The sequence below is a fragment of the Schistocerca nitens genome, chromosome 1 (assembly GCF_023898315.1).
Source record: "Schistocerca nitens isolate TAMUIC-IGC-003100 chromosome 1, iqSchNite1.1, whole genome shotgun sequence".
NCBI lineage: Eukaryota > Metazoa > Arthropoda > Insecta > Orthoptera > Acrididae > Schistocerca > Schistocerca nitens.
Genome location: NC_064614.1, coordinates 965,526,893 through 965,815,250, shown reverse-complemented (window position 1 = coordinate 965,815,250; position 288,358 = coordinate 965,526,893). Strand labels below are relative to the sequence as shown.

The window sequence follows — 288,358 nt, the reverse complement described above, 5'->3', positions numbered from 1 at the left end:
ATTTTTTACATAATCCTGTACTAGATACTGACTTTGGATATCCTAAAATTAATTGTAATGTTTGTTAATTTATCACATATATCACATTAACAACAAAAAATATAACTATACTTTGATGTATTCCATTTACATTTTGCAAATTTTATGATAAAAGTTTTAGCCAATTAGTTATTAATTGTGAGTTCATATCATCACCTATCCATACTCACACCTTAGAAAATACAGACCTCCACTCATAATTAATAAGTGAATTATTAATTTCGTGTAGTGCTTTAACTGATTCAGTGAAACTATCTGTTGGTACAACTGGTGTAGATTTTTGTATAGTCGTTTGTATTGATATTTTTTAACATATTAACTTCGAATAGCATCATCTTGAAATAAATCTAAGTTAGAACCATTGCATAATGGATACATTATTGACCATAAACTAAATGACCACAAACTAAATGAGTGACCAATTTCAAGAACTAAAACTTCAAATAAATTTGTTAAATATTTTGGTATATTTTATCAATTAACATATACCAAATCTCATCTATATACATATGTACTTCTATATGATCATTATTCATATTTGCAAAAAAATGCATGACCTAACATAGTTCCTTTTCCATTTAGTTCCTTTGAACATCGATGAGCAGATATTTCAATTGTATGTACTGCCTATTATAATTGTAGGATTATTAATATCATGAGCAATGTGAATAGCAAGAAATATTTGCCATAAATGAAATGATGCCTCTGTTACTTCTATCATTTTTCTTGCTCCTGAATAATTCCACATATATTTTTCTTATTCCATTTAAGCTCACTAGATCTAAAACTACCAAATGAATCTGATACCCCACATCTCTGTACATTCATAAAATTTAAAGTTCATTTATTTGATACACAAGTTATCTCAAGATCATGTGGTACTTGAAATAACATTGATGATTGTCAAGAAATGTTAAGACTTAATTACGATCCTAATTCAGTAAATTTATATGCAAATGAAACAAACTTAAAGATATATTTGTTGGCACAATTATTTCAATATTTTAAATGACGGCACTCAAGAACAGCTGACAAATCATATAATTAGACTTCATCAAAAATAACTGTGTCTAACTTTATACATCTAATAACTTTTCTACATATTGGACATTTCAAATTTTCCTTTAACCATTCATCAAGACATTCGTTCTGAAAAATATTATCATAACTTGTTTTGTTAAACTGATGATATATATTACTTAAACATCAAGAACAATCATTATTGTCAGATTACTCTCATATTTCATACAATTTAAGTAATTTTTGAGTAAGTGATTCAGATAGATTTTGCTATTCTAAAATATATTCCCAATTAACTTTACCACCAAATTCTCTTATAAAATCGTCAGATAATTTTTGTTCACTTTATATTAATCTCAATTTTTTTTAATTCTCTTATAAAATCTTCAAATACATATAACAGATATACATCCCCTGCTCAATCTGTCTTGAAAGAAATTCTTTAATTACATCTTAAGGAAAATTCAACATTATCTTCATATATTTTCCCAATTTAATCGATCTTGAAACAGTGGTGCGAAATTTTCAGAAAAATTTGGCAATACTGATATTGTAATCCAGTTTACTTTATCTTGGAATTCTCTAATACAGTCTTAAGAAAAATTTGCTCTTTATGGTATAAACATTCCAAAATAATTTATCTTGAAATTCTTGAATAAAATTTTGAGTAATATTTATTGGCTTGATATATCACATCAGATTAATCTACCTGGAAATTTTCCCATAAAATCTTGAGAAAAATTTCTTTGTTATATAATTTACCAGTTTATGTTGTGTTCACGAATTTAATCTATCTTGATATTTCTCAAGAAATTAACATATAATTCATGAAATGAGCTTCAAAATCTACAGACAATACAATATATCCTGATGGAAATTTGCAATCTTCTTCATCAAATGCATCATTAGATTTTATAAAATAAAAATTTTATTTGTATATGTTTCAATTGTTGTTAAATACAATTTATGTAATTACATACAATTTATATTTTCAAAATTATAATTAATCGATGTATTAAGACTTTTGTCATCCAGTTAAGAACATCCTTTAATTCCTAACTGTTTTGCTTGAACTTTCAATTACTTTATACAATAATTTTTAACTTCATTTTTGTTTCAAATCATTCCATCATTATGGTTATCAATAAGTCAACAAGCTGATGTCTCCTCAGTTCTGAATAAGCTTTAAGGCCTAATTGTTAAGTTCTAGCTTTCATTTCACTGACTTACAGTCTATTTAGGCTCACACTCTATAAAGAAATAAATTTTATTATTATATTTGTAAAAAAAAGTAACTTTAAGTCATGATATAGATCTACAATATTTTAGGGGTTGAAAATACCATGCCGATAAATCCGTCATCAAATTTAAGATACTGATTTTAAATTTTTAGGGGGCAAATTATAGACCTGTGGAATTTTGTATAAAATATGTTTCTCTAGAAAGCTAGTTTAACTTTTTTGAATGGAATACTTACTCCATAAAAATATTAAACAAATGGAAAACGATTATGTTGATTAAAAAGGTTATTAAATCTTTCCTGTGTGAAATTCCATTAACTATGAGTATACAGCCTGAAAGTTTTAAACAAATGATATTTTGTATTTCATTTACTATGGGAGTTCAAGGTATGTGAGTGTGTACACTGAAAGCATTAAACAAATGAAAAAGGTTATACTGATTACCGATGATACTTTGTGCTTTATTCAAATAGAATTTCAGAAGACACTGAAGACATTAGAAAAGTAATATTTTTACAGAGGAATCCAATTATTCCTATGAAAATTTTAAGCTTCATTCATTTAGTATTCCAGACTGAGAGAAGCAGAACCCTGAAACAGTGAAAAATATAGAATGTATGGAACTCCAGAATTAAAATTCAATCCCTGAGGATCTCAGAGAAAAGAAAATTAATCACTAATAAAATTTTATTATATTTAAATGATATTGCCCCCCATGAACCATGGACCCTGCCATTGCTGGGGAGGCTTGCGTGCCTCAACAATACAGATAACCATACCATAGGTGCAACCACAATGGAGAGGTATCTGTTGACAGCCCAGACAAACGTGTGGTTCCTGAAGAGGGGCAGCAGCCTTTTCAGCAGATACAGGAGCAACAGTCTGGATGATTGACTGAACTGGCCCTGTAACACTAACAAAACGGCCTTGCTGTGCTGGTACTGCGAACGCTGGGAAACTACGGCCGTAATTTTTCCAGAGGGCATGCAGCTTTACTGTATGATTAAATGATGATGGTGTCCCCTTGGGTAAAATATTCCAGAGGTAAAATAGTCCCCCATTCGGATTTCTGGGTGGGGACTACTCAAGAGGACGTCGTTATCAAGAGAAAGGAAACTGGCGTTATACGGATCGGAGCGTGGAATGTCAGATTCCTTAATCAGGCAGGTAGGTTACAAAATTTAAAAAGGGAAATGGATAGGTTAAAGTTAGATATAGTGGGAATTAGTGAAGTTCGGTGGCAGGAGGAACAAGACTTTTGGTCAGGTGAATACAGGGTATTAAATACAAAATCAAATAGGAGTAATGCAGGAGTAGGTTTAATAATGACTAAAAAATAGCAGTGCGAGTAAGCTATTACCAACAGCATAGTGAATCCATTATTGTGGCCAAGATAGACACCAAGCCCACACCTACTACTGTAGTACAAGTTTATATGCCAACTATCTCTGCAGATGATGAAGAAATTGACGGAATGTATGATGAGATAAAAGAAATTATTCAGACAGTGAAGGAAGATGAAAACTTAAGTCATGGGTGACTGGAATTCGACAGTAGGAAAAGGAAGAGAAGGAAACGTAGTAGGTGTACATTGATTGGGGCTAAGAAATGAAAGAGGAAGCCGCCTGGAAGAATTTTGCACGGAGCATAACTTAATCATAGCTAACACTTGGTACAAGAATCATGAAAGAAGGTTGTATACATGGAACAACCCTGGAAATACTTAAAGGTTTCAGATACATTATATAATGGTGAGACAGAAATTTAGGAACCAGATTTTAAATTGTAAGACATTTCCAGGGGCAGATGTGGACTCTGACCACAATCTATTGGTTATGAACTGTAGATTAAAACTGAAGAAATTGCAAAAATGTGGGAATTTAAGGAGATGGGACCTGGATAAACTGAAAGAACCAGAGTTTGTACAGAGTTTCTGTTGTGTCGATTCCCTAAGGTCTCGACACAATGAGTGGCTAGGTGCACGCGAAACTAACGCAGACGGGCGTAAATTCTGAAACAGGAGACTGGATGAAAAACTATAAAGAAAAGAAGAGAGATTGTCATCTACTTAACTTTTAATGATGTTCTTCTTGTTGAAATACATCTCTTGCATAGTAGTAAGCAATTAGCAATGATACACATGGCGCCTTGCTAGGTAGTAGCGATGGACTAGCTGAAGGCTATTTAATCTGTCTCTCGGCAAATGAGAGGAATACTTGGTAGGTCTAGTCGCAAGCTATGTCGTCCGTACAACTGGGGCGAGGTCAGGTCCGTGTCTTGTGACCTGCCATGTGGTGGCGCTAGGATTGCGAGTACACAGTGGCGACACGCGGGTCCGACATGTACTACAGGACCGCGGCCGATTTAAGTTACCACCTAGCAAGTGTGGTGTCTAGCGGTGACACCACATTCCTCCCCCGCAAATCGGCGAACGGTCGTGAGATAAGGCTTCCGCCCGCCGTGGGGAGGACCCCATGTTGACGTATGCGATGAGGTGGGGAGCCTAACAACAGGCGAGGCTGTGCCACCCGCACCCGGCCATTCGGTCCGAGGGGAGCTAGGAAACGCCTGCAAACCTAGTCCAGGGTGCACGTCAACATGAGGTGTATGCGCACGTAATGAGACAGAAGGGTCGACCTCCATGTGGTCGGAGCACCCGACGGGCGAAGACGACATCTGGCCCGGAGCGGGCAAGAGGTCCATGGCGGAGGACGGCTGGTCACGGGAAGCAAGCGGCGGCGCGTGACCCAGGGAGGCGCGAGGCGGCTGCAGCGAAGCGTCCGCTGCTGGCGGCGCCGGCGGCGGCTGCGGCGGCGCGACGCCATGAGGCAAAATGGAAGGCATCGTCGGTAACACCTGGGGATGAGGCGAGCCAGTAGATGGGTCCCCAGGCGCTGACCTGACGGCTCCGTCGCTGAAAGCAGACGGGGAGCGGCAGAACCCAGGCGACGACAGAGGCGCAGCTGATTGAGATGCCGACGCACCTCACCAGAGGCCCCCAAAACCAAATACATCGCGCGGCCGAGGCAGCGAAGAATGCGCCCTGCGAGCCAACGCCGTGAACCGCGATAGTTGCGATAATAGACAACGTCGCCAGGAGCAAAAGCAGGTCTCAGCCGCTGCACAGGAACCTGATGTGGCGGATGCAACAAAGACATCAGAGTTCGATGAGGACGACCATGGAGCAATTCAGCCGGCGAGCGACCATCGCGAGGCTGAGAGCGATATGAGGACAAAAAGAGCAACAAAGCGTCCTCCCGAGAATGCGACTCTTTAAACTTCAACATCTGCGACTTGAAAGTCCGGACCAATCGTTCAGCGGCACCGTTTGACTGAGGCGAAAACGGCGCGGATGTCAGATGTTGAATACCATTGGCCTTGCAGAACGACTGAAATTCTGCGGACATGAATTGTGGGCCATTGTCGGAAACAATAGTCTGCGGAAGACCTTCAAGGCAAAAGATAGCAGACAAGGCTTGGATGGTGGCAGAAGACGTCGTGGAAGACATCCGGACAACAAAAGGAAAATTACTGAAAGCATCGACCACAACCAACCATCGAGCATTCCAGAATGGACCAGCAAAATCGATGTGCAAGCGTTGCCAAGGGGAAGTGGCTTTCGGCCAAGCAAAGAATTTCCGCGGCGGTGCGGATTGTTGTTCGGCACACGCCACGCAAGAGGAGCACATATTCGTAATCGCAGCATCGATTCCGAACCAAGTACAGTGCTGACGAGCAAGTTGTTTCGTTCGCACTATACCCCAATGTCCTTGGTGAAGAAGCTTTAAGACAGAGGACTGTAACGAACGTGGGACCACGACTCGGGATTGATCATTATCGGAACGCAACAACAAAACACCACGTCGGACAAAAAGTCTCTCCTTGTGAGCAAAAAAACGGCGAACCAAAGGATCCTCGATCCGTGACTTTGACAAGGGCCTGGAATTTGTGTGATTGTCTGATCTTAACTTTTTCTGGCAAACACTTTGTACATGTCCTTTCTTTTGACAGTAAAAGCAAATAGCTTGGCGTGACGGGCAATTTTCACGCGAATGTCTAGTTGCACACCGCGGGCAAGATTTCACTGCATTTGCTTGCTTACGCGGCGCACGTGGTTGCAAGCTAGGCGGCCGCTGTGAAGTCGGGCGCGAGGGCCGCTTAGCGTCCCGTGCAGCGGGCCGGGCGGGCCGATTAATGTGACACACCGCTGGCGAGGTTTCAAATGATGCCTGAGCAAAGTCAAGTGTGTCTTGCCTGTCCAATATGTCTATCACTTGTTGCAGGGAGGGATTAACTAGCTTCAAAATCTGTTCCCGTATGCGAACATCAGAAACGTTCTGTGCAATTGCATCACGCACCATAGTATCTGAATATGGGAGGCCACATTCACAGGCAAACGCGCAGTCTCTAGTAAGGCCTTGCAAAGTTGCTACCCACTCCCTGTTAGTCTGACCGGCCGTACGTTTTGTACGAAAGAACGTATACCGTTTTGCAACTACATTTACTGTTTCTTTGAAATAGGCATCTAAAGCCGACAAAATTTCCTCGTAGGACAGAGTTGCTACGTCGCGTCGGGGAAACAATTTCACTATCACACGGTAGGTAGACACCCCGACACAAGAAAGCAAAAACGGCTGCCGCTCTTTACCTTGAATTCCATAAGCAGTGAGGTGGAAGTTGAACTGATCGGCCCACTCAGTCCAGCTTTCGTTATGGGCCTCAAAGGGCCTAAATGGCGGTGCGACAGCGTTGTGTGGCTGCGGTAGCGATGAAGCGGCTGCCGCCGCATCGGTTTGCAGCGCACGTTGACCCTGGACGAGCTGTCCAAGGGCTTCCAATAACGCCTGCGTCTGCTGATTCTGCAAGCGAAAAAATTCGGACAGTACATCTGGAGATTGCGGCGAAGCCATGACACAAGCAAATTAGAGCAAGTATAACACAAAGACAGCAACGTGGGCGCGGCACCACTCCTCGGCGCCAAAATATTGTTGTGTCGATTCCCTAAGGTCTCGACACAATGAGTGGCTAGGTGCACGCGAAACTAACGCAGACGGGCGTAAATTCTGAAACAGGAGACTGGATGAAAAACTATAAAGAAAAGAAGAGAGATTGTCATCTACTTAACTTTTAATGATGTTCTTCTTGTTGAAATACATCTCTTGCATAGTAGTAAGCAATTAGCAATGATACACATGGCGCCTTGCTAGGTAGTAGCGATGGACTAGCTGAAGGCTATTTAATCTGTCTCTCGGCAAATGAGAGGAATACTTGGTAGGTCTAGTCGCAAGCTATGTCGTCCGTACAACTGGGGCGAGGTCAGGTCCGTGTCTTGTGACCTGCCATGTGGTGGCGCTAGGATTGCGAGTACACAGTGGCGACACGCGGGTCCGACATGTACTACAGGACCGCGGCCGATTTAAGTTACCACCTAGCAAGTGTGGTGTCTAGCGGTGACACCACAGTTTCAGGGAGAGCATAAGGGAACAATTTACAGGAGTGGGGAAAGAAATACAGTAGAAGAAGAATAGGTAGCTTTGAGGAATGAAATAGTGAAGGCAGCAGAGGATCAAGTAGGTAAAAATACGAGGGCTAGTAGAAAACCTGGGTAACGGAAGAAATACTGAATTTAATTGATGAAAGGAGAAAATACAAAAATGCAGTAAGTGAAGCAGGCAAAAGGGAATACAAACGTCTCAAAAATGAGATCAACAGGAAGTGCAAAATGGCTAAGCAGGGATGGCTAGAGGACAAATGTAAGGATGTAGAGGCTTTTCTCTCTAGGGGTAAGATAGATACTGCCTACAGCAAAATTAAAGAGGCCTTTGGAGAAAAGAGAGCCACTTGTATGAATATCAAGAGCTCAGATGGAAACCCAGTTCTAAGCAAAGAAGGGAAAGCAGAAAGGTGGAAGGAGTATATAGAGGGTCTATACAAGGGCGATGTACTTGAGGACAATATTATGGAAATGGAAGAGGATGTAGATGAAGATGAAATGGGAGATATGATACTGCGTGAAGAGTTTGACAGAGCACTGTAAGACCTGAGTCGAAACAAGGCCCCGGGAATAGACAACATTCCATTGGAACTACTGACGGCCTTGGGATAGCCAGTCCTGACAAAACTCTACCATCTGGTGAGTAAGATGTATGAGACAGGCGAAATACCCTCAGACTTCAAGAAGAATATAATAATTCCAATCGCAAAGACAGCACGTGTTGACAGATGTGAAAATTACCGAACTATCAGTTTAATAAGTCACAGCTGCAAAATACTAACGCGAATTCTTTACAGACGAATGGAAAAACTGGTAGAAGCCGACCTCGGCAAAGATCAGTTTGGATTCCGCAGAAATGTTGGAACACGTGAGGCAATACTGACCCTACGACTTATCTTAGAAGAAAGATTAAGGAAAGGCAAACCTACATTTCAAGCATTTGTGGACTTAGAGAAAGCTTTTGACAATGTTGACTGGAATACTCTCTTTCAAATTCTAAAGGTGGCAGGTTCACCGATGACATTGTAATTCTGCCAGAGATAGCAAAGGACCTGGAAGAGCTGTTGAACGGAATGGACAGTGTCTTGAAAGGAGGATATAAGATGAACATCAACAAAAGCAAAACGAGGATAATGGAATGTAGTCGAATTAAGTCGGGTGATGCTGAGGGAATTAGATTAGGAAATGAGACACTTAAAGTAGTAAAGGAGTTTTGCTAATTGGGGAGCAAAATAACTGATGATGGTCGAAGTAGAGAGGATATGAAATGTCGACTGACAATGGCAAGGGAAGCGTTTCTGAAGAAGAGAAATTTATTAACATCGAGTATAGATTTAAGTGTCAGGAAGTCATTTCTGAAAGTATTTGTATGGAGTGTAGCCACGTATGGAAGTGAAACATGGACGATAAACAGTTTGGACAAGAAGAGAATAGAAGCTTTTGAAATGTGGTGCTACAGAAGAATGGTGAAGATTAGATAGGTAGATCACATAACTAATGAGGAAGTATTGAATAGGATTGAGGAGAAGAGAAGTTTGTGGCACAACTTGACTAGAAGAAGGGATCAGTTGGTAGGACATGTTCTGAGGCATCAAGGGATCACCAATTTGGTACTGGAGGGCAGCATGGAGGGTAAAAATCGTAGAGGGAGACCAAGTGATGAATACACTAAGCAGATTCAGAAGGATGTAGGTTGCAGTAGGTATTGGGAGATGAAGAAGCTTGTACAGGACAGAGTAGCATGGAGAGCTGCATCAAACCAGTCTCAGGACTGAAGACCACAACAACAACAACAAATGATATTGCCACAGTGAATTATTTAAGCCTAAAATTTTAGACAAATGAAAGTTTATACTTTATTTACAAATAATTTCAAGTGTGTAAATATTTACACACGTGTAATGAATTTATGGAGCTTCTAGATACTCCTCTAACACATAACAGAAGTACATGTCTTCTGAGTGGAACTCTTGAAATTAAGCAATCAAATTAAAGCAAATTTCGTTAAATCCTTAAAAATAACACAAAATAATTTGCATAAAGAATTCAGTAATCACTATTACAACCACAGAAACAAGAATGAGAAAAACCATAATTATTTTTGAAAAAATGAAAAATGTAATAAATATTTGTTATGTTTATAAATGGAAGCATCTCCAAGTACCTCTAATGCAGTTGTCGCTACTGCAGAAATACATATCATTAAAAAGTTTGAATTTATTAATTAAGTCAGTTATCAACTAAATTTATGTTCTTGGTTTAAAGACATTTGGTCTCCTTTATTCAAGCAGAAAAATTTATTAAATACAAATGATATTTTATGTTTTATATATAATATCCCATGTCCAAATAAAGTGAATGCGACCATTTTTAGGGAAAGTAAAAGCATTCTTAAGGAAAATATTGCTTTTGAAGAAATACAACATGACAATCCATTAGCTTTAGAGTATGAATCCATCTGCAATGAAACGAAATGTTTAAGACCTAGTAATCTTGTTCAAACGAAATGGATGTTACTGACATTTAATGAGTTCAAAGAATCGATTATGACAATGAATAATAAAAACAGTGAACAAAAAGGAAAATATTATACTACTAAAAAAATTTATTTGATGATATTAAATATAGATCAGAATATGAAAATGAACAACTTGCTATATATTTTAAAAATCAATCAAAAATCAAAAATTAAGGAAAAAAGAATTAGGAAATAAAAATAAATGCTAGAACAGTTCAATACAAACATGAAAATATCTTTTGATAGAATTAAACAAAATACTGAAAATGGGTATATCTACATAGCTACCCCAAAAAGAAGTCATTTAGTCAATAATTTTAAGATAGGAAAAACAGACACATTACCAGTTTGCATACTAATTTTAACTTCACAAAACGAACAAGATAAATTTTAAAAATGTTCCTATGATAAAGTATACACTGTAAACAAAGCAGGAAAATTAATTCATGGTTTAGTTTATGATGTCAGGGATAAGAAGAATAAGAAAATTTTTGTTTCATTTTCACACCATTATTTGAGATTGTTAAATTAGCGATTACAAATATATATGTGCCTTTTGATTACATTAACAATTTAACTAGAAATCGATTAAGAGAAATATATATGATGAATCCAATTAACCCTAACGCCATTTAGCGGGCCAACCATAGCGTCATCTGGTTTCCCCCTCAAGCTAGACGAGTTTCTTTCTTTGTAGTTTTTTCGTTGATTCTTATTTTGTGAGATATTTGACGCATTCACTATCAATGGACCACCCTGTGTATAAATGCCCATCAGCAGGCTGAAGGTATTAATATATAATTCTAATTAGCTTTTCTAGTCATGTTGATTGTAAAAAGTACAGATTGATCATTCGAACATTTACTATACATTTCTTAAATCCTAAAATTTTGAATCACTGCCAACAAGCTCATGATAAAGATGATTTAAAACTTTTAAAAACTAATATTATCTCTGACTAATTATTTTGGTAATTTTCAATACGTTTTAGCTAAATCAAATCAATCTATTCCATTCTGTCTACCTCTAGTAAAATATTCTCTAACTATATTTAGATTTTCGAGAATGGAGTCATCAAACACCATTACTTAATTACCTAGTCATTGACCTGATGAGTTAATTTCATTGTTATTTTCAACAAAAGTAGCAATTTTTTTCGTTATGCTTATCTTCAATTTTTTTACATGTTTTTATAAATTGTGAGTATTTTCGTTGATCCAAACTTTTGTGGTAAACATACAAATGATTCAACCATCGTGGAGCTAGAATATATTTGTAATCAATAATGTAGTTTTTCCACAACCACTTGACCCTATGATCAGTGGTAAGTCATCTATTCCTAAAAAAAGATTAACTTCACCTATAAGAGAAACTTATAAAAATGTTACATTAGTTGGTTTTTATACAACTTGGTTTTTATACAACTTTATTAACTCCAAATATTACATCAAAAAATAATGAATCATATTGTGATGGAGAAACGATAAACATTGCTATAGGTCAATATAAATTTAAAAAATTAGAAACATTTAGTCATCCAAACAATCCAAATATTCACATTAACACTGATGAAATTTTATATGACCTAACAGTGTTCAGAAAGGATAGATTGAATACAATTGGTGGTGGAGTATTTATTGCTGTCAGAAGTAGTTTACCTTGTAGTGAAATTGAAGTAGATAGTTACTGTGAAATAGTATGGGTAGAGGTTATACTTGACAATCAGACTAAACTATTAATTGGATCGTTTTACCGCCCCCCCCCCGCCTCATAAAATATAGTTGCTGAAGAAAACTAGAATCTCAATTCAAATAGTTACCCACTGATACAATTGTAGTTGGTGGTGACTTCAATCTATCCTCTATATGCTGGAAACATTATACTTTTAAATCCAGTGACAGGTATAAAACGTCATCTTAAATTGTACTGAATGCTTTCTCAGGAAATTATTTTGAGCAATTAGTTCATGAGTCCACTCCAAGTGTAAATGATTGTGAAAACATACTTGACCTCTTAGCAACAATTAATCCTGGACAAATAGGGAGTATCACGACGCATACAGGGATTAGCAACCACAAGCCAGTCGCTGCTAGGCTGAATACCGTAACACCCACAATCATCAAAAAGAAATGCAAATTACATCTATTTAAAAAAGCTGATTGATGATCTTAACACCTGTTTAAGAGATAGTATCCACTTCTACCAATCTTATCATATAAGTGTAGAAAAGGTGTGGAATCAATTCAAACATGTTGACAACATTTGAGAGATATATACCACATAAATTAGTAAGTGATGGACTGATCCTCCATGGTGTACAAAACAGGTCAGATCACTGTTACAGAAACAACGAAAAAAGCATACCAAATCTAAAAGAATGTAAGATCCCCAAGATTGGCAAAGATTTGCAGATGTCGAAATATAGTGCGTACTTCAATGTGAGATGCTTTTAACAATTTCCTCAACTAAACTCTGTATCTGAATGTAACAGAAAAACCAAAGAGATTGTGGTCATACATTAAGCACACCAGCGGCAAGAACCAATCAATACCTTCACTAAGCGATAACAACAGTGAAGTCACTTATGACAGTGCCACTAAAGCAGAGTTATTAAACACGTTTTTCCGAAATCCCTTCACCAAAGAAGATGAAGTAAATATTCCCAAATTCCAATCAAAACAACTGCCAAGATAAGAACCACAGCTAGCTCTTCATACTCATAAAGTAAAGAGTGCTATCGACAGGAGATGTCAAATTGATTCCATATTTTTAGATTTCCAGAAGGCTTACGACAACGTTCCTCACAAACATCTTCTAACAAAACTGTGTGCCTATGGAATATCGCCTCAATTGTGTGACTGGATTCGTGATTTCCCGTCAGAAAGGTCACAGCTCTTAGTAACAGACGGAAACTCATCGAGTAAAACAGAAGTAATATCTGGCGTTCACCAAGGAAGCGTTATGATCCCTCTATTGTTCCTGATATATATTAACGACATAGGAGACAATCTGAGTAGCCCTTTTAGATTGTCTGCAGATGATGCTGTCATTTACCGTCTTGTAAAGGCATCAGATGACCAAAACGAATTGCAAAATGATTTAGATAAGATGTCTGTTTGGTGCGAAACTTGGTAATTGACCCTGAATAAAGAAAAGTGTGAAGTTATTCACATGAGTACTTATAGAAATCCGCTATATTTCGATTACGCGACAAGTCACACAAATCTCAAGGCTGTAAATTCAACTAAATACTTAGGGATTACAATTACAAATAACCTAAATTGGAACGATCACATTGATAATGTTGTGGGTAGAGCAAACGAAAGACTGCGATTCATTGGCAGAACACTTAGAAAGTGCAACAGGTCTACTAAAGAGACTGCTTACAATACGCTTTTCCGCCCTTTTCTGGAGTATTACTGTGCGGTGTAGGATCCGCATTAGGTGGGAGTGCCGGATGACACCGAGAAAGTACAAAGAAGAGCAGCTAGTTTTGTATTATCGCGAAATAGGGAGATAGTGCCACTGATATGATACGTGAATTGGAGTTGCAATCATTAAAACAAAGGCGTTTTTTGTTGCGATGAGATCTTCTCGTGATATTTCAATCACCAGTTTTCTCCTATGATTGTGAAAAATTTTTGTTGGCACCTAGTTACATAGAGAGAAATGATCATCAAGATAAAATAAGATCAGGGCTTGCACAGAAAAATTTAAGTGCTCGTTTTTCCCGAGAGCCGTTCGAGAATGGAACGGTGGAGAAACAGCTTGAAGGTGGTTCATTGAACCCTCTGCCAGGCACTTTATTGTGAATAGCATAGTAATCACGTAGATGTAGATGTACATGTGGGTGTGGCACAAGGCATAGAAGTCTGTACCACCAACAAATGTATGGGTCTGCTCCCAGATTCTTATAGTCGCCAGGAGACAGCCGGGCAGGAAGCGATGATGAGGTCCTAGTGACGCTCAAGAGCGCCAAGAAAATATCATTTTCAGTAATACATTTCTTATTTCGTAAGTAATGCTAAGTACTACGCAACTTCTGGTATTAATTATTATTATTTCTTGGACTGGCTTTGTCTTCCAAAGCACCGCGCCTCAGCAGGGTCAGCGGAACAGTCCGTTGTCAGTGGCAGAATGCTGGTTTGTGCTCGTTTTGGAGTGTCGCCAACACAAAGAAGTTTTGGATGTCGGCTGTAACGTCACGGGCGGCCAACGACCCACGGAATCCGGAAGCATCCAGCTCTGCGTATCGATCTTCAAAGTGCAGTTGTTGACGTCGAAGAATTGCACTCAGGAGTTTCGCCCCAGGACACTTAAAGTACTACTCTCTGGCTCGCAGGGACTGGCTCTCAGCCCCGTTTAAGGAAAAGGGCAGCATCAGTGTCTGCCACAGAAGCGGGACGGGCAGCAGCAGCGATCACGCACTCGAAAGTGGATAAGGGCAGCGTCCAGATCTCACAAGTCAAGCCTCCACCAGACCTGCAGTGTCCTTCCAGCCAGGGTCGTTGTTCCCTAGACGATCGGAGACAACTGAAACTATTAAGTTGTGGAAAGGGGCCAGAATAAGCGGCTGTCAGTTACACTCGAACATACAATCTTTTGTTTGATCAATCATTACAAGAGCCAAGAAAAAAATTTAAGAAAACACAGCTTTAGTTTTGGAATTTAATTAGCAGCTGAATGCGCCATACAACCTCATGCCTTAAGGGGCAAGACCACTTTAATTTAAAAAGGGCTGAAAGCCAATAACTTATAGCTCAACCAAAATCAGAAATTTAAAAGGCAAAGCCTTATCTTAAAACAGTTCCTTAATTAGGCTGAAGGACCAAAAAGAGTCTGACACTTTAAGAGAAAACAACTTAAAATCAAAATCAGCTGAAGGCCCAAACAATCTGACACTGTAAGAGCAAAACAACTTAAAATTAAAATCGGCTAAAAGCCCAACACTTAAGACTCAATAAAATTAATTTTAAAAATACCAAAGGCTTTTACATAAAACAGATCTTAATTTAGGCTGAAGGCCCAAACCATCTGACGCCTTTGATGAAAAAAAATATTTATTATGTAAAATGAATGGATGAAAATGGGGAAGAAATGACTTTAAATATTTTTGTTATTTACTCTTTCAGTACGAACTTTGTTGTAGAACCCTTTTTTTTACATGTGGTAATAAAAATTCGTTTAGACAGAATTAAGTACATTTAAAATTACCTGAACTTTAGCAACCCTCTCATGCTGATAAATTCAAACTAACTGATTAATAACATTTATGACTTTGAAAATTATTTAAATTAATTTTTTTTACGTATTTCGGCCTTGGCACACATTTTCTAGATGCAGTGGGTTTTTAAATATTTACTGAATTCTTTCCCGGCGTTAGCTATGGAACACAAGACTGTCTCTGTTAGCATAAAATGGTTAAATATTGCCAAGCCGACTTGAACGTTTAATTATCATTGACAAAACACACTTCACTGTACGTTTAAGTTATTTGCTTTAGAAATTGCAAGAACCAACAGGTTAACAACTTCAACGTTAATTATCCGCCTATGAATGCACAAATGTAAAACCAGTAATAAATTCAGTCAGCCTCAGGATCGCTGTAAAAGAAAAATATTTCGTAATTCAATGCTAATTTTACCTGCTCCCGATTTACGGGTTTGGTTAATTTTATAGCGGAACAATTTTTTTTTAATGTGCCGCCGCTGCAAATCGTTCGGTCGCGGCACAGCCCAGCAACACCAACGATAATCGCTTAAAGTGCTGAAAATTCTTTAAAGAAATATTATAGATGACATGGGCAAGCTAATTTACATTAGTAATACACAATTTTGATAAATTATAATGTGTTTAGACCATAACAATAATTAAAATTACATACCTTTATAATTTCTCCTCTAATGGCGGCTAAAGATAGATACAGACAAAAGAAGTCTACTCATTCATATAATGCTACGTCACAGGTTCCTCTCTCTCTCAGCTATCGAGGGAGACGACAAAGAATGCGCATTATGTATTGCTATTTATACTACTGCTGATTGTGAATGTCTCTTTGTAATCTTACAACATTGTTTTCCTCTGTGGCTATATTTTACATTTTTCATCACAGATATTAACATATTTCGTAATTACATTATGAGTATAGAAATATTACAATCATAAATACATCGAGAATATTATTATAGAAAATATTACAATAATAACCAATGTCCTTTATACAAAATTAAATAATATTTTTTGTTAAACAGTTACAGTACATACGAATTGCTTCATAGCGGCGTACACAGAACAATTAAATGTCATTTCATTTTATTAATAGTGTGTGTGCTGCCAGGGAACGTTACACGCCTTAAGGGCAAAACAACCTTAATCTAAAAATCGGCTAGACGCCATACAAGTACAAACAACAAGGAGAAACAAGGAAAGGCTGTACACCCAAGAGCGCTCAGAAGTTCTGAGGGGCGGCCTGGAATTCAAACACTAACGCTCACTTAGTTGAGACAGGCAGTCGGCCCAACCATTGTCGATCCGACGACAACCCAACTGACAGACAGTCAACGGACCCACCGACAAGATAACCTTTCGCCGCAATATCCCAGCAGCCGACAATGAACTCCAAATGACACAATGTGAACAGTCGTGACTTGCTGGTAGATTAAGTCAAAACTCGACTTTCATGTCCAGGATAGGTGAGCCAGGAACCTTGTAGCAATGGGAGCAGCACCACACACTCTGACACTGCATATAGGCCGTCAGCGGGTCCGGCCAAACTACGCGCCGCGGAGATTTCCTTGCTGCTCCACACCAACCGACCAACTGCCCAGGCCCGGAAGCGGTGAAAGGACCAAGTATACGTCGGTCGATGAGATAACCAACCAACGGTCGTCCCGCTCCAATCTCCCTCCGTCGGACAGTTCATGTGTGTCGCCAGCGGTCGGCGAGCGCTGGCTGTTGGCGCCTCACCAGCGTTCCGTCCCCCGACTTCACTGCTGCTGTGTCCCTACTGCACTGCTGGTCCATCCCGAACTGACTGCCAGACACACGACGACCCTGAAATACTATCGGTCGCTCCAGAGATGGTACGACAGTGCACTTTTTGATACGTGCTGTTGCTGCCGCTCACGGGCAAGTAAAGCAGGAAGTTAGTGAGCCCAGTAAATGGAATAATAAAACGAGGCGGCAGTATCGTAATAGAAGATGACAAACGGTAAATGGGATAAACTCAAGCTGTGCATGGCTCACTGAAGTTGCAATGTACTTAGCATTTCTTGTGAAATTCTGCCTTGTCACTAGTATGACAGTATCCCTCGCCTTCTACGCTTCACTTGCAGACTTGAGCACTTCGTCGTTTTCTCATGCTGCAATAGCTCCCATGCTTGTCGCAACTCGCTCAGCATTTCCCCCTAGCTGGCAGTCTGCTGGTCATTGAAACAGGCAGTTCGCCTTCCTGGAACTGCCAACTTGGACAAATTTTTAGTGTCCGCCAGTCATACTGTCCCATGTTGCAGTCAATCAGCATTTCCGTTCAGTTAAATACGAAAAAATACAAACAATCAGCATCGATTTATTGTGTCAACTGGACTTAACCGCAAATTAATGATTGATAAAAAATAAATATTACTCTTTCATGAAAGCGCCTAAAAGATTACGAGAGCTGTAGGAGAAATCATGATGACAGGAGTCAGTGAACTAGTTTACAATGGGAATAATAAGTCTTAAATTCAATAGAACTAGACCTTATTCAGGGAGAGTGCCAAAATAAAAGTGCGTTCAGTAGTATAGTGATGGCAACTGCTGAGCACAGTTGACAGTCTACATTCCACACGAGAACACTAGTCATGGAGCCAAATAAGAGGAGGGGGAGTTCCCTGGGTGATGACTGGCTGTTCACAGTAGCAGTGGTCTAGTGTCTTCCAGATGGGGCTGCTGCTGGAACACGTGATGTAGATGCTAGTAGTTGCTCTGCTTTGGAACTGCTTGCTGTGGTTTAGCATCTGAACTACCAGAGAATGGCTGGACGCTGTCCTAAATACACATACAGAGGAGCGATATCTGCTCGACATTTGGATGGCACATGATTTGTGGAGGCAAAGTAGTACTTTTGAGCGTGGCACTGTTGTCTGGGGTGCATGAATAGCTGATCTTGAGCTGATGGTAAAGCTAGCGCAGCATGTCTCTGTGGTACTTCAGAACAGACTAGCGCGTTTTGGACACAGTCCAGCTTGTTGTGGTTGGTACACCATGCCTGTCGTACGTTACCGTCTGGGTCTGCCAAGGAAATGTCTCCTGCAGAGCCAGAGCAAGGGCAAATTGTAGAAGGCCTTGCATGTATCATCCATCTTCCCAGGGCAAAGATGGAGGACCCATATTGATGTGGGGTGGAGATCCTGGGCCTCTCCCCACCAAGGGAAAAGATGGTGGCTCCATCTCGCAGAATGTGTTTGGGGCATTGACAGGGTGTCCAAATGGATGAAATGCTTTGGAGACGTTGTTGCTGTTTGTGGATGTTGACATCCTTGGAGGCTGAATAACGTCCCTGGAATCAGAGACCACATGGTCTGAAGAATCTGCCAGACACTGGTATGGACGCCCTGAATGTGACTGAAAAGCCAGAGGTGGCTTGGACAGGAACCCATCTGAAGCAGATGCAAAGAGAAAAAAGTATATACAGTCTCAATTTGGACAGACCAGTCGCCATTGGTGGTAGGTTTGAGAGCTCATTCGCTTTGCATGAGGAGTCATTAGTGGAAGCTAGACCTGGAGCATCCATAGGAATGTCCATAGAAGAGTGAAACACTCCTGATGCCAATTCCGAGACACAATGTCCTTTGCCCCTCTGGTGGGCGACAACTCATTGGGCTAGAGAAAATATGTGGTCCTGTACTGGTGCCATGCCAGAAAGGGTGAGTAGCACACTCAAAGAATCTGTTATCTCAGTGGCAGACCCATGCAGTGCAGGAACTAGTACTGGAACTGAAGCATCACTATGTGAACTTTTAGCACTGATAGTACTTAAACAGAAACTGACAGGCACCCAGGGCCATCAGTGTATAGCGGAGAAATACCATCACTGACCAGAGTGGATGCAGACACTGTGTATGTGCGTGCATCAGGTACAGTAAACAAAACAAAAAACAAATCATTCTGCAGATGAAATAATCTTTCCAGAAAAGGAATGAGTGCCGGAAGTGGCGCCACAGAGGAGTTCCATAACTCGTAGGAAGTATCTCAATACTTCTTGCAAATTATGTGTCGTACCCAGAGTGTGTTTGTCAGTGCAAAAGCACTTTCAGATGACTGGCACCAAGCATGTTGCACTCAGAGGGCGTACGTTGGCCCTGTGGCGGTTGAAGTGCTGCAAGCTTCCAGTGCATCTACAATGGATGAGGAACGACACAGCTGACGTCATGGAAAGTGGAGTGCGCAGTCGAGCACTAAGAACTGGAAAGAAGAAAGGACAGTCAGGAATACCTGTGACGTGGAATTTTTATTGTGCATATGAGCACTGAGGACTGGCCAGGATTATTGTGGACAATTGTGTCATGGAAGGCATTAGGATGGGAATTTAATTGATCCTAAAGTAGCTTAGGATTATGTACATCAGTTTTAAAGACCAGGATGGGGTAAGAAAAATCTCGTTGTCATGTGCCATCCTGAACTGTGGAGGCCACGACAATTTGGTCCAACCTTTTGATGAAGGTGGGCCATAGCTCTTTCTTCTCATTGAAGTCTTGAAACAGTGGAGCCAAGGTCACCTTCGCCTAAGCCAACGCCTCAAGAACAAGCTCTTGTTTGTGTTGAAGTTGTTGGATACCCTGGGGTAGAGCAGCGGGTCACATTTTGTAGAAGGATTTCTGTTGTTGCTGAAGCCACTATAAGTAATGCAGTACTTGCTCCGACTCGTCTTGTTGCTGCATTGACATGCCAGAACGAAAAAACTTGCTTAGTACGCTGGTGCTTGTGCGGCGAAACGGCACTTACGTTCAAGAAAATGCCTGTGGATGCACTGTCAACACTGGGGATGTAAACGATAGGTCAACAGATGTCGTCGCTGTTGAGAAAAGGGATGGAACGAAACCAGAAAACATGAACCCCCGTCGCCAACATTGACGGAATGGAACGAACCATCAGCATTTGATATGTACTGAGTTGGAGGCACAAGAAAACACAGTCCAAGTAAACAATGTAGATCAAGAATGAGATTTTCACTCTGAAGCGGAGTGTGCGCTGATATGACACTTCCTGGCAGATTAAAACTGTGTGCCGGACCGAGACTCGAACTCGGGACCTTTGCCTTTCGCGGGCAAGTGCTCTACCAACTGAACTACCCAAGCACGACTCACGCCCCCTCTTCACAGCTTTACTTCTGCCAGTACCTCGCCTCCTACCTTCCAAACTTTACCTAAGCTCTCCTGCGAACCTTGCAGAACTAGCACTCCTGAAAGAAAGGATATTGCGGAGACATGGCTTAGCCACAGCCTGGGGGATGTTTCCAGAACTTACCCGCGAAAGCAAAGGTCCCGAGTTCGAGTCTCGGTCCAGCACACAGTTTTAATCGGCCAGGAAGTTTCAATGTAGATCAAGTTTATGAGAAAACATCTGAAGTTAAATCTCCTACATGGAGTAGGTTTTTATCCGTTGGACCAACGTCAGACAAGCTGAAATGAAAAGTAAAAGTCAGTTCTCTTTACATTTGTGAGCTACACGAAAGAAAAACAACCTCTATCTGGGGTGTACCGTACATCAGAAAAATTGAGTTCAACGAACAAAACACCCCATCACCAAAATTGATGTCTCCTACTTGATAGCACATACTCGATAAATGACTGTCTCAGATCGTAGTCAGTTAGTATTTATTTCCATTTTAAACAAAAATGCAAAAATACAAACAATCACATTCAGCATTGCCTTAGTGCACCAACTCCACTTAACCACAAATAAATGACAGACAAACAATAAAGATCCACAAGAAGAAACATAATGATGAGAGTCACTGAAATAGTTTATGGTAGGGATGGTAAGTCTCATATTTAATTAGCACTAGCCCCTATTCAGGATGTGCGACAAAATCAAAGTATGTTCGTCAGTGTAGTGACAGCAGCAACTGAGCACTGTTGACAGTCTATGTTCCATTCAAGAATATCAGTCTTGGAGTACCTAGTCCATGGAAGACCAAATACAGCTGGCTGCTTGTAGTGGCTGTGGTGGTGCATCCTGCAGATCGAGCTGCTGCTGGGATACATGGTGGAGATGCTGGTAGTCGCTCTCTTTGGAACTGCTTACATTGGCTCAGCAAACTCAACTGGCAGAGAGTGGCTGGGCGCCGTCCTAAATACATGCTTGGCAGAGTGATATTTGCTCGACGCTTGGACAGCACGTGGTTTGTGGAGGCAAAGTAGAGCTTCCGATTGTAGAAATATAATGCAGGATATGTGGGCCACTGGTCTCAAGGTTGGCGCCTCTCGTGGCGAAGCTAGAGCCCCATATCCCAAGTTGCTGGCTGAAGTTCCATTTCGAAACAGACCAGAGTGGTTTGGACACAGTTTAGCTTGTTACCGTTGGTATACTGTGTCTGTTATATTATTGTAGTCTAGGTCTGTCTAGGGAGTGTCTACTGCAAAGCCAGAGTACAGGCAACTTGCAGACCATTCCTAAATACAGCCATCTGTGGTTGCAGTTAAAGGCTTTGTATAAATGACTATGGAAAACCACCTGGAGATACGAATGGTGAAAAGAAACACAATCCCCCTGAATATGAGTCTAGAGTCTTAGTCTCAGCAACACCTCATTCAATGGTTGGTGCTTTAGGAACCTATTGGGGACAAAGGGATCTGTCTCGTCGCAGGCACTATCCAGGGAAAGTTTCATCAAGGGCAACTTGTATTACAATGCTCAATAGGATGTGCCATCAACCTGCAGAAACTATATGTACAGTTGGAAGTAAAAGAAGTTGTGGAAACGATTATTCATCAGTTTGCCTAAGTACACTAGGTCAGAAGTATCACATGGGAAACAGTGGACCTAGGGATGTTTAGGAGTGTGGAAATCTCGCACACAGACGTATGACACAAGTTACACCCAATCACCTGACTACGTTCCAAGTCCGTGAGTTCCGCGGAGCGCCCCATTCTGCTCTCTCACGATGTCCAATGACTACTGAGGTCGCTGATATGGAGTGCCTGGCAGTAGGTGGCAGCATAATGCACCTAATATCAAATGCGTATGTTTCTGAGGGTGTCCAGATACTTTTGATCACATAGTGTAGGAAGTCTACCTTCGCCGTTTTGGACTGTACTGTTTTCCTTATAGTATTTCCAGTATGCAGCTCTTGTGTTCTAGTAGTCGTTCATAGGAAGTGGTGTTGCAGTTGCAACCTCTCCTGGATTCTAGTGAAATGTCTTTCAACGATCTCTGTGTTCTGTTAATCGAATATTACGCTCAGCAGATACACCTTGTTCCAGCTGGGCTACAGTTTAGCCAGCGTCATAATCAACATATACAGTCTTATGCAGTATGGGCTGCCAACTTGCAGTGTCTCGCAAGCAGTTTCACAGGACAGATCTCTAAAGTTTCGTATACGGAATCATTGATTTAAGAAAGAACTATGCACCTTGCGCCTGACAGAATGGTCACAGATAAAGCTTTGGCCAAGTGCAAAGCCAGTCTTGATGAAATGCTTACAACTGCTCAGCCTTTCGAGGTCCTTCTGGCAGCTCAGCATGCTCTTAAAAATGAAATTCAGGTTTCAAAATGAGTTAGTCTGAATCTCAATCGATAGTCTGCCGTAGCTTTCAACTCATCATTCTCTATTTCTGCATCTGACTTACAGTTGAGTTCAGGTCAGGAACGCGCCCTCTCTCCTCAGCGTCGCGACATACTTCACGGAAGTCGATGTCCTGACTGCAGTAGTGGGCAGGCCGAAAGAAGATCCCTGTATGGTGCAGCGGACAGTTCCATACTGGGTCAAGTGGCCCCACCACACGGTAGTGTGGCAACAAGTGGTTTCCGGACACGTACTCGGCGGCGGCAAGAGGGGAACCTTGCAGTCCACACCATCGTGGCGGCGGAGCAGACGACTCCCCTGCCACCGCGAAAGCTCACTTTGGACTTGATGCTGTTAGAACAGTGCGTGGAATTCCAGTTGGACACCGGCGCTGCCGTGTCTTTACCCAGTGAGGGCGCCTACCAGGGACTCAGCTTGCCTCTGCTGCGACAGTCCCAGCGCTGGAGCCTGTGTAACTGCTGCAGGGCCATTCTTTCCTCAGAGAATTTCTGCTGGCAACTAACTACAAAAACGTCGAGCTCGTGCTAATCTTCTTAGTTGTGTGACCCCCTGTTGTCACTAACGTTTGCACCTTAGACCCCTTTAAGGGGGGTACGACGTCAAACGGGACGACTTGGAGCAGGAGAGGCACCACAGGACATTTTAATTTCCACTGTCTATACTTTTACCAAGAAATTTATAAAACTTTGTCAGCATGACCAGGAAGGATTCAGGATTCACACTCATAGCAGTGGAAGTTCACAAACATGATAAAATAATTTTTTTTTACATGTGAAATTTCATCATTTTTTCAGTTACTGCTGGCAGAATTTGTTGCTATAGGTACACTTTTCTTCATAAGTAGGAGAGACTCTTCGATGAATTTTGCACAGCATACAAACCATACTTACAGGCATATGAAACTCTAGAATTTATTTAATTTATGAAAAAATGAATAAGCTGTTACATTTTAAACTTCATGTTTAGAACAAACTCAAATTTTATAGTTCATTATCTCAGTTTTTACCACAGTTTTTAATAGATTTGGAAAATTCTAGAGTTTCATACACCTGTAACTATGGTTTGTATGCTGTGCAAAATTCATCGAAGAATCTCTCCTAGTTATGAAGAAAAGTGTACCTATAGCAACAAATGCAGCCAATAATAAGTGAAAAACTGATGAAATTTCAGATATAAAAAATTATTTTGTTGAGTTTTTGAACTTCCACTGTTAATAATGAATCCTTCCTGGTCATGCTGCAAAAGTTTTATAAATTTATTTGTAAAAGTATAGACAGTGGAAATTAAAATGTCCTATAATGCCTCTCCTGCTCCAAGTCGTCCCGTTTGACGTCCTACCCCCCTTAACAGTTTTCGGTTCAAAGTAGACATTCTTTTTATCTTGATTCACTGTGCACTTCGTACAAAATTGTTGCGCCAATGCGTGGGTGTGCAAATAATTTAAAAGTTCACATTTCTCTAATTTTGCAGAGGTCGGCCACTTTCGTTTGTAGTCTGTGAGGCTGTTCAGGCAGAACTCGCATAGCTTCAGGACCAATTTCTCCAGCTTGCACCACTCAATGGGCGACGGCTACGGTTGTCATGAAAAATTCGAATGGCTCATTATGTATTTGTAGTTATTTTAAGTTGACTATTAATTCCTACTCTAACATTGATCTTTATCTACTGCCTCGCACAGACGAATTGTTGACTAAACTGGCTGGGGCTACTATTAGATTTAATGGAGACGTATTTCCAACTGATGCTTGATGATGCGCCACATCATTTGCTAGTTTTAAATACGCCATTCGGCTTATACAGGTTCAATCGCTTACTATATAGGATTGTGTGTGCACCTGCCATGTTACAAAAGTATTTAAATAACTGATTCAATGTATTCCACACTGTGTTAAATATTTGATATGGAACGCCAGAAGAATCTTGGAGCCCTTTTCAAAGGTACCTGAGGTACATATGCCGGCTTGTACTGACCTTAAACCGTTTGTATGACCAGCCACCTTCATCAGACTTTCCAGCGCCTTAAGGATGGCCTGAAACCTGTGCTGTGTCTCATGTCATATAAGCCTGGCCTGCCACTGACACTAACAATGGGTGGGTCTCAGTATGGCATTGTGGCTGTTTTGTCCTACAAATTGTCCGATTGTTCTGAGTGCCCAGTTGCCTTCACCTCCAATACATTAAACACAAAACAGTTTAATTAGTCTCAGATTGGGAAGGAGACTTTATCAATCATTTATGCCATCAAGAAGTCTGATGTGTATTTGTATGGCAGCAAATTCCATCTATTGACTGACCACATGCCCTTGATTTCATTGTTTGTACACCTTTCTAAGCTACCAAATAAGAAGTCGTGGTGTCTGCAGCATTGGGCGCCCCACTGTCCTACACAGCAATGCCATTGCTGTGTCCCACCTCCCTCTTGGCCCGACGTGGAATACCATCGCCAGGAAAGAGTTTCCTTTGCCCTGGACGAACAGTTAGAACAAACCCTGGAAGATTCCCGGCTGACTGCGTGCCAACTTGTGATGGCGTCGTCCTGCGATCCAGCCCTGAAGAAAGTTTCGTCAGTGATCCAGAAAGGATGGCCAGAATATGTTTCCCACCAGATCGACCCAGTTTTTCACAATTATTTCACGTTCCGCCATCAGCCGAATGTCATGAAGGGCATCTTAACATTGGCCATGGAAGACTTCGAATGCTGGGACGACATCTTGCCCCTGCTCTACCCAACATCCTCCAGCTCCTTTATGCTTCTCATTTTGGATGATGCACATGGATGTGTTGGCCAGGTGGCACGTTTACTGACCCAGCATTAATGGCAATATTGAATATGTGTACCTGCTCCCTCAGTTAAACATAAATTGCGCAGTGTTTCTCGCTGTGCCCCTGCCATCACAAGCAATGAGAGCTAGTCCACGTCGACTTTACCGGATCATTTCAGGAAGCTATGTGGCTGCTGTTGTTGGATGCCCTCTTGAACTTCCCATATGAGACATGGATGCCATCCACTACCATCCCTCCTACCATCTGAACCCTTGAGAGTATTTTCGCCATTGAGGGTGTGCCTTGCACCCTGGTGTTGGACGAGTTCCAGTCTATGTTAATACAGTTGCACGCCTTCTGTAGCCATAATGGCATCCAACATCTGCCCATCGCCTCCCAGTCACTTCATCTACAATGCAGAGTAATGATCAACTATTCAAAATCTATATGTGGTAGTCCTTGAAGAAGTCATCAACCAAAGACACCCTGCATAGCTTCCTTACAATCCATAATTCCAACCCCCATCAATGGGGTCAGTCAGGCCGAAATCCTGTATGGGCGACGTTGCTACAAATCACATTTGGTGCTATGTGTATATTGGCCTAGTTGACTTTCTGGTTATTGTTACTGGTATTCTTTCAGTACTAAGCTCATGACGAACTTGGCTTCGCCTACAGGTTATATGCTCTTATTAGGAGTGGGCATAAAAATGATTGTAAAAAATCGCATGGAATCAGCAGAAGGAACTCCTTGTTGGTTTCAAAGAGCTACCAGCTATCCAACTAGCACAGTACTGCGTGCAGCGAACTAAAAAGACTGAGGTGTAATGTTTGGGCAGTTTCTGATAGGCCACACATTTCTGTAGGCAGTGCTAAGCGACTCATAAGGATGTGTAGAGAGAGATTCCACTAGAGAGCGGATGACTAGGAATGATTTACTTGGGACGCGAATCAGGCTATACCCTGGGCCAATCCAATGGAAGAGTTTTGGTGCAGCTAGTGCCTGGAGAACGTAACTGCCGTCATGTTTAGTGCCGACAGTTAAGTACAGAGAAGGTGGTGTTATGGCATGGTGGTGATTTTCGTGATTAGCGTGTGGTTCTCTTATTGTTCTTAAGAAAACGCTAAAATACATTTTATACTGCGTACAGCAGAGGAATAGTTCAGAGATGATGCTTGTTTGTCTAAGCTTACAAGGCACCCACTCATAAAGCAGCATCTGTGAGGCAATAGTTTGTGCAAAAGAACATTCCGAAAATCAACTTGTCTGTCCATATTCCCGACCTGAACCCAATGAAACACGTTTGGGATAAGTTGGAACGTCGACATCGCCACAAACATCACTACTTTCTCTGGTTCCAGCTCTTGAGGAAGAATGCCCTGGCGTTCCTCAACTGACGTTTAGATGCCTCACTGAAAGTGTCCCCAGCAGAATTAAAACATTTACAACACTGAAGAGTCGACACACACCGTATTAATAACCACTAATAGGTGGTGGGATGCTTTTGACCAAATAGTGTTTGTTGATTATGTGGTGCTCTTCTCTGCAAAGAAAAGTTTCCCAATGATCGGTTACATACCAGAAATTAACATGCAGGGGGCTAACATGTCATATTGTCGCACGTGGCATAAATTAAGTGAACCTTACATTCGGACTTTTCGTCTTTTTACCATTCACAATGTGTGGTATAAGACCTCGTTACATGGCAACTTTTGTTCCAGGGAATCATTTTATCTGCCACTATGGCTCAATGGGTCACATGCAAAGGTAAATAGCCGTTGGCGACAGCTTCTGCAATGTTTGCACTCTATATGTATAGTTTCTCATCCATAGTTTGGAGACATTATGCACAGCTCCTTTTAGCATTTGAAGTTAACGTCTCCCTGTTGAATCGACTTTCTTGATGCGTAGGGAAACACGTGACTAGTTAAAACCTTGAGTCAGTTCCTGAGGTGTGTACAGATAGCGAGACAGCGGCTCAATAGTCACGAAAGGCAGGGTTTGAGTCCATTTTTAATACAAATGATAGTTATTCCTACCCACAACCATTTACACATTACAAAATACAGAGAGTCTTCTACTGATGCATCAACTGCCTTTGAACGATCAGTCATACCCCTTCCGCACGTACAGTAGGGACTTCTGTTATACCCAGACTGCTTCCCGGGACTCGTGGGTGCAAAGTATCCATATCGTTGGGCGCATTGCTTCAGCTGTGGAAAAAATGGACTTGTCTGAAAAACCTGCTGCAAATAAATTAGAGCCAGTTCCCCATATGTATCAAGGAACGATACATGAATTTCAGGCAGTAGCTCCCCCAGGCGAGCCTTTCACTAACATGCTATTTGTAAACCTCACAACTGCAAACAAAGACGTCCATTCCTAATTGGACGGAAGATCTATGGTTCCCTTGGTAAACCCGCAATACTTACGTACATCTAAGTTTCCTAGAATTAGCGCCCAACCCCCCCCCCTCCCCCTTCACATGTGAGAATGTTATTTTTGCTGACAGTCACCCAACTGGAAACAATTTTCGATCAGTATGTCCATCAGTGATGAAGTTCAGGTTGTCTCTGACACAGTTCCTATCCAGGAACTTAATGACCTCCGTGCTGCAGACGCATCTATATTCGAACTTGAGATAGGGTGTGTCACAGATTTTCAGGCTCATATCTCACTGAGACCAGACACAGTGCTTTGCTTCTGCTGAGCATGGCCCATTCCAGTCTCCTTATGGACAGCCATTAAGCAGGGATTCGATCGACTTCACGAGACTGCCGTGACTGAACCAGTTAAAACAAACATTTGGGCCACACCCCTGGTGGTAGTCAAAAAACACAATGGATCACTCTAGGAATATGGCGATTTTAAGTAATCGTTGGCTCCCAGGAACAAGTAGGCACCTACCCTGTACCACACCCAAAAGACTTCCATACAAAGTTTGTCAGAGGCGAATATTTTTCTAGGATTTCCACATAGCCCCTGCAAGCACGGCCAACACTGTTCACAAAACGCTAAATCCCCTCCTAATATTGGACATTCCAAGTTACCCACACCAGATAGCAGGCTTAAGTGGCAGGACACCAACCATACCAGCAGGTCACCTTCTGAAACACCATCCAGAGGGAGGTGCCTGGTTCTCTTGTCTGTCGACTCTGAAAGACCATCAGAGATCTTGTTTACCAGGTGGAGCCGTTAAAGCGACGAGCGCTAGCATCTCCTTGCTGTGGAGCCACTCACCATTGCACTGGTCAGGTGTAGCATGCACAGGACCACCAGGCCTGCTTCACTATCATCTCACTGACATAATCGTGGATTATTGGTTCTTGGTTTCTGCTTTCGCTGCATCTCAGGTTTTCTCTCTCTGAATTACTCGTTGAGATCAGTCCAGCTTCATTAGGTATCTGTTGAGTCATTCCCAACTTTCGATCAAGTCTCGGTCACAGTAAGGACAGATCAATCAGTCATCCAAACTGTTGCCCCTGCAACTACTGAAAAGCCTATTGGCCTTCTTCAGGAACCACACGTTAGTCTGCCCTCTCCACAGATACCCCTGTGATGTGGTTGCATAAAGAAGGCTATTTGTATCAGCAAGACCTACAACCCACCCCACCTTGGCAAGGTCCATGTTTGTGGAAATAAGGCAGGAAGCGTATTTTTTAAAACAGCAATGACAAATGATGTTACTTTTTCCAGATCTACCCAAATAGTATCATATCAGTACCATAGTTGATTTCTTAGGGATTTTCAAGCCTAAACTCGATTGACCCGTAAATGACAAAGTTTTTTGGGGTAAAGAGCGGTAAAATAAGCCACTTTCGTCGGCCTATATCTTTCATGTCATATTGTTAAAATGTTGAAGCCAACATAGACTGCATCCCATGGTCGTCATAGCCAGATGGTTTCAGAAAAAACTTTTTTAACGCTCAGCTGTTTCATTTCTTTAATAATTCCAGTCACTCTAGATTCGCAGAAAATTTAATTCCCATTTGTTTTGCAAGCTTTTTCCGACAATATAGGTCCTGACATGGGGGCATCTGAGTCCAAGCTTATTTGAACCAAACAAGCAACACAGTCTCTGCATCTTCGAGTTGAGCCATTGTCTATGTTTCCTTCCTGCATCAAAAATATTGGTCCTGAAATATCGCCCTAATTTTTTCCTTCTTTTAATTATTGCATAGTGTAGAGGCAGTGCCAAGCTCAAAATATATTTCCGTTTTTTACCTCTGCTTTCCATCAACTGCATTAAACAGCTCCAACTTAAGTCGAAGCGTAATGCCAATTTATTTTCACTCAGTTTAGAATATGAAATGATTTTGACGCAAAATTCACTGATTGCGACACACAAGTCATCGAATTTGACACACCCTCCATCGAATTCGAAACTTGAACTGTTTTGGCAATGGTGGCACCAAAATACAAGCGGTAACATTATTGACTTTGTTAAAAAATAAGCCAATAAGTCTGGGTTATGTTGCAACTGCAGCAAGCAGTATATTTGTTTGTCTGAGAAACGAAATCTTTTCGTGTTCAGAGATCTTTATTTCGTGTAAAAGGAAAAAATTCAAATGGTTCAAATGGCTCCGAGCACTATGGGACTTAACATCTGAGGTCATCAGTCCCCTAGAACTTAGAACTACTTAAACTTAACTAACCTAAGGACATCACACACATCCATGCCCGAGGCAGGATTCGAACCTGCTACCGTAGCGGTCGCGCGGTTCCAGACTGAAGCGCCTAGAACCGCACGGCCACACCGGCCGGCTATGTGTTTCAAACCATACAGGATTCACTTGGTATAAGCCCTTTATTACGGTGACAGACAAAATGCTTAGAGTTTTGTGAATTCTTACCGAGCACGGAAGTGAGAGAAAACAATTTCATTTCACGTGTTTCGCTGAGTGAGAAGGTTAAGTTCCACTTAGTGGAAAAGGAAACCACCACAATGTAAGAATATGGGTACACACACTTATCATACCTGAGCAACAGAGAAACACTCCAAAGCTTTTTGGAGAAAAGACGGTACAGGGATCACTTATTTGGATATGTTAAAGGTATGGCTTTTTGTGCTATAGTAAATGCGTGATAGAAATTTTATTTTTCGACGAGAAGATGCGCTACTACATTGGCAACTGCATTAGCAGTACTTCTTAACAATGAACTGCCCATTTCAACGACTTAAATCCCATAGAACAGGTATAGGATGTGTTAGGGAGACATATTGCAGTATGTCCACAGGCACCAACAACCATTCAGCAGTTGTCAACTGCACTTGTGGAGGATTGGAACGCCGTACCCCAAGAACTCGTTAACAACCTTATGGTCAGCATGGGAGCACACTGCAGAGCTTGCATTGCCGTCCATGGTGATCAGACACCCTATTAAGAACCATATCCAGATTTTTTTTAATGCTCATGCGGCCATCATAAATCAAGTTGGCCTCAGAGTAGTTACTTTCTTTGAGTAAAAGTGTCATTTCTGTTCGTCTCATTGCGCATTTATTTAAATTACCTTCTGTACTATGCTGTAACATCGTTTTTTTTTATCGTATGGCCCAAGTTTAACCGAGCTAAATTACTTAGCAATAATATATCGTGCAATAGTTAATTTCACGTTTGAGTTTTGCACATCAGTGTAGCTAACACACTGTCAAGTACACAGAAATGTTACTTATTGCCGGCCGGGGTGGCCGAGCGGTTCTAGGCGCTACAGTCTGGAACCGCGCGACCGCTACGGTCGCAGGTTCGAATCCTGCCTCGGGCAAGGATGTGAGTGATGTCCTTAGGTTAGTTAGGTTTAAGTAGTTCTCAGTTCTAGGGGACTGATGACCTTAGAAATTAAGTCCCATAGTGCTCAGAGCCATTTGAACCATTTTTTTTTGTTACTTATTAAAATAAAGAACTTCATCAGAAAAACCATTTTAAACATAATTATGCTGCACAGCCCACCTGGGAATAGAAGTTGGCTGCATTAACTACACTGGTGTCCAAATCTAATTCATTATATCATCGTACAAACTGTCAACAGAAGTCCATACGCTCGTGTCCTACACGGAAGGTGGCATTCTGGTCAACGTACAACCAAGCCAACGATAATGTGAGGGCACATTCAAATGGGGTAGTGTTTGCCGGGTAGTCCCATATCCACAATCGCTGTGTACACAGAAGTGTTGGACTAGAAGCTTAGACATTTAAGAAAGATCCCAAATATTAGCATTTCAACCTTTTTTATTTTATCTTTTTTCTCGTCTTACAGCGGTCACTTTTGTTATTCCAAGAAAGCTAAGTTCACGGTCGGGTGAAAAATATAAGCTTTTCCCAGTAGGTAGAACAAAGTGACCGTCATTTACATCCTGATGAATAATGGATCGGCATTCGAGGGTACGAGTTGCGTAGTAAATGAATTTCTCGTCTTGTTTTAAATAAATTAGTGGTATCAGAAGACTTCAAGATATTCCTTCTGATTTAATTTCGAAATCTGATGCCTGATGAACTTTCATTGGTAACGTGCCTAGAACTTGACTTCAGCATGGCCCTCCAATGACTGTGTGAACAAGACGTTCAATTGTTTTCTTTCTTTAACGTTTTATTGAAGGTAGAAGTTTATTCGTGTCTGTTTGTTGCGAAATTTGGAATAAAAATTAAAACTTTGAGGTTCACCGATGAGATTGTAATTATGTCACATATGGCAAAGGACTGGGAATATCAGGTGAGTAGAACGGATAGTATCTTGAAAACACACTGAAGCGCCAAAGAAACTGGTACAGACAAGCGTATTGAAATACAGAATACAGAAACAGGCAGAATATGACGCTGCAGTCCACAACGCCTATACAAGACAAAAGGTGCCTGGGGCAGTTGTTAGATAGGTTACTGCTGCTAAATTGGCAGATTATCAAGATTTAAATGAGTCTGAACGTGGTGTTACAGTCGGCGCACGAGCGATGGGACACAGCATCTCCGAGGTAGCGATGAGGTGGGGATTTTCCCGTGCGACCATTTCACGACCGTACTGTGAATATCAGGTATCCGGTAAAATATCAAGTCTCCGACATCGCTGCGGCCGGAAAGAGATCCTGCCAGAACGGGACTAACGACGACAGAAGAGAGTCGTTCAACGTGACAGCAGTGCAACCATTCCGCAGATTGCTACAGATTTCAATACTGGGCCACCAACAAGTGTCAGCGTGCGAATCATTCAACGAAACATCATCGATATGGGCTTTCGGAGACGGAGACCCACTCATGTACCCTTGATGACTGCACGATGCAAAGCTTTACGCCTCCCCTGGGCCCATCAACAGCGACATTGGACTGTTGGTGACTGAAAACATACTGCCTGGCCGGACGAGCCTCTTTTCAAATTGTATCGAGCAGATGGACGTGTACGGGTATGGAGACAAACTCATGAATCCATGGACCCTGCATGTCAGCAGTGGACTGTTCAAGCTAATGGAGGCTCTGTAATGGTGTGGGGCGTGCGCAGTTGGAGTTATATTGGACATCTGATATGTCTAGATACGACTCTGACAGGTTATCCTGTCTGATCATCCATTCATGTCCATTGTGCAATCTGACGACTTGGACAATTCCAGCAGGGCAATGCGACACCCCACAGGCCCAGAATTGCTACAGAGTGGCTCCAGGAACACTCTTCTGAATTTAAACACCCCCCAGACACGAACATTACTGAGCATATCTGGGATGCCTTGCAACGTGCTGTTCAACCCTGCAGAACTCATGGTGTCAATTCCCTCCAACACTACTTCAGACATTAGTCGAGTCCATGCCACGTCGTGTTGCGGCACTTCTGCGTGCTCGCGGGGGCCCTACAAGATATTAGGCAGGTGTACCAGTTTCTTTGGCTCTTCAGTATATAATATAAACATCAACAAAAGTAAAAGAAATATAATAGAGCGCAAGCGAATTAAATCAGGCGATGATGAATTAATTAGATTAGGAAATGTGATACCAAATGCAGTAGATGAGTTTCAGTATTTGGGCAGAAAAATATTTTACGAAGTGAAGAGAATATAAAATGCAGACTGGCAATAGCAAGAAAAGATTTTCTGAGAAAGAGAAATATGTTAACATCTAATATTCATTTATTTATTAGGAAGTCTTTCCTGAAAGCACTAGTCTAGAGCGTGGCCGTGCTCTGAAGTGAGAGGTTTGGAAAAGAAGGGAACAGAAGGATGCTGAAGATTAGATGGATAGATCGGATAACTAATGAGCAGGTACTGAATCAAATTGGGGACCCTGCATGTTAGCAGTGGACTGTTCAAGCTGATGGAGGCTCTGTAATGGTGTGGGCCGTGCACAGTTGGAGTGATTTGGGACATCTGATTGGGGAAAAAAGAAATTTATGGCACAAGTTAACTAAAAGAAAGGACAGGTTGATAAGCCAAAGGAATAGCTAAACTGATAGGAGAATTTCTCAGGAAGAACGAGTATAGAGAGTTGCTTTAAATTAGCCTTAGAACTGAAGACTACAACAAAATTTGTTGCGTCTGTTCAGCCAAATTATCGTTTTAGTATTGTTGAAAAACCGTGTTCCATTGAACCTTTTATTCCTAAGAGCAGGTTTTCATACTCTGTCATAATATTTTTACACCCTAGAGAAACAGATCAAAGGAATCAGTCATATTTGCGCAGATGAATAAGTTATTTGCAAAAATCATTCCAGTCGACAAAGAGCAAACTGAATCCGCTGAGAGGCAGATTCTAAAATCGAAGTGTAAGATTAGATATGGAGCGGACTGTGGCCCTCTAGATCATCATCACAGTGTTTGTTTAAATCTACTGCTGTGAGTTTCGTAAAGAGTTCTTTCTTTCAGTAACGTGACGTTTCGGCAGTTTTTAGTCTATACTGTATGTTGCTCATAGTTGGATAGAGTCGCTAATAAGGCAGTGGGAGGAGCTGACTCAGCCTATCTAGAAAAGTAACTTAGATCGTCAAGCTGCCCTTGCGGGGACTGCTACGTAACGTCCGGTCAAAACAGTAACATTCCCAACATGGCCGAGATGACTGCAGGTCAGCTGACCAGCGTTTACGTAACCCCTACGCAACTTCGGACCTCTTTGTACAGTCTGTTTACATCGTGAGACAGCGTTTAAAACGTTCGTGGACAATTACGTAAAGCTTACGCAAGGAAAAATTACAGCTTCTGCTATAAAGTCAAGTCAAGATCGATGCTTCCATCGGACACAAATATTGATCGGTTAACAAAACTTTCTTTGAATGAGGCGTTCACTTCCGGAGTGAACATACTGCGGGAAACAGCTCAAAGTTGTAGCCCGTATTGAACGCATCACCCATATAATTTTTCTGTGGAAAGAGACAAGTAACTGAAACCTATAGCAGCTACATTACGGTTGGCTTTTCTTTCTGCTTCCTCCCAATGTTAGAATGTGACTGCTCCCTAAATTAAATGCTCTAGTTCGCTGTCCGACTTTTTCGTTGGATTTCACAACAGCAGCAAAAATTTCTGGCATCCTGCCTGACCCAGTGCTTAAGGCGGTCGGATACTGCTGTATCGCACATACTAGAACGTTGCTTACTCCTGTTTCAGCCAAGGCTTATTTCCTGTAAGAACTTTTCAGGGACTCGTTACTTTACGTTTCTTATTCACGGGTAAAGGCTGTACTTAATAGAAAAGTGAAACAGAACGAATCCTTACCATTTTAGTAAAATATTAACTTATACAAAACAAATACCGTCTTTAATCGCAATGTTTAAACATGTCGAAGTATAAAACAGGGAAGTGCGGGAATTAAGGTATTTTCTTACTTTGTTAGCCCCTTTTTTGTGATTTCTTGCATTCATAATATTGATTTTACATTATCTTTTTCCTAACTCGAAATTGTTACACACTATTAATATTTTATTGATAACATGTATTTTATGGACGTTTCATGCGATCAAGATTTTATTATTGTCTCACTGAGGATTTGAAAAGAAGTATTGCATTCAATGCCAGAAGGTTTTACTTGTACACAACGCGGCGTTATATGTGTATGTGCTTGTGTTTTTCACAGCATTTAAAGATTGGAAGTCAATTAGTTAATGGACCATACGTGCATGTGCGGAAAGATACACACTTTACGGGTGGCAACTCATGAGACATGTCCGCAATTAGCAATCGAAGACAGCAAAATCATACAAAAACAAAAAAGGAGTATGATACAGCGAATTAGGAACGACTTAATTTCACTATGTAAGAAAAAGAGAGAGGTTAGCGTTTGTCGTCTTGTCACAGTTAAGTCATTTGAGACAGCGTTTACTCGCTTGTCAGAAGGGTAGAAACAAGTGAATCAGCACTTACCGCAGGAACATCCCGGTTTAAGCTGGGGCGTATTTAGGTAGCTTTAGAAAACGTAAAAGGAATCTTGAAACCTGCTACTCCAGAAAACTAACTAGTAATAAGGTATGTTAACAGCTACGCGATCTCCCTCGGTAAAATGGAGACGGCTGACGCGATGGCAAGAAAAGTGTTGCATACGCAAGAGATCCAAAGTTAATAACAAAAAACCTGTGTTCTTCCCACTGTATAACCACAGTAAAATAGCTCTAAAGGAAGTTCCTCAAAATTTTTGCGACAAGTCTACAGTAGCACCAAAAAGTATTGGCACAGACACCTTTTCGCGTCTAATACAAAATGTATAGCCGGCCGGTATGGCCGTGCGGTTCTAGGCGCTTCAGTCTGGAACCGCGTGACCGCTACGGTCGCAGGTTCGAATCCTGCCTCGCGCATGGATGTGTGAGATGTCCTTAGGTTAGTTAGGTTTAAGTAGTTCTAAGTTCTAGGGGACTGATGACCACAGATGTTTAGTCCCATAGTGCTCAGAGCCATTTTTGGACAAAATGTATAAATACTATGAACAATATATGTGTACCATTAACTTTGACTCAATAAAGGATAAAATTTTATATTAAAATGTAACACAAGTAATCAATTACATGATGATTTTCTCCTACTCAAAAAAAGTATTTGCACACTGTGCGACGTTTATTGTTGTGCTTGACAGACAGAGCCGCGCGTATCAGATTTGTGCAATCGGAGTTCACAAACACTTCAGTCGCTTGCCTGACGGACATTGTAAAGGACATTCACTTGTCACGGTGAGTCCAAATGGGCAGGAACATTCCGTGTCATTCCGCAACAAGCCGCTCATATTGCATTCTCGTTGTGAAAGTTACCATGAGACTGGTAAAGGACTTTCTGTTAATTATACAACAGAAGTTTCCAAGAGACCACTGTTGTTGTTGTTGTGGCCTTCAGTCCAGAGACTGGTTTGATGCAGCTCTCCATGCTACTCTATCCTATGCAAGCTTCTTCATCTCCGAGTAACTACTGCAACCTACATCCTTCTGAATCTGCTTATTCTACTGCTTGGTCTACCTCTACGATTTTTACCCTCCCCGACTCCCTCCAGTACAAAATTGGTCGTCCCTTGGTGCCTCAGAACGTGTCCTACCAAACGGTCCCTTCTTTTAGTCAGGTTGTGCCACAATTTCCTCTTCTCCCCAATTCTATTCAGTACCTCCTCATTAGTTATGTGGTCTACCCCCACCTAATCTTCAGCATTCTTCTGTAACATCACATTTCGAAAACTGCCATTCTCTTCTTCAGAAATACTTTCCTCGCAGTAGCCAGTCTACATTTTATATCCCCTCTACTTCGACTATCATCAGATATTTTGCTCCCCAAATAGCAAAACTCATCTACTGCTTCATTTCCTAATCTAATTCCCTCAGCATCACCTGACTTCATTCGACTACATTCCATTATCCTCGTTTTGCTTTTATTGATGTTTATCTTATCTCCTCCTTTCAAGACACTGTCCATTCCGTTCAACTGCTCTTCCCGGTCCTTTGCTGTCTCTGACAGAATTAAAATGTCATCGGCAGACCTCAACGTTTTTATTTCCTCTCCATGGATTTTAATTCCTACTCCACATTTTTCTTTTGTTTCCTGTACTTCTTGAACAATATGTAGATTGAATAACATTGGGGATAAGCTAAATCCCTATCTCACTCCCTTGCGAACCACTGCTTCCCTTTCGTGCCCCTCGACTCTTATAACCGCCATCAGGTTTATGTACAAATTGTAAATAGCCTTTCGCTCCCTGTATTTGACCCCTGTCACCTTCAGAAATTTAATGAGTGTATTCCAGTCAACATTGTCAAAAGCTTTCTCTAAGTTTACAAATGCTAGAAACATAGGTTTGCTCTTCCTCAACCTATCTTCTAAAATAATTCGTAGGATCTGTACTGCCTCACATGTTCCAACATTTCTACGGAATCCAAACTGATCTTCCCAAAGGTCAACTTCTACCAGTATTTCCATTCGTCTGTAAAGAATCCGTTTTAGTATTTTGCAGCTGTGACTTATTAAACTGCCGCATGGGGTAGCCGCGTGGTCTAAGGCGCCATGCCACGGGTCGCACGGCTCCATCCTCCAGAGGTTCGAGTCCCTCTGGCATGGTTGTGTGCGTTGTCCTTAGCGTAAGTTAGTTTAAGTCAGATTAAGTAGTGAGGAATCCTAGGGACTGATGACCTCAGCAGTTTGGTCCCACAGGCACTTAACACAAATTACAATTACTTATTAAACTGATAGTTCGGTAATTTTCACACGCGTCAACACCTGCTTTCTTTGGGATTGGAATTATTATATTCTTCGTAAAGTCTGAGGGTATTTCGCCTGTCTCATACATCTTGCTCACCAGATGGTACAGTTTTGTCAGGTCTGGTTCTCTCATGGCTGTCAGTAGCTCTACTGGAATGTTGTCTACTCCCGGGGCCTTGTTTCGACTTAGGTCTCTCAGTACTCTGTCAAATTCTTCGCTCAGTAACATATCTCCCATTTCATCTTCATCTACGCCCTCTTTCATTTCCATAATATTGCTCTCAGGTACATCGCCCTTGTATAAACCCTCTATATACTCCCTCCACCTTTCTCCTTTCCCTTCATTATGTAGAACTGGTTTTCCATCTGAGCTCTTAAGTTAATAACAAAAAACCTGTGTTCTTCCCACTGTATAACCACAGTAAAATAGCTCTAAAGGAAGTTCCTCAAAATTTTTGCGACAAGTCTACAGTGGCACCAAAAAGTATTGGCACAGACACCTTTTCGCGTCTAATACAAAATGTATAGCCGGCCGGTATGGCCGTGCGGTTCTAGGCGCTTCAGTCTGGAACCGCGTGACCGCTACGGTCGCAGGTTCGAATCCTGCCTCGCGCATGGATGTGTGTGATGTCCTTAGGTTAGTTAGGTTTAAGTAGTTCTAAGTTCTAGGGGACTGATGACCACAAATGTTGCCCCTATTTGATTTTGTATTTATAATGCTGTATTCAATTGACCAGATGTCTTGTTCCTCCTGCCATTGAACTTCACTTCCCCACTATATCTAACTTTAACCTGATAAAATAAATTAATTTCCCACCTTTTTGCAGTTCCTTCAGTTTTAATCTACAGTTCATAACCAATAGATTGTGGTCAGAGTCCACATCTGCCCCTGCTGCTCGTAGTAGCTTATCCAAGCTCCTATTTTTTATTCATTATTAAACCTACTCCTGCATTGCCCCTATTTGATTTTGTATTTATAATGCTGTATTCAATTGACCAGATGTGTTGTTCCTCCTGCCATTGAACTTCACTTCCCCACTATATCTGACTTTAACCTGATAATGGCATTCTTCTGAGTAGTCCCCACCTGGAGATCCGAATGGGGGACTATATTACCTCCGAAATGTTTTACCCAAGAGGATGCCATCATCATGCCTCTACATCTTTACGTTTGTCCTCTAGCCATCCCTGCTTAGCCATTTTGAACTTCCTGTCGATCTCATTTTTGAGATGCTTGTATTCCTTTTTGCCAGCTTCATGTACTGCATTTTTAAATTTTCTCCTTTCATCAGTTAAATTCAATACTCTTTTGTTATCCAAGGATTTCTACTAGCCCTCGTCCTTTTACCTACTTAATCCTCTGCGCCCTTCACTATTTCATCTTTCAAAGCTACCAATTCTTCTTCTACTCTATTTCTTTCCACCATTCTTGTCAATCGTTCCCTAATGCTCTCTCTGAAACTCTCTACAACCTCTGGATCTTTCAGTTTATTCAGGTCCTTAAATTCCCACCTTTTTGCAGTTTCTTCAGTTTTAATCTACAGTTCATAACCAATAAATTGTGGTCAGAGTCCACATCTGCCCCTGAAAATGTCGTACAATTTAAAACCTGGTTCCTAAATGTCTGTCTTATCATTATACAGGGTGATTCAAAAAGAATACCACACCTTTAGGAATTTAAAACTCTGCAACGACAAAAGGCAGAGCTAAGCACTATCTGTCGGCGAATTAAGGGAGCTATAAAGTTTCATTTAGTTGTACATTTGTTCGCTTGAGGCGCTGTTGACTAGGCGTCAGCGTCAGTTGATGCTAAGATGGCGACCGCTCAACAGAAAGCTTTTTGTGTTATTGAGTACGGCAGAAGTGAATCGACGACAGTTGTTCAGCGTGCATTTCGAACGAAGTATGGTGTTAAACCTCCTGATAGGTGGTGTATTAAACGTTGGTATAAACAGTTTACAGAGAATGGGTGTTTGTGCAAAGGGAAAAGTTCTGGACGGCCGAGAACGAGTGATGAAAATGTAGCACGCATCCAGCAAGCATTTGTTCGCAGCCCAGGAAAATCGACTTGCAGAGCTAGCAGAGAGCTGCAAATTCCACAATCAACTGTATGGAGAGTCCTACGAAAAAGGTTAGTTATGAAACCTTATCGAGGCGATGGATCGGTCCGCCAGGCAGCCCGTGACAGAGCACTTCATCACTGGCCTCCAAGAAGCCCTGATCTTACCCCCTGCGATTTTTTCTTATGGGGGTATGTTAAGGATATGGTGTTTCGGCCACCTCTCCCAGCCACCATTGATGATTTGAAACGAGAAATAACAGCAGCTATCCAAACTGTTACACCTGATATACTACAGAGAGTGTGGAACGAGTTGGAGTATCGGGTTGATATTGCTCGTGTGTCTGGAGGGGGCCATATTGAACATCTCTGAACTTGTTTTTGAGTGAAAAAAACCTTTTTAAATACTCTTTGTAATGATGTATAACAGAAGGTTATATTATGTTTCTTTCATTAAATACACATTTTTAAAGTTGTGGTATTCTTTTTGAATCACCCTGTATAATCTGTCTGAAAACTTCAAGTGTCTCCAGGTCTCTTCCAGGTATACAACCTTCTTTCATGATTCTTAAACCAAGCGTTAGCTATGATTAAGCTATTCTCTTTGCAAAATTCTACCAGGCAGCTTCCTCTTTCATTCCATACCGCCAGACCATATTCACCTACTATTTTTCCTTCTCTTCCTTTTCCTGCTATCGAATTCCAGTCCCCCATGACTATTAAATTTTCATCTCCCTTAACCATCTGAATAATTTCTTTTATCTCATCCTACATTTCTACAATCTTTGTCATCTGTGGAGCTAGCTGGCATATAAACTTGTACTACTGTGGTAGGTGTGGACTTCGTGTCTATCTTGGCTATAATAATGTGTTCACTATGCTGCTCTTAGTAGCTTATCCACGCTCCTATTTTTTATTCATTATTAAACCTACTCCTGCATTGCCCACAGTGAAGCTGCATGCCCTCGGGAAAAATTACAGCTGTAGTTTCCCCTTGCTTTCAGCCGTTCACAGTACCAATACAGCAAGGCCGTTTTCATCTACATCTACGTCTACGTGATTACTCTGCTGTTCACAATAAAGTGCCTGACAGAGGGTTCAATGAACCACCTTCAAGCTGTCTCTCTACCATTCCCCTCACGAACGGCGAACGGGAAAAACGAGCACTTTAATTTTTCTGTGCAAGCCCTGATTTCTCTTATTTTATCGTGATGATCACTTCTCCCCATGTAGGCGAGTGTCAACAGAATGTTTTCACAATCGGAGGAGAAAAGTGGTGACTGAAATTTCATGAGAAGATCCCGTCGCAACGAAAAACGCATTTGTTTTAATGATTGCCACTCTAATTCAAGTATCATGTCTGTGGCACTATTTACCCTACTTCGCGATAATACAAAACGAGCTGCCCTTCTTTATTTCTTTGTACTTTTTCGGTATCATTCGTCAGTCCTATCTGATGCGGATCCCATACCGCACAGCAAACTCCAGAATAGGGCGGACAAGCATGGTGTAAGTAGGCTCTTTAGTAGTCCTGTTGCACCTTCTAAGTCTTTGGTTTACTCTACCCACAACATTATCTATGTGATCGTTCCAATTTAGGGTATTTGTAATTTCAATCCCTAAGTATTTAGTTGGATTTACAACCGTCAGATTTGTGTGACTTATCGATAATCGAAATTTTGCAGATTTCGTTTAGTACTCATGCGAATAACTTCAAACTTTTATTCATTCAGGGTCAATTGCCACTTTTCGAACCATACATATATCTTATTTAAATCATTTTGCAATTCGTTTTGGTCATCTGATGACTTTACAAGATGGTAAATGACAGCATCATCTGCAAACAATCTAACAGCGCTACTCAGATTGTCTCCTACGTCGTTAATATAAATCAGGAACAACAGAGGGCCTATAACACTTCCTTGAGGAACGCCGGATACTACTTCTGTTTCACTCGATGACTTTCCGTCTGTTACTACGAACTGTGACCCTTCTGACAGGAAATCACAAATCCAGTCGCACAACTGAGGCGATATCCATAGGCACACAGTTTGGTTAGAAGACGCTTGTGAGGAACGGCTTCGAAAGCCTTCTGGAAATCTAAAAATATGGAATCAATTTGACATCCCCTGTCGGTAGCACTCATTACTTCATGAGTATAAAGAGCTAGTTGTGTTTCGCAAGAACAATATTTTATGAATCCGTGCTCACTACGTGTCAATAAATCGTTTTCTTCGAGGTACTTCATAATGTTCGAATACAGTATATGTTCGAAAACCCCACTGCAAATCGACGTTAGTGATATGGGCCTGCAATTAAACGGATTACTCGTTCTTCTCTTTCTGGGTATTGGTGTGACTTGAGCAATTTTCCAGTCTTTAGGTACGGATCTTTCTGTGAGTCAGCAGTTGTGTATAATTGCTAAATAAGGAGCTATTGCATCAGCATACTCTGAGGGGAACCTGACTGGTATACAATCTTGACCGGAAGCCTTGCTTTTATTAAGTGGTTTAAGCTGCTTTGCGACACCAAGGATATCTATTTCTATGTTTCTCATCTTGGCAGCTGTTCTTGATTATAATTCAGGAATATTTACTTCGTCTTCTTTGTTGAAGGAGTTTCGGAAAACCATGTTTAATAACTCTGCTTTAGTGCCACTGTCATCAGAGACTTCATCGTTGTTATCGCGGAGTGAAGGTATTGATTGCAACTTGCCACTGTATGACCAGAATCTCTTTGGGTTTTCTGCCAGATTTCGAGACAGAATTTTGTAGTGGAAATCACTGAAAGCATCTCGCATTGAAGTACGCGCTATATTTCGAACTTCTGCAAAACTTTGCCAATCTTGGGGATTTTGCGCTCTTTTAAATTTGGCATGCTTTTTTCGCTGCTTCTTTAACAGCGATCTGACCCGTTTTGTGTACCATGGGGGATCGGTACCATCACTTATTATTTCTGTGGTATATATCTCTCAATTGCTGTCGATACTGTTTCTTTGAAAACATTCCACAACTTTTCTACACTTACATGATCAGATCGGAAGGAGTGAAGACTGTCTCTTAAAGCGGTGTTAAGGGCATTTTTATCACCTTTTTTAAATAAATATAGTTTACGTTTCTTTTTGATGGTTGTATGAGTTACGGTATTCAGCCTAGTAGCTACTGCCTTGTGGTCGCTAATCCCTGTATTCGTCACGATACTATTTGTCCAGGATTATTTGTTTGCTAAGAACTAATTGTTCAAAATAATTTTATGAGAAAGCATTCAGTACAATTTCGGACGACGTTTTATGCCTGTCGCCGGCTTTAAACGTGTAATTTTTCCAGCATATCGAGGGTAGATTAAAGTCACCACCGAATATAATTGTATGAGTGGGGTACCTATTTGAAATGAGACTCAAGTTTTCTTTGAACTATGCAGCTACTATATCATCTGAGTCGTGGGGTCGGTAGAACGATCCAATTAATAGTTTAGTGCGATTGTCAAGTATGAACTCTACCCATATTATTTCGCAGGAACTATCTACTTCAATTTCACTACACGGCAAACTACTTCTGACAGCAATAAGTACTCCACCGTCAATTGTATTTAATCTATCCTTTCTGAGCACTGTTAGATGGTTTGAAAAAAATTCTGCTGAACTTATTTCCGGCTTTAGCCAGCTTTCTGTACCTATAACTATTTTAGCTACACTGCTTCCTATTAGGACTTGGAGCTCTGGTTCTTTGCCAACACAGCTGCGACACTTTACAACTACAATACCGATCGTTTCTACAATTAACTTACTGTGTTTTACCTGCCCCCTTTTAGACGGACGCCTTTTTTGTGGTTCCCTGAGGCTCTCTAAAAAACCGCCCAGTTCCTTCCACACAGCCTCCGCTACCCGTGTAGCCGCTTCCTGTGTGTAGTGGACTCCTGACCTATTAAGTGGAACCCGGAAACCCACCACCCGATGGCGCAAGTCAAGGAATCTGCAGTCTACACGGTCACAGAACCGCCAGAGCCCCTGATAACGACCCTCCACTCGGCTCTGCACCAAAGGTTCTATCGACGATGCTGCAGATGGTAAGCTCTCCCTTAATCTCGCAAGCAAGACTGGCAATCTTTACCATTTCCGCTAGCCGCCTGAAACCAGAGAGAATCTCCTCCAATCCAAAGCGATATATATCATTGGTACCACCATGAACCACCACCTGCAGTTGGCTGCACCCTGTATCCTTCATGGCATCCGGAAGCAGCCTTTCCACATCCGGAATGACTCCCACTCCCCCCGGTATGCACACGGAGTGCACATTGGCTTGCTTCCCCTCCTTGGCAGCCACGTTCCTAAGGGGCCCCATTACGTGCCTAACGTTGGAGCTCCCAACTACCAGCAAACCCACCCTCTGTGAATGGCCAGACCTTGAGGGCCGAGAAGTTTCCTCTGGAACAGGGTGGATGATTGCATCCGGCTCAGACACATCGTCAGCCACAAATAACGCCCAAAACCTGTTCGTCAAACGAATTGGGAAGGCACTACGATCAGGCCCTTGAAAAGTTTTCCGCTGCCTGCTGGACTTTGGAATGATCTCCCACTCGACTATGGGTGAGTGGTCATTCTCAGTGTAGACAGTACCCGGGGCGACCACAGCAGTGGACTGAACGAGGGACATGTGGGATGTGCTTGATGTCCCTCGCATACCCGCATCCAACTCCCCACAGTGATGCCCCTTGGCAGCAGCCTCAGTCTGTGTGACGGAAGTCAATGCAGCCTGGAGCTGAGAGCGAAGGGTCGCCAACTCAGCTCGCATCTGTACACAGCAATCACAGTTCCAATCCATTGCTGCAGTCGCTCCCATTTGAAGCTCATAAAAATATATAACAAACGAACAGTGTACTCAGTTTATTAGCAGCAGGAATTCAAAGAGCTCTCTCATTAATGGTCTAAACGACACTGAACTATACTAACCAAAACAAACAAAACCCTGTATGATACGTGGGTCGATATAAGGGTCAATAGCAACGGTGTTACGCTATGCTACACTGTTATTAAAATAAACGCTTATGCCTAGTGAGCACTCGAACACGCAAGAAAATTACAAAAATAATCTAGTAACTACACAGGTATCTGTAAATAAGTCACTCCTGTTGGAAGCATGTAAAAATATATAACAAACGAACGACGTACTCGCCTTCTTAGCAGCAGGATCAAGATGTGCTCTCTCTCTCTCTCTGACAGTCTATGGTTAATATTACAAAGCCAGACCAGTCAGTCATCCAGACTGTTGCCCCTGCAACTACTGAAAAGGCTGCTGCCCAACTTCAGGAAACACACGTTTGTCTGGCCTCTCTACAGATAACCCTCCATTGTGGTTGCACCTACGGTACAGATATCTGTATTGCTGAGGCATGCAAGCCTCCCCACCAATGGCAAGGTCCGTGGTTCATGGGCCTCCCTCCTTACATTTGTCCTATGGTCATACCTATTTTGCACTTCCTGTCGATCTCATTTTTGAGATATTTGTCTTCCTTTTCGTCTGCTTCATTTACTGCATTTTTATATTTTATCCTTTCATCAGATAAATTCAATATCTCTTTTGTTATCCAAGGATTTCTACTAGCCCTCGTCTTTTTACCTACTTGATCCTCTGCGCCTTGCACTATTTCATCTTTCAAAGCTACCCATTATTCTTCTATTCTATTTCTTTCCACCATTCTTGTCAATCGTTCCCTAATGATCTCTCTGAAACTCTCTACAACCTCCAGATCTTTCAGTTTATCCCACCTTTTTGCAGTTCCTTCAGTTTTAATCTACAGTTCATAACCAATAGATTGTGGTCAGAGTCCACATCTGCCCCTGAAAATATCTTACAATTTAAAACCTGGCTCCTAAATCTCTGTCTTATTATTATATAATCTGTCTGAAAACTTCCAGTGTCTCTAAGCCTCTTCCATGTATACAATCTTCTTTCATGATTCTTAAACCAAGTGTTAGCTATGATTAAGCTATTCTCTGTGCAAAATTCTACCACGCAGCTTCCTCTTTCATTCCATACCCCCAGTCCATATTCACCTACTATTTTTCCTTCTCTTCCTTTTCCTGCTATCGAATTCTAGTCCCCCATGACTATTAAATTTTTGTCTCCCTTAACAATCTGAATAATTTCTACAATCTCTTTGTCATCTGTGGAGCTAGCTGGCATATAAACTTGTACTACTGTGGTAGGCGTGGGCTTCGTGTCTATCTTGGCTACAATAACGTGTTCACTATGCTGTTCATAGTAGCTTATCCACGCTCCTATTTTTTATTCATTATTAAACCTACTCCTGCATAACCCCTATTTGATTTTGTGTTTATAATGCTGTATTCACTTGACGAGAAGTCTTGTTCCTCTTGCCATTGAACTTCACTAATTCCCACTATATCTGACTTTAGCCTATCCAGTCCCCTTTTTAAATTTTATAACCTACCTACCCGATCAAGTGATCTGACATTCCATGCTCCGATCCATAGAACGTCAGTTGTCTTTCTCCTGATAATGGCATTCTCCTGAGTAGTCCCCGCCTGGAGATCCGAATTGGGGACTATTTTACCTCCGAAATATTTTACCGAAGAGGACGCCATCATCATTTAACCATAAAGTAAAGCTGCATGACCTCGGGAAAAATTGCAGCTGTAGTTTCCCCTTGCTTTCAGCCGTTCTCAGTACCAGCACAGCAAGGCCGTTTTGGTTGATGTTACAAAGCCAGCTTAGTCAATCATCCAGACTGTTGCCCTGCAACTATTGAAAAGGCTGCTACCCTTCCTCAGGAACCACATATTTGTCTGGCCTCTCAACAGATACCCCTCCATTGTCGTTGCACCTATGGTACGGCTATCTGTACCGCTGAGGCATGCAAGCCTCCCCACCAATGACAAAGTCGATGGTTTATGGGGGGAAGAGACCACTACAACAGACAATAAACACAGATCCGGACGTCCAAGAGTTCTTACATGCAAGGAGAATCGAAGGATATTTCGTCTTGCACAAAAAGATCCCTTTGAAAGCAAACGGTCTTTTGTATCGGACAACCATTCAACATCCAACAAACAGGTCAGTGCTCGAACTATTAGGAATGTTTCGAACAAAACTGATATTCACGGCATATTTCCCATAAAGAAGCTATTTATTTCGGAAGTTAACCGACGAAAATGCTCGCAGTTCGCCTAAGAGGATGTCAATAAATCGATTGAATTTTGGAATACTGTGCTTTTTTCTGACGAATCTAAGTTTAACTTGTTCGGATCTGACGGAATAGGGAAAAGTATGGGGCAAAACCAAATACAGAGCTCGAGCCACAGCATGTCCTGCCTACAGTAAAACATGGAGGAGGAAGCTTAATAGTTTGGGGATGCATGGCAACTTCTGGTGTCGGTAACTTGGCACTTATTTAAGGCGTCGTGGATCATCGGAAGTATATCATGTGTTGCGAGACCATTTACGTAGCGGTGCCCAGAAAGTGGTCTTGATGGCATCTTTTACTTTTTGCAAGAAACTTACGGCTCTGAGAATTCGGGAGTGGTTATTACACTATTCTCCAAGAAGGGTCTTCACTCCCCAGGGAAGCGAGAGTTTCAGACGGTGTTGTTAGAGGAATGGCCAAACATCTCACCAGATATTGCTCGCCTCTTGGTTCTCTTCATGTCAACACGTCTACAAGCTGTCACCAATGCCAACGGTACGCACACGGGCTATTAGCATTGAGTTACATGAATTAAAGAGACTTTAACTTCATTTTTATGTAGGTAAACTAATATTTTTGGTGTGAGAAACCAATTGTACTAGAGGAACCTTATGTTCACTACTGTACATTTAAATAAATATAACAGTGTCTAGGTATCACCTTCAGTTGTTTGTAGTTTATATGTAATGGTAGGTGTGCCAATACTTTGTGACCACTGTACGTCCTCATAAATTCCTGAAGGCTTGTTCTACATTGGTTCAAAGCGTGTACAGTGATTCTCGGAGGCAACACGACAGAAATATGAGTCCCAAATGCAATGATACGGAAATCCTATAAGTCTCTAATGAACTTAATTCTAGCGGCAGCTGAGAAAAGAGCATAGTCGAATATCGACAAAGTCTCCAGAGAGAAACTACCAGTCTGCAACGGAATGTGCGTGGTTACGAAACTTCCTGGTACATTAAGACTGTGAGTTGGCCCGCGATACAGATCTGGAACCTTACTTTTCTCAGGCATTGTTCTCTCCAACGGAGCTATTCAGGTACAGCGCACGATCTGCCCACAAAGCGTCATATCTGCTAGTACCTCATCTCCTACCTTATACCCTTCATGAATGTTCTTCTGCGTACCCTATGGGACTAGCACTCTTGGAAAAAATGATGTTCTGGAGAAAATCTTTGATTCGTTTTGGAAACAATGTCCCAGGCCGTGGCAAAGCCACTTCTCTGCAATATCCTTTTCTCCAGGATTGCTATTCTAGCAAGATATTTAGGAGAAATTTTGTGAACGCTGGAAAATAGGAGAGAGGTACTGCGAGATGCAAAGCTGTGAGGGCGGACTGTACGCTGTGCCTGAACAGCTCAGTTGGTAAAGACATTGTCAGAGAACGGCAAGGTTCCAGGTTCAGCTTTTCACCTGTCAGTGAAATTCATTCACAAAGTGCTTACGATCCATCACGATAAGAGATTTTAATCTCCGTCTTCTTTCCATTACATTAGGCAACAGAAACTCTAATCACAGTCATCGACAAGGGAGAAGTCCTTCAGCAAATGTTAGTGAACACCAACAACGCCCGTGAACCTAGTTCATGGGTTCAAATGATCAGGCATCTTACTTTTACTTTATTCGTGCTATAGGTTGGTTAGTTGGTTTGGGGAAGGAGACCAGACAGCGTGGTCATCGGTCTCATCGGATTAGGGAAGGAGTGGGAAGGAAGTCGGCCGTGCCCTTTCAGATGAACCATCCCGGCATTTGCCTGGAGTGATTCAGGGAAATCACGGAAAACCTAAATCAGGGTGGTCGGACGCGGGATTGAACCGTCGTCCTCCCGAATGCGAGTCCAGTGTCTAACCACTGCGCCGTGCTATAGGTGTGCGTAGTGGTGTTCAAAACACTGCAGCTTGCTAAAGCTACTATTATGATAAAACTTCCTATAAGTAGTGTTTAAGCCAAGTATATAAACACATCCAAAAGTCGATGGCAGTGTGGTAACAAATTTTTGAGAAATACTCGTTCTTTTAGACGCCCTTGCCGAAATACGCCCCAAGTATAAAATGCGCGGCTTGCAACGAACAGTTGTTCTGTGATAGCTGGACAGGCGCGAAGGCCATGTGAGGTGTACATGCACGAAGTTAACAAGCAGTTTCACAGTAGTTATTCACGTCATATTCCTCCCACGTATAACAAACAACCGTTTATGATACAGTAAGAAACAATGTTATCTAAATCATACAGTCTATGTCGAACACTAAGAAAAGCAAAGAAACAGACGCACGATACTAAAAATATTTTAGCAACAAAATTACCGGAATTGCGTAATAAAATCACGAGTGACAATCGCGTTCCTGGTGCTTGTGACGCAACAGTTGCGACTGTACGTGTTTCACTTAATTGTTTATGTCCGCCAATGCAAAATATTGCTTGGCAGTCAAAGGAGGGAGGTTTAACCACAAGAGATGGCCCATTGGCAGCGGCGGTTTTAACAGCAGGCCCTTCTGGGAGACCAAGTTTGCTTCAATAATCATCGATTCTACACCCATACCATGCAAACCACTGTGAAATGCATAGCAGAGGTTATTTCCCATTGTACAACGTAGTATGATATTTTCCCTTTCAGTTCACGTATGGAGTGCGCAATTAATCTTGACTACGCTGTCGCTACGGTAGCAGTACCTGGAAGACATAGTGCATCCCGAGACTGCTCACGTAATACTGGTGCTTGAAACATTATAAGTAGGCTTCCGAGGGATAGTTCGCATTCACCTTCACTTCTCCCCCAGTTCAGGTTTTTCGGCATTGCGTGCCGCTCGACCACAAGTTAGTCAGTTTGATAGTTACGTGTTCCATTGATCGATCTCACGGTAACCGCTAAGATGTGGAACGTATCAATTGCATAAGAAGCGCACACATGGATCAAGGGTTTTTTAAAAAAATAAATAAAAAAAACTTAAAATTTTTAGTACCTACCTCATTCCCTTACATGGCACAAAATGCATGTAGATTTATTTATTCCTATTCAACAATTGATCTATGGTACGTCAGGAGGATATGATTTCAATTTATTTTTGAAACTCTTACTGCTGTCTGTCAGGCATTTTGTTTCGTCTGCTAATTTATCGAAAAGTTTTACAGCACCATATTGTACCTCTTTCTGTGCCAAAGATAGGTTAAGTAGAGGATGTGTATGTCTGCCTCTCTTCTGATAGTACTATAATAATGAATGTCACTGCTGTTTTTAAACTAGTGCATGTTGTTCAAATGGCTCTGAGCACTATGGGACTTAACATCTGTGGTCATCAGTCCCCTAGAACTTAGAACTACTTAAACCTAACTAACCTAAGGACATCACACACATCCATGCCCGAGGCAGGATTCGAACCTGCGACCGCAGCGGTCACGCGGTTCCAGACTGAAGCGCCCAGACCGCACGGCCACACCAGCCGGCAGTGCATGTTGTGGGAACAAATTTCATTACTGAGTAAATGTACTGTGAGGCTGTTGTAAGAATTACTAACCTTTTAAATATATGCCTACCGGTACAGGATGTGCGACTATGAGCCCCACACATTATTCTTACTACTTTCTTTTGAGCAGAGGATACTTTTGGCGTAAGGCTTGAGTTATCCCAAAATACAACTCCATATGACATCAGAGAGTGCGAGTATGTTAGCTTATTAATTTCTATATCCTCAAAATTGGCAATAATTCTGATTGCAAAAGTTGCTGAACCTTGTTGCTTTAGGAGATCCAAAATATGAATTTTGCAGTTAAGATTCCCATCTATAAGTAAACCCAGAAACTTAGTATGCTACTGGCCTCTGTTGACGTGTTATATTTATTGAAGGTTCAAAAATGGTTCAAATGGTAGCGGTCATGCGGTTCCAGACTGTAGCGCCTAGAACCGCACGGCCAGCCCGGCCGGCATTTATTGAACGAACTGTACTCCTTGCAGCAGAAAATTGGATATACTGTGTTTTTTCAAAGTTCAGAGCAAGCCCAATGGAACTGTACTTCTTGCAGCAGAAACTTGGATGTACTGTGCTTCTGCTTTCTTTTCATTTCTTTTTTTTTTTTTTCTTTTTCTTTTTTTTTTTTTTTTTTTTTTTTTTTTTTTTTTTAAAGCAAAAGGAAGTTTAGAGCAATCCCAATCGCAGGAAACAAATTAGTAACTTTTCCAAAGACATTATTTGGAGTTTCTTTTACTGGATTAATAATGCTACCTGTACCTTCAGCAAACAGTGTCAGTTTAGCTTCTTGTTTCAGATAAGAAGGGAGGACTTTCACATTTATCAAGAACAGAAGAGGACCCATGATTGAACCTGTGGAACACCTAATGTAATTTCACACCAGTTAGATGAAGTGAGAAACCTCCTTAAATCATGTAAACCAAATAAACTAACTTTTTGCTTCCTGTCTCATAGATATGACTTAAACCACTCATATGCTGCTCCAGTTATACCATAGAATTGTAATTTCTGTAACATAATTTCATGGTTCACACATCCAAATGCTTGGTAACATTTTGCTATTTAAAGACTTTTATTATGTGGGCAGTGAAATTGTATATTGCTGCCTCAGTGGAACAGCGTTTTTGAAATCCGAACTGTGATTTACTAAGTATCCCATTACTGTTGAGAAGGCTAACCACTCTTGAGTACACTACTTTCTCGACGATTTTTGAATGTGCTGGTGGTAAGTATTGACAATTTTGGTGTTCTCTTTTTTGTAGAGAGGCTTGACAATGGGATATTTTAACCTGTCTGGGAAAATATCTTGAATTAGTGATGCATTACATATGTGGCTCGCAACTCACATCGTTTTAATATATTGTTAGAAATGTCATATACTCCAACAGAACATTTATTTTTCAAAGATTTAGTGATCTTCTTTATTTCACAAGAGGTTATTAGGTTGAAATTAATCTGACTAGGATTTCTCAAAACTGACACTTCCATGTACTGCTTGGCTTTTTCTTTTGAACTATTCGCACCAACTTTTTCACCTAAACTTAAGAAATGGTTGTTAAATACATTAGCTACTTGTGTACTGTTGGTTAAGATGGTCTCATTCTTTTTAATAGTAATACTACCTACCCCAGTGGTTACTTTTCCTGTCTCCCTTCTAACAACCGTCGTTACTGAATTAATTTTATTGCCCCAGTTGTTAATTTCATCTCTAATTTCTTGATTTCCTGACAACTTTCCTCAGTATGTTACAATAATTTTTATAGTGTAAAATTACTTTTGGGTCTTTGCTAATTCTTGCTGTCTCATACAGTTTCCTGTTTCTTTGTGAAGACACTTCAATGCCTTTAGTAATCCAAGGTTTCTTTGAAAACTGTATGGTGTTACATTTGGTATTTTTTTGAGCAGCAGTGTTCAAAAATGATATAAATTTATCAATAAATATGTTGCATTTATCATTAGCATTTGGCTCACTGTATACATCGCCCCAAATAACTTGTGGCGCCGATGAAATCAACACCAACATCGATATGCATTCATCTTTTGACTCTAAGCATTACCTTTGGCTGTTCCGCCATGTTCAGTTCAGTTCTTTGTGATGCTTGTATGTGTTAAGTTTAATAACGAACCATTGCTAAATGGGTGTGATTACTGGTGAAACCAACGCTGTTATCCTCTGCACTGGTGACCCCCAGTTGTAAGGTCTTCCGTTTTCGCCATTTTACTGTGTCTGGGACCTCCGTGTCGGTTATTTTCGCATGTATTACATCGACACAGCATTCGTACAATGACTTCGGCCCAGCGCCTAACACCAGATTTTGTGATCGACATGAATCATGTTGCGGGCGATGTACACCCACCAGGATTGCAACACGATGCCTCTCACTCGATGATTCCGCCGATTTCGCCAGACGTTTTCGAGCCTGCAACAATAAGTGAGGTTAGGAGTGCGCATGACTCCGGCTATCAAACGCCTTTGTTCCTGCAACATGTGCCCTCCCTCATCGACTGTGCAGTTACCTCTTACGGATCTCCGTGCAGTGTGGGACCAATGCCGATTTCTGCAAATGCTTGTCGGACAACCTACTACCACCAGGACAACGATTTGCCACGCCGCAACCCATGCAGTACCACGCGGATACCTGCCACGTGGCCAGAACTGCTTCGTTCACAGGTCTACCTCCTCAGCATCCGACCACGCCCGCACCTGCCTCGGTTCAGCATCAGCAGATGCCTTCCTACTTCGATACCTCGGCCTGCAACAGGAACAATAACTTGTTATCTGTGCCTGACCTCCACCTCCGTCCCACTGCTACACCTCAGTGTTTTGCACCACAACATTCACCTTATCCACACACTGTTTTGAATGGAGTGACTATGAACAGTGAACATTCACACATTCCGTCCCACGTTCGACATCATTTCCCACACTGTGCTCCTGGACAGCCCGCACCTCCGCAGCCTCCCTGCAACACAGGTGGCCCCAGCGCTGATCATACGTCGAGCTTTCCGCGGACATTTACACTAGATAATGTAGTATTGATATTAGCAACAGTGTACAGGTCCCCATTAGGGGATTTGGAGCTAATCATAAAAACGTTTGACTCCCTGTTATGCTATCTGTCAGCCAAAAAGAATAATTTATTAATCTGTGGTGATTTCAATGTAAAATTTCTAAGCAATACTGATAAGAAAAGTGAACTAGAAGTATATACCTTAGAGTCAATGAACAATTTCCCTATGCGTATAGCTCAAGAGTAGCACTCTAATATATGATGTGTTTGTACAGCAAGAGGATGTATAGCTGACACGTGCTTTTCCTGTGATAAATGGATTATCAGACCATGATGCACAATTGATTAAATTACAAAACCTAGCAGGGTGTACATTTCAGAAACCATTAAGTAAGAGTTTAAGGTTGCTCAACTCGGTACCTATAGAGCACCAATAATCACACCCATTTAGCAATGGTTCGTTTATCAACATTAACACATACAAGGATCACAAAGAACTGAACTGAACGTGGTGGAACAGCCAAAGATAATGCTTAGAGTCAAAAGATGAATGCATATCGATGTTGGTGTTGATTTCATTGGCGCCATGTAGCCCCCCCCACCCCCCACACTATGGTGTACTCTTGAGAGGCCAGGGGGGGGGTGACTATGGCATCAGTAGGGGTGGTCCACGGGAGCCAGACCACGGTCAGCTCGACAGCATTGTTGGGGAGCTGTGTGGGTAGAAGTCGTGAAGGAAGGTTCAGCCACTGAACCTGGAAGTCGTTGAAGTGAGCCGGGCGTCGTACTGGGCGTGCTGTTCGTGCAGCGACAGGTAGGCCGGTGGTTTGCAGGTGGAATGGAGCAACGACAACGATGTCTCCGGTGGGCGTGACGAACACATGAAGCATGTCCAGGTCGACGTTGGGTGGGAGGGGAACACATTTCACCAGGTGACAGGGAATGGCGGAGGTTGTGTCATGAGCACTGGATGAAGAGAAACACACAACGAACAGTGTATAATCGCACAGTATTATTGAGATGTCGTGGATTATGTCTAGTGGTACAGGCACAAACACCTCAAGCGAGGGCGCGTTCAAGACGGGGGGCATGAGAAACCTCGACAGGGAGAGGCAGGCAACACTGGAAAGGTCGAAGGGCCTGGTGGCGAGGGTGTGATAATAGGTAAGCTCGACGTGTGTAGCATGTGGTCACTCGACGGAGTGCATAAGACTGGAGTAGAGGGCGAGGTCAGAGGAGAGTTCGACAATTGGAGCTGGAAGTCACTCGACAGAGTGTGTAAGTCCGATGTGGAGGGAGTGGTCGGAGCGTCCTGAGCCAGGACAGTGAGTGGCGTGGTCGTGACCTGAAGCGAGGTAGAAGGAGGCTCAACATGAGCAGGCTTAAGTCTGTTGAGAGAGACTGTAACAGCTGAATCTTTCATCTGGATGTCATAGGTGTTGGCTGAGCGCCGGAGAACTCGGTACGGGCCAGTATATGGAGGTTGGAGGGGAGCACGGACAGTGTCATCTCGGAGCATGACGTACTCTCAATCGTCCAGAGATTTCGGGATGTGAATCTTAGGGCGGGAATGGCTGGCGGGTGGAGGGATATGGAGGTTGATGGAGTGGCGTCTGACGCGGTCCACGAAGGAAGGTAAGTCAGACTGAGGGAGAGAAGTGGAAGGACTCACAAGTTCGCCAGGGAGAGTAATGTTCTGACCGTATATGAACTCGGCTATTGTGCCTTTGAGGTCTTCCTTATAAATCGCACGAATGCCGAGTAGCACAAGGGGAAGGGCCTCCATCCATAAAGAGTCATGGCAACGAAGAGCCGCCTTGAAAGTGTGGTGCCAGCACTTACTAGCCCATTACTTTGCGGGTGATATGCTGTGGTACGGATGCGCCGGATGCCACAAATGTTACAAATCCCGTTGAACAGGGCTGACTCAAATTGTCTGCCCTGGTCAGTCGTGATGATAGCTGGACATCCGAAATGCAATACCCATGACTCGACGAAAGCTCGAGCAACAGTTTCTGCCGTAATATTAGGAGGGGGACAGCCTCGACCCAGCAAGTTGTTCAGTCGATAGACGAGAGAACATAACGAACATCGTTAGAGAGAGGGCCGACAATGTCAATATGAATATGCTGGAAACGCCCAGGAGGGATTGAAAAGGCGGCGAGGGTGAGTGAAGTGTCCTTGTGTACTTTGCAGCGTTGGCACGCGACGCAGGAGCGTACCCATTGCTGGCAGTCATTGTTGACATTTCTCCACACAAAGCGCTCCGCTACGAGGTGGGCAGATGCACGAACACTGGGGTGGGCTAAATTATGCAATGCGTTGAAGACAGCTCGACAGAGTGTGGTTGGGATGAGGGGGCGTAACGTGCCCGTACTGTCATCGCACCAGATCTCACCAGAAATGCCAGGGAAGGTGGTGCGGATGAAGTGTAGTGAAGAAGTAGAGTCTGAAATCAGGTTTTGTGTTTCCTCGTCGGCGGGTTGGAGGTTAGGCAGTTCAGAGAGGTCTAACAGCGAATGGACGGCGTCGCCTCATGAAAGGAAATCAGCAACTATATTGTCAGCACCCTTTATGTGTCTGACATCAGTGGTGAACTGAGATATGAAGTCCATGTATCTGAGGCAGCGAGGAGGCGGGTCAGCTGGTGGGTTTGTACTGCCTGCAGCCAGGGGTTTGTGGTCCGTTAAAACATAGAAAGGGCGTCCCTCAACGTCAGTCTTAAAATACTTAATCGCTTTGTAGACCGCGAGCAACTCCCTGTCAAACGCGGAATATTTCCGTTGTGCATTGGTGAGCTTGCGCGAGAAGAACTGCAGAGGCGAAGTTTGGCCATCGATTGTCTGGCTAAGGACAGCGCCGTTGGCAGTATCCCTCACGTCTGTGGTGATGAAAAGCTGCACATTGGGATGAGGATGCGCGATGGTGCAGGCCTCGGCAAGAAGATTTTTGAGGGCAGTGAAAGAGTCAGTCATAGCAGGGGTCCATGGAACGGGCCGAGATCCAGAAGTGTTGGTTCCTGCCAAGGCATCCGTCAGTGGAGCCTGAATCTCCGCAGCCCGAGGTAGATGTTGGCGATAATAATTAACCATCCCAGAAAGCGCTGGAGCTCTCTGAATGACGAAGGTCTGGGTAGGTTTAGTATTGTTTGTACATTCTCAGGGGGCGGTGAAATGCCATCGGCAGAGACCCGAAAACCAAGAAAAAAGACAGCAGGTTGATGTAGCTGCAGTTTGTCCTGGTTGGTCTCAATGCCTGCTGCCGCGAGAGTGTTCATAACAGTTTGCACATGTCGAATGTTGTCCTCGACGGAGGAGCTGAACACAAGAATGTCATCAAGATATACAAAACAGAATTTTAGGTCGAATAGCATTTTGTTGATGAAGCGTTGCCAGGTCTGGGTTGCGTTTTTCAGACTGAAGGGCATGAATCGAAACTGAAATAACCCGATCGGGGTGGTGATTGCTGTCTTCTCGATGTCTTCAGGTGCCATGGGGATCTGGTGGTAGGCCCATTTGCAATCAATGACAGAGAACGTGGTCGCACCTGCGAGGGAACTGGTAAAGTCGGCAATGTTGGGTATGGGGTAGGTGTCCATAATTGTTCATGCGTTTAGTCGTCTCCACACATGCGCCCTGACCCGTCTTTCTTGGGTGTCATATGTATGGGCGTAGACCAGCTACTGGCAGAGGGTTCAATGACGCCGGAGCTTAGAACTTCAGAAATCTGATTTTTAAGGTCGGAGAGACGCTCGGGAAAAAGTCGACGTGGTTTACTGGCGATCGGGGGACCTGACGTGAGGCGAAGCTTGTGAACTGTGCCATTGGTGATGACGGAAATGTTGCCGGCGGCACGGGAAACGGTTTGTTTACAATGTGTGGTGGGCGGTGCAGGCGAGGCGTGGTCGTGGTGTTCGGAGCCACTCGGCGGATCCAACAGGAGCCGAGGTGGCAAAGTGTCCCAGGAGTCAACGCGACAAGATGGCCGCCGACCCGAAGCAGTGGCACAGTGGTCGGATGAGCTTGGTAGAGCTCGTGAGCCGTTAGTGAGTCCATTGTCTGAGGGCGAAACGCTTGGCGCGAGTGCACTGTTTGTGTTGTCAGTGGCGGTCGCACGGTGGCGAGCAGGAGCCGAAGTTGCATAAATTGAGGTGCTGTCCGCGAGGGGCGGGGTAGGAGCCGTCAGTTCGGGAACACGTGAGGCTCGTCGCGATTGCGCAATTGTGTCCGGCCGAGAGTCAAACGCTGCCGTGTTAGGAGGGTGTGGCCCTGCGGAACTATCAGTACACGTTATGGCAGTCTTGATAGCACAGTTGCGAGGGGTAGCGGGAGGTAAACACACGGAGGCTCGATTGCTGGGATTGCAAGCAGATTCGGCGCATTTACTGACCTTGTTTTGTCCTTGCTGTAGTGTCTGTAATTCCTTTGCTGCATCGGAGAGCTGGAGTTGTGTTTTGTGGAGCCGGAGGGAGAGCTGTGGTGACGCAAGAAGTCAATGCCTAGTATAGGTTTGTCAATTTCGCACACTAAAAAAGTCCACTCGAGTTTGCAGTTTGCGGAGAGTGAGACGATGTGGGAAGTTGAACCCAAGCATTGTAGTTTAGTTGAATTCACGGCTTGCAGTGAAGTATGATGAGGGCGGATTTTCGACGACGCTAAGGACTTAGGCAGCAGCGAAACATCGGAGCCTGTGTTCACTAGGAAAAGGTATCCCAACGAAATGTCTTTAATGTAAAGTCGTCCGCAATTATCCGGGCGTTCCCTGACAGAATGGAGCACTGGGGGGGGGGGGGGGGGGGGGTGCCTGTCATGTTGTGTGCAGGAGGCGGCAGCCGGACCTACCTGCAATTGGCGTTTGGGAAGTAACAGGGTGGTCTACAATTCCGTGCCGCCTCACCAAACTGAGTGTGGAAGTAACAGTACAGGGAGTGCGGTTGCATTTCCTGCAGAAAGTTTGTTGCCAGTGGCGGTGGCCGAGGTTCGGTGGCTGCAGCAGGTTCGGTTGCAGGAGGGGACGTGACTGTGGACGGAGCCGGTGGCGTCCCAGTTGCTTGTTTACTGCTTCCCAGAGCGAGCGGAACAGTCGACACAGACGGTCGGCCACATCCGGCCGCAGGGCGACGAGCCTGAACTTGGGACTTGTCAGGTAGGCAGTGGCTGGCGGAATAGAGCAGTGATGCATCATGTAGCTCGTCAGCAATTGTCATTCTTTGCTCGACAGGTTCAGGAAACCTTTGAGCCAGAGCAAAGCGGATGTGAGGAGATAGTTTATCTGACCAGATGGCGAGGAGAGCTGTGTCAGAGGATAGATCGGTGCTGACCAGGACACATAGCCGTTCCCAGAGCTGGGAAGGTTTATTGTTGCCTAGTTGCTCGACGAGGAGCACTTGCCATATTGCTGCCTCAGTTGAGCGTGCAAGCTGACGTAGAACTGTCTTTTTGGCTAGAGTGTACCGGGTAGATGAGTCTGGGGTGTCGACCAGGTCAGCATTCAAGTTCTCCTGGTTGTGCAGGTGGGTCATGAGGCGCACAAACCTGGTTGACTCGCGAGTTTGTAATGGTCGAACACTTCGTCCACAATTTTGAACCAGGTTGTTGCGCTGTCGGGATTAAATGGCGGCAACGTCGGTAAGCGTTGTAGAATGTTCGGAAGAACAGGTTGAGTTGAGTTCGTCGGGGCACCGCCTGAATCAAGCTGTTGTTGCTGTAGTTTTCCAGGAGAGTGTGCCTCCAGGGGATGTGGCAACGACAGCTGTTTGGGTGGCAGTGTGAAGATGACATGTTGTGGTTGAGCTTGATCCGTCGTGACGCGGAAGGCCGACACGGGTGAGACACCTAATGTGTCAATTGTGGTTGCGGAAGCTCAACACGTTGCGGGTATGTTTGGATTGATGTGTAGCAGAAGACCGACATGGATGAGGCACCGAGATGTGTCGAGAACAGTAGCGGAAGATCGATGGAGTTAGCGCGGGGGCGACAGGTGAGAAAAAGTTCAAAGTTTGAGAACTCATGCTAGTCCGCGGAAAGCTCGACGTATGATCAGAGCTGGGGCACACCTGTGTTGCAGGGAGGCTGCGGAGGTGCGGGCTGTCCAGGAGCACAGTGTGGGAAATGATGTCGAACGTGGGACGGAATGTGTGAATGTTCACTGTTCATAGTCACTCCATTCAAAACAGTGTGTGGATAAGGTGAATGTTGTGGTGCAAAACACTGAGGTGTAGCAGTGGGACGGAGGTGGAGGTCAGGCACAGATAACAAGTTATTGTTCCTGTTGCAGGCCGAGGTATCGAAGTAGGAAGGCATCTGCTGATGCTGAACCGAGGCAGGTGCGGGCGTGGTCGGATGCTGAGGAGGTAGACCTGTGAACGAAGCAGTTCTGGCCACGTGGCAGGTATCCGCGTGGTACTGCATGGGTTGCGGCGTGGCAAATCGTTGTCCTGGTGGTAGTAGGTTGTCCGACAAGCATTTGCAGAAATCGGCATTGGTCCCACACTGCACGGAGATCCGTAAGAGGTAACTGCACAGTCGATGAGGGAGGGCACATGTTGCAGGAACAAAGGCGTTTGATAGCCGGAGTCATGCGCACTCCTAACCTCACTTATTGTTGCAGGCTCGAAAACGTCTGGCGAAATCGGCGGAATCATCGAGTGAGAGGCATCGTGTTGCAATCCTGGTGGGTGTACATCGCCCGCAACATGATTCATGTCGATCACAAAATCTGGTGTTAGGCGCTGGGCCGAAGTCATTGTACGAATGCTGTGTCGATGTAATACATGCGAAAATAACCGACACGGAGGTCCCAGACACAGTAAAATGGCGAAAACGGAAGACCTTACAACTGGGGGTCACCAGTGCAGAGGATAACAGCGTTGGTTTCACCAGTAATCACACCCATTTAGCAATGGTTCGTTATTAAACTTAACACATACAAGCATCACAAAGAACTGAACTGAACATGGCGGAACAGCCAAAGGTAATGCTTAGAGTCAAAAGATGAATGCATATCGATGTTGGTGTTGATTTCATCGGCGCCACAAGTTATTTGGGGCGATGTATACAGTGAGCCAAATGCTAATGATAAATGCAACATATTTATTGATAAATTTATATCATTTTTGAACACTGCTGCTCAAAAAAATACCAAATGTAACACCATACAGTTTTCAAAGAAACCTTGGATTACTAAAGGCATTGAAGTGTCTTCACAAAGAAACAGGAAACTGTATGAGACAGCAAGAATTAGCAAAGACCCAAAAGTAATTTTACACTATAAAAATTATTGTAACATACTGAGGAAAGTTGTCAGGAAATCAAGAAATTAGAGATGAAATTAACAACTGGGGCAATAAAATTAATTCAGTAACGACGGTTGTTAGAAGGGAGACAGGAAAAGTAACCACTGGGGTAGGTAGTATTACTATTAAAAAGAATGAGATCATCATAACCAACAGTACACAAGTAGCTAATGTATTTAACAACCATTTCTTAAGTTTAGGTGAAAAAGTTGGTGCGAATAGTTCAAAAGAAAAAGCCAAGCAGTACATGGAAGTGTCAGTTTTGAGAAATCCTAGTCAGATTAATTTCAACCTAATAACCTCTTGTGAAATAAAGAAGATCACTAAATCTTTGAAAAATAAATGTTCTGTTGGAGTATATGACATTTCTAACAAGATATTAAAACAATGTGAGCAGTTACAGCTGATGCGAGCCACATATGTAATGCATCACTAATTCAGATATTTTCCCAGACAGGTTAAAATATCCCATTGTCAGCCTGTCTACAAAAAAGAGAACACCAAAATTGTCAATACTTACCACCAGCACATTCAAAAATCGTCGAGAAAGCAATGTACTCAAGAGTGGTTAGCCTTCTCAACAGTAATGGGATACTTAGTAAATCACAGTTCGGATTTCAAAAACGCTGTTCCACTGAGGCAGCAATATACAATTTCACTGCCCACATAATAAAAGTCTTTAAATAGCAAAAGGTTACCAAGCATTTGGATGTGTGAACCACGAAATTATGTTACAGAAATTACAATTCTATGGTATAACTGGAACAGCATATGAGTGGTTTAAGTCATATCTATGAGACAGGAAGCAAAAAGTTAGTTTATTTGGTTTACATGATTTAAGGAGGTTTCTCACTTCATCTAACTGGTGTGAAATTACATTAGGTGTTCCACAGGTTCAATCATGGGTCCTCTTCTGTTCTTGATAAATGTGAAAGTCCTCCCTTCTTATCTGAAACAAGAAGCTAAACTGACACTGTTTGCTGAAGGTACAGGTAGCATTATTAATCCAGTAAAAGAAACTCCAAATAATGTCTTTGGAAAAGTTACTAATTTGTTTCCTGCGATTGGGATTGCTCTAAACTTCCTTTTGCTTTAAAAAAAAAAAAAAAAAAAAAAGAAAAAGAAAAAGAAAAAAAAAAAGAAATGAAAAGAAAGCAGAAGCACAGTACATCCAAGTTTCTGCTGCAAGAAGTACAGTTCCATTGGGCTTGCTCTGAACTTTGAAAAAACACAGTATATCCAATTTTCTGCTGCAAGGAGTACAGTTCGTTCAATAAATGCCGGCCGGGCTGGCCGTGCGGTTCTAGGCGCTACAGTCTGGAACCGCATGACCGCTACCATTTGAACCATTTTTGAACCTTCAATAAATATAACACGTCAACAGAGGCCAGTAGCATACTAAGTTTCTGGGTTTACTTATAGATGGGAATCTTAACTGCAAAATTCATATTTTGGATCTCCTAAAGCAACAAGGTTCAGCAACTTTTGCAATCAGAATTACTGCCAATTTTGAGGATATAGAAATTAATAAGCTAACATACTCGCACTCTCTGATGTCATATGGAGTTGTATTTTGGGATAACTCAAGCCTTACGCCAAAAGTATCCTCTGCTCAAAAGAAAGTAGTAAGAATAATGTGTGGGGCTCATAGTCGCACATCCTGTACCGGTAGGCATATATTTAAAAGGTTAGTAATTCTTACAACAGCCTCACAGTACATTTACTCAGTAATGAAATTTGTTCCCACAACATGCACTGCCGGCTGGTGTGGCCGTGCGGTCTGGGCGCTTCAGTCTGGAACCGCGTGACCGCTGCGGTCGCAGGTTCGAATCCTGCCTCGGGCATGGATGTGTGTGATGTCCTTAGGTTAGTTAGGTTTAAGTAGTTCTAAGTTCTAGGGGACTGATGACCACAGATGTTAAGTCCCATAGTGCTCAGAGCCATTTGAACAACATGCACTAGTTTAAAAACAGCAGTGACATTCATTATTATAGTACTATCAGAAGAGAGGCAGACATACACATCCTCTACTTAACCTATCTTTGGCACAGAAAGAGGTACAATATGGTGCTGTAAAACTTTTCGATAAATTAGCAGACGAAACAAAATGCCTGACAGACAGCAGTAAGAGTTTCAAAAATAAATTGAAATCATATCCTCCTGACGTACCATAGATCAATTGTTGAATAGGAATAAATAAATCTACATGCATTTTGTGCCATGTAAGGGAATGAGGTAGGTACTAAAAATTTTAAGTTTTTTTTATTTATTTTTTTAAAAAACCCTTGATCCATGTGTGCGCTTCTTATGCAATTGATACGTTCCACATCTTAGCGGTTACCGTGAGATCGATCAATGGAACACGTAACTATCAAACTGACTAACTTGTGGTCGAGCGGCACGCAATGCCGAAAAACCTGAACTGGGGGAGAAGTGAAGGTGAATGCGAACTATCCCTCGGAAGCCTACTTATAATGTTTCAAGCACCAGTATTACGTGAGCAGTCTCGGGATGCACTATGTCTTCCAGGTACTGCTACCGTAGCGACAGCGTAGTCAAGATTAATTGCGCACTCCATACGTGAACTGAAAGGGAAAATATCATACTACGTTGTACAATGGGAAATAACCTCTGCTATGCATTTCACAGTGGTTTGCATGGTATGGGTGTAGAATCGATGATTATTGAAGCAAACTTGGTCTCCCAGAAGGGCCTGCTGTTAAAACCGCCGCTGCCAATGGGCCATCTCTTGTGGTTAAACCTCCCTCCTTTGACTGCCAAGCAATATTTTGCATTGGCGGACATAAACAATTAAGTGAAACACGTACAGTCGCAACTGTTGCGTCACAAGCACCAGGAACGCGATTGTCACTCGTGATTTTATTACGCAATTCCGGTAATTTTGTTGCTAAAATATTTTTAGTATCGTGCGTCTGTTTCTTTGCTTTTCTTAGTGTTCGACATAGACTGTATGATTTAGATAACATTGTTTCTTACTGTATCATAAACGGTTGTTTGTTATACGTGGGAGGAATATGACGTGAATAACTACTGTGAAACTGCTTGTTAACTTCGTGCATGTACACCTCACATGGCCTTCGCGCCTGTCCAGCTATCACAGAACAACTGTTCGTTGCAAGCCGCGCATTTTATACTTGGGGCGTATTTCGGCAAGGGCGTCTAAAAGAACGAGTATTTCTCAAAAATTTGTTACCACACTGCCATCGACTTTTGGATGTGTTTATATACTTGGCTTAAACACTACTTATAGGAAGTTTTATCATAATAGTAGCTTTAGCAAGCTGCAGTGTTTTGAACACCACTACGCACACCTATAGCACGGCGCAGTGGTTAGACACTGGACTCGCATTCGGGAGGACGACGGTTCAATCCCGCGTCCGACCACCCTGATTTAGGTTTTCCGTGATTTCCCTGAATCACTCCAGGCAAATGCCGGGATGGTTCATCTGAAAGGGCACGGCCGACTTCCTTCCCACTCCTTCCCTAATCCGATGAGACCGATGACCACGCTGTCTGGTCTCCTTCCCCAAACCAACTAACCAACCTATAGCACGAATAAAGTAAAAGTAAGATGCCTGATCATTTGAACCCATGAACTAGGTTCACGGGCGTTGTTGGTGTTCACTAACATTTGCTGAAGGACTTCTCCCTTGTCGATGACTGTGATTAGAGTTTCTGTTGCCTAATGTAATGGAAAGAAGACGGAGATTAAAATCTCTTATCGTGATGGATCGTAAGCACTTTGTGAATGAATTTCACTGACAGGTGAAAAGCTGAACCTGGAACCTTGCCGTTCTCTGACAATGTCTTTACCAACTGAGCTGTTCAGGCACAGCGTACAGTCCGCCCTCACAGCTTTGCATCTCGCAGTACCTCTCTCCTATTTTCCAGCGTTCACAAAATTTCTCCTAAATATCTTGCTAGAATAGCAATCCTGGAGAAAAGGATATTGCAGAGAAGTGGCTTTGCCACGGCCTGGGACATTGTTTCCAAAACGAATCAAAGATTTTCTCCAGAACATCATTTTTTCCAAGAGTGCTAGTCCCATAGGGTACGCAGAAGAACATTCATGAAGGGTATAAGGTAGGAGATGAGGTACTAGCAGATATGACGCTTTGTGGGCAGATCGTGCGCTGTACCTGAATAGCTCCGTTGGAGAGAACAATGCCTGAGAAAAGTAAGGTTCCAGATCTGTATCGCGGGCCAACTCACAGTCTTAATGTACCAGGAAGTTTCGTAACCACGCACATTCCGTTGCAGACTGGTAGTTTCTCTCTGGAGACTTTGTCGATATTCGACTATGCTCTTTTCTCAGCTGCCGCTAGAATTAAGTTCATTAGAGACTTATAGGATTTCCGTATCATTGCATTTGGGACTCATATTTCTGTCGTGTTGCCTCCGAGAATCACTGTACACGCTTTGAACCAATGTAGAACAAGCCTTCAGGAATTTATGAGGACGTACAGTGGTCACAAAGTATTGGCACACCTACCATTACATATAAACTACAAACAACTGAAGGTGATACCTAGACACTGTTATATTTATTTAAATGTACAGTAGTGAACATAAGGTTCCTCTAGTACAATTGGTTTCTCACACCAAAAATATTAGTTTACCTACATAAAAATGAAGTTAAAGTCTCTTTAATTCATGTAACTCAATGCTAATAGCCCGTGTGCGTACCGTTGGCATTGGTGACAGCTTGTAGACGTGTTGACATGAAGAGAACCAAGAGGCGAGCAATATCTGGTGAGATGTTTGGCCATTCCTCTAACAACACCGTCTGAAACTCTCGCTTCCCTGGGGAGTGAAGACCCTTCTTGGAGAATAGTGTAATAACCACTCCCGAATTCTCAGAGCCGTAAGTTTCTTGCAAAAAGTAAAAGATGCCATCAAGACCACTTTCTGGGCACCGCTACGTAAATGGTCTCGCAACACATGATATACTTCCGATGATCCACGACGCCTTAAATAAGTGCCAAGTTACCGACACCAGAAGTTGCCATGCATCCCCAAACTATTAAGCTTCCTCCTCCATGTTTTACTGTAGGCAGGACATGCTGTGGCTCGAGCTCTGTATTTGGTTTTGCCCCATACTTTTCCCTATTCCGTCAGATCCGAACAAGTTAAACTTAGATTCGTCAGAAAAAAGCACAGTATTCCAAAATTCAATCGATTTATTGACATCCTCTTAGGCGAACTGCGAGCATTTTCGTCGGTTAACTTCCGAAATAAATAGCTTCTTTATGGGAAATATGCCGTGAATATCAGTTTTGTTCGAAACATTCCTAATAGTTCGAGCACTGACCTGTTTGTTGGATGTTGAATGGTTGTCCGATACAAAAGACCGTTTGCTTTCAAAGGGATCTTTTTGTGCAAGACGAAATATCCTTCGATTCTCCTTGCATGTAAGAACTCTTGGACGTCCGGATCTGTGTTTATTGTCTGTTGTAGTGGTCTCTTCCCCCCATAAACCATCGACTTTGTCATTGGTGGGGAGGCTTGCATGCCTCAGCGGTACAGATAGCCGTACCATAGGTGCAACGACAATGGAGGGGTATCTGTTGAGAGGCCAGACAAATATGTGGTTCCTGAGGAAGGGTAGCAGCCTTTTCAATAGTTGCAGGGCAACAGTCTGGATGATTGACTAAGCTGGCTTTGTAACATCAACCAAAACGGCCTTGCTGTGCTGGTACTGAGAACGGCTGAAAGCAAGGGGAAACTACAGCTGCAATTTTTCCCGAGGTCATGCAGCTTTACTTTATGGTTAAATGATGATGGCGTCCTCTTCGGTAAAATATTTCGGAGGTAAAATAGTCCCCAATTCGGATCTCCAGGCGGGGACTACTCAGGAGAATGCCATTATCAGGAGAAAGACAACTGACGTTCTATGGATCGGAGCATGGAATGTCAGATCACTTGATCGGGTAGGTAGGTTATAAAATTTAAAAAGGGGACTGGATAGGCTAAAGTCAGATATAGTGGGAATTAGTGAAGTTCAATGGCAAGAGGAACAAGACTTCTCGTCAAGTGAATACAGCATTATAAACACAAAATCAAATAGGGGTTATGCAGGAGTAGGTTTAATAATGAATAAAAAATAGGAGCGTGGATAAGCTACTATGAACAGCATAGTGAACACGTTATTGTAGCCAAGATAGACACGAAGCCCACGCCTACCACAGTAGTACAAGTTTATATGCCAGCTAGCTCCACAGATGACAAAGAGATTGTAGAAATTATTCAGATTGTTAAGGGAGACAAAAATTTAATAGTCATGGGGGACTAGAATTCGATAGCAGGAAAAGGAAGAGAAGGAAAAATAGTAGGTGAATATGGACTGGGGGTATGGAATGAAAGAGGAAGCTGCGTGGTAGAATTTTGCACAGAGAATAGCTTAATCATAGCTAATACTTGGTTTAAGAATCATGAAAGAAGATTGTATACATGGAAGAGGCTTAGAGACACTGGAAGTTTTCAGACAGATTATATAATAATAAGACAGAGATTTAGGAGCCAGGTTTTAAATTGTAAGATATTTTCAGGGGCAGATGTGGACTCTGACCACAATCTATTGGTTATGAACTGTAGATTAAAACTGAAGGAACTGCAAAAAGGTGGGATAAACTGAAAGATCTGGAGGTTGTAGAGAGTTTCAGAGAGATCATTAGGGAACGATTGACAAGAATGGTGGAAAGAAATAGAATAGAAGAATAATGGGTAGCTTTGAAAGATGAAATAGTGCAAGGCGCAGAGGATCAAGTAGGTAAAAAGACGAGGGCTAGTAGAAATCCTTGGATAACAAAAGAGATATTGAATTTATCTGATGAAAGGATAAAATATAAAAATGCAGTAAATGAAGCAGACGAAAAGGAAGACAAATATCTCAAAAATGAGATCGACAGGAAGTGCAAAATAGGTATGACCATAGGACAAATGTAAGGAGGGAGGCCCATGAACCACGGACCTTGCCATTGGTGGGGAGGCTTGCATGCCTCAGCAATACAGATATCTGTACCGTAGGTGCAACCACAATGGAGGGTTATCTGTAGAGAGGCCAGACAAACGTGTGTTTCCTGAAGTTGGGCAGCAGCCTTTTCAGTAGTTGCAGGGGCAACAGTCTGGATGACTGACTGGTCTGGCTTTGTAATATTAACCATAGACTGTCAGAGAGAGAGAGAGAGCACATCTTGATCCTGCTGCTAAGAAGGCGAGTACGTCGTTCGTTTGTTATATATTTTTACATGCTTCCAACAGGAGTGACTTATTTACAGATACCTGTGTAGTTACTAGATTATTTTTGTAATTTTCTTGCGTGTTCGAGTGCTCACTAGGCATAAGCGTTTATTTTAATAACAGTGTAGCATAGCGTAACACCGTTGCTATTGACCCTTATATCGACCCACGTATCATACAGGGTTTTGTTTGTTTTGGTTAGTATAGTTCAGTGTCGTTTAGACCATTAATGAGAGAGCTCTTTGAATTCCTGCTGCTAATAAACTGAGTACACTGTTCGTTTGTTATATATTTTTATGAGCTTCAAATGGGAGCGACTGCAGCAATGGATTGGAACTGTGATTGCTGTGTACAGATGCGAGCTGAGTTGGCGACCCTTCGCTCTCAGCTCCAGGCTGCATTGACTTCCGTCACACAGACTGAGGCTGCTGCCAAGGGGCATCACTGTGGGGAGTTGGATGCGGGTATGCGAGGGACATCAAGCACATCCCACATGTCCCTCGTTCAGTCCACTGCTGTGGTCGCCCCGGGTACTGTCTACACTGAGAATGACCACTCACCCATAGTCGAGTGGGAGATCATTCCAAAGTCCAGCAGGCAGCGGAAAACTTTTCAAGGGCCTGATCGTAGTGCCTTCCCAATTCGTTTGACGAACAGGTTTTGGGCGTTATTTGTGGCTGACGATGTGTCTGAGCCGGATGCAATCATCCACCCTGTTCCAGAGGAAACTTCTCGGCCCTCAAGGTCTGGCCATTCACAGAGGGTGGGTTTGCTGGTAGTTGGGAGCTCCAACGTTAGGCACGTAATGGGGCCCCTTAGGAACGTGGCTGCCAAGGAGGGGAAGCAAGCCAATGTGCACTCCGTGTGCATACCGGGGGGAGTGGGAGTCATTCCGGATGTGGAAAGGCTGCTTCCGGATGCCATGAAGGATACAGGGTGCAGCCAACTGCAGGTGGTGGTTCATGGTGGTACCAATGATATATATCGCTTTGGATTGGAGGAGATTCTCTCTGGTTTCAGGCGGCTAGCGGAAATGGTAAAGATTGCCAGTCTTGCTTGCGAGATTAAGGGAGAGCTTACCATCTGCAGCATCGTCGATAGAACCTTTGGTGCAGAGCCGAGTGGAGGGTCGTTATCAGGGGCTCTGGCGGTTCTGTGACCGTGTAGACTGCAGATTCCTTGACTTGCGCCATCGGGTGGTGGGTTTCCGGGTTCCACTTAATAGGTCAGGAGTCCACTACACACAGGAAGCGGCTACACGGGTAGCGGAGGCTGTGTGGAAGGAACTGGGCGGTTTTTTAGAGAGCCTCAGGGAACCACAAAAAAGGCGTCCGTCTAAAAGGGGGCAGGTAAAACACAGTAAGTTAATTGTAGAAACGATAGGTATTGTAGTTGTAAAGTGTCGCAGCTGTGTTGGCAAAGAACCAGAGCTCCAAGTCCTAATAGGAAGCAGTGTAGCTAAAATAGTTATAGGTACAGAAAGCTGGCTAAAGCCGGAAATAAGTTCAGCAGAATTTTTTTCAAACCATCTAACAGTGCTCAGAAAGGATAGATTAAATACAATTGACGGTGGAGTACTTATTGCTGTCAGAAGTAGTTTGCCGTGTAGTGAAATTGAAGTAGATAGTTCCTGCGAAATAATATGGGTAGAGTTCATACTTGACAATCGCACTAAACTATTAATTGGATCGTTCTACCGACCCCACGACTCAGATGATATAGTAGCTGCATAGTTCAAAGAAAACTTGAGTCTCATTTCAAATAGGTACCCCACTCATACAATTATATTCGGTGGTGACTTTAATCTACCCTCGATATGCTGGAAAAATTACACGTTTAAAGCCGGCGACAGGCATAAAACGTCTTCCGAAATTGTACTGAATGCTTTCTCATAAAATTATTTTGAACAATTAGTTCTTAGCAAACAAATAATCCTGGACAAATAGTATCGTGACGAATACAGGGATTAGCGACCACAAGGCAGTAGCTACTAGGCTGAATACCGTAACTCATACAACCATCAAAAAGAAACGTAAACTATATTTATTTAAAAAAGGTGATAAAAATGCCCTTAACACCGCTTTAAGAGACAGTCTTCACTCCTTCCGATCTGATCATGTAAGTGTAGAAAAGTTGTGGAATGTTTTCAAAGAAACAGTATCGACAGCAATTGAGAGATATATACCACAGAAATAATAAGTGATGGTACCGATCCCCCATGGTACACAAAACGGGTCAGATCGCTGTTAAAGAAGCAGCGAAAAAAGCATGCCAAATTTAAAAGAGCGCAAAATCCCCAAGATTGGCAAAGTTTTGCAGAAGTTCGAAATATAGCGCGTACTTCAATGCGAGATGCTTTCAGTGATTTCCACTACAAAATTCTGTCTCGAAATCTGGCAGAAAACCCAAAGAGATTCTGGTCATACAGTGGCAAGTTGCAATCAATACCTTCACTCCGCGATAACAACGATGAAGTCTCTGATGACAGTGGCACTAAAGCAGAGTTATTAAACATGGTTTTCCGAAACTCCTTCAACAAAGAAGACGAAGTAAATATTCCTGAATTATAATCAAGAACAGCTGCCAAGATGAGAAACATAGAAATAGATATCCTTGGTGTCGCAAAGCAGCTTAAACCACTTAATAAAAGCAAGGCTTCCGGTCAAGATTGTATACCAGTCAGGTTCCCCTCAGAGTATGCTGATGCAATAGCTCCTTATTTAGCAATTATACACAACTGCTGACTCACAGAAAGATCCGTACCTAAAGACTGGAAAATTGCTCAAGTCACACCAATACCCAGAAAGAGAAGAACGAGTAATCCGTTTAATTGCAGGCCCATATCACTAACGTCGATTTGCAGTGGGGTTTTCGAACATATACTGTATTCGAACATTATGAAGTACCTCGAAGAAAACGATTTATTGACACGTAGTGAGCACGGATTCATAAAATATTGTTCTTGCGAAACACAACTAGCTCTTTATACTCATGAAGTAATGAGTGCTACCGACAGGGGATGTCAAATTGATTCCATATTTTTAGATTTCCAGAAGGCTTTCGAAGCCGTTCCTCACAAGCGTCTTCTAACCAAACTGTGTGCCTATGGATATCGCCTCAGTTGTGCGACTGGATTTGTGATTTCCTGTCAGAAGGGTCACAGTTCGTAGTAACAGACGGAAAGTCATCGAGTGAAACAGAAGTAGTATCCGGCGTTCCTCAAGGAAGTGTTATAGGCCCTCTGTTGTTCCTGATTTATATTAACGACGTAGGAGACAATCTGAGTAGCGCTGTTAGATTGTTTGCAGATGATGCTGTCATTTACCATCTTGTAAAGTCATCAGATGACCAAAACGAATTGCAAAATGATTTAAATAAGATATATGTATGGTTCGAAAAGTGGCAATTGACCCTGAATGAATAAAAGTTTGAAGTTATTCGCATGAGTACTAAACGAAATCTGCAAAATTTCGATTATCGATAAGTCACACAAATCTGACGGTTGTAAATCCAACTAAATACTTAGGGATTGAAATTACAAATACCCTAAATTGGAACGATCACATAGATAATGTTGTGGGTAGAGTAAACCAAAGACTTAGAAGGTGCAACAGGACTACTAAAGAGCCTACTTACACCATGCTTGTCCGCCCTATTCTGGAGTTTGCTGTGCGGTATGGGATCCGCATCAGATAGGACTGACGAATGATACCGAAAAAGTACAAAGAAATAAAGAAGGGCAGCTCGTTTTGTATTATCGCGAAGTAGGGTAAATAGTGCCACAGACATGATACTTGAATTAGAGTGGCAATCATTAAAACAAATGCGTTTTTCGTTGCGACGGGATCTTCTCATGAAATTTCAGTCACCACTTTTCTCCTCCGATTGTGAAAACATTCTGTTGACACTCGCCTACATGGGGAGAAGTGATCATCACGATAAAATAAGAGAAATCAGGGCTTGCACAGAAAAATTAAAGTGCTCGTTTTTCCCGTTCGCCGTTCGTGAGGGGAATGGTAGAGAGACAGCTTGAAGGTGGTTCATTGAACCCTCTGTCAGGCACTTTATTGTGAACAGCAGAGTAATCACGTAGACGTAGATGTAGATGAAAACGGCCTTGCTGTATTGGTACTGTGAACGGCTGAAAGCAAGGGGAAACTACAGCTGTAATTTTTCCCGAGGGCATGCAGCTTCACTGTGGGCAATGCAGGAGTAGGTTTAATAATGAATAAAAAATAGGAGCGTGGATAAGCTACTAAGAGCAGCATAGTGAACACATTATTATAGCCAAGATAGACACGAAGTCCACACCTACCACAGTAGTACAAGTTTATATGCCAGCTAGCTCCACAGATGACAAAGATTGTAGAAATGTAGGATGAGATAAAAGAAATTATTCAGATGGTTAAGGGAGATGAAAATTTAATAGTCATGGGGGACTGGAATTCGATAGCAGGAAAAGGAAGAGAAGGAAAAATAGTAGGTGAATATGGTCTGGCGGTATGGAATGAAAGAGGAAGCTGCCTGGTAGAATTTTGCAAAGAGAATAGCTTAATCATAGCTAACGCTTGGTTTAAGAATCATGAAAGAAGGTTGTATACCTGGAAGAGACCTGGAGACACTTGAAGTTTTCAGACAGATTATACAGGGTGATTCAAAAAGAATACCACAACTTTAAAAATGTGTATTTAATGAAAGAAACATAATATAACCTTCTGTTATACATCATTACAAAGAGTATTTAAAAAGGTTTTTTTCACTCAAAAACAAGTTCAGAGATGTTCAATATGGCCCCCTCCAGACACACGAGCAATATCAACCCGATACTCCAACTCGTTCCACACTCTCTGTAGTATATCAGGCGTAACAGTTTGGATAGCTGCAGTTATTTCTCGTTTCAAATCATCAATGGTGGCTGGGAGAGGTGGCCGAAACACCATATCCTTAACATACCCCCATAAGAAAAAATCGCAGGGGGTAAGATCAGGGCTTCTTGGAGGCCAGTGATGAAGTGCTCTGTCACGGGCTGCCTGGCGGACCGATCCATCGCCTCGATAAGGTTTCATAACTAACCTTTTTCGTAGGACTCTCCATACAGTTGATTGTGGAATTTGCAGCTCTCTGCTAGCTCTGCAAGTCGATTTTCCTGGGCTGCGAACAAATGCTTGCTGGATGCGTGCTACATTTTCATCACTCGTTCTCGGCCGTCCAGAACTTTTCCCTTTGCACAAACACCCATTCTCTGTAAACTGTTTATACCAACGTTTAATACACCACCTATCAGGAGGTTTAACACCATACTTCGTTCGAAATGCACGCTGAACAACTGTCGTCGATTCACTTCTGCCGTACTCAATAACACAAAAAGCTTTCTGTTGAGCGGTCGCCATCTTAGTATCAACTGACGCTGACGCCTAGTCAACAGCGCCTCAAGCGAACAAATGTACAACTAAATGAAACTTTATAGCTCCCTTAATTCGCCGACAGATAGTGCTTAGCTCTGCCTTTTGTCGTTGCAGAGTTTTAAATTCCTAAAGTTGTGGTATTCTTTTTGAATCACCCTCTATAATGATAAGACAGACATTTAGGAACCAGGTTTTAAATTGTACGACATTTTCAGGGGCAGATGTGGACTCTGACCACAATTTATTGGTTATGAACTGTAGATTAAAACTGAAGAAACTGCAAAAAGGTGGGAATTTAAGGACCTGAATAAACTGAAAGATCCAGAGGTTGTAGAGAGTTTCAGAGAGAGCATTAGGGAACGATTGACAAGAATGGTGGAAAGAAATAGAGTAGAAGAAGAATTGGTAGCTTTGAAAGATGAAATAGTGAAGGGCGCAGAGGATTAAGTAGGTAAAAGGACGAGGGCTAGTAGAAATCCTTGGATAACAAAAGAGTATTGAATTTAACTGATGAAAGGAGAAAATTTAAAAATGCAGTACATGAAGCTGCCGTAATCGTTTTGTGAAATTAGATGTGTAGCTATGTGCTTTAGGAGAAAACAACAGAAGTAAACAACCAATTGTTATTCTGCATTTATACTTGTACAAAGCAGCACAAAACTGACACAAAATTTTAGAGCACTAGGCTTCTCTCATAATAATACATGTATCAGATTCCTGTATCCTTGCTGTGATGCCTTGAGGCAGATGACTTCAAGACCAGTCGGGTACCCCATATGTGTACTATTCATCAAACCACTGCAACACAGTTTGAGAGAAATTACGTGCGTTATTACTTTGCCAAACATATAGGTCTTCAACACACAGCTTCAAGTGAACCAACATCTTCAATAAATTAACCTAATCAGTGATGGCAGACATACCAGGCCCCTGTGGAGCCATTCCTCCTACGAGGATGTCATCATGACCATAAATTGTACCACATTCTCAAAGCGGTCAATCATGTGCTTTGTGGCACACTTGTGCCCTGACATTAATCGGATTCCGCTATTGTCCTGACAGTCATTTTCCAAATTTCTTGCATAGAGCGAAAGTGTTTTTGAAACCCTTGGCAACCTCTGTGCCCTGTGATGTGTAGGTACAGAAGTAATTGTAAGGAATGTGTGCAATGTGATAAGAAGAGCTGCAGTTGCTAATATCCTGTTGTTGGCCACCGAAATAGTCAGTGCTCTGCTCAACTTCGAAACTTTGACCACTATTATGATCAGAGCTAAATGATAGTAATCCCAATCTTTCACACATTAATGATATAATTAAATCAAGGGAAAAATCCAGGAAAGTCACTTCTTTCTTGAAACTGAATTATTACAACAGCTTGATTCAGACTGTTCACCTGCCGCTGTTGAAAGGCTAATACTGGGGAAAAACCAAGCGAGCCCACAGATATTAGCATTCAAAGTTCTGCTGTAAGGGGAAAGAAGCAGGTAAGTCAATTTTTCAGGGGAAAGAAGCAAGCAAGTCAGTGGTGACTCATCTGACCACGAGATGGTAGAGCAAACAAATTCTTATGCAGCCTCTCACCTCCAGTAAATTGGAAGCAAGGAAAAACAAAAAGGAGGCGGCTATCTGCACAACTTTGCAAAAAATATATCCCTACTAAACATAGCAATCAATGACGTTTACTTTAAGTGGCAACTTTTGACAAATACATTCAATACCCATGTTATAGCAACATTATATGTTCATCCTGAATGCACTGCAAAAAAGGGTGCAAATGAAATGGTGTCATTCCATTTTTGCTTCATCACACATTCCTTGGATGGGGGCATTGAAGAGCTCTATACAGGGTGTCCCAGGCGGAATGGTCAATATTCCTGGACATGACAGGAATGATAATTTGAAGCAAAAAATCTGAATATGAGATCTAAAATGCATACCTTAAGAGCTATGAGCTCTTCTTCATCTATAAGACTGTGAAACAAGTCTTTTGTAGTGTAAGCTCTTAACTGTCCATATTTTGGGAGAAAATAATATGGACTAAAACAAGAAAACATGATCTGATAAACTTTATACTTTATGGGCTATGAGTGATTGTTCAGCAGCAAAGGCGAACAAGTGCTCATAAGTTATGCATCTTAGATCCTATGTTTACTGGACTTCTTTGCTTGAAATGATTGTTTCTGTCATATCCCTGAATATGGACCGTTCCTCCTGAGACATCCGGTATATTTTGTGATTCTGTTGGTGGTCAAAATAAAACTTCACTGTCTTCCTCTTCACTCATTATCTAACTCCCAATCAAATTAGTGGCCTGAAGAATATCTAAATTACATTCCCTGTGCTTGGCTATGGACACACCCCAAAATTTTAAGGAACTGTTACAAGCGTCCAGATGTAATGCATTGCCTTTGACTGTGGTCAGTGTTAATGAAGAACTGGAAAATTCTGTTTCACTAAAGTAGCAGTAGGCCGCAAAATGCTCTTTCAAGATTCAGCATATTAAGATAATATCATCTGAATCCATCCAGTTCCACATGCTGAAATATAAATGATTCATCACAGAGGAATGCAAAATGGTATCATAAGTATACCATGGCAATATCAACCAATGGATGGGCTCTTTGAACTGCATAAATTTGCTTATAGTGGTATACTTAACTTCAGATATCCGTACTTGTCAGGTAAACAATAGCTTTGCAGTTATTTTATGTTTCCTGTAATTTATCTCAAGCAATTACAATCTTTATTCTAGGTCTCCTTCCAATTCTCCCAGTAAAATATAAAGATCCGCTTAAATTTTACCATCCTGGTGCTATGAAGTTCTTGAGTCAGCTGCCCCACAGCTACATATACTTAATGTGAGTACTGTCACTGTATTATCACAACCAGAAATTCATTCAGATGATGGAATTATTGCATCTTTTTCGCTTGACTTGCTTATTTCTTTCCCTGTACAGACCGCCAATTGACTGCATTTTGAGAAATTACTTCTTTCTAGGAACACTCCAGATGGCAATAACACTATTTCCACCTTCAACGTGCCCAAGATGTTTAATTTATGAAATAAAACATATTGTATGTTTTTATACATACACTAAACAAAATTCAAGTCTGAAAATCACTATTTTTCTAGTTGCATAAAAATTGACTTAACTTGTTCTCTCCCCTGGCCCTTCAATTGACAACAACAGTTGATTCTGACAGCATTGGTTTCACTTAAATTAAGATATGCCTGACCTAAGACCTAAGAAAAATACATCTGTACAACCAAACATTACACAAGTGGTGGGGAAAATTTACTTGGTCTTGTTCATTGATGGTGCTGATAATGGAAATATCTTTTCATGTTGGTACATGTTGCACGATAAAAGTAATCAGATACCAGTTTGAGCTAAAGAATAATTTTGTTTATATGGATTTTTAAATTAGTTGTACTGTGTGTTTTCCACTAGATAGAAAAATTGGAATACTGTGCATTTACAAAATTCATCAAAGGATAGTGAAGATTTATAATAAGCCTGTCCCTTCATTTTCAACAGTTAAGAAATGTGCCTAAGTCAAATGGGACTGTACGTCACTTTAAGGTGATCCACTCAAAGGACACCCAACACTGGAACCACAGATGAAAACAATGAGAAAGATGGTTGCCGTATATATCACATGACAAAACAAATTTATATGATGCTTGGACCATTGAAAAAATGCAACTGATTTCCTATGCTCAACTGTTACTGTGGCTGAGGTATGGGCCTAACAACAAAAACAAAAAGTCCACTGTACTTGTTGGAAAGGCTATGACTAACATTCTCTGAGGTGAAAAAGAGATTATTTTTACTTTTTTTCAAAATAATTGTGTTGGAAAGATTAAAACGATGACCAGTAGATACTATGCACATCTTCTCAGCTGGGTGGATGAAATTATAAGGGAGACAAGGCCTGGACTCCGAAAGAACTGTCTTCATTAGGATGATGCATCTACCACCTACTGGGACAACTGAAAAGTTCTAAGTATGAAATTCTGAAATAGCCAGCCTGTTATTTATTATCAACACACACTGACCTCCGCCTATTCTCACATCTAAGGAAATTTGGGACTGGTAAATATCTCGAGTTCCACAAAGAGGTTACAGCAATAGTTGTGTATTTTGCAGATCAGCCTGAATCATACTATGGAGTGCAACATGTAGAATTTGTTTCTTGCACTTGAGTACGCAACTGTCACTCAAACAGTCTCCACAAAGTCTATAAAGACTTACAACCACATGTCACACTTGCCAGTTCAAAAATCTCTCTCTCTCTCACTCTCTCTCTATCTCTCTCTCTGCAACAATTACTCATCAGTGTGTGGTAAATTTGTACATTCCCTGTATTCAACATTAGTACATTGTGGAAGGTGCAACTGCTAGCCTTAACAAAAAAATGGGACTAAGGAGAGATTAGTACATGCTAACAATCAAATCGGAAAGGACATAATAAATAATGCAAATTAGATGTAAAGGAACCATTTGTTGTATGATTAGAAACTGTTATTGCCACATGTGTGTAGCAACATTATACTTTCCATGTCACAATAAATAAGAAAATGGTGTTAGAATACACTCCTCCATTACAATACAGCACTGGTTTTCTAGTAACATATTTAAGCTGCTGCAATTGTCTTAAGTCAACATTGTCCATTGTCTTATATTACGATTAAGGTGATACGACATATGAAACCTCTCACACATTGTGTTATGTGAGCAGAGATTGTTATTTAAGGAGAAGAAAATAAAAATCTGCAGTCCATACAATGTGTGTGTGTGTGTGTGTGTGTGTGTGTGTGTGTGTGTGTGTGTGTGTGTGTTTGTGTGTTTGTGTGTGTGTGTGTGTGTGTGTGTGTGTCCACTGTCCATCCAATCACAGTTCGTCATTCGCCAATCAATATGTTGGATACTAACAACATTTAAATACGCAAAGTGACTCACAAATTGTCTCAATTAATCTTACTTTACATTTATGATGACACTTTGCACTACAGGTTTGTATCGTGCCATTTTTCTTCAATATACTGTTTCTGTCAATTAAATTCACACTGAGAATAAATTCAAATCCCTATTTTAATACTGATCTTACTGAAATGGGACCAATTTCACATCTTTATATACTCAACTACAAATACAAAAGAAAATATCTTGTTTCTAAAGACAATACTGAGTCCCTGTATTCAGTAGTAGAGCTCCATGAAAGTGTTCCAATGTGTATCTTCTTGTACAATATACTATCACATCCATTCTACATCCCTTAGTTGCCAAATAAATTAATTCTACAAACCAACTTTCAGAGGAACTGTACCACCATCATGACTATGGAGTTCTCATTCCATATTTCAGACCAATAATACCCTTTCAAAATAAAACTATTCTTATCCAATACTCAGTACCTTTATCATTCTATGACTGTTTTATGAGGGTAATTTCAAACGTCCTGCAAACTGTGCCTTTGCAACGGTTGCGATGGTGTGATCACGCTGAAATTCATATCAGCTGTAAGTGAGACTTTAGGTGTGATGATCATATATGTGTTTGCTGTTTTGCTTGACTGTGTCATGAGTAATTCAGTTTTAAAATGGAAGCTGAAAATGGGTCAGGTTGGATTACACATTATGGCCAGCATTCCTACATCAAAATCAAATCCCTATGAGGAAAAAAACAAAAGAAATTTACAATTCTTCATGAGAGGTGTGTGGGAACACTGTAGTGGATCGTAGCATAGTATCACAATGGCCTGTTTGTTTCCCTAAAGGTCAGGTAAGCACTGAGAACAACCCAATACGTGGAAGGCCATCAGCCGCAACAGACTACACCTCTCAGGCCATTGTTAATGACATTTTGAGAGAGAATTGAGCAAAAACGTGAGGAAATTGTATGAGGCCAGAATCTCTGTAACTTCAGTTTACAGAATCATAACTGAAAATTTAAAGTGAGAAAAGTATCTGTCAGATGTATTCTGCAAGATCTGAGTGAAGAGCAAAAAGCAGATCACAAGAATTGCTTCAATGTTATTGAACAGAAGGAGAACAGTTTCTAAAAAGGATTGTTGCACCTGATTAACCCTGGATACAAGGTATTTAGTCAGAATTGGAGTCTCAGTTGTCACAATGGAAAAGTTCCAACTCTCCACACCCGAAAAAATTCTGCCCCTGAAATCAAAGGTGAAACTGATGATGATATATGCATATGACATGAATGGAGTCGTAGCTACATATAGAGTGCCAAAGAGTATGTCTGCAACAGAGGTGTGCTATAAGCTGTTTCTGCAAAGTGTTTAGCAGCCGACAATTCGTCAAAGAAGGGTGACATGGATACAGCTGGTGTCTTCATTCTGCACAGAAATGCAAAACCATGTATTGTCCTACTAGTGAGAGAAACACTAAAAAAATGGATGGGAAATACTTCCCCTCCCACCATACAGTCCTGATATGAGCCTACCAGACTTGGATTTATTTTTCAAATTGAAAGAACAATTCCATGGAAAACATTTTAATGCAATTGCTGAAGCTTCTAGTGAGTTGGCCCGAATAATCAGACAGCTCAACTATGAAGGTGCCCTATCCGTAATAGAGAATTGTCAAAATGTTGGGAATCTGTCATTAGGGAGAGGGGATATGATATTGAAGACCTGTAAAAGTATTTTTTTAAATAAATTATTTTCTTCGGTGCTATCTTACAGTGAGCAGAAATTTTGAAATGACCCTTGTATCTCAATTACCACCTGGATAACATTACAACTCACCTCCATAGTCTAGAAATGTGTCTACTATCTCTTGGTCACCATTCACATTGATCTAAGACACCATGTTATAAACTGCACTATCGCCACTTCCAATCTCATCGAGAGTAAGACTTTCAAGTAATTACGGAATTGGTACAGAATATCAAGATTTTTTACCTGATGTCTGGTTGTTTTTCATTCTGTGAAAAGGAATCAAGTTCAAACAAAACATTTAATTTTCAAAATTTAGCAACATAAAGAAATGGTAGCAATACCCAGACACTTCCAGCACTGTAAGAACAATAAAGCAGACACCACAGACAGCAAGCAGGAGATAGCCATCAGCTGCACAATGTATGATTGGTAAAATAACTACACATTGTTGAACAGAATGTGTCCATGCTTAGCCAACTTTATATTTAAAAGATAACTTGCATCTGTCTACACTACTAATGAAAAACTGATAATCACATTTTATAGCACCCAAAACATAAACAATTTTGATCAAAATTCAGATCTATGCTCCTCAATATGGAAAGCTTTTTAAGAACAATTAAAGTGCCAAAGATATGGAAATAATGTCACTCTTTCTCTGATGTACAGTCTTTATGAGTATTTAATTTTTAATCAGGTCAAGCATTAACATGATTGCAAACTCATTGAAGGAGTAATGACTCCAACCACAAGGTACAGGTACTCAAATGGCATACTTAGTACTACAGTGTACAATTATCTAGTTATATAACTACAGAGATCTCGTTTAATATAAACGTTTGCTCACATTCATGCCGAAACACACACAGACACACACAGACACACACACACACACACACACACACACACACACACACACACACAAACACACTATAGCGTCCCCAGTGCCATATTACGAAAAGATTTTAAATTATTTATAAAGAAGACATTCATAATTTGTAAGAGATTTTTTTTTCATGTAGCCGTAAAATAATAATTTCTCTGTCCAAGTTTCAAATGCAAAGAAATAATTTATGACAAAATGATCTGAGAGACGACAAGATACGCTCTTTTGTTAATTTTTTAGTCGTCTTCATTACTTCTTCTCTTGTCTTGATTGTGTGTCGACGGACATGTTGCGAGTGCTGGCAAATGTAAGCATATTTGTATGAGTTAAGCATATAATATACTGATTTAATATTATTGTGCACTTTTAATTTGTAAGAGGTGATCCCGATTTCATGTCCGCCTTCCTTGGATTAACCTGCATTCAAGTAATTTACAGCTCAACAATCGCAGCGGCCGATGCCGCCAACGACGCCATTACGTGGCGATATTAACTTATGAAAAATTAGCGGAAGCGGAAAACTCGCCCGCTATTAGCATAATATTAATTTTTCTCCACAGCCGCACGAAGTTGCAGAAATACTTAGCTTTAACATTCTTATTTTCAGTAACATAGCCGAGACCCAGAGCCAGGACTCTGACTACAATACAATGGTTAACGGAAGTAAGAAAAATACTCTCGCGCGTGTGTGGGCCGCAATTTTAATTAATAACTAAAGATTTCTTGCTTTAAAGTGAACTGACTAGCCGAGGAAATTAATACGAAAAGTTTATTACATTGTTCAACTTAAATATCATTTTTATTAAGGCCCACCACGTAAGTCGGCAACAATCAAAAAATAATAATAACAATAATAATATATATATTAAATTACGACAGCCGACTGACCCGAGATTGGCGCCGCAACTTTGGGGCCCGATTAATATGATTCTATTGTATTGAATGTAATTATGTATGTGTCTAATTGTTGTAAAATATTAATGCTTATATGAATTCTGTTACATGTACAACAACAAAACCACACCCTGAGGAGATCTGGAGAAGAAAAAGTGTAGAAAAGAAAAGGGATTACGATAAAGAAAAATAAAGGTAAGGCCTATTGTGCAAGCATCCTGTGTAGCTCTGTGCGGAATATCGAACCCATGTGCACATGAGATACCTTCGGTGTTTTGTGTATTTATGTGTTTATTTTTGGAGGGGATAATTATTCGTTTTGTTTATTTATATGTTTACTTTTGGAGGGGATAATTAATTTTGTGTGTATCAGTGTTAAAGATTTGTCAGTGGCTTAAAGTGAATTTATTATGGGTAAGATAGGACAAGCTAAAGCATCCGTACCAGAAGAACAAAATTCGGTTAATATGGAAAGTGAGGATCATTTGCAATACGTAAACGAATCCCAAGCCACCGCCTCGGATAACATAATTTCCGGAGCGGGGGGCGAGGATCTGTGGACGGTGAATGACGCTTCACAGCAGAATGGGAATAGAGTAACAACTCCACTGCCTGGGCAGGGGGGCCAATCGAGTGCTAGATTAAGCGGGACACCAGTATGCTCACCGATTGCAGACCCATTTGCAGAATTTCTGCGCAGGTTAGAAGAAAGAGATAGGGAAAAAGAAAGAATGTTAGAACAGAGGGAAAAACAAAGAGACGAAAAACTGGCTCAGATGCTACGTGAGCAAGGGCAGCGCAATGAAGCGAAACTAGATAGGATCCAAAGCGAACTTGCCGAGATGCGGGACGCTTGCAAAGAAATCCCCGATCTTGTGCAAAGCTTAGCCGGCGAGATGCAAAAATTACAGATATCGCAGGCTAGGCTTGAAGATAATGTCCAGACCTTAACCAACCGCGTTGATACTGTGGAGATAGATGCACGGAAAAGTATTGACGCATATTTGGAAGTGCAAGCTCAAAAAGTAGAAAAAGAATTAAATGAATGGCTAGAAGTAAAGGATCGCGAGATATCTGCAAAGATTGAAAGCGACGTAAAAACAGCTGTAGAACAAGCGACTGCGGCCGCGAGTGTAAATATTGACGCTAGCGCTGCCGCACTACGTGCCGAATTAACACAGATCAAATCCCGTGTGACTGCGGAGTTGCCAAATTGGCAACAGGAGGTCGCGCGGAGACTGCGTTGGAAAGCAATGTAAACAGTGGCGGACAGATCATGAATCCGACTCCGCGTACTGATTACTGTAATAACGCTGACGGTAGGCAGGGTACGAGTGCGCAACCGCAACCTAATGCGAATTATGAGCACGAACAACATGCGATACCGTGCAGCGCACATCACGAAGTGATGAATGTCCCAGAATGTAGCAATCAGACGTGCAAAAAAGAGGACAATGTAATAAAACACAGGACATTCCAACCTTTCAATAGCGAAAAACGAAATGTCCACCCTGTTGTATTTATTAAGAGCTTCAGGAATGTGTTTCCCAGGACATGGACGGAAAGACAAAGAATACAGTTCGTGGTCTCCTTTATTCAAGGTGACGCGGCACTGTGGGCCACACCAAGTGGGCAGAATACGTTTCGACTTTTGAGGAACTTCACAATAGATTGCCACATTCAGCCACCGGTTATACTCCACTAGAAGTCATGTTGGGAAAGAATGAAACCGACAGCTGGCTGTCACCATTACCAACTGTACCACGACAAGTTGTACCTCACGAACAAATTATAGCGGAGACTTTAAAGAACTTAACGAGGTGCGCGGAGCGCCGAAAGGAGAAGCATGACAAGAAAATAAAGAAGGTAACAGTGTATCAACCAGATGACTCGGTGCTAATAAGGACTCATCCCAAGTCATCTCTGTTAGCGAAAAAGAATAAAAAAATGGCAACCGGTGTATGCCGGGCCCTACAAAATCATAGACATACCACATGGATGTAGCTATTTGTTGGGTGACGTAGAATCGGGAGAGATTAAAGGACTCTATCCATACAAAGACTTAAAGAAGTTCGCTCAGTAGAGCAACGTTTACATTTGTGTGTAGTAAGTTAAGTTTAGAGTGTATTTTTTTTCTGTGTGTAAATGTTAAGATTTTAGTGTAATATTTAAAGACAATGAGGCACACAAGTTTAGTGGGATTTAATTTTGTAGTTGTTAAGGAATAACAGTAATTTTAAAGTAATAAAAAAAAGGGTGAACGTAGATTTCAGAATATTTTACAAATGTCATGTTGAAAAATGGTTAAAAAAAACAATTCAACAGCATTTAATGATGAAAGAATTTTTCATTAGTGTGTCATGAATATTTTTGAACGGTAGTAGTAATGCAACTTATGAAATTCAATATTATAGTGTATATGTCGTTTCATGTATTTATGTTTATATCGCTCTTGAAATATGCTCGATCATAATTTACTTAACAACATGAGTGCAGGGTGTACATCACCCAAGGTACCTCATGTGTTGTGGACAAGGTACAAAGCAAATCAGTAAACGCGACTACCGTTAAGCACTGTTAAAATATATTGTCATCTGCTAAGGCAGAGATTTGCACGAATTTGTAGTGTAAACAAAAGTCACAAACCTAACATTAATCTAGGAACTTGCACGCTAGGCCTAGATTATAAAATGTGTACGATAATGCGAGAGGCAAAGTTTTGTAAAGTCGAGCCTGGCTCTGGAGGGCAAGTACGCAATGAGTGGGCAGACATGACAGGGGACTTACCTCAGATGAGACGGAAATACAATTGTATAGTCAAAAAAATCTGAAGGCAAGTACCACTCTAAGTGGAAAATGAAAAGAGATAATTAGTGCGAGAGACTGGTAAAATCCAGCACGAGCCAAAATCCAGTTCAGACTGAATGAAATACATTAGTGTTTGTGAACTAATCGAAACAGTTACTTTAAGCAGTGTGAAAAACTGTGAAGGTGAAACTGTGATACGGACAGTGACGTGCTAGTATTGAACGTTCAACAGCGGTAGGGACGCCAAACGCCAATATTACGCACGAAAAACTGTGAATTTGCTTATAAATGTGAACTGTTAACGTGAAATGAACCCACAGTCAATATTTTTGGGACAGACTGTAATTTAAGTGAGTACAACAATGCGAGATTGGAATGCGATGCGTGGACTGTTGCAAAACAGCGACCGCAGAAACGGCGAATGTTTGTGCTAAGCTCGTATTGGGACACTCACCAGTGCCTGCGAGTGCGGCGAAAATAAATAATTTTGTCAAGACAAAAACTGACGTGTAATGGAAACAGTATTGCATCAAAACTGCATTCACGGGAGAAGGTCCATGTCATGTATTCTGCAAGACAGTGCTAGCTTGACACTCGGAAACTGGCGAAAACTTAACAACAACTGCCGCACTAATAAATGCTTCTTTCCCACTAGCGTAACCATCTGCAGCGGGAAACAAATATTACGTTGGTTGTGTGTATGTTTCATGTACTACGTCGGAGATGCGTAGCAGAGCTGACTCCTGCCAACAAGAGCGGGGGGCGAATATCATCCCACTCCGCCACATCCGGGCGAGACAGAAGCGCATCGCCAACCGTGCAGCCGATCAGCTGATTCTGACGTTCCGCGACGGCGAGAGACACGCTGGCGTCGAGCGGGCGTTGACCTCTCCGCAGCCGCCGCGAACGCCGAGCACCGAACACACCAACCGACGCGGTCGCGAGCCAAACGTCGCGGCGTAGATCATCAACGACACCGCAATCAAGTGTTATAATGACCTCATTTTTGCATAGTGCAACAAAAATATTTGTATGCACATCCTGTACTCCAATGACATTCCAGAAACAATTAAGTGAAAGTGACCAAAGCAGTTAGTCTGACACCCCTGGGACTTCAAATATTCCGGACTAACTCGTGGTTGTATACCTTGAACCTCATCTGTATTACACTTTGTGGACAACACACCTCAGTAATTTAACGCTTTAAATATACGATGTGACATATGCAAACTATGAAAGAAAAATCTGCGTGTGGACACTGTGGACATGAAAGAGGAAATATTTATGTCAAAAAACACGAACATTTTTTATGACATAAACATTTCGGGGGGCAATATAGCGTCCCCAGTGCCATATTACGAAAAGACTTTAAATTATTTATAAAGAAGACATTCATAATTTGTAAGAGATTTTTTTTTCATGTAGCCGTAAAATAATAATTTCTCTGTCCAAGTTTCAAATGCAAAGAAATAATTTATGACAAAATGATCTGTTAATTTTTTAGTCGTCTTCATTACTTCTTCTCTTGTCTTGATTGTGTGTCGACGGACATGTTGCGAGTGCTGGCAAATGTAAGCATATTTGTGAGTTAAGCATATAATATACTGATTTAATATTATTGTGCACTTTTAATTTGTAAGAGGTGATCCCGATTTCATGCCCGCCTTCCTTGAATTAACCTGCATTCAAGTAATTTACAGCTCAACAATCGCAGCGGCCGATGCCGCCAACGACGCCATTACGTGGCGATATTAACTTATGAAAAATTAGCGGAAGCGGAAAACTCGCCCGCTATTAGCATAATATTAATTTTTCTCCACAGCCGCACGAAGTTGCAGAAATACTTAGCTATAACATTCTTATTTTCAGTACCATAGCCGAGACCCAGAGCCAGGACTCTGACTACAATACAATGGTTAACGGAAGTAAGAAAAATACTCTCGCGCGTGTGTGAGCCGCAATTTTAATTAATAACTAAAGATTTCTTGCTTTAAAGTGAACTGACTAGCCGAGGAAATTAATATGAAAAGTTTATTACATTGTTCAACTTAAATATCATTTTTATTAAGGCCCACCACGTAAGTCGGCAACAATCAAAAAATAATAACAACAATAATAATATATATATTAAATTACGACAGCCGACGGTTGCATGGAAAACATTTTAATGCAATTGCTGAAGCTTCTAGTGAGTTGGCCCGAATAATCAGACAGCTCAACTATGAAGGTGCCCTATCCGTAATAGAGAATTGTCAAAATGTTGGGAATCTGTCATTAGGGAGAGGGGATATGATATTGAAGACCTGTAAAAGTATTTTTTTAAATAAATTATTTTCTTCGGTGCTATCTTACAGTGAGCAGAAATTTTGAAATGACCCTCGTATCTCATTACCACCTGGATAACATTACAACTCACCTCCATAGTCTAGAAATGTGTCTACTATCTCTTGGTCACCATTCACATTGATCTAAGACACCATGTTATAAACTGCACTATCGCCACTTCCAATCTCATCGAGAGTAAGACTTTCAAGTAATTACGGAATTGGTACAGAATATCAAGATTTTTTACCTGATGTCTGGTTGTTTTTCATTCTGTGAAAAGGAATCAAGTTCAAACAAAACATTTAATTTTCAAAATTTAGCAACATAAAGAAATGGTAGCAATACCCAGACACTTCCAGCACTGTAAGAACAATAAAGCAGACACCACAGACAGCAAGCAGGAGATAGCCATCAGCTGCACAATGTATGATTGGTAAAATAACTACACATTGTTGAACAGAATGTGTCCATGCTTAGCCAACTTTATATTTAAAAGATAACTTGCATCTGTCTACACTACTAATGAAAAACTGATAATCACATTTTATAGCACCCAAAACATAAACAATTTTGATCAAAATTTAGATCTATGCTCCTCAATATGGAAAGCTTTTTAAGAACAATTAAAGTGCCAAAGATATGGAAATAACGTCACTCTTTCTCTGATGTACAGTCTTTATGAGTATTTTATTTTTAATCAGGTCAAGCATTAACATGATTGCAAACTCATTGAAGGAGTAATGACTCCAACCACAAGGTACAGGTACTCAAATGGCATACTTAGTACTACAGTGTACAATTATCTAGTTATATAACTACAGAGATCTCGTTTAATATAAACGTTTGCTCACATTCATGCCGAAAAACACACACACACACAGAGAGAGAGAGAGAGAATGTTTCCATATCTATATCTATACTCTGCAAACCACGGTAAGGTGCATGGCAGAGGGTACATCCCACTGTATCAGCTATTTGGATTTCTTCCCTTTCCTTCCACATATGGAGTGCAAGAAGAATGATTGTCTGAATGCCTTTGTGCACGCAGTAATTATTCTAATCTTATCCTCACGGTCACTACGTGAGCGACATGCAGGGGATTATAGTATATTCCTAGTCATCATTTAAAACTGGTTCTTGAAACTTTGTTAATAGAATTTCTCGGCATAGTTTGCATCTATCTTCAAAAATCTTCCAGTTCAGTTCCTTCAGTATCTCTCTGACACACTTCCATGGATAAAAAAAAAACTGTCACCATTTGTGCTCTCCTTCTCTGTACAATCAGTATCCCCTGTTAGTCCTATTTGGTACAGGTTTCCTTTTATTTTTCTTAACATCACAGTTTCTTTTTCTCACATTCCATGTACTGTCTAATGTCAAACTCAAAAGCAAATACATGGAAATTACTTATCTCCTCACTACGTATGTACTTTTCCTCCTGCAAGGAACAGAGATGGATAGTTTGGCGATGGATAAAAAGGGAGGGTAAGTTACTCAGACACCAGGATAACTGATTGATTGGTTGGTTGATTAACTGAGAGGGTTTATGAGACCAAAAAATGAGGTCATCAGTCCCAAAATTCTGAAGTTACTCAAGTGGATGGATCCAGGCAGGGGAGCCAAATTATAAAATAATGAAGTTAAAACACACACAGTACAAGGCATAAAAGGTGAGACCAGGTCTAAAAACTGGAAAAAAGGGTGGTCTTTCCATGGGGGCGTGGTCATGGGGGTCCCAGACCAAGAAGACATGAAGAGAGGCCCCAACCACAACCATCCTGCCCACGCTCCAGGAGTAGCAAAACCTTATATCTGGAAATAAAAACCACTTTCACGAAGAAAAATGAGGACCAGTTCAACCATCCCTGAATCATCTGCGCATGTTAAAATTAAGGAATCTGGGAGACTATACTTAGCACAAAAGGCCAAAAGAAGGGGACATTCCACCAATATGTGGGATACTGGTAGTCTGGTTCCACAACCACCTAGTGGGGGTGGTTCGTTATGCAGGAGGAAACAATGGGTGAGCCTGGTATGACCAATGCGTAGACAGCAGAAAACTGTGGACTCCTTCCGAGAGGAATGGAAGGAAGAGTGCCAAACTGCAGTAGAGTCCTTGATTGTGCGGAGTTTATTACTATGAGCAGTAGCACACCAGATGTCATTCCACTTTTGGGCAAAGAGAGATTTGACATAGATCCGTGACACCAGGATGAGATGGGACCACCTGTTGCAAGGGTAAGGGTCTCAAACATCTCTCCTTCCACTCCCTCCCTCCTTCCAACACACACACACACACACACACACACAATTGAAGTTCTGGGCAACCTCAGTTCACTTAAAAGGTGTATCCAGTAAGTAGCAAATTTTTGGGTTGTTGTTGTCCATATCACACACCCTTACTTTGGTTACTGTTACAACTGTATTCACTTTCAGTGTGTTTATTACTGCTACTAACATTCTCCTCCTCCTCCCTCCCCCCCCCCTCTCTCTCCCTCTCTGTTTAACTTTATTATTTACATCACTGAAAATCCAGGAAGGAATATGTCATGTAAATCTCCACTTTACTCTCCTCGTCCACATCCATTTCCTGATCCCTTAACATTACCATCATCCTGCTCCTAGGGTGAGCTCCAAATTATCTACTGCCCATCTATTTCACTCAAACTCACACTCTTTTCCTTATATTTTTCTTCTACATCACATCTTCCAACTCCCTCCCCACCCCCTCATCCTCCCCATACACTGTTTCGGAGATTTCTAGTCCGGAACCGTGGGACTGCTACGGTCGCAGGTTCGAATCCTGCCTCGGGCATGGATGTGTGTGATGTCCTTAGGTTAGTTAGGTTTAAGTAGTTCTAAGTTCTAGGGGACTGATAACCACAGCAGTTGAGTCCCATAGTGCTCAGAGCCATTTTTTTTGGAGATTTCTACTACTGCTTTTCTACAATGCTCCTGGCAGAGAAACCAACCACTTTCACTATACACACGTACATAATATGTGGCACATTCAGATAATGGACATAGAGGAATTATGGACAAAGTTCAAATGGATAAATCACACCTTAGAGAAGTACGTCCCGAGTAAATGGATTAAGGATGGAAAACACCCAGCATGGTTTAAAAAGAAAATTTGAAAATTGCTGAGGACCCAGAGACTGTTCCACTCTTGGTTCATGACAGAATATGTAAATGATGACAGGCAAAAGTTATTAGAAATTCATATAAAAAGATAGATATGTGAAGCACACAAATCCCACTTTCGTACTTTGCCAAAATATCTAGCCGACAACTTGAGAAAATTCTGGTCCTACATAAAACTGCTAGGCAGGCCAAAAGCTTCTATCCAATCACCCATCGACCAGTCTTGTGTGGTAATAGAAGACAGCAAAAGGAAAGATAAAGTTTTAAACCTTGCGTTTAAGAAATCATGTACCCAGGAAGATCATACAAACATACCATTGTTCGACCATCCGGATGGAGGACATAGTAATACCCATCCCCGGCATAGAGAGGTAACTGAAAGAGTTGAAAACAAATATATTTACAGGTTCAAATTGAATCTCATCTAGTTTTAGAAAGAGTACTGTATGCCACTGACCCTCTACTTAACTAGCATTTATCATGAATCTCTTGCCCAGCACAAATTCCCAAATAACCAGAAAAAAGTGCTGGTGACGAATCCTGTATATATACAGAAAAGCCGAAGAAACTGGTACACCTTCCTAATGTCGTGTAGCCCCCCCTCCGAGAACATGCAGGAGTGCCGCAACAAGACGTGACATGGGCTCGACTAACGTCTCAAGTAGTGCTGAAGGAAATTGACACCATGAATTCTGCAGGGGGCTGTCCATAAAACTATAAGAGTACAAGGGGGTGGAAATCTCTTCTCAACAGCATTTTGTAAGGCATCCCAGATATGCTCAGTAATGTTCATGTCTGGAGAATATGGCGGCCAGCGGAAGTGTTTAAAGTCAGAAGTGTGTTCCTGGAGCCACTTTGTTGCAATTCTGGAAGTCACATTGTCCTGCTGGAATTGCCCAAGTCCATCGGAATGCACAATGGACATGAATGGATGCAGGTGATCAGACAGGATGCTTACGTATGTGTCACCTGTCAGTCATATCTAGACGTATCAGGGGTCCCATATCATTCCAACTGCACATGCCCCACACCATTACAGAGCCGCCACCAGCTTGAACAGCCCCCTGCTGACATGCACGATCCATGAATTCATGAAGTTGTCTCCATATCCACACACATTCATCCACTCAATACAATTTGAAATGAGGCTCATCCAACTAGGCAAAATCTTTCCAGTCATCAACAGTCCAATGTTGGTTTTGACAGGCCCGGGCAAGGTATAAAGCTTTGTGTCGTGCAGTCATCAAGGGTACACGAGTGGGCCTTCAGCTCCGAAAGCCCGTATCAATGATGTTTCATTGGATGGTTCGCACACTGACAATTTTTGACGGACCAGCATTGAAATCTGCAGGATTGCATTTCTGTCACACTGAATGATTCTCTTTGGTCATCGTTGGTCCCGTTCTTGCAGGTAATTCTGAATAGATTGAAAAATCAGTCAACCAGATGCAAATAAAGGTTTTTATTCCTTGACCATGGTTTCGATATTTTTAAAAATATCTTCTTCAGAAGTATTGGTCCTAAAAATGTATACACCAGTTACAGAAATTTTTTTATAAACATAATAAAATATTAATAGAAAAATATTCGTGAAGCAGACATACTCACTGATTACATCACACGATGCCACAATAATCAGATAAAGCCAAGAGGCTCTTGTCATACATGAAATTGATGAAACAAGAGTCATTGCTAGCCATGACTTTAGATAGCACCAGATTACATACACTGTACTTCAGAAAGACTACTCATTAGTAAATGCCTACTAGGAGAGGTTCTTGTCGACATATAAATGTAATAGGAATATAATAGAGGGAAACATTCCACGTGGGAAAAAATATATCTAAAAACAAATATGATGAGACTTACCAAACAAAAGTGCTGGCAGGTCGATAGACACACAAACAAACACAAACATACACACAAAATTCAAGCTTTCGCAACAAACGGTTGCTTTGTCAGGAAAGAGGGAAGGAGAGGGAAAGACGAAAGGATGTGGGTTTTAAGGGAGAGGGTAAGGAGTCATTCCAATCCCGGGAGCGGAAAGACTTACCTTAGGGGGAAAAAAGGGCAGGTATACACTCTCACACACACACATATCCATCCGCACATACACAGACACAAGCAGACCTGTCCTTTTTTCCCCCTAAGGTAAGTCTTTCCGCTCCCGGGATTGGAATGACTCCTTACCCTCTCCCTTAAAACCCATATCCTTTCGTCTTTCCATCTCCTTCCCTCTTTCTTGACGAAGCAACCGTTTATTGCGAAAGCTTGAATTTTGTGTGTATGTTTGTGTTTGTTTGTGTGTCTATCGACCTGCCAGCACTTTTGTTTGGTAAGTCTCATCATCTTTGTTTTTAGATATAAATGTAATAGACATCACAAGATAAAATATTTGCCTAAGATACATGTACCTTATGCCAGAGATTACGGCCAGCTGCTACAAATATACGGACTCAGGCGAACAGGAAAAATTGGGCTACAGAGGGTGCTAAATACATACGCATAAGGACTGCACTTTGGTTGTGTTGAACAACAGCATGTTATAATAAAGTAAGTACGAAAATTCCTCTACCAGGCTATCAAAAATATAAATATTTACAAGGTGTACATTACGTATAAAATTATAAATACATTTGCTGACAGTGTAGTATTGTACATAACTTCATTATGCAAAAGGTAGAGTTCTGTTTACAAAAGATAACTGTTACAAATGTAATGGGGAAAGAAGAGAAAGTATAAGCTAAAATAATATTACTAATAGGAAAAAACTTCTGCTTAGCACTGTGGAAGCTTAAGCAATAAGAAAAATGGGAAAGAAGTGAGCCCTACACAGGGTGTCCCATTTATCTTGACCACCCTAAATTACTGATACTCCAGAAGCGAATTACAAAATGTTTCAATTCAAGCAAGTGTTCTTTAGCTGTCAGTGGGAATCTATCAGCATCATTGTCTTCATTGTAGCTTCATTTTTTACAAGGATATGAACAGCGGTATGGCTTTTTTAATGGCACCTTGTATTTTTTATTCGGTAATTCATTTCCCCTCCTACAGACCTACTCAAAAAGGTATCACCATGTACCATTCACTGGAACACAACATTATTAATTACATAACACAAAACTGATGTTGACACTTCCAGTGCTTAGTGCAGGTACTCCGAGTAATGCGTCCACGTGCTGATGTTTACAGAGATCAAATGTAAATATAAATAAAATGCACACCCGTCACCATCGTCAGTTGAAGAGATGTGTGAGTAGAATGTACACCAATGAAGAGAAGGTAGAAATGCTATTCATCTATGGGTAATGTACGTTAGCAGAACAGTAAATCAATACTGTTTTCTTATGTATGGGTACATTTAGTACAGTAGTTTAGTCCTTTTAGATACTGTTGTGTAGAGTAGGTATACAGTAAAGGCTGTCCTTCCCACAAACTGCATCGACATAACATTTCTTATATTGTTGTTGTTGAATGTAGGCGAAATGCTACGCAGGCAACGGAACTGTACAGAGAGCGATATCCTGATAAGAATCCACCTTCCCAATGGATGTTTTCTCATCTTGTTGCGATACTTCAGGAAACAGGAAGTTTCAACCCACGACAACGGAATTTGTGGTGGTGGTGGTGGTGGTTAGTGTTTAATGTCCCGTCGACAACGAGGTCATTAGAGATGGAGCGCAAGCTCGGGTTAGGGAAGGATTGGGAAGGAAATTGGCCGTGCCCTTTCAAAGGAACCATCCCGGCATTTGCCTGAAACGATTTAGGGAAATCACGGAAAACCTAAATCAGGATGGCCGGAGACGGGATTGAACCGTCGTCCTCCCGAATGCGAGTCCAGTGTGCTAACCACTGCGCCACCTCGCTCGGTGACAACGCAATTGTCATAGCACTCACACAGATGAAGCTGGTGAAGTTAGTGTTCTCGCTTCTGTTGCTATGAGTCCACGTGTGAGCACACAACAGCTTGAACATGAGACTGGCCTTCCTAAAACCAGTGCACACTGTATTCTTACATGTCACTGGTTCCATCCTTACCATGTACACCTACATCGAGAATTGCATGGGAATGATTTCCAGAATCATATACAGTTCTGTCAGTGGGCACAGCAGCAAATCCTCGCCAACCTGAACTACTTCTTCAATGTTCTATTCACCGATGCATGTTCCTTCTCAAACAAAGGACAGGTAAATACAAGGAACATGCATTATTGGTCCAGTGACAACCCATGATGGCTTAGACAGGTGGAACATTAGCATCAATGGAGAGTTAACGCCTGGTGTGGGATGTTTGGTGCTACAATTATTGGCCCTTATTTCATCAATGGTTGTCACGGCACAGCATATGCCAACTTAGTCAGATGAATTCTTCCTCCTCTTTTGGATGAAGTGCTGCTAAGAACCAGAATGTTTATGTGGTATCAATGCGATGTATGTCCAGCACATAATGCCTTGCATGCACATCATGTTCTGAATTGAATGTATCCTGCCAGATGGATTGGTCAAGAAGAAACAGTTACTTCTTGGCCTGCTAGGTCTCCCCCCCGGATGGCTAAAGAACATTTGCTTGAAACATTTTGTAATTTGCATCTGAACAAACAGTTATTTAGGGTGGTCAAGATAAATGGGACACCCTGTATACATGTGTATAAGCACTGCGACTTGGTGGTGTCAAGTATTTTTTTGAGAACTGTGGCATCATGTGATGTAACAACTGTGTACGTTTACTTCACAAATATTTTTCTATTAATACACTCCTGGAAATGGAAAAAAGAACACATTGACACCGGTGTGTCAGACCCACCATACTTGCTCCGGACACTGCGAGAGGGCTGTACAAGCAATGATCACACGCACGGCACAGCGGACACACCAGGAACCGCGGTGTTGGCCGTCGAATGGCGCTAGCTGCGCAGCATTTGTGCACCGCCGCCGTCAGTGTCAGCCAGTTTGCCGTGGCATACGGAGCTCCATCGCAGTCTTTAACACTGGTAGCATGCCGCGACAGCGTGGACGTGAACCGTATGTGCAGTTGACGGACTTTGAGCGAGGGCGTATAGTGGACATGCGGGAGGCCGGGTGAACGTACCGCCGAATTGCTCAACACGTGGGGCGTGAGGTCTCCACAGTACATCGATGTTGTCGCCAGTGGTCGGCGGAAGGTGCACGTGCCCGTCGACCTGGGACCGGACCGCAGCGACGCACGGATGCACGCCAAGACCGTAGGATCCTACGCAGTGCCGTAGGGGACCGCACCGCCACTTCCCAGCAAATTAGGGACACTGTTGCTCCTGGGGTATCGGCGGGGACCATTCGCAACCGTCTCCATGAAGCTGGGCTACGGTCCCGCACACCGTTAGGCCGTCTTCCGCTCACGCCCCAATATCGTGCAGCCCGCCTCCAGTGGTGTCGCGACAGGCGTGAATAGAGGGACGAATGGAGACGTGTCGTCTTCAGCGATGAGAGTCGCTTCTGCCTTGGTGCCAATGATGGTCGTATGCGTGTTTGGCGCCGTGCAGGTGAGCGCCACAATCAGGACTGCATACGACCGAGGCACACAGGGCCAACACCTGGCATCATGGTGTGGGGAGGGATCTCCTACACTGGCCGTACACCACTGGTGATCGTCGAGGGGACACTGAATAGTGCACGGTACATCCAAACCGTCATCGAACCCATCGTTCTACCATTCCTAGACCGGCAAGCGAACTTGCTGTTCCAACAGGACAATGCACGTCCGCATGTATCCCGTGCCACCCAACGTTCTCTAGAAGGTGTAAGTCAACTACCCTGGCCAGCAAGATCTCCGGATCTGTCCCCCATTGAGCATGTTTGGGACTGGATGAAGCGTCGTCTCACGCGGTCTGCACGTCCAGCACGAACGCTGGTCCAACTGAGGCGCCAGGTGGAAATGGCATGGCAAGCCGTTCCACAGGACTACATCCAGCATCTCTACGATCGTCTCCATGGGAGAATAGCAGCCTGCATTGCTGCGAAAGGTGGATATACACTGTACTAGTGCCGACATTGTGCATGCTCTGTTGCCTGTGTCTATGTGCCTGTGGTTCTGTCAGTGTGATCATGTGATGTATCTGACCCCAGGAATGTGTCAATAAAGTTTCCCCTTCCTGGGACAATGAATACACGGTGTTCTTATTTCAATTTCCAGGAGTGTATTTTATTATGTTTAAAAATTATTTTGTAACTGATCTATACATTTTTAGGGCCAATACTTCCGAAGAAGATGTCTTCAGTCCAGAGACTGGTTTGATGCAGCTGTCCATCCTACTCTATCCTGTGCAAGCTTCTTCATCTCCCAGTACCTACTGCAACCTGCAACCTACATCCTTCTGAATCTGTTTAGTGTATTCATCTCTTTGTCTTCATCTACGATTTTTACCCTCCACGCTGCCCTCCAATACTAAATTGGTGATCCCTTGATGCCTCAGAAGAAGATATTTTTACAAATATCGAAACCGTGGTCAACGAATAATAAACCTTTATTTGCATCTGGTTGGCGATTTTTCAATCTATACTGCTTGAGTGTTTGGGAGCCCCATCAGGTTGAACTGAAGGAAGATATCGAAGAAATTCAGATGGTGTACTGCTAGATCTGTTAGCAGCAGGTTCAAACAAAAAGCAAGTATTACAGAGATGCTTCATGAGCTCAAACTGGAAATCCTTGGAGGAAAGATAATGTTCTGTTTGCTGAACACTATTGAGAAAATTTAGTGAACCAGTATTCGAACCTGAATGCAAAACAATTCTACTGCCACCAAAATACATTTTGCGTACGGTCTATGAACATGTCATAAGAGAAATCAGGGCTTGTATGGGGGCATACAGACAGTCGTTCTTCCCTTGCTCTATTTACAAGTGAAACAGGAAAGGAGATGGACTAGTAGTGGTACAAGATACATTTTACCATGCACCATACGGTGGCTTGCAGAGTCCGTATGTAGGTGTAAGATCATGCACATGAGCACTTATCCAAATCCCCCTCCCATTGTGTTTCTCCCTCTCAACACCCCTATCTTCTCACTGCTGCTAGTCCTCTAGTCAGGATGCAGCACTGGGAAATACCTGTGTGTGTGTGTGTGTGTGTGTGTGTGTGTGTGTGTGGAGGGAGTGAGAGAGGCGGATGGAGGAGGAGGGAGAAAGTGTGTGAGAGAGAGCTAGACTTTTTGCCAAAATCATAAAAGTTTTTTGCTTCTTATATTTTACTGTTCTTTCCCTCACGCACAAGTTCTCCAAAGTGACTAGGTACTCAGATAATAAAGCCATGAAAAAATGATTTTTTTGAGAATTGTTGGATTTATTTAGAATATCTTTTCAAATTCCAGTAACAAAAAACAGTCAGATAGAAATAAATAGTGCATTAACAACATAATCAATCAAGGAACTGTGCAAAATTTAAAAGAAAAACTAAACTGTGAGCACTGGAACAAAAAGATTAAATTTCTATTAAAAATCATACAAACAGTCTAAGTGATACTAAAAAGTTAAAAAAGGTTGACAAACAGAAAGAAAATTGTAAACAAAATGATTTTCCAACTTAATATTCTAAAAGACGCTGCATAATCACTTAACCATAAAGAATAAAATCTACAGAATAGTATACACCATCATGTATGTTCACTTTAAAATTAGTAGGTCATGCAACTAATGAATTTAATTATATTTAAAGACATAATAAACATTGAAAATAGATATAAATTACATTTAAAAAGAGAAGAGAAGAAGCAAACACAAATGCTTATTACAATTTGTGTGTCCAAACAGAGAGCTTACAGAAATTTACAATTTAAAAAGTAACCTCACAAAATGACTAGAAGCATCACAAAAGGCTTGTATTTTAAAGCCAACTGAACACTGACAGTTTATGACTAGAAAATTATCAAATTAGGATCAAAGCTCCAGTTTTATAGTACTCGCACAAAAGCAAACAGCGACAACATATTGAAGAACAGTGGTGTGTTTTAGTAAATGACAATCGCTTAAAAAAAAAAAAAAAAAAAAAAAAAAAAAAGCAGTGAAGGAGTCAAATATGAAACCTATCATGAAACATTAACATCACTCATGTTAGTTTCTTCAACCACAGCAATCTTTCGGATATACAGTCTTTACATCAGATGTATTAAATTTTCTTGCAAATTTACCCTTACAATAAACTTTCAGCACTGATACAAATGGTCAGTTTGTTTTGAAATAAAAGATCTGTAACAACGGAGAAGAGGTGTGAGTACTGGAAGTAATGAGGCAAGTATCACATCATTCTTTACAGTGAATAATCCTCCTCACTAAAACCAAAGAACACCAATGATGAACAACATTATGATAGAAATGAATTTGGTTTCTGACGTAATGACTTGTTCCTCTAAACTATTCTGTTAGGAATTTGAAACAAAGAAAATGTACAAAATCTGTTGTTATAATTTTTACGAAAAATCTACAAGGAAATGGTTGTCAAAATGTGCATAACTGATAGCAGATGAGAACTGCTTATTTCTCCTACCCCGTACAAATCGTGAAATGGGCAAGAATGACATTCTTGCATTAAAGCCAACAAAAAGGAGAACACACAAGAAATTCCCACATAAAGCTTTATACAGATTTACAAAAAATCTTCAGTACAGCTATGGGTGCACATATGGCAATCTCATATGCAAACTTGTTTATGAAGGACCTGGAGGAGATCTTCCTACCATTAAAACTGCTACACTCATCCATCTGGTGAAGACACATTGATGATACATTCATGAAAGGGACTCAAAATATGTCCTCATTCCTGTACTACCTTAATGCCTTCTCATTATCTATATCAGCTGGTCCTCTTTGGCTCAGTTAGCTGCTATTATGTACATACACTTCTATCTGTGTCTGTCTTTGTAGCTGAGTGGTCAGTACGGCTGACTGCCATGTGGTTGACCTATGTTCAATCCCTGGTACTGTCAGGGATTTTTCCTTGGTGGGAAGACTGGTATGGGGTGCATGCAGCTTCACGAGGAGAAATGAGGAGCCACTCAACCACTTAGTAGCGATTCTAAAGTCAATAACCCCAACAACAACCAGGAGAGTGGTGTGCTGACTGCACACCCCCCATACCGCATCTAATGCCATTGTCAGAGGATGACATGGCAGTCAGTCAAACCCGAATGACCCATTAGGGCCAGAATGAAGAACTTTACCTTATGTTACTTCTATCCATGGTTCTATAAAAATCTCTCTCCACATCAAATCTGCTAACTATCAACAATACTTCCACCATGTTATCTACCTTCCATTTGACTCTGAATGGCCTCTCCCATTCACTCTTCACAGCCACAGTGATAACCCAGTTCCTTACTGAGAATGCAAAACACTTTGTCACCCCACCTGACCCAGTTGCAGAGCTCTTTCGTAATATCCTCTCAAACTTCTAATATTTCAATCACACTTGCTACCCAAATGTTAAGGAACATTAACTTGGTGTGGAACTGCATCTCCATGAGATCCATCTTAGCTCTCCCAAATGGTATCCCATCTCCCCCCCCCCACCCCCCCTCCCTCCACAAACACACACACGCGCATGCGTGCAAGGTCACACACACATACAATCTAAAAAACATCTTAAGTTTTTTCTCATGCTACTTCTGCATCCAACCCCTTATCACATGGATCACATACATGTGAAGGGTTCCGGATGAAAACCCACGCAATGCATCACACAACATTTGATACTCCCATTCTGCCACAAATATCTTCTATCACATCACAAGCCACAAGCCATGTCACTAGTGCAAGCAATCAGACTATATATCAAGTCTGTTGCAGCTAGGCTTTTAATATGAGCTTAACCTGTAAATAGTTTTTTCATCCGTATGAGTGACCATCAACACTTTAGTGGCTTCTTCGCTTCTTCACATACCATGCCATATGGATACCTCCCCCCCGCCCCAAACACACGCAACACACAACAAAATGGCCCTCTGATCCATGGAAATACCATGTATCTTTTTTCCTCGATGTCTCGAAGGTTGTCTTGGTTATTCTTTTGATTTTATTTGAAGAAAAGTATGAAAGGTATGGAGATATGGTATACTGATGTGGACATATCATCAATTTTGTGTCTAGTTTTTAGTAAAAGCTAACTTTTGGCATATATCTAACAGAATGGATAAAACAATAAATCAGAGGTAGAGGAATTCAAGCTTATAAACAGTCTTACCAATAGTCATTTGCATACAATTTTTGTGAATGGAAGAGGATGGTCTGAAAATTATAGTGAAACACTATTTATGCTTCACCAAACATAAAATCCTGTAACAAATATTCTAACTTGATACATAAACCTTTATACACTATTTTATATCCAGAAATTATCATTATTCACAATTTTTATTGGAATCTTTCAGTTTCAGGTGAAGCAATGAAACTTTGATGCACTGATATAAATGAGATGAAACTGTGACACTCATCCTCAATAACAATCAAATTGTAAAACATACAGAAATATATTTAGAAAAGAGAATTCTTCAGAAACCATGTCTGTAAATAAAATGTTTTGTTTCCTGTCACTCTCTGTACATTCAAAGCTACTAACATGATCTAACTAATGAGTTAATTCCTCTTCTTCTTCAAGTAAGTAATTTGCTCAAGTAGTCAGTATGATACATTATTAGATCATGCCTTCATTTTCCTCAGAGAGAAATATTCACTCTGCTACCAAAATACACAAAAAAGGTAAGTCCATATCACTACAAGCCTAAATTCTTTCTACTTGCTTCATTCTTACAGTACCTACCAGTTAACTCTGACAAGTGAACAATGGGAACAAGTTTCTCAAACCGTAAATGAAACACTTTTATTTGAGAATACACACCATTTACTATCTGTAAGATAGTTTCATTTACAAGATCAGTGAAATGCCTTGCATTTATATCTGAATGTATCACATTACAGTTCCTAACTTTTTTATCACTGTTATTATTTCTATACTTTCCAACTACCATGCAAAAGTATAATACTTATGTCACTACATATTACAGTTTACTTATCCATAACAGAATACAGTATTGATTACAACAAAATAACAACACTCCTGCTTGTAACAATGCTTATGAATATATGCACACAATTCAGAATAAAAAAATTATTTAACATTACGTCATGCATGGAATTTATCACCACACTTCTGAAAAAAATATTTAGAGGGCTCATTTTTATGAAATTTTAAACATTTTTTCAGAACTAAGATTTTTCCACAGATATTAATACATGCCAGAAAATTTCACCAGGTATTTTTAACACAAAACATTTTTTAAATTCACAAACAAATATTGAAGATGCTTGAAAATAATCGCTTCCATTTTAACAGACTTTAATACCTGTAACGCAAAAGAGAGTACAAAACAGAAAGCTATACAGTAATTAGTTAACAAGTTTTGTGATCAAGTTACTGTAAGCAACAAAGAACATTTTAAGAGATGTATGTTGCCAATTAGAAATGCATTAACAGTAGATCACTTACTTTCTTGCAGAGGATACTTTATAGCTTATTTGCAATTATCCGAATCAAACAACTGAAAATCCAGGATGGAATAATGATAATATTATGAAAAGGATAGCTGCTATACACCATAGCAGCACGTTGGTGTGTGTTGGTGCGTGTGTGTGGTGAATAGCAACTTCCCTTATCATAATGCAATTACCTGAATGATATTCAGAGTTCTACCACAAAAATACAACTGAATATCAGTGTTCATTTCGTTGATGATGTCAAAAATCATGTTTGGAACGGTACACACTTCTAATTTGTCCATCTCTCCAAATTTCAGGTAACGGAAAAATGACAAACACTAATGTCATCTATTAAGAGCATTCTGCTCATTGACCTTGAACTCACCCACAAGATTATGATCATAACCATCATACAAATCCAAGGAGACATTGATACAAAAAATCAAGACAATAACAATTTCCCTAACTTAATTCGCATCATTTTCAGCGGAAAAAAAGTTACTGTTTATATAATACACACAAATGATGTTATTTGTTATAGCTGGTATTTAACTTGCCAGTAAATCTCATTAGAATAATATTAAATTAAGTTGTACTTACAAACAAATATTCACATGTTGACACAAAGTTATGAAGGACATACTGTATTAACCCAACTCTAAAATGGATTTTTCTACTCAAACACATGGATACATACATTTATGAATGTTCAACTGATCACACACATATTTTGACATTAATTTAATTTTAGTAATGAAGCAGAGGCCACAAAACATGTGTAGGATGTTTGGTGTAATAGAAACCATTGTTTGTGAGTGGCATCAAACGAAGAATACATTAAAGAGCATCTGTTCTACACGGAAAACTTAGAGGGAACCTAAGCAGGGAAGGTTTCATGGTAACACGTTGTACAATATGCACAGCAGAAAAACAATGAAGGGTTTCCTACCATTCAAAAAGTTACCAGAATGAAGGCAGTGGGAATAAAACAGAATTTTCCTACAGTAGGTGTCTAAATTCTCAAGAAACCTTTTCATCATATACGGGTCATCTGATTGTCTTACAATCAGGTAAATACAGTACTTATGCAGTCAGTAATGAAATGAATCTTTGAACTGTGCTAACAGCTTTCACTGATTCAATTACAGATGCACTCTAACAAGTACAATTACAAAGCATGGATTACTTCATACCAACTTAAATATGTCTGTGTGATATAATGGCTGTATAATCTTGTTTACTACTGAATTTTCTATGTCCAAACATCGTATACTTACAAACTCAAATAAAGTACTCTACATGCTTGACTACTGCAATCTTACTTTGCATTTTTAAATTTATTTTTCTCTTTAAGAGTTTGTTTAGAATAGCACATAACACATTTTATTTTGGGTTTAATGAACACTAAAATTGCAGAGATCACGATCAAATCCATACCACCAAAAGTCTGTGGTCTCACATTCATGTTAACTAAAATAGGCAGTTGTCTCTCAATAGTATAAATGAGCCTTGCATGGTAAAAAATGTTCCACAAGAACCAGAAAAAAACTGTAAACAGTCTGAAAACAAGACGAAATTAGTAAAGATAAAAAGAATATGAAATTTAAATAGCAGTTTTGATCACTATTTTCTACCAGCGCTATATAAAACTTATTAATGAGCCAAGTCTGACAACACACACACAAGAAAGGAGTGTAGTATTACCAGGTGACATACAGTCACCAAAAATAACTATATCCAGATATAAAATTTCATAGCAAAATTAAATGTCCTTTTTACCATAGACAAGTTTCATTCCACATCTTTTGATGCTAAAAATTATATCTAAAATTTATTTGCATATAATTTATATGATTGTACAGAGTGCTATGTTTTTTTGCTTCACAGTTTAAGATTGAATGAAAATAACAAACCTCTTTTGCAGCAGCAACACACACAATTAATTTTCCATAACAAGAAGCAGAGCAGACTTTAGAAAAACCGAAATGTGTGTGCTGAAAATATTAACTGTCAATTTCAAATGCCCTGCCTAAGGCCCCCCCCCCCTCCCCCCCCCCCCAAAAATTCATTATAATTATGTCTGTAAGTTGAACGAAGACCACAAAGATAAAATAATTATTAACTCTATCACTCTGGAAGTCAAAAAGGATCAGGGTGACGATATCATTTAGGAATAATGTTGCACCAAACATTCCATAAAATGAGATTTATTCCCAGAGTCATGCTGCTTTCACCTGAATGCATTTAATTGTTACGATGGACTCATTTGTGAAAGATTACACATACTTGACAAAAAAATTATACAGAATGAAGGCACCAACTAATGAAATTTTGATGGGCTTCAGTATGACAGCATCATTTAAAAATAAAGGAGGTCATTGTCAAAAATATCACTTCAGATACATATGATTTGTTCAACTTCTATCTGCAATCAAGATACTTTTAAAGAAAAGAAGATATTTCTGAACAATTTAATGCTGTTTCTATGAGCTCACATTATTGTCAGAAAGTAACCAGCCAGCCATTACATACAACAAAAATAAACAACTACTGAGAAGCCACTTTGTTAAAATAAACACACATATTTCTTTTCTGAAATGTTTGGTATCAGTGTCCTGTATGCACTACTGGCAGCCCTATTTTAATAAATAAAGATGGGCAACCAATTAGAATGCAATAATTACTAAGCAACAATTACAATTTCTTCCAAAAAAAGTGTACAGGCACTTCCCCTTATATAGCAATGTTACAATGTGTTTGGAGAATGTTCAGCCACTTAAAGAACACTTGATGAAGATCCCCACAGCATGACTGAAATTATAATGTCACAAAAAATGAAGAAGAAATAGGAGGAGGAGGAGGAGGAGGAGGAGGAGGAGGAGGAAAACAATGTGGCATTGCAACCTAGATGATTTAATTTGGATGCACATCATTCCATATCATCGTACCCATATCATTATACCCACTTACACTGTCAGATTATTCTAATCAACTAACTTGTCTCATTCTTTCACCCTTTGCTAATTCTCCATACTCTTTCTATTACTCTTCATTCCCTTAATAGTCCTTAGTTCTGCTGTTTACTATCCCCATTCCCCACAAGACATCTTTCAATCATGCATTCTAAGAGACTTTTTAATACTCCCTTATTTGCCAGTTCTTTCTATTCTATCAATTTTCTGCTTTTGATTCCAAGCTTTATTTGTGTCTTATTTTTCCCCCTGCTTAAAGAAACTGCAAATGCACATCTGTCAGTAGCTTCAATTGTACAGCTTTCTGACCATCTAGTTCTGTTCTTAGCTATTTCTATTATTAAGCAATAATTCCAATTTTCTAATAAAGATGTACAAGCAACATTACAGTGTGTTTAGAAATTGTTCAGCCACTTGAAGAACACTTAATAAAGAGCCCCACAGCGTACTTGAAATTGTAACTTCACAAAAAAGAAGAAGGAGGAGGAGGAAAACAATGTGGCATTACTACCTAGACAATTTTAGTGGATACACATTATTCCACAACAATCATACCCATATCATTATACCCAGTTACACTGTCAGATTGTTCTAATCAACTAACGTGTCTCATTCTTTCACCATTTACTAATTCTCCATACTCTTTCCACCACTCTTCATTCTCTTATAGCCCCTAGTCCTGCTGTTTACTGTTCCCATTTTCCACAAGACATGTTTCTCTCAAGCATTCTAAGAAACTTTTTCATACTGCCCTATTTACCAGTTCTTTCTATTTCATCAATGTTCCACTTTTGTTTCCAAGCTTATTTGTGTCTCACTTTCCTTGGTTTAAAACTGCAAAAGCACACCTATTGGTAGCTTTAGTTGTACAGATTTCTAACTATCTTTTTTCTCTTCTTAGCTATTTTGTTTTTGTGTGTCTCCTTTACAACAATCAAAGGTTACATCAATCAGAGAGAATGTGGATCCAATGATGTAGGACAAGAGAAAGAAGAACAAAAAACCATGCTGAGTGACTACAGAAAGCATGAAGAAGGCATGGAATACAAACGTAAGAAAGAGTCACATAAGTGATCCACACAGCTCACAAATTTGCTTTGCTGCTGCTGATACTGGCTGAAGCAGCAAAGAAGAGGTCATATCAAAGACAAATGAGCAAATAGCATTAAAAACATTCAATTACTCATACAAGGTGCAACATAAATGAAGATATGTAAAATTTTAAGAACAATAATACTAATAATAAAACATGAAGTTAGTAAAAATATTTGAATCCCTCCTCTATGCGAAATGAGAGTTGTTAGAGATACTGTACTGCAGGAGAGCAGCTGACTCAGAATAAATGGACAGACATCAAATCAGAATATGTGTAATTAAATTCATTTACTCTTGATGAACAACCTCCATCACAATGCATGATTCAATAATGCAATTTCTGACAGTAAAATTTTCACACAATGTGCTAGATAAAATCAATGATCAAAGCATATAATCAAATTACTGATGAGATGTAACATAATTTTTATTAATTCTGAATGTAAATCAGATCAATCGACATAAGAGGAAAGATAGGAAACACAGCATTGATTAATATTAGATACATATAAGCAATAACTGAATGATAGTGACAAAATAAGATTTGGGACAATAAAACGAGAAAAAGGAAGTGAGCAGATCTCATTGGTCACAAGAATAAAGTTAAATAATGACAAAAGAGAATGGGAGGAAGGATGTGGTGGGATCTGTATTGATGTAACCAAGTGGGAAAGCATTTAGTCATTCAGTAATTTTCTTTTCTATGGACTTATATGTTTGCTCCTTCTTGTGAGCAGCACTGATACATACAATTTTCCTGGTGTTCAGAATGTGCCATGTTTCAGTTAAAAACTGTTACAATGAAACTTAATGTAACTTTGGTTCAAATGAATCCAAACTGCAAATGGTTTATTTATGTACATAAATCATTCGTATTATTTTTTTCATACTTTGGATGCTAACAATATACAATTCCTAGAGCAGGAAGTCAAAGCAATAATAAATATACCTTCAACCAACTACTACATTTCATTGTTGCAGTCGACATAAAATACAGTTTTTAAAAGGAAAATATTCACTGATCTCTTCTCTTTTAATCTGGTTTACCAATACCAAAAAGCACAAATATGATTAATTGTTTGCGTGTTACAATCAAATTACTTCTTGCAAAGAAAAAAAAAGGGTCAAGAGAAAATCTGATCTGTATACCATATGCATGATACAAAATAAACCTATTTAATGCTAAATGCTGGACATATGCCTGTACCACATTTTTTTACAGATTAAGGTTTTTTGACTTCTACAGTTCAAATCTTTGCATTAAAGTTTGGTTGAAGCAGCTGCCTTTACACTTTCATTACACTCTTTTTAGATAAACTACTCCTCTATGACAAACTACCCTTCTAACCACTCAACAAAGAAGAAATAAATATTATATTCAAAGAAGTTTCAGGCTTGTTGTCAGTTGTCATTAACCACTGTGCATTATATTTCCACTGGACATCTGCAAATTGAAATATCATGGACTGGAGTTAATGACAACTGGCAGCAAGCACAAAACTTTTCTGAATATTCAGTTTGGTGGGAAAAATGTTAAAATTCACAATGAAAGATTATGATTTAACACCCCATTGCACTTGATAAAGTTAATTAGTGTTGATTAAAGCATTTGATACTGTTAATTAACTAGCTATAATTTTTCGAATTCTCATTATATATTTGAAAAAATCAAGGCAGTATGCATCATTCTATAAAGATACATTGCAGAAATGTAGTCCTGAATCACACTGACTTGCATCTTTGAAACATTGTTTCTATGGATAGCTGTTAAATAAGGCACATGTAGGAAGAAGGTACAACCGAAGGTGAGCTTGCTCAGAAAATAGAATTTCGCAAATCATACAGTATGGTAATTAAAATATATTAAAGCCAATGGTACCTGTTAACAAGTTGTCAGGGAAGTAAGAAAATATATAACAAACAATATGGAAACACAATAAACTAAAGAAAAAAAGAAGAGCTGTTCAAAAATGTGTCCTGAGGAGTAAATGTATGGTGCGAGTTACATTCTTAACAACAAATAAGTTAATATTCTGCATTTTGCTCTTTCACTTCCTTATTTTCTTAAAAAGATGAATAAATGAGGATTAATAGTGGAAGGAGTAAAGCTAACCACTCACAGTATAATTGAGGCACTGAGTGGTCGACAGGAGCTCATGAGCTTTCGGCCAATATTCTTCTTCAAAGGTAACTAACCTCTCTCTCTCTCTCTCTCTCTCTCTCTCTCTCTCACACACACACACACACACACACACACACACACACACAGAGAGAGAGAGAGAGAGAGAGAGAGAGAGAGAGAGAGAGAGCACTGCTGAAGCTAAGCAAATTGTCTTCAACAACACATTCTGCCAGTGGGTGGTCAACGTTGTTCTTGTTCACAGTCAGGCAATGGCCATACCCACTTTAAACACTGTGCAAACATTACAGCGTTACGCCATGACTGCTTTCACAAGTAGCCCTGCCTGTAACAGTGCAGGATATGTCTATTATGGGTATGGAAGCACTGGGTGGTTGCATAAGACAGGTCTTGCACCTGGGCCTTCCAAATTGATATGACCTATGTGCCTAGGTATTGGGAATACATTTCATTCAAAAATGGGATAGGATGTAGCTTACATTGAGAAGGCAGTGGAAAATCGTTTTGAGATGGATGGGGAAGATTTAGAAAAAAAATGTCCTTTATTTCTGGGCATGACAATTGGTAGTCAAAGTCCTGGCAAAGGATGTGGTTAATGCCGGATTGGCATTGGATAATAAGGGCTGTGCTCTTTTGCAACTGGTTCACAGAAGTGGTTGGAGGATCAGAGACTTGTGTGGATAAGACAAGGAGTTCTGTTTACAGACTAGATTTTGAGGGTAATGTCACAGTAGACTACGCACAGGATTGCTTGCCACTGCAGCTGTACCATCCATGCGTGCCCAGAATGTATGAGACAGACTTTTTACTACGGAATGGATGGCAGTTATTGAAGTGGAGGTGCTGTTGATGGTTAATGGGCTTGACACTGACAGAGCTTTTTGTGGAGCATTTAAAGTGGTGTACATCAATGTCCAAGAATGCAATACACTTTGCTAAAGATCACCAAGTGAAGAGACAGAAGAGAAGAGGCTGTGGAAGGAAGAAGACAGTGTGTCTTAACCCTGAGTCCAAGTCAAGAAGGTATTATCAACAAATCCAAATGAGATAAGAGATACAGGACCTTAAGTGGCTACAAAGGGTTCCTCTAGATGACACATAGGCAGGTGATATGTGGGTGGGTGCCCACAGTCCTGCCACAGATTTGTTTGTAAATCTCTCCGTTGGAGAAAAAGTAGTTATGGGTATTATTGGTCAGGTGTATTAGGAAGGCGGGGAGGGTTTGGAATCAGCAGGACATTGAGAGAGGAAGTGTTCAATAGTGGCACGATCAAATGTATGGGATACTGGTGTACAAGGAGGTGGCCTCAATTTTGATGAGTAAGGATACAAGTGGGAATAGAGAGTATATGGCTGAAAGATGATGAGGCAACATAGTTGGGATGTGGTGCTGGGACAATTAAATTGTCTGACGTAATACAGCCTTTTATGTGCATATTGTATTAATTCCAAGGAGGTACAATGAAAATATTACTAAGTTGTTGGACAATCTCATTTATAGCTTGTCACTCACTCACACTGAAAACAACCGAAAAGTTGCAATGGAAACGTCACTGAGCTTTTGAAAAATCTTTTTTGTACAATTATCGATTACTTAACACCTCAGCTATAAGGTGAATGGTTGCTCATTTTTACTCTCTGTATTATTTGTATACCAAAATAATCAGTAACCAGTTGCATACAAGAATTTCTAATTTCTTTCAGTGGTTTTAAGCACTTCGCGCCCTTCTTCAGAAGAAGGGCACTAAGCACCTTAAACCGGTTAAGGAAATTAGAATTTCTTTTGTGCAACCAGTTGCTGATTATTTTGGTTTATTCAGATATAGTTGTTGAAGGTGGATAAAATACTAAAATAGATATATTATGCATCCAATCCTATTTTAATTCATAGCAAAATCAGTTGAACTTAAAGTAAAACTGGATTATCTAATCGATAAGACTAATATTAGCAAAAATTACCTACATTAGGAACATAATTTCACTAGCCTGAAGCCAAATACTGTTGCCTTATAATCTAAAACCAATAGACCTCCTTGAGAATGGTCATCAAAGGCTTCAAAAATTTCTTCATAACCATATGCTAAGTACATTACTAAGCACAAAGCTTCAACTTAGTGTTTCAAGACCAGAACTGCTTAATTCACTTAATTCAGAATTATCTATATATTGATAGTGTGTTTTACCACACTAAATAAATGAACATAATTTTTACTCCATTACAATGAAGTTTGTTGCACTATAGAGACAAAAGTGATTATCACAAAAAATTGTTCAAGAATATTCTTGAACTACTGCAATTGTTCAAATGAGTGTATCAATAAATACACTAAAGATACATGGCAGCTACAATTACAGTATGTAATGACTAAGAATATATTGGCACATAAACAAAACCACATTTCCAACATCAAAAGTACCACATAACTTTTACAGAGCAGTCTCACAGATGTGATAAATGCAAGTGAGGAGGTAGTGTACCTAAGTTATTGCATGTTTAAAATGGTTGCATTCTTGACACACAGCCGACAACAAAATGGAGGTAGGTGTATTTTTTTAATTTCCTGAAATCTATTAAGATATCATTGAGTTGTACTTCACTGCATCTACATCTGCATCTTTACAAATCTATAGCTGTTTTGCTTACAAACACAAAACATACTGCAGGAATTTTGAAAATGGAACATAACAAAATACAATACCTTTATAACTAAGAGTACTTAACTCTGCAGACAAAATGACTCAACATATTAAGAAACAAGAGAGAAGTCATGAATGAAAAAGTATTTCCCTCATTAATCACCTTGAAGAGCAAATTCAGAGCAGCCCAACCATACACAAAAAGCTGATAAATGCAGAATTTCATAATGACCTGAGATGCATTTCTTTGAGCTAGCTCTGTAGATTCCAATTAAGCTTGAAAATTTGAGGAGTCTTCTATCACTTATCAGTTTTGAACTTAACAGTAATGTTTACCAAGTATTATCAAGAAAATTTGGTTTGCTAAGAGACAGTAGGATTTTGAGCACAATTTATGTTGTTAGGCTTATCTGATGCCAATTTCTTCACATAGGTGACTGCAGAAGTGTGGGTTATTGGGACCTATTGTTTAATTAATAGCATTCAGAGACAAAAAAAATAGTACTGAGAAATGGTATCAGTTTCTACTTTCACTTAGTTCCTAAATTTCATAAGAACTAAAACTGCAACAAGGTTAAGCTAAACTCAGATGATAAATTGCATGAATTATGGTATTTGCATTATCTGATCCTATTAATATGTACCTTCTCTCTAAAGCAGTAATATGCAAAACACTTTTGCCTACAGAGTTATAAAATATGATTGTCATCTATGAAAATATTACATTCTTATTCTATAATCACAAATCATTAAACATTCATGGAGCTAAGCAGTAGGATAAAAATATAATTCAGAAACGTGAATTATTCATAAAAATATATCTTAAACACCCAAAACATAAACTAGTTTTAGGTGTTAATAACTGGAGTAACAAAGCAACTCAGTTAAAATCACATTCATATAAATATAAATACAGAGGTAAGTAACATAACAATGTTTTCATCTGAACAATAATTATTCTTTCAAACTTGTAAAATATGTTAAAACACTAAATCAATCATATCTCAGATGGGAACACGATATCTGTTATTGTTCTTGATACACTTAAAGCATCTATTCAAATAATATGTATTTCTATACACTTTGATCATCACTGCCTGGTGTAAAAGACTAAATGTATCCATTATTAAGAGTTCTTTCAAAGTATACATAGTTCTGGAAAGCACTGGTAAACCAGAAACTTAAATATCATACCTAGGGCCCCCACTGGTCAAAACTCTTCAGCGGACTGTGGTGTGTGCAGGTCACAGTTGTTTCCATACCTTACATGTTCCTCTCACCTCATGAGCTGAGCTGCTCGTTCTCTATCACGCTCCACTTCCATAGGATGCATACGTTTACGATGCGAGAAGCAGTTTCCTGAGCTGGCAAAAGCCTTAGGGCAGTAGGGACACTGATATGGTCGTGCTCCCGTATGCTGATTTATATGAAACTGTCAAAATACAAAGAACATGAAACATGGCTAAAACATTGGCAAGGGAATGATGTACAAATCTCATCAACAAGTTAACTGTGGTACAAATAATATGTTTTGAGCCCTCCATGGTCTCATCCAATGTACAAACCTGCAGACATTTGGAATAAAACCATAACATCTTTGAAAATATGGTTTACAAAAGGATGGTATTTCATACGACTGAATTTGATGTTTACATATTCATAAACGCGTCTACAAATAGAAAACTGCAGAAGTTTATTTTCTGATTTAATATTTTGTCATAAACATAAAATGTGGAAGTAATCAGCAAGTTATTGATGGACACACATCTTGTTTCATAATGCATAACATCATCTTTGAAAAACTAAGATTCTTCACCTCTCCTGCATCGTCCAGTTTCTATAAGGGTAGAAAACAATGCCATCAGTACAGTGATTGTTTCCAATAATATTCATAGAAGCATATTTTTTCTTTGCCCCTGTTTAGTCATTTACAGAAAACAGAAAATACTGTTGGTGAAACAAAGTCATTTTATCACATCCCATTCTTCAATTTAGAATATTTGACAACCTTGATCTAATCAAAATTAAGTTGTAAATTGCTATTTATTTTTCTGAACAATTATATTAATCTGGGTCCAATTCTTTGCTTTTACAATGCTGCCAGTACGGCATCATTTAATCTTTCTTTTAGCAACTAAATTTACATTCTGCATGTGATTCAAGTGCTACATTCATTTCCAAAAGTACCTTCTACTCTGTTCATTCTCTACTTTGACAATTATTGACAACTTCAACAAAAATCTTATCAAAAAAGACTAATGGTTTAATGACATTTTATATCATATCTTTTCTTTTATGTCTGTTAAAAGCAAGAAACTGAGCGATGCCATAGTGATTAGCACACTGGATTCACATTTGGGATGGTGGCAGTACAATCCCAAATTAGATCTTCAGATTTAAGTTTCTTGTTATTCTCCTAAATTCTTTAAGGTAAATGCCAAGGTGATTTCTTTGAGAAGGACACAGCAGATTTCCTGGGCTTATGGTCCATCTCTAATAGCCTCATCACTGACATGGCATTTAACTCTAATCTTCTTCCGTACTTAAAATAAATAAGACAGGTCAAATACAATACTTGACTGGCAAGAATAAGAATAAAATCACTCCAGATGAAGATACAAAATAATTAGCAGTTCACAAAAACCACCATTTAGTGTTTCTTTATATAGACACCATTATTTACCAGACACTTTCTGAATCATGAAAACAGCTTCAACCAACTCCACAAGTTCAGCCATCTGCAACTTCAGTTAATTCAGAACAGAACCAAAGTCTCCAACACATGTTGCAACACTAAGGATGTAAGGTGAGGTTGTCTCAAAAGTTACAGCCTAAAAGGTTCAATCCAGCTGTACAACACAGACGACAGTAAACGAGCACTGCCAGGCATCAAAACAATTTCTAATCTCAGATTCACATGTAGTCGGTTTTAAATGGTAGATCTCAGTTCTGAAAATGTTAGGCAGTACATTTGTTACTGGCATCAAGAAATTAACTAACAGCAAACCTTTCTGTTCTTTCAACACAATAGCTGTGATTTTTCGGCAAATTGTTTGTCTGAACTTCTTCAGCTCTGATGAACATTTTATCATGTTACGGTATGCACTGCTGTTTAATTAGACACTGAAGATTTCTTAATCCACGTAAAAAATGTAAATACCATATGGCACTGCTGGCTGAGATATCTCACAGGGTGGGTTCAGCCTCTTGTCCTTTTTTCATGATCAATCACGATATAAGGTAAAGCATCCTAATCATTGTCTGATAACAGTATTAAAATACACGTACAAATGTCATCACTAGTTCTTTCAAAGTACTCTGTAATGTCATAAAATGTAAAGTGTGAGACATACTTTCCCCCTTCAGTCACACTCAGTAAGTAAAGGAAACACAGAGCTGGCCATTAGATGATTGTGTGGCACACGTCTGCGATTTTGAGAAGATGGGCATTGGCCAATAGTGTCGTCAGTAGAATTACAACAATACAAAATTAGAAAGAACACTGTAATTAAAATAAAATTAGTCAGTTGCTTCTGAAGTGACCTTGAGTTTATTTTTATACAACAGTGAGTGACTTGAGCAGAAAACATTTTATGGAATTGTATTAACTGGACAAAAGCAAAGTGATGAAAAGTGCATTTTATTATATTTAAAAAATACTTTTACCTAGAAACAACAATGTAGGGAAACATAGATCACTACTTACTGTAAAATAACACATTAAGTTGGAGACATGCATCATTAAAAGACACTAACATATAAGCTTTCAGCCACAGCCTTCACCAGAAAAAAAGAGAGAAACACGCACTATTCATTCACAAGCAAGCGTGAAGCATTGTGAAGCATTGTGAAGCATATTTCACCACTTTTGTGCAAGTAATGCCGTCTCTGAAACGCCTTGAATTTTATACTGTACTGTTGTGTAAAGCCTGTGACTTTTAAAAAGACATATAACTCAATGAACATTCTTTTTATACTAACTGCACTAATATCACATTAACTAAAAGTAACAGCACTTTCCTACAGTTTATCAGCAGAAGTATGTGAATGTTACATGCATAAAACAGTGTCTTAGTTGAAGACTCCATTTGAAAATAAAAAACAGGATAGCAAATGCAGACTAAGATATCCAGACAGGATTGATTTTTCAATGGATCACTGGAATCAAAATATTACCTTATCAACACAGTTTACATGGTGTTAAAGCTTGTTAACCTTTTTGTACCTATGTTGATAAAAGATTCTCATAATTTACCTTCTAAGTATCAAGATAGTACAATTTTTTCTCAGAATCTTCATACATTCTACACAAAATTATTATCTCAGTTGGAAAGTGACAATTTCATTACGTCATCTTCCCTACATGAATAACATCATTTTCATAGATCATCAATGGGCCTCAGCTAATGCAGCCCATCATAGCTGCCACTTCTCAGCTCTGTCTTCTCCCTCCATAGTTATAAATAATGTAAATCTTTCCCCAACTTCTATACTGAGCATGAATGTAAATAGTGTCGACATTATGAGGTGGAGTGCAGCACCTGTCACAAGCCACTGACTGATGGCAGCAATGTCATCATGGAAAAACAGATACTTAATGTCATAAAGCTGGACATGCCAATAAGTGAATCATGAACCTGACTGATGATTCTGCTGGAATTAAATGTAAATAACCAAGTGCCAAGTGGGGACAGGAACAGCAGTGTTACTAATTAACTGGTAGACAAACCGATCCCTGGTGCCGCATGACTCCAAAAAGTTCAGTGGCAAGCCAAATCATACAGTGGCCAACAGCTCCCATGAGGAGTCAAATCAGAGTTAAGTTGTAAATCAAGTGTCTCACAGAATAACAATTTTAGTAGTTAGCTCAGCTGTAGTACATAACACATTCAGTTTATAAACATTCATATAATCCAGATTGAAAATCTGATACTGAAGTACCTTTAGTGTCTACTGTCTCTTCATTTGGTAATACATAGGATGCAGTTAAATTCAAACTTGGCAGGATGCAGGAAAGTTACAGAACCAACCAATGAGCAACCCCAACAGTATCAATAAAAAACCAAATGAATATATCTGCACATGCAATGATTTCAATGCCATATCATAGAGTTACATATGATTCCATGCCCAGAGGAGTTATTGTCTAAATAAGCTGGGGGCTAGTGCTTTTTAAAGATTGAGCCAGCCAAAGCCTACATGCAGCTTCCACTGGAAGAACAATCTAACAACGTCATTGTTAACATGACTTTCAGTACATACAGATACAACTCATTTCTGCTCAGGGTTGCAAGTGCCTCATCAATTTTTCAGCACTATCTTGAGCAGCTAATATAGGGTGTTCCAAACTGTTCAAACTGCAATGTTATTTTATCCATTCTCGATCCTGTTGACACTCTGTGGCTGTTTTTCAATTTAGAGTTGTTGGTGGAGAATGCAACCAGCTACAAATACTTATAACAGGTGGGACTGCAACTGATATGAGGAACATTGTGAAATGTTTGTGTGCCACTGTCATTTATGTAGTATGTATATGCATTTTAGATTTGAACACTTTGTGCTTCATCTTGAAAATGCGTAAAGACCAAAATGATATGAAACATCACCCACTAGAACAAACTGCAGGGGAGGACCGCATACTGCTGATGAACATATCACTTAAACAAGCATGGCTATCTGATGTGGACACGATATGTCAAAACAGGTAGTGGCATTAAAATAAATTTTTAATAGTATTTGTGGCTTCTTGTGTTCTCTACCAACAATCCCAAAATGTGCAAATTACTTTGATAGTATGGTAACATCTGGTCCAACCAATGCGCAAATAACATGTAGCCAATCTGCAAGCATTCTTCACTCAGCATAAAATATTTGGGCCATATTCTCAGTAAGAATGTGCTTAAACACACAGCAGAGCATGTGATGTCATAAAGATGTGAAGTTCACATATTCCGATCAGTGTCAGCAAGGTTTCATGAAATTAAGAAACGACATTTGATGTTTGTGATGACATTTATCCCTGGTAAGCACGTAACAATGGCAACAGAAACTTTGCACTACAGCATAAGAACATATACTCTTACATATAAATGCAGATTAGAGGGAGCAGCCAATGGCCTCTGCATTCAAAAAATTACAGCAGCCTGGGCTAAATTATTCTCTTACAGAAAAAGAAGCCCTAGTCATTATCTGTGAGATAAGGAAATTCCACATTTTCCTGCACGGCAATAGATTTCACCCTGACATAAGCCACCTGATCATCAAGCTTGGTCTGCTTTCTAAGCTACTGGATAAACTGTTCATTTATTGCAAAGGTGGGCCTTATACATTACCAATTACAGTTGTAATACTACTGCGAGCTGAGCTACATCTAACATGGAGTGGTGGTTAACATCACTGGCTGGTATTCTGCAGGTCACCAGTTCAAATACAATCACGGGCAAATATTTGTTATTTAGTATTTATAACACTCTCAGAATTTGCATGGTCTCAAATATTTGATGTTTGTACAAATAGTAGCACTCGTTATCCAGGAGTCAGGTCAGTTCTGTTCTGTCTGTATGTCTGTGTCCGTAACAAATGTACCTTCAGTGCTATGTTTTTGTGCTTCACTGATGACCCTGGTTTTGGATTTGGACTTGATTGTGGTTATGACATGTCAGTACACGAGGGTTGGAACTTAAATAGTGGCAACTATTTATTCACAACTGATACAAAAGAGTTACATGTTTGCCTCTGTTGCTATCCTTCAAAGTAGTCACCAGCATTGGGTAGAACCTGTTGCCAGCGATCTGGAAGGCGTAGTGTATTGTTAACAGAGTCTGTTCTGCTGATGGTGCGAATGGAGCGGTCTACTGCCTGCCAAATCTCTGGAACAGTTCTGAAGTGAATGCCACGAAGTGGTTCCTTCATCTTTGAAATCAAATCAAAGTCACACGGATTTAAGTCCGGGGAGTATGGTGGATGGTACGGTACTTCCCAGTCCCATTGCCCAAACAGAGCAGCCACAGCTTGTGCTGTATGTGCCCGTGCATTGTCGTGCCAAACGATGGGTGGGTTGTACAGAAAGTATCGCCGCTTCTTTTGCAAAGCCGGTTGCAGGTGTAGCTCCGAAAATGAACAGTAATACTGTACACTGACGGTCTGCCGTAGAGGGACGTAAGCGTTAGGATACCACCATCACAGTTGTACACAAGAATCATCATAACTTTAGACTGCTCCATTCACACCATCAACAGAACAGGCTCTGCTAATGGTATACTATGCCTTCCACATCGCTGGCAATGGGTTCTACACAACGCTGGTGACTACTTTGAAGGACAGTAACAGGCGCAAACATGTAACTCTTTTGTATCAATTGAGAATAAATAGTTGTCACTATTTAAGTTCCAAGCCTTGTATATTACTGCCTCCAATCAGCATGTAAAGGCAGCACTTTCTTGTCTGCCCACCTACCCTGAAAATGAGTCTGGCAGACACGAGACTGTGCCTTTCACAACAGACAACAACCTACACCAAGTCTTTGAGAGACTTCAAATCAGCACTCCTGAGATCAATCATCAATCCTGAGGTGCTAACAGTTATAGGGTGGAAGTCCTCTGAAAGGTATTGTTTCGGTACAGCTGGGTTGCCCAGAACACCTCAATAAAGAAACAGACTCTACATACAAAAACTGTATTTCACTGCATCACTGTCTATCATCATACATGGTATCATACTGTTAACAACGGAGGACCAAGAACGTTGAATCATGATTCCACTCTGGAACCAGCCCCAAGTGATCTAGCTGTTCTACACCTCACAGCAGAGGATATCATGGCATGCAGAAATTCCCATAGTGCTTAGAGCCATTTGAACCATGCAGAAATGTTGAATGGTTGGCATTGATACAGGCATTAATGGCTTAGAATCGATATAACCATTAAGAGAGCAATACAAGCCTGCACCGCTTACACCTGGAATAATGTAGCACAGTGCAACTTCCCCCCCCCCCCCCCCCCTGCATCTCGCTGAAACCTGAGCACCCTGGCGAATGGGTTCATATCAGTTTCTTGGGCCCATTCCACAGGGAGCACTGTGACTCTCAGTGGTCAATGTTCTCTCAAATTTCTCCTACATCATGAGAATGTCAACTAGTTCTGCATCAGCCACACTCCAAGCCCCAGAGATGATTTTCACAATGGAGGGCCATCGTCACACCCTGGCTTCCAACAATAGTCCCTGATTCATGACCTCTGCATTTAAACAATTCTGTGGTAGACATGGCATCGAACATCTGACCATTGCCCTACGCTATCGAGTGCCTAACTCAGAGGTGGAGCAGAACTTCTAAGACCCCAACGTGGTAGGCCATACTGGAGTCCCAATTCAGTAAAGCTCTGACCAGTTTCTTAGCTATTTACAGTTTTATCCTAATCAATGCAGGCAACTCGGCTGAAACCCTTTAAGCGTGCAGACTGCGGACCCTATTCGGCATTTTGCATCCAAATTAGCACGCCCAGAGTCTGTGGCAATATAAAACACAGTAGCACTTAAATTGTGGTTAGAAGCACTCATAACAAAAAGGCTTGGAAAGAGATGGAGATGGACAGCAGGGTAGTGCTGGAGGATGATGTTAGTGCTAACTGTGGCAGTGTGTAGGGATATGGTAGTGACAGGATAAGGCTTCTAGGTGCATCATCAGGATGTTGTGCAGAGTGGAGGAAGGGAGGGAACAGTCGAGGGGAAGGGGAAAAGGAGAGGAAATACAAAAGAAGAAGAGAAGAGAAAAGGGCTACGTAAGTGCACCACTGGGATAGAAGGTGTGTGTGTAGTACTGGCGTGTGTGCAGAGAGAGGACAGGAAGATGAAGGCCATGGACTAGCAAATGTTGCGGCCAAGGGGGTTATGGGAATAAGGGATAGGTTGTAGAGAGTGTTCCCAACTGCACAATTTAAATAAGCTGGTGCGGTTGGGAAGAATCCATATAGCACAGGCTGTGAAGCTGCCATTAAAGTGTAGCACAGCGTGTTGGGTGGCATGTTCAGAACTGGGTGGTCCAGGTGTCTCTCGGTCACAGTTTGGAAGTACCATTCATGTGGACAGTTGACATGCCCATGTAGAATGCCACACAGTGATTGAAACTAAGTTTGTAGAAAGACGAAAGTTTGGGAGCAGGAGTGTAGTAGGGACGGACAAGGATACCGTGTAGTTTGTGTGGGTGGTGCATGCTGGGGAGGAGGATATTTCTCATTTAAGGATAGGATGAGAGATAGTCAAAATCCTTGCGGAGAACGTGATTCGTTTGTTCCAGTCCAAGGTGCTTCTTTGCAGCCAGACTGTGGGTGTATGAGGGATGATAGGTGACTGGTGAGACAAAGTATGGGAGATCAGTTTCTAGACTGGGCTGGGAGGGTAATTCTAGTCTGTGAAGGCCTCGGTAAGATCCTTAGCATATTTGGAGAGGGGCTGATTGTCATTACACATGCACCCTCACCAATTTCAGCATTCCTATCTGTTACATGCTTCCTAAAGTACATAAATCCAACCAACCATCCATGACGTTCCATTATGGCTGGTTCTGTGCCCACTGAGTGAATCTCTGCCCTTGTGTATCAACACCTCTGCCTCTCACCCATAACCTAACCTCCTACACAAAAAAACACGAAAGATTTCCTCCACCGACTCCCCACAGTTACTGTTTCTTTACCATCCAGTAACCTGGTTGCCGCTGCTGATGCCATCTCCCTCTACACACTAACATCTCCCATTTCCCCTGGCCGTGCCACACACTTCACTTCCCTATGTCTGTCTGACTCCAAACTTATAACCTCCAATCTGGTCACCATGATCAATTATATCCTCAAACCTTAATTACTTCTCCTTTGAAGCCATCACCTACAAACAAAGCCATGGTTCAACAACAGGCACCTGCATGGCACCATCCTATGCTAAACTATTTACATCCCATCAAGAGGAATCCTTCCTAACAATCCTGAATCCCAAACCCCTCATCTGGTTTACTGGTTCAGATTCGTTAATGATATCTTCAAAATCTGGACCAAAGATGAGGACATCCTAGCCACATCCCTACGAAACCTCAACATCTTCTACGCCACCCACTTCACCTTGTCTTCCTCAGCCCAACAACCCACCTTATACAATGTTGACCTCCATCTCAAGGATGGCTACATAAATACATCCGTCCACATCAAACCTACCAATCACCAGTAACACTTCCACTTCAACAGCTGCCACCTGTTCCACACCAAAAACTGCCTTTCATACATTCTAGCCACCCAATGTCGTTGCATCTCTATTGTGTTCGTCCCTCTCCAAATATATCAAGGGTCTTAATGAGGCCTGTCCTCCTTACCTAATATCCCTTACACACCCATAGTCTGGCCATAAAGTAGTCCTCCTCTAATGATTCAGTAACACCCAGCATTGGAGCAACTGAGTCACATTCTCTTCTAGGGTTTTGAATATATCTCATCCAATCCTGAAATGAGAAATCTCCTCCTCCCTACTACTTACTGTCCTTTCATCCCAGCCCCACTGTCTCATGGCTCACATCCCTGAATGAGCCCAGATGTAAAACGCATCCCATACGTCCCATTACCCCACTACCACACACTCCAGTCCTGTCACTGGCATCTCCATACCCTTCAAAGTCAGGGCTACATGTGAAAGCAGCCAATCTATTCCAGCAACACATACCTACTAGATACCAAGCACCTACATAGTAATTTCCTATTCCCTACTCTGCCCCCCCCCCCCCCTTGACACACACATAGCCATCCACTGCTTCACCAAGTAGCCAAATCCTGTCCACACCACATCCCTGCACTCTCTAACGAGCAGCACTAGCATCTGCTATCACCTTCACCTCCCCACCGCACGCCTCTTCCTTGTTCTTGCTACCCATCCCAGCCAGATTGTTGCTCATGTCGGATGGACTCGCAGTTAGCCTTTAGTGGCCCAAGATAGTGGACATGGATATATGAGTTATTGTTGGGTGTTTTCTTCTTCTGAAAAAGGATTTTATCTGAAAGCTGAAAATATTTCTACGATTCTTTCTCATTGTGCCTGTTTGTGACTCAATACCTCAATACCAATGTGTGGTGAGGAGCAACTTATCCTTTCCATATTGTTATTATTGAATAATGGACTTTCCACTATTTGATGTGTACTTCTGAGACATGCCTCATATTAAATTTTATTTCTAAACACTGGCTACCTTCTTACAAAAACATTCTGAGAATAATTAAGCAAGATTTACTTTGAACTTCTTTTTTATCCTATCTACCACTATACCCTAGATCCCAGTTTCTTTTCCCATAAACAAAAATAAAAAAAAAAATAAAAAATAAATATTTTCTACTGCTGGCATTTACTCATTCTGAGAGAATTTGTTTTTCACAGGGTGAATGGCATTAAGGTTTCAAAGAAATCTTTGAATATTTGATGTGCAGGTGGATAGTCATAAACTGAAGATGTTATTATGGAAGCAAAGTATACATAAATTTCAAAATGTACAAAGATTTACGATTCTCCATTGTGGTGTGCAGGATCTGTACACCACATCAGTAAACATGTTTGCAACTGTTTAACAGATTTTATACCACTGAGTAGTGGTAAAGCAAAATAAAAATCCTTGGAGTGTCCAAAAATAGGTAAGAAAATGAAACGCTAAACCAAGAGAAAATTCGTTCTCACTATGCAATTAAACTTGCCAGCTTTTTAATTACTACACAGGTTTAATAAATGCAGAAAGCCATGTGATACCAAGGACAACAGATGCTATTCTTGTTGTAGGTACCAGAGCACAAACTGCACATAAATCACAATGAATATTTTATTGTCTTCACAAAAAAAATGAGATCCCTCTACATGACGTGTGACAAGAAATGCATGCATCAGTAATTGTTTAAAGGAATGTATTCGTGAAATTATGCACATAAAGTTACCACATTACTTGTCAACAGTGGGGACAGTAGTACTTACAGATAACATTAGTTTTTTATTGAAGCAGAGTTAGACAAGAAAAGATCCAAAGACTAGAGAAGAAGCAGATGGTTTAGGTAAAATTACTTGGTTGTAAACGGCAAGGAAGCAGTAAGGATGAGTAATATATGAACAATAGCTAGAAATAATATACTGTTGTAATTTGGGGGTTGTAACAAAGAGCAAATGTCTTACAATAAATTTCAGAGTGTCTGGTTAGAGAGCTATTTAAGACTGAAGAAACATGTGGAACAATTCAAGAAAAGATTTAGTAAATACATTGTTTTAAGAATGTTAAGTGACTGTTGCAATACTAAAAGAGTATTATCAGGTTACTACTGATATACACAAAGGTGACTAAGATACAATGAGTTGTTCCAGGGAAATAGTGTTTTACGGAAACAATCATTCAAATTTCAAAAATTAGTAGTAGAATAAAGAATGCTCTTACTAACAAAGGCACATTTTAAGTAATTTACAATCATAATCTACCACAATTTTATTCATAAAGCAAACTTTTAGCACTGAAACCACAAGTTCATTATTATCAAACTAAAAATTGGAATGATATTCAGAGAGACCTGCACACGAACTCTACATCACAAAAGTGTGCTATATCCATATAAAATAATCTCCAAACAATGGAAAATCTAGGATGGAATAATGAGAAAATATGAAAAGGATAGACTTGCTCCTCTCTAGGGATTTGGAACCACCACCTCCTCCTCCTACTCCTCCTGAAAGTCACTCCAGCATTCCAGCCATTATACTATCCCTCTCAGTGGAAAATACATGGTGTACTATTTTACAGGGGAATACGTGACAACAATATATCTGGTCAGTAGCAATCTATCTTTTTCACATTATTGTTAAAATAATCTCCAGTATCAGATGAAATAAATTTTCAATGGTCTTTAAGTAAGTCTTAAAGACAAAGGAGTACAATCTATGTAATCACTCTAGCAAAGAAAGAACAGTGAAGTGGCGTGACTCGAGAATAGTATATGTGCACCATTTGTGAATGTTTTTTTACTGTTCACCTCCCCTTGGCCTGAATCAATAGAAGAGGGAACATTTAAAGCCACAAGTGTTTTGTGCCTAACTATTGCCAACCACAAAAATTTAACAGTTGTTTGTAACAAAAATGTACGCAATGTTTCATATATTCAATGTTTATTGTGCTAGGCTTAATATATACAGAATGAGCAGGGAAGCAAAAAATGGTTCAAATGGCTCTGAGCACTTTGGGACTCGACAGCTGTGGTCATAAGTCCCCTAGAACTTAGAACTACTTAAACCTAACTAATCTAAGGACATCACACACATCCATGCCCGAGGCAGGATTCGAACCTGCGACCGTAGCAGTCGCGCGGTTCCTGACTGAGCGCCTAGAACCACTAGACCACCGCGGCCGGCGAGCAGGGAAGCATTTCCTAGTATATTCCTTATTGAGAAAAAATATAACACTTCCAAGTGAGGATATATGCTTGGAGCAAAGCATAATGTGTAGGATTAGTAGCTGCATTATGTGAGGGAGTATTACTTCTTCAGCACCAGTCTTCTCCCAGTGGTAGTCCATATGCCTGATGGAACTCTTTTTCTCCACTTCCCACACTTCTTCCGTTTAGTGTTCCAGAAAAATTTACAAATGGAAATGTATAAACAATTCCAATTGTTGTAGCATTATTAGTATATAAATTATTAATTGGATTTGTATATATATTTATGGTGACAATTACTGGAATAGGAATGAAAATTTGCTTATTAGGTAACAACTGAACTTATATTTAATGTATTCCCCTTTAAAACAATACACCATATTCGATATTTTATACTGTGAAGGATAGTATAGTGGCTGGCATGCTGGATTCACATTCAGGAGGAGGAGGAGGAGGAGGTGGTGGTGGTTTCAAATCCCTATCTGGTTTCCCAAATTTTAAGGTATTTGTGGCTTCCCTAAAGATACAAGGATGGTTACTTCAAAATGGACACAGTTGATTTCTCCCATGTCACTGCCCTATCTGAGCTTCTATTTCTACTTACGCTATGTATTCCGCAAGCCACTGTACAGTACTTTGTCTCTGATATTATCTTTGATGTGACTTTTCCTACTACCTAGTGTCATCCAGTGAGCAGATTCCATTGCTGAAGTGTGTTTCTGAAATGTCTCCAAATTGTCAGCCTACAGGTGTCTTTTTTTTATGTGGGAATATGTGAAAATCAAAGGTTTCCAATTCAGGCTGACAGGTTGAATGTTCCAACAAGTTGTACTTCAAATCCCTCATTTTTCCTCACTATAAATGCACCTTTGTGGGCAATGAGGTGCCTTAATGAAAAGTTGATTCTACCTTTCTGTTGTCCTGGGCTCTATTCATGCATTTTAGCATTATACCAAAGAAACAATTTTTTAAATGACAACATCTTCACCCTGAATTGCAATGAAAAATTTCAACAAAACTATGAACACATGACATCTACATCCATACGCTAAATGCCACCTTGTGGTGTGTGGCGGCAGTTACCTCGTGTACCACTAAGACACCCTCCCCCTTTCCTGATCCAAATGGTTTACAGGAAGAATGATTGCCGGTAGGCCTCCATGTGGACTCAAATCTTTTCACAAGATATACATAGAAGAAAACAATAAACTTGTTAACTATTGTAGAAATGTACACTTTTGGGACTTGAACATGTAGAAATGTACACTTTTGGGACTTTAACATTAAACCACATCGTGCTGCCACACACTTTTTGCAGCAACTGACACCGGAGTTGGTTGATTATCTACATCAGACTTTTGTCCTTACTAAATGATCCTATAATAAAATTGCTGCACTTCTTTGTATCTCCCCTATTTCCTCTGTCAATTCTATCAGGTACAGATCCCATATTGACTAGCAATATTCAAGTATTGGTTGAACAAAAGAGAGACATCCAATGAATCTCAGTCTGGCACCTACCTTTCCTGTGATTAGTTTCACATAGCCATTACACTTTAAATCACTCTGTACGCATACTCCTTGATATTTTATGGAAGTAACTGCTTCCAATGATTGTCCTGTAATTGGTGTAATCATACAATAATGGGTTTTCTGTGTATGTATATGCAATATGTTACACTTGTTTATGTTGAGGGTCAATTGCATCTCCCTGCACCAGGTGTTGATCTTCTGCACATCTTCCTGCATTTCACTACAATCAATTGGTTCTGGGAAAGATTTTGTAAAATGAGAACTCTGCTTCTATCCTTTGGGTGAGGCTGCCTGTCTTCACCACCGCAGCTAGCTACCTTTAGGAACTGAGGACTGCCTCCGAATCCAGGTGGTATCCATCATTCATGCCAGCATGGGCCATGATTTGTAGCTGGTGCACCCAGCATGCTCAGCTGCTGCCAGCAGAGCCTCTTACACATACAGGGCATATGCTCCCAACAATCAAACAGATTGGACAGTGGACACTGGCTTTCACTTGCAACCTGCCCATTATTTCCCCAAGGGGCTCCATCAGCCATGTAACATTGGACCTCCCAATGATAAGTAATCCCAGTCTCTGCGCATCCAGACCTCTCATGAAGATCAGCCACAGTCCCAACAGTGTGGCATCCTGTGGTGGGTTAGTTGTACTTTCAACAGTAGGCAACACCTCAAACCTGTTTTTAAGACATAAGGGGACACTCATGAATCTAATACTCACTTGTACTTTCTGTCTAGAAATTGCCAATCCCACCAATGTTGACCAATCACTGCCAGGTAAGTGCTGACTGGCCCGGATGCATGAATCGGAAGACGTAGCAGCATCAGGGATGCAGGGCAACACTACAGTCTCCAGAGGTGCCAAAGAATTATTCCCAGGTTCTCAATGCCACTGCAGCTAGGGCACAGCAGCCTGAAGCCTGTCAACCATGGCCAACACATTTTCAGATGTTTATGGATAGAGGCCAATTCCCCGCATCGCACACACCAGGTGCAGTCCCTATCCATCTTTATGAATAAAGGAACACTAAGAAGTTACTGGGTGCAATTTATGTTTTGCTATTACGCTACGTACTTCTGATTTTCTTTTTTATTATTCTCCAAATTCAGCTCACACAAAGCTGATGAACTAAGATTTATGCAAAACTTAGGGTAAATTAGTAAACACTTGCCTACACAGTAAAATACACTGATACAATTTCTTCTTCATAGAAGTACATGAAAAACAGAAACTAAATACTGTGCATAAAACAGAAACCTCTGTTACTGCATCAGGCACATCCACTCAGCCCCTAAACAGCAACAAACGTAATCATTAAAGAAAACATTTTTTCTATCCTGTGTGGCACAGGCAGACTGTTTATTGTCACTTGCTCTGGTGGGTACACCAAACAACAGGGAAATGAACAAACATTCCTGTAAGTCCGCAACAGACAGAGTTCACGATGAGAACGAAGCACTGACAAGTCTGGGATGTAGTTAAGTCAATGTAGAAATACAACAGTTCCAAATCACTAACCACTAAAGACCAGAAAACAAACTGAGTCAACTCGGCTGTGCAATGGCAGAATATGAACAGCTACAAAGTACAATCCCAGGCCGCAGGCTCAGCAGCAAACAGTCACCACCAGGCGACACCACTACATGCATACATGGTGTGATCAAAAAGTGATGGGCATTTTTGTTTTTCTTAAAGAATCTTTATTTGTTCATCAATATCAACTATGTACACCTCAATGTAATTCTCCTCGGATATATTTGTAACAGCACTTTTTCCAATCTTGGAAACACTTCTGGAACTTACTTTTTGTTATGGTGTTCAGCTCCTTCAGTGATTCTGTTTTTATCTCATCAATGGTGGCAAAGCAACATCCTTTTGTGGTTTTCTTCAGGCTCACAAACAGAAAGAAGTCAAAGTGGGAATGGGAGGATTATTGTGATACACAAGTGGTTTTGCCACAGTTCTGGTCACTGTCTTCAGATTGTTTCCTGCAAACGGCTCATAACTTCCAGGTAGGAACTCATAATGCACTGTCACATAGAAATCAAAGAAAACAGTGAGAAGAAAATTCACAAGTGTATGAACTTGTCAAATATTTTTATATTTTTTAGTCTTGGCTCTTCAGGCAGTTTTCATTGGGACAACTGTGCCTTGGTTTCAATGTCATACCCATATACCAAATTTTCATTACGTATTATAACCTTCTTTTGAAGTTCTGTTTAGTTGTTGGTTTCATTCAGCAGGTCACGACACTGTTTTTGGTCGGAATTCAACAATTTCAGAATTTCAGTTTTAGGGAGTTTTTTTACACCTACTTAAGGAACAGGAGTGGCCAGGATGTTTATAGCGCTGATAACACAGATGACAAATATAATGCTTTCCTTAACACATTTCTCATGCTCTTTGGAAGCTGCTTTCCATTACAACATTCTAAACATGGTACTAGCACTGAAAGGCAGCCTGGCTGGCTGACTAGTGGGATACGGGTACTGTGTAGAACAAAGTGGGAATTATAACAAAATGTTAGAAGAAGTCACAATCAAGCTACAGTAGCCCATTACAAACAGTATTGTAAGGTGCTTATAAATGTTATTAGGATGGCAAAAAGTATGTGGTATGCAAATAGAATAGCTAATTCACAGGATAAAATTAAAGCCATATGGACAGTCATGAAGGAAGTGTGTGGTCAGCAGTACAAGTTCGATGATATGAAGTCACTTCATAGTAAAAATACTTTTTTTACTAGTAAGTCAGATATATGTACAATATTTAACAATCACTTTCTGAACATTGCTGGTGAATTAAATAAAAACTTAGTTTCTACAGGGAATCATATAACTCTTTGGGAAAATGCCTTTACGAGACTGAGTGTGAAATACTCCTCTGTGGTACTGAAAAGGGGTAGATGAGCCAATAATTAAATCACTGAAGACTAAGGACTCTCATGGATACGATGGAGTGCCTAGCAGAATATTAAAGTACTGTGCTGCACATGTTAGCACTGTACTTAGCCACATTTGTAATTTTTCCTTTAAGAGAGGTCGAATTTCCTGAACAATTAAAGTACTCACTAATAAAGCCGCTTTATAAAAAGGGACAAAGGGACAATGTAGACAATTTTAGATCTCTTTATATGACATCTGTGTTTGCTAAAGTTATTGAAAAGGCTGTGAATGTAAGGATAATTGGTCATTTTATTTCACGTAATTTGCTATCAAATGGACAGTTTGGTTTTAGAAGTGGCTGAAAATGCTACACTCTCTTTTTTCTATGAGGTGCTGGATTAATTAAACAAAAAGTTTAAGGTGTTTAATTATGTTGATCACAAAATATTGCTCCAGAAGTTGGACCATTACGGACCTCTTACTTTAGCAACAGACAGCAAAAGGTCACTGTTCACAGTGCTGAGAATGGCTACGATGTGGGGTCTGAGTGGGGCATGGTCAAATGGGAGTGTCCCAGGGATCAGTGCTGAAGCCACTCCTGTTTCTTATTTATATAAATGATATGCCCTCTAGTATTACAGGTGATTCTAAAATATTTCTGTTTGCTGATGACTCTAGCTTGGTAGTAAAGGATGTTGTGTGCAGCATTGGCACAGTTTCAAATAGTGCAGTTCATGACATAAGTTCATTGTTTGCAGAAAATACATAGACGCTAAATCACAGTAAGACTCAGTTTTTACATTTTCTAATACACAATTCAACAAAACCCAACATTTTAATTTCACAGAATGGGCGTATGATTAGTCAAGCTGAACAGTTCAAATTTCTTGCCATTCAGAAAATAGCAAACTGTCGTGGAAAGCCCACGTTGAGGATCTTGTTTAAAGACTTAATGCTGCCATTTTTAATATTTGAACGGTATCTGAAGTAAGTGATCGTTCAACATGAAAATTAGTCTACTTTGCTTATTTTCATTTGCTTACGATGTATAGCATAAAATTTTGAGGTAACTCTTCCCATTCTTAAAGTTTATGTACATAAAAATGTGCTGTACACTGCTGCATCCATTTTCTATAAGCTACCACAAGAATACAAAAATCTTAGCATAATCCACATGCTTTCAAATTGAAGCAGAAGAGTTCCTCATGGGTCACTCCTTGTATTCTGTGGAGAAGTTCCTTGAAAAATTAAGCTACTGTCGATTGCGTTTACGTGAACTTATGGCTTGTCTTTTTTTGGGCTCATAAACATTTCATTTTATCTGTTATTACATTTATGTTGTAATTTCATGTACTGACACATTCCATGACCTAGGCGATTTGCTCCTCAATTTGGTCCTATGGAACTAGACATGTAAAATAAAAATAAATAAATAAATAAAACAAGCTTTGCTGCTACATGTCATGTCCAAAACATCAACAACAAAAAATTACTAGGCTTGGGCCAAAAGATATTACGTTGTCATCACCAATCACTCTGATGGTGCTTTGGTGATTTTCCAGAACCATTTTCTTTACTTCTTCCACATTGTCACCAGTAACCTATGTGCTAGGGCATCCAGGGCAATCATCTCCTTCAGTGTCTTCTCGACACTCTTCAAAACGTTTATACCACTTGTGAACTCTTTGCCTTAGTCACAGTTGATTTTTCAAAAGACACAGTCAACATTCTGAACACGCTGCTGAATTTCATTCCATTTTTCACTCAAAATCTAATGCAAATTCCTTGATCCAACTTTTTTAAAAGTAAAAAATTTGCAAAGCACTCAAAAACACTTATAGCCTTTTCAACTGTGAACAATAAACCAAATATTCACAACAGCCAAAAACTGGAAACACACATCAGGAACATGTACACCAACAATGTAACAGAATTTGAAAACCAGGTGTATAAAAAGCCCACAAAATTATAAAAATTCTTGTTACTTTTTGATCACCACAAAGTTAAAAAATTCCCATTATTTTTCGATTACACTTCATATATTGGCAGTGTCTCTCCTTACGACAGTTGCCAACAGCCGCTGCCTGCAGCTTTAGTACCTCTGACATGTCCACACCTGTTCTATGTGAAGAATCCAAGTCACTCTCAGATACAAAAACACTGGCACAAAAAATTCACTTCAACTTTTTTTGTGCGCTACCACCAGCTTACAGCCATTGCTTTCATACCTTGGATACTGACTCCACATCTAATCTCAGGTTCTTTATTTTCTGTCATATACTGATCTGTTAGTAAGTTCATTATATAATTTTCATGCCTGGTGATCTGGTGGGAATGCACATGTGGAAACATAAAGGTCAGGCAAATGACTTCCAATCAGAACACAATTCACTAGAATGACACATGGCACATTTAAACCATGTGTCACTTTCTCCAGTAGGATTATATGGGTACATTAGACACATGAAAGCTGCCTAAGTGTCATCCAATAGAAAGACTTGCACCAGGTTGTTGGGTCACATAAAATTATTATTACAATAAAACTGAAAATTATCAAAACGTGTGTAATTGGAATGAAAAGTAATTTAATTTTTATATATGAATTAAGGTCTCCCTTAAGTCCAAGTTGTTGAGAGATGAGTAATGGCATGAAATACAATGGAGACTGGGTGCCCTGTGACCACTATGGTAGATGCGAAAGCCCCACAAAATCCTGGAAACTGTCAGCTGATAGGGCTCTGGTCAATCTATTTAGGCTTAGCAAGCCAGCAACAGATCAAGTATTGATTTTAAAACTCGGACAACCCTTGGAAAAGGGTGTATCTAAAGAAAACAGACTTGGGTGTGAAAACAGATTAAGAATTGGAACAATTAACCTGGATTTGACAACGAAAAGAGTAAAAGATACATTTTATGGAAAGAAGAAAAGTGGACACCTTACAATTTGGAGAGACAAGGTTGAGGGGGACAAGGAAGAAGAGAGCTGAGGAGAGGTTTTGAATTATACTGGAATGGAATGAGTAGGCAATGAGAGTGAAAGTAGGAATTGTCTTGAGAAATAGAGTTAATGAGGAAGTGACAGGATGATAAAATATCAGTCTTGATAGGGAGTTTTGAGATATTGCATACATGCTAAATAAGAAGGTTGCCCAATGCCAGAAAAATTGGACTTTTAGGAGAAAATAAGGTACAGCTAAATGGCCAGAACATAGCAACTGGAAGTGACCTGAATGTTTACATCAGCACAGAAATAAATGGATACTGGGAGATTTTGGGAAAGGAAGGGTGGGGTAACAAACTGTTGAAGAAAAAACACTATTTGATTTGTGCAAGAGAAACAGGTTAGTGATTGGCATTTCCTAATACAAAAAACACGGAAGCCATATGGTAAGATGATTCAGCCGTGACTGGAGAAGGGCATCTGTTGAGGATTAAATCATGTTTGTCAGGAAGCTGAAGCAGCATGTTACTGATGTAAATTTGAAACCCTCAGAATACTTAGATAAGGATTCCTGGCTACTAGTGATGAATCTTAGGGCCATGATGGATAGAAGGGGACACATGGACAGGAGTGAAAATTGGATGTCTGGAAACTGGGAAGAGAAAGAAACCACAGAAAAGTATAAAAAAATCTTGAGGAACAAGACACTTACAGGTGACACTAAAACAACAGAAAAGGAATGGGAGAGGTTTAAGAAAACTCTTTCTGAAGCTACAACATCAGTTTGTGGAAGAATAAGCAATATTAAAAGATGGAATCAAATATATTGGTGGAATGAGATAGTTAAAGAAGTAGGACAGGACCAGAACACAGCATTTAGGGTGTGGTTTCACCCAAGAACACAAGATGTATGGGATGAATGTAGTACAAAAAATAAAGGATTGATACAGGTACAAAAGAAACACAATGAACCACAAGTGTGAACTTAATTTTTGGTGAAGGCAGTTGGCAAGAAAGTGTTGTAAGTCCTATTGAAAATGAACCATGTTACCTGGCACATTGGTATATACAGTATCAGTAGATTTCAACATCATGTGATGGGGTGAGTTAGTAAGATGGTACACTTGACCAAACACAGTAATTCATGCAGTGGTGAGCGGCACTATGCCTGAAACAGTGCTGGCATGAATGGCTGCTTGCATGTAGTTTTAGCAGCAATTACAGGAGGTGAAGGCAGATTACATTCAGCACCAACGGTAGCAAAGTCAACACAACTGGACAATGAGACGATGTTACATGTGACAACACCAGCGTGTGCATGTAGCAAGAAGAAATATTAATGTAAGAGAACCTGCTAACTTGTTATTAACATTGCATTTACATGGTAATTTGATTCAGGCTTGATATATTGTAGAGAGCTTTTAAAAAGAGTGAAAAATGAGATTTTAAAAAGCTGTGTCACATAGAATGATAAATGCTACATTACTGTAATACAAATATGAGAAAATAAAATCATGCCTTGAGGAATTAATTAGATAACAATAACATGACTAAAGGCATATCTGAAAACATAAATCAGCATGTGCATGAGTAGGTGCAAGGAGGGGTGGGGGGGGGGGGGGGGAGACTGGAAAATAATAAAATCACAGTAGAAAATGTTCAACAACTTCAGAAAATATAATGACAAGCACTGTCATTGAGAGATATGGCAAATGTCAATGAGTTGTAAGTGGTTATTCATTTCAGTTATAGCTACAAAAATATGAACATGAGAATGGCAGGTTTAAGTCATTAGCTAGAACCCTTCTTTAGAGTTATAAAGCTTAAATTAAAAAATGTTGAAGGAGGCAAGGTGTCTACAGTATGATCAGATGTTACACATTGATTGGTAAGTTAAATGTCACATTCACCATGGTTTTGCATGCGATATACTACAATACTGTGTGCCACAACATGAATTAGTGTCTGATGTGTACACTTACAGTGGTAATCATAAAATTGAGAGCGGAACTAAAAAAGTAATAAGGTAATGGTTAATCATTTATATTGAGGTCAGTAAATATTTTTATTGTGACAAGGTAATGGGGAAAATATTCTGTCACGGTTTATGCCATGTCTCTTGGGCTGGTATAGAGACAAACATCCATCCTCACCACTGCACCTATCAATTGCTCACTCAAAGAAGGCTATAAGCATGATGGCTGGTGGGAGAAGCTGCTTTGACAGAAGTCATAAGGTGGACCTATGTTCAATTATTTCTGGTCACTATGCAAAGAGTGTCTTCATTGAAAGTATCAACAAAATTTAAACCATATCTTTAAATAACAGCATTCAACCATGTGATATTGTTCTCGTTGTTGAAGGAAGTGTTTTGAGAGAACAAGCTCCATCTTCAGGCTAAGTGTGAAGGAACTACATTTTGAATTTTCCCCCATTAAAATATATCCAACATCATATCTTTGTACAACAGTCCATGAAACATTAGAAGCTCTCCTGCCATCATATTATAAACTTTAGCACTGTGCAAGGAAATTAAATAAACAGTCTTTCCTCACAAGAATATATCCAACATCCTGTCTTTGTTAACTGTCCCACAAATCATTACAGTTCTCCTGTCTGCCAAAGACCTTTAATGATTTACAAAAAACAGCATCTAACAAGGAAACCACACAGCAATCATATTTTTCTAAGTTTTTATATTTATGGTATGTTAAGTTCAGAACTCAAGTATCAGTCATCCCAAGCAATAGGATGTGACTCTCAAATATTATCTAGAAAATCAACCTTTAAGTTCTCTAAGTGACTTAATTAACTGAAAGGAGGAGAATTTTCAAATGGGCCGCATGGCTCTACAAGTAGTGCTAGAACTGGTAATCACTGGTTCAACTCATATTTCAGCCATTTTTCATTTTTTTTTATTCAGTTCAAATGTCCATGTTATTTAACTATAAAATTCATCAAATTTGTGCTAGTTAACATGTATCTAATTACCATTTTTACGAAAAATGCAAGTCCTCTTAATTCTAAGTAAATATGGCATGCAAAATTCTGGTTCATTGCAAATATCAATTCCTAATTGCCAAACTACAAGGAGTACAACTTTGCTTCCGCCGTTTGCTGATAGGTGGCGACAACGGTAAGTAGCAGTCAAAAGAAACAGATCGCAGTCATCTTGGACCTCAGTCAACATAACCTCATTCAAACATGAGTCGATTTGTCTCTGCATCATAAAGTTGTTCTTGATTGAAAATGTCAGCTTTACTGATTTGTTTCAATATGAAGAAAACAGCGGCTGAGTCTCATCGAATGCTCTCAAGTAGGTATGGTAAGGATGCTATTAGTGAAAGAACGTGCTGCGAGTGGTTTCAACGCTTCAAGAATGGTGATTTTAACGTCATAGAGCGGCATAGTGGTGGAAGAGAGAATGTTTTCGAAGATGCAGAATTGGAGACATTGCTGAGTGAAGACTTGCGTCAAACTCAAGAAGAATTGGCACAATTAGTGGGAGTGGCACAGCAAGCCATTTCAAAACGTCTCAAGGCTATGGACATGATTCAGAAAGAAGGAATTTGGGTCCCATGTGAGCTGAAACCAAGAGATGCTGAACAGCATTTGTGTGTTTGTGAACAGTTGCTTCAGAGGCAAAAACAGAAGGGATTTCTGCATTGCATTGTGACCGGGGACGAAAAATGGGTTCATTACGATAACCCTAAATGCAAAAAGTCATGGGGATATCCCAGCCATGCTTCCACATTGACGGCCAAACCGAATATTCACAGCTCCAAGATCATGCTCTGCATTTGGTGGGAGCAGAGGCGTCATGTACTAAGAGGTGTTAAAACCAAGTGAAACAATCACAGGTGCTTGTTATTGAATGCTATACAGTGAGAGGCACAATAAAGTGATTTTGCAGCACGACAACGCTCGACCCCATATAGCAAAAGAGGACAAAACATACTTGGAAATGTTAAAATGGGAAGTCCTACCTCACCCGCCATATTCTCCACACATTGCTCCCTCTATCACCTGTTTAGATCAATGGTGCATGGCCTGGCTGACCAAGACTTCCAATCTCATGAAGAAGTCGCAAATTGGATCTATCCATGGATCGCTTCAAAAGATGAACAATTTTTTCAATGCGGGATTCATACACTGTCCAAAAGATGGGAGGAAGTAGTGGCCAGCGATGGAAAGTACTTTGTATGATACATGTGTAACCAATTTGTTTCATTAAAGCCTCTAATGTTGGGGAAAAAACGGCAGAAGCAAAGTTGTACACCTTGTATAAAATACATTGCAAATTAAATTTTTGGGGCAAAAATGAAAAAAAAAACCTTAGGTTTGAATACAAATAGTCTTTATTTGGACTGCACCCATCGTTTTATACCATAGATATGGTCTCACAGAAGCCAGAGTGATAAGTGCCATAAAAACACAGAAAACAATTATAATTTTCATGCCATTGAACACAGCACACACTTGTTGCATTATTACAGTGACATTCTTTTTCAATATGTCATTCGGAAATCGAACTTCATTCATGTTAATAAAGATTTCTCTTTTATCAGAAGGTTCTGATGGGAACCATGCATGCCTGATCATTTCACTGAAGATTGGAGAGGACAACTAGTGTTGAACAACTGAATAACTTTTCATTCAGTTTTCTCTATCATTAACTGTGTGTCCTCATTCTGTCAGACAGGTGCAGATTTGCAGGTGCTTAATGAAGATTTTTACTCAGTAGTAAAAATACGCATCACAAGGTTGTACTAATGGTGTGCATTTTAGTGGAATTACTTGCACTGTGCAAGTAAGCATATGCTTATCATTTCAAAAAACTTCATTGTACAACATGGGGTTGGTTTTTCCATCCCAAGAATCAGTTGGCAAGAGAAACATTTCCTTTAGTACATATGGCAAGAATCAGTTAGCGTGAGAAACCTGTCCTTTCGTAAATATGGTTCTAAAGTGTTGACTGAAAAACTGCCATGCAGATTTCTAGTCGGCTTTCCTGATTTTGATGACACAACTGCAATGTTTCTGTACTTTCTGAGACATTGAACCATATGTCCAAATGAACCTGTGGTTTCTTGTACACATATAAAGACGAGGGGCAACAGTTTTACTGAGAGGGTGACAGAGGAGTGTGCAGTATAGGAATGGGTGACTTTATTCATATTCAGCCTCGTCACTAGCACCACCTCCGATCCTTTAGTCGGCAGAATTCTGTCAAAAGTTGAGTGATACTGGCATCCTAAAAAACAAATAAAAGATAAATGAATAAACAAAAAACACTGCACACAAAAATCTGTACTTCGTTTACTTACACCCGCCTCCAAAGCCTAATGGTCAGCACCACAGCCTTTGCTACAGAAGGACTCAGGTCATCGATTTCTCGGACGTCCTCAGATTTTTCCATGGTAGAGAGATAAGGAACAGCATCTACTCAGCCTCAAGAACCCAAATGAGGAATAAAGAAATGGTGGCATGAACTGGAGATATCTACTGGCTGGAAGGATTGGCAACATGCAAATCATGAGTCCCACAATCATATATTGCACTTCGTACTGCCTTGTACCCAACAGTCGGCCAGTCAGAACAGGCCTAATTCATGAAAGGTGTTTTGTTTACTTAATTATGAGCAATAAAAAAATCAATGTTTTCAATAACTGTTTGGCCCGTATTAATGATGAAGTTTGAATCAAAGCTCGGTACAAGATCACAAGCCTGGATTCGAAAATCTTCACCAGCAGCCAGGATTTAGTCCATGTGGTTTCTCTTTCCATTACAAATTATATGACACCCCCCCCCCCCCCCCAAGTGAATTTGATGCCTCTTTCTGAATGTCTGAACCTATCAGAAGTTTTGAAATAAAAATTTTCAAACTGGCTTGCAGCAGTTAATGTTCACTCCTGCAAGTTATGGGTCGTACCTTGCTGGTAGTTCTGTCGAGCTTCCTAAAATGACAAGTCTACAAACTCATAATCACATATTAGTCTATGAATTTAGTATTGCATTTCCCTCTCAACTTGGATGCAATCTTCATAGAAACTGAAAGTTAGATGTGTGTTAATTACCACATTTTTAAGAATAAGTATTTGAGCGAAAAAAAAAAACACAGAACAAAGACTCGAACCAGTGATGGAGCCACACAGCCCTTCAACAACTAACCTGTCTTCACTGAATTAACATCACTCTGACAACTTTAAAGTTGATTTTCTTGAGAGTCACATAGACTGCTTTTGGTGATTGATATTTCAGTTCTTAACAACACATACCACAAATCCAAAAAATTACATAAATCTGACTGCCATGTAGTCACTTTGTAAGTACAACTGAGATTTGTTACTCATCACATCTTTAGACTGTTCTTTAGTTTGCTTTAGCATGCTATCTACCTGAGCTTTCTCTGATAGAAGGAAGGAAAATTATGGTTTAACGTCCCATAAACAATGAGATCATTACAGACAGGTCCGTCCCTGGTAACTGAGCGGTCAGCGCGACGGAATGTCATACCTAACGCCCAAGGTTCGATTCCTGGCTGGGTTGGAGATTTTCTCCGCTCAGGGACTGGGTGTTGTGTTGTCCTTATCATCATCATTTCATTCCCATCGACACGCAAGTCACCAACATGGCGTCAACTCGAAAGACTTGCACCAGGCAAACGGTCTACCCGAAGGGAGGCCCTAGCCACACAGCATTTCCAGTTCCATTACAGACAGAGCACAAGTTTATATTGTTTCAAGGATGAGGAAGGAAACTGGTCATGACCTGTCAAAGAAACCATCACAATATTTGACTGAAGTGATTTAGGGAATCACAAAAAACCTAAACCAGGATGCCCAAATGCAGATATGAACAATCGTCACCCTAAATGCGAGTCCTGTGTGTTAACCTCTGAGCCATCTTTAAACTTCCTGGCAGATTAAAACTGTGTGCCGGACCGAGACTCGAAATCGGGACCTTTGCCTTTCTGAGCTACCCAAGCACGACTCACGCCCTGTCCTCACAGCTTCACTTCTGCCAGTACCTCGTCTCCTATGTGAGGACGGGGCATGAGTCGTGCTTGGGTAGCTCAGTTGGTAGAGCACTTGCCCGTGAAAGGCAAAGGTCCCGAGTTCGAGTCTCGGTCCGGCACACAGTTTTAATCTGCCAGTAAGTTTCATATCAGCGCACACTCCGCTACAGAGTGAAAATCTCATACTGAGCCATCTTGCTTGATTCCATGAAGCAGTGCCATTGTGGACAACAGGAACCTGCAGCCAGAGAGAGGAGCTTAAAGATGCACTGTGCCACCTCACTTGGCTTGATAATTGGAAGTGAATATTCACCACTAGTACACAAGATCTACAGGAAGTGTTTTTAATATAATTTGATGGCTCTGTTTAGTCCCTTGAGACATTATAAAAAAGTTATTGAGAAAGGTAGAACCCTAGGTAGGCTTAACACAACAGGGGTATGGTAGTTGCCTCAAAAGTTTGATACCACTGACTTTCTCCCCTAAAACAGCCATCCATTTCATCAATATGCAGTTCACTTCATAGCTGAGGTCTTATCCTTATCAGGAGTTTGCAACATCCTTGTGATCCCAACCAACAATTTTTCCCGCTCTATGACAAACATAAAATACAATTATCACACTCAAAACTATTTCTGAAGTATGCTCAAAGAAATGTGACACCTTATTCTTTTTTTGCCATTACGTAAAGAGTCACTCGGGAGATTTGATAGATTCTATAACAATTCTTTGTCTCATCCTTTTATCTACTGATGGTTAAAAGACGACCACTGGATGGTCCAAACTGGTTACAGCACTGTGGAATGCTCATGTGTTTGTGTATTACAAACAAAAAGCCATTACTGGCAAAGTAAATGGCATTGGAGGGAGGGGCTTGAGGGATTCAGAGGGGGAGGGGGACACTGTAGGCAACTGTTCTATACAGGACTTTGCAAAAATAATCTGCCAAATCATAGAACAGTAATATGATACTGCAGTGCCTGTGTTATTTCAAATTATGATGCAATGTTCCCTTGGACAAGCATGCATGTCCAAAGGAACAGGCGCTGTGACGACTACAGACTTCACGAAATACATGAACTGCATTCATTGTTGTGAATATGGACAACTATCAGCTGTATAATAGAACGACTGCAATGAAAATTTGTGCCGGACCAGGACTCAACCCAGATTTCCCCCTTATCGCTAGTGGTCACCTTACCATTTGGCTATCCGAGTATGACTCATGGTCAGACCCAAATTTCAGTATGTCATCTACCATGTGTAATCGTACATCCATTATGTATATTCCTGTAAAGGCGAGACATTTTACTTGAAAGCTGCTTGCATGGTAGTGGCAAATAAATATGAAGTTGCAGCGCCACTGTTATTCTGAATTACAATGAAATATTCACTTGGAAATTGTCCTCATTCCATTACACAGCTGATGGTTGTCCATATTCACAACTGTGAAAACATTTCATGTATTTTATGATGGCTGTAGATGCCACAGTGCTTGTTCCTTTGGACGTACAAGCATATCCGAAGGAACATTGCTTCGTAATAACACAGGCACTGCAATATCATTTTTATCTGTTGACACCAGCGAACGACTTTCAAGTAAAATGTCTCCCCTGTACAGGGATATACATAATGGATTTATGAGTACATATTGTAGACACATAGCTGATGACATATGGAAGTTTGGGTCTGGCCATGAGTTATGTTCGGATAGCCAAACAGTAAGGCGACCACTCGTAATAAGCAGGGAATCCGAGTTCGAATCCCAGTCCGACACAAATTTTCACTGTCATCACTCCATTATACAGCTGATGGTTGTCCATATACACAAGTGGAAATAAATTTCATGTACAGAACAGTAAGATTGTCATGGTACATAGATCCATCAGAATTAACAGTAATTTAGTATAACTGTAGTGCTCATATAAGATACTGTCAATTGTAACCAGAATGAAGTCTACATCTGATATTAGGGTTGTCCACTTATCACTGAAAGCACAGTTATTACGAACACCAACATACAGCCAGGACATAACCACCTCCTAGCTCGAGAGTGTAGCTATTTATACAGCTTCGAATATTCCAGAATGCTGGTATTTATACATAGATCGAATATTCCAGAACATGTACGATGTTTCAAGAACCTTCGTGAACTGATACATACCAAATAACAAATAACTGTTGGTGGTATGGTTTGAACTGGTGATCCGCAGCACACCCAGTTAGTGACACTAACCACTCCATCATCCTGCATGCAACAAAGCTAGTAGCAATGCTCCTGCTCCTGAAAAAACAGTGACCTCCAGCTGTTCACTCAAGCTGACTAGGTCTACTCATTGGCCCTCTGTATGGTAGGACTGGCGAATCCTCATGTTCCGTTAATGTTGTAACATCCTATTCACTATGATAATCATTTATGGTAGCCTCTCCCATTGAAGCTTTGCAATCATCGAGTGGGTCTTCAGTTTCCTTGACTTTCCATCACTGATCTACATCTCTGGACTGAGTGGGGTTTCATACAGAGGACATGGAAAGATCTCGGCATGTTTGCCTTCTTGGTAAGGGTCATAATCCTTGACTTCAACGTGACATCTGACAAGAGACAAAGGACACAATACGACCCAAAGTAGCACTTCAGTAACTCTTCTGATAGTCCCGCTTCCTGCACTGGCATAAAAGTCTATAGCAAGTCTCCCGTGCTGTACCTCACTGACCGGTGCTTGGCGTTGTAGCACACTCAGTCTTTTTCCTGGGTGTCCGGGGTCCGTAGCCAGGGCAGCTTCCTTGCTCCACCAGTCCTGACGGTGAATTGTTTCATGTAGTCATCCCGACTATTGTTTGGCTGAAATGGGAGCAGTGAATCCATTGTCGTTTTGGACTTGCAACTGTAGAATAGAAAGAAAGGTAAGAAGCCTGCTGCATCTTGCTTCACTTTGTTGTGTGCAAATGTCACGATGGGCAGTATTGTATCTCAGTCTCTGTTCAATATCAATGGACATCGAGAGTGTATCTACGAATGCCTTGCTAATGTGTTCTGTGAGGCTATTCATGTCTAAATTGTAGGCAGTTGTCAACCTGTGGGTGATGACGCAGTGTAAAATTACCTCTGATACTAGTCTTATATCAAAAACTTTTCAATCAGAGGCCATCCCAAGGCTGCTCTGTGTTATAAAATGATATCTTCTACAAGGAACTTGGCAATTTCATGAGCCCCAGCTATCTGCACAGCTTTGGTGACAGCAAAGTAGGTGAGGTAGTCAGTGAAGACTACTGTCCATTGATTCCTGTTTGTCAATTCTGGGAACTTCCTCAGTAATCCAATTCCAATTCGGTGGAATGGTGCTGCTGAAGACAGACTGCGACAAGTGCTTCCATCACTGTCATTTCTACATCTACATTTACATCCATACTCCGCAAGCCACCTGACGGTGTGTGGCAGAGGGTACCTTGAGTACCTCTATCGGTTCTCCTTTCTATTCCAGTCTCGTATTGTTCATGGAAAGAATGATTGTCGGTATGCCTCTGTGTGGGCTCTAATCTCTCTGATTTTATCCTCTTGGTCTCTTCACAAGATATACGTAGGAGGGATCAATATACTGCTTGACTCCTTGGTGAAGGTATGTTCTCGAAACTTCAACAAAAGCCCGTACCGAGCTACTGAGCGTCTCTCCTGCAGAGTCTTTCACTGGAGTTTATCTAACATCTCCGTAACGCTTTCGCGATTACTAAATGATCCTGTAACGAAGCGCGCTGCTCTCTGTTGGATCTTCTCTATCTCTTCTATCAACCCTATCTGGCACGGATCCCACACTGCTGAGCAATATTCAAGCAGTGGGCGAACAAGCGTGCTGTAACCTACTTCCTTTATTTTTGGATTGCATTTCCTTAGGATTCTTCCTATGAATCTCAGTCTGGAATCTGCTTTACCGACGATCAACTTTATATGATCATTCCATTTTAAATCACTCCTAATGCGTACTCCCAGATAATTTATGGAATTAACTGCTTCCATTTGCTGACCTGCTATATTGTAGCTAAATGATAAGGGATCTTCCTTTCTATGTATTCGCAGCACATTACACTTGTCTACATTGAGGTTCAATTGCCATTGCCATTCCCTGCACCACGTGTCAATTCACTGCAGATCCTCCTGCATTTCAGTACAATTTTCCATTGTTACAACCTCTCGATATACCACAGCATCATCCACAAAAACCCTCAGTGAACTTCCGATGTCATCCACAAGGTCATTTATGTATATTGTGAATAGCAACGGTCCTACAACACTCCCCTGCAGCACACCTGAAATCACTCTTACTTCAGAAGACTTCTCTCCATTGAGAATGACATGCTGCGTTCTGTTATCTAGGAACTCTTCAATCCAATCACACAATTGGTCTGATCATCCATATGCTCTTACTTTGTTCATTAAACGACTGTGGGGAACTGTATCGAATGCCTTGCGGAAGTCAAGAAACACGGCATCTACCTGGGAACCCATGTCTATGGCCCTCTGAGTCTCATGGACGAATAGCGCGAGCTGGGTTTCACACGATCGTCTTTTTCGAAACCCATGCTGATTCCTACAGAGTAGATTTCTAGTCTCCAGAAAAGTCATTATACTCGAACATAATACGTGTTCCAAAATTCTACAACTGATAGACGTTAGAAATATAGGTCTATAGTTCTGCACATCAGTTCGACGTCCCTTCTTACAGTGGCTCACACAGTGGCTAGGAAATTGATAGAGACCTGGCCAGTGATACCTGCATCTGATTCTGCCCTTAGTCTTCACAAGTTCCAGGAGACCAGATGTTGGAACATCAAGGAGATACTTCAAGATAGCTGTCCACAGGTAACCTGGGATGGCAAGCAACCATTTCTGTCCCATTGGATCATAGTTTTCTTACACAATGGTCTGTTTATCAACTGGAATTCTCCTTTGGTCAGTTCCTCTTCCTTCAAGGCTTCTACGAGGGTGGTTTGAAAAGTTCTCAGACTCACCATGAGAGGTCGGTGCTAGTGCAATGAGTTGTTCACGTAATATTCATTGTACTGTTGCCTGTAGACATGTGCCACATCAGTGCTCTTGGAAGAGAGCTGTGGCAGTGCCTGGCTCTGTTGTTGCTCCTGTGTAGTGATATGTGAAGAAGGAAAAAAAATCAGGTTTGAGCAGTGATTAAGTACTTCGTAAAGAAAGGTATGAAAGCAAAGGACATTAATGCCAATCTCCAGACTACATTCGAGGACTCTGCTCCTTCATATTCAACTGCTGCCAAGTGGACAAATAAATTTAAATTTGGTTGGGAGAGCTTAGATGATTATCTGCACACTGGTCGGCCAAGATGTGTCACTACTCCAGAAATCATTGCAAAAAGTGCACAAAATGGTCATGGAGGATCGGCGATTGAAAATGCATGAAATTGCTCACGCCTGCCAGATGTCATCTGAAAGGGTATATCACATTTAAAGTGAAGAATTAAACATGAAAAAAAGTATCTGAATGATGGGTGCCACGACTCTTGATGATAGATCAAAAACGCATGAGAATGGACATATCAGAACAATGTTTGGCCTGTTTTAGGAGAAACGAACAAGATTTTTTGTGCCAGTTTGTGACCACAGATGAAACTTGGGTGTACTACTATACCCAAGGGACAAAACAACATTCAAAGAAATGAAAACATGCTGATTCTCTGCCACCAAAGAAAGCAAAGACAATTCCTTCAGTGGGAAATGTCATGGCATCAGTGTTCTAGGATGCGAAGGGGATTCTGTTTGTAGATTTATCTCCTCACTGAGCAAACAACTACTGGAGAATACTACGCCAAACTCCTGGACAGATTGCAACAAAAGATATGCGAAAAAAGGCCAGGTTTAGCAAGGAAGAACGTTGCATTCCATCAAGACAATGCGCGCCCATACAATTGCCGTCACCATGACAAAATTACATGAACTAAGGTATGAATTGTTGACACAACCACCTTATTCACCTCTTACCAAAATTGAAAATTTTTCTTGGTGGACAAAGATTCACTTCAAACGAAGAATTGATAACTGGAATTGACAATTATTTTGCAGGCTGGAGGAAACTAATTTTCAAGATGGCATCAAGGCAGTGGAACATCATTGGACCAAGTGCATTAATCGGCAGGGAGACTCCATTGAAATATAAAAGATGTTTCGGTGATGTAAGTACTTTTTTTCTATTCCATTCCAAGAACTTTTCAAACCATCCTCGTATGACTTTCAGCAGTGAATCTTCCTGTGTTCAGCAGTAATGTTATTTAATGTGGCGATGACCGAGACTTCATCCATACAGCTTTGCTTCACTTAAGGACTCCTTAAAAGGCAGTCGGTGCCCTTTTGTTCATGTTTGCTTTTGTATACCACTGTGATGTCACATTCTTGAAGCATCAGCACCTATCTTGCTGGTCGGCCTGAGGGATCCTCCAAGCTAGTCAGCCAACACAGAGAATGGCGGTCCATAAAAACAGTGAACGGTTGTGAAATAAATACAACCAGAATTTGTTGATTGTCCAAGCAACTTCAAGGCACTCTTTATTGATTGCAGAGTAGTTCATATCAAACTGAGAGAGTACTCTGGAAGCATAAGCTATAACCTTTTTAGCACTTTCCTAATTTTGCACTAAAACTGCACCTATCCCGTAACTGAAAGCATTGGTGTGAAGTTCTGCCTTGGTGTTCTCATCATACAATGTTGGGACTGGGACAATATTAGCACCTCCTGAAAGATTTTTCTTGTGCCTCATTCCAGCAAAATTTGGCATCTCCCTGCAATAGTTCTTGCAAGGGATGTGCCTTGGTATACAAGTCCTTTACAAATTGTCAGCAGTAAGAGCGTATTCTGAGGAAACTTCTCAATCACAATGTGTGGAGGAGTCAGAAAATCTGTGACTACTCTGGATTAGGATGGACTCCATCACCAATCACTAGATGACCCAATATTTTTATTTCTTGGAGGACGAGGCGGCACTTTTTGGATTCAGGTGGAGGCCTATTGTCTCAAGACACTTCAACATGGTTGTCAGGCAGATTAGATATTCTTCAAATGTGTGTGTGTGTGTGTGTGTGTGTGTGTGTGTGTGGGCGCGCGTGCGCGCGCGTGTGTGTGTGTGTGTGTGTGTGTGTGTGTGTGTGTGTGTGTGAGTGAGAGAGAGAGAGAGAGAGAGAGAGAGAGAGAGAGGAAAAACAAAAGGACAATGTCACCTAGACATGTCATCCATTAAAAATATCGAAGTAGTTTGTCGACGATACATTTGAAGGTGGCCGGAGCACCACACAGTCCTAATGGCATAACTCTGAACTCATACAGTTTGTCAGGAGTTATGAAGACAATCTTTTCCCAGTCAGTCCCATCAACCTCGATTTGCTAGCAGCCTGTCTTCATGTCCATAGCAGAGGAATACTTTACTTCACTCAAGAAGTCTAAGGCATCAGCAGTGTGCAACAATGGATAAATACCTTTATTATTCTTAATTTTGTTCAGTCATCAGTGATCAATGTATGAATACCATGTACTGTCCTTCTCCTTCCCATGGACCACTGGGAAGACTCAAGGACTCTCTGAAAAGTCAATGCTGTCATCTTGCAGCATCATCTCCGTCTGCTCACAGATTACCCACTGTTCAGCCGGCAACACAATAAATGGACACAGGCTAATTGGTGGACAACACAGTATTTTACCGTGGGCTGTCTGATATGTCTTTTCTCCAATCTGGATTTGAAAGTACCTGAAAAGTGTCACAAAATGGGTATTAGTTGTCAACGTTGTACTTTGGCCAGAACAGATACTATTGGCAGTTTGAAAGTAGCTTCCTTCCTTGTGTTGCCTGAAGAGGTAGCAGAGCACGATTCTTCATCAATAACACTACTAAGCTGCACTTCCTGGACTGGTTCAGCTGTTCCTGTGCACGTATCTTAGGGAGAATTGTGGCTGGTGGTGTCAATCAGTGATCCAAACTTTTCCTTGACCACCGACAATGCTTATGCTTGTCGGTGGCATGTACATTCCAACTGACAAAACTTCAAAGTTTAAATGGGCACCTCAATCTTGGCTGGTACTCATCTTGTTTATGATTGTGGGATAACGTCTTCAACAGCGCACAACTATCCAGACCAATCTCTGTTATGTGTGCTTGTTGGAATAGTTTCATCAATCTAGAGCACTGATCTTTGACTGTCTTAGGACTGCTTGTGATGCTTGTAAAAACTCCCACTCAAGAGCAACACCATGGCTACAATCTTTCAAAATGACAAATTTTAAGGGCTACGTTCTGTCATTGATAGTTTTTCTTGCAATACATGTCCTTATTGGCTTGATGTATTTCCCATTTGAAACCTTCAGTGCCATTACTTTTGTATCAGAGAGCATAGTTCTTCTCTAGCTGGTGACAATAAGTGCTTGACATTGCAGAAAAAGAAGCCCCCAAGTTAACTAGGCCCAGACAGGTTGGCCAGCGATGACGATATAAATGAGACTTCCTGTCATCTTGGTAACTGCCATCCTTATCAGATTTTCATCTCCATTGATTGTCACTTGCAACCAGAGGGATGGAGACATTACTTATCAGAAATCATAGACTAGCATCATTTAACATGGCAAAAGGAAGTGTTGTAACATGTGAAACTTGGATACAAAGTCAAAAATACTGAAATAAACAGTTTTTGTGTAACACAGCACCTAGAAACTTGTACTTGTGAGTTGTTACTGCAGAACACTTCCCTGGTAATTGTAACCGTCAGCAGATCACCTGTAGCAGAACTTTCAGCTATTTATGAGAAATCTAGATGCATTATCGAGTTACTTGTAGACAAGAAGAAACAGTAAGGAGTTTGTGGAGCTTTCAATGGGTAAGGGGTTGACAAATGAAAATGAGACAGATTCTTCAAGGCTCCAACAATATGGAAATCACGTGAGAAGAGACTGGGACTGTATGGGAGATGTGTAAGGGCTTCCCAGTGAAACATGTACAGTGTACCCTAAACAACCTTGGCTACATGTGGGTGGGCATTATTCTGCAACAGAATGATGATATCTGGCAATATTCCTTGGCATTTGGACTTGATGACGAGCTTCAATTTTTGCAAAGTGTCCATTTCTGCAGTGTACTTGAAACAACCATGTGGACATTTAGCAAAAATTGAAGCATATCATCAAGTCCAAACACCCAGGAATGTCGCTTGATGACATCATTCTGCTGCAGAATAATGCCCACCCACATGCTGCCAAAGTTTTTGCTGGGAAGTCCTTACAAATCCTCTATACAGTCATAAACCCTCCCCATACAACGTTCTTATTTTTGGAGCCCTTAAGAAAGACATACTTGATGGTCAAATTGCCTTGAACAAAGAGGTGCCTGCCTGGATGCAATCATGGTTCTGTAGGCAACTGCAAACTTTTTGCATGAAGACACTGACCGTCTCGTCACGTGATGGGGTAAATACGAGGGTAAGTCAATTATTATCCACAATTTAGTTACATTTTTGTTTATTTTGGTAGTATTGCAGTTTTACGTTGAAGATACATGCTTTGTTCATTTGTTGCTATATGTTTGCAATTTTCAAGCTGCTAGGTTAGTTTCGTTATCACTGCCGTGCTGTTCATCATGGCTGCTCCGCTGTCTATTTGCACCAAAGAGGAGCAACATTCAGTGATCTGTTTTTTGTGGTCAGAAGGCGTATCAGGGGCCGAAATTCATCGAAGACTTTCAGTACAGTATGGGAACAGTGTTTTGCCACAACAGAGTGTCTATGAATGAATTGAAAAATTTCGAAATGGTCACACAAGCGTTACGCACAATGAAGGAACCGGACGACAGTTTACCACCACAAATGAAGAAACCATTGAGCGTTCACGTGAAATGATTCTCTTAGACAGATGATTAACTACTGATGAACTGGCACATCGTCTGCAAATTAGTCACGGTTCTGCCTATGAAATCATCCACAACAGACTTGGGTTTCATAAAGTTTGTGCAAGATGGGTCCCAAAACAATCACACAGTTGCACGAACAAATGGACTTGGACATCTGCAAAAAACATTTGGATCGCTATGGTAACAAAAGGGACAGCTTCTTAGACAGGATCATTACTGGTGATGAAACACAGATCCATCATTACGAGCTGGAGAGTAAATGGCAGAGTATGGAATGGAAACATCCAAATTCGCCATGCAAGAAAAAGTTTAAGACCCAACCGTCCGCAGGAAAATTGATGCTTACGGTTTGTTTTTTTTTTTTTTTTTTTTTTTTTTTGAGATGCACAGGTCCAATACTGGAACATTATGGGGAAAGGGGCACAACAATAAACAGTGTATGTTAAAGTGAAATGCTTACTGCCAGGCTAAAACCTGCAATTCGAAGCAAAAGCCGAGGATTGCTGTCAAAAGCTGTGGTGGTGTTGCATGACAATGCTCGTCCACATACTGCTGCCCACACTGCTGAAACGTTCCAGAAACTCATCCTCCATATAGTCCAAATCTTGCCTCTTCTGACTATCACTTGTTTGGTCCATCCAAACAGGCACTAAGGGGCAGTTGATTTGCCTTGGACGAAGCACTGAAAGAAGCGGTGCATTCCTGGCTCGCAGCTCAAACGAGAACCTTCTTTTATGAGTGCATTAGGAATCTTGTACAACAATGGACCAAGTGCGTTGAAACGCAAGGAGACTATGTCAAAAAATGATGTTCTTGTAAGTTTCCTATTTGATTGCAATATAATTTTATAGCTACTTTGTGGATAATAATTGACTTACCCTCATATATTAACAGTCATTGTGATTACTTTTGATATAATTTGCAATTTACTTATGTTTTTTCCTTCTCTCTCATTTTCATCGGACTACCCCATGTACTTACTTACTTACTTACTCACTCACTCACTCACTCACTCACTCACTCTTACTACCCTGGCCCCACAAACCATAGTTTGTTTTTGGCCTCCACAGTATTCTGTCTTTGGTGTCTTGTTTCCTTGCTCCTAGTACCTGGATATTCTTGGCAACCTGGTCTCTCCAGCTATTTTCAGCCTGCCTATAGGTCTTCCTCCTTCCAGTTTATTCTCCGAGACTCCTCTCAGCAAAGATCTCTGCTCTCTTCTATAGACGTGGCTGGCCCATCTTAGTCTTCTTGTCTTGGCTTTCGCAACTACATCTGGTTCATTGTATACTTCCCTGAGCTCCCTGTTCGTCCTTCTTTGCCATTCTCCTCCCTGATAGATTGGTCCAAATATCTTTTGCAGGATATTATTTTCAATAACTTTTATCTTACTCTCCATGTATTTATCTATTCTGCATATTTCTGCCCATATAGTAATAGTGGTCTGATATTCCCCCCCCCCTTCCCCTCCCCCAATTGTATTGACCAACTAGGATCATGTTAACAACTTCAGTTCCTCTTCTTCCTTTGTTATTGTTTCCTATTTTTCCAGTATTCCCTCATTTTCTCCCCAAGAAGTCTCTTCCTTTCTTCTGTCCATGTTGTTCGCAATTTTTTATTTCTTATGCTCTGATTATGGTTTTATATATTCTTACTTTGGTTCCTCTTGAAAAATTTTTAGATGACAGTAGTTTGCTGAGTGTGTATGATGCTCTGGATGCAGCTTTGATGCTTGCCTCTATTTCATGCTTTTCATTGTTTACGACTGTCACATATAGATTTCATAATAGATGTAGACAAGAAAAATGAACTGTAGTCATTATTTGGGTGTTTCAATCAAATTTCAGTAGTCAACATTCCAACTCATTTGCAGTAAGATAGTAGAACACTGATAACATTTTTACAGATAGTGCTCAGATTGAAACAATTAATGTGTATCTAACTGTTATGGACTATCTATGATGCACAATTAATGAAAATAAGCAACATAGAAGCTCACCGCCTTGAGACAGGTTCATACAAAGCAGCGAGGCTTGTTAATAAGAGCAGGATACAAAATGGCAAGTTCAGTTTATTCCACTGTGAATTTGTGTCAGTAATTCAATGTTGCTCTCATAAAAGCTTATGCAGAAGATCTGTTAAAAAAGCAAGTGAGCCATGGATAACTAAGGGAACTGAAACATATTAAAAGAGGAAGATGGAAATTTATAAAAAGGTCAGAATAAATCAAGATTCAGCATTACTTGCATACTAGAAAAATACTTAAATATTTTAAGGGAACTCGTTAAAATGTGAAGTAGTATGTGTGTCCTAACAAAAATTAATAATGCAGATAATAACATTAAAACTATGTAACATATTTTCAAATGGGGGAAAGGACAGCTAGTCAGTATACAAGATACCACAGCAGTTATACTGAATAACAATGTTGTGACAGATAATACGTGTTGCAAATACTTTTAACAATCGTTTTCTAAATGTAGTAGCAAAAATAAGATTAAATGGCTAAGTTGAAGACACAAAAGAATATACTTAAAATGTCATTCCACAAAGCTTTTAGCAATTATAGTAGCACCAACAATCTTCACTGAAATTAATAGACCTACAAAAATTCTACAAAGCAAATTTCATATGGTGTTAATGGAATTCCAAACAGAATTCTTAAAAGTTGCTCTAAGTCAGTAACGTCCTTAATGATATATGTAATGTATCACTGGCACAGACAGATTAAAATATGTAATTGTTGAATCTCTTTATAAGGAAGGTGACAAGAAAGACTTCAATAATTACTGATAAATATTCTTAATGAGATTTTTTTCCATCATATTCGAAAAAGTTATGTACACAAGAGTAGTCTCACATTTAAGCGGAAATAATTTACTTAGAACATCACAGTTGGGATTCCAGAAGGGTTCCCCACTGAGAATGCTGTTTATACACTCACTCACTAAATATTAAAAGCCTTAAGTAATAAAATATTGGCAGCTGGTATTTTTTGTGATCTTTCCAAACCATCTAACTGTGTAGATAATATTACACTCATACAAAACCTCAAGTTTTATGGAACTGATGGCTGCATGCATAGCTGGACTGAATTGTACTTAACAAACAGAATGCAAAAAGTCGTGCTGATTAATTCAAACAATGCTGAAAAGGTAGAAAATTTTAATGACTAGGGAGAAAGCAGAAAAGTGTCCTACCGGGTTCAATTTTGGGTCCATTCCTGTTCCTTATATATCTGAATAACCTTCCACTCAACATTCAAAATGCAGAATTCGTATATTCACAGATGACAGTTGAGTCAGCATAAGTTGGTCCCTGACAGTTGCAGTGGACTTGGCACGGCAGCTTTATGTGACTACCTCAATCAATAGCTTAACACGATTTTGTTAATGCCTCTATCGCAATAACTCAAGTGTTTTCACAGCTCTATAAACAGCTACTGTTTTCACCCACAAACATAAAGTACTTTTCAGTTGAAAGCTGTCACAAACAGTGCTACGAGTTGTCAGAGATCTTCTTGTGCTGTCTCAACTTTAGTCTTATAATAAATCCCATTAGAGAGAAAGCAACAGAAGAGATTGTTAATGACATTTTTCAAAGAATTATAAAGTGGTACTCTGAAAATGGACTCTCTCTAAATTTTGAGAAAATATCAGTTCTGTACAACAAATAAAGTCATACCAACAACTGATGTAGCACATGAGCAGAAGTCAATAAACAGGGTAGAATGCTCCAAATTTTTGGGCATACAATACATACTGATGAAAACTTGGCAACTGGAAGAAGTATATTACTCAGCTTCTCAAACAATTAGGTTCACCTACTTTTGTTCTTTTTGTAATTGTTAGTCTTGAAAATACACGACCAACATCCTGACATATTATGCATATTTTCATTCAATAATGTCTTATGGAATAATTTTATGGTATATCTCACCACTTGAGAAAATATATTGATTCCACAAAAGTGTGCAGTGAGAATAGTATGTGGTGTTCACCTGCTATCACCATGTACGAAACTCTTCAAGGAAATAGGCATTTCAACAACACCATCACAGTACATATATTTGCTATTAATTCATCATAAATGATCCTTCAGAATTTGAGGAGAACAGTTATGTCTATACCTACAACCCTAAAGGAACAAATGACATTTTCTCCCCATTATCAAAGCTGTCAGTGGCTCAGAAAGAAGTTCAATATGCAGCAACTAAAATTTCTGATGTATGCAACATGTAACTAATTTCACTTAGTCTTCCTGAATTCAGCAGCTATGCAAGTGGTTTGTTCCTCCATACAGTGATGGGAAATGGCTATGGTGTGTTGATCTTATGCATGATCCCACAGGTGAATTGTAATTGCCTTCAGTTGACTGGTGTGAACTGGATTGTTGTGATGGTTGATTCTTGTGACGTAATAGTCATCAAACACTTATCTTCTTTCTCTGCAATAGCATACATAGTTTCCAGGGCATCTGTAGTGAAAACTAACTAGCATGTCGTCCCTTGTTTTCCAAATGTCTGTTGTTCTGGGGGCGTTATACTTGGTGAAGGAGTTGATTGTATCTTTGTTGCTCAGATGCATGGGGGTTGTTTGAAACAGTGGCTTAGAACCAAGTTGGCTGAGTCCATTCTTTATGGTGCATTTGACTGGTGGTGGAGACTAGTGCCAAAGATTAATACATCATTTCTTCTACATTTTGAGTTGCATCCTGACATATGGAGTCGACGTTCATGGCCACTATTTCTCAAGTACTTCATCCAAAAGTTATGGCTACCATTAAATACTGTATCTCTTCTCTTACAATGTATGAGAAAGGTTAGGTCATGGTGGTCTTGCATACAGGACAACATTCAGAAGTCCACCAAACCTCTTTCATCCAACTCTTTCCTGTTCCATTTCCTCGACTCACTGGCACCACTTGAAATTTTCTGTTGTTGGAACACCCTTTGCCAGAAGAGCTTGGTACATTTCCTGTGAGATTTTGTCATTCACAACTTGCAAAGGGCCAAAACATTCTGCATATTAAACTGTCATTTCATCAGGACATTAGGTCCTCTTATTCAATTGTTGTTCTGCTAAATGGATTTGTCACCAATTTCTTCTTCAGTTCGACCTAGAACTTGCCCTAGCTATCGATCATCTCTGTGTTGTTCTCGAACCAATGTTGGCTTGTACAGTCCATGTAAAAGTATACATTTGCCAAGCACATCACGTCATCCCACCTGCTGCATTTAGTGACTCGGTCAAATCCTTTCAGCTATTTATCCGGGTCCTAACCAGACATCAGAAAATGCTGATAGATGTCTCATGTGGAGCTGACTTACTGCTGTCTAGGTGTGTGTGTGTGTGTGTGTGTGTGTGTGTGTGTGTGTTTTCAACATGTTGACTGCCATGGCCAAAAATTTCGAAGCATGTTTGACAATACAATCCATGTTTTTGTTGTAAGTGCTTCAGTAGTTGTTCAGTCTTTGTTGTAGATGGTCCACTGATGTTCATCATTATCTGTGTTCAATAATCCTCATAAAATGGCTAGTAATAAGAAACTGGGTGATGCAAAACTTTAACAGCTAGCTAACATAACAAACTGGAATGGCACAAGTTTACAGATGAATTCTCGGATTGTGGAAGTCTCTACGAAACACATTCAAGTGACGATTCAGAGGCAGACAACAGTAAATGCAACGAAGAAAATGGGCAGGTTGGTCCAATAGCAGGCACTACAAATAATAATGACAAGTGAAGTGACTTCCTTCAAGATCCATCAGTATTTGTGTTCAACAAGAATGTGGGACTGAAATTATACTTACAAAACTTTGGTGTCAGTGTACTTGCTGATTTGTTTCCTTTTTTTTCTCAAAGATTTCCTAATGTCATTATATAAACAAACAAACACATATGTAAGCTAGGAAGCAGAATAACATGGGAGGAGAAGATCAACCAAGCTCTTGAAATGGAGAGATATAAATGTTGTGGAAACTAAAGTATTTCTGGGGCTGTTGCTGCACATGGAATCTTATTGTTTTCCATCATCAATAGAACATTTCTGGAGCACAAGTCCTGTTTACATTGTCATGTTCTGGAAATCTGTTAGGAGTAGAAACAGATTTCAGCTGTTATTGAGATATCTACACTTCTCAGATAACTCATTGCAATATAATGAGTCTCTACGAAATTAGAGCATTTTTTACCATTTCAGTAGCATCATGAGGAATAATTGAGTTCCAGACAAGAATTTCTGCTTTGAAGAATCAATAAGTTTTGTAATTTTTCTGGCTGTATATCAAGAACAAGAAACACACGTACAGAGTAAAACTTTATGAACTCTGTGAATCTAGTGCTGTGGTTCTCAAAACAAAAATGTACTGTGGCAGGTCACAGGAGCAGACTGAGGCGGGTCATGCACGTGAAATTGTTTTACACCTGATGAAAGTTTCCTTGAGCAAAGGACACATGCTCCATACGCACAATTTTTATAATTCTGTACCACTTTCAAAACTGTTGTTGACTTACAAAACCGATGTGTGTGGAAAATTGTTTAACAACAGAAAGGAAAACCCATCATCATTAGATACTATGAAACTGAAGAAAGATCAGGTGGCATGGGAAAGAAATGACAATATTTTTGTTTGCAAATGGAAGGATAAAAGTGAAGTCCTGACCACTTCTAACATGGACCATACCAAAATAGTGGAACCTTGCAACTGAAATGGCAGTGTTGCCTTGAAACCAAAAAAATCTGAGACTGCAACAGTGGCATGGCAGGTGTTGGCCAGTCAGATCAGATGCTGTCGTATTATTCAGCATTGCAAAAAACTACTAAATGGCTGAAAAAGTTTGCTCTACATGTAATGGAAATTTATCTGCATAATGCCCTTTGGATTTTTAAACAAACAGCAGAAAGGAGCACTAAGTCTCTAGCTTTTACAGAAAGCTCTATTGTGGATAAGATGCCAGACGTCCAGAGGAAAATCAGGTCAAGTGACAGTTTTCGCCATTTGGAGGCAATATTTGCGCAAAGAAAACTGTCTGGCCAACAAAGCCGTGCAGAGTATGTATGCATGCAAAAAAGAAACGCCGTGAATCTCGGTACTTGGGTCCTATTTGTGAAGAAGAGCCAGCTCTTTGTGTGGAAGAATGCTTCAAGACAAATCATCAATTAAAAAAACTTTATTTTCTTTACCATTAGCAACAAAAACTATACATTTTAAGTTTAAAGCTACAATATTTGTATGGACTTTTCTGTTACTTTATTCCAACTGTGAAAATAAAATTTCTGTTCCACCATGCCCAGACAATTTGCCATACCTGTCCTCCATGCCCAAGACCTGTAAATCACACACATTTGCTACGAATGTTTTTGTATCTGACTTTATGTAAAGACTCATTTCCTACAAGTTAACTCTTAGTGGGCACCAGCGGCCAGGACATCAGGTATGACATATCTTGCACTTGGCTGCCAATGTGTTAAAGAACTTCTAAAAAATTGTGATCCATTTAGAACCCAAAATGATAATTGTCTTCAACCTTGAGTAAGGGCAGATATCTGGTGTACATCAAGATTAGAAAGCTCTGCATCAACAAAAGTTCCAAATACACTGAGGTGATAAAAGTCATGTGATGGTGATGTGCACATATACAGATGATGGTAGTATCACGTACAGAAGGTATAAAAAGGCATTGCATTGGCAGTGCTTTCATTTGTACTCAGGTTGACAGCCATCAGCTGTATAATGGAAGGTCGACAATGAAAATTTGTGACAGACCAGGATTCAAACCCAGATTTCCCACTTATCATAGTGGTCACCTTACTGTCATCAACCATGTGTCTACACAACCCATACTCATACATCCATTATGTATATTCCCGTACAGGCGAGACATTTTACTTTAAAGTCGCTTGCCTGGTGTCAGCTGATAAATACGATAATGCAGTGCTTTTTTAATTCCAAATTACAATGTGATTTTCCTTCGGGCATGCAGCTATGAAAATGGACAACCATCAGCCATATAATGGAATGATAACAATGTCTGAAGGAACATTACATCATAATTTGGAATAACACAGGCACAGCAATATCTTAATATATTTTTTGGCTGTTGCTAATAAGTGCCTCGTTTCATTTCTATTTAACTTCTTTTATATGTTTTACGGAGATGGTCAACTATGGATAGCAAGTATCCATATTTGCGGCTATTTTTTTGATTAACTTAATTATATCATCAAGATCAGACACGCACACACACATACATACATACATACACACACACACACACACACACACACACACACACACACACACACTGTGTATCACTCCATTTCTCTTTGTTTGTTTTCATAAACTAAAATAGTATTATAATACTGACTAATTAAATACTCTGACATATGAAGTAGAACACTGAGACAAGTAATTTGAGTCACCCTCTATGCTAATAAACATAAAATCTTTTTAACTTCTGCTGCTCTAAATAATTTAAACTACTTTTATTTCATTTGTTACAAAAAGAAAAAATATATTTGTTACTTTGATACTTCTCTGTATCATAAATTAAATTATGTCATTTAAGTCAGAGACCTAAACATGTCAAATCATTTGAACCGTAAAAACAAATGTGGAAGTTTTTTACCCTTAAAGAAGATAATCTTTTGTGGCTAAACAAAGGTAACTACACTACTGGCCATTGAAATTGCTACACCACAAAGATGATGTGCTACAGAGGCGAAATTTAAGCGACAGGAAGAAGATGCTGTGATATGCAAATGATTAGCTTTTGAGAGCATTCACACAAAGTTGGCGCCGGTGGCGACACATACAACGTGCTGACATGAGGAAAGTATCCAAACGATTTCTCATACACAAACAGCAGCTGACCGGTGTTGCCTGGTGAAACGTTGTTGTGATGCCTCATGTAAGGAGGAGAAATGCGTACCATCACATTTCTGACTTTGATAAAGGTCAGATTGTAGCCTCTCGTGATTGCGGTTTATCGTATCGCGATATTGCTGCTCGCATTGGTCAAGATCCAATGACTGTTAGCAGAATATGGAATCGGTGGGTTCAGGAGGGTAATACGGAATGCCGTGCTGGATCCCAACGGTCTCGTATCACTAGCAGTCAAGATGACAGGCATCTTATCCACACGGCTGTAACGTATTGTGCAGCCACGTCTCGATCCCTGAGATGGGGACTTTTGCAAGACAACAACCATCTGCAAGAACAGTTCGACGACGTTTGCAGCAGCATGGACTATCAGCTCGGCTGCGGTTACCCTTGACACTGCATCACAGACAGGAGCGCCTGCGATGGTGTACTCAACGACGAACCTGTATGCACAAATGGCAAAACGTCATTTTTTCGGATGAATCCAGGTTCTGTTTACAGCATCATGATGGTCGCATCCGTGTTTGGCAACATCACAGTGAACGCACATTGGAATTGTGTATTCGTTATTGCCATACTGGCGTATCACCCGGTGTGATGGTATGGGGAGCCATTGGTTACACGTCTCAGTCACCTCTTGTTTGCATTGATGGAACTTTGAACAGTGGACATTACGTTTCAGATGTGTTACAACCCTTGGCTCTACCCTTCATTCGATCGCTGCGAAACCCTACATTTCAGCAGGATAATGCATGACCGCATGTTGCAGGTCCTGTACGCACCTTTGTGGATACAGAAAATGTTCAACTGCTGCCCTGGCCAGCACATTCTCCAGATTTCTCACCGAATTGAAAACGTCTGGTCAATGATGGCCAAGCAACTGGCTCGTCACAATAAGCCAGTCACTACTCTTGATGAACTGTGGTATCATGTTGAAGCTGCATGGGCAGCTGTACCTGTACACGTCGTCCAAGCTCTGTTTGACTCAATGCCCAGGCGTATCAAGGCCGTTATTATGACCAGAGGTGGTTGTTCTGGGTACTGATTTCTCAGGATCTACGCACCCAAATTGCGTAAAAATGTAATCACATGTCAGTTCTAGTACAATATATTTGTCCAATGAATACCCATTTATCATCTGCATTTCTTCTTGGTGTAGCAATTTTAATGGCCAGTAGTGTACTAGTAATTCTTTACTTGTTCATTATTCTTATCAGAATCAATTTTCTCAAAAAATTAACAACTATGTGAAACATTTACTTCTAGACAATAAACTGAGGCAGATCATCATCTTCATAACAACAACAATAATCCATGAAAATGGAGTTGTAGCTCCAAGCCATGTTGGATTGAAAAAGATAGATAAAATATTACCAAAGAACCGTACTACAGGTAAAAATATCCCTATTCTAGTATATACTATCAGAGACAGCCCATTATGAGATGTCTGTTAATAACACAACAGCCTGAAGCTTGTCACCTGTTGCCAACACAGTCTGTAGCTGTTTGCAGACAGTGACAATCTCTACCTGTACCGACTCATAAAGAACACTTCCCTCTCGATCTTCCGCTATCCAAAAATAACACCATATAATGAAGCTTACTAACTGACAGTGGCAGTTGATAGTACTTGAAGCTGGGTGTTGGAGCAAAGTTTTCACTGTCAGATTTTTAAATAAGAAACTTAGAAAGGAAGGATTTTTTAACTCCACATCCTGCATCCCAAGATGCCATTCCAATAAATTATACTTCAAAATATGTGTTTTGAAAATCATGTGCAGATTACAATAAATAGACGCTATTACGATCACTCACCAAAATACAAGAAAGCAAAATGTACGAAATATGTCTGCAGTTTAATCTAATATAGTGCCATCAGCAAATAGGAACAGAGGAAGTCACATGATGCAAGAGCTATCTGAAATCAAAACAATCACCTCAAACCACCACAAAACTAGTAACACATGAGAAAAAAAAAAAAACATAATGTCCACATTAGCACCGACAATACCCTGTCACTATGCAACAACATTGGCACTAAGCTCTATTTACATTTGACAAAAATGTAAAATGAAATTATATTCACAAGTAAACATTTCCTCCCAAACACAGTCCTCACTGTAAGTTTGTAAATGAACCAAAACGTTTATGATTGCTGACAAAATAACGGTGTTGGCACATAATAAAATCCATAGCCTAGCAGTATGCAAAAAAATTGCTCTTGCGAGAGGCAATGAAGCAGGGATGAAATCATCTTCACATCGTGGTGCAATCTAACAGCGACATTTGGAACTGTTTTCCCATAGGGGATTTGCAAGTATGCTATAATCACCAGGGCAGATGCAAGCGATGTTTCTACCTGCTGTTACATACAGCTACAGACTTGTACCTGTTGAAATTACACTGTGGCACATTGTCAGTTGGGGAGTTGCAGTAGGGAAATAACTCCAAAGTGTGATCTGAGACCAGCAGTGTTTACTGGGCCATTACAAAGCATTATAATGCAGAACATGCAAAGATTGTTGATTTTAACCCCCCAGTTACATTTGTAGATTACAAGAGTGAAAAGAATGCAAAAAGAAAAAGCTCAACAAACAGACCACAAGAAAATGTAGCAAATAAATGTAAAATTATTGGAAATATGCAATACTGCAATGTCATCATTCACTGCCCTGCTAAATGTTTTACATAAACCAAGTATTGCAGCAGCTGACACTTCTATCAAAATAGAACAGAAATTACAAATGAACTGAAAATGCTATCCCCAGCCATGTGAGACATGCTAGCTGTAAATTGGCACAGGTGGTACAGGTAAAGAGTAAAAAGTGGAAAGAGAATTTTGCATCTGGACAACAGGGCAGCTGCATTTGTGGTGTCTCTGTAAGAGTAAGAAACTTCTCTACTCTAAAAAGTCCAGATCGTTAAAGATGTAATTTGTAAAACAGTTTTTGAACTTCCATACCCATAATTGCTTTCATATGTTGCAAACAAATGGCACCACCTAACTAGCTATAAGAGAAGATAGTATATAATTACGTGCTATTTATCACTCACCTTTAGGTCTTGATTTCGTTTGAATGTTTTATCACACAATGGGCAAGCGTGAGGCCTTAAGTCACTATGTGTAATACTGTGAGCTCTCAATGTACTATTTGTGGGGTAAACCCTACCACAGACACCACAGGGAAACTGTACACCTCCATGGTACTCTTTATGTCGGTATAAGTTAGACTGAGTCTTGAATCTGCAATACAAAAAAAAGGTACCAACTAATAAATCGTCATTGGATTATTCAAGCATAGTAGCCCAACTGTAAAAAGCTGCAATAGCAGAAATTTGAGAAAACAGGATGGAGGAAAAAAACTTGAAACAATTCTAGCTAATATTCCCCAACACATTCATTATGGCACCCAAGACACAGGTATGCATATATTTTTACAATAATATGTCAAAATACATAACAAACAAAACAATTATTAAAAACAATTAAAGCCTCTAATAGAACACTGCATGTTTCTATTTCAAACTACTGGACCATAATTTTACAACCTTGAGATTAGAAAGAGCATAATGTTTGCATTACTGAAAGAATTATATGAATGTGTTTGATATAAACAACCAAGCAGGTATCACACGTCTCATTTGTGTTTCTTATATACTGCTGTGTAAGCTTCTTTCCGCAATGTACTTCCTAAAATAATGTCCCCCCAGTTACATTTGTAGATTACAAGAGTGAAAAGAATGCAAAAAGAAAAAGCTCAACAAACAGACCACAACTCATGCTTTCTGTGGTAAAACAATGAACATCACTAGCTAAATAAAATTAAGTTGGGTCCATATATAATATCATGTAACATACACAATAAAATGATATTTGCCATTAAAGGCAAACACAGTCCACATTTCATGATCTACAAATAAAATAAACTAGATAACTTTACCTAAATGCTACCTGCTACACAGTAAACTTACACCCTTCCACATATATCACAGCCATATTTTCCTTTGGGTCGATGTGTCTCAAGATGTACCTTCAGATTGCCTTTAGTCGAAATTTTCTTGCCACACACTGGACACACAAAACGAACTGCTGTTCCAACAGCAGTATTGGTATGGAGAACTCCTCTTGAGGAGTACACTGGAAGGTGCCTGAGGGATAGACAACAAATGTAATTTTAAAAATAACTTCATGTTTTATTGTTTTGTTGAAGTAACATGCACTGAGAATTTTGACATTGTTTGTTAGCATGGGTTAGAGCTACTACAGCTCTAGTTCTGCATCCTATAACCAAATTTTGCTGAAAATGTTAGCACACACTGAGATCATTGGTGCATTAATCGTATCTTTAAGTAATATAACAAGCTGGAGACACTGAAAGGAGCTCATTAATTAGCATACTCGTTGGGTCTTTCACCAAGAAATCTTCAGATATATTGCTGACTAATTCCCATGACCATGTGCCAATAGCAGAATGTTAACTGAATTCGTTGCACTCCTAACTTTTCTGATAATTTGGTTAGTGTCTCATGACTTAACTCTCTAGCCCCTTCTCCTGTCTCCACTTTCATTATCTTCTCCATTTTATTTTAGTTTGTCATAATTTCGCCACTCTGTTTCAGACTCCCCATCTGCCGCAAAAAAAAAAAAAAAAAAAAAAAAAACCCTGCCTTTTTTTCTGCTTTGAATTGCCTTTATTTTCTATTAGCTCTTTGTCAACCCATCTTTCATCAGTCAATTACCAACAGCTCATTATTAGTATTATGGAATCAAAACTTTGATTTTGTCAACTGTTTCTTTTGAAAGCTTTCTACCATCTGCATCTATCCTCATCCACATTACAAGTGACTTTTTTCTTCCTTCAAACACCAACATATCTCGAATGAACATTTCAATTTGGAATAGTGTGTGTGTGCAGATTAAAACTGGGTATCAAATAAGGCAGTGCCCTCCCACCTGAATTATCCAGGCATAACTCACAATTCATGACCTGCCCTCCCACCTGCAGAATGCAAAATTCATTCTGGAAACTACCCCTCCGTTGTTTCTCAGTCACTTCTCTACAAAATTCCCTCTTCAAGGAGTACTAATCTCACAGGCTCTATGCAGCAAAAGCTTCTGTGAAATTTGGAATGTAGGAGAGGTACTAACAGAACTGAAGCTGTGAGAGTGGTTTGTGATTTGTTACTGAATAGCTCAGGCAGTGTGGTTCTGCAACACATGATTCTCGGTTTGAATCCTATACTAAGTCCCACACAGTTCTCATTTGTAAGGAAGTTTCAAAACCCTCATCTCTTATTCTTATCTTTACTGCAATCTATTTTTTTCTTGTTGATTTTTGTTTTTAGTCCAAGAAACTTTATCAAGCACACATTTTAAACTCTATACCTCACACTGCTTCAGTTCCATCCATTTCAGTAGAAGGCAAAGAAGAGAATCTTCTCCTTTGGAATAAATATTGAAGGGATAAAATCAAGATCACAGGTGTGGATTTGAGGCCAGGTTCTCCAGATGTAGCAGATGTAGAGCCCAGTGTGTTGTCTCTAAACTAGAAAATGAGTTTGTAAAAGCTGATGCCTACATTGCCTTGTAAGCATTCAGGACTTCAATATTTAGGGTACTCTTCAGGCCCATTAACCCTTAAATTTTATGGGCTGTGGTACTTTAAACAAGAAGGACTTTGTTAGGGGCACATACTTAGACTTGTCCAAGGTTTTTTACACTGTAGATGACAAACTACTACTAAACAAGTTAGAAGCACTTCACTCCAGTCAAAGTGTCGGAAAAAAGCCTATACCTTGCTCAAGGTAGGGTAGAGGATTTAGTTTTTTAAATTTATTCATATGGTTGAAAGATGGTAAAACACAGTTTTGCCAACAAAATTTATGTTGGCTAAACTTTCTGTACTAAAAAAAAAAAAAATTGACAATTTCAGACTTTCTTCAGTTTTTCAAAAAAATCTCAGTTTCTTGTGCTCCCAGAGCTTTGGCATCTATTTTATTTTTAAAAACAGCACAAAATTCTCTATAAATTTGACTACGACAACTTCTTTCTACACCCTATACCAATGACACTTCAGATTTTTTGGTACTTTTTCAAACTTCACCCAAAAAGTAAGTTTTTGAGCCCTTTTATTTCAGTTTCCATTAATAAAATAGAAATGTATTATATGTTATGTTATACATTGGAACTGACCATCTCATTTCGCAACATGGCCTGCATACACAGCACCGCTGACTTTGCATTCAATTCCTACTAACACAGTAGGGGTTAGACTGTGTGTGTGAAGTTTTTTGTGCATAAAAGACTAACAAATAGCATATAGTTGCTGTTTTGTAGCTGAATGATGTTAATGATGATCAGTTATAAGAAAAATTGCATAGGAATTGTTATTAAGCAGACAATAGCAGTTGAATTAGTTGTTGAAGCAGAGATGGTAAATCAAGCCCTCCCCCCCCCCCCCCCCCCTCCAGCATCCTGCAAGCTCAACAGTGAACATGTTCTGTTCACTCACGCTGTTAGTGAACATGATATAAAATCTGCTTTCTTTGTCAAGGAAAAAAATAAGTTTTGTAACACATTAAGAAAAATGAACGCTTAAATTCAGCACTTCTCATGTTCAACAAACCAGATGCTACCCACGAAGAAATAATGATGTCAGCAGTTCCCAAACACTACGTGATTTGCAGCAGTAACTATTTGCAAAGTCTTCCACAAAAATCAAACTGAATCTTGCAAGGCTGCCACCCACAAAGGATGCCATGCCACATCATTCATTATGGAGTTACCAGCAAGCACAAAGTTGAACGGGAAACTGGCTGGAAACCTCCTGAAATATACGTGGAAGGGCTCTTTGTAACCACAGTTCAAGGTCTGTTGTAATGAGCCAAGATCCAGCACCTGAGTCAGTTCTTCAAGTTTGTTTCATGCTCGTGTAAGCTGAGCTGTGGCAGATTATTCTCCTGCAGAAAAGTATGTTTCAATTGTTCTTCCATTTGGAAGAATTGGAGGTTTCTTCCATTTGGAAGAACTGGAGCAGGGAAAACTGTGAAAAAATACCAGAATTTTTATATGAATAAAGCCAAGAAGTAGTAGATTTTATGGAAATGATTGAGGAAATGGACACCAAAATCAACAAAATGGAAGAGGCTGACTCACTGTTGTAAGAACAGGTCAATCTGCAACCCAATTTATCTACTTACTCTGATTCCACTACTCAAGGCATTTCTGGTGATACCAAGGAACATCAACATGTCAGAGTGACTAATATATCCATGTCAAGTGGGCCAAAGGTTGAAGTACACTGTCAGAAGTATTATGCACCCAGAAGTGATAATATTAGCTGTTAATACATGTTAATGCCTTTTTAATTGTAATACAGCTACCTATGTTTCATTTGTATTGCACTGTTTCTTTATAGCTATCTATTTCTGTGTGTTTACCTATGTCTGTTTGTTTATTCCAGGTTATAATAGTTCAGTTTCCTGTTGCTGGTTATTTAATATATACAACACAATGAGGAAGTGATGTAGTTTTATACATTTGCATCAGTCAGGGCTGAAACATCTTGAAACTTAACTTCAACTAGTGATTTACAAATCACAATGGATGCTGCCCAGGAATCACACAACTGCATATAAGGTAATACAATACCACAAAGTGGGATGTTCAGTTCCAATATATAACATAACATATATTATATTTCTGCTAAATGAACAGAAACTGAAACAAAAGTGTTCAAAAAGTACATTTCTTGCCATTCTGCACAAAATTTGAAAGAGTGATACTTTCTGATGAAACGTAGCACCCTTGGTACTGGAAGCAGAAAAAAACTGTAGTAATCAAATTTGTAGTGAATTCTGTGCTCTTTTAAAACGGAAAGAGGTGCTAAAGTACTAGCAGCACAAGAAACTGAGATTTTTTGAAAAAACTGAAAAAGATCAAAGTTGTCAAAGTTTTTTTTTTTTACTACAGAAAGTTTACTTAATTTACTTTACACAATCAGGCCCACACAACCACGCACAACTACAAGGCTCCTCTTCCACTGGATTCTGTTTTGTGCCTTCTGTCGCCAATCACCCTCTATTCAGCAAAACAGATCGACAAAAGTGATTTCTTTGTTATCGGCGATTCCATGTTAAAAAATGTAGTGGTTCCGAACTGTAAAGTCGATGTTCGCCCTGGAATCCGACCACAGCAGATTGTGAAACATTTCAACAACATTAGGAACACGGAAAAATCCAACCAAAACAACAATGATTCCAACACAAATTTTAAAGGCGTGATAATTCACGTAGGGACAAACTCTATTAGAAGCAGCAGACAAGAAGAAATCATAAATGATATTCGTAATGTAATTCGGTCAGGCAAAGGTTTGTTTACAAGCTCCAGAATTGTTATCAACGGAATTCTACAAAGAAGATCGGTGAGTAACGCGTATACAAACAAAATAAACACTGGCATTAGGGAACAGTGCGACGAACTTGGTGTTGTATTTGTTGACCCAAATAAATTTCTCGACGACAAATGTCTGGGTAGGGATGGCCTGCACCTAAACAGACTAGGTGCAATGAATTTCAGTAAAATGCTCCTGGATTTATGTAAAATTATAAAAAATAAGGGAAACTGATACGGTCTGCAGGGGGTGACTATCCAAGAATACCATATGCAAACAAAAAACGTGAATGTAATCATAATAAGAAAGCAGTTGAACCAAAACAGAACAACATTAAAACGAAAAAAGTGGGATTGCAAATAGTGCTGGAAAAAATTACTTAACAGTTGTTCACCAAAATATATGTTCCCTAGCAAATAAGACCCAACAGCTAGAAGTGGAGCTGGAGTCTACAGAGTGCTCTTTTGTTTGTCTCACTGAGCATTGGTGCAATGAGGCTGAAATTAATCAGTTAGTCTTGCAGTCTTATAATTTAGCATGTGCATACTGTAGGACTTCTATGAAGTGTGGAGGGTGTTATATTTATGTAAAACAAAATTATCAATATAAGACCAGAAGCGATTTATGTGTAATCAGTGAAGAGCAACATTTTGAACTGGCAGCAGTTGAAATCAGGGACCAATACAGGTGTAGGAATTTGATTATCTTATGTATATACAGATCTCCTAGTGGAGACTTCAATATCTTTTTCTCCAAACTTAATCATGTTCTTGACAAGATATCCACTCGAAAGAACCACATTCTCATATGTGGAGACCTAAATGTGGATAAACTGAATCCTGATTCTACATGGGACTCATTACAAAGTCTTGCTCAAAGTTTCAATTTAGTTCCAATGGTTAACAGTGCAACCAGAATAACAAAATACTCAAAGACAGCTGTTGATCAGGTATTAACAGATTTAGGCAAAGTTAACTGTGAGGTGGTGGTAGCAGAACTAGGATTATCTGATCACTCAGCTCATATCATTAATATAAAAGTGGCTCCAGAAGAAACAAAGAAAATGCATATTTACAGACGAATTTTTTCTAAAAAAAATAGACATGAGTTTGCCAAACAGATAGCAGGACAAACATGGGACTCAGTATACTCAGAGGTAGATGCAAATGAAAAATTCAAAAATTTCATGACATTGTTTAAATTAAATTTTGAAGAAACATTTCCTAAAGTATTATGTCCATTATCAACAGCAGGAAAAAGCAAGTGGGTCACAAAAGGATTCAAAAAATCATCTGAAACACTAAAGTACCTGAGCTCCATTAAACACAGCCAAACTAATCCTGCTTTCTCACTCTTTTATAAAAGATATAGGAAAACATATAGGAAAATATTGCTTGCAGCAAAGAGAGCTCATAACTCCAAAATAGTGCACTCTGCTGAAAACAAAAATAAGGCAGTATGGAAGATTGTGAAGCAGGAAACTGGTACCAGGAAAATGAATCTGTCAAACTTGAAAATCAAAGAGGAAGGGCCTCTAATAAAAGACCCAATATATTTGGCAAACTATATAAATGATTATTTTAGTAGCATAGGAATAAAATTACAGGAAAATTTTCAAACAGCCCCTCAGGTCAAAAAGCCAAATAATGGTGTATCACACTCAATGGTGTTATTCCTTACAACACAGGAAGAAGTCTATAAAGCAGTCAGCAAACTGAGAAACAAAAACTCAGCTGGTCTGGATGAAGTTCCCATTTTTATAATTAAGGACTGTATCAAGAGCCTACTTCCACCTTTAGTTGATATTATAAATCAATCTTTCAAGCAGGGCTACTTTCCAGACTATTTAAAATATGCGAAATTACTACCTCTCTTCAAAAAAGGTGATGCAGGAATAATTGAAAATTATAGGCCAATTTCTCTACTATCATGCTTTGCAAAAATATTAGAAACTATTATGAAAGATAGGCTAATGAATTATTTAAATAAATACAACTTACTGTCTGTTGACCAGTTTGGATTTCGATCAGGGAAAAGCACAGAATCAGCAACAGCACACCTCACAAAACACATTCTAGAAGCATTAGATAAAGGGAACTACACAACGGGTATATTTCTTGATCTAACTAAAGTGTTTGATACAGTAGACCACAACATATTGTTAAATAAGTTAGATGAACTTGGAATAAGGGGACTTGTGAACAAATGGTTCCAGTCATATCTAAAAAATAGAAGACAGATAACTGAAATCTCACACATTTCAAGTTGCTCAAACTATATTGTAAAGTATACTTCAGACCCAAATTATGTAAATATAGGTGTCCCACAGGGTAGTGTCCTTGGCCCAGTACTATTCCTCATTTACATAAAGCACTTCCCACAGAGCATCAAGCATGGACAAACAATATTGTTTGCAGATGACTCAAATGTTCTAATCAGTGAGAAATCACCAGATGCACTAAAAGAAAAAGCCAAACAAACACTAAACAGTGTACGTGAGTGGGCATCCAATAATAAACTAACACTAAATCTTAAAAAAACAAATGCTGTTAACTTCTATGTCTGTAAAAAAACCACACTATAACAACTTTAAGTTAAACAATGAAACTATAGAATGTGTAGACTACACAAAATTTCTTGGTATGCATGTTGACAGTCAGTTAAAGTGGGAAGAACATATTAAAATACTTAGTAACAGAATCGCTACAGCATGCTATGCTCTGAGAATTCTGACTGCAGTTTGTGATACTACTTGTGTCAGATCTGTATATTTTTCTTATATCCACTCTGTTATTACCTATGGAATAATATTTTGGGGAGTCAACAGTAAAAATATTCAAATAGTTTTCAAATTACAGAAAAGAGCAATTCGTATAGTAACCAAGAGTGGCAGTAGGGCTCACTGCCTTGAACACTTCCAAATGCTGGAAATCCTAACTGTCCCCTGTGAATACATTTTTCGAAGTGTTATGTATGTAAAAAAAAAAAAAAAAATATTGACTGCTATATGAAAAATTCTTTAGTACACAGCTATGAAACTAGAAACCAATACAATCTGCATCTAGAGAGGAAAAATAAAGTTAAAACTCAGCAGAGCTTGTTGTACAATGCTGTTAAAATATATAATAAATTACCCCAAAAAATAAAAGATATTGACACAATCGGACAGTTCAAAACAAAACTAAAATTTTTTTTATTAAATAAAAGTTATTACGCAGTAATGGACTATCTGAATTAAAACATGTAGTGTAATTAAAGTAGCCTGCATTGTAATACATAAGGAAATAATTATAATATGAAATCAAAAATTGTACAGTACTATAAGAAAATTACAAATCACACAAGGAATAAAACTAATTTAAGATACCTCAAAAATGTGTGTAAATACAAATTTTATGTGTATAATTGTAGGTATATTGTATTGTATATGATTTTGCTGACAAAATCTGCACAATGTAAATTGTTACATGGATTAATAAAGAAATCAATCAATCAAGTCCTCAGGGATTCCATCTTTCCTTTGGTCTTTCTAGTGGTCTTCTACTCCAGCGAGTACAATCCATGGAAAGGAAATTGTGTTTAATAATTCAAGAGACATATCCTTCCCCTATTACCCACTTGCTTCACATCAGACCTACATGTTTGGCCCACTGTAGATTTTACGCCAGACCCTCCATTCTCCAGTGGTTTCATCTTGTGCTGGACCACGGATTTCCTTAAGACTTTCATTTGAAAATGAGAAGATTATTTCTTTAAATCTTTTTTCCAGACACTACAAGTTTCACAACTGTAACGGATTGAATCAGTTCCCCCCCCCCCCCCCCCCCCTACAGCTGAAGTTTGAAATTCCTTGAGACTGTGGGATTTAAAAGCTGACACACACTGAAATATGATCAATTTGCAGTTTGGATTCTCACTTTGATTTCTGTTTCACACAATGCACTCTCTGTAAAGAATCATCCAGATATTTAAAATTATGAATCCTTTCATATGATCAGGTTTTTAGTACCAGAGGCTGGCGTGGGTCTCTTGAATAGGCTTGGGTCCGGCTCATCACCAGATAGATATTCAGTCTTCGACTGATTCACAAGGAGACTGATCCTGCTTGTTGTCGCCTCCAAGCCATCACTCATCAGCATCAGTTCTTTGTTAGATCTGGACAACAAGGCCACATCATTGGCAAATGCAAGGTGTGTGATTTTCTCACCCTCTATATTAATCCCCTTGAAGTTCTTATGGAAAGCTTCTTTCACTACCTCTTTGAGTGCCATGTTTAACAGTACTGGTGACACACCATCTCCTTTTTCAACCATGCGTTTGTGTAAAAGCTCTCCGTGACTAGGTTCCCAAGCTTCATTTTGCCTTTGGAATCAGTGAGACAAGCTAAAACTAGGCTGATGAGTTTCTTGGGTATTCCAAATATGATTATGCAACTCATAAGGCTCTTCCAAATGGATGCAGTCATACGCCTTCCTAAAATTAATGAAGCAGCACATGCACATCTCCTCCATATTCCCACATCTTTCGGCCCACTGTCATAGCATTCCCACATCTTTCGGCCCGCTGTCATAGCATACAGATGTTGTTGACAGTCGAACAGCCCATTCTGAAACCCCTTTGATATTCACAATCATTACACAACCTATGCATCCATGCCAGCCGAAATAGACACTTGAAGACAAAAGTAATATGTTTCCAACACTCAAGAAGACAGCAAATGTAACTATCACAACAAATGCCGTCAAAAGAAAAGTGCTTTTACTGGGTGATAGCCATCTTAGAAGTGTTGCTCACGAAATAATAAATGCCAACAAAGAGGTAAGTGCCCTAGGTTATATCAAACCAGGTGCTCGCATTGACCAAGTACTTTCAACAATAACCGATATTGCTCAAAAGATAACGAACAAAGACTACATCATGATCTGCGGTGGTTCAAATGACGTTGCACATAATTAAGGTTTGCATGCTGCTAATGTCTTAACTCTGTGGTGCATGAATTTTACTGCAGTGGACAACTTTTAATGGTCAATTCTCTGGCGGTTTCAATGAGTATTGAGGTTGCAAATGCATGCAGGGCACAACACCAGTAGGGAGTGCCCAATGCAGTGAACTGTGTGCATTTTCGGCCTGCCAAAGAAGCGACCATTAACAGCTGTCCACTGTAGTGGACACTATGCGCCACAGGGTTAAAATCAACTCTAAACCACCTGAAGCACTCCAACGTAATTGTAGTTCATATTCCACACAGGCACAACTTATTACAATCCTTGTGTGTAAACAAGGCAGCAATTGCAATAAATTGATATTATGCAGATATCTGCAGCAATTTTACAAATACTCATAGGATCGAAACTCACAAATCTAGCAGAGAACTTTACACCACTCATGGTCTTCACCTTAACTGGCGTGGAAAAAATCATGTAGTGACTATAATTTGTGACATAGTTGCAAAGGCAAGGAACAATGTGAACACAAAAGAAACAGATTTGATTGAAGAGTGTACCAGTACATAAAATAATTGCAGGAATGGATACAGGCAGACTACATTGGACAACTGGATGGTGAAAAAACAAAGAAAAAAGTACGTCTTCCCAATCTGCAAGTGTGTGGAAACAGGCTAATTTGGAGAGATGGGTAGTAAAAAATACATTGCCCAGACCTTCAATTGAAACTTCTTTTTTAGAGAAAAGAGTGTAACTGCTTCTCATAAACAAAAACTTGCAATTTATCACCAGAACATTAGAGGTCTCAGTAGTAAGATCAATGAGCTTATAATCAATATACACGAGCCACAAGGTATAGAGTATGCCCATGTTTTATGTTTTAGTGAGCACCATATTAACTCTGGTATAGAAAAACTTATAATAAACAATTATAACTTCGCAACAGCATTTTTCAGAAAATGTAAAGAAAAAGGAGATGTTGCCATTTATGTTAAAAATGATATTACATGTAGAGTAATTAATGTGCACAATTATTGTCCAGAACAACATTTGGAAGTGTGTGCCACAGAATTGTCCTTGAATAATTCCCATATATCAATAGTCACAGTATACAGAGCACCTTCAGGGAACTTTAGTCTCTTTTTGAATAAGCTAGATGCTCTCCTAATATACATATTCAAACACAAAATGGATGTGATAGTGCCTGGGGACTTCAATGTTAACTTTCTAATAAATTCTAGAGACAGATCAGACCTAGAAAATCTGATATCCACATATAATCTGGTTTCTGTGGTTAGTTTACCTACTAAAATAACTTCATGTACAAGCACACTGATCGATAATATATTTATAGACCAGACCAAAATAGGTGATTTGACTACCAAGCAAGTCATGAATGGTCTATCTGACCATGATGGACAAAGACTCACTATAAACAGCACAAGCATTTAAGTGAATGATAGTGGCCCCAGTTGGAAAACAGTTAGGACAGTTAATGAAGAAACTACCAAGATTTTTAAATCATATCCCCAAGCCACAGACTGGGCACCCATGTATAATGTAGAAAATGGCAATTCTAAGTACAATTTTTTCAGTAATGAAGTGACACTGGGATTTGAAAGCACCTTCCCAGAAAAGGATACACAAGACCTAAACCACAAAACTTACCGAAAAGCCCTGGATAACCACTGGTGTCAAGATTTCATGTACACAGTCACAAAAAATTTAGACAACCACACCCAGCTAAATCACTATAAAAAATACTGCAAAGTATTAAGCAAAATTATTCAGAAGTCAAAAAGTTTGTATCTGTACTCAAAAATTACTAAATCTAGTACCAAAGAGTGAGATTAGTGCAAATTGCCCCTGTAGGTCCCAAAACATTGTTCTCAATAATGAAGATAGACATATACAAAATCAAAATACTGTGGCAAAAATTTTCAATGAGCATTTTCTAAGTGTTGCTGAGAAAGCAGGACACAATGGCTCCTTAGATGAAGCATTAAAAATACTGAAAGTTCATTTTCCAAACTCCGTAGAGCAGATAGGTATAGCCCCTATAACAGTACAGGAAGTAAGAAAAACCATTATTTCTTTAAAAGCAAAAAATTCAACTGGTCTTGACGACATCTCTAGCAAATTGCTAAAAGCCTGCTGCAATGAGTTCAATGAAGTCCTAGCTCATATATTCAATGCCTCTCTCAAACAAGGTATCTTCCCTGAAAGGATGAAATATGCTATTGTAAAGCCCTTCTACAAAAGATGCAATGCCTCAGATGTTACAAACTACCGGCCTGTCTCTCTTTTGACGACATTTTCTAAAGTTCTCAAAAAGCTTATATATGCCAGAATAGTTAATCACCTACAAAACCTAGAAAAACATGCAATAATTAGTAAAAACCAGTTTGGATTCAGAAAAGGTATCTCCACAACCAAAGAAATATTTTCGTTTACAAATAACATTTTGGAATGCCTCAACAAAAAGACATTGCTTGTGGGTATATTTTGTGATCTGTCTAAAGCCTTTGACTGTGTTAGTCATAGAATACTTACAGAGAAAGCATGCCACTATGGACTCCAAGGAAAAATGGGCAGCTGGCTCAAATCCTACCTACAGAGCAGAGAACAGGAAACAGTGCTAGATGGTCACAATTGCCACATAGGAGGGGTAGAGTCTGAATGGAGAACTGTAAAATATGGAGTTCCACAAGGTTCTGTCCTTGGTCCCCTGCTATTACTCATGACCTACCATTTTCCTCAAACAAAGCAAGCAATTTTACAATGTTTGCTGATGACAGAAGTATTGTGACTGATAGTAAGATATCCTCTGATCTAGGATTAAATGCCAACCATTTACTTGAGGATGTTCTGAATTAGTTCAGAGTAAATTCTCTATCAATAAACCTCAGCAAAACTAATTATATTCATTTCCATTCTGGTCACAAAAGTCCACAGGAAATATACATTATATATATAATAGAGGGAAACATTCCACATGGGAAAAATATATCTAAAAATAAAGATGCTGTTACTTACCAAACGAAAGTGTTGGTATGTTGACAGGAGACAATAAAACACACACACACACACACACACACACACACACAAATTTCAAGCTTTCGCAACCCAAGGTTGCTTCGTCAGGCCTAAACTCTTTGCCTTTACAATGTCTGCTTGTGTCTGTGTATGTGCTGATGGATATATATGTGTGTGTGTGTGTGTGTGTGTGTGTGTGTGTGTGTGTGTGTGTGTGCTCGCGAGTGTATACCTGTCCTTTTTTCCCCCTAAGGTGAGTCTTTCCGCTCCCGGGATTGGAATGATTCCTTACCCTCTCCCTTAAAACCCACATCCTTTCGTCTTTCCCTCTCCTTCCCTCTTTCCTGATGAAGCAACCGTTTGTTGCGAAAGCTTGAATTTCGTGTGTAAGTTTGTGTTTGTTTGTGTGTCTATCGACCTGCCAGCACTTTTGTTCGGTAAGTCACATCATCTTTGTTATATATATATATATATATATATATATATATATATATATATATATATATAAAGGCGTGTTTTTTAAGTAAGATCCATTTGAACATAAATACACAATGAAAGGTTATTTCAAAAAAGTAAATTTCTTTTCAGAAAATACATACTTCACTCTATTTTTCAACATAGTTGCCAAATTTGTTGAAATACGTATCATACCTCTCAACCAAGTTTAAAATACCCTCTTCATAAAAACTTGCCACCAGCTCCGATAACCAAGAGTTCACTGCCGTTTTCACGTTGTCATCATCATTGTAACGGTTGCCACTGAGGTGTTGTTTGAGGTGGAGGAACAGCCAGTAATCGCTCGGCGCAAGATCAGGATTGTTGGGTGGGTGGTCTAAAACTTCCTAGCCAAAACTGTCCAATAAATCGCAGGTCTGACCTGCAGTGTGAGATCTTGCACTGTCATGGAGAAGGATAATTCCCTTTGTCAGCATGCCGTGTCTTTTGTTTTGATTCGCTCTGCATAGCTTTCTCAGGGTTTGGCAGTATGCTTCAGCATTGATAGTGGTCCTTGCTTCATGAAATCAACCAACAAAACACCATACCTATCCCGAAGCCGGCCGGTGTGGCCGTGCACTTCTAGGCGCTTCAGTCTGGAACCGTGTGAGCGCTACAGTCGCAGGTTCGAATCCTGCCTCGGGCGTGGATGTGTGTGATGTCCTTAGGTTAGTTAGGTTTAAGTAGTTCTAGGGGACTGATGACCACAGATGTTAAGTCCCATAGTGCTCAGAGCCATTTGAACCATTTTGAACATCGACGCCATGATTTTGTGCTAGGACAGAGTCTGTTTGGCTTTCACCTTTACAGCCGAGTGTGTTCGTCTCCATTCCATACTCTGTTGCTTCGATTCGGGCGTGATATGCGAAACCCATGTTTCGTCTCCAGTTATGATCTGACCCAAGAAGCTGTCACCTTCTTCGTGATAACGAGTCAAGAACTTCATTGCACACTCAAATCTTTGGTTTTTGTGACCCTCTGTTAGGAGGGAGCACAGTTTCCTAAACTTTAGGTATTCAGAAACAATGTTGTAAAGCACTGATCTCAACATTTCAAGAAATTCATTTGAGAGACCTGTTATTGTGAAGTGCCTGTTCTCATGAATCCTCGCATCAACTGAAACCACCAAATCGTCTGTAATCAAAGAACGGCGACCAGAGCGATCCTCATCGTGGACATTGTCACGGTCATCTTTGAATTCTCATACTCACTTATGCACTTTGCTTTCACTCATAACAGTATCATTGTACACTTTGCAAATCTGTCGATGAATTTCTGCAGTAGACAGGTTCCTTGCTCACATAAACCATGTCACTGAGCAAACCTCACACGCAGTGAGCGAGTTGATAGTCTTAAATATTTTGAAAGTGCAGAAAAGAACCGTACAGGTTAGCTACAGAACTAAATCTGAGCACACTTGTTCCTGAGGCATGCCGGTACACAACGCATGCACTCGTTGTGGTATGCGTGTGAACTACTAGTGTCTGCAACAAAACAGACCTTACTCAAAAAACACGCCTCGTAGATAGCAGGCTTAACTGAGAACAGCAAATCAACCAAACCCTGAAAAGGTTCATCTCAGCAACATTTGCCATTCGGATGATCGCCAAAATCGGAGACATCAATGTCTCAAAAACTGCTTACTTTGGCTACTTTCATTCACTTATGTGTTATGGAATAATCTTCAAGGGCAATTCACCACTATCGAAAAAGGCTTTTACAAGTCGGAAAAAGGTTGTCCGAATTTTGTGAGGAGTCCCTCTAAGAATCACATGTCACAATCTTTTTAAACAAATATGGATCCTAACCACTACTTCACAATATATCTTTTCAATCATGAGATTCATACTTCACAATCCTTCTCAATATGAAACAAATGAAATGTACCATCACCACAACACAAGGAGGAAATGTGACATACACTGTGACCTGAAAAATCTGTCCCTGGTGCAAAAAGGTGTGAAATACATACGCACAAAAATCTCCAATGTACTTCCAAGTAATATAAAATGTTTACGAGATTAAAAAAAAAGTACTGTTTAAAAAAAGCTAAAGGAGTTCTTGCTTGAAGAACATTTCTATTCTCTAGAAGAATTCTATAGCAGAGATAGATAATTTTATTTCCCAAATACTATTGTATATTCCTGCCTCAATATATCTTGCTATGTTAGTCAAATTAATTGGTGATCTGTAAAAAATTGTTTGGACAAAATCAGAATGCTATATCTGGAACTCTGCTTGTGAGTGTAATTTGATCTTACCGATTGTGTTTCTAACTTGTATTATTAATATTTGTTTATTGTCCTTATGGAAACTAATGTAATAATGAACTAAATGTTTTTGACACGTTCCACATCCAAGCGTTAACATGCAGAATTGGATCTATGGAATATCTATTGCAATAAATAAATAAATCATCTCTTCTGTAAACAGCTGTATTCTATACAGTATACAGTTGAACAAGACCTTATAGTAGACATTTAGAAGAGTGATTCCTTTATAGTTGAAGTATTCTCTTTTGTCACCTTTCTTGTACCCAGGGTGAGTCACTAACTATTGCCATCAAGAATAACTCTGAAAGTATGAGAGTAGCTGAAAAGTTTGTGGGACAAATATTGCATGGGACAACGGAGGCCATAATATGACGTTGGTTTTTTGTTTCTAGGTGGGGTCACTTCAGAGATGTGAAGGTTAACTTTATTTATTTATTTATTTTTTTATTTTTTTTTAATGGGATGCTATAGTGTAGTAGTTATTTTCTTATAGCGGTTATTGAGCTGAATCCAATGATGTGTAACTGTAAGGTCTTTGAAGGTAAATGAAGGTCAAAAAGGTGGCGTAAGCACCCATTTATAGAAGGTGTTCGAAGTTATAACCATTGGTATCAATGCAGTGCTGCAATCTTCTTATCATTGACTGAGGGATATTCCTTATCACTTCGCCACTTATCGAAGCATATGCTCGACAATTCTCTCTCGATATCGTGCAAATAGTAAATATTCACCTAATACAGCATATCCATTTAATGTGCCATTGACATGTAAACACCATTTAACCATTTCGCAATACAACACTAATAGTTATGGTGAGACTAGTATCGCTGAATCAAGCGAATGTGAATGATGTATTCCTTCGAAGAACAAGTCAATATGCTTCTCATTTACGAATAATGCCAACAAACTTCAGTAAGAGCTAAAGACGTATACACTGAAAGATATCTTCAACGTACTCACTCTACACGTCATACATTTAAATATGTGTATGATAAATTGAGAACAACTGGATCTTTAACGTATCAGAAACATATCCGGCAAAGGAAAGTTATTAACGAGGAAACAGAAATTGGTACTCTTGCCATTGTGGTTCAAGATCCTTGTGTTAGTTCACATCAAATCGCAAGGGAATCTGGCATGAGCCAGAGTAGTGTTGTTCATGTTCTGTATCACCATAAATATTATCCTTGCCATATAAGTCTCCACCAAGAATTAACTGGTACGGATTATATGCGTCACATTGAATTCTGCCGATGGGCTCTACTTCAGATTCAGAAGGATGATACATTTATTAATTTGATTTTATTTACTGATGAGGCTACATTCACAAACCATGGAAATGTTAATTTGCATAATGTGCATTACTGGGCAACTGAAAATCCACGTTGGCTGCAGCAAGTTGCACACCAAAAACCATGGTCAGTGAATGTATGGTGTGCGATTCTGGAGAACAGAATTACAGGCCCCTGTTTCATCAAAGGAAATCTTAATGATAGGAAGTACACCACATTCCTGCAAGAAACATTAGGTCTGTTATTCGAAGAAATACCTTTAGGAACAAGGAACAGAAGTGGTATCAACACGATGGACGTCCAGCACATTTTTTGCTGATGGCTAGAAATGAGTTGCAGAGACAATTCCCAAATCGTTGGATTGGATGTGGAGGAGATGTGTTGTGGCCAGCTCGTTTGCCAGACTTGACGCCTCTGGATTGTTTCTTGTGGGGATTCATAAAAGACATTGTTTATAAAGACGTTCCAACTACACCTGAAGATATGCTAGAGAAAATTGTCAGAGCATGTGCTCTGATAAGTGCCGATATGATAAGGAATACCACTCAATCCATGATAAGAAGATTACAGCATTGCACTGATACCAATGGTCATCACTTTGAACACCTTCTGTAAATGGGCGTTCATGCCACTTTTTTGACTTTCATTGACCTTCAAAGATCTTACTGTTACACATCATTGGATTCGTCTCAATAGCCACTATCAGAAAGTAAGTATCAATCTGTAGCATCCCATAAAAAAAAAAAAAAAAAAAAAAAAAAAAAAAAAAAAAGTTGACCTCCATATCTCTGACGCGACCCCACCTAACAACGAAAAACCAATGTCATATTATGGCCCCCATTGTCCCTTGCAACATTTGTCCCACAAACTTTTCAGCTACTGTCATATTTTCGGAGTTATTCTTGGTGGCAATAGTTAGTGACTCACCCTATATAGGGCAGATGGCCACTGACTTCCAATCTTCTGCCATCTCCTCCAAAATCAAGATACTCTTGATCAGTTGGAGTCTCTATTGTCCAGCCTGAAAGACTTCTGCCTGGATTGCATCTTCTCCTGAACTTTTGTTTTTCTTCAGCTTCACTGTCCAAATCTTTATTTTCTCCAGGGTAGGCAGTAGATCATCTAAATCTGTAATGTTAGGAGATTGAAATTCAAACACATCTTTAGGTTCATCACAGTTGGGGATCTTGTAAGGATATGTTCATATTCATAACCCACAGGTCTGTAAATATTCTTTGTGGTAACTTTATATCTTGAAAATAAATGAAATTATGAAATTCAGAAAGTAAGAGGTCTGGGTATCAATTGTTTTGTTTGAATGTGAGATTTTTGTCTTGAAGTTTTCAAATAATATTTTTTAATCTAAAATACTGCGTTTTATGATTAATTGCACAGGAAGTTCCTGATATGATCCAAACAAGAAACAAATATGATGCCAGATAGAAGGGACAGAAATATCCCAAAAAATGATACAAAAATAGAAGTGGGCAAAGTTAGAGGGAAGCTTTTTCAATTCTGGACTGAAAAGCCTGATATATGATTTTGTCAGGCTGAAGCACAATTCACAATCATGGGAATACAGATTGGAGCGCCCAAATTCAGTTATTCTGTTGGCATAGTTAAGCGCCCAAATTTTTCGAAAATATTTGGGGTCTCACGAAAAGTGACACAAGCAACAAATATTCATTAGCTAAGGAAAGACTGTTATTCACTTTTAAGGAAAGTGAATAATGTCAAATTAAGAAACTAGTTAGCAAATTAAATGTTACTGATCTGAAACCTAGTCAATTGCTTTGGAAAATGAAGGGTTATGGAGGATCGAATGTTCCAGATAAAGTTTTACAGACTGTCTGGGTAGACAAACTTCCTGCCTGCACCCGAAATATTTTAATAATTTCCAAAGAAAATGTGAACAAACTAGCACAAATGGCTGATAGGATGATGTAAATGTGAAGCACTCGGAACTTCAAACATTTTCAATGCCCCTCTAGCATGTGATTCCTCTGTATCAGTGAAAGAGCTTCTGGTAAGGATCGAGCAGATTGAAACCGAAATCCAAAAATCCAGATCTGAGGAGCAACAGTGCCAAGTTGTGATGATGTTCTCACAGCAGAGGCTGCAGCAGGCTGAGATACAGTAATTCAGGAAAGTACTGCTATTTTTATTTTGATACAGCTCAAACTGCAGACTTGAGAATTGAGTCCAAACTTTTCTATAGAGAAATGAGGGAAACTCCAAATGGCAGACACAGTAGCGGCTGGTGTTCTGTTGCAGTGGTATCTCAGGCCACCAAAAAACTGTTTAAAGTAACTGGATGGATAAAAAATCTACTCACCAAGCAGCTGCAGGAGAAAACACACACACACACACACACACACACACACACACACACACAGAGAGAAAAAGATTTAACTTATGCAAGCTTTTGGCACCAGTGGTTCCTTCTTAAAGCAGAAGAGTTGAAGGGGATGGAAGAGGGATGAAGGAAAAGGACTGGGGAGGTTTAGAAAAATGGATACCATTCAGAAATGTAAACCAGAATCCTGGGTCAGGGGAGACTTACCGGACGGGATGAAACGAAACCTTCTCTCCTATGACTTTCTCTTTCTGTTTGCCCAGTTTTTAAAATTTTGTTTCCTTTCACAAGTTTTCCTATCAATTTTTTTCTTTTCCAACCTTTTTTTTGTATCATATAGACCATTCTTCAGGCGAGAAATTCTTGCCAATCATTGCCTCTTGTTAACCATTGTCAGTTCTCACAATTTTTGTAGGAGTTTCTGATTTTTCCAAATTTTCCCTTTTTTTCTTCCATTTTTCTGTCTTTCGTTTTTGCCACTCCCACCATTTCTCACACTCCAAGCTTTACTCTCTTGCAGAGTCTTTCTTTCTCGTCCTTTCTGGTAAGTCTCCTCTGACCTGGGGTTCTGGGTGACTTTTCCTAACTGTACCCCTTTTCCTAAATCTCCTCAGTCCTTTTCCTTCACCTCTCATCCTTTCCCTTCAATTCTTCTGCTGAAGAGCCAATGGCTCTGAAAGCTTGCATAAGTCAAACCTTTTCCTGTGTGTGTTCTCCTGCCGTCACTTAGTGAGTCTATTTTTTATCTATCCAGTTACATTATATTGCCAAAAATTGATTATTTTTGATGTGATATCAACTATTTGTTAGAGATAAAACTTCTGGGTTAAGTTTCCTGGCTGACAGGAATTATGATATTTCCACTATATATGTCCCACGATAAAGTTAAAGAGGCCACAAACTTTATGCTCCAAATGGTTCCAAGATTAAAACTCATGGATCAAAGTTACTGAATCTTGATTTAGATTTAAAATGTACTTTTGAGCTGTCTTTCATTGTGGCCAACACAAGAAAACTTATAATCAGTGCAGACTTTCATCAGTTTGGCTTATTAAAAGATCTGAAAAGAAAATTATTATGACAGTAATACTCAGTTTTATGTGGCTGCACTACAGTGTGCAATTGATTTGCCTTATTCTGTTACTTCACTCCATGCTAACTGTAAATATTCTGAACAACTTAAAACATTTTCTGACCGAACAAAACCTACCCTTACGCCAGTAGAAATTAAGCATGATGTTAAACATCATACTGCAATCAGCTGTGGGCCACCAATGTACTCAAAAGCCTGCACATTAGATCCATATAAACTAAATTTGGCTTAACAAGAATTCCAGTTCCTAATGAATCATAAAAAAATTTGCCCCTTTAAAGCCCGTGGACTAGTCCTCTGAGTGTGGTAGAAAAGCTGGAAGGTCAGTGGCAGATTTGTGGAGACAACTAATGTCTTAATGACTGGACTTTTCCTGACCACTATACAATTCCTCACATAAATGATGTAAATTTCATCCTCATGAACAAGAAAATAGCCTCTAAAGCCAATCTCCTCAAAGCATATTACAAAATCCCAGTAGCTAAATATGATAAGGAAAGAGTACTGTGATCACACCCTTTGGACTTGTTTTGCATATTTAGGTGATATACTGATGGCTTCTAGGTCTCCAAAAGAACAAACTCAACAGTTAAGTATCCTGTTTGAACAAGTGAACAATTTTTATTCGAGGATTAATGTTGCAAAATCTGTGTGTGGAGTTCAAGAAATTAACTTTTTAGGTCATGTAATAACCCTAGGAGATACCAAACCAGACCCAAAATGAGTACAAATAATAACTAATTTCAAACTTCCAGGGACTGTGTCAACAAAAAATGGTTCATATGGCTCTAAGCACTATGGGACTTAACATCGGAGGTCATCAGTCCCCTAGAGCTTAGAACTACCTGACATCACACATATCCATGCCCGAGGCAGGATTCAAACCTGCGACCGTAGCGGTCGTGCTGTTCCAGACTGAAGTGCCTAGAACCGCTCGGCCACAATGGCCGGTGACTGTGTCAACATTACATAGTTTCTTGGCGTACTGAATTTTCACCAAAGGCATTTGGAACATGCCACAGAATGTCAAGCTAGTCTAAATGATTACTTGAAAAATAACAAAAGAAGCATACAGTGGACAGAAGATGCAGTAAATCAGGTTGAGAAGAGCAAAATGGATCTTGCAAATGCACCCCTTTTAACATTCCCAGACGTACACGATGATCTTTCATTGTTTGTACATACTTCAGATTTATGCATCAAGTACAGTGCTGAAACAGAAAAAAAATAAAGAATATGGACACTAACTGATTTCTACTCCAAAAAGTTCTTGCCATCCCATAAGAAATATTCAAAATACATGGCAATAAGGTATTTCAAGAACCTCCTTGAAGGATGTTCATTTGCAGTTATACTAACCAAGCTCCTTTGATGAAAGCTTTTAAGCAAGGAATGACGAGGCAATCCCTATGCAACTGTTTCACCTGCAATTCGTGTCCGCCTACTTAGCTGGGTGGTAACATGCTCGCCTCCCGTGCAAGTGGGGCCGGGTTTGATTCCCGGCCAGGTTGGAGATTATCTCCGCCCGGGAACTGGGTACTGTGTTGTCCTCATCTTTATTTCATCCTCATCACCAGTGCGCAACTCACTCATGTGGTGTTGACTGAAATAAGACTTGCACTTGGTGGCCAAACTTCCCCAGATGGGGCCTTCCGGCCAATGATGCCATATGCTCATTCATTTCGCGTGCAATTTGTATCACAATTTACAACAGACCCTACACACATTTCTGGAAAAGAAACTAGTGTGACTGACAACCTATCCAAACCGGGAGTATAGTATCAATTTATTATGAGGAGACAGCAGATGTTCAAGTAACTGATGAAGTTGAGAAAATTCACTCTAATCCTCATACCTCATTGAAGTTTAAACATCAAGAAACCCCTGGTGGAAGATTATTATGGTGCAATGTATCAAAAAGTAACATTTGGCCTTAGACTCTTCAACAATTTAGATATTCAGTGTATCAGCATTACCACAGTATGAAACACCTGGTATCTATCTTGCTGAGTGCATTAACACGGTAGCACATTACTTTCTTATGACTGTTTCTAACTCTTGCTGTGGGTTGTACTTCAGGCCATATTTTTACTAGGAAGTGGTCACACACACACACACACACACACACACACACACACACACACACACACAATGCACCCCATGCTGTCTTCACATCCACCACTCAGTTCTTTGCTTTGATGCCAACAGCAATGTGAGCTATACAATTAACTGCTTTACCATCTGGCAACATCCAAGCTCCTTTATGTACATTCTTCCTTTGGAAATTTAGTGCTGCTGATGAACATCCCTTTTGAGAATGAGATTTTCACTCTGCAGCGGAGTGTGCGCTGATATGTGATTGATATATGGCAGATTAAAACTGTGTGCTGGCAGAAGTAAAGCTCTGAGTTGATCGGCGACTCCATGGAGTGTCCTGTGCACCACAACCAGATAATGGATATACTTAGAAGGAGAGACAGCATTGGTCGTATTTTTTTGTTTTATTAACTGCAAAATCGATTTTTGGTCACTTAGTGACCATCCTCAGTGCTGTAATATACAATTTAAATTGGTAGGCACTGGTGTCAACAAGCTTAGAGCGATGTGATCGCTCTTAGCATTCATATCGCCCAATAGGGCTTTACATTTTCTTTTGGGGATGGCTTCCCTGACAACCTCTAGTTCCGCACAGAATTCATCTTTCAGTTGACATGTGCTTCCTTCTGTGGGTACATGGCAGCTCACAAATGACACTTTAAGTATCTTCAGATCTATTGGTAATGCTGCAACTGTAGGGGTCACTGACAAAAACCCAGATACATTACCAGCTAGATCCTTACACAAAATCTCATATCCTGTTTGTACCCTGTCTCACAGCTTCCATAAAAGATTGTATACCTTTTGATATCAAGGGTACCAGTGACCCCCCCCCCCCCCCCCCCGATGAACTTATTGAACTTTCTGTAAAGCAAATAAATCTACCCTATATCTTTCGACCTATTGACTAGGCTGATTCAGACACCTGTTTTACATAAACCACAAATATTCCATGTTCCAAATTGAATATCTTGTTCTCACACTTTTCGTCTATTTTGTATTCTCGTATTCTGAGGCTTCCTTGTAGTTTGTTTACCATTAACAAGTAACCACCAATTAACAACCTGGAGGAACAGGGTTTCTGATACTGAGGTAGCCTCCCCCTAGATGAATTGCTTTCTCTACAGCTGTCAAGATTCATCTCCCCTCTTCTTAAAAATGAGAAAGGATGAAGGACAGGGACTAGGAAGATAGGGCATCGTGAAACAAACTTCGTCTGGTTCACTGACAAAGACCTTGGCTTGAGAGACACCGCCAGTAGCGATGCTACTGCCAGCACATCCCTTACTGTCGTATGAAAACTGAAACCTCTCTGCCCACATGGACAGTACTATTTTAAGGTGGTGTCTCCTGGAAAGGAAGTTTAGCCAACATAAATTTTGTTGGCAGAGATAGTTCACACACCTGTGTGTTCAATTTTTAGTAAAACAACTGTCACACAAAAAACACATGAACAAAGGTGTTCCGCAGGATAGCGTATTAGACTGAATTGAGTCCAATTATGTTTTTAATATATCAGGTGGTTATGACTGAAGTGCAGCTACTCACGGTGGCCCAGTGTGGGCTGTAATTATCATATGACAGCAGAATTTGGCAGATATTCTGATGTGTTAATGCAGAACAGATTTAAGCACGAACAAAAATTAGTTTCAATTTTGACCATCAGTTGAAAATCTGGCACTGTACACTGTTTGTATGACATCCATGCTGGCATTTCACAAGCCATAATGGTTAATAATAACATCAACATTATGCCTCTCTCACTTGTTTGACCTTTTCTCCCCATGTTCCGTTCCTAATCCATTACACACAGAAACATTTCTATATGCCTTTCTTGCATCAAAGCACCAGATTTGCACCTGGTGGCCAAAATTGGAACTAATTTTTTCCACTGTAAATTGGTTCCACATTAATTCATTGGCATACCTACCAAGTTCCGCTGACATACAATAATTACAGCCCACACTGGACCCCTGTGAAGAGTTGCACTTTAATTATAACCAAACAGTATTTCTAGGACTTACCACAGTATAAGATATGGAGCAAAAGTTCTCTTTGCTGATGACAGCAACACCATAATCACTGATAAAACACCAGAACTCCTATCAGGGAAAGCAAATGAAACTTTTCCACAATGGTTACAACTGAGCAGTTTGTAATAAATTAACACCAAAAATCAAGAAAACAAACAGTACGTACTTCAGCATAATCACGGAAGACAATTCTGTCACATTAAGCATAGGTAGTAAATTTACAGATAATATAACAAGCATAAGGTTTTTAGGGATGAATACTAATTGTCAGTTAACATGGAATGGACACACAGACACTGGCAAAAGGAATGTCATGTGCATGCACTCTCACATATTTATTATCAGATTGTAACAGCTAATATCTTGTGATGACACACTATTTATGTTCTGAATGGATCGGAGTTAGAGCAAGGGGTATACCAGAAACTATGTGGTTCCCGAGTCATCAGCAGAGGTCCTTGATGAAGAGTAAAACTGTGTTTATATCAAAGAACAAGGGTTCAAATGAGTGAGGAAGTACAGTTGTTAAGACACTGACCACACATTTTGGAGGAAGGAGCTTGTTCTGTCTGGCCATCCTGATTTACATTTACCATGGCTTTCCTAAACTACTCCAGTCAAATGATAGGATCGTTCATTCATCAAGGTCAAAGCCAATCAATTCCTCTTAAAGCATACATATATAGTCTGTGTGTATGTTTATTTCTGAGCTATTTATTTTCGTTGTATTATGACGACGAATTCCAGATGATAGTAAGATCATCTCTGAATGAGTGACAAAACAAATTTATTTACTTTAACAAATAATATATTTGTGTATAAACAATTGTGTTGTTTCGTGCAGCTTCCATAAACTTTTCATTAATTACTGTCTTAGACAGAACCGACTCTCTGCAACCCACCATGAGGTGCTTGCAGAGGGTACATTCTGATGTAGCAGTTATTAGGGTTTCTGCCTGTTCCATTCACATATGGAGCACAGGAAGAATGATTGATTGACTGCCTTGTGTGTGCAGTAATTATTCTAATCTCATCTTCAAGATCCCTAGCTGAGCAATACACAAGGGGTTGAAGTATACTTCCCATTCCATTTCATATCCCTACAAAGTGTTACACACAGATACTTGTATGAGTTGGCCAATTCGACGACGACTCATTGGTATTATAGTCATGGCACACTACATTTTTGTTTTTTTGTTTTGTGAAGTGCAAAATTTAACATTTTTGAACATTTAAGGCAAGTTGCCAATCTCCACACCACTTTGAAATCTTATCAACATCTGACTGGATATTTATGTAGCCTCTTTCAGACAGTACTTCATTACAGATAACTACATCACCCGTGAAAAACTCAATTTTACTGTTATTACTGTCTGCAAGGTCATTAATATACAACATGAACAGCATGGATCCCAACTCACTTCCCTGGTGTGCATCTGAAGTTACTTCCACATCTGACAATGACACTCTATCCAAGATAATATGTTGCATCCTCCTACCAACCCTCCCAGGGGACACTACCTTATCGAAGGCACCTTCAATGCTGGGCAGGATGGTTAGCACCTCTGATGAAGTCAAGAGATGTGTCAGCGATAGAGCCATAGTGGTCTTGACAAAGGAGCCAGACAAAGTGTGTCCCACAACATAGGGCAGGGAGGGCTTCATAGGCGTAGTGAAGCCAGCTTCCCTAAAGGAATAAACCTCATATAAATCCTGGTCCTCCAATTTGGGGGTTGGGCAAGTGGCTAACAACCCCTTCCTATAAAAAAAATTCTTGTTCAGAAACCTCAAAGTAAATAAGTTGGATGGATTTATGGATGACAACATGGCACTATTAAAGGCAAACAAAGACAAGAAATGGTTTTATTGGAACCTGAAACATACAATTGCTATACAGGGTGGGGACCCTGAGGTCAGTGCTAGAACAACTCTATAAAACCAAGGCATGCATACTTGCCCTACAGGTAATGCGATGGACTGCACCAAGTGCTTGATATGGAAAGCTGGATAATTTTCTACGATTCAGAGAGCCACCATGAATTTGGTACAGGGTTCGTGGCAAGACAAAAATTTAAGCACCTAGTGAGTGGATTCATTGGAATAACATCTAGACTCTCACATATGAAATTGAAGTCCCAATTCTCAAACTACTCCTTGACCAATGTACACACACCCACACAAGTATTAGGTGACCAGGATAAAGACACCTTCTTTGAGAACTTCGAGAGAACTTAGACAGATGCCCTGTGCATCACACTAAAATAATTATTGGAGACCTCAATGCACAGATTGCTAAAGAAGACAATTACCTCGCAGCAGTAGGAAAGCACAGCCTCCATGAATACACAAATGACAATGGCCACACATTCATTCAGTTTGCACTGTCACATAACATGGCTGTAGGTAGCACTACGTTCCCACACAGAAGGATTCATAAAGCAACATGGTATAGCCCTGATCAGCAGACCTTCAACCAAACAGTGAAAGAAGAGCATTTAAGCCGTGCATCAACCTGTGTAAAAGCAAAAATGGGACACTACTGACAGGAGCAAGAGGTATTGGAGCATTGGGTAGAGTATTTCAGTGAACTGTTGGATGCTTCCGAGTCCCCTATTGAAGATATCCCAGTCCCTCCAGAAGATGATGCCACAGCATCTCTCCATTCCCAAGGAGAAGTGAACAAAGCAATTGCCCAACTGAAGAACAATAAAGCACCAGGGACTGACAATATAACATCTGAACTATTAAAAGCTGGAGGAGTTGAGCTAAATTGTAGGATCTAGCCAGAAGAATGGAATGTAGGGATAATGTGCCTGGTGCTTGAGAAAGGAGATCTATTTGAATGCAGCAACTACAGAGGCATAACACTCATAAATATTACATATAAAGTATTATGAAATGTCCTGTTTAGTAGACTGTCACCTATTGCAGAAGAAATTACTGGAAGCTATCGATGCGGGTTGAGACCAGGAAAGTCATCTGTAAACCAGGTATTTACTCTTCAACAAATAGTAGAAAAGACTAATAAATTCAATGTTGGTTTGCACCAATTTTTCATTGACTTTAAATCTACATATGACACAATACACAGGGCCAAACTTTATGAGGCAATGTCGGAATTCTGAATGCCTGGAAAATTGGTGCATTTAATAGGGGTCACCCTAAAGTAGCCCAGTGTACCGTTTGAGTGCAGTCCAAGCTATCACCTCAGTTTCCCATTCAAACTGTGTTAAGGCAATGAGATTGGATTTCCTGCTTACTTGAAAAAGTGGTACACGAATCAGGTATTCAGACAAGAGGTACTATCTACTATAAGTCTGTACAATTGCTGAGATATGAAGATGACTTGGATTTAATGAGCAGAACACTTAGAGATCTACAAAGTGCATTTTCAGCTCTAAAACTGACTGCAGAAAAGATGAGCCCGAAAATTAATGAAGGAAAGATGAAGTATATGTATAATGGCACTAACCAACCCTTACAGCCTGTAATAACCCTTGATGGAATGACATTTGAGTGAGTGGAATGTTTCACCTATCTGGGCTCAAAGATAGAAGCAAATGGCATCACCTTTACTGAAATTATGGCTCGCATAAATGCTTTACCCGATGCAACTTTGGACTGTTGCGACATTTTAAATCCAAGCTTCTATCACGAGAGACTAAGTGCCAACTTTACAAAACACTAATATGCCCAGTACTTACTTATGGCTCAGAAACATGGACAATTACAAAGCAGGGTGAAAACAAACTGAGATCACATGAAAGAAGAATATTGAGGAGGATTTTTGGACCTGTATACGAAAATGGGATCTTGAGATGGTGAAGAAATGACAAATGTTATGACTGCTATGAGGATGATATGGTCAAGTTCGAGTTCATAAAGCTGTGTAGACTGAAATGGGCTGGACATGTAATGCGACTCGATAAGACAGATATACCACAAGGAAAGCCTGCTGCAGTGAACCTATAGGAAGAAGAGCAAGAGGACGACCTAGGTTGAGATGGAGCAATGAGGTTGGAGAGGACACTGCCAAGTTGACTGTCATAGCTGGAGGTCCACGATGGAATCCAGAGAGGATTGGCAGGAAATTATTGAGGAGGCCAAGTTCCATCCCAGGATGTAGTGCCAATGGAAGAAAAAGAAGAGTCCTCCCTACCAAAAAGCCCTAAATCCAGTCACAAATTTCATTTGATACCCCATATGATCGTACTTTTGACATAAAGCATAGGTGTGATATTGAGTCAAACGCCTTTCATAAATCAAGAAGTACAGCATCTACTTGATTGTCTAGATCCAAAGCTTACAATATGTCCTCTGAGAAAAGTGTGAGTTGGGTGTCACATGATCAATGTTTTCGGATCCATGCTGGTTGGCAGTGAGGAGGTCATTCTGTTCAAGATACCTTATTATGTTTGAGCTCATAACATGTTTTAAGATTCAACAACAAATCAATATCAAGGATCTTGGACAGTAGTTTGGTGGATCACTTCTACTACCCTTTCTTGTAGATGGGTGTGAGCAGTGCGTTTTTCCAAGAACTGGGCATTGGTTTTTGTTTGAGGGAGCAATGACAGATTATAGTTACAAGAGGGGCTAACTCAGCTGCAAATTCAATATGGAATCTGACAGGGATTCCATCAGACCCTGAAGCTTTGTTCAATTTTAACAATTTTAGCTGTTTCTCAACACCCTTGATATTTATACTTATTTCATTCATCTTTTCAGTGGTACGGGGACTAAATTGTGGCAGTTCTCCTGGGTTTTCCTTTGTAAAGGAACATTTGTAAACAGAGTTAAGCAGCCTTTACATATGACCAGCATTTCTTTGGGTTCTGTGAAAGATCACTTGACAATATTCTGCTACAGTAGTTATTGAAGGCATCACATGCTGCTCTCTTGACAGCCAAACACATTTCATTCAGCACTCTCTATCTATAGCCTTACGCATTGTTTAAACCTATTATGCAGCAATCTCTGTTTCTTTAGAAGTTTGTTTAATAGTGACTGTACACCATGGAGGTTCCCTCCCATTATGAACTATTCTAATGGATACACATCTATCCAGCATTTGGTGAACTATTCTTTTAAACTTGAGCCAAAGTTCCTCTACATGCTCCTGCTCTGTTCTGAAAGTTTCCATAATAATGTGAAATGGAAATATTTTTGCCATTTAGGGCACTGATAAATCTGGCCTAAATTTTGTGCAAATAAATACAACCTTAATATGTTACAGTAATAGATCCAGTTTAATCATATCACAGGAGTCCATTTAATCATTCTAAAATCAAAGCTAATATCAATGCTTAGTCAGTCTGAATTCAACAGTGGTTCACTCCAAAAGGGCCTATTGGATATAATTAACTCTGTGAAGTGTAAGACACATGCTCTAGGTAGAAAGGTGACACTGTTCTTGTGAATCTATTTAGCAATACGCAGGTAATTGGATACTATCAATTATGGGACTTACTTTGCATTATTGACTTAACACATGGTGGAGCACAGGGTAGTATTATACAGACACAAATGATGGTAGTAATGAAAAAATATTAGGAAAAGGGCAGACTGCTACACATTGTTACACATTGGCTTTCGGCCCAAGCCTTCTTCAGAAGAGAAAACACACACAATCTTCATAAGAGTAAGCATATCTCATGCAAGCATGACCCCATCTCCGGCAGCTTGGACCAGAATGTAACTGTCTCACTGAACAAAAGTAGAGGTTTGGACTGGGTAGGGAGGTGGGGGGGGGGGGGGGAGAATGATAGGGATAGCAGGGTATGGGTGGGGCAGCGATGAGCACTGTCCGGCAGAACATGTAGGGAGTGGATGGAGGCATGACAAGACTGCTAGGGTCAGCAACGGGAGGCCACGAGGCAAGGAAGTGTGGGGTAGGGGGGCATAAAAGGAGGCGCAGGGAATGGGAAAGATAGGTGGGTGTGTTACAGAGGGCGACACACGATGAGAGTGAGAGGGTATGAATAGGGATGAAATGACAGGACAGAGAGGGCAGAAACTGTGGTACAGAGGGCATGAGGACGGTAGTTTACAGTAGGTTGACGCTGGAATAATTTTGAGAGTGCAAAATGTGTTGTGAGGTTAACTCTCAGTGCAGAAAAACTGGTAGTGGAACGGAGGTTCCAGATGGTTCGGGTTGTACAGCAGCCATTAAAAGTAATAGATCCAGATATTATCAATGTATTTATTTGTATTTCATTTTACATTTCTAGTTTTGAGGAGCAAATCCCCAAGGTCAGGGAATGTGTCAGAACATGAAATTACAACATAAAAGTAATAACAGATAAAATAAAATGTTTATCAATCCAAAAAAATACAAGCCATCAGTTTAAGTAAATGCAATCAATGATACAACAAAGGAATTGGCTTAATTTTTCAAGGAATAGAAGGAGTGACCCATGAAGAAACTCTTTAGTTTCAATTTGAAAGCGCATGGATTACTGCTAAGATTTTTGAATTCTTGTGGTTGTTTACTTGAATATGGATGCAGCAGTATACTGCACACCTTTCTGCACAAGAGTCTAGGAAGTGTGATCGAAATGCAGATTGAGTTTCTCCCTAGTATTAACTGACTGAAAGTTGCTAATTCTTGGGAATAAGGTGAAATTATTAACAAGAAATGACAGTAAAGAATACATATATTGCAAGGCCAATATCAGAATACCCGGACTAGTCAACAGGGGTCAAAAAGGGGTTCGCAAACTTACACCACTTATTGCCCGAACTGCCCGTTTCTGAGCCAAAAATATCCTTTGAGAATGGGAAGAGTTACCCCAAAATATAATACCATACAACATAACCGAATGAAAATAAGTAGACTAATCTTGATGTTGAACTATCACTTACTTCAGATGCCATTCGAATAGTAAAAATGGCAGTGTTATGTCTTTGAACAAGATATTCAACGTGGGTTTTCCACAACACTTTACTATCTATCTGAACACCTAGAAATTTGAACTGTTTGATTTATTTATCATATGCCCATTCTGTGAAATTAAAACATTTAGTTTTGTTGAATTGTGTGTTAAAAACAGTAAAATCTGAGTCTTACTGTGATTTAGTATTAGTTTACTTTCTACAAGCCATGAATTTATGTCATGTACTGCACTATTTGAAACAGAGACAATGTTGTTGTGCAACATTGCAATCGTAGCAATCTTTCTTCATACCTGGCCACATAAATTTCTCCACCATTAGCTTGAGCGTGATGTTCACAGATGTGCAAGGTTTTGGACACTGTCAAAAACTGACTTTCACAATGACTAATTCACTCTGTTTCTTGGGAACATTGCACCAAATTCCTGCCTAGCAAACAAACTTGCTTGAGCTTAAGGGATGTTGAGTTGCATTGCAACAACTGCTGTAGCTGTTTGTTTGTGGCTTGTTCCATTCTCAATTGGTCATAATTTATTGTTGCAGAAATTGTGCTTTAATATGCCTTATACCAGCAATAAATTGCCTGAAAAACTATAGTTGGTGAAACTGCTGAGAACACCTCTCTTTCATTTCTTGGAAAGCAAACATGGTCAACTTATGATTGGTGTAGTTCATAAAGGCTGAGCTTCCACATATATCCAGAAGTGTTGTATGGCCTCATGAACGGGCAGTAATTCCCAATAATACACACTACACTTAGCCTGTGTTTGCGATAGCTATCTGGAAAAATACCGTAAATACTTATAACTGCCCTCCACATTTTGATGGAGTTCTGTACCAATAGCCAACTGCCTGGAGTCTACGACAATCACCAGCAGTGGAATTTGAACTGGGTGAGACAACTGTAGTGCTCTTTGTAAGCTAGCCCTTATCTTTTCAAAAACCTGCTGCACAATTGGAGTACTTGATACGGGCTGCTTGCCCTTTCTGTTAGATCTGCTAGTGCCTCTGCAAGCATTGCCTGCATTCCCACTGCACCCGGTATAAGGTGTCTATAAAAGTTTATTATCCCAGAAATCTTCGTAACTGCTGGTCATTGGTTGACTTTGGAATGTTCCATAAAGCCTCCAAGTTCTTGAACAGATGGATACCAGATGCTGATACCACTTGCCTGAGAAACCTCATTTTGGCCCTATGGATTATAAGACACTACGAACTAAAAGATGTACCTTAATTTTTTAAGCTTTTTTTCCACTAACATTTTTGTTATTGTATTGCAAAACCAGACTAAAAAAATCTCAGTTTATGAAACTGAACTAACCTTTAAAATTCCTGAAAAATCGTCATCTAAACTTTCTTTTTCTTCTTCTTCCTCCTCCTCCTCTTCGTTGTTATCGTTCTATTCTTCATATATATGATGGACTTCACTGCCATCGAAAGCTTTACTTATGCTGCACTTCTTGAAAGACTTAACAATAATGTCTTCTCTCACTTTAGACCACAACTGTTTTATCTGCTGACACACTTGTTTGATTGTAGGTCGTTTTAAAGCTCCCTTAGGTGTGAATCCATTGGGTTTCATCCATCATCCATTTGTTCCATTCCTCTCTCTTAACTTTAAATGGTTTACTCATGAAGACATTAAGAGGTTCCAATTGTGAAGTAAGTCATCCCGGAATAATAGCAAACTCTGTATTTCTCTGTCCAATTCCATTTCACAGAATTTTTCAAATGATTATTAACTAATCTTGCACAAAAAAAGAAGTCTTCTTCAATAAAGCACACACTGTTAATCCATAATTTCATACCAGCCTCACTCATTCAACCCTTGTCATGTACGAGAACACAACCACATGGCAGTATTTCAGAAGCTTTTAGCGTTGTTTAGCACTGGAAAACTATCATTGGATTAAGTTTAGCATAATCAGCACAACATGAAAAGACACCACTGTAGTGCATTTTCTCATGTCCACTTGTTTTTATAGTTACAGTTTTAGACCTCTCATGGGAATGGTTCTGTTACTCGGCACATTAAATGTCAAAGGGGTTTTGTCCATATTCACTATTTGGCTTAAGTCCACATTAGTTTTCTTTTGATGTTGAATAATTTTCTCTTCATACTTCTGTGCCATTTTCTGAGATATTTTGGTTTAGGTTTGAATGCTAAGTTCATGATACTTCTTAAGCTTGAAGCACCAACTAACTCCACTCATAAAATCTGTCAAGTTCCACTGCAGCGCTAGCTTACAAGCATGTATCCCAATCATTTTTGTATTAATTCCAATGCTGTTTTGACGGTGTCCTTGAATCCATTTCAATACGCCATCTTCTGGTTTTCGTCATTTTGCATTCAGTCATCTGCATCATCATTTTTTTCCAGTTTTTCTTTATTAGCCCACCAATCATGAATAGTTTCTTCTGTTGCCCACCAATCGTGAATTGTTTTTTCTGTTTGTGGATGGCCGAAATGTCATTCAGCTGCTCTGTTCTCATGTTCTTCTGCACATGCCATTACTTTCAATTTATGGACCACATCATATGAATGCCTTTTATTCTTTTCCATTAACAAACCCGCTACTAACAAAAATATTATAATGTTACCAATAACAAAAATCACTTTCAATTGAAGTTCACTGGCACCGTAGACTGCAATGATGCATCATAGGTTAGACAGTGTTCTGGGGGTGCACTACTGCTGCCAGGTGAATCCAATTTTCCAGACAGAGATAGGTTTCCTATGGCATCGAATATATGGTCAATTTTCAGTACTGAATACATGGCCATTTTTAAGACAGACTGAAATTTTATATCAAACACTGGACATTTTTATATTAATTTTAAGCATAAGACACACCTCAATTTTAGAGGCAATTTTTCGAAGAAAAAAGTGCATCTTAGCATCCATAAAATATGACATCATAGCCATCTGTGAATAGTCCTCTTCAGCAACCAGAGTATGGTTGTATGCCTTCTTGCTGTCTATCATGTTGAAGATTGTAGCCTTAGCAACAACATTCATAAAATCACACAAGTTTCATATGGGATAGTGGTCAGGTAATGTTCATGCATTCCAAACCTGGTAATTCCCACATGACCTTCATGTGCCATCACTCTTCTGGCCTAGTAGTGAAGCCCATTTGTTATCCAATTTTCTTAGAATACCTGCCTGCAACTTTGTCAAATTCTGCTTTTGCCTCTGAGAACCAGTGGGCACCAGTGTTCTCAGTCATCAGAAGACCAGTTGGCCTGTGGTAGTCTTGATGTAGTGCAACGTGGTATGCAATATCTTCTGCCTCCTCCACCTAACTTTTGCTGTGCTCAGCTGAAACCCCAGGCCATGATGGTGGATGAAATGTGCACCTAGAATCGGCTTTTGCACATCAGCCAGTATGAATCTCCATTTAAAAACTTTGCTAAAACCTATGTCCACTGTCATCTCCTGTTCGCCATAAGTCATAATGGGTGAATTGTTAGTGGCAAATAGGTGGAGTGCTGTGTCTACTGCCTCTTTCCAAATCCGATTAAATGGCAGTGTGCTAAAGTCCAAGCCAGAGTCAAACAGGTAACTTTGCGTCTGTCACATACAAGCAGCACAATAAAGTGAGTGGGCAAACTTGTTTACACGTCTACATGTGCATGGAAAGAATGCCTCAAATAACACTGTCACTCTTGAGTGTTGCATCTCAGCTGTCTTCTATCAGTCCATCACAGTCTGTCCATCTCTTCATATCCACGCTCGCACTCTTGTGAAGCTACAGGGCCTGCTACACCTATTGCAAGCTGCTGGACTGTGCAGGGAACTGCGGACCTCATGGTCTGCATGTCAAACCTTTTGTAGAATCAACATACTCTGCCATCTTGTCCCTCTGACCCTTACTTCTGTTGGCTGGGCGAATGTCCTTCCACTTTACTGCTGTGCACAATGTCTCATTTGTTTGATTCCAGCAGCAATAACCATCCTTTCATTTCATCTAATTCTAGCTTTAGACTGTGTCTTCTGCTGTTTTCCAGCTGTCAGTTACTTGTGTTACTGCTGAGGCACTCACTTGCCACAATGTCACATGTATGTTATCAGTGACTGACAGAACAGAACTAATGTAGTTCGTCCCATAAAAGATTATTGCCATTTTTAATGACAGCGGCAACTGCATAAGCCACTCATGCCGAAGCATGTGACCCCATATTGCTGCCTCCTCCACAGTACTCCAGAAATGCAGCCAGAATTTGGAAGATGTCCTGTTGCCAACACATTCAAAGTGTAGGACCTATTGCATCTGTTGGTCTGAGGATTTGCCCGTGTTCTGGATCACCATGTCTCTCAAATGTTGATATCGACTATGTGTAGGAGGCTTGAAAATGATTTCCGATACCATCTCCACTGCTCGAGTGTCCAAGATATTAACTGCCACAGCAGACTTTGTATAGTCATTCATGAAATTACTCTGCATAAACGCTAGCTCTCATTGCAAACCGGGGTACAGATTTCTCCAGCAGGAAGTACGGCAGTTTTATTTTCATCGTTGACTTGGTGGACATGTTACAACTCTGTAGTTGGTTTGTCTGCTGTATATACTGCTTTTCAATGCAACTCTCTGTGTCTATGTGACACAACTTGTGTCTGCAGATCCCTAGTACATATATCTAGCTCCTCTTCCCAGCATCAAGGTTGTCCTTCCTTTCGGTCTTGTCCATCATCTTCACCATCTCACTTTGTACCATGCTCAAATTTGCTGTTTACCTTCGTGCTTCAGAACCAACATTTTATAGGTACTGCTGATAGTGTAGGCTACAAAGCAGACACGAAGAACCCCACAACAGACATTTATTTTAACCTTCTATTGCACAAGAACAGTAAAACTAAGAATTTTCCAATAACAACTTTGGATTTATACTTCATAGTGCCCATGAATGAAAAATAGATGATGATAAACTTTCTAGTATATATATTTTGGAAAATATCACTCTGTATGTTCAAATATACACTGCGCAAATACGGATGTAATGAGTACGTACATATTAGTTCGTATAAGGTACTACATTTTTGGAGAACAGAGTTCAAAATTTATGGTACATCGACAAATTAAGACTTTAAATTAAATTTTATTTAAAAAACGAAAATAAAAAACATTATAAAAGTTGGGTATACATCAGTTAGCAAAATGTCACTACTATGCAGTTACATATTTCCGGAATTTATACATTGTGAATATTGTAGAAACAATTTCTATCTGGTACAAAACACAAATAGGTGTTACATTTGGTACACATTACTTTTGTTATTTTTTGACATTTATTATATTTACATCTGGCAGATTTTTCACAGTAGTTACGCCAGTGATCGATTCTGTCCTTCCTGATGTCAGCATTTGCTGTATTTGGCTGCCTTCTCTTTTTGGTGCCACTGCCTGGTGAGCTATCCAGCGATTGTCTCTTGGATGGTTTTCCTGACCAGCATAAGGATTCAGCAATATCAAGCTTGAAATCAAACAAAGCCATCTGGGTTTTCTCTTCAATACTATTTTCATGACAGGCTCTCTTGTAAAGTAACCAAGCAACAACACAACTCATGTCCAATAAATGGAAGAACAGTCTCATGTAATATTTCTTTGACCTGATTTTCGTTCTGTACAGAGCTAATAAGGAGTCAATAGTGTCAACACCTCCCATAAACTTGTTGTACTCCTTCACAATCTTTGGGCATTTTATTTCGATATGTTGCTTTGTTTTTTTGTCATATCTTGCAACCTGGCTTTCTGGGTGAGTGCCTGAAAAGGTGCCCAGAAGGCTGACACACCTGTTGTCTTGCCATTTCACAAGAATCAGGTCATATCCAGAAACAGATGCAGTGGATTCAACAGATGTGCCTCTTCCCTGCTTTTTCATTTCAGCATCAGATGGCATCTTATTGTTTCTCACTCTATTCAACTGTACTGTTCCCAGACAGTGAATACCACATTTTACCAGCTCAATTTGAAGCTCTGGACTGCAGAACCAGTTATCATAGAACAGTTTATGATTTTTGTACTTTGGTATTCTTTCAGCCAATCTGAGCACTACATTTCCACTGGCGTTTACATTAGGAAGATGACTGGGTTGATTGACGGGTCCAGAATAGATTTCGAAATCATAAATAATACCACTGGCACCTGCTATGCAATATATTTTGTAGCCCCACTTTTTTGGTTTCTTGGGATTATACTGTTTCAAGCTACTGTGACCTTTGAATGGCACAGTTTGTTCGTCCACTGCAAGGTGTTCTTCAATTGGTATTTTTGATAAATTTTTTCGCAGCATATCTGAGTATACAGTGCACGTCAGTGGCACAGTTACATCACATGAGCCAGTACAGAGTTCTGAAAATATGTATATTTAAATATACACAGTGCAATAGAGGGTTAATGATTACACCAGCTAATTATCACTTGACAACCAATGAGCAGAGAACTAACTCACGAACAACCTCACAAATATAAAAAGTAAACACCACTCTGTCTGTTGGCCAAAGAATAATAAAGTTTCTTCACTCACTGTCTGTAACCAGTGCTTCCCATATTTTCTGTCATGCAATATGGTTTCAACACTCCTTGGTATTCAACCAAATTCTGAACTTAAATATACAAAAGGTCACTCCACTTACAGACCACTCACTGTGAACTGAAGGCTTTCCTTGATGTAATATTGAACGTGGCCTTTAATTTGAATGTTTTCTCTTATATTTGTCTCCCACAGCTCAGGGATGTCAACATATGAGAGGGAGAAAGGTGAAGAACATTAGTGAGTATACTGACAGTAATTCATGTACCAAAAGGAAATATATAGCTGAGAGCAGAGTAGGCTTTAAACGGAGATTTCAGTTCAAGTGCTACAATCCAAAGAAGCTTACAAAGTGAGGTTTATGAATTTTACATCTGTGAGATTCAGCAGAAAATGGCTGTGTGTGTGTGTGTGTGTGTGTGTGTGTGTGTGTGTGTGTGTGTGTGTGTGTGTGTCCCCCCACACACACACACACACACACACACACTGTATTATGTTAAGACAACTCCAGAAAATCTAATTCAGCCTGATTTACCTCTTGCAACCTGAATAGTTGTTCATTTGGCACAGCAACTGCTACTTTGTGTACATGGTTCAGGCTACCACATCTTTACTGACAGGTTCTATCCATGCCCCCATCTTGCTCAGGAATTGCACAAAATGAAATTTCATCCAACAAGTACAGTTACACTTCTAGTAAGGATTTTTCAAGTAATTTGAAGAAGATGAAACCTGCTGGGTATGAGTTATGTGCCCATCAAAGTGAAATGAAAATTATGTGCCTTTTGGGAATGGGATGAGAAGTTCCGCCTTATGCAAGACACCTTTTTTCTTTTCTTGCATAAGGCGGAACTTCTCATCCCATTTTCTTAGCAAGCACGGAGACAACAAGAAGAACTGCACCACAAGATGATTATGTGCCTTTTGTCCCCTTCAAAAGGTTAGTGACAATATTGAGTATTTTCTTGGTTCCTCAAACCCAACTGATCAATTACAGAAAGAGAAGAATCTGTGCAGTTTTTGAAACCCACTGTTATTTTGGAATACATGGAGTTTATGGGAGGAGTTGGCTGGGATGATCAATTCTGTAGTTGCAATGGTTTTACAAGACAATCATAAATGTGGTGGAAAAAATTATTCTTCTGGCTGATTAAATTTGCTGTAGTAAACAGTTACATTCATTACTCAATTGACAAAACAACTGTGGAGAATAACTGCAGACTCATCTTTCCTGCAGAAGAAATCTAATCAGACATCTAGTAGGCCAAATGAGAAAAACAAATTTAAAGAAGAGAGGAACACAATCATCATCTGACACTGAGGAGAGAGTAAATGGAGAAAGATGCATTTTATAATGCAAAATGAAAAAGAAATCAACAAAAGATTGCATGGTTTGCAGCAAACACAGGGAGAAAGGAGGAAGAAAACAAACAATTTTCTGCGGCGAAACATGCAAGAAGTAGCTTGGACTTCACATGGTAGAATGTTTCACGAGGTATCAGAAAACAGAAAATTATAAACAATCATGAATAAAAACACCATAAATAATTTCAAAAACAAATGTAAAAAAATATATTGTTGTCAACTGGCCTCATATTGCATTTGATTTTTTAAAAACAGTAGTGAAATAATCTGTAAATCTCGTGCATCTTTATCCTCGTAAAATAAATAAGGTTTGGGGAGAACACAGTGAGTAGAAAAAATTGAATTGGTAAGGGTTAACGGGCTATTATGTCAACTCAAATCAACACACTGTTGCTTGATGCAAACCAGTCGCCATGAAAATACTGAAGAACATTCCTGTGTATATCCAGAAAATAGTGGGCAAATAAGCAACTTCCACAAGTAGTGGTCAAAAATAAGTTATTCAGAAATTAAAGAACAAATTATGGAAAATTCATAATTCCTCTGCCTGAATAATGGAGCACATGTACTATAAGGAGATGGGTCCAAGTCAAGTGATAACACTAACATTGCTTATTGGTTACTTCTCCTTACAACCTAAAATGTAAGTTAGCTCTGTGTTATGAAAGCTTCCAGCCATTTTGAATGTTCAATCTGACATTTTGGTGTGTGCAAACCCAAATGTCAAAAATCACTGGAATGTGTATATAGAAAATATTCACATACATCTGAGAGTTACCTGCATGACAGCAACAGAATACATACAAATCTCATATGCATTGTACACTCTCAGTTACGTAAGAAGTACAAAGAAAGTAGTAGATACTCATCAAAATGTGGTACCATTAGCTTGTTTGGTGATTAATAAACACAGTTTTTCAATAGATCTGAGTTCTTTGTTGTAAGAAATTGCACTTTATTTCCTCCATCCTTATTAAATTAATACTAGTTATGTCTCCCATCCAATCTCAGATCCTGAGTATGACAGACACAAATTTCAGTCTATCACTTATTTTCTGGTCAGAGGATTTGGACGACTGCTACTGTGCAAACATATTGTAAAACAAACAAATTTTTAATTGTCATAGCAGCAAACAATATAATTCAAGCAAGATCAAACCCTGACAGTGTGTCACATTAGTACCCCACCTTAAGCTCATACATGCAAGAGACAGTAATAATAACTACAAACTACCCTTGCAAATATTCTTTTTGTTTAAGCATTATAACATGTAGTACTTTCATGCTTTGCAAACATTTTTCATATGTGCACACCACAAACATTCCCACTGCTGCTGCCAGCGTGAATACTTTGCCAGGGAAAATAGTCTGCAACTTATTTTCTGGATAAAATTATTCTTGCAACAATAACAACCTAAATTTACCCTCATAGGGTTCCACGATAACTTTTGTTAAATTACTCTATATAAAAATATCGTATTTCTTACCGCTGCATATGATTACCATCACTGGTACCAAGAACACGACGATCCCTTGGTAGGTGACTCCATAAATGGTTTTGTAAACCAATATCATTATTAAAACCTCTTGAGCACAACGTACATTGATATGGCTTCGTTTCTTTTTCCAGAATAGGGGGAATGCTGGCATGTGTAATCACATGGGCCGGCACTACTCTGAATGTAAATACATACACAAAAATTACAGAGCAAATGTAACATGAGGCTGACAAACAAACACTATTCAAGAGACAATATTACTCATCCACATACTTTCAATACATGAATAATAAATTATAAGTCTGGATAATTTTTGGAGGAATGAAGTACATTACATTTTAAGAGACAGCTACACATTGTTCATAGCTGAAACAGCAAACAACTATGCTTTCAAAATTTAGTAACACACGTAATTTTTAAATACCTTTACAACACACTATTTTTGTCACAACATACCTTGCTTGAACTGTATTGTTTGTTGGCATATCAGTCTCACTTTTATTATCACATTCACTTGTATCACATTCGTCTGCTTCCTTGGTTTCTGCCAAGTCAGTATCACTGTCATGAGCAGTATCAACACTACAAGTAACATTTGAATCATCTTTGTCACTGGTATCCTGCTCTTCATTTGTGATGTTACACTGGTTTATATCGCTACTTGCTTCAAATGACTCATCACTGTCATGACTACCATCTTCAAGGGCACAAAGAAAAAGCATCGGGTCAACTCTCACTTCAACTTCCGTGACTTCACTGTCAGTTTCAGAACCCTACAAGAATAAAAATGTTATAGTAAGAAAATATCTACAAAAAATAGCTTTTTATAGCAGTGTGTGTAAGCTTCAGATATACATATGTCTATCAGGATGTAATAAGTATAAATAGACTATAACACACAAACAGCTTACACAAAAAAATGGAATAATAAAAATGCATTCATGTAACACAATGTAGAAATTCAGGCTTGGAATGGCTACAGTAAGTTACATTCAGTATACCAGAAATCCTCACAAATTTAGTTGTACCAGATACCTGTATCATCAACGAATCGAACATGTCAAGCAAACAAACACAAACAGATGTTTAAAGGGGTATTTTACTGCATACTGTGGTTTTTAGACTTAACAATCACCTGTGAGCACTATATATACGGACATAACCATGTGCACGAGGTACTTTTTAATTATAAATGTTTTACTTGTATAAGGTGATACATTTTATCCACTAATATAGCAACATGGCACGAGTTTCTAACTCTCAATGAACACGTTTTGTTACAAAAAATTTTTGGAGACCAGAAGAAGACAGCAAAATCTAACAAAATCGGTTGTTGAAAATAAAGAAGAATTTAAGCCATCTTGGCTATAAAAAGCTTTTCATACTAACAAATTATTACAAAGGTCTAATTTCATTTCATTTTATTTAAAAATTATCGTGCACATTGTTTATAGATAAGATATGCATGTGTGTGCACAACACATGCACTGCAGCAGCCACTGCAACCCCCCCTCCCCCCCCCCCCCCCCCCCCACTCACACACATTCTATTTACATAAGGATTATATCGATTAGATTTTAAATAAAAGATAAAGTAACTTGAAGAAAATGCACAAGAATCTCTACTCCACTTGTAGCAGCAAATTTTGCACTTCCTTAATTCAAGGTTCTGGTGTTTTATAGGTTCTACAAAGTCTCCTAATAAATAGAAGCAATCGCGCAATTAAGAGTGCTCTTAAAATTCTCTTAAACAGTAAGAAGGAAGAAATGGCTTTTATTTTACAATGGAGACTGTTGCAAATTTGTGTAGCACAATATGCAGTGAAGGCTTTAAAATCTGTGTTCCAACTGAACTAATGTTGACTTCCTACCGTGTTCACAGATAAAAGCTATTAATCTACTCTTTTAACATGGCTCACATTTACAGTTTTCTATAACATAGATAAAAGGAGTGGGTGGTACAGCTTTTGAGACTTGTATGAACAAATATTACAAAAACACAAAACTACAACGGGAAGAACTGTTCTCTCAATGCAGTTTACAGGCTTCTGGTCTACCAAAGGCTTTCAAGCTGAATTTTTACTTGCTAATTACGTTTCAAACACACATCAAACTGAGCTTTGGAATAACTGACTCTGTCAACATTTGCCATGATCCCTTCGTACTCTTTAATCCTTTAAATTCACAACTCAAAGTGATGTGTAAGGTTGCAGTGTTTCAGCTTTTGGAATACACAAAACAACCCTCATTGTTCCACCATGTGAAAGACTGCTATTTAAGCTGACATGAAAATATCAGAATGGATGCTTTCATAGCATGGCTGATCACAGTTTTACATAACTTATCCAATCTATGATGTTGTTTTGATATACAGAAAACAGCCAGCTCACTTAAAAATATCTTGTTTACTTTGCCAGAATTCATTCCAGTTCCTTCCTTTCGAAAAGTAGACTACCTGATGGATAGCTCCACAAGAGGAAGTCATCACTTAAATGTAATTCATCATCGAGTGTTTGAAAGCAGAACAAAAAGACCAATGTTGTATAATGTCCTCCATGCAATGCTGAAGAGTGAACTGAGAATATAATTCCCTTGACAGTACACAAAAATGCATTTGGCAGTATCATCAGAAGTTATTTAAAAAAGTACTGTCTCAGGATTCACCATAAGTGAAAGAGAAAAACAATAGAAATCCTGAATATAAAAGCCTACACCGAATGCTAGTTAAAGGGTGTAGCAACAGTTCCACTTTGTTCAGTTGAGGTGGGGTTGGGAGGGGGGGGGGGGGGGGGGGGGATTTATACATGAAGCCCTATAGTAAATGGACTTTGAAATATATTTTAAGGTGGCATCATTTTTTTAACACAAATTTATCTTTATATGAGTAAGGAAATACATAAATGCATCTGTTATGCAACACCAAGCAGTGAGCAAAATAGGTAGCTTTCAGACAGTAATAGTGAGTATTTGTCAATGTATTTATTTATATTGTAATTCCTTGATGCAGGTTTTTTGTTTGTGAATGCATCTCAAATGATTTCATATGTTGTGTCACACCGACTTTTCTGATGCAATCATCTACATTAGTGAAACACGACCATGCCTTGTGTGCTGCTGTCAGTCTACATTTGTGAGATTAAATTTGGTAATTGTAGAAATATGACAACTTTTTTTTTAGTTCTAATTTGCCACTTATTTTCAAGAAGATGCAATCCTGTTTTTATGATATTGCAGTGCCTATGTTGTTAAGAAGAACAATGCAATGTTTCTTCGGACATACATACATGTCTGAAGGAATAGGCACTGTGGCAGCTACAGCTCTTACCAAATGTATTCACGGTCACAAATATTGACAACAATAAGCCACATAAGGGAACAACGACAGTGAAAGTTTTGTGCCTAACTGGGACTCAAACCTGGATTTCCCGCTTTACGAGAGCCTTACCTGTTTTTGTTGTAACCGCAACCGGAACGGTCGCGGGGTTGCCGAGAACAAAGCGCAGCAGGACCAAATGGGAGCGGCCCACAAACAAATGAACGGGAAAGGATGGACACAAACAACGCCGGACGACCGAGCAAGACCTTACGAACAACAACACGCAAGAAGCAACTGGGTCACAAGCAACAACCTCACGAATCCACAACATCCACTTGTACACAGAAACAAAGTAAAGTAAACACACTGTCTGTAGCCAAGATGTCGATAGACTCACATGAATATCAGATTGCCTCACTGAGTGAGAGGCAGGTGCTTAAATACAGGATAGGGTACGTCGCTATTTGCTGCTGGGGTCATGTATCATGTGCTCCAACGTGGCACCCTCACGTTATACGTGGGCTAGGAATGTGCGCAGCCACGGCTTACAGCACGACGGCTGCAGAGATCTCTAACAGTAATCAAGGTCCGTGCCGTCTGGAGCGAATTCGAAACCCGCAGCACTCAGTACCAGAGTTTTGACCATTCATGCATGACCTCCAGCCAGACCCAAACATCCATATGTCGTCATTCCTGCATCACAACTTGTATACACATGCTGTAATCTCCGTACAGGGGAGCATATTTCAATTGAAAGTCACTACCTGGTATTCACTGATAAATACAATGTTGCACTGCCTTCATTGTTAAGAATAACAACGCAATATTCCTTGGCTCTCTTGAGCTTTGTTGGGAAAATAGATATCTTCTGATACAAAAAGATATAAGTCCCCAACAATTGAGAATAATTGGAAGGAGACGAAGGGGTGGATCAGGTTGCCTAATAAGGGCCTCTTTATAAAGTTCATTGTTTGTTGGCAAATAATCTGTCCAATGTATGGACGACAACAGTTACCGCCAGCAAGCTAGTGGTGAGGAGGATACGTGTGTGTAACTAATGAGTAATGTATTTTATCTGGGAATTGTGAAGTTTCATTGTACAGGACTATAAAATGTTTTTGTCAAGGGGCACAGGACTTATATTCAGGAAGTAAACAGTTCAAATCATCATCTAGCTACACAGATTTTGATTTTCCACAACATTCCTAAGTCCCTTAAGGCAAGAGGTGGCATGGATCCTGTGAAAGGTCTTTCCTTGTGCCCAGTTTCTAATGACCCCAACATGCATTTAATCCAGAACTCTTAATTTTCCTTCCTTCAAACATTTCCAACTTCGCCTATTATAGACAAAGGTGATACTGTTTTGTGCTAAGCATGTGGTCCTGCCCCACATTCTAAATCAATTCACAAACCATGAAATTTTATGGGAGTCACTGATCAGTGAGTTTTCCAATCCCTTTTCTCTCTACCATTGCGATATGCAGCATACAAGGAAAACAGTAGCATCATTTTCAGCACCTCCACAGACACATCAACATCCACTACATTGTCTGTGCATACTTCTCCCCAATCCCCCTCCCTCCACACTCACACACACACACTCTTTGTTTATCGAATATATGTTGCTGACTGGAAAAAAAAAAAGTAGAAAAACATAGGCACTCTGATACACACTGAAATCTACATTCAAACAATTTAAGAAAGAGTACTCCAGAACACAAGTCCAGTGTGTTACTAGTGTGTCACCTTGCTCAGTGGTACAGTGAAGGAAAATGGTGGAGTGGTCCAGGATATCTCCCTATTTGGATTCTCAGTGTAGTTTACATCTTAGCAATGCACAATTTCCTTAAAATAATTTAAAAATGTAGTGCAGAGTAAAGGACTTCCTACACTCTATCAAATCTGGAGAACTTAGGCCTTATTGATAACCAAAGTGGAACTTGCTTCAATCCCATATCATAACAACTGCTAGCCTTGATATGGTTATGAGTTTGGGGCAGTCCTGTGTGCCCCAAGTGGTTAATCTGATGCTTTCTTAGTGCACTGATTTGAGTATTTTGTGTATGAAAATCATACTACTGTAATACACCAACTATCAAATGGAAGCTCCCATAGAACTGCAGTATGCACAATTTTGTTGGATCCTCAGTTCTTCTATTTCAGAATCTTCAAAATTTAAGAGTTGTGATGTATCTTACATTCAGATCCTTCTAGTAAAACAACCATGTTAATGTCTTACTAAACGTAAGTCCACATAAATCTCACAGATGTGATAATGATATCCCTTAGTTGTAGCTAATTAAGTCAAAGACAGAAAGAAGACAGTTAAAACATACATAGTTTCTTAGGATGAAAAGATAAATGTTGTTATCATTGCCCATTTGTTAAGCTTTTAAAGTGTCAGCAGTAGTAACAGGTTGTAGCTGAAAGAAAAACTGAAAACTGGTCCTACAGAGAATGCTGGACAGGACTTGACTGTGGATGACACACAATGTATCAACATAACAAACATGGTACTCCTTAACATTCTTCTCTGATCAATGATATTCTTCTGTAGGAGATGTCCGAGAGCTGATTCCCAACTTTACATCTAAAATAATGCGATGCATGACATGATCTCACTGCAGTAAAGATGTGACAATAGAAAACCCCATTTCTGGCACTGAAGGGCAATGTTTTGCCTCCAAGTAGCATTAAATGCTCAGTCAACATCCAAGAATACTCCTATAAGGAGGTGCTCGCAATATGAGTTAAACAGATTAAATAGTGCTTGATTGCTACCTGGATCAATACTGTCCGAATTCATACGTGGAGTGTCTCAAAGGCTTCCTCCCCCTCCCCCTCCACGCCCAGATTAGGAACTGAAACAGGCAGCCCATTGAAGCTACACTTTGATAAATACTTGGATGTAGTCCATTGCTTCCCAGTTTTGAGAAGGGCATCACGACAGCTTTTCTCAATGCAAATTGCTTGGAGATGTACACAAAGTTGCTTTTCCCACATTCGAATTTTTAATTCTTTGACATGACTCCATAAGCCATTTATACTCCACTGCAAAAGGAGAGGCTTGAACTTTTATTTTATCCTTTCAAATGTATGAGGAAAGAAGCACTGAGAGTGGAAGGTTGATTAAGGACTAAGTATTTCACTCTTCATGGCTTCCACACTCTGATCCGTAGAATGCCAGTTTTCTTTCTCCTGATAACAACGTCCTCTTGAGTAGTCCCCACCAGGAGATTCGAATGGGGGACTATTTTACCTCCGATATTTTATATATTAATATTGTATATTATACAGCATGTAATTATACAGCATGTAATTTTATGGGGGAGTGAAGTATTCGTTTCTCTCTTTCCATCACATCCTAACTGTTTTTTTGTTCCTCTTTCTTTTGAAGGGAGATGATACACACTGGATGTAGCTGAGTATATATTTCTGGATGATATTTTGCTCTACTGGACATTTACCTTTGCTGAACCATCAGCCTTCATCTTGGAGAAAACAGCACACTCAGTGGTTGACCTCTGCTTTTAAAGATACACTTAACAGCATAAGCAATATACAGAGTGCGATCTGAGGCTTTCCCAGTGTATATATCATGGGCATTCGATGATCGTATCTGCCTGGACACCCAAAAACCCTCCAAATAACGTTATACTGAGGTTTAAAAATAAATGTACCTTGCTCTTACACCAGGTAATGCTGGTCAAAACTAGAAAAAAGTGTCATAAACATATGTTCAGAAAAAACACCTAATGAAATATGGACCACAATATTTGTGTCAAGAACAATCAGTATTGAGTGGTGTAGGTTCACTGCTCATTTCTTATTGCTTCCCATCTCACTCTGTACTCAGTCCTCTGACTGAAATGCTGTTGCCAGACATAGTCCTTACACTTGTCTCCCAGATCAGCTATTTCAAACACATTTCTGAGAGTGTGCTGTCATCAGAACAAGATTAGAGATTCTGTAGAGTGTGCACAGTATAAACAGTGAGATGGTGTCCTACGATTCAATATGGGAAATGGTAGATATAGTAATCTGCTAAACTTCAGCCAACACCATTATTCGACAGGCATGTCGTCTATGCTGAATGATATCCTCATGCCTGTAACCAGTATGAGTTATACTTGGATGAGTTGTCCGATTCCAACGACGACTCATTGATATTATAGTCATAGGACATTACTTTTTTTTCGTTTTGTGAAGTGCAAAATTTTTCATTTTTGATCATTTAAAGCAAGTTGCCAATCTCCACGCCACTTTGAAATCTTATCAACATCTGACTGGATATTTACGTAGCCTCTTTCAGACAGTACTTCATTATAGATAACTACATCATCTGGGAAGAGCTCAATTTTACTGTTATTACTGACTGTATAATATACAATATTAATATATAAAATATCGGAGGTAAAATAGTCCCCCATTTGAATCTCCGGGTGGGGACTACTCAAGAGGACGTTGTTATCAGGAGAAAGAAAACTGGCATTCTACAGATCGGAGCGTGGAATCTCAGATCCCTTAATCCGGCAGGTAGGTTAGAAAATTTAAAAAGGGAAATGGATAGGCTAAAGTTAGATACAGTGGGAATTAGTGAAGTTCGGTGGCAGGAGGAACAAGACTTTTGGTCAGGTGAATACAGGGTTATAAATACAAAATCAAATAGGGGTAATACAGGAGTAGGTTTAATAATGAATAAAAAAATAGGAGTACGAGTAAGCTACTACAAACAGCATAGTGAACGCATTATTGTGGCCAAGATAGACACGAAGCCCACGCCTACTACAGTAGTACAAGTTTATATGCCAACTAGCTCTGCAGATGACGAAGAAATTGATGAAATGTATGATGAGATAAAAGAAATTATTCAGGTAGTGAAGGGAGACGAAAACTTAATAGTCATGGGTGACTGGAATTCAAGAGTAGGAAAAGGGAGAGAAGGAAATATAGTCGGTGAATATAGATTGGGGCTAAGAAATGAAAGAGGAAGCTGCCTGGTAGAATTTTGCGCAGAGCATAACTTAATCATAGCTAACACTTGGTTTAAGAATCATTAAAGAAGGTTGTATACATGGAAGAAGCCTGGAGATACTAAAAGGTATCAGATAGATTATCCAGGGGCAGATGTGGACTCTGACCGCAACCTATTGGTTATGAACTGTATATTAAAACTGAAGAAACTGCAAAAAGGTGGGAATTTAAGGAGATGGGACCTGGATAAACTGACTAAACCAGAGGTTGTACAGAGTTTCAGGGAGAGCATAAGGGAACAATTGACAGGAATGGGGGAAAGAAATACAGTAGAAGAAGAATGGGTAGCTTTGAGGGATGAAATAGTGAAGCCAGCAGAGGATCAAATAGGTAAAAAGACGAGGGCTAGTAGAAACCCTTGGGTAACAGAAGAAATATTGAATTTAATTAATGAAAGGAGAAAATATAAAAATGCAGTAAATGAAGCAGGCAAAAAGGAATACAAACGTCTCAAAAATGAGATCGACAGGAACTGCAAAATGGCTAAGCAAGGATGGCTAGAGGACAAATGTAAGGATGTAGAGGCTTATCTCACTAGGGGTAAGATAGATACAGCCTACAGGAAAATTAAAGAGACCTTTGGAGAAAGGAGAACCACTTGCATGAATATCAAGAGCTTTGATCGAAACCCGGTTCTAAGCAAAGAAGGGAAAGCAGAAAGGTGGAAGGAGTATATAGAGGGTCTATACAAGGGCAACGTACTTGAAGACAATATTATGGAAATGGAAGAGGATGTAGATGAAGATGAAATGGGAGATATGATACTGCGTGAAGAGTTTGACAGAGCACTGAAAGACCTGAGTCGAAACAAGGCCCCCGGAGTAGACAACATTCCATTAGAACTACTGACAGCCTTGGGAGAGCCAGTCCTGACAAAACTCTACCATCTGGTGAGCAAGATGTATGAGAGAGGCGAAATACTCTCAGATTTCAAGAAGAATAAATAATCCTAATCCCAAAGAAAGCAGGTGTTGACAGATGTGAAAATTACCGAACTATCAGTTTTATAAGTCACAGCTGCAAAATACTAACGCAAATTCTTTACAGACGAATGGAAAAACTGATAGAAGCTGACCCCGGGCAAGATCAGTTTGGATTCCGTAGAAATGCTGGAACACGTGAGGCAATACTGACCCTATGACTTATCTTAGAAGAAAGATTAAGGAAAGGCAAACCTACGTTTCTAGCATTTGTAGACTTAGAGAAAGCTTTTGACAATGTTGATTGGAATACTCTCTTTCAAATTCTGAAGATGGCAGGGGTAAAATACAGGGAGCGAAAGGCTATTTACAATTTGTACAGAAACCAGATTGCAGTTATAAAAGTCGAGGGACACGAAAGGGAAGCAGTGGTTGGGAAGGGAGTGAGACAGGGTTGTAGCCTATCCCCGATGTTATTCAATCTGTATATTGAGCAAGCAATAAAGGAAACAAAAGAAAAGTTCGGAGTAGGTATTAAAATCCATGGAGAAGAAATAAAAACTTTGAGGTTCGTCGATGACATTGTAATTCTGTCAGACACAGCAAAGGACTTGGAAGAGCAGTTGAAGAGAATGGACAGCGTCTTGAAAGGAGGGTATAAGATGAACATCAACAAAAGCAAAACTAGGATAATGGAACGTAGTCGAATTAGGTTGGGTGATGCTGAGGGAATTATATTAGGAAATGAGACACTTAAAGTAGTAAAGGAGTTTTGCTATTTGGGGAGCAAAATAACTGATGATGGTCGAAGTAGAGAGGATATTAAATGTAGAATGGCAATGGCAAGGAAAGCGTTTCTAAAGAAGAAAAATTTGTTAACATCTAGTATAGATTTAAATGTCAGGAAGGCGTTTCTGAAAGTATTTGAATAGAGTGTAGCCATGTATGGAAGTGAAACGTGGATGATAAATAGCTTAGACAATAATAGAATAGAAGGTTTTGAAATGTGGTGCTACAGAAGAATGCTGAAGATTAGATGGATAGATCACATAACTAATGAGGAGGTACTGAATAGAATTGGGGAGAAGAGAAGCTTGTGGCACAACTTGACCAGAAGAAGGGATCGGTTGGTAGGACATGTTCTGAGACATCGAGGGATAACCAATTTAGTATTGGAGGGCAGCGTGGAGGGTAAAAATCATAGAGGGAGACCAAGAGATGAATACACTAAGCAGATTCAGAAGGATGTAGGCTGCAGTAGGTACTGGGAGATGATGAAGCTTGCAAAGGATAGAGTAGCATGGAGAGCTGCATAAAACCAGTCTCAGGACTGAAGACCACAACAACAACAACAACAACAATGTATATAATATAAAATGATTAATATACAACATGAACAGCAAGGATCCCAACACACTTCCCTGGAGAACACCTGAATTTACTTCTACATCTGACAATGACCCTCTATCCAAGATAACATGTTGCATCCTCCCTCCCAAAAAGCCCTCAATCCACTCACAAATTTCACTTGATACCACATATGATTGTTCTTTTGACAACAAGCACAGGTCTGGTACTATGTCAAACACTTTTTGGAACTCAAGAAGTACAGCATCTATCTGGTTGCCTTGATCCAAAGCTTTCAGTATGAGAAGGTCATTCTGTTCAAGGTACCTCACAATGTTTGAGGTCAGAATAGGTTCTAAGATTCTACAATAAATCAATGTCATGGTAGTGGGATGGTAGTTCTGTGGATCACTTCTACTACCCTTTCTTGTAGACGGGTGTGACCTATAAATTTTTCCAAGAACCAGGCACAGGTTTTTTTTGTTTATTGATTTATTTATTTTTTGAGGAATCTACTGTAGATTATAGTTAGAAGAGGGGCTAACTCGGCACAATTTCACTACAGAATCTGACCGAGATTCTGTTGGAGCATGGAACTTTGTCCAATTTTAAAGATCTCAGCTGTTTCTCAATACCACTGACATTAATACTATTTCATTCATCTTTTCAGTGGTACAAGGATTAAATTGGGGAAATTCTTCTGGATTTTTCTTTGTAAAGGAACATTTGAAAATGGAGTTAAGCATTTCAGCTTTTGCTTTGCTGCCCTCAATTTCACTTCCTGTCTCATTCGCTCGGGAGTGGACACCAACTTTGGTGGCTTTACAAACGATCAGAATTTTTTTGGATTTTGTGAAATATCATTTGACAATATTGTGCTATTGTAGTCACTGAAGGCATCATGCATTGCGCTCTTGACAGCCATGCATCTTTCATTCAGCATCTCCCTATCTGTAGCCCAAAGTTTTGTTTTACATATATTATGCAGTAATCTCTGCTTCTTTGTAGATTCTTTACAGTGACTGTATACCATGGAGGTTCCCTACAATTATGAATGGTTCTACTGAGTATATAGCTTTCCAGTGCATGGTCAACAATTCTTTTAAACTTGAGTCAGAGTTCCTCTACATGCTCCTGACCTGTACTGAAAGTTTCAAGTTCCTCACTGAGAGACACTACTGATTTTTTATCTAGTTTACTGAAGATATACATCTTTCTGGTTTTTTAGTTGCCCTTTGTACTTTGGTAATCATTGTTATCACAACCTCACTGACACCAGTTTTGATGTGGACATCCTCAAAGACATCATGTCTATTTACTTTCATTAGATCCAATATATTTACATCATGAGTGGGACTCCTAATGATGACAAAAACCACACTCTAGCATGTTAATTCCTGGATGAGCAGTTACTTGATCCATTTCCTACGTGTCTCTCAGCCCACAAGACTACCTTACACATCATAGTTCTCCCAATGGATTCTAAGTCAGAGAGCTGAATATTCACAGATCACAGCTTTCATTTTATTTACAGATGAAGCAGTGTTTGCAAAGACTGAGATAATAAATAACTACATTAGGGTGCATGCAAATCATTAGGGCAATAACACATTACAGAGAAATGTTCTGAACCATTGCAAGAAACTCTTTATACAGAATACAACTGTGTCACAAGAAAATCTTTAAACTAGTGTTTCTCTAATTGGGGATTGTCACTCAATTTTCTTCAGTTCTAGTGGAAGCCTACTGAAAATGAAATCTTCTGAATAGTGCACACCTTTATATATGTATTATCAATGTTGTCAAAACAAAGCTCGTGATGGAAAATATATATATACAAAACTGGCAGAGTTACAATTCCAAGAGACCTGAATAATGGTCTAAACAAAGTTCGCAAACTGAACCGCCAATCATTCTGATTGCCCTTTTCTGGGCTAACAACATTCTTGGCAAAATTTACAGAGTTGCCCCAAAATATAACACCAAATCAGATAATTGACTGAGAGTAAACAAGCCTTTGCATTTCAGTTTCAGGGACACTGGAGATTATTCTTAGAGAAAAGACCAGTAAACTAGTGATTCTTTAAAGAATGAAACTGAATTACATAAAACAGCTTAAACTTCTGATTACTTCATAAATGAATTACTGTGTTAAATATTTGACATTAAGCACACAAACTTGAAAAAGATTAGGAAAGGTCTAAAATTATCTTTAAAGTTTTTTGGGAGTCACTAAGTTCTCTCATTATGAAATGAATATAGCCTGCATAATTTGCAATCCATTTTAAGTAAAAGCTAGCTTTTCATTCACCTAGATGTTTATAATGCCGCATCTCTTCAACTACGTGTCATACAATGACATAATTTTGCAGATATGTCCAGTGGTAAGTCGATACTGTCTGAAAAATGTGTTGTGAATACAGAGTTAGTTGCAAAGAAGTAATAAGTTAAGTCCTCATGAACAGTGCTAAATTTATACTATTTGAACAGCAAAAATGTTGTAAGCAATAAATGCTTTTTCTTTCATCATTTCACAGTAGGTGTCAGCAAGAAAATGTTTTGTAAAGGTTTGAAATTGTGTGTGAAGTTTGCTGAAGGTAATTAAGTGCTCCCGTTCTCAAATACGGGATGAATAATGTCTGGGTAAGTAGCATGTAGTGACCTATGCTGCCTCAAGGCATACACACAGTTTCTCAATGTAATACTTGTCTTACTGCATTAAACCTTTCGTGTAAGATTACGACTCTTTGCCTCTTAATAAGTAGATTATGATAACATTTTAAATTCTTTCAATAATTATATGAAGTACTGAAAAGCAAATTTTTGTTGGCTCTGGAAGCTGTTCGATATGCAACATGCAAATGGGACCAGGTGCCACAAACCAGGTCAGTTGTTTACTAATATAGATAGTAGCATTCAGTTTCTGCTCAAGAACTCAAATGTGATGCAACCAAGGAAGTTTTCTGTCTAAAAATCTAAAATAGTAGACTTCACTGCCTGTTTATCTGCAGATAATAAAATTTTGCTTTTACAAATGTTCACAATAACACCTGTGTCTTATGCAAACAGAAATTTTTTTTAGGTATCAATCATGTTCAGTAACAGATCATTGACATACATCATGGAAAACAATGGACCCAGCAATGGGTTGGACGAGGAGATCCAGCAGCATGGCCTCACTGTTCACACGATTTTAATTCTTTGGATTTTTGGCTACAGGAACATTCCAAGGCATTCATGTAGTCCTCAGCCATTAACAATGTACCTACATTGCAGGAGCATGTGCACAAGACCAAATCTAAGAGAAACTAAGTGTCTATTTGACCTATCATTTAGCCCTGTTAGTGCCTCACACACAAAAGAAAAAGTTGCATTTTCAACTGACACTCCTTTCCTGAAGGCACACAATGAGTCTGACAGCAAATTATTCATACTGATGTGTGCCACTACTCTCTTGTATATTGCTTTCTAAGATAATTAAAAAAAAACTGACTGCAAAGAAATTCGCCCATAATTGTCTGCAGCCTTCCACCTTTTATAAAGCAGTTTCATTAACAAGAACTTCAAACTTGTTAGGAAACTGGCCACTCCTGACAGGCATGTTTCACAGGTGACTTGAGTACAGAACTAATATAGTGTGCACTGATCATGATATTATCCCACCCAGGGGACACCGCCTTATCATAGGCACCTTCAATGCTGGGCAGGTGGATTTGGATGCTCTGATGAGGTCGAGAGCTGCACCGGCAGTAGCTTAGCTATTGACAGGGTCACCCAAGCCAGAGTGGTCTCGGCTGAGGAGCCAGACGAAATGTGTCCCACACCATAGGGGAGGGAGGACTCTATAGGCTATGTCATCAACCCTTCTAGGGAAGCTAACCCCAAAATGAAAGCCTGGTCCTGCAGGTTGGGGGTTGAGCGCAAGGTTGATAGCCCCACCTTGTAAAAATCTATTACTGCGAATAATTCAACAAGAAATGCCAGACTGCCCCGATGTAGACAAACTATTTTAGGAGGCAAGAATATGGATTTATCGGGCTTAAATTTGGAACATGGAACGTGCATAGGCTGTTGCAAACAGGAGCAATGAATAGTGTTGCAGAAGATGTGCTAAGGTATGGAATGGGAGTTGTTGCACTGCAGGAAATCAGGTGGAAGGGAAAAGGGGAGATTTTATAAGCAGAAATTCTCCATGTACTATTCAGGGAAAGACTAAAGACAAGAGGAGTATGGAGTTGGGTTTATAGTCTCCAAGGATATGCATAGATCAGTTATTGCTTTCATCCCATATAATGAAAGAATATGTACTCTGTGTATGAAAGGTAAATTCCACAATGTGAACTTTGTGAATGTATATGCAACAATGGAAGAATCAGATGAAGATACTGTGGATATCTTCTATGATCAACTACAGGTCGTGTGTGACAGAATACCCAGATATTATTTCAAAATAGTTCTTGGTGACTATAATGTAAAACTGGGAAAGGGAAGAGGCGTTCAGAAGCGTCTTTGATAAGGAAAGTCTACATGGCGAAACTAATAATAATGGTATGAGAGTTGCCCAGTTTACTTCCGCAAATAAGTTTAAGGCAGTAGTACCTGTTTTCCAAGGAAAAATATCTACAAAGGGACATGGAAAATACCAGGAACAAATGAAGCAAACCAAATAGACCATATATTGATATCAAAGAGGTGGGCATCTGATATGGAAAATGTGTGCACTTTATAAGGCGCTAATTCTGATTCTGACCATTACCTAGTAGGAGCCAAAATGAGACAGAAACTTGCCATGGCTACCAAAGGTAGTAGTACCAGAGTAAAGAAATGGAATATAGAACAACTGAAAGATAGGTCTATTGTTCAGGAGTACCAGAACAGATTGACACAGAAGTTACAAACAAAAGATAGTGGAGATGATATAGACAAAGAATGGAACTCTAAAAAAGATAGCATTAGGACAACAGCACATGAAATACTGGGGGAAGCAAGGAGACTTAGGAATGAAGACTTGTATGATGATGAATGTAGACAGGCAGTGGAACAGAAAAAGAAAGCAAGGCTGAAATGCTTGCAGCGGAATACTGGATCAAATCAGGCATTATATAATGAAAAGAGAATAGAGGCAGCAAGGGTATGCAGGAGGGAAAAAAAGGGAAGCCATGAAGAGAAAGATAGAGATGGAAGAGCACTACCAAAGGAATGAAAGCAGAAAATTCTACAAGAAAATTAAAGAAGGAACTTAAGGATATAGACCAAAAATAACAGCTTGTAAGTACAAAGAGGGAAATTTTCTGATATTATGGATAGATGGAGAGGATATTTCAAGGGAATTTTGGCGGGCAATCCTACCAGGAATGAGCAGTCACTCTATTATATCGTAGATCCAGAAATAGAGGAACCAACATTAGAGGAAGTACGGAAGGTAGTACATTGTCTAAAAAATTGTAAAGCCCCAGGAACTGATGAAATAACTGTGGAACTGCTAAAAAATGGGGGAATTGATCTTCATAAGGGGATCCACAAACTTATTAAGTTGATATGGAATCAAGAAAGAATCCCAGAAGAATGGACCTTAGGTGTAATCCAACCAATACACAAGAAAGGAGACAAGACCTGTTGTTCAAATTAGTAAGGAATTACCCAGCTGAATGTAACCTATCAGATCTTCTCTTGTATTACCTACAACAGGTTAGCACTATATGCAGAAGAGATTCTGGGGGAGTATCAGTGTGGATTTCGGCCTAATAGATTAACAACAGACCAGACATCTGTGTTGAGGCAAATACACAAAAAGACATATAACATTGAGCTTCATAACCTCTAAGTAGACTTCAAGCAGGCCTTGATAGTCTCGACATAGCACAAATGCTAAATGATTTGATGTTACCATCGAAGTATGTCTCACTTATTCAAGCAATGTTGGATGGTTCCAAGGCTGCAGTGCAAGTAGATGGAGAACTGAGCAATTGGTTTAGCATTAGTAACGGAGTCAAACAAGGGTACGCACTCTCTACAATGCTTTTCATCAGACTCTTGAAGCACCCATGCGGAAGCTTCAGATATCTGGTTACATAGGCACAAAGTCGACTCAGATATGTGCATATGCTGATGATGTAGCAATTATTAGTAGAAGAAGGGTATCAATAGAGAGGACAATATTTGAACTGAAAGAAGCCACAGGACCTAGAGGCCTTTCTATAAATGAAACAAAGACTAAGTACACGAATTTCACCACAGCGGAAAATAATAACTTGGTTAGACTATCAGCAGATGGTTTCAACTTTGAACGTGTGCAGAACTTTGACTGTTTGGGCTCTAATATTAACAGCAAAAATTCCATGTCAATTGAAATACACTAGACTCTCACTAATCTGGCCATTCCTGGCACCTATGGGTGCTGGATTAGAGGAAGTGCTGGATTATTGAGTATCTGAAATTTATTTTATTCATTTACTTTGAAAACATGGGGGATATAGTGTACAGTACTTTATTAATAGATTAATTTTCAAAGAAAACTTAGTCCTTGAGTGTATACTGTACATAATTATACAGTCGTATCACTCACAATGAAACATGTCCCTAATTTTTAACTGTCACAATGATGATACATGACGGTGGTATGCTTTACCACGCAAGCATTACATTGATACTGCTTGTATCTGGTTGTTGCATAGTGTACTCCAGGAAGGCCTCGGCAGCTTCAGCACCAGCAGTGTGAGAAATCCTCATGCGCTCTCCTCCTGTGTCCTCTTCTTCACCACTTTCATCATTACTTTCTTGCACACTTTTGATTATTTCTTCATCTGTTAAAAGTTTTGTCCGTATCACAGTTTTCCTCATTCAGCCACTCAGTAACATTTTCACCATCAATTACTTCTCGTGGAAGGTTGTGGAACATGTCAGTGTACAAAGTAAATTGATAATTCCGAACTGACTGGCTCATCGCTGTCACTCACTACCAGATCCAACACAGCATCAATGGATGGCCACAATTTTCTCCAGCTCTTCATTATGGTAGCGCTCTACACTTTATCCCAGGCTTCAGCTGCTTGGAAAACAACATCACATATGTTAATTTATTTCCACGCCTTCAGCATACTCTCGATACAGTCATTTTCACTTTAGTTCAGCAAGGAGAAGTTAATGTCGATAATGATGTTTAATTGATTCCAAATTCCCCGGTTCGTGGGCTTAATTAGGGCTGTCAATTGGGTGGGAGAAAGAGTGCTTGTATACCATCGGACTTTAGAGAAACACCTGACAGATGACTGGGAGCATTATCAATCATAAGGGTAGCTTTCAGTGGAAGCTTTTTCTTCTTTAACTCTTTTCTCACTGCTGATACAGACGTTTCATTGAACCACAAGAGAGAATATTTGTCTGTCCATCCATGCTTTCTTCCGAGTGCAATACTGCACTGGTACAGTACTTACATCAGTGTGTTGAAAACAATGTGGATGTTGGGATTTTCCAATCGCTATAAGTAGCAGTTTATGACTCCAATTTGCATTACAGCATGTAATTAATATTACGTGCTGTTTCTGTTGCTTGTAACCATGAGCTTCCTTCTTGTTCTTGGCAGCTAATGTTTTTGAAGGAAGCATCTTGTAAAAAGAGTCCTGTTTCATCAACATTATACAAGGCATCAGCAGTTAAATCTTCTTCCTCTATTATCTTCCGTATCTTGCTTACAAACTCATCAGCATCCTTATCGTTAGCTGAGCAACTTTCCCCGGTGATTGTCAGCTGCTGAATGTCATGTTGATTTCTCCAGTTTGATAGCCAACCTTCGCTCACTACTGCCACGTTGTTTGTTAAATGCAGCTGCTTTTTCCTTTATAATTGGGCCACTGACTGGAATTCCTGTACTGTTTTGTTGTATGAACCATCTATAAACTGCTACATCCAGTTCTTCATTCTCACTCTTTCGCATAACCTTCTGTTTTTCCAACTCACTATCCATTTATGTTGAGTACTGTCGAATAACATCTTCTTTCGTTTTGATGTCCAACATTGAACTCAGCAGCAATGGCTTTCTGGGAAGAACCTCGGTTTAACTTATCTAAAATTTCGAATTTCTGCTTGAGGTCTTGCGTAACGTGTTTCCTTTTACAAGACATGATTCCAAACTGTAAAGAAACCTACCATTTCAAATCCAGTATATAAACCATTGTTTAACCAAGCATTGTTGCGCACGATAATTCATTGTGAACTTATATTTGGACGAGCGCCAGATTACTGAGAGTCCAGACTACTGAGGGCCAGATTAGCGAGAGTCTAGTGCAAAACTGTGCATCCAAAGTGGTAATAGATGCTTCCACACATTTAAGAAATTGTTGGCCTCTAGGTTATTAAATTGGCAGCTGAAGTTGCAACCATATAAGGCCATTATCAGGCCAGTTGTAACCTACATATGTGAAACATGGATGCTAACGAGTGTTGATGAGCAACAGCTCAGGATATTTGAATGTAGAGTGCTGTGTAAGATCTATGGGGCAGTTCAGGATAATAATGGCTTCTGGAAATCTAGAACGAATACTAAGCTGGACCGCCTCATACAAGGAGCTCACATCATAAGAATTATAATAAGTAGAAGAATAGCCTGGCTTGGGCAGGTCCTCAGGATGAATACCAGAAGAACAACTAAAAAGATTTTTGAATGGAGGCCAACCGGAAGAAGACAAGAGAGGAAGGCCACAAAAACGGTGGATAGATGATGTGGAAGAAAATATGAACTCTCTCAGAGTCCGAGGATGGCGGAGAATCGTGCTGGAGAGGGCAAAAATGGAGGAAACTTTATGAGGAGGCTAAAACCCACACAGGGTTGTAATGCCATGAGAAGAAGAAGAGGAAGAAGAAGAAGAAGAAGAACGTAATACCATATAAAACTTCATCATATCTGCAGTAGTCTGTTCTTTAGCAATTTAATTATTGATTCAGTTTCATCTTTGCTTGTATGCTGTCGTTGCTTGTGATATAGTTGTCCTAAGGCACTAGTGTTAAAGGGTTCTGTATATTTACCTGTATCAATAAAATCTTGATTTAACTTGCCACAACTATGGGGGATCACTAGCAATTTCAGTGTCACACAAACGAGGTGTAATAAATTGAGCACCCACATTTTGACCTGATACTTCTTTCACAATTGAACATATACTTATAATTTTGTCCTGAGACCTCTGTATTCCCTTTGTGTGATGTATTACTCAGCACTCTGCTGTATTGCCTGTAGAAAAGTTCTGTAAATGGGATCTCACTGTCCACATTGTTACAATACAATTCTGTTTCCTCCAATGTGAAATTCTTATGCCATTAGTTACCCATATTGGTTGCTTATTGGTAATACATATCTGTTGACAATTTTCAATGTGAAAGAGCTATGAAAGAAAGTGCTGAAGGCTTGAAGAAATGTATTACATTGGTCCTTCAAGTTTTCTGTGTTGTAGACTTCTTGCCACGGTTGCCCTTCGATGCTGACTTTAAATGACTCATAATGTTCACTTTACTAGACAAATTAGCAAGTTCTGTTTATAGCTAATTTCTGGGTGAAAAATTACACACACTAAAGATGAAAGTTACTCCTGTAGGTTTATGCATGAGGCGCAATGCCTCACATGAAAGTACCTAACAAACATTTAATGAGTGATGGGTTGGTCAAGAAGGTCCAACATCATGGCCCTCTTCTCATCTGCCATTAATGCCTTGGATTTCTGTCTTTGGGCACATTTAGAGGTACTGGCATTTTACACATCCATCAACAATGTCCACATATTACAGGAGCAAGTGCACGAGACAAAATTCAAGAGCAGCTAAGTGCACACTGAGCACCACCTGTAGTGTCAATTATCATACAACAAAATGGCAGAGAGAGATAGACTCTGTGTGTATGTGTTTTAACGAGGGGGGGATGGAAGTGCCAAGCTGTGTGTTGCCTGAACTGCTTTGTCACTTCAGGGTAAAGTACAAGTTTTTTTTTTTTTCTCTACAAAGACTAACCACTGTGCAGTACAATACCTTGATTTACCTAAGCAACTAACATATTTGTCAAGGGCTCATGTGCAGCTAAGCCATATTTCCTGCATGCTGCCCACCCCTTTTTTTTTGTAGATGCTCAACTTTTAGCAAGTCTTTCTGTCATTTGATACTCAACCGATCTAATTGTGCCACTCCAATTATATACCCTATCACTGTTCTTGGACTTAAGTTGAAATATTTCACACCATGTCATCCATAAAGAGCAATGGCTTCTTTTTATATTCTAACTTTTCTATCATACTCTGAGCTATAAATACAGGGCGAGTCACCTAACGTTACCGCTGGATATATTTCGTAAACCACATCAAATACTGACGAATCGATTCCACAGACCGAACGTGAGGAGAGGGGCTAGTGTAATTGGTTAATACAAACCATAAAAAAATGCACAGAAGTATGTTTTTTAACACAAAACTATGTTTTTTTAATGGAACCATGTTAGTTTTGTTAGCACATCTGAACATATAAACAAATATGTAATCAGTGCCGTTTGTTGCATTGTAAAATTTTAATTACATCCGGAGATATTGTAACCTAAAGTTGACGCTTGAAACCTCCGACGTTCAGTTGCGTGTTGTAACAAACACGGGCCACGGTCGGCGAGCAGCATCTGCAGGGACATGTTTATGATGACGACGTGTTTACGAGTGTGGCTGTAGGGCACTGTTGTGGTTTGGTCTAGCTGTCGCAGTGTCCACATGTAGCGCTTCCAGCTATTGTTATTTTGCATTCATCTCCGTACGCAGACCAACTGTAGTACACCGTGTTACTAGACGTCTGTGACAGTGTAGTGTTGTACAAACTGTGACCATAGTGTATTCGAACACTGAAAAGGCGGAGATGATACTCATCTATGGCGAGTGTTGACGAAATGCAGCTGAAGCCTGCAGGGTGTATGCAGAACGGTACCCGGACAGAGGGCATCCAATGTGCCGCACATTGCAAAACATCTACCATCAACTGTATGCAACAGGTATGGTCGTAGCACGCAAACGGGTCAGTAACAGGCCCGTCACAGGAGAAGCGGGTGTGGTTGGTGTGTTAGCTGCTGTTGCCATGAACCCTCACATGAGTACACGGGACATTGCGAGAGCCGGTGGACTGAGTCAAAGCAGTGTCATGCGCATACTGCATCGTCACCGCTTTCACCCGTTTCATGTGTCGCTACATCAGCAATTACATGGTGATGACTTTAATCATCGAGTGCAATTCTGTCAATGGGCATTAACAGAGAATGCGTTTCAGTTCTAACTGTTTACCGATGAAGCGGGTATCACAAACCCTGGGACAGTGAATCTACGGAACATGCATTACTGGACCGTGGACAATCCTCCCTGGCTCAGACAGGTAGAGTGACAGCGACCGTGGACTGTAAATGTATGGTGCAGAATCATTGGCGACCACCTCATTGGTCCTCACTTCATTGCAGGGGCCCAAACAGCTGCAACATACATCGCGTTTCTACAGAATGATCTGCCAACACTGCTCAAAAATGTCCCACTGGAAACGCGTCGAAGTATGTGGTATCAGCATGATGGTGCACCTGCACATTCCGCAATTAACACTAGGCTGACCCTTGACAGGATGTTCGACGGGCGTTTCATAGGACGTGGAGGACGCATAAATTGGCCAGCCCGTTCTCCTGATTTTACACCTCTGGACTTCTTTCTGTGGAGTACGTTAAAGGAGAATGTGTACCGTGATGTGCCTACAACCCCAGAGGATATGAAACAACGTATTGTGGCAGCCTGCGGCGACATTACACCAGATGTACTGCGGCGTGTACTACATTCATTACGCCAGAGATTGCAATTGTGTGCAGCAAATGATGGCCACCACACTGAACATCTATTGGCCTGACATGTCGGGACACTCTATTCCACTCCATAATTGAAAACGGAAACCACGTGAGTACGTGTACCTCACCCCTCATGGTAATGTACATGTCGGTCAGTGAAAAAGACCAATAAAAAGGTGTTAGCATGTGGACGTAATGTGCTGTTCCAGTCTCTTCTGTACCTACGGTCAATCACCGTTCCCTTTGGATCCCTACGTAATTCGGTGCTCTCCAATACACACGATCGAACAGCGGAGGAGTGGTACTCAAGCGTCAACTTTAGGTTACAATATCTCCGGATGTAATTAACATTTTACAATGCAACAAACGGCACTGATTACGTATTTGTTTATATGTTCAGATGTGCTAACAAAACTAATGGGGTTCCATTTAAAAAAACGTAGATTTGTGTTAAAAAACATACTTCCGTGCATTTTTTTATGGTCTGTATTAACCAATTACACTAGCCCCTCTCCTCACGTTCGGTCTGTGGAATCAATTCGTCAGTATTTGATGTGGTTTACGAAATATATCCAGCGGTAATGTTAGGTGACTCACCCTGTATAGCAGGTTGTGCTATTCAATGAGTGGTCTCTTTCACTCATGAATTATTTATACTCTTGCTTTCCATGTCTAAGATAAACAGGAACAGTGAGAGGCCTTGACTTTCTGGCATTCAGGAGATCTTCGAAATTATCCTAAAGCATATTTTTTAATTTATCTGTGTCTTTAACTCTGTTACCACTTTCACCCACGATTTCATCCCTAGTTCTGTTTCTTCTTTTATCCCTGACCAAACCACGCACTGCTTTCTTATTTTGACTGCTGCTCTCCTGCAATATTTTTGTTCTCTTTTCTGCCTCTTCCTTGTCGTACAACCACTTTGGCTGGCTTTGCTTTTGGTGTTTTAACTTTCATTTACTTCCACTGAAAAAATTCCTGGAAGCATTGTTTTACCAGCAGCACTACTTCTTTGCAACCTGAGTTCCACAACAGTATCTCCTTTGGTCTCTCCTACAGTTAAGTCTTTCCACACAGCATTTCAGCTGTTCTAACTAATGCAGATTTGAATCTTTCCCAATACTTTTGTACTGTCTTCTCTTCCTAATTTATTCCTGGCATTCTTTTTTTGGTCATTCCTACTTTGACTTGGATGTCCTCAGCCTTCTTTCTTTTCCATTTAAACTCCATTTATGTAGACTGGCTGTTTACAGTCAATGGTTACTACTATGGGCCTCTTATGGAATGACATTATAAGTGTAACTGTTGCTCTCTGTTGTGTGACAAAATGTAGTTCATACTCCACTGCTGACTTCTTTGATCAGTCTGAAAAATACCAGCTAATTTTGTGGTCCTCTTTTAGCAGTGCATCAAGAATTTCATAAAATCTTACAAAATTCCAATAATTTCTTTCCCTCGTTTTCTAAATGCCAAGTACCTCATATCCTCCTCCCAACACATCCGTTGATATCGCTCAGAACCATTTGCTTTACTCCACTAAGTAGTTTCTGCTAATCTCCTAACACATCCTTATCTCTCTCTACAAAGCCTGTTTGTGAGGCATGTATAGTATTATTTACAAGTATTTCATGACTTCAAAATACAACTGCATGAAAACTATAAGACATACAGAAAAATGACACACATTAGTCAAAACAGCATATGTCAAAATTCTCGTTTGTTAATATGCACCAAGGTTGTAGTTATGCTAGGGAGCAGGCACATCAGAACATGTAGATAAATCATCTGCTCAGTACTGTCATGTCGAATAAGTTCACACCTGCAGACAGGCAATCCACTGAACAGATGTCCATAGTGGGCCGCAGCCACCCCTTCCCAGGCAATTCATGTCAGTGATTTCACGTATATATTGAAGTCTACCACATCACAAACTGTGCCCATGTTGAGCATCCTTAATATGAGTTATAAATCTGGAGAGATGCTCTTTCTACCGATACAGGTCTATTTTCTGTATGTCTTGCAGGTAGCACACTACAAATTTCATACGAAAGTGGATGCCCTTGTATCAGAACAATGGGAGATGCATCTAAGGCATAAACCCTGAACTGAGCATGTTGATTATGTTATCCATGTGTTGACCCTATTTTAACTTGTTTTCTACCTGGACCTCAAGGAACTTTACACACTACACTTACTTAAATATATATGACCGTTACATCAACTTCTGGTGCTCTAAAGATCATTATTCCTCGTTTGAAATTGAATAATACAAGTCTTTGTGACATTAAGACTAAATTGTTAGCTGTGAATCACTTGTAGGACTGTTCAACTATCATCTGAGCTGTGTCTGCGAGGGCTGAGTTTGGACCCTTAATTAGTAGGTTTGTATCATCAGCAAACATTGCAGTTTTTGAACTGCCCTTAAAAGTTACTGGAAAACCATTTCTATGGAGTAGAAACAAGAGTGGGCCCAGTATCAATCCTTGTGCACTCCACATGTTATGTTCCCCCATTGTGGGGTTATTTTCATGCTAGAGATTCAGTCTCTTAATGACTGACTGCTTCCTGTTACGGAGGTAAAATTCCATGCATGGAAAAAGAATACTATTAATGGCACAGCACTTTAGTCTGTCAAGTAGAATTTTGTGATCTACACAATCAAAGGCTTTGGCAAGGTCACAGAATATGTCAAAAGGGTAATTTTTCTTGTTTGGCACTGGTAGCACTTCACTTGTAAAATTTTGTATCACTTTATATAATGTATATGGAGATTCCTTTATGAAAGCCTAACTGAGATGCAGTTAACACATTCCATTCAGTTAAATGAGTCAGCATTCTGTCATAGGCTACTTTCAAAAATACCTTTGAAAAGACTGAAATGATTGGCATATGTCAGTAACTACAGGTGGTTTGCATATCTTAAGTTTTGTCAATGGGTGTTTCTGGTGGATATTTTAGTATGTCAGCTCATACACCCGAAGTCATGGCTTAAGAGTAATTCTATCAAGTTCAGCAAAGATCTTAATATTCTGCTAGAAGTGCCACCATAGCCAGCACAAATCCTTAACAATTTTAGAAAGCATGTTAGGAACAGCAGTGATTGATATCTTATTTTAACAAAAATAATCAGCTGAGTTGTTAATGAATGGTGCCTCCTGACATATAAGATAGTTCTGCTCGTCGTCTATGTGGGTCACCCGCTGGTCTGAAGATGGCCTACTAAGACTGAAGCTGGTCACCAGAATAGAACACCATTTGCAATCATGACTGGTTATTTTCATTAAATAAAAGCAGAATTACTGCTTTCAAGTGAACTAATAAATTCTGTAATTACCTTAGGGGTTGAACTTTTGAAACGTGTGTGTGTGTGTGTGTGTGTGTGTGTGTGTGTGTGTGTGTGTGTGTGTGTGTGTGTGTGTGTGAGAGAGAGAGAGAGAGAGAGAGAGAGAGAGAGAGAGAGAGATATTACAATAACTACTTAAAACTTAAACTAAAGGAACAGACATCTGTTATCAGAAATGCAGGTCACTGTGGGCCAGTCATTCGAAGGCATCCCTGAAGGAAGTATAAGGGCAAACCAGGGCCAAGTGGGTCATGGCTCCATGGTGGTTGTATCAGGGGCTCTTGTTTCAAATACCATGGTTTGTTCACATCCTATTGAAGTTGCCACATTGTCTTCTGGGAAGACAAAATCCTGGTACCTTCGACATTGGATCTGTCATGAGTTGAGAGTTCATGAGATTCTGGTCTTTCCAAGGAGATGAGCAGTGACCACTGATGTAGTCGAGTTCAATGGTAGCTGCTCCAGGTGGATGTCTTGACTTAAGTCTCAGCTGTTGCTATTTAGGGAATCTGCATTGACATGAATGGGGAGAGAGAGTTTGGCATTACTTTTTTCCAACTGTGACTTGAGGGCTGTCAGTCATATAGTTTGGAGAGGTGTGATATTACTCAACAATGGTAGCCACTGCAGCAGAGTCATTCTAATAGTTCCAGTTGCGGATGATTTAACTGTGTGTCGACACAGTTGGTATGACAGCTATTGATCCAGATAGGAGCATGTGTTCAGCGGTTGAGTGTACCAGGGCTATTGTGCTAATTCTTAAAAGTTATGTGGTGGAAGCACCCCACTATGCATTGGGCAGCTTTGAATCAGGTTAATTCTATGTTTCAATTTTTGCTGATAATTTTTTCAGCTGTTTGAAGGTGATGTGTAGGTTGTGGATTATGATTCAATTAGCCTCCACAGTGAATGGCAAGAGTGCTTTGATCCTATCTGTTGTTACTGCATTTGAATGTTTATTTCTGGATGCAGTGCTTGCAGCTACTGTGATGAAGTAATCATAGAATTTGGTGACAAAATTTTGGAAATGTCACTATTTCTGCAAGAGTTATTTTCTGGTGATTCATTTCCATTTGCATTGCTACTTTAGACAACTATAAGAATAAAAATTTCTACATTCATAGTCACTGTACAAGACAGCAAATTACTCTTCATATCGTACCTACAAAGATCAACATATGTCAAAAGTAGCTTTTCACATGAGGCTAAAACAATGCAACAAACTCCAGGCACTATCAAATATGCCATAGGTGTAAAAATGTTTAAGAGAAACATAAGGGCATAACTACAATACCATTCCAGTAACTGAAAATTTGGATGCTGTAATGGTACACACGAGTATTTTAGCTGTCCAACTCACAGATGATATGCACTACACCTAATATACTTTATATAAATGTGTTAATTCGTAATATATAAAGTTCAATGGTAAGTAAAAACATTGTGGTCTGGACTAAAGGTGTCCAATATCAAAGTATAGGCCTCCTGTGTGTACTTATTTAAAGGACAGATAAATACAGTTCCCCTCCATAAAAATTCTGAGTATGTGCCCCAAATTACTTTATGTTGTATTCACCACACAGTCTCTCCATCCCACTGCATAACAATTTAAAATCGTTATTATTTTAAATTATTGCAAAAGTTATATTCCTCATTGTCATTCCCTAATTATTTAATATCCGCTTATCTGTTTATGTCCGAAATTATGAAGTTTTCTCTTTTTTAAGAAAAGTGTTGCTGCGTTTCAAAAATTCGTGTGACTGTCTTACTCAAGAATGCCTCGAAGAAAACTATTTCATGAAGTAAACAAAACCAAGAAGCGTAAAAAATTAAATTAATGTAATAACATGTCTCACTGAAGACAGTAAACAATCAGACGCTGTCAAAATGCACAAATGATAAACCACCGTTTTTGGGCAAATATCTTACTTTACTCAAAATTGAATGCAGAATACTGTGTTCCTTTTTAGTTTCTTCTTTGCCCCGTGCTTCGACAAGTGCTTTCAATTTGTCTTGCATTTTAATTGCCATCGATACAAAACGATGAATGCTATCTAGCTTCCTACAGCAATTTCCACAAACCATTTTCGGAAAATCGTCTTCAGACGTCACCTGCAATGTTGCAAATAAAACAGACATTCACTGGTATTTTAATTTCTAAAAAGCAGATAAAAATCGTAAAACCTGCGATGTTGTGGTTATGTTAATCTAATAATCCTTTTCTAAGATGAATTAAAAACAATAGGAGAACAGCAGTAGCGAATCGATCCAACACTCACCGTAATAGTTAAATACTTCTTGATTTTTTCTTCTAAGTACAATTTTTTACCATCTTCGCCGAATATCGGCACACCTTCCGTGTTTTCATTTGTACATATTCGACATAATTTGTCTAAATTTGGTACTGTACCCATTTTCTAACACTTTTTTCAACCGTCGTCCATTTCACAAAAAGCCGAGTGCATGAAGAGTTTTCTTGATTATTAACGATCTTTTTACTTATGACCTCTAACGACGACGCCGTAAAAACACTGATGAACAAATGACGTTGGTTAAGGCGTCGTACCAGAACGACGCTCAATACTTCAATAGCATTCCGTTCGCGTAGATTTGGGAGAGAGCGTGATTTAAAACCGAAATAACAATTTCTAGCTTGTTCCGGCCGGCGCGGCTGTACGGAACGAAAAAAAACAAACATTCTGCGAATGAGTAAACCTACCCATTTGACGCCAAAACGAATTCTTAAATGTTTTACGTACCTCGTAACAACCAGTGCTAATTTTTCGATTATGATTTTAAGCGCCATTTCGTTCTATTCCAGCGGAAAAATATAAAAGTCTCTCTGTGATAAACTCTTGCGAAGGTAGAACAACGCATCATGTTTCTGCTTGCATCTGACATTATGTACAAGGTGCTTAGTTCGACTCCCAGTCACACCAAAAGCTCATCCTTATACTGTCGCTTCCCACAGCAGGTCGCAGCACAGGATGCGAATTACCTGCCATCTATTGTTTACATTCAGTAAATTTACAGTTATTTGTCAATGCCATTAAACAGGTCTCGCGTGCGTGCGTGTATGTATGTATGTATGAGAGTGTGTGTGTGTGTGTGTGTGTGTGTGTGTCAGTTCTCAAGTCTATGCCATAAAGTACAAAGCAGTTTATTTTATAGCGTATATGGTTCAGTGCAATATATAAAAGAAAAACAGTCACCCCGTATTTGTTGCTTGGCAAGCGTACTGAAACTGTACGGAAACAAGCAGTACTTTTGTTTCATTTCCAATTAGTTGATTCTTTTAACACGTTTGAACTCCTTTTTATTCTGGAGAAATGAGAAGAAAGACTGATCCGACAAATATTTACAGCTTTGTGAAGTTAGCGCTCCGAAGAATACTTACTCTAATTTATTGAAATCGTTGCATTACCTGATTCACGACACTAACGCTCTCTACTGATTATACTTCTCGTGGACGCCCAGAATTAAATTGTATACACTAAGAAACATCTGGTTTACGAAATATGATATGGGGAATTATGGACTTCAATTTTTGTTCCATGGTTTCTTCATTTTCTCGTTATAACAGTTTCAATGAGCAAGGGTTATCCAAATGCATTTCCTTTCATGGCGATTGCATTTATAATTACAAAATATGTTTATTATAGAATTTTTTGAAGGACATCGTCTTTTGCTGTTGACTGTAGAAATTATTTATTTCCCATGTGCAATTACGGTCTTAAAGCCATTATCAAGTGTTACTGCAAAATATTTTCTGCAATTAAATTGTAATCTTTGTTCTACAGATTTAGAACAATATAAACGGCAAGTAATAGTGAATAATTTGTCAACATACAACCAAATTTGCAGTCACCAATCATTCTTTCAGAAAGTCGGCAGCCCTTATGTTAACTCTTATGGACCCTATTTGTTGGTAGGCCTACTCAGAGACAAGATGATTTACCAGTCTGGATCATCACACACTTATTTTATGATTCATGAAATGGCTTAGTGACACTGCCATATGTGTGAGATAATGTCAGCCTAATACGATGTACTTTAATTTCGTTGGGTTTTATTTCAATTGAAACGTATATTTTTCAGTCTTCTAGTGCATATGTCAGTCATAACTTAACTCATTGAGGTTGCTCTCATTTTTACCATCAGATTTGTTGACTCATGATGGTGCTGATAGGCCTACTCTTCCATTTTTAGTACATAATAGTCACTCCTTTTTTTACTCCACTGTTTGTAGTGACCACTGCATAAGTACCATTATCCAATAACAAGGCTGGTCACAATGTAGAATGATGTAAATTCTCATAGTAACTACAAACATCTGACAATATTCTGCACAATGGAATCCACTATGCTTCTGCAATACAAAATAATTGTTTGTACTCTAAGTAAAGATGACACTTTTAAGTTGCAGACAGGCACAACAAAAAGGCTATTACACATTATAGATTTCAGTCAAAGCCTTCTTCAGCAGAAAGAAACACCACATACAAAAGCACTTCTCATGCACACATCACAACAACCATTGGCAGTTCCGACATTATGGTCCGAGCTGCCGGGGATGGCGGTCACGTGTGTGTGTGTGTGTGTGTGTGTGTGTGTGTGTGTGTGTGTGTGTGTGGTTTTTTTTTTTTTTTTTTACAAAGGTTGTGGCCAAAAGCTAATGTATTGTCTTTTAGTTGTGCCTGTCTGCAACTTACGGTGTCATCTTAATGGTGGGAACATTTTACTTTTGCCTTACATTGTTAAAGAATTCCTATCATTAGCAGTGACATAACACCACCTGTTTAAGTGTCAGGCAAAAGTATTAAAGTAGACGGAAATGGAAATGAGTGTATGGCGTTAGTGGCCAGGAGTTCCCAAACGGGAAGTTAGGCCACCAAGTGCAAGTCTTATTGAGTTCAACATCACACTGGGTGACTTGGCGCATTGACAATGGGGATGAAATGACAACGAGGACAGCACAGCACCCAATTCCTGAGGGGAGAAAACCTCCCACCCCAGCCGGGAGTTGAACCCGGACCCCCGTGAATGGCATGCCAATGCCCTGACCATTCAGCTAATGAGGCAGACATCAAAGTAGATGGTGGATGAGGATGGGGAGTATATATGAGGGTGAGTCAAATGAAAACCTTAAATTTGTAATAACAAATCGAAATTTCACGCCGTTATCCTGTAAGTTGGTAAGCGTGCTACAAGCAGCATGCAGAATGGCCTGTAGGTGGCAGCATAGTGCAGCTGCACACATACCATCGCAATATCAGTATAAAGATGGCCGCCCCACTTGCACCAGGGAAGAACAGCGTTCTGTTATTCGGTTTTTGCATAGTGAAGGTGTGAAACCTATTGAAATTCATCGACGAATGAAGGTTCAGTATGGTGATGCATGTTTGTCACAGCAGCAAGTCTGCGAATGCAGTAGGAAGTTCGTAAATGGTGTGACTTCAGTGGAAGATGCTCCTTGTCCAGGTCAGATACAACAAGTTGTGACTCCACAGAACATTGCAACAGTTGAAGCCATAGTGAAGGAAAGCCGCCAAGTGACACTGAATGACATTGCAGCATGTTTACAGATTAGTCATGGGACAGCACACTGCATTGTGCATGATGTGCTCCAGTTTCACAAAGTGTCTGCAAGACGGGTGCCATGGCAGCTGACTCCTGAAATGAGAGAACGACGTGTTGATGCTTGTGAAGAACTTCTTCAGCACTTTGTACGAAAAGGTGATGGCTTCCTTGCAAGAATCATTACTGGGGACGAAACCTGGTTTCACATCCACAAACCGGAAACGAAGAGAGCGAGCAAGGAATGGTGCCATTCCTCATCACCAAAACAAAAGAAGTTTCCAACAGAACCATCAGCAGGGAAGATTGTGCTGACACTCTTTTGGGACGAGAAAGGCATCATTTTGGAGCATTACATGCCTAGAGGGGCCACTGTCAACAGTGCATCATACACAGATCTCAAAGACGCAATGGGAGGAAAGAAGTTCCGTTCTTATGAAGAGGTACGCCACGCGGTGCATGAGTGGTTGCGCGGACTACCAAAAGAATTTTTTTCTAAAGGAATTTATGCACTTTGTAAGCGCTGGAGGACTTGCATTGAGCATGGGGGAGATTATGTTGAAAAGTGATACAGCTTTGTACCACTTCTGCACAATAAATAATATTTAAAAAAATATTTAAGGTTTTCATTGGACTCACCCTCGTATATGAGGACACCACAGAATAATAAATTAGGGCAATTACTGTTTCTGTCATATGTCAGTAATACAGATGATTAGCATTTCAAGTAAGTTAGTTACATATTCCATAGATAATTTGAATGATTCTTTTATTGAAATGATGTGGAATGAGTCAGTTTATGGATTAAGCTTTAACATTAATGAAGCATTGTTTTTTTAGTTCTTCTCATGCACACACTTCAACAGGTTTTTTTAAATATATAAATAAGTAAATTAAGAAAGTAAAAACTGGCTGCCAGTTTTCAAGTAGAAATATGTCAATGGAATAGTTGTCCAGGAAAAAAATGATTTTGAGTTAGATTTAAAATTTGCTTTGCTGTCTGACAGAAATTTTATGTTACTGTGTAAATGATCAAAAATTTTTGTTACTGCATATTGAGCTCCTTTCTTAGCCACTAATAGGGTAATAAAGGTCATTTTGCCCTAGAGTATTGCAGGTATGCACATTACTGTTCTTTGTGATGGATTATTTGTGATGAATTTCATTAGCAAATATATGTACTGTGATACTGCAGTTAAACTGCCTAACTCCTTGAAGTGGTAATGAATGATGTCCTTGGGCGAACATGACATATTATTCTTACTGCTCACTTTTTAAATAAATACTTTCTTTCTAAGTGGTAAGTTTTAAGGGAAAATTATTCCATTAAGACATTATTAAATGGAAATATCCAAAATATGTCATGCAGTTGATTCATTTGTTCCCAAGGCTAGCAATCATCAGTATGTACACCCAAAAATCTGTAACATTCTATTCTATTTACTGACTCCTGATCACGTGCTACATCATTTTTTGGTATGACTCTCTTTGTTGTGCAGAACAGATTTTTTCTGAGAATTTAGGGAGAATCCATTTTCTGAGAACTACTACATAATTCTTTAGAAAATATCATTTACCAGCTCTTCTGTTGTTTTATCTCTTGTAGTATTTATTTTAACACTATTATCATCTGCAAAACATACCAATTCTGCTTGTTGAATATTGATTGCAAGGCCATTCATGTATATAAATAATAAGAGTGGACTCAGACTGAACCCTGTAGGACTCACCTTGTGATTTCTCCCCAGTAACTAAGATTTTCTACCCTTCTGACATGGTCTGAATTATTCAGCACAACCTTTTGTGTTCTGTTTGCTAAGTACGATTCAATCCAGCTGTGCATAAAGCTGTCAGTTCCGCAAAACTTGAGTTTTTCTAAGAAAGTAACATGATCTACACACTCAAACATCTTGGAAAGATCACAAAAATACCAACTAGCGCTGTTTTATTATTTAAGGCTTGTATTATTTGATGAGTGAAAGTATAAATAGCACCCTCAGTCGAGCAACCCTTCTGGACTCAAATATGATGTGCTAAGTAAATTATTTCCATGTAAGTGTGAGAATACCCCTTACTTTTTTGAATATTTTGGAAAACATGTTCAGTAAATAAAGTAGACAATAATTGCCTAATTCTACCTTGTCACCTTTATTATGAAGAGGTTTAACAGTTTCAAGAGGTAGTAAGGAAGAATCAGTGCACGAAGAAGTGGGATACGGAAGTACTAAGGAATGAAGAGATATGTTTTAAGTTCTCTGATGTTACAGATATTGTGATAAGGAATAGCTCAGCAGGTAGTTCAGTTGAAGAGGAATGGACATCTCTACGAAATACTGCAGTTGATCAACAAAATATGGAAGTACAAAAATATTCCAGGAGATTCAGGTCGCTTAGAAATAAAATAAACAGGAAGTGCAGGGAAGCTAATGCGAAGTGACTGCATGAAATATGTGAAGAAATAAAAAACGAATGGATTGTCGGAAGAGCCAACTGAGCATGTAGGGAAGTCAAAACAAGCTACTGTGAAATAAAAAGCAGGGGTGTTAACTTAAGAGTGCAATGTGAATTCCACTGTGGAGAGTGCAGACAGGTGAAAAGAGTACATTGAAGGCTGTATGAGGGTGAAGACTTGCCTGATGATGGGATAGAATAAGAAACAGGAGTCAATATAGAAGAGATAGGGGATCCAATATTAGAATCAGAATTTAGAAGAGCTTTGGAAGACTTAATATTGAATAAGGTGGCAGGGACAGATAACATTCCTTTTGAATGTTGGACTCCATTAGGTCCCCTTTCTGTGCAGTGACTGTGGAACAAAAAATTATAAATAATGTAGCAACCAGTCGTGTTTCCGCAACTGGTTCTTTATAATTTTAGATAACATTCCATCAGAATTCCGAAAATCATTTGGGGAGGTGGCAACAAAACGACTATTCACACTGGTGTGTAGAATGTATGAGTCTGATGATATACTATCTGACTTGCGGAAAAACATCATCCACACACGAACTTGGGATCTTTGCCTTTCACGGGAAAGTGCTCTACTGTCTGAGCTACCCAAGCACAGCTCAGGCCTGCACCCCATCCTCACAGCTTTAATTCCACCAGTACCTCGTCTCCTACCTTCCAAACCTCACAGAAGCTCTCCTGCCAGTAAGTTTCATATCAGTGCACACTCCACTGCAGAGTGAAAATTTCACAATTCCAAAGATTGCAAGGGCCAACAAACATCAGAATTATCGTACAATCAGCTTAACAGCTCATGCATCCAAGTTGCTGACAAGAATAACTACACAAGAATGGAGAAGAAAATTGAGGATCTGTTCGATGATGATCAGTTTGACTTTGGGAAAGGGAAAAGCACTAGAGGCAATTCTGACATTGTGGTCGATAATGGAAACAAGACTAAAGAAAAATCAACACAATTTAACGATATAAATTAATAGAGGGAAACATTCCACGTGGGAAAAATATATCTAAAAACAAAGATGATGTGACTTACCAAACGAAAGCGCTGGCACGTCGATAGACACACAAACAAACACAAACATACACACAAAATTCAAGCTTTCGCAACAAACTGTTGCCTCATCAGGAAAGAGGGAAGGAGAGGGAAAGACGAAAGGATGTGGGTTTTAAGGGAGAGGGTAAGGAGTCATTCCAATCCCGGGAGCGGAAAGACTTACCTTAGGGGGAAAAAAGGATAGGTATACACTCGCGCACACACACACATATCCATCCACACATATACAGACACAAGCAGACATATTTGGTCTTTAAATATGTCTGCTTGTTTCTGTATATGTGTGGATGGATATGTGTGTGTGTGCGAGTGTATACCTATCCTTTTTTCCCCCTAAGGTAAGTCTTTCCGCTCCCGGGATTGGAATGACTCCTTACCCTCTCCCTTAAAACCCACATCCTTTCGTCTTTCCCTCTCCTTCCCTCTTTCCTGATGAGGCAACAGTTTGTTGCGAAAGCTTGAATTTTGTGTGTATGTTTGTGTTTGTTTGTGTGTCTATCGACGTGCCAGCGCTTTCGTTTGGTAAGTCACATCATCTTTGTTTTTAGAAAAATCAACACAGATTCATATGATTTGCTGAACTGGATAAAGCATTTGAAAATGTCAAATGGTGCAAGATTTTCGAAATTCTGAAGAGAATAGGGGTAAGCTATAGGGGAAGTTTGGTAATGTACAATATAGAAAAGACTGAGACGAAACAATAAGATTGGAAGACCAAGAACGAAGTGCTCAGATTAAGAAGGGTTAAGACAGGGCTGTAGTGTTTCGTCCCAACTGTTCAACCAGTACACTGAAGAACCAATGACAGAAATAAAAGAAAGGTTCATGAATGGAATTAAATTTCAGGGTGAAAGGATATCAATGATAAGATTCACTGATGATGATGTGTTCCTCAGCGAAAATGAAGAAGAATTGCAGGATTTGCTCAATGGAATGAACAATTTAATGAGTACAGAATACAGATTGAGAGTAAGTTGAAGGAAGATGACAGTAATGAGAAGTAGAAGAAATGAGAACATCGAGGAACTTAACATCAGGATTGGTGATCACAAAGTAGGTGAAGTTATAGATTTCTGCTACTTAGACAGGGAGGACATAAAAAGCAGAATACCACTGGCAAAAAGGGCATTCTTGACCAAGAGAAGTCTACTAGTATCAAGCATAGTTCTTAATTTGTGGCAGACATGTCTGAGAATGTATATTTGGAGCACAGCATTGTATGATAGCAAAACATGGACTGTGAGAAAACCGGAACAGAAGCGAATTGAAGCATTTAAGATACAGTGCTACAGAAGAATGTTGGAAACTTAGGTGGACTGATAATGTAAAGAATGAGGTTCTCTGGAGAATCAGCAAGGACATGAATATATGGAAAACACTGACAAGAAGAAGGAACAGGATGGTACTAGAGGGTAAAAACTGTAGAGGAAGACAGAGATTGGAATACATCAAGCAAATACTTGAGGACGTAGGTTGCAAGTGATAGTCTGAGACGAAGAGGTTGGCACAGGAGAGTAATTCTTGGCAGGCAACATCAAACCAGTCAGGAGACTGTGACTTAAAAAAATAAAAAATAACTGTCTGGAAAAATTTCCTGCCCCATCGATTTTACATGTATCACTATGGACATTGCGTGTTGAGTTAGGAAAACTTTTCAGAATTCTATCTGAAATTCCATCAACACTGGATGAGGTTTTATTTTTTAGAATTTTCATAATTCTATTAATTTCAGTGAAGGATGCTGGTGCTATTTCTAGTTGCTTAATTTTTAAAATATCCACTTTCTTCTTCAACTGAACCATTTAATCCAATTTTTATTTAGAACATGTTTGTTAAAACGAGTCGCATCTTGTGAGTTATCAGTCACAACATTGCCATTTAGTTTAATTGTTACTGTATCTTGTACATTGACTGGCTGTTCTGTTTGGTGTTTGACAATATCCCAGATAGTTTTAATATTGTTATCTGCACTGTTTATTTCTGTCATGGTGTGAATACTTCTGAACAAGTAAGACTATTTGCTGGTGAACAGTACAGATGGAAATTAAAAAAAAAAGAAGCACAATGTGATATACTACAAAAAGACCTATAACTTCTTTATAAAGGGACAAATAAATTTGGTAGTGAATGATGAAAAGGATCTGATGGCAAATTTTACCAAAGCTATACATCTAATTATAATTACAAATGGGGACTGCACAACATCAGCGTTTCAGATGCATATACCGTATAGTAATTTTGAGTTTTGATGAGCTATACAGGATGTCACATACAAAAAAATTATATTTAAGGTTTATGTTTCTACAAATAAAAGGCACCAACAGCAATGCTAACAAGTAGGTAGAGTAGTGTGCCTGCATATTATCGGCAATAAAAATGTGTTGGAAACAAGTTAGGTATGCAGGAGGGAACCACAAGAGGGCAAGAAAACCATGGGAATGATAAAAAAATAGAGTTAGACTGGGAAAGCCTGGACCAAAGAAACAAAACAGTCAGACTGGTGCAATTTTTCATACATATATCCAGAAGATGCCTAGCAGCTGTCCACCTGAGGAACATATAAGTAAAGGAAATATCCCCACCACTAAAAGAATGTTAAAATTCAGAACACCACAAGTAAATATTCCTATCCTGATATAGGAATATGGGAGTGGGATTTTTGAAAGAATATCTTCAGTCATTTCACGTATAAGTCATCATAATTCAGTGCTTGGTTGATCAGTGTTAGCATGTACAGCAACTTTGTTGATGTAATACCATGTCAATAGCCAACAAGTTTACTCAGCAGTATGATCTGTGTGTGAAGGTTTTCAGTTTTTCTCAATGAAGAACCCTGAATAATGGCCTGACCCAAGAATCAGTCCTGGTTCCTCTTCTGTTTATCTTGCATGTTGTTATATACAAGCTACTAACTTTCAAGAAAATCCAGTGTGTATATGAGTTGCCACTAACATGCTACACAAGCACTGTGAGAGTACACACTCAAGTGACGTCACCATACTGAATGAGTAGTTTTTCAGAAGGCTCCAACCAAATCTAAGTAAAACAGGAGAGACAGATTTCCACATCCATAATACAGAGGGTCACAGGATGTTACATCTGGTTTTAATGGTATCTAAGTTTCCCCATAGCTATTTCCCTAAACACCTAGGTGTAGCACTTGATTTCACACTGTCATTTAAGCAGCACAGTACAAACTTATCAAAGACTCTCGTCTTATGGGTAAACCTACACCACAAAATAGCTGAATACAACTGGCAAGCAAAATCAGATATGCTACGCAATGACGCAATGTCACCTGCATACTCAGCTTCTGAATATTGTACCCCTGCATTGGAAAACAGCACACATACAACTAAGATAGTTATATGTCTGAACGGACCATAAGGAGCATTACTGTCTGATATATTAGCATTTAATAGTTGCCTGTTCTATCTAATATTGTTTCCCCTCCAGATCAAAGCTGCCACGCTGCACATTCTAAGAACTCAGTTCCACACAGTATTATGTAAAAACCAACAGCTAAATGCCTGAACTCGGGCAACCCACTTTGGGTCGATCTTTGTGTCACAGACATTCAATGTCACCATGAAATGGAAAGAACTTTGGAACAATCAATCATCCTAGACTGCCCACCTAATTCAAGACAAGGACTTCAGAGTTTTACCTCTCCCATTGCAGACGGTAGAGACTCAACTGCACTTAAATGGGACAACGGCAATATGGCCACATCTTGAAGAAGTGTCGTTATTTTAATGTGCTGCTTGTAACTGTGGTGCAGACGAACAGGTAATAAGACATACTGTGAAGGACTTCCAGCTCAAAGGAGGTCAGAAAGAACTGAATGAAGTTGCAGTCTAGTTGTTGCATACAAACATTTGCCTGTAAATGCATTGCGTGTTTATATGAGTATGTTGTGTAACGCCATACGATAATAATACACATATACAAACAATAGAAACTCTGTGATGAAATAACAACAGTATTATGAGGACAGATAGCTACTCACCATGCAGAGGAGATGTAGGATTACAGACAGGCACAGTGAAAAGACTACTAAAAATTTAACCTTTTGAACAAAAATGTCCTCATTCAGAAATAGAATAAACACAACTCACACAGACATAGCCACTGTGTCTGGCTGCTGTGGCCCGACTGTGCAGTCATGCTGGGACCATACTAGCCACCATCCGCTTAGCAACTGCCATCACTAGACACCAACAGCCAGGCGTTGTAGGCCAGAGTTTGCTTGTCCTGAGCACTGACTTACCAGTCAAATGCTGTCTGCCCCAGCAAGAATGCTCCACTCCAAGTGACACTGAGCTGTTCACAGTTGTGACTGTGTTTGTGACAGCACACTGCCACCAAGGACTGTGGGTCAAAACCCATACTGCCCCCTGGACATGAAACTGGAGCATCACTTTACCATAACCATGTCTGATAAATGTATAAGGTTTTAACAAGGCCAATACTAAATTTGCTCCTGCTCTTCACTGGTAAACCCCACCCTCACGGTGAAAAGTGTGGAAAGACCACTCTGACAGCTTACATCTGCTCCCCTACCCTCCAACAGGGCTTACATTACCCAGAAGTACCTACTCCATTACACTAAACTATGAAAAACAACAAGGAAGGGCAAAACAATGTGTTTTACACATAGCTGCATCCAGAGGGCTAAGATAATCATCCACATAAGCTTGAAGTAAGAAATTGTGTCAGGCACAACTTACCTAAAGCCATATATACTAGACATAAATGCAACATATCATAATACTTTATCCATCGTGCCATTGGGGTCAATTGGTTGTCAACATAAATAAGGAATTAAGGTTGGCCATAATATCAAAGGAGGGACCATCTGGGCCTTTACCTCTCAGGGTGGATGGTAAACTACAGAAAATAAATCTGAGAGCTCAAATAGCAATATGGTTTTTTTTTTAGTCATCCGACTACTGACAGGTTAGACGCAACCACCCACAAATTCCTCTCCTGTACCAACCTCTTCATCTCAGAGTAGCACTTGCTGCGTACGTCCTCACTTGTTTGTTGTATGTATTCTTATATCCGTCTTCCCAAACAATTTTTACCCTTTACAGCTCCCTTTAGTACTATGGAGGTTCTTCCCTGATGCCCACCTAATTTTCAATATTCTTCTGTAGCAACACATCTCAAATGCTCTGATTCTCTTCTGGTTTTCCCACATTCCATATTTCAACACCTTACAATGCTGTGCTCCAAATGTACATTCCCACAGATTTCTTCCTGAAACAAAGGTCTATGCTTGATATTAGTAGACGTTTCTTGGCCAGGAACACTGTCTTTGCCTGTGCTAGTCAGCTTTTTATGTCATCCTTGTTTGGTCCATCGTGGGTTATTTTGCTTCCAACTTCATCAATTTCATGATGCACAATTCTGATCTTAACTTTCACCAAGTTCTCATATCTGCTACTTCTCGCTACTTTTGTCTTTCTTCGATTTACACTCAGTCCATATTCTGTATTCATTGGACTGTTCATTTCATTCAACACATCCTGTAAGTCTTCTTCGCTTTCACTGAGGATAGCAATGTCAACGGTGATTCTTAACATTGATATCCTTTCACTTTGAATTTCAATACCACCCCTGAAAATTTCTTATATTTCAGGCATTGCTTCTTCGATGTATAGATTGAACAGTAGGGATGAAGAACTTCATTTGTCTTATACCCTTTTTGACCAGAGCTCTTCATTGTTGGTCTTTTACTCTTCTTGTTCTGTCTTGGTTCTTATACATATTGTATATTACTCATCTTTCCCTAGAGTTTACCACTATTTTTCTCAGAATTTCAAATGTCTTGCACTACTTTACACTGCTGAACACTTTTGGTAGGTCAACAAATCCTGTGAATGTGTCCTGATTTTTTGACAATCATGCTTCTATTATAAAGTACAGTGTCAGAACTGCCTCTCTGATGCCTTTGTCTTTTCTAAAGCCACATTGAAAGTCTCATGGTGTAATGCCAGTCTCACACACACTACAGACCAATGTGAATAGTCATTTATTTAGTTGCCACTTCCCCCAGCAGTTTTAGAAATTCCGATGGAATGTTAGGTATCCCTTCTGCTTTATTTGGTAGTAAAACTTCAAGAGCTGTTTTAAATTCTGATTCTAATAGTACTTTCCCCATCCCTTCCTTATCAACTCCTGTTTCTTCTTCATCATGTCATCAGCCAAGTCTTCCCCCTCACAGAAGCCTTCAATGTACTGTTTCCATCTATCTGCTTCTTCAGGATTATGACAGAAACCATAATTCCAAGCAAAAACGTCCAGTAAACGTGGGCTCTAAAAGTCACACCCTAAGAGTTATCAGCACTTGCTCATCTTCAATACTATTAAACAAATCTCTTCTACTGCGATCTCTTTGCTTTCCATATTTTTGAGGATGCGGTAGTATGGATCAATACAAGAAATTTTTTTTTAGTAAACATGGGCTAAGATAGAATGAAATTTTCACCCTAAAGCGGAGTGTGCGCTGATGTGAAACTTCCTGGCAGATTAAAACTGTGTGTCGGGCCGAGACTCAAACTCGGGACCTTTGCCTTTTGCGGGCAAGTGCTCTACCAACTGAGCTACCCAAGCACGACTCACGCCCCGTCCTCACAGCTTTAATTCAGCCAGTACCTTGCCTCCTACCTTCCAAACTTCACAGAAGCTCTCCTGCGAACCTTGCAGAACTAGCACTCCTGGAAGAAAGGATATTGCGGAGACATGGCTTAGCCACAGTCTGGGGGATGTTTCTAGAATTAAATTTTCACTCTACAGTGGAGTGTGCACTGATATGAAACTTCCTGGCAGGTTCGCAGGAGAGCTTCTGTGAAGTTTGGAAGGTAGGAGGCAAGGTACTGGCGGAATTAAAGCTGTGAGGAGGGGGCGTGTGTCGTGCTTGGGTAGCTCAGTTGGTAGAGCACTTGCCCGCGAAAGGCAAAGGTCCCGAGTTCGAGTCTCAGTCCGGCACACCGTTTTAATCTGCCAGGAAATTTCATGGGCTAAGATGCTTACCTTAAGGGCTATGAGAACTTGTTTAGCAGAAGAGATGTGTTTCACAGCAGCGAAGATGAAGACGTGTTTTACTTTCACCTATGTACATCGCAAAAAAATGATAAAAATTAAATAAAATCAAGGAGCCATCATGATACCTGTTCTTCCTCACACTACATATTAACAGATTTTTTTCCTCTCCATCTGGCCACTTACTGACCTAATATACTACTATATCAGTAACCCTCTAACCAACAGAATTCAGTAATCTATTAAGGATCAAACGGAATTACAACCAAGCATTTAAAAACAAATTAAAGGAAATTCTGAATGATAACTCCTTCTACGACAGAGATGAATTGTTACATACAGATTAGAAATTTAACAATTGTTGGAAAGAATTAAGTTGTCATATAAAGAAATCTTTTGTTAAACTGAAATGTTTCACATTGTTATGAAGTGTCATACTCATTATCTATGGAACAATTATTAATCTAACCTAATCAATCAATCATTATCATGGATTCAGAAAACACCGACCAGTTATGTGAAACTTAACACTTGCTTTTCACACATGAATTACAACATAAGAGTAAAACTTGAAGGTAACCGGAAGTGGATTAAGTCTTTTTAACCTTTTATAGGATTTTTCATCCAGAACAACTCCAACACTTTCCTCGGGATACCCAAACAAGCTCATGATTAGACTTAGGATTTTTTGACAGGTGGAACACAGCATTTTATTCAGGATTCGCAGTAACCCACAAATGGCAAAGTTACAGCCATTGTGAGAAATACTGAAGCTACCAAAACAACCCAGCTGCCCAGACCCACAATGCCATCACATCTGCAGACCAAAACCACTAACGAAAAGCAACAATGTATACAATACAGTCCATGGCCAAATTATAGTTACATCCATGACACAACTTTTGTTGGTTTTGTCAATTCACTATCACTTTGTCATCATCTATCTTGACCTTAGGCTGCATTACAGATCAGTCTTTCGCCAAAAACCAATGTTTCAAAAAATAATACAGATGCAAAATATATATTATCAGTCTTCTGTTCTCTCTCTGCACACAAATATCATCACACTGACTACATCACATCTGGTATGGGTGGAATCAAGTAAACCCACAATGTGTCTCCCTGGGACGTGTGATGACCATTATAGCTAGTTAATTTTTATACATTAATGACATTGCAATGATTATTAGTTGATATACTGAATTTACCTGCAAATGATCCAGTTATCTAAATGCAACATTGTTATAAACACCTCAGATATGGATAAAATGTCAATATTTGTGCAAAGATTATCAAACTTTTAATGTAGAGGTATAACAAGTTGTTCAGACATCAGAATACACCACAGACCAATCTGTTACCACAAACATTATTTCACAACCATTGGCTTCTCCAACTCTAAACCAAATTATTACTTTCCAGCTTAACCTGGGCCTCATGCTATGTTACACATCAATGTGTCAACACAGCAAAGATTTCTGTCGACCCCGCTATCACACTCTAGCCAACAAGGTATTGGCCTGTGACTATATGTCACTGTCACATCCTTCTAATAAGATGTAACCAACCTCAAAAATATTAATTACAGCTTTTACTCTGCATCAGTATTTTCACACTTCACTCATGATACAAATCAGAAGAGAACTCCATATGCCCTATGTCGTAATAGAAAAAACTCTTCCCTCCTCCCCCACACTTTACACTATTTTTTATAATATAAATGTTTGCATTTGAAAGAAGAGTAAACAATTTATTGCTCTATGTTATCCTTAGGAATTCACAAGGATGGATAACAAGGAAAATATATTAAAATCTGAGGCTAGCTAATGAAACATTTTTATTACTCTGTTTCATATCAATATTAGACAGATTCACACTTGTCACACACACAGACCTTTGCACCGTCCATGAAAGTCAGTGGATTGCTCAGCACATATTGTAGAGCACTTCATTACACAACTAAACACTAGTCCACCAATTAATCTTCAATCTTGAGTTCTAATAATATTTACAATAGTAATAAACTATCTGGGCCAGCTTGAGTGCACCATTGGTGAACTTGTACTTCATATAAGGAAAATTATATTGAGTCAGTTGGACAATAACAGAGCTTTTCTAGTATTAAAAAGAAAAATGCCTAGCAGATAATAAGTAATGTAATACAATTCATTCGATTTCTCCCAGATATATCATTTTATCACTTGCGCCAGAAAGAATTATCGGTTCTTTGGGATGAAAATCTACGTCATTTACACTGCCATTATGTCCTGGAAGTTTATACAAAATTCTTCTCGATGTTGTATCCCATATATAAACATAACGATCAGCTGAGCCGGCAGACACTTTTGATCCATCTGGGGACCAAGCACAGCGCAGAAGATTCTTTTCAAAATTATGTTGGTGCCCCGATAAAATTTTCACACAACGTTCTTGGGGAGCAAAAGGACGCACATCCCATATGCGAACTGTATTATCCATTGAATTCGATAAAACATAGGAGCCGTCTGGTGAGAGTGACAGACCGGTGACAGTATCTGTGTGCCCTTTGAGTTTATACAGCACTGAGTTCTTCCTCAAATCCCAGACTTTGATATCATTGTCTAGCCCGGTGCACAGAACTTGTTCTGCTGTATCACTGAATGTAACTGCTGTTATCTGATATTGGTTTGTGAGTGTTGTACACTGACCACGTTTTCGGGGATCCCATACTTTTACAGTGCAATCGTCGGAACCGCTACAAACCAAAGCTGGTCCACGCCTTGCAGAATGGCACGAATTTACAAACGTAGAATGACCTTTGAGTTTCTTTGTGCGAACGCCACTTTCAATGTCCCAAACTCCCACTGTGCAATCTGTACTTGCAGTATAAAGTGTATTTCCATCTGTAGAAAAGTGGACCTCCATTATTGCTCCTGTATGTCCAGCCATAAGAGAAATATTCTCACATTCTCCATAAACTTTCCATAAAAAGATCTGCCGATCAAAGCCAGCAGAAGCCAGATATTGGCCCTCCGGGTGAAACTCTACCGAGAAAATTTCTCCCTGATGTCCCTCCAGCAACATAATAGGCGCAAACAAACTCGATGTTCTCGGAATGTCACTTGGTACCATGCTGGTACCTTTACTCGACACTAGTTCACTTTTAGATCGTTTTGAATCTGGCACCAATGCCATGTCTTCAGCTTTCCTTTTCACTTCCATCTTGATGATTTTATTCTGACTGTCACAGTTAATGTAATAAAGCTACATTTAGCAATAACAACAATATCACTACGTCACAAGTCCACACAACACCGCAAAAAACCTTCACATCACACACATACCGTTTTGTTTACGAACCAAGCGTGTGTCAAAGATACTAGAAACGGAAGAGAGTTAAAGCAATGGAGGTAGAATTTCTACCTCCATGGTTAAAGCTGGGTTTACATTGGCAAGTCCTTGCAGCAATTAACTTCCGTGGAGGAACTTGCCACGCTAGTTGCCAGTGTAAGAATGTCACCAAGTCGACTTGCGACCGTTAGCATTTTTTTTTTTTCGAAAGTCATTTGCTGTCTGTCTCCTGCTTCTGCTACGGGAGGGTTCTATATCTTTGGTTAACAACCAAGTAAACTGAATTGCAAACACTAATTTCCCAGCCTTTTTCTTTTGCGAAAAAGAAACAGGAAAAGTTACTGACACATGCAAGTCAAGTGTCTTAATAAAGCAGGACGAAAACCCTGCATAATCAGAACAAATAGTGGTACAATAAATATGGACACTAGCCCATCCAGGGAGAGAGGAGTCCATCCCCTCTCGATGTGGGATTATACAATCGAGAATTACAGGGAACGAAAGCTCTCCTGAGAATGAGCATGAATATCGCGCAAACGACGAGTTATGCACCAAAACGCACATTGGAGCGTAAGAAATAATTAAAACAGACGAGCAGTCGTCATTCAACAACATCGACAACAAATAACAAAGGAGGTAACAAATTCGACAACACTCACCAGAACTGTAGGATTCGCCTAAAAAGCTCAGGAGTGCACTACACATCAGAGGCAGCTACTCATGTAGCTGACTGTGTGGGGGTGCACACAGATGACTGTGTGTGTGGGGTGCATACAAGGTTTCTTTAGATTAGGCGACTGTCCATCCAATCCAAATAACGATAGTCGTAGGAAACACAGAAGTATCAGTGTAGGATCGAAAGAAATGCCTCCCACAGGTAAGAGTATTAAAATCCTAAAGGTAAATTGCCAAAGCATTCGCAACAAAGTGCCAGAGTCTGCAGCGCTCATAAAAAGCACCAAAGCTCACATTACACTACGTACAGGAAGCTGGTTGTAACCTGAAATTAACAGCAGTGAGATTTTTGCGGAAAATTTAAGTATATGTCGAAAGGACAGACAAATGGGAAATGGAGGTGGTGTATTTGTCGCAGTAAACAAGAAACTTAAATCCTTCGAGGGAGAAACTGAAGTGCACGTAAGATTGCTTGGGAAGCCTCAGTGTCAGGGGTGGACATAAAATGATTATTGCATCCTTTTTTCGCCAACCAAACTCATCTTCCTATGTAACCGAAAACTTTTCAGTTGACTTCTATATAAGTTCTCCAATCAAACTGTAATCATCGTTGGAGACTTTTTCATCCAACGTTTAATTGGGAAACTTACAGTTTGGTTAGTGGTGGGCGTGATAAGACATCTTTTGAAACTTTTCTAAATGCCTTCTCTGTAAACTGCCTAGAACAGATAGTTAGGAACACCATTCATGATGGAAATATATAGGATCTAATGACAGCAAATAGATCTGACGTCCTTGAGAATGTCCACTGCGAAACTGGTGTCGGAGACCATGATGCAGTTGTGGCAACAATGAGTACCAAAGAACAAAGGACAACTAAAACAACCAGAAAGATATATATTTTCGGTAAATTAGATAAAGAATCAGTAATGTCGTATCTCAGTGAGAAACTTGGAACTATCAGCAAAGATCAGGAGCATGTAGAGGAACTCAAGTTTAAATTCTGTATAGCCACTGAAAAAGAAACTTCTAAAGGAACAGAAACTGCTGCATAATAGATGTAAAACAAAACACTGGGCTATAGATGGAGACATGCTGAATGAAACTCATTTGGTTATCAAGAGAGCAATTTGTGAAGCCTTCAATTACTACCATAGCAGAATATTGTCAAGTAATCTTTCACAGAACCCAAAGAAATTCTAGTCATAGGTAAAAACTGTTGTTGGCAACATAGTTAGTGTCCATTCCATAGCACATGAGACAGGAACTGAAGTTGAGGGCAGCAAAGAAAAAGCTTAAATGTTTAACTCTGTTTTCAAATGTTCCTTTACAGAGGAAAACTCAGGAGAATTGCCCCAATTTAATCCTTGCACCACTGAAAAGATGAATGAAAGAAGTATTAGTATCAGTGGTGTTGAGAGACAGCTGAGATCGTTCAAAAATTGAACAAACCTTCAGGTCCCGATTGATTCCCTATTCTATATTGAATTTGCGGCTTAGTTAGCCCCTCTTCATGCTATAATCTATCATAGATCGCTCGAACGAAAAACCGTGCCATATTCTTGGAGAAGACCATGGGTCACATTCTTTTACAAGAAGGGTAGTAGAAGTGATCCAAAAAACTACCATCCAGTATCCTTGAAGTCGATCTGTTGTAGAATCTTAGAAAATATTTCGAGTTCGAACATCATGAGGTGTCTTGAACTTTCTCAATGCCACCTAGCATAGATTTCGAAAACATCGATCATGTGGACCCAACTTGGTCTTTTCTCACATGACACACTGAAAGCTTTGGATCAAGACAACCAGGTAGATGAGTATTTCTTGATTTCCGAAAAGCATTAGCCTCGGGACCACACCTAAGCCTATTGTCAAAAGAACGATCGTATTGAATGTAAAGTAAATTGTGACTGGATTGAGGACTTTTTTTGTAGGAAGGATGCAGCATGTTATCTTGGATAGGGGGTCATCATCAGATGTAGATGTAACTTTGGCATGGCCCAGGGAAATGGGTTGGGACCCTTGCTGTTCATATAGTATATCAATGACCTTGCAGACAATACTGATAGTAAAATCAGGCTTTTTACATACGATGCAGTTATTTATAATGAAGTACTATATGAAAGAAGCTGCATAAATATTCAGTCAGATCTTCATAAGATTTCAACATGGGGCAGAGCTTGGCATCTAGCTCTAAACGTTCAGAAATGTAAAAAAATTGCAGTTCAGAAAACGAAAAAACGTAGTATCCTAAGACTATAATATTGATCAGTCACTGATGGAGTTGGTCAACTTCTACAAATACCTGCATGTAACACATTACAGGGATATGAAATGGGATGATCACATAGGTTCAGTTTCAGGTAAAGCAAGTGGTGGACTTCAGTTGATTGGTAGAATACTGGGGAAGTACAACTAGTGTATAAAGGAGATTGCTTACAAATCACTCGTGCAACCAGTTCTAGAATATAGCTCAAGTGTGTGAGACCCATACCAAATGGGAATAACAGGAGATATTGAACGTGTACAGAGAGGCACTGCATGAATGGTCACAGGTTTATTTAATCCATTGGCGAGTGTCACAGAGATAGTGAAAGAACTGAACTGCAGGACTGTTGAAGATAGATGTAAACTATCCCAAGAAAGTCTATTAACAAAGTTTCAAGAACCAGCTTTAAATGAATACTCTAGGAACATACGTAGGGATCATTAGGATAAGATTAGAATAAATACTGAACACACAGAGGCATTCAAACAATCATTCTTCCTGTGTTCTAAATGTGAACGGAACAGGAAGAAACTCTAATAACAGGTACAATGGGACATACACTCTGCATGCACTTGACAATTGTTTGCAGAGTATAGATGTAGATGTATGTCTGACATGACACTGGGTGGTAACTCAGTAACACACAACATACGCAAGAGAAGAGTGGAATACCAAGGGAAAATCCTTCACAAACAAATGTACAGCTAATATATGACCAAAACAAAAATTAAGAATATCATACTGATGCAATAGGCCTGTTTTATGTATTTGTTGAGGGTCTTACTGATAATGTAGGTAAATACCACCCCATGCCCTTGAAAAAATTATTTACCTCAGATTATGAGTACAAGCAGAAAATCACATTTCTCAAGGTTGTCGGGAAAAACAGAATTCGTATTGATTTATCAACAAGGGAGGATGCAAACAAGGTTTTGAAGGACAACTTGCTACATAAACAAAAGGTAGCATACATAACAAACAACAGAAAACATCAGCAGGGAGTTTGTAGATCCCGAATTAACAGAGTTACAACTGAAAGACGTTATTCAATCTGTAATTACTGGCACCCATGTATGCAAGATGATCAAGAGAATAAGTAATTTCGAAACAATGAACTACTTACTCCAGCAGATGTGTGTGGTCACATTGCATCACAGTTCGTACCAGTATATGTGAAAATATATGCCACGAAGTGTAATTTTAGACCATTCATACCCATAGTGAGCAGTGTTTTAGATGCCTTCAATATGTCCATCTTAGAAACCAACGTCAGTGCACAAGTGAAATAACGTGCTATGTCCACTGTGAAGGGAACCATACATCAAAAGATAAGTCTTGCCCAATGCATCTAAAACAACAAGAAATTAAGAAAGTGTCTGCTACATACAATATGTCCTTTAAGGGTAGGAGAAAATCGAAGTGGGAGAAGAAGTCCCCCCCCCCTCTCCCCCATAAAAACTATTCAGCACAGTTTCACAATAATTGTTCACAACAGTTGCGCAAAACAAATAAAGACTGTGCCTACTCTAGTTCCTCGTTTTGCAAATATAAAGTTACCAATATATCCTATTAAAGAGAAGCCATATGCGCCCAGACCACATACTCCTAAACCACAATAGGCAATTATATCAAGAGGAAAGGATAGGAACATGGCAATAATCGAAAAGCTGTTACTGGAATAACCAATCTATTAACACAGCTTACCTCATTAAAAAGAGAGTTTGGATCAAGCTAATATATACAATATGGTTGCTTCTATAGTATCCACTCATATGAACAGAATGATGGATATTCTAGTTCTCTAGTGGAATGCCAGAGCCTTATATGCTAATAGAGAGTCGTTTATGCATGAACTGAATACTAATGACTAATCTGTCGCTGTTGTAAGTGAAATGTAGATTAAACCAAACATGACTATTGGATGTTGAGGATATCGAGTACCAGTAATAAGATCAGATAGAGAGGATGGAAAAAGTGGAGTAGTCTATTGATTAGTATAAAACTCAACTATAAGCTATTTACCACACCAGTACCTAACCTTGACTTTCGAGCAATAGCATTAGAAGTAAATACTAACAAATGCAGTTTCTCCCTTGCAACTGTTTGTCGTCCCCCAAACTGTAGGAATTTCGAACAACACATGCACACACTGTTGCAGCACATACCAAAACTCTTCCTAGTCTGTGGGGACTTCAGTGTCCACCACACAGCATGGGGGTGTAATATAAATTATAATCCACATGTATACATAATGTCTTGCATTAATGTTTGTAACATGTTTATACAATAATGGATCAGTAACATTAAACGAAAGACTGTGGATGAGACCAACTGCAGTGGATATAACATTAGCTTCTCCCTGTATGAATCACAGCAAGGTCAGCTCTGCAGGATACTATGGCATCAGATCATTTCCCTGTAACTGAAAAGAGAAAAATTACCAAACACATATTGCCAACAAACTGACTTGAAACATAAACAAAGGAGATCTGTATAAATATCGCCAAGTTCTTGAATTAGAGGTAAAATCAAGAGGAACCCCCCTCCCCCCATACAGGGACTACAAACAACTACTGAACAGCATATATCATGCAGCAAATTATTCTATCCCAAAACGACCTTTACCTAGAAAAGCGAAATGACTGTGTAATCCATTGTGGAATGAAGACTATACTAAAGTAATAGAAGGCAGAAAGGCAGCACTACGTGAATATGTTAGACAACCTAACATGAATAACTTTTTGCTCTATAAACAAACATCAGTTAGAACCGAGAAAATACTGAAATTCGTCAAGAAGAGTAGTTGAATAAAATATTGTAATAGTTTTATCAAGAATACTAAATCGTCAGAGATATGGCAGAAGGTCAACAGATTTAGGAATATCGTCCCTGCAGTCAATATATGTAATCATGTGAGTGGATAGGAGAATTCTGTGATTTTAATGCCTCTCTAAGTGTTCACAGTAAGTTATAGAGCAAGTTGTACAGACGCCAAAAGGAAACTCCAGCAAATCAATATGTCCAAGCAAACAGGTCAGTACAGACGAGTTGACATCAGGAATGGATCAGATCACATATTCCATGATACAAAACACACCTGACAATGCTATAGAATGTCTACTTCAAATCTGTAGTGGAATTTGCTTGCATCAAGAATTAGTCCTAGAATGGAAGTCACAAGTCATAGTCCCCATGTATAAAAAAAGGGAAACATCCAATATTAGCCACTTCTTACAGACTGACTGCACTGTTCTAATGTATTGAGAAATCTTGGAAACACTAATAAAAAGTCAATTGGTATAGTGGGTAATATCTTCATACTTACTTGCTGGATCGCATTTCTGGTTCCATAGAGGTAGGCTCTGCATGGATAACATTCCAGTATCAGTTTCCTCCATGTTAGCTAGGTTTGGTGAGAACAAATATACAGCAGCACTATTTTTGGATGTTGCAAAAACATATGATAATATTGAGACAAATATACTGTTAGATAAATTACTACTTTTAGGAGTTCCACCTCAGTTTGTGGAAGGTATGTCGTTATTAGTCAATGAACGAACTGTATATATTACAAAGAATACGAGATTCAGGGGTCTACGCATGGTGGCCAAAGGCATACCACAAGTATTGGTACTCAGTCCACTGCTATATGCAATATATACCCATGATATGGAAAGGACAATAACTCTACTAGTTAGAATTATATAGTTTGCAGATGACACGTGTGTGTTTACTCCCCATTTATTGTTTAATGCATATAAATGACAAAATAATACAAGTTAAAGAACTTATTCGGTTCTTAGGAATGACACTGGACAGCAAGCTTACTTGGATGGCATACATAATACAAAATCTTAGACATGGCTGTGAAACAGCAGCTGTGTAAACCTAAAGAGGTTGAAAAAGTCAGCCAACCAGTTGTAAAACAAAGGTTTATTAACCCTTGACCTAGGTTTCGATATTTTAAAAAAATATCTTCTTCAGGAGTAGTGGGCCTTGTTACATCACATGATTGTGCAATGGTACATTAGATAGCTCAAGCCAAGTGACTCTTGTCATATAAAAAATTAACAAAACAAGAATTATCCCAAGCCATGGCTTTAGACAGAAACCAGATTACGTTTAGCGTACTTCAGGAAGAATTCAAACTAGTAAATACCCACAGGTAGAGGCTGTTGTCAACATAAATTGTAACCAGAAATCACAGGATAAAATACTTGCATAATTTATGAGTGCATCATGCCTGAGACCAAGGTCAGCTGTTGGCCTTGTGTGTGGTGGGAAGCCCAACCAGATATGATATACTCCACATCCTGTCGTATGAACTAAAGCGCAATGAAATGAACTATAAAAGTTCTCTATTGGGGGATGCCCTAAAAACGTATCAGAAAACCTAAATTACTTCAATTTTGGGTTATTAGACAGCGCCTACGAGCTTTAAAGTATTCTGTAGTCCACGTGAGTTAAAAAAGACAAGATTAATTTTGAGCTTGATCACTATTGAACATATTACATGAGCTGCTCTGGGAGCAAAAATAACTGACAAAGGATTTTCTAGAAAACTGGGATATTTGTTTGCACAAAACTCCCCCCACAGCCGGTTATGCGCTTTTTCTTGTTACACTTTGTGTTCCAGGAATTATTAGCAGGTGCATATGGTACTGGACAGCAATAAGTCAGGTGATGTGCGACTGTGTAATACTTCAATACAATATGATGAAAGGTATTGCAATGTACACAAATAAATCTTTGAAACTTATTTTAAGAACAAATGAGACTGCAGGTTCTAAAATGAGTAGAGTAATGATTCACCTAATTATACAGAAATGATGTGTCATCATCACTTCACTGAACTTATGCTTTACAGCGATAATAAACGATTGAAGCATTAAGTCCATATACATATGTAATCCAGGATACAGGAGAGGTGTGTCTTAACAACAACAACTCACAGTATGTGAATACTATTTTAATTGTTTCTTTCATCTTAAGCATCTGAAGAAAGAAAGATGAGTCTAAAGAACTTGAATGTATTTGTCTTACAGGAAGAATGATAGCTGAAAATTCGCCAAAGCTACATAAAATATTCTCTGTGAAATGAGTCCATACAAAATTGATCTTTTACACCACCCCTTGAATGGCTATGTCAAGGTTTATATCATCTTTGACTATCCATTCAAAGTGCCATTGTGTTGGTAGTTTTGCATAACAGAGGACAATATAATCACAATACTCACATTTTGTTAAAAATACACTGGATTATACTTTTTGTTGTCCAGAAAATACTTTATAAATATTAGAAATTAGAATCAAGTTTTTTGTGGAAATACACAATATGGTCTTTTTATATTTATCATTCAGTTAGTTACATGAGGTAGTTACCTTTTATTCTTTCGTTGATTCATGAATTAAGTTTCTGCTTACAACAAAATATGAAAGAATATTTGCACACACTTGGCAATCTAGTATGTTCAACACATATTTTGTTAGCTACCCACATTTTCACAATTGGTTTGTATTTTTTACGTTTTGTTTCCTTTTATGGTGATGGGGTACTGGTAACAAGTGGATTTCCTTTGTTTGTGATACGCTGAATAATGTTCTATTTTATGTAGTGGACGATTTCAGGGCTGGACAGCTCTTTGAAGAGCAATGATCACACAAAAGGGAACCAAAGTAGTGGCGCAGGTAACATTATTCAGTTGTGTTAAGGCCCATCTTGGTAGCCAATCTCTGGATTAAAGGTCAGCAGATGGAACACAAAGCAGGAACCCTGAATTTGATTTGACCGACACCTCTTACTTACCCCACTCGACACAGCAGTTTGGCATGCATGAAACTACAATATCATTGTCTTCCCAGAGCTTAATAAGTGCAAGCCTCTCCTCAGATGTGATGTTCAATTATGGATGCCAGGCTTTGGTGAGTGCCCTGCAAGTCTCTCAGCAGACTTCGTCTGCCACATTGGGTGTAAGTGTGGCTGCATCTTGCTCTACTGCACTGACAAAACCTGAAATGGACACATTTCTGGGGGTCGTTGTGAAGTTGAGACCCTTGCTGAGTACCTTTATGATTATATCATCAAACTATGTGCCACTTAGATTCGTCACAGTACGAGTCTCCTCCATCTGCTGCACTTTCTTACTGTAGTGCTTTCTTATTGTAGTACTGCCAGCAGCCAAAGGGAATTCTACAGTCATTTTACAGCAGGTGGATTATGATGAGAAAGTACGTCAGATTCTGGAGGACCCAGCATACAGAACCTTGGAGTGTGACCCCACTGACAACGTGGACAAGAAGACCAGGGCTCTCCTGAAGGAGACAGGGATGCCTGAGAAGATCAGCAGACAACTTCGGGCAAAAGCACCAGTGCCACCTAGACTGTATGGTCTGCCTAAAATACATAAGGAGGACGTGCCTCTACGCCCAATTGTCAGTAATATTGGGGCACCTACGTATGCAACAGCCAAGTATATGAAAAATCTGCTGTCTCCGTATATGGGAAAATGTGTTCACCACATCTGAAACTCAGAAGACTTCCTGCAGTGCCTCAAACAACTACACATCACAGATTCGGACGTCATGGTTAATTTTGATGTGGTATCACTGTTCACTAGGGTTCCACTGAGAGGCTCACTAGAACTGACGATTGCAGAAAAATTTGACGGTGCTCTGCTGGACCTGTTCAGGCATACACTGAGATCCACGTATTTCCTGTATGGGAACCAATATTACGAGGAAACTGAAAGCGTAGCTATGGGTAGCCCACTGTCTCCTGTGGTTGTCAACATGTTCATGGAGAGATTTGAGGAGAGGGCATTAGAGACAGCCAGTATAAACCCACATGCTTATTCAGGTATGTGGATGACACTTTCGTGATATGGCCTCATGGGAAGGACAGGCTCAATGAGTTTCCGGAATATCTTATCTTGTGCCACCCGAATATCAAGTTCACCATAGAACAGGAGAAGAATGGCCAGCTGCTGTTTCTGGATGTACTAGTAAAAAGGAAAGCAGATTGTCCACAGTGTGTATCGAAAACCCACACACACTAATTTATATCTGCAGGCCAGCAGCTGTCACCACCCTGCACAGAAGAATGGTGTTGTCTGTCTACCGACAAAATAGAGCATCTCAAAACAGTGTTCTGCAAAAATGGATATAAACCGAAACAAATTGAGATGGCACTCCAACCAGCCACTACACCACTAGTTCTAGAAGCAGAGCAAGATGAAGCAAAGGAGGTGGCATATTTGCCGTATGGGGGCTGGTGGGAAATGTTAAGGACGACCTGGATTTACGGAAACCAGGGATTTATAATATACCTTGCCAATGTGGCATGTCCTACATTGGCCAGACGACAAGAACAGTAGAAGACAGGTGGAAGGAACACCAGAGGCACACCCGATTAAGACAGGCAACAAAATCAGCCATTGCTGAACACTGTCTAGAGCTAGATCATGCCATGAATTATGAAGATACCAAGTTTCTATCACAGACGTCCAGATTTTGGGACTGCGTCATAAGGGAGTCAATAGAGATAAAAGTGACCGATAATCTCATGAACCGTGACACGGGCTACCAGCTAAGTAGAGCCTGGGGTCCTGTTCTGGAATTGTTGAAGAAGCAACGGGGACAGCTTCAGCAGTCCACAAATAGAAGAACTGAAGACATGGACATGGTGAACGATCCCCATACAGAGTTCCAGGCGCACCAGACCGAAGATGGAATGCCCAGGATCGGGCTTCACAGGCGCGGACTGCAGAGGGGACATCTAGAACCGCAGCGGACCGAAAATGGAACGGCAACGCTCCAGCAGATCACAGTGAGCGGGAGTGGACCACAGGGGGAATGCCTGGTATCACAGAAAGGATTCCAAACGCACCAGATCGAAGATGGAACACCGAGGAGCGTGTCTGGCGAGCGCGGACCGCAAAGAGAACACCCAGGCCTGCAGCGGTCGGAAAAGGGAACGGCAATGCTCCACAAGATCGCAGCGAGCGGGCGCGGACCGCAGAGGGAGCGACTGGTGAGGGAGAAGGCACATAACGGCACTGACAATCACAGCTGCTTCCCCATAAACCACGGACCTTGCTGTTGGTGGGGAGGCTTGCGTGCCTCAGCGATACAGATGGCTGTACTGTAGATAATAATACACAGCTGCAAAATACTAACGCGAATTCTTTACAGACGAATGAAAAAACTGATAGAAGCTGACCTAGGGGAAGATCAGTTTGGATTCCGTAGAAATGCTGGAACACGTGAGGCAATAATGACCTTATGACTTATCTTAGAAGAAAGATTAAGGAAAGGCAAACCTACGTTTCTAGCATTTGTAGACTTAGACAAAGCTTTTGACAATGTTGACTGGAAAACTCTCTTTCAAATTCTAAAGGCGGCAGGGGTAAAATACAGGGAGTAAAAGGTTATTTACAATCTGTACAGAAACCAGATGGCTGTTATAAGAGTCGAGGGACATGAAAGGGAAGCAGTGGTTGGGAAGGGAGTGAGACAGGGTTGTAGCCTCTCCCTGATATTATTCAATCTGTATATTGAGCAAGCAGTAAAGGAAACAAAAGAAAAATTCGGAGTAGGTATTAAAATTAATGAAGAAGAAATAAAAACTTTGAGGTTCGCCAATGACATTGTAATTCTGTCAGAGACAGCAAAGGACCTGGAAGAGCAGTTGAACAGAATAGACAGTGCCTTGAAAGGAGGATATAAGATGAATATCAACAAAAGCAAAACGAGGATAATGGAATGTAGTCGAATTAAGTCGGGTGATGCTGAGGTAATTATATTAGGAAATGAGACACTTAAAGTAGTAAAGGAGTTTTGCTATTTGGGGAGCAAAATAACTGATGATGGTCGAAGTAGAGAGGATATAAAATGTAGACTGGCAATGGCAGGAAAGCGTTTCTGAAGAAGAGAAATTTGTTAACATCGAGTATAGATTTAAGTGTCAGGAAGTCGTTTCTGAAAGTATTTGTATGGAGTGTAGCCATGTATGGAAGTGAAACATGGACGATAGATAGTTTGGACAAGAAGAGAATAGAAGCTTTTGAAATGTGGTGCTACAGAAGAATGCTGAAGATTAGATGGGTAGATCACATAACTAATGAGGAGGTATTGAACAGAATTGGGGAGAAGAGGAGTTTGTGGCACAACTTGAAAAGAAGAAGGGGCTGGTTGGTAGGACATGTTCTGAGCCATCAGGGGATCACAAATTTAGCGTTGGAGGGCAGCGTGGAGGGTAAAAATCGTAGAGGGAGACCAAGAGATCAATACACTAAGCAGATTCAGAAGGATGTAGGTTGCAGTAAGTACTGGGAGATGAAGAAGCTTGCACAGGATAGAGTAGCATGGAGAGCTGCATCAAACCAGTCCAAGGACTGAAGACCACAACAACAACATCACAATTACTGGAGCGCTTGGGTCACTCCACCTGCCAGAATACAGTTGCCCGATGTTCGACAGCAGCACAAAAATCTGAGAAGCAAAACATGAGTTCCAGAGTATGTTACAAGGTAAGTGCAACCACAGTGCAAATGTCAGCACCAAAATTTGTCATCTGTAGTGCAATGTTCCAACACTGTACTATTGCTGCTGCTGTATCATGGAACTTTAAGTAACACATATCTGTGCCGATTGCCTCACTTAACGTGTTCACTATCACAGTAACTCCTTGACATTGTACTTTTATACAATACAGTTTAACAGTTGACTTTTCATAGATCATGCTCTGGTAAATTCTCCCATACAGATTCCAAGATTTTCTGTTCTAATATTTCTAGGCGACGTTTTTACAAATTGTTTAGGTATATATCTTCAGACAAGAATATTTTCTTTAGATGAATTTCTATATTTACAATTATTTCTTAAATTCCTCCAGAGAACGTGGCCTGCTTATCAAATCCTCCTCAGGACAGATTATCCCAGTCTATCACAGGTTAAAATTCAATCTCTGTTTAGAGTATCGTCTAAACATAGGACAAAATATGAAAAATGACAAAAATGTAATAAAACAAAAGCTCAAAGCTGAGCAGAAGTCATACTCATACGCTTGCAAAAAAAGGAAACAAAGTACAGTATTCAGTCAAAGCTTATTTTATCTTGTATTGTAATATGTTCAAAGCTTTTACATGAGTGGTGCTGACAATTTTTTGCACATATACTAATTAGTGAGTTCAATGCAGCTCTTTCTTTGTCTTGGTTTTGAAGCAGTGATAATACATGTGACCATCCTTCTCTTATCTCTACTAATTACATACATATGTGCAAAACAGTAAATATTTTCATAATCTAGTCACTTTTGTGTCAGATAAAGTGTTTCTCTCCTGGTTTGAAATTAGTGTAGTTGGGTTAGTCTTAACTAAATAAATACCTGTAGCTTCAGACCTCATTTTGCTTAAGATACTTAATGATTACTTGCATCCATATAATGTTCTTCCTTCTGGAGCAAAATTCCTGTGACAATTGTTTACAAACTACCTTCAAAATCAAACTGAGACACTATTTCACGAAAAGTGATCTAAGACTCATTCTTACGGGCGTGTTCTTAAAAGAATGTAATCTTCTACTGGATAAGTCTGTATTTGACGTAATTTCCTGTCATAGTGTAAATTACATAAGTGTGCCTGTTGTATGATTGCAGTTAATAATTTTCTAAGCTTCCTTCCAGAAACATTCTTCTCAGTATAGTCGGGACAGTGGATCTATCCATTCATTCTTCTAAGTGGATTTGCTAACCATATCAGCTGGAGTAAACTGCATGTTGCACAAAGGAAGATTGTTTACCATCTATTCGAAAAGTTGCTTACATGCCACTCAAAATCTGCTTTATTTCACTACTAACCACTGTTTTCTTTGACTATGGGACAAAATTTGTATTGTAGCAATAAATCTCATGGGAGCAGACACTGATATCATATTACAAAGTGTTTATAGTATCAGGTTGTTTACTAAAGATGTATACCTACTTCAACAAAAATTTTGCAGTTCATCATGGTGTGACGAGTCAGTAGTGGTATATTCCTCTACTTCACTCATTATCTGACTCTCTACATTATCAACTTGAGGTGTCACAGGTGGGTGTCCTTTTTGTTTTAATTAACATAACTTTTACTGCTTAGTAGTACTTACCGTGGTTCACCTTTGTCATTACCAGATTTATTGTAGTTCTTAGCTTATCAATGCTCAAATACCATTTACCTGTGGAGACATCTATTGCTGCCTTCTTCTCATGTAAAATGTGTAGGTCCATAATGCACTCAACTGTTAATGCTCTTGTGATTAAGAACGAGCATTGCATCACTCCATTCGCTAATAGCTCTTCTATTTGCACCCTGATACTGACATTTAGCGATTTAATTCCGATAGTACCCAGAATTCGACAGTTCTGGACAGGGTATGTGGCTGATGTTTGTAATACTTACCACTGCATCTGTATCAGTCAATTGGTATACCTCCTATGAGAGCATGTATATTAGCCTGTACAATTTCATTATTTTGTTCATGGCACTTCAACTTATTGATGATCAATTCTTCCCTGACATCATTGTCTTCATTGTGGCATAGCACCTTAATTGTATTTTTTACATTACCCCCAGACCATCTGAAGTTAAATGTTTGTTGTTACACTTAACATACTATTAATAATGTTGTGTGGCACTGTTCACTAGTTCGTTTCTGTTGACTGTACAGTTTGGTACAAAACTCCATATAAGTTTGGTCTGTTTGTGTTTTGTTTAGTGTGTGCATCATAATCATCAAGGGTGACGATAACTGGACTGATTTTGTTACCACCTCAGTTCAATCGAATTAAATTTGGTGGGCCTCATTTTGCATTCCAAGTATAATGTACACATGGTGAATCTTCCTGGCAGATCAAAACTGTGTGGTGAACTGAGACTCAAAGTTGGGAGCTTAACCTTTCGTGGACAAGTGCTCTACCGAGTGAGCTATCCAAGCATGACTCACGACCCATCCTCACAGCTTTACTTCCACCAGTACCTCATCTCATACTTTCCAAACATCACAATAGCTCTCCTGCGAAACGTGCAGGGCTATTGCTTCTGTAAGAAAGGATATTACAGAGACATGGCTGAGCCACAGCCTGACAGATGTTTCCAGAATGAGATTTTCACTCTGCAGTGGAGTTTGCGATGTATGAAACTTTCTGACAAATCGAAACAGAGTGCCAAACCGAGACTTGAGCTTAAGATCTGGAGTTCGAAACTCAGTCTGGCACACAGCTTTGATCTGTCAGGAAGTTTCATATCAGTGCACACTCCATTGAAGAATGAAAATCTCATTGTGGGATCATCCCGCAGGCTGTGTCTAAGCTATATCTTCACAATATCCTTTCTTGCAGGAATGGGAGTCCTGCAAGTTTCGCAGGAGAGCTTCTGTGAAGAAGAAGGTAGGAGATGAGGTAATGGTGGTAGTAAAGCTGTGAGAATGTTTCTTGAGTTGTGCTTGGGTAGTTGAGTCAGTAGATCACTTGCTTGCAAAAAGGTCAAGGTCTCGATGTCGAGTCTTGATCAAGAACAAATATTTTTGATCTGCCAGGAACTTTAATATCAGTACACACTCCGCTGCAGAGAGAAAATCTCAATCTGTATGGATGGTAATATTGGCTGTCTTAATGAATTGACATCGCCACCTTCTATCATGCCTTGACTGCACTGCCTTTCACACAGTAGGGAGGAATACTTCATCTGGCTGTTGTTGCTACTGTGTGCATTAACCTTTATATTGTTCATGAACATCTGAACCGTTTCTTTGGCAGACAAGTACTCACCAAGTAATGCTGATTGCATAAAATGCACTGCCCCCAACCCATACGTTTAGTACTTGGGCGGCAGACATATTTGATGTGTTTTGTGAATATATGTTTCACTGAGTAGCAAAGAATAAACATCATACAGTGTAGGCTTTCACGGCCCATGTTGTCTTCAATTGAAACTTTGCTTTTCTATACATGCTCGCATGTTAATGGAATGTTCGTGCTAGAACGCTTGTCTCATTAAATTTAATTTCGTGATTCCCATCTCGAAAAACATGCTCAGGTATGGGCGAATTTTCGATGTGTCCTAAGCGACAGTTTCTTTTATGTTCGGCTATGTGGGTGTTTACACTTTTTTTCGTTGTTCAGCAGGCCGGGGTGATCGAGCGGTTCTAGGCGCTACAGTCTGGAACCGCGCGACCGTATCCTGCCTCGGGCATGGATGTGTGGGATGCCCTTAGGTTAGTTAGCTTTAAGTAGTTCTAAGTTCTAGGGGACTGATGACCTCAGATGTTAAGTACCATATTGCTCAGAGCCATTTGAACCATTTTTTTTTTCGTTGTTCCAACATATACTTGTCCACAACTACATGGAATTTTGTATACCCTAAGTGTTGCTAGGGGGTGTTGGGCGTCTTTTGCAGTTCTTAAATATTCATTAATCTTCTTGGTAGGTCTAAAGATTGTTACGATCCCATACCTGACCAGAACTTTCCCGATACGGTCCGTGACTTTATTAATGAACGATAAGAAAACTTTTCCAGTAGGTGACCATTGTTGCTCTTGACTTCTGGCGTCTTTTCTTTTTTGATGGAGGACTCGATCAATTTCCTTTCTGGTATATCCGTTTTTCATGAAGGCTGACCACAAGTGATTTAATTCATCTTGCAAGTAAGCTGGCTCGCTTATTTTGTTGGCTCTGTCCACCAAGGTTTTCATGACACCTCTTTTTTGCCTAGGATGATGGTTTGATTCCTTGTGGAGGCATCGATCCGTGTGAGTGTTCTTTTATATACCTTGTGGCCCAGCGTCCCATCCACCCGTTTAATTACCGACACATACAGGAAATTGAGTTGACCATTGCTCTCTTTCTCCATCTTAAACTGTATCTTCGGGTTAATACTGTTAAGATGCACCAAGAAGACATCCAGCTCTTCTTCACCATGAGTTCACACTACAAATGTGTCATCACCATAGCGGTACCATTTAGCTGGCTTTTTACAGGCTGTCTGCAGCGCTCGCTGTTCGAAGATCTCCATAAATAAATTGGCAACAGATAGGCTGAGAGGGCTTCCCATCGCCACCCCATCGACCTGTTTGTAAAACTCGTTGTTGTACTGGAAATAAGTTGTCGTCAGGCAGTGTTTAAATAAAGCCACTATACGAAATAGCTTCGTTTACAGGCACCATGGTAAACAATGACACTACATCGAAGCTCACAAGAATATCACTTGGGCTGACGTCAATCTCCCTCAGTTTTTCAATAAAATGGGCCGAGTTTTAAAAACTGTCCGTTCTGCCAGTGTATGGTTGCAGCAAGCGGGCGAGATATCTGGCCAGTACCACATTTATAGAGAAATTTAGTGTTTCAGAAGTATTTCAGGTGGTTGATAGTTTTACTGAGTATATCCAGCAGGAAACTGACAAGCATTTCAAATACTTTACCCAATTCTTTTGTCTGACACCGTATATGTACATATATATTGGCAAAACAGATCACATGTACTGCTGTGTAATACAGATAATCTTTCCGAAAATTTGCTATTTAAAGTCTTGATGAAATAAATACGCTGTTGCATTGGCAGTATGTGTCTCTACAACATGACCTCCAGCACAAAAGCTGGTGGACAATGGATAATTTCATATACCAAGTACATTGAATCCATATCAATTTAGAATGATAAAGGATGGCATGTTAAACCAAAAGGAATGCCTATGCACATTGTAATATCAGTTAATACTTTTTTTAGAACTTCCTTACTTCAGCTGTGATTTTAATCATTAGAAGTGACATATCTGTGTAAACGACATCAGCTTTGTACAAGCAGCATATTTATTATGTTGAGAATAAAATACCTAACAAATTCCACAGAATCTTTACCTTTTATGTACTGTATTTAACAGTATATTGATTATCAAAACATAATACAGGACTTCATCCTTCGTCAATAATTTTAATTTCCTTCAGTAAATGATCCAGGCACATGAATTATTTATTTGCCTCACTTGTAGCAACAATTTCGGTTCCACTTATGACTATGAAACACATTCTTGAAGTTTACTTTTTCACATTACGGGGTGCAATCAAGTTCTAAGGCCTCCGATTTTTTTTCTAATTAACTACTCACCCGAAATCTATGAAACTGGTGTTACTTCTTGACGTAATCGCCCAGCAGACGTACACATTTTTCACAACGCTGACGCCATGATTCCATGGCAGCGGCGAAGGCTTCTTTAGGAGTCTGTTTTGACCACTGGTAAATCGCTGAGGCAATAGCAGCACGGCTGGTGAATGTACGGCCACGGAGAGTGTCTTTCATTGTTGAAAAAAGCCAAAAGTCACTAGGAGCCAGGTCAGGTGAGTAGGAAGCATGAGGAATCACTTCAAAGTTATTATCACGAAGAAACTGTTGCGTAACATTAGCTCGATGTGCGGGTGCATTGTCTTGGTGAAACAGCACATGCGCAGCCATTCCCGGACCTTTTTGTTGCAGTGCAGGAATGAATTTGTTCTTCAGAACATTTTCGTAGGATGCACCTGTTACCTTAGTGCCCTTTGGAACGCAATAGGTAAGGATTACGCCCTCGCTGTCCCAGAACATGGACACCATCATTTTTTCAGCACTGGCGGTTACCAGAAATTTTTTTGGTGGCGGTGAATCTGTGTGCTTCCATTGAGCTGACTGGCGCTTTGTTTCTGGATTGAAAAATGGCATCCACGTCTCATCCATTGTCACAACCGACGAAAAGAAAGTCCCATTCATGCTGTCGTTGCGCGTCAACATTGCTTGGGAACATGCCACACGGGCAGCCATGTGGTCGTCCGTCAGCATTCGTGACACCCACCTGGATGACACTTTTCGCATTTTCAGGTCGTCATGCAGGATTGTGTGCACAGAACCCACAGAAATGCCAACTCTGGAGGCGATCTGTTCAACAGTCATTTGGCGATCCCCCAAAACAATTCTCTCCACTTTCTCGATCATGTCGGCAGACCGGCTTGTGCAAGCCCGAGGTTGTTTCGGTTTGTTGTCACACGATGTTCTGCCTTCATTAAACTGTCGCACCCACGAAAGCACTTTCGACACATCCATAACTCCATCACCACATGCCTCCTTCAACTGTCGATGAATTTCAATTGATCTCACACCACGCAAATTCAGAAAACGAATGATTGCACGCTGTTCAAGTAAGGAAAACGTCGCCATTTTAAGTATTTAAAACAGTTCTCATTCTCGCCGCTGGCGGTAAAATTCCATCTGCCGTACGGTGCTGCCATCTCTGGGACGTATTGACAATGAACGCGGCCTCATTTTAAAACAATGCACATGTTTCTATCTGTTTCCAGTCCGGAGAAAAAAAATCGGATGCCTTAGAACTTGAATGCACCTCGTACTAATCCACCATAATACTTCACTAACAATGCTGTTGAATGTCTAGTTAATTTTTCAGCTGTGTGATTGGCTCTACAAAAAGGGTGTGTAGGAGATATTGTTATTTTTCTAAACTGAATTCCGTCACAAATATCAAACAACTTCGTGTTCAGGTCGACCATAGCTGCAAAAGTGCATCTTGTGGAATGAAAACCGCAAACAGCTCTATGTAAGGTCTTTTATTCTGAACCACAGCCATATCTTCAGGTCGGTATCTAAATAATTTTTATTCAGATACTCATGTAAAGATATGCCTCTGAGCTATATAACTGGTTGTGATTTCAAGTAAAGAATCTCACATGCAACTGTTTGCAATTTCATTCATCAACATGACCTGTCAGATAGCAAGTAACTGGTTTAGCCAATATAAGGTGGCTTCAGGGCGCAAATATTGTTGTTTCGAAGCAACATTAACAGCATAAATTCGATCTGGACGTGTTCTCAATGTTAAATATGTGTGACTACCAATAATTTCTTGGTTCGTGTCAATATCAGTAGATGGTGATGAGTTGCTAGGTATCAATCCAGTTTCAGTTGTTGATGATATTGGTTTTGCATCAGTCATACCATAAGTTGGAGACACTCTTTCCACAGTTGTGGTCTGATTAAGCTTCACACAATATTCAAACTACCGGTGTTGAAGACCAAGATAGTTGTATTGCACATCTGTTAACCATGTCATCAGATCCCATTATCAACCCATCATCCACATGAAATAAAAGGATTAAATTATCATTAAAATACAGGCATAGATTAAGGCTGCTTGTGTCTTAAGATATTCTTTCAAAGACTTGTACAACATTTTAGTGCTTGCTTCAATAAAAACAAGCAATCTTCACCCATAACCTGTAGCATATAGTGATCATTGTATGTAAATTTGTTATCCCAGCATATCTTTCAGTGAAGCCACTTTAACATCACATTGTTTAATGTTCCAATTTCGTTAAACAACAACACACAAAAAGGCTCACATTAGTAGTGGGGTAAAGAGAGATTTAACGCAGTTTTGATATATGGTTGATATCAAATTAATTGGGAGGGAAAAATCGCTGTCTGTGCTGAGCCGCTGGTGTGGAAGGACATAGGTTGTTTTTTTCTTTATTTTGGGTGTTATCCTTTTGGAAATTTGCGAGAAAAGATCAACCCACCCCTCCTCCACCTGAAAAAATGGCGGGAGACGCTCAGTTTGTGCTGAGCTGTTGGACTGAAAGGATCTCACAACTCGACATTGAAATCAACTTGAATTACAGTACAAAGGGTATAGCAATAATTGTTTATTTATAAAATTCAATTTGCAGGGGTTGGATCTCTTTATTTGGCGTGAAAACCTACCATTCCCTGCCGTTTATTTGATTTTGGAAACTGCAAGCTTTGTAAAATATTTCGAAAAATAGTTATTGACCTGTCAAAGGGTAATTAAATATGCAAATAGATCGCTTTCTCCTGATTATGTGTGCAATACCACCAGAAAATTGGAGTCAGCATCAACGTAAACACTCACTGAACGAATTACACTACTACAAATAGCAATTTTAGTGCTAAATATAGTTGGTCCAGATATATCTGACACAACACAGGTCTTTTTAACGGTAAATCATACAAATAGCGAAACAACGGCCATTAGAAACATCGTCATAGGTAAAAGTAATCACAAAAAACTGTGTGGAACAGAACTGCTAATCACCCTACAGCCTTGGTGTGTGACCGAGTCTACAATACCGCTCGAAATCCATATTTTTAGCGGGAAACACTCGCCTATGTCCTAACTACAGATTATCAGTCTTATGATTCGATACACATTACAACAAATGGTGTAACCACGACGTAATATGCTTCAAAATTGGTGGAGAGATGTCCTGCAGTAAACATACAAAGAAACTGATGGTAAATCGTAGATCTCATGAAAAAACGGTCATTAAAAACAATCGTCAAAGGTAAAAATAATTCAGAAAAACCGCGGGAAACAACTGGCAATCACCCTACACCCTTGATCTGTGACCTAGTTCACAGTACCACAAGAATTTAAAATTTTTGGAGAGAAACATTCGTCTATGCACTAATCACAGATCATCAATCGCATGATACAATACAAGGTACCACAACTGGTGTTTTCCCAAAGTGAAAATGCTTCAATATTGGTAGGAAGATGTTTTGCTCTAATTACACATGAAATGAAATTGATGGTGAGTCTTACCTATGACAAAAAAGGTAGTCAAAAACATCGTCACAGGTAAAAGTAATGACGAAAAACTATGGGAAACTGAACTGACACCCCTTTACACTGACCATGCACATAGAAATTGACGTTAAATTACCCATATAGTGAAAAAGTGATACTTAAAAATCTCATCACAGGCAAAAATAATCACAGAAAACTGAACTGACACCACTTTACATCCATCACACCTATAGAAATTCGTGGAAAATCGTGCAGCGCTCAGTACTGAGAACACATTCATGTGCCACAGCAGTTCAGTGATCTGGTGGGCGGTGCAAACCGCCATAGCAACATCTACCGTCTGGAAGTGCCTGTGTTAACCCTGTCGGCCTGGCCGTGACGATGGCTAGCTGGTAACTGCCTGGGCTAGATGTTGGTTCATGCGGCCGGCCTTTGCCTGGCGCATGGACCCCTGTGTAACCAGTTTGCTTTTTCTCGCATCCTGTAGTGCCCCCCGGCGTAACCCAGAGCTGTCTCCATATGTCCAGGTCTGGATGCCTACCTAATTGCTTCCCAGAAGACTCACTGGGCCTTCAGGTACTTTAACATCCCAGGGGAGCTTGGAAGTTCACACCTGTGAACAGGGTGTATCTCACAGAAATCCTGCTCGCTCTTTGTGAACAATACAAGAAGTGCTTGAGTCAGAAGGTCAGTGGACTAAACCCATCTTTGAACACATGGAAACTGGAAGTATTTCCCAGAAATACTGTTCTTCCCTTGTGAGCCATCCATCAATTTGAGAATTTGGTGCTTCACAATAAGCCTCCTGCTTTCCAAGGATGATGCTGTTGTTTTGTGCATACCCCTTCATTCTGAAACATGTTTAAGTCAGCAGACCTGTAGCTGCAGCTTCAAAGGCCTTCCTAGAAAGATCGACAAAGAACAGTGCATTTTCCTGTCATCACACACAAACAGGTGTTTTGAGGCATTCCTCGGCTTAGCCTATTATTCTTGTAAGGACAGTGACCACCTGCACACTTGAAAGACACTGACAAAAGCACGAAGTGTTTCCTGGAAGGACAGTATGTTTCCTGTACCCACACATACACAAACACCTGCACCCACCCACCGTCACCCCCACCCACACAACCACCCACCCACACACACACGCACACACACAAGTGCTTGCTTCAAAGGCATCCAGAAAAGTTGTATGCCAAAGACCAGGATGCTACCCGTTGCTTCAATGTAGCTGAAAACCGGTTTCTCAGGGTGGACTGGTGAACACTAACAGAGACATTCCTGGGAAGTTGACCCTGCAAACAATATCTGCCCCAGAGAATTTTGCGCCAGATTTAATGTATCCAACAACAGTTTTTTTCTGGGAAAGCTGGTGAATGTTGACAAAGACATTCCTGTAGGAAGAAGAACTGGTTCCCATTTCACCTATGGTCTGTGGGACAACAACACCTAATGCGTCTGAACTTGCTGACCAAGGTTTTCCTCCTTTCTAAGCGCTTCTGTTGGCTGCCCCCAAATTGGTGAGTGGAGCTTGAGTTTATATAAACCCTGTGCCCTCCACATTCATCTTCATTGCGCTGTACTCTATTGTCGTCGTCGTTGGTGCATCTATCCGCCTCTTTTGTCGAGTTATCATCTAACACCACCATGAAGCGATCAGCGTCTTCAACCAGAATCAGCAGTGTCAGTGGCAGCAGGAAAAGTCTGAAGCAGTACCTGGAGAAATTACCATGTAAGTACATATTTTGTGCTGAATGTTTATGTGTTCGTTGCACTGAGTGCTCAGATTTCTAAGTATATTTTCGCTATTTCATTGCTCTGAGTGTTCAGATTTCGTTAAAACGAATTTAGTAGCAAGTGTTCATCGTGTGCTCGTATGTTATGTAGCACGTTTTTATCAAATAAATATGTTAAAACCAATTTAGTAGCAAGTATTTCATTTCGAAGTATATTTTCGGTATTTCATGGGGGTAAGAGCCTGTGCAACCCCCTGAGCATACTCTATCCCTGATTCCACCATGTAAATACATATTCTCTGATGTGTCGGCAGCTGGGCCAACACCTTGTAGATAGAGGTGGCTTAATGCACGCTAGACTAACGCAGACGGGCGTGAAGTACTGGAACAGGATACGTAATTAATGCTATGAAGAAAAGTACATAGCTGGTATTATACTTATCTTTAATCACTCATTGTGGTACATCGCACAAAGGAGACTTTAATTACAATCACTGTAAGGCTAATGGCGCCTTGCTAGTTCGTAGCCATTAACTTAGCTGAAGGCTATTCTGTCTCTCGGCTAATGAGAGAGAAAGGCTTCGTACGTCTAGTCGCTAGCTCTGTCGTCCGTACAACTGGGGTGAGTTCGAGTCAGTCTCTCGAGACCTGCCTTGTGGTGGCGCTAGGTTTGCGATCACACAGTGGCGACACGCGGGTCCGACATGTACTACAGGACCGCGGCCGATTTAAGCTACCACCTAGGACCTGTGGTGTCTGGCTGTGACACCACATTCTCGTTAAACGTTTTTCCTGGGGTTGTAAGTTGTGTATGTGCATACCTTTTTAATCAGTATGTTCTTGCAGGTGTTGGTGTTGTCAAGGTGTTTTCGAGGGTAGTGTTACACCACCCAAGATGAATCTAATGCAGATATCACTTAAGTACATACTGTTAATGTCAAATTGTTTTCATAGTGCTGTATACACTTTTTAAATCATTATGTAGTTGTTGGTGGTGGTGATGTCAGTCAGCTGGACTGGTGGCTCCAACACAGTCCAACCGAGGAGATGCAAAAGTGGGTGGAAGAAATGGAGTGAGAGCTGCGTGAAGCCTAATCACTGATACCTGATTGGGTGGAGGCTGTCTCCAATGATTATGTCAGGAATGTAGTGTCATAGAGGAGGCAGGATGACATCATCACTGTTTCAAGTAATTTATATACCCATCTTTATTTATTGTGGCAAATATAACCCATGTTCTTTCTTTCTTTACAGCAGCACGCGAGTCTGTAACATGTGTAATTATTCTTTCTCTACAGTTGGAGAGCCAACTCCGCAGGGAGTGTGATCCACTTTTTACTCCCACAGTACGCAATGGCATGGGTGCCAGGGCATGTGAAGACGGCATTCCTGAAATATGGTCCTGTGAGACACACCTCAGCCACTAGTATGAGGCTTGAAGCTGTATGAGCTTCAGTCACCTCAGCACTTCGTTTTCTTGAAATAGTTTTGACAGATGTCCATATCTCATAGGATACCCCAACAACACATTTCCATTCCTTGCTGCTACACTAGAATTGTTTCTCTAAATACATTTGTTTCCTCTTCTAGTTTCTCTTTATTGTTGTTGATCCACTTATGACAGAAATTCCTGTTTTGATTGATTTAATTTCTACCCCTGTCTGTCTTTCAAGTAATGGGCATTTTTTTCACACACCTAAATTTGCTCAATAAGATTATTTTGCACGGCTTCCATTTTCTCTGATAATCTCTTTTCCACCCACTTGATTCTGTTAGATAATTCAACACTTTTAACATTATTTTCGAGCTTATTTTCGACTTTTGCAAATTTATTTTCTAGCTGATGAATCTTATTACACACAGCACTGATTTTATTCCCCAGCCCCTCATTATGATTGCTAATTTCAGATTTTATTTCTAAAGGTTTTTCATCGAAACCAAAATTTATTTCCCCAACTATTTCCTACAAAGTACGTCCACTGTGAAAAGAGAATGTTACTGCTTACATCTTGTTTGAGCGGGTCACTCAAGAAATGTCTGTAATAGTCTCTTGGATATTTATATGAAACTGATGATCCTTTTCTGTAAAGAATTATTTTTTTCTGAAAAAATCATGGCTTTGCTATGCAGTTCTTCGAATTCAATTATGATTTTTCAGATGTATAAAATATTCCGAGGTGTCCCCCAAGGGGGGTAACACTGTATCCCCAAATGATGACATTGTGTTCAAGTGGGTGCAGTATAAGCCAAAAAGTCAAAGTATTTTCTTTTCTTTTATTTCACTAAAATACATAAATTACGGAAAGCTTACTTAATGATTGTATTCATAAGCTACGGTTTTACACTTATGAAGAATGATAATCAAAGAAACAGTTTTTTTTCTATCCAGACATTTTACACAATAAAATTTGGTTTCTTCTTTGCAACCTGGTTTCTTGCACCTGTCAAATGTTTTTTTTTGTCACTGACGCCGGAAGATGCCCAACGTTGTCCAAACGAACATCAGCTTCTGGACAAACTTCCGCATTGGTTCGTTTTAGTACTTGTGAATAGCAATGGACTCTCACTAGTGGGATGCCCACTTTTCCTGGCCGCTGGTCTATCTATTTTTGTCAGTACTTTGGTCACACTTGCCCTAAAGTGAAGCAAATCAATGGCCTTACTTTTAGAAACACCTAATTCTGACGGTAGCATCTGAGTAGTCCAGATGAAAAACCGGCTAAATACATATTATGTTGATTTTGACGTGGTCACAGGGCCGTATAGATTTTTTTCAGCAACTACGTGGTAGAACATGTTTCAGGGTGCAAAACCGGCTATAAACCGTCGAAAATCGTGTTCGGTTTCAAAAGCAGCTAACTGCTTGTTGTCTTTGGGTGCGAAGCCCAATAAATGCCCAATAGGCGTGGCTGTCGTCCTGCCATGTCCGGATGCATAGCACGTGAACAGCCATCAGACTTACCAATCAGGACATTTAAAGCTACTTTTCAGTCTGCTACGATCAGAATGGATATTTTTCTTGTTCAGCTCTAGGCTGGCTGCGCTGTAACATACTCGTACTCAATAATAACATTCTCACTGCCAATGCATTGTCGTTTTGATTGGAAGAGTGTTACCTGATTTTCTCAGTGTCACTTATCATGCAGTTAGCGAGTTTTGCTTCTAGGCTACTGAACTTTTAAAAGATAGCGTATGAGATGAAACGTCTAACATTACCTCCATCATTGTCCTCTTGTTCAAAATTATCGCCAGGATCATCAGATAGATCATCAATCTCAGATGAGTTAAGGAGCTATATAACTTCTTCTTCTGTAAGTGGCCTTCGTCTATATTGGTCTCAGGGCATTGTGGATATCCGTAAGATGACTAAAAAGACAGCGAAATAATGTCCTAAATTTCTATGCTGTTACAACCTTTCAATCACGATGTCCTCATTTAGAAAGGTGTAGTATGTCACTTACCTTTCGTTCTGAAAGACACCTTAGGTTTCACCTTCAAGAATGCACCTTTCTACGCACAAATAAATTTATTTGCCTGAACTCAGAAGGTATTAACCGGCTTATGGGAGGTACAAAGATTACTGGGAGGCGTCCATGTGACTGTGCACATTCAATTTTGTTTTTTGGTACCACTGATTGACAGGAAATGTTGACACTGTTCTCAAACAAACTCTCTGCTTATGACAATATGAGGACAACAATCACAGATCGTAAAAATTAACGAATTTCACTATACTCAGTATTTATTTAGTATGTCGTTATATTAGGACGCCACACAACTTGTGCCATTATATATGATATATATTTTTTATTTGTTGCCTGACATATCTAAAAGGATGAACTCATTTCAAAGTATGAGCCCCACTTTAAGCACTATGACTCGAATGCGTGATGCCAGATTGATGGACCACCATCAGTGTCCCTTATGTCAATGTAGTTTAAGTTTTACAGTAATGTGAGTCTCTGTTTCTCTAAGTCGTATCGCACCTAATTTGTTAATAAGGTGTTTGATTGCTTCAAGTGAACTTAAAGTACCGAAGAGGAAGTGTTCATTCCAAGAAAAATATTCAAACGAATGGTTCTTTATAAAACGAGGGAGGTGTGACTATGAAGCAGAACGTGTAATTTGTAAGTGTTACGATTTTTTTTCTGGATGGGGGAGAGCAAATATTAAGGATCGTTTAGCTGACATAAAGCACAAATGAAACGTGCACTCTGGAAGCACTTAAAGAAATGGACAGTTATTTTGTTTCAAATTCATTCAAACAGAGGCAATTAGTAACAGCAGCGAAATTAGCTATTTGCTATCATACCGTTAAACATGATCATGTCTTTGAAATCAGTGAACTATCTTTCACTCTAATCTCCAAACAGTTTCCTGTTTTTTTTTTTTTTTTTTTTTTTTTTTTTTTTTTTTTTTTAATATAGCTGCAGCTGTTTGCAAAGAAAAGCAGCGTTTGCTCCAATCTTTCATATTTCTAAGCTTAAGATAAGTAGTCAGCTTTGCCCCAATTCCTCCTTCCGGAATTACGTCCATTTTCAGACAATTTGAGAGAAATTTCCGGTTTGTCAGACAGAAATTATGGCAACCCAAGATGCATAGAAATCTGAACAGACAGTTATCGCGAAATGGGAGCGAGCGTTACCTACATTTAATCTTACATTCGGTTTTGTCTAATAGCAAAAATCCCACAACGACCAGGACTTAGGCAGTGCTGACAGACTAGCACTGAGTTGTCCAGTGTGGTCAGACTGGCACGGACCTGTACAGCGCGCTAAGCATTCAGCTGCTTGTGGGGTAGAATGCTGCCTTGCTATTGGCTCCCTGAAGGAAGTGGTGGGTGGAGGGGGCAGAGGGTATATAAAGGCCACTCTATCCCCAGTCGTGTAAAGCTTTGAAACTTACGCATACCAAGGACGCAGGAGCGGCTAACTGAGTTTTTGTTAAAACACAGTTTGGCGCTCAGCATCATCTGAGGGCAAAGCAACCTCAGGAAGTATTTTGAGTGGCATTGTCGTGCTTCTTGCCGCTGCGGAGATGTCTTGTGCAGGTGACGCCTTGGGGTCGAAGCGGTCTTCCACTGTCGACAAAAGGCGCGTCTTGTTGTTGCCGCGGGCCGCGTCTCCGGCCGTTTCGAGCGCCCCAGCTGCCGCAGAGCCAGGCTCTGCCCCCCCAAGGTTAGGGAAAATGTGGGCCAGGACCTGGGAGCCGGCCGCGGAACCGCAGAGAAGGTTTCCGCCGCCGCCGATCAGACCTCCGCGTCCACAAATACAGTAGGACCAGCAATGCAGCCGGGATACCTAACGGTGTCAACGAAGGCTGTAACTGGCACCCCCCTGGCAGCAGCCCCACTTTCCGCCCCGGATATGGCAAGAAACACACCAGTTATACACAGTACGCCGACAACGAAATACATTGTCAGTACTTGCAATCCCACCCCTCCTAACCTCGTCCTGACCCCGCTCCTGCTTGCCCACGCCACCGACACATTACCTGAATACATTGCGTCCATGAAAAGTGGCAAGCAGATGACCCGTCTGCCGACAAAAATCCTCCCCAAACCCACCCCCTCGTCTCAGTCGTCCACCCGCTCCAAATACCTTAAATCCCCCCCACTCAAGTCCACCACATCCAACCAGCGGCGTGTAAGAAAGGACAGGAAGGAGAAGCACTCCAAGGGGAAGAAGAAATCCACCACCCCCACCCCAACCACTTCCACACCCTCTGAGGAGCCAGCGCCCCCGACAGCACCTGTCGTCGCACTGGGAGGGGTCCAGGAAACACCGGCACTGGAAGGGAACCGCGTAACCAGGCAGGACTCGGATGGTTTCGTGCTGGCGAAGAAAACGTTTCGCCAGCCGAAGCTTCCGCCAGCCCGGGGAGTGGAACCCACCCCGAACAGGTTTCAGGCGGTTGCTGATGAGCCAGAGACAACAGAAATCACAACACAAACACAGAACCAAGTCGCCCACCACCTCCCCCCGATTGTAGCAGAGTTCGCTCAAAGCTATGAAGAGCTCTTTGAGCTGTTGAAGGCAGAAATCGGGGGAGGCAGTTTCCAGGCGAAACCTGCTGGTGGAAACAAGATCAAAATCACACTACACACACTTGAAAACTACACCGCAGTCAAAACACTTTTTAAAAACAAAAACATACCACACTACACGTTCCCCACAACTAAAACAAGGAACAGAAACATAGTAATAAGAGACTTCCCAAGACGAGTGTCCCCCCAGGCAATCAAAACAGATCTGACTGCCCAGGGGTACGTCGTAAAGGCGGTCCAGCAGATGGGCAACATCAACAGCAAGTGGCCACTATACCAGGCCACACTCCCGGACATCCCTCAGAACAAAAGGGAGATAAAGATGGTTCTGGCTGTGCCTGTCACCACCGAACCGCTTCGACGTAAGAACAAGACGGTGCAGTGCTTCAGGTGCCAGGGCCTGAACCATATAGCCTCCTACTGCACCATGCCAGTAAGGTGCAGGAAGTGCGCCGAGGCCCACGATACTAGAACATGCACACTTCTACACACGGACCCACAAATAAGGTGCGCGCTGTGTGGCAAAAACCACACAGCGGGTTACCAAGGTTGTGAGGTCCACAAACGACACACACAACAGGTAAAGGGCGCAAAGGCCGCCCCCCACACACACAAACAAAACACCACAAACCCACCCAGACACACAAGAAAACAAAACGTGACAACACACACAGACAAGGCCTGGGTAAAACCAAGGCCGGACACACCGAGGGCGACATATGCGGAAGTGGTTTCTCCTCTGAGGAACCATGAAAGCGTGGCCCAATAATCACAACACCAGACACTATCACGAGAACAACACCGGGAAATGCACAGCAACAACGACCAGGTCCACCATGACGGAGGAAGCTCTAGGGAACCTCACACACACTCCCCCCCCCCATGGATCAGTTGTTAGGTGTAATGGTGCAGACCATGAACCTCATCATGGAAATGATGAAGGAATTCAGGGAAGCCCAGAAGCAGAACACACAGATCCTCGTCGCCCTTCAGGCAACAGTCCAGCAGTCGCTCCCCTCTGCGACTTCCTCAGTAGTATCAAAACCCCATCATGAATAGACGACCGAATATTCAAGGCCTGACAATGTGCGTCTTCAACGCAGACGGCATTCTTAATCAAGAGGTCGAGTTCAGAGAACTCATGAAGGAGTTCTCCATCGACATATGCATGATGGGGGAAACCCACCTAAAACCGGGAATAAAAGCGACAGTTCCCAACTACGTTAGCTACCGTAAAGACAGGCCAACCCAAGGCGGAGGAGTGGCCATATACGTAAAAAGAGGGATCCCCCACCACCAGGTATTCTTACCAGCTACCAACAAAATCGAAGCAGTGGCGGTGGAAGCAACCACTGCCACTGGACCCCTAACAATTGTTGCAGTCTACCGACCCCCACATGACCAGATAGATGAGGGAGACATAGCTGCTCTAGGGCAAATTGAAGGCAAACTCATAATAGGGGGAGACTTCAATGCCAAACATCCTGATTGGAATTCTAGAGTAACCTCCAGAGCAGATGCCAAACTGCAACAACTAGCGCACACCCACCACTTCTAAACATGGGGTCCAGTCGAGCCCACACATTTTCCGAAAAACGGAAGCAGGCCCGATGTGTTAGATATAGCTCTCACTAGGAGGATCGCGGGATTTGTGACCGCAAGGACAATCAACAGAATGTCCTCCGACCACAACCCAGTGATTCTGGAGGTCGATGTGGGAGAATGGGTAGCACTCCCACGGTACCAGACGTCGTACAAACGTACAAACTGGGAGCGATACCAAGAAACTGTCGCCTCTGATATCGCTCGCGCTCCGCCACCTACTGCTGAAACAGTAGAACAAGCGCTACAAGACCTAACAGGCACCATCTTGCAGGCAGCGGAAGAAGCCACCCCTCCACAAAGGGATGGCCCACCGCCGCAAATACAGCTCCCGGAACACTTGCTAGCTCAAATTCGACATAAGAACAGAGTGGCAAAAGAGTGGAAGATCACCAGAAATCAGGCCACCAGGAGGCTGCTCAATCGTCTACAGAGAGAACTGAAGGTAGCGCTCAATGAGCACAGAAACCAGCAATGGCAAAACCGCCTCACAGCTCTCAAAGTAGACGATCATACACTATGGCAAGCGACCAAACAGTTTACAAAGTGACGCGCTAGGATGCCGCCACTGCATGGCGAGCGGGGACTGGTCTACAGCCATGCTGGAAAGGCCAACGCCCTCGCCGACTCCTTCGAGAAGCAGTTCCAAGCGGCAGAACCACAGGATGATGAGCATGAAAGAGTGGTCCGTCATCAACTGGTCGTCTTCCTCAATGCTGAGGAGGACCCAGAAGACGAACCCACAGTTTTTGCCCCCGAGGACTTGGCAAGAGTAATCAGGTCCCTCCCTACAAAAAAGGCACCAGGGCACGACAGTGTCACTAATCAGTTAGTCAAAAATCTCCCACCCACAGCAATCACACACCTCGCGAACGTCCTCAACGAGATTACTCGATCCCGTGTTTTCCCAGCTTGCTGGAAACATGCGGAAGTGGTCGCGATACACAAACCAGGGAAAGACCCTCTATTCCTGCAGCACTACAGGCCGATTAGCCTCTTGCCAACCCTCAGCAAGATCTATGAGCGCCTCCTGCTAAGACCCATACAAGAACATATTACCAGAGAGCAAATTCTGCCGGATTTCCAATTTGGGTTCCGGCAGAACCACTCTGCCCCACAACAGGTCATGAGAATGGTCGAAGCAGCCACAGAGGGCTTCAACCACAGAGGCTACTGCGGGATAGTGCTACTAGACGTAGCCAAAGCCTTTGATTCAGAATGGCATAGAGGGCTACTCTACAAGTTGTACACACAAGGGTTTCCCGGGAGCATAGTTCAGCTCATCAAGAGCTATCTCACAAATAGGACTTTCTCCGTCAAAGTAGAAACTGCCACCTCCACCAGAAGGCGTATTCGTGCCGGGGTGCCACAGGGATCGGTCCTGGGGCCCGTATTGTACAGTTTGTACACTGCGGACACACCAACGGCCCCCCTGGTGCACACTGCACAGTACGCTGACGATACAGCCTTCTACATGAGAAACGCGAACAAGGACCTGGTCATCCGTAGGCTACAAAAGGTTTTAGATGACACGGAAACTTGGGCCCGTCGCTGGCGCATCACCATCAACTCTGAGAAGTCGCAGGCAATGCTGATTACCCGCAGGCTGGGAAGGCGCGAACCTCCTCAACGTCCCCCCCTCCACCTTCACCTAAATGGAATCCAACTCCCCTGGCGCAGAACCGCCAAGTACCTCGGTGTAACCTTGGACTCTCGTCTTACGTGGAAACCCCACATAGACGAGGTCCATAGGAAGGCCTGCGCCAGAATGTCCATCCTATACCCTATCCTGAACACAACCAGCTCCCTTCCCTGCCCAGTAGCAGTAAATGTTTACCAGGCCCTGATCCGGCCGGTAATGGAGTATGCGTGCCCTGTCTGGGGATACGCGGCAAAGCAGCACCTGGACAAACTCCAGAGGCTGCAGAACCGCGCCCTCAGAAGGGCACTGCACCTACCTTTCGGATTACCCACAGACGACTTGCACGCCGCAGCCGAAATCCCACTCCTGAGAGAGCGTTTCCAGGATCTGGCAAGGGCCTTCTATGAGGGTTCTTCCAGATCCGGAAACGCGCTCATCCACTCCCTAGGTCGGTATGACATGTCCCGCGATAAGCATAAGCGCCCTATGACGATCTTCGACGATTAAGTCGAAGAGAAAATCCCAGTATCCAATCCCTAATCCAGTTCCTTCCCATATAACACCAATCTTTTCGCCTACCCCAGGCAAGTACCAGACTCACTCACAACAAACATCACAAGTCACAGACACCAAAAAACTATAGAAAAATCACACACACAAGTCACAGAGGAGTAAAAGCCGAAAGGCTACAAACTCCCCCTCACACTTCCCCAAAGAGAGGAAAGTAATAGATGTGAGCAGCAGCAGCATCCCCAGTCGCCCTCCATTTGTCGTCAACCACGGTAGTGTGAGGTCGACCGCCATCCTCTCGCTGGTGAGAGTCAATATGCTTCTTTTTGGATGCTCGTTATCAGTTTAGGTGAAAGAAATGCAACGTTCAGCTACATCAAGCACCATCGGTAGTGCTAGTAGTGGCAAACTGCACAGGCCATTAGACTGGGGTGGGGAATTATCTAGTAAGTACAGATTCAAATCGATAACTGTAACTTTTCTCTTCCACTACGAATTTCGTAGAATTGAATACATTTCTTTTTATTGTTTCAGTATAAGTCCACGAATACCACAAAGTTTGGAGTAATAAATGCTGTGGTGCAACAGCAGAGATAGTGGCTGGAGCTGCTGCATCAGCAGCGTCATTGTAAGCATATATTCCATCTTTGTAGTACTGGAGTTGTAATCTCCCCCTCACTTATCGACCTTAATGACAGTGAAAAATTAAACCGCGTGTACCTAATGGAAATTTGGGAAAAGCAATCGTCACCGAAGTTAATCTGTCGGTAAAGAGGGAGGAAAGGGTTACATCTAAATGAAAGGAAAAAGCCGGCCGAAGTGGCCGTGCGGTTAAAGGCGCTGCAGTCTGGAACCGCAAGACCGCTACGGTCACAGGTTCGAATCCTGCCTCGGGCATGGATGTTTGTGATGTCCTTAGGTTAGTTAGGTTTAACTAGTTCTAAGTTCTAGGGGACTAATGACCTCAGCAGTTGAGTCCCATAGTGCTCAGAGCCATTTGAACCATTTTTGAAAGGAAAAATGCAAATGAAACTGGTGGAAAGTTAAAGTTAATAAAGAGAGTAAATGTGCGGCCGTTACGTCAACAATTAACTAGCGGTAATCAGATATTTGAGATTTGGGGGAAATCACGGTCGCCAGTCCTAAGGACAATTACTATAGTAACTGAAAAAGAAAGGTTATTACACATATAGTTAGCACTAGAAGCGTGGCAACTGAAGGTTGACACGTGTAGTGTGAAAACTGTAAGTTTGTCAGAAGTAATAAATTTCGCTACACACTGACTTAATTTAGCAAAAGAATTAATAAAACCGGAAAATTGAAAGTTAATTTAGTGACTGAAATTAATAGTGAACTTTGTTTCTGAAGCATATCGAAATTCAGTAAAATACAGTTAGAACTTTGAAATTAAAGCAGTGAAATCGAATGATGCTGGCGTTTGAATTTCAACGACACTCGGGTTCGTTTCGGAAAAGGAAGGGACCCTGCTTGGCAATGCAATTGGGACAATGAGCAACAAAAGTTCATGCTAAGTTGCTGTAATTTTGTGATGCAACAATTTTAAAAGCTGAGGTCTGCCATACAGTTCTGAAACTTTACGTGCTTTTAGTCTTCCTTGTTGGTTGATTGAAGGTTTGAAGTCGTCGATCGAGGAGGTGGCGACAGTCACTCATTGTCGACCGTCGCTGTTGCAGAAGCTGGATGCTGGCGCGCCTTCTTCTCGACTCGGTCACCAGGCGAAACGGGCTCTTGATGTGTGCCAGCTAATGCTTCCCGTCCGCGACACCGTGCTAGAAACTATTATAGCCAGTCGAGCGCAATTACATGCTGCCCAACCCCGAACGCGCGGCAACTCGCGGGAGCGTCACACAACACACCTGCTCCACTGCACTACTCCCACCAGACTCTCTCTGCTCAGCCCGCACTCCACGCGGCAGAGTTAACACTACCAAAGATCCAAAACACTTTCGCTCTCCACACGACCTATCGATGTATTCGTTCGATAGTATAGTTTTCCCTAGGCCAGATCCAGCGTATAAATACAAATAATATTCACAAAACAAAACAATTATACATCGACATAAATGCATATATATACAAATAGTAAAACAATTACAATATACAAAGACACAGAAATGTTATATCTTCAGGTAACAAAATAAGGAAAAAAATTTGCAGTGCAATAGATGGAAATAGGAGGATATGCATTTCCGGCTTTACACGTGCCCCTCATTGTCTGAGGATGTTCGTGTAACCTAAACAGACTCAGAAAATGTCCCAAAAAAGAAACAGCGGAAATGCATGTGCTCAAAACATCAACAAAATTCAGTATTCGTATAATTAAGCATAAATCAATTTTTAGACCATAATAATTGAGTGGAGACACTCCTAATCTTGTTCCACTCTGTCATCATGCACAAAATAAAACAGGTTGACAACATATTAAAATTCATAGAAAACAAAGAAAATGGTTTAGCTATTCTAAAATCGTCAAAATTGCTAACAGTATCAAGAAATGGAATTCTATTTACAAAATTAACCAGAGTACATGGTCAAAAAAACAGGTATATCTCAATACACAAATTAATAATTATTACATAGAATACACATTTTATGTAACCTTTTCATAATTAATATTTTCGACATGAGAGTCCACTTAACGCTAAACAAGAAAATAATATTCAGTAGATCGAAAAAAACATAAATATTGACAGCAGAATTCTTTCACATCAGCTGTGCGGGAAGAAAAACTACTCCGCCTTTCGTACCCGCAAGTACAAAGAATGCCGTGTGCGGCACAAGAGCCGACAGCGGCTCCGCCTCGCCAGTATTGTTGCGCCCACCTGTGCGGCACGCTTGATCTCACTTGCCTGTGAAACGGCATTTCCAGAACGTCCGTTTCACTGAATTCTTTCGGAAAAACTCACTCCCGAGTAATCTCAAGGAGTCCATTAACACTATCACAGTGGATAACTCAACACTGTCCATCATCACAAGCATGTACTAGCCTGAAACTTAAAACAGCGTCTAAGTACATCGGCAATGACAAGTAAAACACATATTCATGAAATCTTACAGCTAGTTACAAAATCATATTTACATTGCTTAATCTACTGTGACTCAGCTGAAAACTTAAACTAGCAGCTTGGATTTTTCAATTGATAAATAATCAGTTTCTCTTAAATCATTCAGTCAACATTAATTACTTATTAGTTACAACTTCTTTAATGTCCTCTTGGTCAGGCAAAAGCATGGCAATCTAGCATATCGTTAAATATTACACTCTATATTTACATACTGTACAAATTACCCTTCTGTGGTATTAATCAATCCTGGGTTGGTACAATTTCAAGTCTACAATGTTCCGTATACCTAATAGTTTTCCAGAGCTTGGATACTCTAAGCAATAAGCATTTGTGTGAGGTATACCAATGACTTTATATGGTCCATTATAAACAAACTTAAATTTAGAGATTTCATGGTCTATCTCGCTCGATTTCTCATAAGCTTTTACAAGTACTAAGTCTCCGATTGCAAACTTAGCAAAACGCGCTTTAGCGTCATGACGACGGATGCGAGCATCGGCTTTTAGCTTCATTATTTCTCGCAAACCATCTTTTTTCACGCCAATACTAATGTCCATCCGTGGAGGGAATTTGATTATCTCTTCCATTAGTCCCGGTTTGTCTGAAAACACACTCTTATTCTTCATTATCACTTCATACAGGCCTCGTCTTTGTTCGTGTGTTAGGTTTGACACACCGTCTAAAATACTTTCCAAGTCACTTTCTACACTATTGTCAGTGCTGAGATTCCTCACGTTACAGTAGTTCAAATTCATGCCTACGTCAATGGCATCCAGCCAGTTAACAATGTGTATAGGCTAGTTTTGCCTACGCACGCCATCTCCTGCCTTGTCAAAACTAACTACTATTGTTTTATCTTGTGACGTACATGTCAAAGTTTTGCTTTCGCAATTAATCACTGCACGGTACTTTAATAGCCAATCTAACCCGATAATTACTTCTGTAGTTAAGTCTGGCACGACGACAAACTCTTGTTCAAATCGTGCCCCACATATCTCGAAGTTGACAAAAATCTGTTTTGTGACCGGTTTACTGGCCTTCCCAGTAGCACCGATAATTTTCACCCCTGTTACTGGCATAACTACGATACCAGGTCTGTCTTTCAGTAACCCAAATATTTTCCCATATACAGCACTCAATTCTGCACCGGTGTCAATCAACACGTTTAGTTGTAGGTCATGCATATTAACAGACACTACTATCTGTCTACACTTATCCTCGACTGTTTCTTTATTTTCCCACAGTAAATCCTCGTATATTTCCAGGTCATTCCAGAAAAAACCATTCGGCTTTGAGCCTAAATCCGGCTTATCTGGCGGCTTTTTCAGCCTCTGCTCACATACAGTTTTAATTTCAACACGTTTGTCCTGAGGCTTAGTCTGTAGCTTCGCCTCCAATACCGAAACCTTTTCCTGTAACTCGTCAACTAGTGAGTGTTGCTTTGCTATCAGTTCACTAATTGTCACCTTCGTTGATTCCTCTTTGGTCAGACTGATCTCGTCTGCCAATCTACCTGGAGAAATGTGCCCAGTAGTATCTGCAATTACTTCCTCTAGATCTGCGCAAACCACACTGCTATCGTCTGACCGTATGTCAGCTCTAACCTCATACACGCTGTAATCTATGTGCTTTTCTACCAATCGTGTCCGGCTATCACTAAAATTTTCGTAATCTTTCTCCTTAATACTCTCGCAATGTTTAAACTGGAGGTTTGCGTCGGATGCGTCGGCTACTTCTACCACTACAGCTTTCGGTAAGGTCTGCCGGTTAGGGCCAGAACTTTCCGTTACTACTTCAACATCCAACTCTTGCGGTATGAAACACGACGAATCTTGCTCGTGCTCCCCATTAACATCAACTATTTCTGGTAAAGTCTGCCGGTTAGGGCCAGAACTTTCTATCATTTCACAAACACTATCTTCCTGCGGGACGAGACGCGGAAAATCCTGCACGCGCTCCCCATAAACACTTCTCCCATACAGGCCCCTATAATCTCTTAGTTCGTCGTATAAGCGACCAATCTGCCTTAACCAGACCTCATGCCTCTCTGCATCCCCTCGCTCGATGACGGACGTTTTATCCGACATCTGATCTTCTCTCAACACTTGCGAATCATTCTTAAACTCAATCTCCAGTTCCGCTGTGGGTATTACAGCTGCCACTTTATAATCGATTTCCGGAACACTACTTAAATTGTTCTCACTGACTGAATGTACTTTCTACTGCCGTGTATACAGCTGATCTACTACTTGTGGGCGCACTCCTTTCTCTTAACACTGGCACACTCTCCCGCCGTTGATTATTCCGCACGGAATTTTCATAACGACGACACCTGGGTTTTCTCCTGTTATTGGGCCGCCAAAATTTCTCCACGCCCGGTCGGCCCCTCACCGGCGCGGCTAATGGTTTCCCTGTCTCGTCCCAGCAGATACGCTCCCCAGATACTGCTGAGGCGGCTGGTCACACCCTCTGGCGTTATTACTATTCTGTGAAGCCCGTATCACGTTAGTATGATACCGGTTTCCGTCATTCCTGTTATTATTTGCATTGTACCGGTTGTTATTACGGTCCGAACCATTATTGTTAATGCTGCCATGGTTGCGGTATGCATTATTCCCATGGTTATCGTTGTTGTGGTACCCGTTGTTGTTACCACGGCCTCTACCACTGTCGCGATTATTGCGCCAATTGTCCTCGTCCTCAACTCTTTCCAGGAAATCATTGATTGTCTTGTAATTGCTTCCTACGTAGCGTTTTGTATCATCTGGAAGCTTCTTGTAGAGTTCCCAAACTATTTCGGATTCCGTGCGGCGATCACGCAAATATTCCAACTTGCAGATCCAGCCCTCACAAAACTCTTTCATCGAGGCGCGCGAATTCGCATCGAAAGGCCTCGATACGACAAATTCGCGCCAGACACTTTGTCGTTTTTGCTCTGACCAGTATTCAGCCAGAAACAAATTTTTAAACTCGTCAAAAGTCAGGTTCGTAATGTTGAGGTTTAAGCCCCAACGCTTGGCATCACCAGCCAACACATCAATAACCGCATTAATTTTTCTCTCGTTAGTCCATGAATTGGGTAAAACTCTTTCACAATTTTTAATGAAATCCGTCGGGTGTATACCGCCTTTTTTCAAGGCGTCGAACCGCTCCTCTTTCGCCAACAATTCCGAACTATGTGCACAGATTGGCACGTAGCTCTGTTTTTCGTCAAGTTTCTTTTCTAATTCCGACACTCTCGTAATTACTTGGCAAGTGGTTGTCGCAAGCGTTTCTACTTCCCTTTTTTTCTCTTCGCAGGTATTAGCCTGCTTCGTCACTTTGGTATCTACTTCGGATACTAAGCCTTTAAAGTTTCCACTTTCTTTTGATCCTCTTTTTTCACTAATTGAATTTGTTCCGTCACCTTATTCTCGATGATCGGAGCAACTGCTTCTCCTACACTTTTCTCGATTCTGCTAATTTCGGAATAAAAACGAGTATTTATGCTCGCAATTTCCGCCTGAACGCTTAACATTTCCTGTTTAAGATTACCGATTTCGGTATTAATTACAATATCTTCTTTCATTTTATCAACTTTTGTGTTAACAACTCCAACATTGTTGTTAGCAACATAAATAGCTATGTTCTGATTGTCTAGCTTCCGTTCAATTTTTTCAGCCTCAGCTTCTTGCTTGGCAGCCTGAGCTTTAATTTCTGCCGATTTACTCTTGATTTCGTTAATCAAAACATTCAAAAAATCAGTTAAATTCCCGGAAACTACCGGTTTTACTTCCGAAGCGGCTTCTTCTTTAATTGTCCCCCCGTATTCGACATCAAGGGGTTCAGATTTGATTTTCACTTCCGATTCCGAAACATTTTCTAAAGTTTGGAATTCCATTTCTGCTCTTTGTTGCGTTTCGGCGGTCGCGTCTTTCATGCTAGCCGCCTGCCCCTGAACAATGGGTACCGCGGTGCGCGTTTCCCACTGTTCGACCGATTGTTCCGTATTCAAGTCTACCAAATTTTGGTAATTGTTGCCTTCACTCATTTTAATAATTTTCAATATAAATGCAAATTCTCAAATCTAATTAGGATTCCTCACACTAATATTCTCGCTGACGTATCGACCATTTTGTAACCAGTACTTTCTTACGAGATTTGCACAATGCAAAATTCGTGTCCAGAACAACCTCAAATCCGAAGATTGTCCTGTCACCAGGTCGCCACGTGTAACCTCCCCCTCACTTATCGACCTTAATGACAGTGAAAAATTAAACCGCGTGTACCTAATGGAAATTTGGGAAAAGCAATCGTCACCGAAGTTAATTTGTCGGTAAAGAGGGAGGAAAGGGTTACATCTAAATGAAAGGAAAAATGCAAATGAAACTGGTGGAAATTAATTTTGAAAAGGGGTAAAGTTAATAAAGAAAGTAAATGTGCGGCCGTTACGTCAACAATTAACTAGCGGTAATCAGATATTTGAGATTTGGGGGAAATCACGGTCGCCAGTCCTAAGGACAATTACTATAGTAACTGAAAAAGAAAGGTTATTACACATAAAGTTAGCACTAGAAGCGTGGCAACTGAAGGTTGACACGTGTAGTGTGAAAACTGAAAGTTTGTCAGAAGTAATAAATTTCGATACACACTGACTTAATTTAGCAAAAGAATTAATAAAACCGGAAAATTGAAAGTTAATTTAGTGACTGAAATTAATAGTGAACTTTGTTTCTGAAGCATATCGAAATTCAGTAAAATACAG

The 288,358-nt window shown here is 40.1% G+C and overlaps 2 protein-coding genes and 1 non-coding gene across 3 annotated transcripts; 1 reads left to right on the top strand and 2 right to left on the bottom strand.

The window, feature by feature from the left end:
* Positions 1–112,396: 112,396 nt before the first annotated feature.
* LOC126194980 (myoneurin-like) lies at positions 112,397–230,562 on the bottom strand. Its single transcript, XM_049933397.1, has 7 exons — positions 230,233–230,562; positions 229,883–230,065; positions 202,618–202,934; positions 202,150–202,338; positions 161,831–162,007; positions 160,913–161,102; positions 112,397–112,705 (listed from the first exon to the last, which is right to left on the bottom strand). Exons 1-7 carry the CDS (start codon positions 230,365–230,367, stop codon positions 112,550–112,552), a joined length of 1,347 nt encoding a protein of 448 aa, XP_049789354.1. The 5' UTR covers positions 230,368–230,562; the 3' UTR covers positions 112,397–112,549.
* Positions 139,121–139,195, top strand: Trnas-uga (transfer RNA serine (anticodon UGA)). Its single transcript has one exon. It is a non-coding gene; the product is annotated as a tRNA-Ser (tRNA).
* Positions 230,563–245,920: 15,358 nt separating the features above from the next.
* LOC126237549 (U5 small nuclear ribonucleoprotein 40 kDa protein) lies at positions 245,921–247,505 on the bottom strand. The gene has a single exon (XM_049947734.1). It carries the CDS (start codon positions 247,299–247,301, stop codon positions 246,267–246,269), a length of 1,035 nt encoding a protein of 344 aa, XP_049803691.1. The 5' UTR covers positions 247,302–247,505; the 3' UTR covers positions 245,921–246,266.
* Between the last annotated feature and the right edge of the window lie 40,853 nt (positions 247,506–288,358).

Excerpts from the sequence above, each read along its gene's own strand:
- LOC126194980 (XM_049933397.1), bottom strand. The coding sequence starts at position 230,367 with ATGGGTACAGTACCAAATTTAGACAAATTATGTCGAATATGTACAAAT. Across the intron at positions 202,339-202,617 it reads AACAATACAGTTCAAGCAAG|AGTAGTGCCGGCCCATGTGA; the intron begins GTATGTTGTGAC and ends ATTTACATTCAG. Across the intron at positions 162,008-202,149 it reads GATGGTAATCATATGCAGCG|GCACCTTCCAGTGTACTCCT; the intron begins GTAAGAAATACG and ends TCTATCCCTCAG.
- LOC126237549 (XM_049947734.1), bottom strand. The coding sequence starts at position 247,301 with ATGGAAGTGAAAAGGAAAGCTGAAGACATGGCATTGGTGCCAGATTCA.